The 288,358-nt window shown below is 39.8% G+C and overlaps 1 protein-coding gene across 3 annotated transcripts; it reads left to right on the top strand.

Moving 5' to 3' along the window:
- The first annotated feature begins 106,878 nt into the window (after window positions 1-106,878).
- ADAM23 (ADAM metallopeptidase domain 23) lies at window positions 106,879-278,505 on the top strand. 3 transcript variants are annotated; one of them, XM_049615076.1, is made up of 26 exons: window positions 106,879-107,092; window positions 108,255-108,472; window positions 156,778-156,854; window positions 197,867-197,930; window positions 207,803-207,885; window positions 209,087-209,150; window positions 214,028-214,100; window positions 217,561-217,637; window positions 219,585-219,650; window positions 226,502-226,573; window positions 228,670-228,833; window positions 229,951-230,035; window positions 231,029-231,119; window positions 233,661-233,709; window positions 235,899-235,998; window positions 239,909-239,980; window positions 240,706-240,795; window positions 242,007-242,087; window positions 247,362-247,412; window positions 248,116-248,179; window positions 249,957-250,062; window positions 252,797-252,916; window positions 254,420-254,588; window positions 256,874-256,985; window positions 276,723-276,785; window positions 278,370-278,505. In XM_049615076.1, the coding sequence occupies exons 1-26, from the start codon at window positions 106,879-106,881 to the stop codon at window positions 278,444-278,446; spliced, it is 2,502 nt and encodes an 833-aa protein (XP_049471033.1). In that variant the 3' UTR covers window positions 278,447-278,505. The 3 variants fall into 3 exon arrangements, with proteins under 3 accessions (XP_049471033.1, XP_049471031.1, XP_049471032.1); XM_049615074.1 differs by adding an exon at window positions 269,561-269,651 and having other exon boundaries at window positions 276,723-278,505; XM_049615075.1 differs by lacking the exons at window positions 276,723-276,785; window positions 278,370-278,505 and adding an exon at window positions 265,159-265,841.
- The last annotated feature ends 9,853 nt before the right edge of the window (window positions 278,506-288,358 follow it).

The raw sequence follows: 288,358 nt of genomic DNA, 5'->3' as shown, positions 1-288,358 counted from the left end.
CATTCTGTGGATTTACCACATTTTGTTTATGCATTCAACAGTGATGGACATGTGGGCATTATTTCTTGAAATAAAATTTCTATAGCAGAAATTTTTCTGTTAGGACTTATGTTACCCAGATATCAGTTCGAATCATCTCTCTTCTTAATACTTTGAGTAAATCCCAATTTCAGATCTGAGTATCCTCAATATTTCTCTAGATCCTTATAAGTAGGGGAAATGAGTAAGGCTTAAATTTTCACTAACGTCTTGCTCCTGTGTCCTTTATTGACTGAATTCCTGTTCTTTGTTCTGAATATTGAGGCAGATTCTTTATCTCTGAATTGATGTGATGTCTGGTGGTGGAACTTGACTCCCTTCCTTTTCCTTGGTACCAGTTCTGACTTCAGTTGCAAGTGACAAAAAGCAGACTCAAGCTTAAGCAAAAAAAGGATTTCAGCATCTTGAGCAGTGATTCTCAAAGTTTTTGAACTCAGGACTTGTTTATACTCTTAAAAATTATTTACATGGGTTATATCTACTGAGATTTATTGCATTAGAAATTAAAACTAAGAAAAATGTAAAATATTTACATATTAATTCCATTAAAAATAGCAAAAATAATCCTACCGCATGCTAACACAAACAATACATTTTTAATGAAATAAAACTATATTTCCAAAACAAAAAAATACTGACAAGAGTGGTGTTTAGTTTTTCAAATCTTTTTTAGTGTTTAATTTTTTTTTAGTGTTTAATTTTTTAAAAAAAATTTATTTTATTTTATTTTGAGAGAGAGAGAGTGCATGAGAGAGGGAGAGGGGCAGAGAGAGAGAGAGAGAGAGAGAGAGAGAGAGAGAGAATCTTAAGCAGGCTCCATGCTCAGCCTGACATGGGGATCAATCCCGCAACCCTGGGATTATGACCTGAGCTGAAATAAAAACTCAGACCCTGAACCAACTGAGCCACCCAGGTGGCCCTAGTGTTTGATTTAATAGAAGACACTTGGATTTTCATATCTCTTTCTGCATTCAGTCTGGGCTTTGGTTGAATTACGAAGAAAACTTGGTCTCACAGAGGTATAAATTGGAACAAAGAGGAGTATTTTAATAGCCTTGTCCTGTAATTGTGAACATTTGTCTTTGAAATTACACTAAAACAGGACAAGTAGTAGTTTCTTAAAGGATAATTGCAATGTGGAGTCTAAAACCATACCAATGATCTTTTTATGGTTTGTTACGTTAAAATCCATTGGTCTGTCTTGCACGTTGAGTGGATCTTTTACCTGTGCATGGCTTTGTAACATCATGCCTTGGTGTGGAAAATACCATTTCACTGAATTATGCAGATCTTCCAAATGTTGACACATTTCATTATACAGTATCAAAAAATCACATTTGTTTATATTACTTCCAGTTTCATCAGAAACATCTTTAAATATCAGTAAGCTGTTAAGCTCGCAGGGTTGGGCACGGATTTCTAAAATCCCAATTTTCACTCGAAAACTTGCATTTTATCATTGGCAACAATTTTGTCAGTTGTTTTCCTTGCAGTTAAAGGCTCATTTTATTTTCGGTAAAATTGTCTGCCAAACATCTGAATCTGAATAAGCATACCTTGCCTGTCAGTTATTCTTTCAAATAAAATGGTATTACTTGAAAATCAGCTAGTGCAGGTTGCAAATCACCTGCTACAAATGCTCTTCCTGGAGATAACTATTTTACTTTATTTAAAAAAAAATTTTTTTTAACGTTTATTTATTTTTGAGACAGAGAGAGACACAGCATGAATGGGGGAGGGGCAGAGAGAGAGGGAGACACAGAATCGGAAGCAGGCTCCAGGCTCTGAGCCATCAGCCCAGAGCCCCATGCGGGGCTCGAACTCGCGGACCGCGAGATCGTGACCTGAGCTGAAGTCGGACGCTTAACTGACTGAGCCACCCAGGCACCCCTACTTTAATATACAGCAGTTCTTTGTTTTGAAAGAGTACGGATTTTGCCATTAAACTATTTTTTAGAATTAAAAAAATTATTATTTTAAGTATAGTTGACATATAGTGTTAGTTTCAGGTGTAAACATAGTGATTCAACAGTTCTATACATCACATAATGGTGACTATGGTAAGTCTAGTCATCATCTGTCACCATACAAAATTGTTACAATATTATTGACTGTGTTCCCTGTGTTGTACTTTTTAACCCATGACTTATTTACTTTACATCTGGAATTTTGTACTTCTTAATCCCCTTCATCTATTTCTTTGCCCACTGCCCACCCCTCACAACCATGTTTGTTCTCAGTATACTGTAGTTCTTTATGTGTACTTCCCATTTCATTTTTTAAAAGTTTATTTATTTTGAGAGAGACAGAGGGAGGGTGCGTGCGTGCATGCGTGTGTGCCCACATGCATGCGAGTGGGGGAGGGACAGAGGGAGAGGGAGAGAGAGAATCCCAAGCAGGCTTTGCACTGTCTGCACACAGAGCCCGACATGGGGCTCAATCCTAAGAACTGTGAGATCGTGACCTGGGCCGAAACCAAGAGCCTGACGCTTAACCCGCTGAGCCACCAGGCGCCCCCCTGCCCCATTTCATCTTGCAGAATATTTAAAAGATGTGTTCTCAACCGTCCAGGTTTAATAGAAATGATTTTTACTGATTCAGCAAGAGCATTTTTTTCTTATTTGTTTATTTATTTAGAGAGCACAGGCAGGGGAGGGGCAGAGAGACAGGGAGAGAGAGAATCCCAAGCAGGCTCTGTGCTGTCAGCGCAGAACCAGATGCGGGGCTCAAACTCATGAGCTTTGAGATCATGACCTGAGTGGAAACCAAGAGACGGTCACTGAACCCACTGAGCCACGTCAAGAGCATTCTTAAGTGAAGCTGGTTTGTTTTTTGTTTTTTCCTTTCAGTAAATGCGTTTTGGTAAAGAATATAATAGCCACTAGTACACTTCGATGACACTATGAAGATCTGTACTTAGGTGCCAGCCATTTCATTCACTGTTTTGTGCCATCAATAGAAATTTAGCACAGTGGGTCAAAACCCTCAGATAATGTCTTAAATATATTTTGAAATTGATTTTTCATCTCATAATCCCCTGAAAGGGTCTCCCAGATTTCCAGCGGTCCACGGGTCATGATACTGCAGCCTTCTCATAACTTTCTTCCATGTGCAGTACTCCTAGGAGCTTTAAACACTCTTCATCTTAGCCAAGGAGCCTGACAGTGGAGGTCAGAGGACTGTAGACGTCACAGTTTTGCACTGAAGTTTGGCCAGATACAAAGAAGCTTTGACCTGTTTGATCTATCAACTGTCTATCACCTGGCTTGTTTGCTAATTTATTTATATCACTTAGTTCATATGGTTTACATTATAAGCTATAGCAGTAAAATCATGAGTAAAATTTTTATAAATATTTTATAGTTGGTATGAAATAGGTTGATGAGATAAAGATAATTTCTCAGCTTGGCAAATGAAGCTGTTTAGCTCCTATGGGCTCTAGATGGTCTGAGGATAAATGTCTCTTACAAGAACAAAGAACAAGGGCCAAAATCAATTTTGGTCTCTCATATCTGCCAAATCCATTTTCATGTTCTTTTAAAATTAATTATCATTATACCAGAATCTAAAAGCATGGCATTTCAAGATGTTTCTGTTTTTGTGAATTGCTGTTCAAAATGGACAACGTTTTACTGATGAGTAATTTCACAGGAGTTCCTGTATTTTTTTAAGCATATATTTCAATTTAGGCCAGTTTCAATTTAAGCGTCAACATGATCAAAAGGCTGTTATGTGGGTGGGGAGTTACACATAAAGATTTTTATTATGGTCATGAGGAGATATAAAAAGAGAATTTCAGCGTGTCTTCAAATAATATGAAAGGATGTGCTTTATTCTAGTAGTAGCCGGTGAGAAAAAATAGAAAACCACAGACAATACCACTTAAGGGAATCAAGATGTAATATACAGTTGCCTTGACAGAGAAATTGGAAGGTTTGACCAAAAACTGCTACAGTTTCTTCTAGATAAAGGGCTCTGATCCCCCCAATTTAAAATCTCCTTGTCAGGGTACTTATCTGAAATAGTGACCCTCAAAATGTTGAGACAGCTCATTCATTCAGATAACACTTTTTAAAAAAGTTTTTATTTATTTATTTTGAAAGAGAGAGAGGCAGAGGAAATGCGAGTGGGGGAGGGGCAGAGAAAGAGGGAGAGAGAGAATCCCCAGCAGCTCCCGCCATGCTGAGTGTGGAGCCTGACATGGGGCTCGATCTCACAACCTTGAGATCATGACCTGAGCCGAAATCAAGAGTTGGATGCTTATCTGACTGAGCCATCCAGGCACCCCTCACTTTTTTTTAAAATTGAGGGCCTGCTATATTTCAGTTTACCTGATCTGATGGAAAATTATGAATATATGTCAAATCTGAGTATTGGAATTAACCGCCTGCTTAACAATAGTTCAGCAATATAGTGATGTGATACAGGAAAATGGAATCATGGTACAAGGTTGAATGCATGTAAATAGTCCTCCATTCATTTATTTATTTATTTTAATTCTGACTATACTGTACTTTATCCTTTTTCTTAGTTTTTCACCTTTGAGTGGGTCTCAGGTGTAATACATCTCCCTCCTTCCTGCTTCATTTATTTATTCAACAAATATTTCTTGGTCATTATTTGTGAGCCAGGTTCTCTGCCGAGCACTAAAGATACAACCACGAACAAGGCAAATAGGAATCCCCATTTGGCACTCGCAATCTAGGTGGGGAGACGAAAATCAGACAAATAATTGCATAACTAATGACAGTTCTGGTAAGTGTTGTTACAAAGGAAAAATAAAAGGGCCACAAAAAGTAAAAGGTACAGCAGGACATATGACCTAATCACGTGGATTGAGACTTATATTCTGCCTCTTGTACAGGTCAGGCAGCCAGAGTCACCAGGATGATGGCCATGCAAGCCCAAGAACCAGAGGACATATGAAGCTATGTTAGGGTGACCAACTGTCTAGGTTTGCCTGGAACTGAGGTGCTTCCTGGGACACGGGGCTGTTAGAGCTGGAACTAGGGAAGTCCTGAGTAAACCCAGATGGGACTGATCGCCCTAAGCTACCCCCATCCCAAGATATTTTCTATCCAGATAAAGGCCATAGCCTCCTTTGGAAATGATGAACTTCAAAGAAGTGCCTGGTAGTGATACAGAATTTCTCCTCCTTGCCAACTGAAGGGGAATAAAATATAAAAGGATGGGATGTAAAATGTATGAACTTGGTCATAGCAAGTGAGTCCTGAGGGCAGGTCTCTGCCACTGCAGAAGATAGAAGATTGTTTACTGCGGCACTAGGGATTTTTGGTGGCCTCAAACACAGTAAGACTTCAATTAGAGGGGGAGGTGTGGTTAAGTGGCTTTACTATGGTTACAGAGCTAGTTGAGAGAATAGGTGATGCAGGTCTAGTTTCCATGGAAACAGACTCTGAGCTGAGGATTCTGTTGCCAGCAATTCATTAGAGCTCGCTTGCTCTCTGGAGTGAGGAAGGCAGGGGAGAGAGAGATGGGACTGTAAAGCAGCTGAATCACAGGCGAGCCTTGGCCAGGAGAATGTAAAGCTGGGATGAACCTTCAGAGATGAATGGATTAAGGCAAGAGGTCTGGGTCCACCAGTCATTGTATGCAGCTTGACTGGGAGGAAACCTAACCTTTCCGCCAAGGGCACTTTCCTTCATTCAGCTAAGGCAATGAGCACTTACTTGTGGGGATCTGGGGGGCTCACAGCTAGCTTACCAGGCCTTTGGATTTCAGTTCAGCGTTTCCGTGACACCACGTGTCACCACTTATCAAGAATGGCCCGTAGACATCTTTAGGCTCTTGATTTAGTGTGTAATTAAATAAATTTCCTGGCTCCAGAAAGATGCTGGTCAATAATGTAAAATCATAAAGTTGTTAATAATGAATGAGTCCGCAGATGCAAATGGTATGTAATTACTGTGTAGTGCTTTTGCTGAAAAGACACTGATTATTTCATGTGGAAGCTGATTTTTAAAATATAAATGGTGACATGGTCATGAGCAAAGAATCAGACATTTTTATCATGCCAGCATTTGATAAGACAAAATGTGAGATGACAATTCCTTGTTAGCTTAACAAGTATTCCGTTTAAGAAATTTCAACACAAAGCTAACAGAAGGGGTTGAAAAAAATGTGTCTAAAAACGTAAATTTTAAAGAATTATATCAATCAATTCTTTTTTTGAGTAATGTCTGTGAAGTCAAGGTTTGAGATTTTGATTTGTTCAGTTTTGGGGTTTTCTTAAATATCAATATAGCATTATGTAAAGAAGCACAACTATGTGTAATTATATAAAATTAGTACATTTGGAGTTGAGCCTGTTATAAACAAAACCTAGATAATTGGCTTTTTTTGCCTCTAAATCGGATACGGTGAAATTAGAGCATAGCAGCCTTCAAACATGGCTGCATATGAGAATCTCCTGCGGAACATAAAAAAACAGGCCTCACCCTGTATATTATGAATGTTGATGTGGGCCCTATAGTTTGTAATGTGGCCAAGCTCTGAAAGCAATTCCTATGCAGCTGGCCAGGCACTAGTCTCGTGGTCTGATTTTCCTTTTGGAAAGTGCTAGTGCAGAATACAGCTTCAGCTGTAGGCCAGGTTTTGTTGGTAACACAAAACTGTTTTTGTTTTTTTTTTGAAATGTTTATTTATTTTTGAGAGAGAGAGAGTGAGCACAGGAGGGGCAGAGAGAGGGAGATAGAGGATCCAAAGCAGGCCCCACACTGAGAGCAGAGAGTCTGATGTGAGGTTGCAACTCATGAACCGTGAGATCATGAGCTGAAGTCAGATGCTTCACAGACTGAACCACCACGGTGCCCCCAAAACTTTTTTTTTTTTTTATTGTGGTAAAATATCCAGAACATAAAACTTGCCATTTTGAACCAATTTTAAGTATATAGTTCAGGAGCATTAAATACATTTATGTTATGTAGACATCATCATCCATCTCTAGAACTTTTTCATCTTTCCCAACTGAAACTTTGCACCCCTTAAATAATAACTCCCCATTCTCTCTTACCCCTAACCCCTGGCAACCATAATTCTATTTTCTGTCTCTGTGAACTTGACAGTTCTAGGTACCTCATGTAACTGGAAGCATATAATACCTATCCTTTTGTGACTGGCTTATTTCACACAGCATAATGCTTTCAGGGTTCATCCATGTTGTAGCCTGTGTCAGAATCTCCTTCCTCCTCAAGCCTAAATAATATTCCATTGTATGTATCTATCACCTTTTAATTTATTTATTATTGTTGTCATTTTTTTTAACATTTATTTATTTTTGAGAGAGAGAGAGAGAGACAGAGGACGAACAGGGGAGGAGCAGAGAGAGAGGGAGACACAGAATCGGAAGCAGGCTCCAGGCTCTGAGCGGTCAGCACACAGCCCGACGTGGGGCTCGAACCCACAAACTACAAGATCCTGACCTGAGCCCAAGTCAGATGCCCAACCCACTGAGCCACCCAGACGCACCTATACTACATTTTTAGGTGGACACTTGGGTTGCTTCCACTTTTTGGCTATTGGAATCATGCCGCTTGAAAATGGGTGTACAAATATCTGTTTGAGTCCCTGCTTTTGGGTGTTTACCCAGAGGGGGAATTGCTGGAGCATATGGATGGTAATTCTATTTTTAATTTTTTGAGGAACCACCATAACATTTTCTACAGCAGCTGCAGCATTTTACATTCATGCCAGCAATGGGCAAGTATTCTAATTTTGCACATTCTCACCAACGGTTATTATTCTCTGTTGTTGTTATTGATAATAGCCATCCTAATGGTGCGCAGTCACAGCTCATTGTGGTTTTGATTCACCTTTTCCTAATGATTTGTGAGGTAGAGCGTCTCTTTGTGCGCTTATTAGAGATTTGTATGTCTTCTTTGGAGAAATTTCCATTCCAGTCCTTTCCCCATTTTTTTTCCCCAGCTTTATTGGGGTATGATTGACATATGAAAAGATTGTATATTTAAGATGTGCAACATGATGCTTGATGTTTTGAAATACATATATACAATGTGAAATGATCACCACAGTCATGCTAGTTCACACATCATTTCATCTAGTTGACGCTTTTTTCTTTTTGTGGTGAGAGCACTTGAGAACTACTCTCAAAGCAAATTGCAAGTATATACTAACATTATTAACTATAGTCCTCATGGTATACATTAGATTCCCAGAACATATTCCTCTTATAATTGAAACTCTGTACCCTTTGACCAACGTCTTCTTACTATGCCCATCTCTCAGTCCCTGGCAACCACCATTCCATTCTCATTAGTCTGGGTTTGACTTTTGGGGATTCCACATATAAGTGAGATCATGCAGTATTTGTCTTTCTGTGTCTGGCTTATTTTACTTAGCATAATGCCCTCCGGGTTCATCCATGTTGTAGCAAATGGCGGGTTTCTTTCTTTTGCTTGGTCGAGTCTGCTATTGAACACTAACGAGTCCTTCATTTCAGCCACTGTATCCTTCAGTTCTAAAACTTTTTTTTGATGGTTCTGTTTCTTTGTCAAAGCTCTTGTTTGTTCATGCGTTGTTTTATTATTTTCGTTACTTGTCTGTTCTTGTACACCAAGTTCACTAAACATTTCTAAGATTATTCTGAATTCTTTGTCAGTTCATAGACCTCCATTTCTTTATGGTCATTTACTGGAGCTTTATTAATTCCTTCGGTGGTGTTATGTTCACCTGATTTTTCACGATCCTAGACTCCTTACTTTGGTATCTGTGCATGTGAGTGAGCAGTCCCCCTTTCCCAGACCTCACAGGTTAGCTTTGGCAGAGATAGTCCTTCACCAGTCTGCTTAGCTTGTGGTTTTGGACAGGTCAGCTGAGAGCGTCCTTGGGCAGGTGGGGTCTATTTTTGGGTGAGGCCGCTGCCCGAGCTCTGAGGTGGAGGGTACGCTGCTGGCTGGGAATAGCTGGACGGGACTGCTGGCTTGGTCCCCTGCCCAAGTGCAGCTGTAGGATGGGCTGTGCAGCTTCCCGGATTCTCTGATCAGGCTTGGTTGGGAGGGACTGGGTACTACGTGTAGGTGGGACTATGAATTAGCTCCGTTGCCTGGGTAGGGCAGCAGAATGGGCTCCAACGCGGGCACAGGCAAAACTGTGCACTGAGTGCCCTGGCCAGATAGGGCCACTTGCTTTGCTCTGCAGAGAGTCAGAGCTACTTGCTGGGCTCTCTGCTCATGTACCACCCGAAATGGAGCTGCAGGATGGGCTACACAACTTCCCCTGGGCTCTGGTTAGCTTTCCTGGTCAAGTGGGGCCGAGGGTGTATTCAGTAGCAGGCAGGGCTATGAGCTAGTGTCCTTGACTGGGCGGGGCCACAGAACAGGCCCCAAGGCTGGGAAAACTCAGTGTTTGAGACCAAATGAGGACTGCGCTATGCACCAAGCCCCCTGGCTAGGTAAGAGTACCAGCCTGGCTCTGCAGAAGGGCAGACCCGTTGGCTGGGCTCTCAGCTGAAGTGCTGCTGGGCTACGCGGCTTCCCAAGTGCTTCGGTCGGGCTTCCCGACTGGGTGTGGCTAGGAGGCCAGGTACCATCAACAGTAGGAAGGGCAATGAATCAGCTTCTTTGCCTGGGCAGGCAGCGGAACAGGTTGTAAGACCAGCAAGGGTGGGTTGTTTGGGGGGATTAAATCAGGCACAACTACACACTGAGTACCCTGGCCAGGTGGGGCCACTGTCTTTCCTTTGTAGATGGGCAATGCCGCTGGTTGGGATTTCCACTTGGGCACCACTATGAGTAGGAACTCAGTCTACTAAGATCTGAGAGCTGGTTGTTGTAAGTCCTGTCCTCCTCCATCACGATCTGATCTCCAGTAGTCGAGCCCCACAGATTTCCCCCTGAAAAGATCCATGGGAGGCAAGACTCAAGTGGGCCCCCCTGGGAAGAAACTCACAATGCTGGAGAGCGGGATATTTACCTTGGGGCTCTCTTTTTCTTATTGGGGAAACTGTAGGCCCAGAGGGCCCTCTTGGTGTGGTGCTGTGCCAGCCTGGGAGAGGAGCGGTGTGGTCAGTATGTAGCCGCTTTTCCAACACTTCTGATGCGGTTCTTCATGGTTTCTGAGCTCAAGGGTGCTTTCACCTCAGCCCCCATTTCTGGGATTTTCACAATGGTATCTTGTCAATGGATAGTTGCTAGCTGGTCTTCTTGTTAGGGGACTGAAATCAGGACATATGTCACCATCTCGATGACTCCCATTTTCCATTTAATTCGTAGCATTCTTTAGCCCCCAAATTTCTGTTGGGTACTTTTTCATGATTTCTGTCTCTGTTGAACTTATCATTTTGTTTATGTATTGTTTTCCTGATTTTATTGAGATTTTTATCTGTGCTGTCTTGTAGTTCACTGAGCTTCCTTAAAAACAATTATTTTCAAATATTTGACAGGTGATTTGTAGATTTCCATTTTTTTTTGGAGTCAGTGACTGGAAAATTATTGTATTTCTTTGTGGTGTCTTCTGTCCTTGATATTTTATGTTCCTTGAAATCTTGTGTTGTTGTCTTCATATTTGAAGAAGGTGTCACCTGCTCCAGTATTACTGACTGGCTTTGGGAAATACAAATGCCTTCACTGGTCAGCTTGGCTAGAGAATCTGAGGCTCGCTCAGACCTTTACTATGGATATGTCTACTCCATACTTTTTGTTCCCTCTTTGGGGAGAATTCCTAAGATTGTATACCTTCTCTCAGTCCCACAGATCAGTCTGGGTGCAAAGAGCTCATTTGTTTTCCCCAGAGCAGTGCCCTTTATTGCTGAAGTTTGTATGCCTTCTCTGAGTCCTGCAGGTTTGGGCTGGTTTTCTGCATGTGATCACATGCCATCTCTAAAAGCCCATTCTTGCTGTGCCTTGGGGTGCACATGAGGAGCTGACCATGGCAGGGGGTGTGGGTGAGGTACTTGGAGCATTTAGAGTGTCCATGGGCCAGTTGAGGGAAAGCATCTCATGTGGTTTGTAGGCAGCCTTATTGATGGAATCTATAAAACGGTTTGTACAAGCCACGTCCCTTTGATGAATTCTGGGTCCTGATTGCTATGCAGTCAGCTTCTTCCAACCTTTCAGTTATGCTGATCACTTCACTACTCTGGGTGGAGCAAGAAAGAAGTGGGCCTTTTGGGCAGTGTGCTGCATGGTCGGGGAAGCTGGTGCTCTCACTGTGCTGTCACTTTCCTTTTGGGGGAGAAATTGCAGACTGAGGGGGTCTCTCTTGACACTGAGCTGCACTTCCTTGGAGGAGAGGTGACATGGGTTAAATGAAACTATTTTTCTTACCCTCTTTAATGTATCTATTATCAGACTTTTTGCCCTTTCATTCTATGAGTTGCTTTTTCACTTTTTTGATAATGTCTTTTGATATACAGAACTTAAAAAAATTTTTTTAAATGTTTATTTATTTTTGAGGAGAGAGAGAGAGAGAGAGAGAGAGAGAGCGCACAAGCTGGGGAGGGGCATAGAGAGAGGGATACCCAGAATCCAAGGCAGGCTCCAGGCTTTGAGCTGTCAGTGCAGAGCCCGACGCGGGGCTCGAACCCACAAACCATGAGATCATGACCTGAGCCAAAGTTGGACACTTAATGGACTGAGCCACTCAGGCGCCCCTGATGCATAGAACTTTATAGGTGAAGTTTGTCTGTGTTTTTCTGTTATTGCCTATACTTTTGGTGTCATATTCAAGAAATCGTTTCCAGACCAATGTTATGAAGCGTTTCTTCTATGTTTTCTTCTAAGAGTTTATAGTTTAAGCATTTATGCTTAGTTAGGTCTATAATTCATTTTGAGTTAATTCATTTTGAATTAGTCTAAGGTAAGACACTCCAACTTCATTTCTTTCTATGTAGGTATCCAGTTCTCCCAGCACCATTTTATTGAATGGTCTTAGCATCTTTGTTGAAAATCCTCTGATCAGATATGTGAAGGTTTATGTCTGGGTTCTCTATTTTATTCTATTGGTCTATATGTCTGTTTTAATGCCAGTACCATGCTGTTTTGATTATGGTAGTTTTATTTTTTATTTCATTATTATTTTTTAAAGTTTAAAGAGAAAGAGAAAGAGGTAGGGGGAGGGGCAGACAGAGAGGGAGAGAGAGAGAATCCCAAGCAAGCTCTGTGCTGACAGTGCAAAGCCTGACGCAGGGCTCCAACTCACAAACCATGAGGTCATTACCAGAGCTGAAGTTGGATGCTTAACTGACTGAGCCACCCAGCCACACCTGATTATAGTAGTTTTGTAGTAAGTTTTGAAATCAGGAAGTTTAAGACTTCCAAACTTTGTTTTCTTTTCAAGAGTGTTTTTGCTGTTTGGGGTCCTTTGAAATTCCACATATGTAGTTGACTTTAAAATTTTTCCTTTTAAAAATTATTTAAAATTGGGGGCACCTGGCTAGCTCAGTAGGTAGAAAATATGACTCTTGATTTCAGGGTCATGAGTTTGAGCACCATGTTGGGCTTGGAGCTTACTTAAAAAAAAATAAAGTAAAAATAATTTAAAATTGAAGTATAGAGGTGTGCCTGGGTGGCTGAGTGGGTTAAATGTCCAACTCTTGGTTTTGGTTCAGGCTATGATCTCATGGTTTGTGGGTTTGAGCCCTGCATTGGGCCCTGAGCTGACAGTTTGGAGCCTGCTCAGGATTCTCTCTCTCCCCCCCCCCCCCCTCTGCCCTTCTCCTACTCTAGTGGGAATGCATGCATTCTCTCTCTCTCTCTCTCTCTCTCTTTTTCAAAATAAATATATAAACTTAAAAAAAATTCAAGTATGGGGCACCTGGGTGGCTCAGTTGGTTAAGCATCCAACTCTTGGTTTTGACTCAGGTCATGATCTCACAGTCATGAGATCGAGCCCCACATTGGGCTACGAGCTCACAACACTGAGCTTGTTTGCTTTCTCTTTCTTCCTCTCTCTCTGCCCCTCCCACATGCACACACACACACACACACACACTCACACACACACTCTCTCTCTCTCAAATAATAAATAAATTAAAAAAATTTAAAACTGAAGTATAATATATACAAAAAATACATGAAACACAAATGAATTATCAAGAAATTATCACAAAGTAAATACCCAAGTAACAATCACTTGGTTCAAGAAATAGCACATTGCCAGCACACTGGAAGCCTCCTCTTTGTCCCCTCCCAACTGCCATTTCTTCTCTCCTCCAAGGGTTAGGGTTAGGGTTAGGGTTAGGGTTAGGGTCTAGTTTTACCTGCTATGAACTTTGTATTAATGGAATTGTACAGTATGTCCTCTTTATGTCTGACTATTTTTGCTCAATATTTGTTTGTGGGAGTTATCCATGTTTTTGCATGTAGTTGTAGTTCCTTCATTTTCATTCCTGTAAGACTTGATTATTCACAAGCAGTTTTACCTCTAACTTTTAAAGGGACTGGGAATTTATTTTACTTATGCCTCTTAAAAAGCCACGTGTTTAAGAATATGCATACTCTCTAGGCTTCTTAATTTGTGGATCAACTAAAATCTGTAGACCTTACACATTTACAGAATTATCTAGGCAGCTGAGACTCATATCTAGGCAGCCTCAACCATACTAAAAGGAAAGCTATCTAGGTAGGAAAGTGACAAGATGGTCTTGGATGTACCAGATATAAGTACTAGCATTTGCTTTTTCCCAGAGACCTTCCAGAGTATTTTATGATTTAATGCAAGAGTTGTAATACTGATGAGATCAGGTCAAGCTGAAAGTGTGAAAGTTTGGAGGCAGATGGACCTTTCAGTATCTCTTAAATCACACCCACCATATAGGTAGATGACTGTTAGTTTTCAATTTATGGAACAGTTGGTTCCAAATCTGAACAAGCAATGTCTTCCTGAGCAAATGCTTCTTATGAGGTACATTGAATTGAGCTCATATTGAAGAGTTTATTGTCCCAAAGCAAAGCCAGTGAACTGGCATGTGAATAAAATTCTGCTTCACATCCAGGGCCCACCCTTCTCTGAACTGATCTCTCCTCTCTTCCCTTTTCTCTCTCCTCCTTCTCCCACATCTGCTAGAACTATTTTCAGAATTCATTGTACAGGCCAACTCCTTTTGACATAACTGGCAGGTTGACTCATGTGACTGGTTAAATTAATCATGGGTTAGAAGTCTGTCATTATGGTATCGCATTAGCACTATCATAACTCCTATGTAGTCTTTTGAACTAATTTTCCTCCCCTTGTCCTCAGCTTTACATCTCATTTCCATATTAAGTGAGAGGTCCCTGAAATTGTCTTTTCTGTCTTGTTCACTATGCTGGTTTAATTCAGTATCTTCATTGCTGAGCTATTTAGAGTTGGACTGTTATTTCTTCTATTTTGGAAGAGATGTAAAGTGGCTGGAAAATGATGCAGAATTAAATAACAGAGTTTTTGCAGAATGTATCTATTTTACAGGAAACACAGTTCTCATAATGATCTTTTGGGCATATAAACTTTTCCGATCATGGTAAGGTCACGGGTCTTTGGAGCTCAAAGGAGGTCGGTTATAAGTTAGTTAAGAGACCAACCTGTCTTAGAGCACAGTAATATCGCATTGGAGAACTTTTTTAGTAGCTATTTAGCAGCTGTACTCTTCTGTGGGAATAAAACACAATGAAAGTATGTTGGATATATAATATGAGATTTTTGAAAGTGGGACCTATGTTTATTCATCTTTGAATTCCTTGTATGTTAGTATTTGCTAAATATATGGCTGATCTAAAGGAGTTTCCCTTATCTATCCCCTTTCATTTATCAGTTACCTGCATAGATGTGTGATTTAAGAGACACTGAAAGGTCTGTTTGTCCTCAAATTTTTGCCATTCCAGTTTGGCACGGTACCTGAAGTTTTCACAGTGTTAACCATCCTCTCGAAGGTCTCTGGGAACATGCTTCTGCTAGGAACCTACTTCCTTTATCTACCTGGTAAAATTGCTCACTTTTCTTTTTTTTTTAAATCAGTTCTGTTTTGAACACAATGACTTTATTTTATTATTATTTTTTTAATGTTTACTTTTGAGAGAGAGCGAGAGAGAGAGAGAGAGCGCACCTGTGTGAACAGGGGAGGAGCAGAGAGAAAGAGGGACAGAGAATCCTAAGCAGGCTCCACATTGTCAGTGCAGAGCCTGACACGGGGCTTGCACTCACAAACCAAGAGATCATGACCTGAGCCGAAATCAAGAGCCAGTCGCTTACTCGACTGAGCCACCCAGGTGCCCATTGCTCACTATTCTCGATGCTACTCTCACTTTCCCCACTCAAAACTTCTATATTTCCTTCTTCAGAACCTCCATGGAACGTCGTCTGTTTAACCGGATGGTTGTCACTGTCTCTGGTATGGACCCCACCAACCTTGAAGTAGGATTTAGTTATTCTTCACATTTCCCCAAAGAGTATCTGTTCCATACAGATAAGGAATCTTACTCGGGATTTCATGGGGGGTAGACCGAAAAACAGATTTATATATTTTAATTGTATTTCACATTTAATTGTCCACCAGGCATCTCTTTACAAGGCTCACTTCTTGGCTGTAGCTAATGTGTCCTACTGTCTTTGTGTTGGTTCTTTCTTTTCTTTCCTGTCCTCCCTGCTCTCTTATCTCTTCCTCTTCCTTTTAACCCCTTCTCCCAATTCTAGTCCCCTATGGATCTCCTCTCTACTCTCAAGGTCTTCGTTTTCTCCTAGAATAGAGAGCAAAATAGTTGTCTCTGCTGCTCTAAAACTTTCAGAAACATTCTTACACTCTTTGCTCAATTAACAATCAACAGACTCTTCGTTACCCAACTGTACCCTCCTTCGAAGTCAAGGCATGACGATGAATAAGTTATTTCCCTGTGGCATTTGTAATATGTTAGAGCCCTTTTTATGATGAATTATTGTTGGTTATGTGTTTCTTCTTCCCCACTGCTCAAGACTGTGAGAAGAAAGCATGCTTTTTTTTTTTTTAAGAGTTTAAGTCATCAGAATCTTTTGTCTTGCACATTGTGCAACTATTTGTGGACTGCAGTCAGGTACAGATGCCCTGGATCAGTTAAGATTGTGTTCAGCTGCATATAACTGATAAGCTCTGAATATCAGTGGCTTAAAAATGTGTAAAATTTTCTTCCTCCGTCGGTGAAAGAAGACTGAAGAAGGCATGCTAGGGCTAGGATGGGGAAGTCTCAGACTTCAGAGTCCTCGGCTGCTTCCACCTTTCTACTTCATCATCCTGGTGCATGGCTTCTATCTTTGAGCTCACCTCATGGACAAGGTGGCTGTCAGAGCTCCAGTCATCCTATTTTAGTTGCAAAGCCAAAGAAGGAGGCAAGATGAAAAAGTAAATCAGGGGCTTATTTTAAGGAGCCTTCTAAGATTCAGCTTCTTTTGAGGTGTTTTTCTAATGGACCCACTTGATGCTTCTGCTTGTATCTTATTGATTAGAACTTGGTTATATGGCCATCCTATCTGCACGGGAGGCTGGGAAACGTGGTCTTTATTTCAGGCAACTATGCGCTTAGTTGAAGATTGGAGTCTCTGCCAAAGAAGAAGCTAAGAATAGCTGTTTAGAATGCTGCTAGCTGTCCCTGCCCTGTCCCTCTGTACTGTCTTTTTGGTATTCCTTCTCACATGACCTATTTGGGAAACATAGTGCTTGGGATAGCTTGATGAACAGAAAACCATATAATACACATAAATCTTCAGATGCCGCATGGAAACCGAAAACCAGTTGAGGTCCCAGTCTTTTATTTTTTTTTTTTAATTTTTATTTTTTAAGGTTTATCCATTTACTTGGAGAGAGAAAGAGCCTGTGTGCACAAGTGAAGGGGGCTCAGAGACAGAATCCCAAGCAGGCTCCGCAATGTCAGCACAGAGCCTGATGTGAGGCTCGAACTCATGACCTGAGCCAAGATCAAGAGTTGGATGCTCAACCAACTGAGTCCCCCAGGCTCCCTGAAGTCCCAGCCTTTTTAATATGCTCGCCCTCCTTCATGGGGAGTTTTCCTGTCCTGTTCCTTCTTGCCTGTGATCATCCCAAATGCCCCTGATGCTTCGTCTCTCCCTATTTCTTATCCTTACACTCAGCTTCTTGCTCTTCAGAGACATGCTTTGTTCTTCTACTGTTGGCTTGTCCAGAGCTCTCTATGTTTTATGTTCCCCATAGTTACTTTTTTAAAAAGTTATTATTTTTATTTTAGAGAGAGACAGAGCATGAGTGGAAGAGAGGGGCAGAGAATCCCAAGCAAGGGCTCCATACTCTTCTTGGAGGCCTCATGCGGGGCTCTATCCCATGACCCCGGGATCATGACCTGAGACGAAATCAAGAGTTGGACGCTCAAGTGACTGAGCCACCGAAGCACCCCTGTGTACCATCTTGTATTGTTTTCTAATATTTTTTGTATTGTTTTCATGAACATAAGTTAGTTCTCCAACTATATTGTAAGAATTTGGAGAGTAGGGACTGTGTTGTTCATTTACTCATTCATTCATTTAGATTCTGCTCAGTATCTAAGGCAGCATTGGGAAGGTAGTTGGTAGTATATAAATATCTCTTACCTTAACAAATGAAAAAAAGTGAATATGACTGATATGTGCACGCAGAGTAGGGAGCAGAGAAACATTTTTGCTGCAGTGCATGATGGTCCTGTTGACATTCCCAAACAGCTGAAAAAGTTCATATGGAAACTTGCTTGTCATTAGAACTGTTGAGACCTAAGTGAACTCTGTTCAGGATGGTAAGAAATGGAAACTAGAATTTTACTTACAGTAGTATTTTATATTCAGTAACTAATTTTCAACTGTGCTTTCAGCATTTTAAAAGGGAGATTCACAGGCTTTGAGAAGAATCCTCCCACTGGCTTCTGATGTCTGATCAGAGAAGTAAAAATTCTATCCTTTCTCATAAAATATCCACTATTGTCAGAGTATGATTTTCATGGGATTATTTAAATGAGCTTTGAGATATAGAACTATATCTTAAAGTTTACATGAAAGCTTTAAATGAAAATATTGTTCTATTTCCTCCTCACGTCCACATCAAAGTTGCCTGTATCATGTTTCTGAATGCTCCCCAAGTGCCATTGTTTGAAAAAAAAAATTAGAGTCTCACTTTCCCATCACAGAATGCTCACAGAAAGTTCAAAATGTTTCAATGGGAAATTGCCCAGTAGAGAGTGATAATCAAAGAGGTTGGATTATAATTATAAAAAAAAAAGTACTATTCTTTCCCAAGAATTTTTATCTAGTATTGCCTTCTCAGAATGTTTCTGGATTCTTAAAAATTGTGTCTCATTTCTCTTTGTTTTACATCTCTTTTACATTTATCTCCACAAATCTGTTATCCTTAAAAGTGCCAACACGGACCTCAGCTGCCTATCTCAGAAGTATGCTTTCAGTTGTCACACTGTATCATTTTTTCCCTGCTCATAATTGAAGACAACCATTGAGTTTTTCTTCTCAGATATCTTTGGCACTTTGATTATAAACAGGTTGGGAATGCAGTGAAGATATTTCTGAGAATAAGGGAGAAATCTAATTTGCATGATGATGGAGGAAATGTTATCATTTTATAAGAAGCCACCAGCACGTCTATTCTCATAAAGATTCATTAGGGGTCTCGGGATTAATTTTTAAGATTGGGGGTTGGTGGGGAGGGAGGCACCACAGATACCATATAAAAGTCTTCTGATCCAGGGACACCTGGGTGGCTCAGTCAGTTAAGTGTCCGACTTCAGCTCAGGTCATGATCTTGCAGTTCACGAGTTCGAGCCCCATGTCGGGCTCTGTGCTGACAGCCCAGAGCCTGGAGCTTGCTTCAGATTCTGTGTCTCCCTCTCTTTCTGCCCCTCCCCCTGCCTGCATTCTGTCACTCTCTCTCAAAAATAAATAAACGTTAAAAATAAAAAATAAAAATAAAAAAAATTAACAAAAATGTCTTCTGATCCAAAGTTAAGGACATATGTCTTGATTTCTTTGAGAAAATAACCAGAAACAAAGAGTCAGACAACACTTGAGTGAGTCATAGAGAAGGGTCATAATCCCACGGATGCGATTACCCTTAGCCATCTTGATAGAAATGGCAAAGGCAATATCAGCAGCGATGGATGAGAGTGGCAGCGGTTATAGAAGCTGGCCTGCTAAGTAATGACTAGAGAGCAGAGAGCTGCTCGTGCTGGTGCTACGGAAGCAAGAATGCTGTCACAGCCTCCCGTGAGAGAACGCAAACTACCGGATTCCATCTTGCCAACGGGGAAGATGAGGGACACATTAGGACCCTGTACATCTATTTGACACGAGACACTCTGGGGTCTCCTCTATTGGCCCAGAATTTCCAGAGTACTGAGAAGAAATAAGATCTATCCACCATTTCCTAATAATAACAAGACCAACAATAATGACCCTGATGATGAGAGTAGCTAACACACTGTGCTTACTGGGTGCCAGGCAGTGTGCTAAGGGCTTCACAGACATATTAACTCATCCCTACCACTACTTCCCTTTTCCCTCTGACCCCCCAAAGCACCTGATTACTATTGCCAGTCTCTCAAGACCCACAGGGGGCACCGAGGATTGCGTGGGGAGAGGAGACCCATCATGGAGAGCAAACCTGTGGGTTATATCTTTCTTCCTTTGAATCCATACTTCCTCCTACATTTTGAAAATTGCTAAAAAACCCTATTTTGTTCAATTCTTCTCCCCTTATCCTAAATTTGAAAGTAATTTTCACTTGGGAATGGCATTTCTAGGTCCCAGTGGGGAGCAAGTAGGATAACAGAGTGGTGCTGGGCAGTTACGGCTTGCGTGACGCATGATTTATGCATTGGTAGTTTTCCAGAAGAGCAACAGAGTTAGATGAAGTCCATAAAAGGAAGCAGACAAATTGTGCTTCTAGGACTATAGGTAGAGTTTTCAATAGAAGCTGACCATTTCTGCTTTTATTCCTCTCTTAGAATGGCCCCCCCCACCCCCTGCCCTTTTAAGTGAAGGTTTCCCCACAGGTTACTGGGCAATTATCCATTGCTATCTGGTTAAGTGTGACCCTTAATATACTTTGGCAAGAAAAGTGACTTTTGTATTTCAGAATAGGTCGTTGCCTCCCTGCTATTTGACAGTCAAAATAATGGTCAAAAAAACCTTATTCAGCAGTGTAATAAAAATTCGATTTGGTATTAGAGGAAAGCCAAGTATAGTCTGTGGAAAATTAACTGAAAAAACTGATTGTTTTCTTGAAGGTGCTGACACTCCATAGCTCTGATGTATCCTTAACCGAGACTGAAATTTTTTTTTTCCGAGACTGAAAATTTTAAGCATGTAGAGGAGATTCTGTAACAGTGGGGGCAGAGCAAGAACAAGGTAGTTAGCTGCAAAAATAGTAATTTCCAATTTTTATGAAAAGCATCACATACGCTAGAACCAATGTAGACAGATACATAGGAGATGGATAGAGCAATATCTAAGATTTTTCCTGAGGAAATGTTTCGTGTTTTCCCTACAGACAGCTCTGATTTTTTTAAATCTTTAGGCAAATTTCTATAGACGTGAAAGCTAAGCCAAATTAGGTAAAGCCGCATGAAATAAGCATTCTTTTTTTGATGATCACTCTTGTGTTGATGATTTTGTTGATGATGATGATTATCCTTTTTGTTGGACATTGTTGCTGTAGTGAATAGTTAGAATTAACACATTCGAGGGGCGCCTGGGTGGCTCGGTCTGTTAAGCGTCCGACTCTGGCTCAGGTCATGATCTCGTGGTCTGTGAGTTTGAGCACTGCGTTGAGCTCTGTGCTGACAGCTCAGAGCCTGGAGCCTGTTTCAGATTCTGTGTCTCCCTCTCTCTGACCCTCCTTTGTTCATGCTGTCTCTCTCTGTCTCAAAAAAAAATAAAACATTAAAAAAAATAAAAAAAAAAAGAATTAACACATCCAAGACTCAAGGTTTAGATCAGTATACTTTGCGTATTTGAATTTAAAAGGCAAGTTTTTAGTGGCTTTGAAACAGAGATTTAAGTTCTGGTTATTTGTAAGTAACAATTCAAATAGATTTATAAAAATTATATTTCTTATCAAGTGAAAGGGAACTCTAGTGCTATAGCTACTATTTTTAGGTTCTAACATGGTCTCTAGGGGAATTTATTCTAAGGCTATATGGATGGACTATCAGAAAGACATTAAAGTTCTCCAGCCTGGGCGAATTAACACGACAATTAGAAGAGAGTGAGCCTGCCTTATTTTTGCAGTCAGAAGCAAAACAAGGAAAGTGTTTTGTTTTTTAAAAGAAAAAGACTTGACTCTGAAAAATACTTGTTTGTTATGCTTCTGGCCACTCTGATATCCAGGTACATGACATTTCTGCATAATGTAACTTTATGTGGACAGAAAATATCCTCAGGGGGCCTCAGATGCTGCAGTTATTTCCAACCAATGCCTCGATTGTGGTATAGAGGGAGACACCCCTCTAAGTTCCCTTCAACTTTGATTTACTCACAGTGTTTTTAAGGCCAAGAGGGGCTTTGTTTCTTTCCTGGTTGTCTCGTGGCTGAGTCTCCTTAATGAAGCCTTCCCTCTGTTTTTTACCAGGCTCTAATCATTTAAAGCTGGGTTGCCATAAGCCCACCTAACCAGGCCTAGACATGAGCCAGACTTACCTTTATAAAATGGAGATCTGACCGTGTCATTTCCTCGTTGAAAAAACATCCACATCCAGTCTCATACATTCCTGGCAAAGGTGCAAATTGGTACATGCCCTTGGGAACAGTGTTTGCCAATATTAAGAATTTTAAAACTACATCTGTCTTTTGACTCAATGGTTCTATTTCTTAGCATCCCTCCTCAGCGAGTAGTCCCAAGCAAGATGCTTTATAAGCAGAGGTGTTTAATGCAGCATTATTTAAGGTAGTAAAAAACTGGAAGCAAATTTAATGTATGTACACATTGGTAGGAGTTAAATAAATAGCCCATGGGCTATCCAGTCAATGAAATATTTTTTAGCTACTAAAAACACTTAATTGCACTATTTTATAGCGCATGGAATAATGTTTTGTAAACATATTAAAATCCAGAAACGTCAAATGCAGAAAAAATGATGAAACCTCTCGTTTCCTCTTCTCATCTCCACTATCCCACCCTGAGCTGAGGTTAGGAAGTCATCTCCCTGGGAGGATAATAAATCTCATGTTGCCTTTGACCACTGACAAAAGCTAGTCTTGGAAATGCCCTCAGAAAATGATTTGATACACTAGAAAAGAAAGAAGTAATTTCAGTGCTTTGCTCTGTCTTTGTGGAGCCAGAATGTGGCCATCAGAGGCAAGTGGCTGTGATGCTTGAAAAATATGCAGAAACATTCCAGTTAAGCACCAGCAGTCCTCTGGGAAGGGATTGTAAGCAGGAATGTAAGAAATTGGGGTGAGAAGGTTGATACTGCTTTGCATAATAAGGCAAAATATCATCTTCAGTATAGATGGGAACGACGTTAACACACACCTAGGAAAACGTTTCTCTAAATCCTTGGCGTGAACTGAGGCTGTACTCTGAGAATTTTTCTTTGTGTCTGCATGTGTCTCCGTGTATTTGCACTTAACATATCGGTTACCTGCTGAATCTATCAGGCAGGAAGAAGACATATCTTGATCTCACAATGGTGGAAGGAATCCTTTCTATCTTTTATAGAATATTATTCTAGCCTGAGAAACTCAGGCTTTGGGAAGTGTTCCCCTGAGGGGTGTGCCTTCTGGGACTGCCTACGTCAGGAAGGAGGTGGAAGGCAGGGTTTTGGGTCTGCACACAGATTCATTTGGTGGTGATGGCTCTCTGTCCTTGGACTATTGGAGCCGTCATATCTGGCAACATGGTTTGCATTTTCTCTTCTGCTCTGCAATTCCCTTCCATTGCCTCTAGTCTTCCTGAAAGCCGGGTGTTCTCTTCCAACCTTCTGTGGTACTGTTGAGGGGTGATTAAGGGGCAGGTCAGTAAAGACGCTCTGGGGCCCTTTCTATCTCATCCTTCTAAGGAGGTCAGTGGCTCAAGTAGCATCACTGTTGTGGGAAAGACACTAGGTGTGAGTTCCAGGCACTGGCAGGCAGAGGAATGGGCCATAGCCAGAGCAGAGCTGAGAATGGCGAAGCAGCACTCCACAGGGAGGGGGCGCTATCGAATCGGTGCCTCCAAAGTGCACTGAGACCTTTGGCTACTTCTCCAAATACGTTAGACAGAGGTTCCACCTCCGTCCACTAGAACCACCTGGGAGCTTTTCAAAGTTACTGCTTCCTGGGTCCCACTTCATAATAATTGAATCTGAATCTCTGGGGATGGGGTCTGGGCATCAGAATTTTGTAAAACTCTTTAGGTGATTCTGATGTGCAGCCAGGTTGAAATCACTACCTTAGAGAAAGGGATCCGGAACGGGAGAGACAGACCTTGTAATAAACACAGCATATAAATCTCAGAGTAACCCTGCAAAAAACTTCAGAAAAGTTTTTAGAAGTGTGCAAAGAAATACAATCAATGGTCACAATGGTAATTATGTCCAATAGGTCTGGGAACAACAAATTAGAAAATAGTGATTTGTTGTTGCTCCTGTACGTAGAGATACATATCTCACATCGATTGTCATCTTAAATCCTAAAAACAAGTGATCCTGGTAGATTCTATTTTATTCTGCAGAGGAGAAAAAACAGAGTTCAGAGGTGTTGTGACTTGCCTGAGACCATTCCAGTAACAGGTGCCAGAGATGAGGTTCAAACCCGGTCCAACTGACCACAGAGCTGAAGCTTCTTGCACTACACCATACTGCCCCCTACCGACTCCGTCCTCTGGTCATCTCTGCGTGAGAGCTCAAACCAGCAGAGCGTGGCTTTGTTCCACCTGGGTTGGAAACAAGTGCAGGTCCCGTGGCCACTCAGATTTTCCGTTGCTGGGTGCATTTCCACAAGTATTGATTTTGGAGTTACAAATAAATTTCAGCGACTAGGTGAATATGCAAACATGGTGTCTGCCAATGATGAAGATCAACTATATTTAATAATATTGACAGTAACAGTATTTAGATATAAGTGACCTTTGCCTCCTCATTTCTCCATTTTTCTAAAATTCCTTTCATGTGTACTTTTATAAGTAAGTAATTTAGTTTATTTTACTTTTATAAGAAAGATTTTAATTTAGTTTAGTTTATAGTTTACTCTAGACTAAAAATCTTTTCCATGGCATCCATCTGTTTATAGCCCTATTTCTTCTAAAGTCTGGCTTTGACATATTTCCATGAGAATTGCTTTTAAGTGCTAATTGAAAAGGTATATTTCTGTCCCGCCCCTTTCAAAACTACTAAAATAGAATCTCTAAGGAACCCAAGAAGCTGCAGTTGTCAATGTCCTCCACGTTACTCTTACATATGCCAGTGGTAAAAGACATTTGCTCTTGCAGTCTCCAAAGAGTGAGGGTGAAGTAAGCATATTTCAGCTAAAGTGGCTGAAAGAATTCACCACTCAAAAGCCACTCTCGAAGAACTACTGAAGGCTATACTTGACTGTAAGACAGGAATTGAACCTAGGAGAAAGGATTGGAGTGCAAGAAGCAATGGTGAGCAAAACAGTTGGCAAGCATATGGTAAATCCGAAGAATTGCCTATAGCAAACAAAACAAAATAAAAAGGGGGTGGTTAAAATGAAGGAAAATTAAATTAAAATAAGAGACTACCATAAAATGGGGGAAACAAAGGTGTTAAACCATTCTGAAATCTTGGTGGAGTTGGAGAGAAGAAAGGAGATGCTGGTTAAATTTTTGTTGGAGGCATAGAAGCATGACCTAAAGGTAAACAACAAGATAATAAAACTATAAAGTATAATTTTGAAGTCTGCAGGAAAAAAAATAAAAAACTGTGATAACCATAAGAGAAAGGAAAACAACAACAACAACAAAAAAGCAAAGACAGGAGGAGAGAATGTTTCAAACAAAGAGAATGTGTGGGCAATGTAATGGAAGTGAAGACACTCTATTGTCAGATCTGAAATTTGATTTTATTCTATTTACATGCTAATAACTCAGTCTATTATGGATTCATGGGTGTTGGCAGAAGACACAAGATTCTTGGATAAGATACAAAAGACTTTATTACTCACAGCCTGGCAAGGAGCATAAGCATCATAAGCACAAAACAGCATGTTTGTGTCAGTTTGCTTGTTTCCGAGGCCCTGTGACAATGACACAGAGGGCCCACATAGATGTTTACACGCAGTAGGACATGAACCTGAGCTGGGGAACCTGTTCTTTTGTAGCAAGTGGTAAGCAAGCTTGCTCTTTGTCCAAGAGGGAGACATTGCCTCATCTCCAAAGCTTGATTGCTGCAGACACAACTCAGAAATGGTCCTGGTAAAGATCACTTAGGGCCTTGCCTGTTTGGTACATCCAGCAAGATATTTAGGAGCACCAGAGACCCACGGAGGAGTAGCTCTCAACACATATAAGTGAGAATCTGAGAGTAAATCGGTTGGCTGGACTGTAAGGTGCATTGGGTTGGAGAGGAGGGAAAGGAGTGGGGAAGGAGTGGGGAGAAGTAATGTAATAAAAAGTCCCACTGTTAAGGGCCTTTGCATGGCTGCTGTAACAAAATTCCCCACAACTAGGTGGCTGAAACAGCAACATTTATCTCTCAGAGCTCTGCAGGCTGGGAAGTCCAGGATCAAGGCCCCAGCAGGACTTATGTAACATCTTAATATAAAGAACATAGGGGCGCCTGGGTGGCTCAGTTGGTTAAGTGTCCAACTTCGGCTCAGGTCATGATCTCACAGTTTGTGAGTTAGAGCCCCTCATTGGGCTCTGTGCTTAGAACCTGGAGCCTGCTCCAAATTCTGTGTCTCCCTCTCTCTCTGCTCCTCCCCTGCTCATGCTCTGTCTCTTTCTCTCCTTCAAAAATAAAAACATTTAAAAAAAATATAAAGAACATAAATTTGTGGAAAAGTGTCAAAAAAAAGTACTTTGAAAGCTTCTAGAGAGTGGCAAATTGTGGGAAGGCGGATATATGGAGAAAACTAATAGAAGATAAGGGTTCTTTCACTAAGGTTCAGCAAGGTATGCAGGTATTACCATCTCTGAGGGAAGAGTATAGAGTGGTCTCCAATGATTAAGAATGGAGACAGGGGGAGGACAGAGAAGTTTTTTTTTAAGATTAAAAAAATTTTTTTTAAGTACTCTCCATACCCAATGTGGAGCTTGAACTTACAACCCTAAGATCAAGAGTCACATGCTCCTTCTACTGAGCCAGTGAGGTGCCCCAGAGAATTTTCTTTGTGCCTGTTTCCTCTCAGTTGCTTTCAGCTCATAATAATCCTCGTGCCAGAGTGGCATATTTTGGGGTGGTATACTCTGAACCCCTTCAACCACTACATTCATGAATTATGTACATTTAAAAATATACATGAAAATAGATTGAAGAAAGATAAAATGCATAGATATATATATTCAATACTGAATATATTCAATATTCAAGTTCTAATATTTTCTTCCATCTTGCACTAGATTGTTTTATGTACCTTAGTACATATCACTCAGTTTGGAGACCATTGCATCTTAGGATAGTTATCTTTAGAAATGTATCCGTGATATCATAATTTATTTTCTATGATCTACTTACCAGCAATTGGGCTTTTTTTTTTTTTAATCAAAAAATGCTGCAATGAACATTCTTGGACAGAAATACTTGTTAATTGACGATGTCTGTAAAGTGAATTTTTTTATAGTAGTAATGTCGAATCAAATGCCATATGCATTTTACATTTTGGTAGATGTTCTCAAATCGCCCTATGAAAAAGCTACACTAATTCACGTTCCAAATGATAGTCTGTAAAGGTCCTCCTTCCCACTTTCTATGAAACTTGGTATCAATCTTTACAATTTTGTCCAATAAAATAGGTGAGAAATAATATATTATGGCATATAAAAATACCATTTAAAAAATAATTAAATTCAAGTTCAAACATTTTAAATTGAAATTAAACCACTGAATTGTGTGTTTATACCCTATGTCATTTTTTCCTCCCTTTTGGGTATGTATCTCTTAAAGCTCTGGGTAAATGAAGAAAATTAGCCCTTCATCACATATGCTGTGAATATTTTCCCAGGTTGCCTTTTGTTTGTTGAATTGTTTGTGACCATGCAGAAATGTTTATTATTTTTTTTACATTTATTTATTTCTTTTGAGAGAGAGAGAAAGAGAGAGAGAGAGAGAGAGAGTGTGTGTGTGTGTGTGTGTGTGTGTGTGTGTGTGTGAGTGGGGGAGGGCAGAGAGAGAGAGAAGAGAGAGAATCCCAAGCAGGCTCTGCACTGTCAGCGCGGAGCCTGATGCAGGTCTCCAACTCCTGAACCACAAGATCATGACCTGAGTCAAAATCAAGAATCTGATGCTGTCTGGCTGAGTCACCCAGGTGCCCCTTAACTTCTTCTTCTTCTTTTTTTTTAATGTAGTCAAATCAGTAGCGTTTCTGTAGAGACTTATGCCTGGAGCAGCATGAGGAAGGTGGTAACCTCAGCATCCACCTCCTTGAATGCCAGGTTCAGAGGTAGGGTGGGAAGGTGAGACTTAGGGTTTGTGGTGTGGGGGCTGTGGTTTGGGAAAGATCAGCAAAATGGGGGCAGATTAGGAAATTCTTAGGATAGCGAGATCACATGGGAAATATGAGTGAGGGCTCTGGAGCCAGCCTTTGTGAGTTCAATCCCAGGACTAATATTTATAGAATGACTTTGGCCAGGGGTGGGAGGGCAGGTAATGACACTTCCTGTGCCTTTGTTTCTTCATGGAGAAATTGTTAGTATTTTATCTGAGGTTTACGTGAGATGAGGCACTGTGCCAGTGCCTGGCAGACAGAGTACTTTATAGAGAAGAAATAAAGAGAACTTGGGCTGGGTTGTAGGAGAAATAGGAATGAATAGACATATTGAAAGATTTGTAGAATGTAGGTGAGGAGGATCAAGAAGAATGCATCACCCCCTTTCTCTGGTTAAAATCATGACCATATTAGTGAAAACAACAGGGGAACACAGTGATGCTGTGGCAGGAAGGTTCGACAGAGACCCGAGAGCCACATAACTTGTTCCAAATTCCAACTCTACCCCTCACTAGCTTTGTACCATTGAATAAATCACTAACAGTTTGGAATAATGATTCCATCTCTCTTATAGATGAAGAAATGAAAAGTGAGCTAATATATGTAAAGCACCTAGAATACTATTTGGCACAGAGTATGTACTTAAAAATATTAGCCATTATTATTATTATTAATTTTTTTTTGCATTATGTCAGGTACCATCTCATTTGAGTTTTCTGAGATCCTTGTTCCTTTCAATATGCACGCACCAATTGTTAAGATGTTCCCCATTTCACCAGGTCCTAACTATTGGGGCTGACTTAAGTCTGCCTTTCCATATTCTGGATCTATCTTATTCCACGCTAAGCTAATAGCATTCTGTGTTATTAATAGGCATTGATAACTTCATGTTATCCCTCTCAGATGACATTTGCATTTTAACAAGAATTTTCAAGGCCTTGACTCAAAGGAGTGAGTAATGTGGTTATTTTAGGTATCCTGGCAGAGAGAAACGGTCCTTGGGCTGGGCGAGCTTTCCTAAACTCTAAATTTATATCAAGCCAACAGCTGCCTACTCTGCTCACTCAGAATATGGTGTGGGGGTTGTATTGGTGATTGAAGAATGATTTTAAATCAGTTAGCCAGTATTTTTGCCAGGAACTGTATTAGGTAATGTGGGGAAGAATGTAAAGATGAATAATCCTTGTTTCAAGGAACTTATAACCTCACTGAAGAGATCAAAATGTAGAAAAACGAAAAAGGTAGTTATTCTCATTGCCATGGTCATAACAGATGTGAGACTGTTGCCTAATGGTCAGTATACCAGTGTGAGGTTTTCAGGGCTAGGTCAAACCAGGAAGGAGATTATCTAAAAAGCTGCTCATAAGATCGTTTTACCACAGAGCCAAGGCAAGAACAAGTGCTTAGAAATGGAGCTGGCTCTGTGGCCAGAAGCACTGAAGGGGGAGATAATGCACTAAGTTTTGCATCAGATGGAGCATCTGGGTGAAGCATTAAGAAAGACCGAGAGCCTGGGCCAAGGACGTGGGAGACCCATGGAACCTAGCATTCTGGCATGTATTCACATGTATTCACATGTATTCTGGCATGGCTTACTGAGGCGGGGATGGTTCTTAAGGAGACCAAACTGAGATGAACAAATAACATCTGCTTCCTTATTCGTAAAATGAAGAAGGTCGAAACACATGAGCACTGAAGTATTTCCCAGCTCTGGTAAGTAAATGATTCTAGGACCGGACAAAAGGCAGTCATAAGTAATATTCACATGAGCGACATAGACCCCGGTTTGCAAACCATAACCCATCATAGTTCTTTTGTTCATTTGCTGGGAAGTCTTTCTAGGTTCTTACCCTATCACTTGGATGTGGTAAGAAAATGTAGATTCCGTACCTCTCCAAAACGGAAATGATCTCTCTCCTTTACAAATTCCTGCAAAGTTAGGAGAGGGAAGGACAAACAAATTTAGCCCAAGTCAATGATTGAAATAGTCTTCTTAATCTTTTGTCTTTTAGTTTTTAGCCTTCCTCTCCCTGCTTGCCTTACTCCAAGGTGGTGTCCTGATGTATTTGCTTATATAATCCCATGGTATTGAGTGGAGGGAGTCCTTGTGTTCACACAGCTGTGTCTCTGCTTCCTCAGTGATAACAATCTTCTACCTGGTTACAGCCAGTCCTGAAAGCATTCAAGGCTGAAACCGTTTCCTAGTTTAATTTGTGTTCTGGCCTTCCCAGTTTGGTCAGGGCCCACTGGTTTCTCTGGCTGAATGGGTTGTGCCCCAGCCCTAGCACATGCTGTGGGAAGCCCTTGAGGCCTGGTTATGACTCCCATTTGGATCTGGCCCAGTAACTCTGTACACGGTACATTCATCTTTTGCCTAACTCTTTTTCTTGAAACCCCCTCACCAGGCTTCCAACTGTAATTGAATCCCGTTACACTTCTCCCAAACCATTCTCACCATTGATTTGCTTTGTTGATAGATAAGGTGATTGTGTTCCAGACGTTCAACATGAACCAGAACAAGTTTTTTGCCCATGAAGTTCTCCAACTTATCTGAGTGTTTCTAAGTCCCCCTTAGCCTTTTCACCCATTCAGTCATTATATACTGAGTACCTATTATGTTTTAGGCTATCTAGGTGCTGGTAATGTAATGGTGAGCAATGGTGAAGAGTAGGGTCCCTGTTCTCATGGAGCTTATAGCGATGGGGGTTACGCACAGTGAAAAACTCACCAAACAAGTAAATAGCTGTGACTTTTTAAGTGTTATGAAAGAAACGAAAAGGATTTTTGTGGTCCAAAATAATAGAGACTTATTTGAATACCTATTGTATCAGGAGTGGTTTGGTGAAGGTTTCTCTGATAAGGCACTTCACCTGAGAAGGGTGAGAGGTAGCCAACCATGTGAAGATGGATACAGTAAATCAAGGCATAAAGAACAGCAGGTGCAAAGGCCCTCCACGTTGAAGAGCCTCAAGATGGGTTGGAAAATGACTCACAGATGTAAGATTTTCCTTCTATTCTTATAGGCAAGGGACATAATTTTCAGGCATTAAGATTACTTATTAGAACTTGCTGAGTATTAACCAAGGCCCAGACTAGGGTGAAATAAGTGAGGCACTCACTTCAGGTACAAAATTTAAGGGATGAGCAAAAAACTCACTAGTCACACATATGAAATCAAAATCAGTGTAAAAAATCAAGGATGGACAAAATATCAAAATTTTAAAGAAAAAGAGAATCAGTATTACTGAGTTTTCCTTTAGCCATAGGCTCCAATATGGCTTGGATGGCACTGGTATTAAGGATCGTGGTCAGGGTGCCTGGGTGGCTCAGTCGGTTAAGCGTCCAACTTCAGCTCGGGTTATGTTCTCATGGTTTGTGGGTTCAAGCCCCACGTTGCACTCTGTGCTGACAGCTTGGAGCCTGGAGCCTCTTCAGATTCTGTGTGTGTGTGTCTCTCTCTGCCCCTCCCCTGCTCGTGCTCTGTCTCTCTCAAAAATAAAATAAAAGATTAAAAAAAAGATTGCTGTCATCTGTGAACAGAGATAATTTTACTTCTTCCTTTCCTATTTGGATGCCTTTTCTTTTTCTTGCCTAATTGCCCTGGCCAGAGTTTTCAATACTATAGAAGTGGTTGAATAGAAGTTCTGAAAGTAGGCATCCTTGCCTTGTTTCTGATCTTAAAGGAAAAGCTCTTGGTATTTCACTACTGACTATGATGTTTGCTGTGGGTTTTTTATGACTTTCATTATATTGAGGTAGTTGTCATCTGTTACTATTTGTTTAGCTTTTATCACGAAAGGGTGTTGTATATTGTCAAATGCTTTTCCTGAATTATTTGAGATGATCATGTGGTTTTTATCTTTCATTCTGTTAGTATGATGTGTTACATTGGTCAAGTTTTATATATTGAACCATCCTTGCATTGAAAGAATAAATTTCACTTGGCCATGGTGCATAATCCTTTTAATATATGGCTGAATTCAGTTTGCTAGTATTTTGTTGAAGATTTTTTGCATCAGTGTTCATAAGGGATATTTATTTGTAGTTTTCTTTTCTTATAGTGTCTTTGTCTGGCTTTTGATACCAGGGTAATGATGGCTTCTTAGAATGAATTAGAAAGTGCTTTCCATCTTCAGGTTTTTTTGTAACAGTTTGAGAAGAATTGGTTATTAGTTCTTTAAATGTTTGGTAGAATTTGTCAGTGAAATCTAGTCTTGGACTTTTCAGGTCCAGGGCTTTTCTTTGTCAGAACAAATTACTGATTCAATCTCTTTACTAGATATAGGTCTATCCAGATTTTCTATTTCTTCATGATTTAGTCTTGGTAGGTTTTGTGTTTCTAAGGATTTGTCCATTTTGTTTAAGTTATCCAATTTGTTGGCTTGCTATTGTTCAGAATAGTCTCTTAAAATCCTATTTATTTCTGTAGAATTGGTAGTATTGTCTTCGTTTTCATTTGTGACTTCAGTAATTTGGGTCTTTTTTTCTCTCTTAGTCTGTCTAACTGAAATTTTGTCAATTATGTCCATCTTTTTGAAGAACCATCATTGATTTGACTGATTTTCGCTGTTATGTTTCTATTCTGTATTTCATTTATTTCTGTTTTATTTAATCTTTATTATTTTCTTCTTTATTCTAGCTTTGGGATTAGTTTGCTTTTCATTTTCTAGTTCCACGATGTGTAAAGGTAGGTTGTTGACTTGAGATCTTGGTTAATGTGAGTATTATAGTTATACATTTTCCTCTTAGTACTGCTTTCACTGAGTCCTATATGTTTTGGTATGTTGTATTTTCATTTTTGTTTATCTCTAAATATTAAAAAAATAATTCCACTATAGTTGTTTTTTCCCCTTGAATAAAACTATATATATGTGTATATACATATATATATATGTGTGTATGTGTATATATATAGATATACACACATATATATATATATACATATACACACACATATATATGTATATGTGTATATATAATTTATTGTCAAACTGGTTTCCATACAACACCCAGTGCTCATCCCAACAGGTGCCCTCCTCAATGCCCATCACCCACTTTCCCCTCTTCTCCACCCCCCCATCAACCCTCAGTTTGCTCTTAGTATTTAAGAGTCTCTTATGGTTTGCTTCCTTCCCTCTCTGTAACTTTCCCCTCACCCCTTCCCCTCCGCCCTGGTCTTCTGTTAAGTTTCTCAGGATCCACATATGAGTGAAAACCTATGGTATCTGTCTTTCTCCTCCTGACTTATTTCACGTAGCATAATACTCTCCAGTTCCATCCATGTTGCTAATGGTGTAAGAAAGTGGTCTAGTTTCAAATGGCAAGATTTCATTCTTTCTCATTGCCAAGTAGTATTCCATTGTGTATATAAACCACATCTTCTTTATCCGTTTGTCAGTTGATGGACATTTAGGCTCTTTCCATAATTTGGCTGTTGTTCAAAGTGCTGCTATAAACATTGGGGGTACAAGTGCCCCTATACATCAGCACTTCTATATCCCTTGGGCAAATTCCTAGCAGTGCTATTGCTGGGTCATAGGGTAGATCTATTTTTAATTTTTTGAGGAACCTCCACACTGTTGCATTCCACGAACAATCCAAGAGGGTTCCTGTTTCTCCACATCCTCTCCAGTATCTATAGTCTCCTGATTTGTTCATTTTAGCCACTCTGACCTGCGTGAGGTGGTATCTCAGTGTGGCTTTGATTTGTATTTCCCTGATGAGGAGTGATGTTGAGCATCTTTTCGTGTGCCTGTTGGCCATCTGGATGTCTTCTTTGGAAAAGTGTCTATTCATGTCTTCTGCCCATTTCCTCACTGGATTATTTGTGTTTTGGGTGTAGAGTTTGGTGAGTTCTTTATAGACTTTGGATACTAGCCCTTTATCTGATATGTCATTTGCAAATATCTTTTCTCATTCCGTCAGTTGCCTTTTAGTTTTGTTGATTGTTTCCTTTGCATTGCAGAAGCTTTTTATCTTGATGAGGTCCCAATAGTTCATTTTTGCTTTTAATTCCCTTGCCTTTGGAGATGTGCCAAGTAAGAAATTGCTGTGGCTGAGGTCAGAGAGGTTTTTTTCCTGATTTCTCCTCTAGGGTTTTGATGGTTTCCTGTCTCACATTCAGGCCCTTCATCCATTTTGAGTTTATTTTTTGTGAATGGTGTAAGAAAGTGGTCTAGTTTCATTCTTCTGCATGTTGCCATCCAGTTCTCCCAGCACCATTTGTTAAAGAGACTGTCTTTTTTCCATTGGATATTCTTTCGTGCTTTGTCAAGGATTAGTTGGCCATACTTTTGTGGGTCCAATTCTGGAGTCTGTGTTCTATTCTGCTGGTCTATGTGTCTGTATTTGTGCCAATACCATGCTGTCTTGATGATTACAGCTTTGTAGTAGAGACTGAAGTCTGGGATTGTGATGCCTCCAGCTTTGGTTTTGTTTTTCAATATTACTTTGGCTATTCGGGGTCTTTTGTGGCTCCAAACAAATTTTAGGATCGCTTGTTCTAGCTTTGAGAAGAATGCTGGTGCAATTTTGATTGGTATTGCATTGAATGTGTAGATTGCTTTGGGTAGTATTGAGATTTTGACAATATTTATTCTTCCAATCCATGAGCATGGAATGTTTTTCCATTTCTTTGTATCTTCTTCAATTTCCTTCGTAAACTTTCTATAGTTTTCAGCATACATATCTTTTACATCATTGGTTGGTTTATTCCTAGGTATTTTATGATTTTTGGTGCAGTTATGAATGGGATCAGTTTCTTTGTCTTTCTGTTGCTTCATTATTGGTGTAAAAATGCAACTGATTTCTGTACATTAATTTTGTTTCCTGCAACTTTGCTGAATTCACGTATCAGTTCTAGGAGACTTTTGGTGGAGTCTATCGGGTTTTCTATGTAGAGTATCATGTCATCTGCAAAAAGTGAAAACTTGACTTCATCTTTGCCAATTTTGATGCCTTTGATTTCATTTTGTTGTCCGATTGCTGATGCTAGAATTTCCAACACTATGTTAAACAACAGCGGTGAGGGTGGACATCCCTGTCATGTTCCTGATCTCAGGGGGAAAGCTCTCAGTTTTTCCCCATTGAGGATGATGTTAGCTGTGGGATTTTCATAAACAGCTTTTATGATGTTTAAGTATGTTCCTTCTATCCCGACTTTCTTGTGGGTTTTTATTAAGAAAGGATGTTGTATTTTGTCAATTGCTTTTTCTGCATCGATTGACAGGATCATACGGTTTTTATCTTTTCTTTTATTAATGTGATGTATCACATTGATTGATTTGCGAATATTGAACCAGCCCTGCAGCCCAGGAATGAATACCATTTGATCATGGTGAATAATTCTTTTTATATGCTGTTGAATTCGATTTGGTAGTATCTTGTTGAGAATTTTTGCATCCATATTCATCAGGGATATTGGCCTGTAGTTCTCTTTTTTTTCTGGGTCTCTGTCTGGTTTGGGAATCAAAGTAATGCTGGCTTCATAGAATGAGTCTGGAAGTTTTCCTTCCCTTTCTATTTTTTGGAAGAGCTTGAGAAGGATAGGTATTATCTCTGCTTTAAATGTCTGGTAGAGTTCCCCTGGGAAGCCATCTGGTCCTGGACTCTTATTTGTTGGGAGATTTTTGATAACTGATTCAATTTCTTTGCTGGTTATGGGTCTGTTAAAATTTTCTATTTCTTCCCATTTGAGTTTTAGAAGTGTGTGGGTGTTTAAGAATTTGTCCATTTCTTCCGGGTTGTCCAGTTAGTTGACATATAATTTTTCATAGTATTCCCTGATAATTGCTTGTATTTCTGAGGGATTGGTTGTAATAATCCATTTTCATTCTTGATTTTATCTATGTGGGTCCTCTCTCTCTCTCTCTCTCTCTCTCTCTCTCTCTCTTTTTGAGAAGCCTGGCTAGAGGTTTATCAATTTTGTTTATTTTTTCAAATACCAACTCTTGGTTTCATTGATTTGCTCTACTGTTTTTTTAGATTCTGTATTGTTTATTTCTGCTCTGATGTTTATTATTTCTCTTCTTCTGGCTTTGGGGTGTCTTTGCTGTTCTGCTTCTAGTTCCTTTAGGTGTGTTGTCAGATTTTGCATTTGGGATTTTTCTTGTTTCTTGAGATAGGCCTGGATTGCAATGTATTTTCCTCTCAGGACTGCCTTCACTGCATCCCAAAGCATTTGGATTCTTGGGTTTTCATTTTCATTTGTTTCCACATATTTTTAAATCTTCTCTAATTGCCTGGTTGACCCATTCATTCTTTAGTAGGATGTTCTTTAACTTCCATGCTTTTGGAGGTTTTCCACACTTTTCCTGTGGTTGATTTCAAGTTTCATAGCATTGTGGTCTGAAAGTGTGCATGGTATGATCTCAATTCTTTTATATTTATTGAGGGATGTTTTGTGACCCAGTATGTTATCTGGCTTGGAGAATGTTCCATGTGTACTCGAGAAGAAAGTATATTCCATTGCTTTGGGATGTAGAGTTCTAAATATATCTGTCAAGTCCATCTGATCCAATGTGTCATTCAGGGCCCTCATTTCTTTATTGATTCTCTGTCTAGATGATCTATCCATTATTGTAAGTGGAGTATTAAAGTCCCCTGCAATTACCACACTCTAATCAATAAGGTTGATTGTGTTTGTGATTAATTGTTTTATATATTTGGGTGCTTTGGAATTCATTGCATAGACATTTATAATTGTTAGCTCTTCTTGGTGGATAGACCCTGTAATTATTATATAATGCCCTTCTTCATCTCTTGTTATAGTCTTTAGTTTAAAATGTAGTTTGTCTTATATAACTATGGCTACTCCAGCTTTCTTTTGACTTCCAGTAGCATGATAGATGGTTCTCCATCCCCTCACTTTCAATCTGAAGGTGTCCTCAGGTCTAAAATGGGTCTCTTGGAGACAGAAAATAGATGGGTCTTGTTTTTTTATGCATTCTGATATCCCATGTCTTTTGGTTGGAGCATTTAGTCCATTTACATTAAGTGTTTTGAAAGATATGGAATTAGAGTCATTGTGTTATCTGTAGGTTTCATGTTTGTAGTGATGTCTCTGGTCCTTTGTGATCCTTGCAACATTTCACTCACAGAGCCCCCCTTAGGATCTCTTGTAGGGCTGGTTTAGTGGTGATGAATTCCTTCAGTTTTTGTTTGTTTGGGAAAACCTTTATCTCTCTTTCTATTCTGAATGACAGACTTGCTGGATAAAGGATTCTTGGCTGCATACTTTTTCTGTTCATCTCATTGAAGCTTTCCTGCTACTCTTTTCTGGCCTGCCAAGTTTTAGTAGATAGGTCTGCTACTTTGTATGTTAAGGTCCGTTTATCCCTAGCTGCTTTCAGAATTCTCTCTTTATCCTTGTATTTTGCCAGTTTCACTATATGTCGTGCAGAAGATCGATTCAAGTTACATCTGAAGGGAGTTCTCTGTACCTCTTGGATTTCAATGCCTGTTTCCTTCCCCAGATCGGGGAAGTTCTCAGCTATGATTTGTTCAAGTACACCTTCAGCTCCTTTCTCTCTCTCTTCTTCTTCTGGAATTCCTATGATACAGATATTGTTCCGTTTGACTGCATCACTTAGTTCTCTAATTCTCCCCTCGTACTCCTGGATTTTTTTATCTCTTTTTCTCAGCTTCCTCTTTTTCCATAATTTTATCTTCTAATTCACCTATTCTCCCCTCTGCATCTTCAATCCGCTCTGTGGCCGCGTCCATTTTATTTTGCACCTCATTTATAGCATTTTTTAATTTATCATGACTATTGTTTAGTCCCTTGATCTTGGTAACAATAGATTCTCTGCTGTCCTCTATGCTTTTTTCAAGCCCAGCGATTAATTTTATGACTATTATTCTAAATTCTTGTTCTGTTATATTGCTTAAATGAGTTTTGATCAATTCATTAGCGCTCACTACTTCCTGGAATTTCTTTTGAGGGGAATTCTTCCATTTCATCATTTTGTATAGTTTTCCATCCCTTATGCATTTTAAAAGCTTATTATGTGCTCTGTACCTGCAAGCACTGCTATATTAAAGGAGGGTCATACACTGTCCAGGGCCTGGCCCTTCAGGAGGTGTTTTTTGGAGAGTGTTACTTGCTCTCTGTTGTTGTGACTTTGGTTATCTTATTACCCTACTCATAGTGATATTTTGGACCTTCCACTAGGTGTGCTTTGATTTGTTCCTTGGAGTAACCCTGAGTTCGCAATGGCAGAGGCCCAGCAGCCATTGCCTTCTCTTTCCTTCCTGTTGGGTCCTTCCTAGGGGATGGGCAGGATCCAGAGGAGGCAGACTGTCTCCCTCTCTGAGCAGGGCAAGAGCCAAAACAATATTTATTTATATTTTTTTAAAGAATATATAATTATTTTGGTGGTCTTTTTTCTCCACGTAATTCCTAATTATTTTTCAATTTCACCTCCTTTTACATTAAAAAAAATTTTTTTAATGTTTATTTATTTTTGAGAGAGAGGGAGATGGAGTGTGAGCAAAGAAGGGACAGAGAGAGAGGGAGACACAGAATCCAAAGCAGACTGCAGGCTCTGAGCTGTCAGCACAGAGCCCGATGCGGGGCTTGAACTCACAAGCTGTGAGGTCATGACTTGAACCAAAAAGTCAGATGTTTAACCAACTGAGCCACCCAGGTGCCCCCCAATTTTTTTTTATTACATTTCTTTATTTTTGAGAGGCAGAGAGAGATAGAGCCCAAGTGGGGGAGGGGCAGAGAGACAGGGAGACACAGAATCCAAAGCAGGCTCCATGCTCTGAGCTGTCAGCACAGAGACTGATGCGGGGCTCGAACCCAGGAACTGTGAAATCGTGACCTGGGCCAAAGTTCAATATTCATCCGATTGAGCCACCCAGGCGACCCCTCACCTCCTTTTACATTTTTAAGTTAAAAACATATTCTGGGAGAATTTGAGCCTACACTTGCTTATTGCTTCCCTATTGTCTTAAAAAAATTTTTTTTAATATTCATTAATCTTTGGGAGACAAAGAGAGACAGAGCACAAGCGGAGGAGGGGTAGAGAGAGGGAGGGAGGGGTAGAGAGAGGGAGACACAGAATGTAAAGCAGGCTCCAGGCTCCGAGCTATCAGCACAGAGCCCCATGCGGGGCTCGAACTCAGAAACTGCGGTATCATGATCTGAGCCAAAGTGGGACGCTCAACCCACCGAGCCACCCAGGCACCCCTTCCCTGTTGTCTTTGACAGATTCTTGAGTCGTTGTCTAAAATGACAATAGGCTGCTAAAGACTTGATTTCCTCCTACACTTGATAGCCTGCCATATCAGTTTGTTCCATGTTACAAGGAACATGTAGACATTCTCTTCGTTAGCCAGACTTTTGAGTTCACTGTACCACATGCATGGTGTGATTCTTCAAAGTGTGGCAGAGATAAATCCTGGCCGGGAAGGTGCTAGTGGGCTAGAGGTGCTCAGAGTTAATTTTCTGGAGAAGAGACGTTTGGCACTGACTTTCTGGGTCCTGTTCTCAGAGCATCCACTTGGAGCATCGAGCGCGCAGAGACTTCAGCTGCACACGGAGCCTCCACAGCAGCGGCGGCTCCAGCTCAGTGAAACACAACGCAGCACCTTCAGCCAGCACGGGAGCCGCACTTGCTCACTGCAGTTAATAGACAGTGTTATGTTAGTTTCAGGGATATACTATAGGGATTCAGCCATTCTATACATTACCCACTGCTCATCATGGTTAAGTGTATTCTTTAATCCCCATCACCTATTTCACTTTTCTCCCCCACCAACCTCCCCTCTGGTAACCATCAGTTCTCTAAAGTTAAGAGTCTGTTTCTTGGTCTGTCTCTCTCTTTTTACTTTGCTCATTTGTTTCCGAAATTCCACATATGAGTGAAATCATATGGTATTTGTTTTTCTCTGAGTGATTTATTTCACTTAGTATTATACTCTCTAGCTCCATCCATGTTGTTGCAAGTGGCAAGATTTCATTCTTTTTTATGGCTTAATAATATTCTATTGTATGTATGCCACATCTTTACCCATTCATCTGTCAATGGATACTTAGGCTGTTTTCATAATTTGGCTATTGCAGATAATACTGCGATAAGCAGAGGAGTGCATATATCTCTTTGGATTAGTGTTTTTGTAGTTTTGGGGGTAAATACCCAGGAGTGTGATTTCTGGATCTTGGGGTAGTTCTATTTTTAACATTTTTTTTTTTTAATTTATTTTGGGGACAGAGAGAGACAGAGCATGAACAGGGGAGGGGCAGAGAGAGAGGGAGACACAGAATCGGAAACAGGCTCCAGGCTCCGAGCCATCAGCCCAGAGCCTGATGCGGGGCTCGAACTCACGGACCGCGAGATCGTGACCTGGCTGAAGTCGGACGCTCAACCGACTGCGCCACCCAGGCGCCCCTATTTTTAACTTTTTGAGAAACTTCCTCCCATTCTGTAGGAGTTTTTATTTTACTTTTTTAAAAATTTTCTCTTTATTTTTTTTCTCTTTCTCTCTCAAATAATAAACATTTAAAAAATTTAAAAAAAAGTGGGGGGTGCCTGGGTGGCTCACTTGGTTAAGTGGCCGACTTCAGCTCAGGTGATGGTCTTGCAGTCTGTGGGTTCGAGCCCCACATCAGGCTCTTTGCTGGCAGTTCAGAGCCTGGATCCTGCTTCCGATTCTGTGTCTCCCTCTCTCTCTGCCCCTCCCCTGCTTGCTCTCTGTCTCTCTGTTTCTGTCTCTCAAATAATAAACATTAAAAAAAATTTTAAAAAGTTTCTCTTTATTGATAGTTCCATTTTGCGTACACATTATTTTCTTGACTTTCTTTATGTCTTCCGTTAGTTCTTTGAACATGTTTTAGATAGTTGTTTTAAAGTGTTTGTTTAATATATCTGCCATTAGGTCTCTTTTAGGGAGAGTTTCTCTTACTTTACTTTTGCCCTTTGAATGGGTCATACTTTCCTGTTTCTTTGTATGTCTTGTGATATTTTTGGTTAAAAGCTGGACATTGGAATCTAATTGTATGACAACTCTGAAAATTGGATTCTTCTCCTTCCTCAGGGTTTGCTAGCTTTGTTTTATTTTCCTATTTTTGCTTTTGGCTGTTGCGGGCTGTCTTTGTACCAAGTATCGGCCTAAGATGTAAACTTAGTCTTCTCGGTTCTTTTCAGAAACAGTACATTTCCCTGGCATGCGTGGAGACTTTTTACTTCTACCTGCATATGTGGTTGCTTTTTAATGTCCTAGTCCTCAACGTCTTGCTCCCAAAAGGAGAACAAAAGAAAAAAGGGAGGGTGGAAAGGTGCTGGCCTTTTAAATGCCATAAGAATCATTTCAGCCCAAGGGAGAAGGCTTGTAGCAATTGAGGGAGGTACAACAACTATGCTGCTACCTTTTTCTCTACACTTCTGTGATCAGAAGCAACAGTTAGTTATCAGAGAACAGATTCCCAGTGTTTGGTACAGGGTCCTTTTTACCCATCCTGGTTCCCACTGCTTGCATGCTCCTAGAACCTGCTATGAGGCCTTAGGGTGTGGGATGAAGAGATAAAATTGACTGAAATTAACCACAATTTACCACCCAAGGCTTACCCTGAAAGTTGCAAACCTTCAGTAGGCTACAGAGTTCCAAAAATGTTACATCAGACAGATTCTGTCAATGCGGTTGTCTAGGTAAGGTGACTGATTCCTGGTGCTTCCTACTCTGCCATCTTTCCAGAATCCTCTATCCTCCTAAGGATTACTAAAATTTGTAATTCACAAAAGATGTTTGGAATGTCTGTAAAGTTTGAGAGGACTGATCTTTATGAGTACATCATATGTGTTGATTTGAGTTGATAATGGCTTTCTGTTGTTTTATTTATATTCATTTAATAAATATTTATCAACATATATGGAAAAAATATATTCTGTGAGATATTTTGATATACTTTTGATATATTTTGGTAATTTTTGATATATTTATCAACATGTATGGATAATATAAATACCAGAATATTTTTCCTTTGTTAGATTTTTTTTTCTTGTATCATCATCTTGATTATTCTCAAATTCTTCTTCCACTGGGAGTTGGGAATGGACAGAGTAAACCATAGAAAATGATTGAGAAGTGTCAATATATCTCATAAATCAATAGGTAAATTGGTTTGAACAGGCTTTATGGTGGTTTAGGGTAGAAATATGGTTTAGAGATTTAAGCTGCTATTTGACTCACTCACCGTCTGAGAGGAGGTGATGGGCCAGGGCTGTGGCCAATAGGGCTGAGAGATGGGGTGGAAACTCCCAATGCAATTCTGTGGTGAATCTGAAATCAGAGATGTAAATAAAGCTGGAAACAGTTGTGTAGGAGTTCTGAGATTCAGGGGGCCATTAGGCAAGCTCTGGGGACGGCCACAGCAGAGAAGAGCTGGAGGCTGCTAGGACAGCCAGTGTTTGAAACAAGAATCATGACTTCCGTGGTTTCCCATCCTCTGTGTAGCAGTCAGAAGCATTGATTAGGAGGGGGGTGCTATGAGTATGTTAAGAGTAGAATCAGACAGTATCACCCACTTAGTTAATCTCCTTCAAAACTATCTGAGCTGTGACCTTCTCTTGCTATGTCTCTATGCCTTTGTTCAATTGTACTTAGATTGCAATCAGGTTAGAAAAGGCAGGTAGACCTCTCATTGTATTCTTTATCAACCTTACCACCCGACAGTTGGTTTGTTGCTGATTTTCTATTTTTCTGGACTGCTGAACTACTTGCACTGGGTAATCAGAAATCCTAAGGTATACCTATAGAGGAAGACCTTGGATATCAGTTGGCCAACTTCCAGAAGAAACAAGGCTCAAGAAAGACCACTGTCTTCATCTTGGATGCACATATGTAACTATAGTTAGCCTAGAAAGCCTGGGAGTTTGTTAGTGTTCTCCTGGAAACACAGTTGCAGTCCCTGTACCCTTGATTCTGAACATTGTGCTGAGAGTGAGGCCACCTGTCCCTATATCTGTATTTTTTTCTCAAAGAGCTGAGTGATTGCCTAGAACAGCTGTGGGTATTTGTGTTTTATTTTTATAAGCCCTAAGCAACTGAGTGAAAAGCAAAGCCGATTATGTCATTGAGTCCTTTAATATGTATGAACAGGATAGCAGAAAACTGAGTCAACCATGGCAAATATAAGGTTTATATGGAAGAAGAAACACTGAAATTTGGTGGGGAATCAGTGAACAAAGAGGCCAAATATTTGCTTTTTGAGGGGAAAGACTGTTTTCATTTTCTTTACGTTCATTTTAGATAAACTATCTTTACACAAAGTTTCTTTAAATCCTACAAACACTGAGTTTATCAATGCAAGATGGCAGACGAAGCGTGGTGGAGGCCATGCTACATATAAGTCTAGCGAAGAGAGTTCGATCTTTATGAGCAGTAACCCCTACAGACTGGTTTGTTCTTTGGGCTGTTTAAAATAACGTTCCCTTTTTTCTTTGAAGCCTACGGAGTTTAAATGTTACTGTAAAGTTCAACATTCACTCTGAAAACTTACTTGTGGCATCATAGCATTAAGTCAAGAATTTAGATAGCTGGAGCCAAACTTCTGGCATTCGTGTCAAATGCCAGAGGGCCTTTGGCCACTGGCTGTCATCAGTCTCCAGGTCGGTGTAAGTGAGAAGGCAGTTTTATTTAGTATTGTGTAGCATCTCACTTGGAATTAAAAGTATCTTGCATCCTTGGATCTACTACTACATTTTTGGTGGTGGTGGTGGTGGTGAGTGGTGACATTTTGGGAAGTAAAATAAATAGAATTTCTAATCTTAATATGAAGACTCATAGATTCCTTCTAGCCAACAAAACTGTCCCAAAATTTGGGGCATTTTGCTCTTTCTTTTCCTTCTTATTTTAAGGTGAACCCAGTGTCTCATCCCAGTTTGTTATATTTTTCTTCTTTTTTATGAAAATGCAACTTAATTCTTATTTTTAAAGCTTTGGAAAACACAGAAAAACTAAGAATAAGAAAAATCCTATTCTAAAGGGCAAGTGTTGTTAGTATCTCTCTTATTTTTGTTCTGTGTGTGTGTGTGTGTGTGTGTGTGTGTGTGTTTTCATGATCAAAACCATATTATATGTACAATTCTGTATTCTTAAAAAAATTAACACTCTCATAAGCTTTCTCCAGTGTTATTAAAAGTTCCATAAAAAATTCTACTACTTTCTCTATTTCCTTCCCATTCTCTTCCTTCAAAGGTATTGTTGGGGGCACCTGGGTGGCTTACTTGGTTAAGTGTCTGACTCTTGATTTCAGCGCAGGTCATGATCTCAATGTTGTGAGATGGTGCCCCACAGCAGGCTCCATGCTGAACGTTGAACCTGCTTAAGAGTCTCTCTCTCTCCCCCACCCCTCCCCTTTTTGTGCTCACTTGCTCTCACTCTTTCAAAATAAATATAAAAAAGAAAAGAATTTATAAAAAAATAAAGTATTTCTTGTCTCACTTTTTTCTTTCTTTCTTTCTTTCTTTCTTTCTTTCTTTCTTTCTTTCTTGTCAAAATGCCGTTAATGAAATGTTTGCTTCTGGACAAGACAGCATACTAGGGACTGACTTTTCCCTAAGGTCTATGAGGAGATGGCTGTGTCAGTCCAAGGAGGCAGCAGCTAGCTTTTGTGGGTACAATACCAAAGAAGAGTGAGCCTTCTAGAAGTAAAGCTCTGAACATCTGAAGAGCATCCCCTCTGAGTTTCATCTGAGGACTTAACATATGTCCGTGAGGAAATGGCTCAAATTTAGGGAAAGAACTACCTAGAAGGACTAGAAAGAAAAGTAATTGGGGTTCATGTAGGGCTTGGAAGAGTTTGTATTCCCCATCAGCCAGAGTGGATAGACTTCCCAGCTTATGGAAGTCAGACAGTGCACTCAGAAGGATAACGCTGTTTAGGAGTGGGACAAAATTTACTCCAGATTAAAAGATGTTCTGGTCTTACATTAAAAAGCATAAAAGCAAGCCTCAACAGGATTAAACTGTTTCCAAGTAACTTTAGTCCAAGAAGAAAGCTCAAGAGTATTTGTAGAAATATGAGGGGAAAATCTAGCACCCAACAGAGTAATATTAACAATGTGAGGTCCAATAACAAGTTACTAGGTATTTGAAGAAGTATGAATATATGAACTATCATGGGAAAAAACCAGTCAATAGAAATAGATAACACAAATTATGGAATTAGTAGATAAGAACATTAAAACATATTGTAAATATTTCATGTTCAAAAAGGTAGATTAAAATATGAATACATTAAGGAGAGACTTGAGAGGTATTTTCAAAAACTCAGAGCAAACTTTAAAAATTGAGAATACAATGTCTGAAATAAAAAAGTATACCAGATGGAATTAACAGCAGATGAATCACCTCAGAAGGAAAGATTAGAGAACTCAAAGACATGGCAATAAAAACTACTTAAAAATGAAATACAGGATAAAAAAAAAAGAATTGAAGAAAACTGAACACAACTTCAGTGAACTTATGACAAGGTCAGCCTAATACATATATAATGGAAGATCCCAAAGTAGGTAAGTGGAGACAGAAAAAAAATATTCAAAGAAATAACGGCTAAAAAATTTCCAGATTTGGTGAAAACTCTAAATCCACAGATCCAAGAATCTCCAGGAACTCCAGGCATAAGAAACATGCAAAAAACTATACCAAGTTACATCATAATCAAATTTGTTAAAACCAGTGATAAAGAGAAAAATCATAAAATGAAGATGTGAAAAAACAAAGATAAGAATAAATATAAACTTATACATGGGAAACAATACAATTAAAGAAGACTTAACTAAATGGAGATTTAGCTGTGTTCATGAATTAAAAGATTAGGTGTTAAGATGGAAATTCTCCCCAAATTACAGTCCAGTATGTTTTTTGTTTTTTAGCAATTGACAATCTGATTTTTTAATTTTAATTTTATTTATTTTAATATAATTTATTGTCAAATTGGCTTACATACAACACCCAGTACTCATCCCAACAAGTGCCCTCCTCAATGACCATCACCCATTTTCCTCTGTCCCCATCCACCCCCAGTTTGTCCTCAATATTTAAGAGTCTTTTCTGGTTTGCCTCCCTCCCTCTCTGTTTGTAACTTTTTTTCCCCTTGCCTTCCCCCATGGTCTTCTGTTAAGTTTCTTAAGATCCAAATATGAGTGAAAACATATGGTCTCTGTCTTTCTCTGCCTGACATATTTCACTTAGCATAATACTCTCCAGTTTCATCCACGTTGTTACAAATGGTCAGATTTCTTTCTCATTGCCAAGTAGTATTCCATTATATACATAAACCACATCTTCTTTATCCATTCGTCAGTTGATGGACTTTTAGGCTCTTTCCATAATTTAGCTATTGTTGAAAGCACTGCTATAAACATTGGAGTGCATGTGTCCCTATGTGTCAGCACTCCTGTCTCCCTTGGGTAAAATCCTAGTAGCCTTATTGCTGGGTCATAAGGTAGTTCTATTTTTAATATTTTGAGGAACTTCCACACTGTTTTCCAGAGCAGCTGCACCAGTTTGCATTCCCACCAACAGTGCAAGAGGGTTCCGTTTCTCCACATCCTTACCAGCATCTATAGTCTCCTGATTTGTTCATTTTAGCCACTCTGACCTGCATGAGGTGGTATCTCAGTGTGGCTTTGATTTGTATTTCCCTGATGAGGAGTGATGTTGAGCATCTTTTCGTGTGCCTGTTGGCCATCTGGATGTCTTCTTTGGAAAAGTGTCTATTCCTGTCTTCTGCCCATTTCCTCACTGGATTATTTGTGTTTTGGGTGTGGAGTTTGGTGAGTTCTTTATAGACTTTGGATACTAGCCCTTTATCTGATATGTCATTTACAAATATCTTTTCCCATTCCTTCGGCTGCCTTTTAGTTTTGTTGATTGTTTCCTTTGCAGTGCAGAAGCTTTTTATCTTGATGAGATAAAAATATATTGATGAGATAAAAAAACTATGTCCCAATAGTTCATTTTTGCTTTTAATTCCCTTGCCTTTGGAGATGTGTCAAGTAAGAAATTGCTGTGGCTGAGGTCAGAGAGGTCTTTTTCTGATTTCTCCTCTAGGGTTTTGATGGTTTCCTGTCTCACATTCAGGCCCTTCATCCATTTTGAGTTTATTTTTGTGAATGGTGTAAGAAAGTGGTCTAGTTTCATTCTTCTGCATGTTGCCGTCCAGTTCTCCCAGCACCATTTGTTAAAGAGACTGTCTTTTTTCCATTGGATATTCTTTTGTGCTTTGTCAAGGATTAGTTGGCCATACTTTTGTGGGTCCAATTCTGGAGTCTGTGTTCTATTCTGCTGGTCTATGTGTCTGTATTTGTGCCAATACCATGCTGTCTTGATGATGACAGCTTTGTAGTAGAGACTGAAGTCTGGGATTGTGATGCCTCCCGCTTTGGTCTTCTTCTTCAATATTACTTTGGTTATTCGGGGTCTTTTGAGGTTCCATACAAATTTTAGGATTGCTTGTTCTAGCTTTGAGAAGAATGCTGGTGCAATTTTGATTGGGATTGCATTGAATGTGTGGATTGCTTTGGGTAGTATTGAGATTTTGACAATATTTATTCTTCCAATTCGTGAGCATGGAATATTTTTCCATTTCTTTGTATCTTCTTCAATTTCCTTCATAAGCTTTCTCTGGTTTTCAGCATACAGATCTTTTACATCTTCGGTTAGGTTTATTCCTAGATATTTTATGGTTCTTGGTGCAATTGTAAATGGGATCAGTTTCTTTATTTCTCTTTCTGTTGCTTCATTATTAGTGTATAAAAATGCAACTGATTTCTGTACATTAATTTTGTTACCTGAGACTTTGCTGAATTTTTGCAGATGAGATGATATACCTGGAAAACCCAATATACTCCACCAAAATCTGCTAAAAAACCAACTCTTAGTTTCATTGATCTGTTCTACTGTTTTTTGGATTCTATGTTGTTTATTTTTGCTTTGATCTTTATTATTCTTCTTCTGCTGGGTTTGGGTTTTCTTTGTTGTTCTGCTTCTGGTTCCTTTGGGTATGCTGTTAGATTTTGTATTTGGGATTTTTCTTGCTTCTTGAGATAGGCCTAAGTTGCAATGTATTTTCCTTCTAGGACTGCCTTTGCTGCATTCCAAAGCGTTTGGATTGTTGAGTTTTCATTTTCATTTGTTTCCACATATTTTTTTAATTGCCTGGTTGACCCATTCATTCTTTAGTAGGATGTTCTTTAATCTCCATGAACTTGGATGTTTTCCAAACTTTTTCCTGTGGTTGATTTCAAATTTCATAGCATTGTGATCTGAAAGTGGGCATGGTATGATCTCAATTCTTGTATATTTATTGAGGGCTGTTTTGTGACCCAGTATGCGATCTAACTTGGAGAATGTTTCATGTGCACTCAAGAAGAATGTATATTCTGCTGCTTGAGGATGAAAAAGTTCTAAATATATCTGTCAAGTCCATTTGGTCCAGTGTATCATTCAGGGCCATTGTTTCTTTATTGATTTTCTGTCTAGATGATCTGCCCATTGTTGTAAGTGGAGTATTAAAGTCCCTTGCAATTACCACATTCTTACCAATAAGATTACTTATTTTTGTGATTTACTGTTTTATATATTTGGGTGCTTTGGAATTCAGTGAATAGACATTTATAATTGTTAGCTCTTCTTGATGGATAGACCCTGTAATTATTATATAATGCCCTTCTTCATCTCTTGTTATAGTCTTTAGTTTAAAATGTAGTTTGTCTTATATAACTATGGCTACTCCAGCTTTCTTTTGACTTCCAGTAGCATGATAGATGGTTCTCCATCCCCTCACTTTCAATCTGAAGGTGTCCTCAGGTCTAAAATGGGTCTCTTGGAGACAGAAAATAGATGGGTCTTGTTTTTTTATGCATTCTGATATCCCATGTCTTTTGATTGGAGCATTTAGTCCATTTACATTCAGTGTTATTATTGAAAGATATGGAATTAGAGTCATTGTGTTATCTGTAGGTTTCATGTTTGTAGTGATGTCTCTGGTCCTTTGTGATCCTTGCAACATTTCACTCACAGAGTCCCCCTTAGGATCTCTTGTAGGGCTGGTTTAGTGGTGATGAATTCCTTCAGTTTTTGTTTGTTTGGGAAAACCTTTATCTCTCTTTCTATTCTGAATGACAGACTTGCTGGATAAAGGATTCTTGGCTGCATATTTTTTCTGTTCATCTCATTGAAGATTTCCTGCCACTCTTTTCTGGCCTGCCAAGTTTTAGTAGATAGGTCTGCTACTTTGTATGTTAAGGTCCGTTTATCCCTAGCTGCTTTCAGAATTCTCTCTTTATCCTTCTATTTTGCCAGTTTCACTATGATATGTCATGCAGAAGATGGATTCAAGTTAAGTCTGAAGGGAGTTCTCTGTGCCTCTTGGATTTCAATGCCTGTTTCCTTCCCCAGATCGGGGAAATTCTCAGCTATGATTTATTCAAGTACACTTTGAGCCCCTTTCTCTCTCTCTTCTTCTGGAGTTCCTATGATACAGATATTGTTCCATTTGACTGCATCACTTAGTTCTCTAATTCTCCCCTCATACTCCTGGATTTTTTTATCTCTCTTTTTCTCAGCTTCCTCTTTTTCCATAATTTTATCTTCTATTTAACCTATGCTCCCCTCTGCCTTTTCTATCCTCTATCCTCACTGTGACCACCTCTATTTATTTTGCACCTCATTTGTAGCATTTTTAATTCATCATGACTATTGTTTAGTCCCTTGATCTATGTAGCAATAGATTCTCTGCTGTCTTCTATGCTTTTTTCAAGCCCAGCGATTAATCTTATTACTATTATTCTAAATTCTTGATCAGTTATATTGTTTGTATCTGTTTTGAGCAATTCTTTTAAATTTTTTTTTTCAACGTTTTTTATTTATTTTTGGGACAGAGAGAGACAGAGCATGAACGGGGGAGGGGCAGAGAGAGAGGGAGACACAGAATTGGAAACAGGCTCCAGGCTCCAAGCCATCAGCCCAGAGCCTGACGAGGGGCTCGAACTCACGGACCGCGAGATTGTGACCTGGCTGAAGTCGGACGCTTAACCGACTGCGCCACCCAGGCGCCCCTGTTTTGAGCAATTCTTTAGCTGTCATTTCTTCCTGGAATTTCTTTTGAGGACAATTCTTCCGTGTCATCATTTTGGCTAGTTTTCTGTCCGTTATGTGTTTTAAAAGCTTGTTACGTGCCCTGCACTTGTGAGCACTACTATATTTTTTTTTTTTAATTTTTTTTTTCAATGTTTTTTTTTTATTTATTTTTGGGACAGAGAGAGACAAAGCATGAACGGGGGAGGGGCAGAGAGAGAGGGAGACACAGAATCAGAAACAGGCTCCAGGCTCCGAGCCATCAGCCCAGAGCCCGACGCGGGGCTCGAACTCACGGACCGCGAGATCGTGACCTGGCTGAAGTCGGACGCTTTAACCGACTGCGCCACCCAGGCGCCCCGTGAGCACTACTATATTAAAGAGGGGTCATACACTGTCCAGGGCCTGGCCCTTCAGGAGGTGTTTTTTGGAGAGTGTTACTTGCTCTCTGTTGTTGTGACTTTGGTTACTTTATCTCCCTATTCATAGTGTTGTTTTGGACCCTTCACCAGGTGTGCTTTGATTTGTTCCTTTAAGTAGCCCTATGGCCTAACAGGTTGTCCCGGTGGGTCCCTGGAAGCGACTCTGTCTCTTTTCCTCTCAGACTCTTGGGGTTCAAAGTTCTTTGACTTCAATACTGCTTTGTTTGAGAGATGAGGGAACTTCAGATCCCTCTGCCTCTCTGCCATGTTGGTCCCACCTCTCTGTTCCATCCCAGCTTCAACAGATCCTGTCACATAAACACAGAGGCTCTTCTTATTTTATAAACCAGAGACTGATGCACACAGAGGTCGACAGCTGCCCAAGGAAGGTTGGGAAAGGGTTGCGAGCTGGGCAGAGTTGCCCCAGAGTCTGTGCATACAAGCCCGGTGATATCCAATCCCACTCCTTGCTCAAAACCCCCCTCACTTTTTTTTTTAGATTTTTTTTTAAAATTTATTTTTTAATTTACATCCAAGTTAGTTAGCATATAGTGCAACAATGATTTCAGGAGTAGATTCCTTAATGCCCCTTACCCATTTAGTTCATCCCCCCCTCCCACAACACCTCCAGTAACCCTCTGTTCTCCACATTTAAGAGTCTCTTATGTTTTGCCCCTCTCCTTGTTGTTATATTATTTTTGCTTCCCTTCCCTTATGTTCATCTGTTTTGTCTCTTAAGTCCTCATATGAGTGAAGTCATATGATTTTTGTCTTTCTCTGACTAATTTCACTTAGCATAATACCCTCCAGTTCCATCCATGTAGTTGCAAATGGCAAGATTTCATTGTTTTTGATTGCCGAGTAACAGTCCATTGTATGTATGTATGTATGTGTGTGTATATATATATATATATATATATATATATATATACCACATCTTCTTTATGCATTCATCCGTTGATGGACATTTGGGCTCTTTCCATACTTTGGCTATTGTTGATAGTGCTGCTATAAACATGTGTCCCTTTGAAACAGCATACCTGTATCCCTTGGATAAATACCTAGTAGTGCAATTGCTGGGTCATAAGGTAGTTCTATTTTTAATTTTTTGAGGAACCTCCATACTGTTTTCCAGAGTGGCTGCACCAGCTTGCATTCCCACCAGCAGTGCAAAAGAGATCTTCTTTTTCCGCATCCTCGCCAACATCTGTTGTTGCCTGAGTTGTTAACATTAGCCATTCTGACAGGTGTGAGGTGGTATCTCATTGTGGTTTTGATTTGTATTTCCCTGATGGTTAGTGAGGTTGAACATTTTTTCATGTGTCAGTTGGCCATCTGGATGTCTTCTTTGGAGAAGTGTCTATTCATGTCTTTTGCCCATTTCTTCACTGGATTATTTGTTTTTTGGGTGTTGAGTTTGATAAGTTCTTTCTAGATTTTGGATACTAACCCTTTATCTGATATGTCATTTGCAAATATCTTCTCCCATTCTGTCGGTTGCCTTTTAGTTTTGCTGATTGTTTCCTTCGCTGTGCAGAAGGTTTTTATTTTGATGAGGTCCCAACAGTTCATTTTTGCTTTTGTTTCCCTTGCCTCCAGAGATGTGTTGAGTAAGAAGTTGCTCGGCCAAGATCAAAGAGGTTTTTGCCTGCTTTCTCCTCGAGGATTTTGATGGCTTCTTGTCTTACATTTAGGTCTTTCATCCATTTTGAGTTTATTTTTGTGTCTGGTGTAAGAAAGTGGTCCAGGTTCATTCTTCTGCATGTTGCTGTACAGTTTTCCCAGTACCATTTGCTGAAGAGACTATCTTTATTCCATTGGATATTCTTTCCTGCTTTGTCAAAGATTAGTTGGCCCTACTTTTGTGTGTCCATTTCTGGGTTCTCTATTCTGTTCCATTGATATGAGTGTCTGTTAATGTGCCAGTGCCATACTGTCTTGATGATTACAGCTTTGTAGTATAGCTTGACATCCGGGATTGTGATGCCTCCTGCTTTGGTTTTCTTTTTCAAGATTTCTTTGGTTATTCATGTCTTTTCTGGTTCCATACAAATTTTAGGATTATTTGTTCTAGCTCTGTGAAGAATGCTCATGTTATTTTGATAGGGATTGCATTGAATATGTAGATTGCTTTGGGTAGTATTGACATTTTAACAATATTTGTTCTTCCTATCTAGGAGCATGGAATCTTTTTTCCATTTTTTGTAGTATTGACATTTTAACAATATTTGTTCTTCCTATCTAGGAGCATGGAATCTTTTTTCCATTTTTTTGTGTCTTCTTCAATTTCTTTCATAAGCTTTCTATAGTTTTCAGTGTATAGATTTTTCACCTCTTTGGTTAGATTTATTCCTAGGTGTCTTATGGTTTTTGGTACAATTGTAAATGGGATCGATTCTTTGATTTCTCTTTCTGTTGCTTCATTATTGGTGTATAGGAATGCAACCAATTTCTGTGCATTGATTTTATATCCTGTAACTTTGCTGAATTCATAAATCAGCTCTAGCAGTTTTTTGGTGGAATCTTTTTGGAAAACCCTCCTCACATTTTAAATCCATCTGGTAAAGAAACTTTTTCAACAATCTGATTTTCAAATTCATATGGAAATATAAAGAAGCCTGGAATAACTAAACAACTTTGAAAAAGAATAAAGTTTGGGGCTTCTAATACTTGATTTTAAGACTTATTATTAAATAAGACTTATTATGTCTTATTATAAAGATACTGTAATCAAGGCAGTATGGTATCAACGTAACCTTGGAAAAATAGTAAAAATCAATGGGTAAAAGTGACTTCATGGGAACTTTGAGTACTAGGTAGGAGATGGTGAAACCCTAGTGCAGTCCAAGACCCAGGAGAGTTGTTTTGAGAAGACATGCTTACAACAAAGTGGCTGACTCACTGTGGTCCCAGCTACAGAAATAAAAACTATATTACTTAAAACAGTATGGTACTATGGGCGCCTGGGTGGCTCAGTCGGTTAAGCATCTGACTTCGGCTCAGGTCATGATCTCGCAGTTTGTGAGTTCAAGCCCTGCGTCGGGCTCTGTGCTGACACCTCAGAGCCTGGAGCCTGTTTCAGATTCTGTGTCTCCCTCTCTCTCTCTGACCCTCCCCCATTCATGCTCTGTCTCTCTCTGTCTCAAAAATAAACGTTAAAAAAAAAATAAAACAGTATGGTACTGGCATAAAAATAGAATATGGAACAGTGGAACAGAATACAGAGCCCAGAAATAAACCCACTCACCTACAGTCAACTAATATTTTATGATGGAGCCAGGAAAACTCAATGGGGGAAGGACAGTCTCTTCAAGTAGTGTTAGAAAAACCAGATATTCACATGCAAATGAATGAATTTGACTCCCGTCTTATACTACTCTCAAAAATTAACTGGAAATGGATTAAAGACTTAAGCAAGATCTGAAACCATAAAACTCCTTGAAAAACTCCTTGACATTGGTCTTGGCAACTAGTTTTTGGATATAACACTGAAAGTTCAAGCAACAAAAACAAAAATAAACAAGTGGGAGTATATCAAACTAAAACTCTTTGGTACAGCAAAAGAAACAGTGAATGAAATGAAAAGGTTGCCTATAGATGGGAGAAAATATTTGCATACCATCTATCTGATAAGATGTTAATATCAAAAGTATATAAGAGACTCATACAAATCAAGAGCAAAAAACAAGTAATTCAATAAAAAATGAGCACAGGAACTGAATAGACATTATTCCAAAACAAAAAGCCAACAGGATCATCAGGGAAATGCAGATCAATGCTGTAATGAGATATCACCTCACACCTATTAGAATGGCTATTCTCAAAAACCTCCAAAACCCCAAACTAAAAAACCCAAGAGATAACAAGTGTCGATGAGGATGTGGAGAAATTGGAAAACTTGTATCTTGTGGTGGAAATGTAAATTGATACAGCTGCAATGGGAAACAGTATGGAGTTTCCTAAAAAAAATAAAATTGGATTTACCACATGATTCAGCAATCCCACTTCTACCTGTCTGAAGGAAATGAAATCATTACCTTGAAGAGATATCTTCATCCCCATGTTCACTGCAGCATTATTTGCAATAGCTAAGACATAGAATCAACCTTAGTATACACTGACATATAAATGGATAAAGAATTTTCTCTTTATCCTTGTATTTTGCCAGTTTCACTATGATATGTCGTGCAGAAGATCGATTCAAGTTACGTCTGAAGGGAGTTCTCTGTGCCTCTTGGATTTCAATGCCTTTTTCCTTCCCCAGTTCAGGGAAGTTCTCAGCTATAATTTCTTCAAGTACCCCTTCAGCACCTCTCCCTCTCTCTTCCTCCTCTGGGATACCAATTATGCGTATATTATTTCTTTTTAGTGTATCACTTAGTTCTCTAATTTTTCCCTCATACTCCTGGATTTTTTTATCTCTCTTTCTCTCAGCTTCCTCTTTTTCCATAACTTTATCTTCTAGTTCACCTATTCTCTCCTCTGCCTCTTCAATCCGAGCTGTCGTCGTTTCCATTTTGTTTTGCATTTCGTTTAAAGCGCTTTTCAGCTCCTTGTGACTGTTCCTTAGTCCCTTGATCTCTGTGGCAAGAGATTCTCTGCTGTCCTGTATACTGTTTTCAAGCCCAGCGATTAATTTTATGACTATTATTCTAAATTCACTTTCTGTTATATTATTGAAATCCTTTTTGATCAGTTCATTAGCTGTTGTTATTTCCTGGAGATTCTTCTGAGGGGAATTCTTCCGTTTGGTCATTTTGGATAGTCCCTGGAGTGGTGAGGACCTGCAGGGCACTTCCCCTGTGCTGTGGTGTATAACTGGAGTTGGTGGGCGGGGCCGCAGTCGGACCTGATGTCTGCCCCCAGCCCACCGCTGGGGCCACAGTCAGACTGGTGTGTGCCTTCTCTTCCCCTCTCCTAGGGGCGGGATTCACTGATAAATGGATAAAGAAAATGTGGTACATATATACATAGAATATTATTCAACCATAACAAGGAAGGAAATCCTGCCATTTACAACAACATGGATGCACCTTGAGGACATTATGCTAAGTGAAATAAGTCAGACAGAGAACTACAAATACTGCATGATTTCGCTTACATGTGGAATCTAAAAACACCGAATTCATAAAAACAGAGTAAGACGGTGGGGTTGAGAGAAATGGGGAGATGTTGGTTAAGGTGCACAAACTTCCAGTTGTAAGATGAATAAGTTCCGGGAATCCAATATTTAGCCTGGTGACTATGGTTAACAATACGTATTACATACTTGAAAGTTGCTAAGACTGTATACTTAAATATTCTCACCACACACACAAAATTGTAATTATGTGAAGCGATGGAAGTAATAACTAACCTTATTGTGGCAACCATTTTGCAATATACATATATGTACCAAACCATCACTTTGTACACCTTAGACTTTTTAAAATATTATATCTCAATTATATCTTAATAAGACTGATAAATAAGTAAATGGGAAGACTTCTTTAGTCTTCCTTAGAGCAGAAAACCAGTTACTAAATGTAAAAGGATACATGGTATTAGAAAATCTTCATTTGGCAAAAATCAGAGTAATAATTAACAATAATGGTCATCAAAGCTAGTGAGTAAAAGTGAGGTGAAGACTGAGATTTTATATAGTGAAATTATCTTTCCTCAAAATATTATTGATTACAAAAAGGGGAAAGATACAGCATTACAGTTTTAGGGACCTGACAAATACAGTCTTAACCATGCGAAGTTAACACCACTAGCAACAGGACTGTTGTAGAGATGGGATGGACCACCTACCCAAAGTTGGTTCAGATGTCGAGACGGATGAACACACACAGACACACACAGTCACACACACACACGCACACCTACCCAAAGCTGGTTCAGATTTCGCGACTGATGAACACACCCAGACACACAGATACACGCATACACACATGCACACACACCTACCCAAAGTTGGTTCAGATTTTGAGACTGCTGAACACAAACAGATACAGAGACAGAGACACGCACACCACACTCACACACTCATACCCCAGGACGGAGAATAGGGCAGGACCCCATGCAGATCTGAAAATGGCTTGGGAGGGCAAGGAGGGTGACTGTTTTTGGCTTTTATTTTGTTTAAGGGATGGAGTTTTTAGGCACGGACCAGGGATTGCATGGTTTGAATTTCTCACCTACACCAAAAGAGGGAGCATCTGAGCTTTCGTATCAGCATGCCCAGCCGCGGGCAGAAGGAGAGGGATAGAACTTGAAAGCCATCAGCTGTCAAACATCTGAAATGAAATCACATTCTTTATTATAGGGGCCAGTTAGTGCCATGTTCCACCCAGTAGATACAATGAGAAGAATACACCATCTGTGACAGTCTAGCAAAAATATATTACCTGGGTCTAATCCTAAGAAACATCAGAACAAATCTGTGTAGAAAAGAGTTCACGCAGGAGACTTTAGAAAAGACATTTTCTTAGAAGGCCCTCCTTGTGAGATTGGCCCTTGTTGGCCTCTGGGAACTTGGATTTCGGAAGTGTTCCCACCACACTAACCGACAAGAGTAGCTAGCTCACTGTGCCTAAACTGTTTGTACGAACCATGTGGTTTATGCTAATGCCTGTTTCCTTCTGGGAGCCTGGAAATTTGCTAGGCAGAGGTGCCTAATGTGACTGGCCCCCAGTAAAAATTTTGGGCACTTGAGTCCCTGATAAGCTACCCTGGTAGACAAAGTTCACATGTGTGAACTCTAGTCACACTCTAGAGTCATACTCTAGTATCTCTAGTCACTGCTGGGGAAGTTAAGTGTGTCCTGTGTACCTCCACTGGGAGAGGATTCTTGGAAACTTGCCCACAGTTTTCTCTGGACCTTGCCTATTGTGCATTTTCCCTTCACTGGTTTTGCTTTGTATCCTTCAGCTGTAATAAATCATAGCTGTAAGTAAGATGATACGCTGAGCTCTGTCATTTCTCCTAGCAAATCATTAAAACAGGGGGTGATCTTGAGCGATCCTGACATTGAAAGACATTCTATAAAATGACTGTCCTATAATCTTTTTGTTTTTTTTTTTTTGATTGTCCTATAATCTAAAGGAATGTCAGAGTGATAGAGTCAAGAAAGGCATACCAGTTGGGAACAATAGGAGATCCTGGACTGGATGCTTCAATAAAACGGGTTACTTCTGGGATAACTGGCCAAACTTGAAATGGGTCTCTGGGTGATGCATATATAGGAGTTTCTTGTGCCAACTTTACAACTTTTTTTGCTAAGTTTAGAACTGTTTTGAAATACAATATTTTTCAAAATTCTGAAAGCATATTTTTACTGGCTGCATAATATTCTACTTAATGATGCTACCATAGTTTCCTTAACCTAATGGTTCTCAACCCTGATGCATGTGAGACTCACTTGCATAATTTCAAAAAATATGCATACCCACTCCTACCCCCAGATAGTTTGAATCAGTTGTTCTGATATACAGCCTAAGCATCATTATTGTAAAAATAGAGTTCTTTAAGGGATTCCCATGTACCACAGTTGACAATCACTAGGCTTAAAAAACTATGGTAGCAACCAGTCCCGTAATAATTGACTAATTAGGTGGTTTCTATCCATAATATTTCAGTAAGAATCTTTGTACATAAAGCTTTCCCTTGACTTCACATCAATCCCAGAAGTCAAAGGGTATGAATATTTTTAAGGCTCCTTTTGCTATATTTCCAGATTGTTTTCTTTTTTTAAAATTTATTTTATTATTATTATTTTTTATTATGAAATTTATTGTCAAATTGGTTTCCATACAACACCCAGTGCTCATCCCAACAGGTGCCCTCCTCAATACCCATCACCCAACCATCCCTCCCTCCCACTCCCATAAACCCTCTGTTTGTTCTCAGTTTTTAGGAGTCTCTTATGTTTTGGCTCCCTCCCTCTCTAACCATTTTTTTTCTTCCCCTCCCCCATGGTCTTCTGTTAAGTTTCTCAGGATCCACATAGGAGTGAAGACATATGGAATCTTTCCTTCTCTGTATGACTTATTTCACTTAGCATAACACTCTCCAGTTCCATCCATGTTGCTGCAAAAGGCCCTATTTCATTCTTTCTCATTGCCACGTAGTATTCCATTGTGTATATAAACCACAATTTCTTTATCCATTCATCAGTTGATGGACATTTAGGCTCTTTCCATAATTTAGCTATTGTTGAGAGTGCTGCTATGAACATTGGGGTACAAGTGCCCCTATGCATCTAGATTGTTTTCGAAAAATAAGTATCCCAGCGTCTGTTTTACCACATGTACATGCAGCATTTTAAACATTTTTGTTAATATGATAGACAAAAATGTCATCTTGTTTTAGTTTTTATTTATTTGATTTCTTTACAGGCTGAAGTGTTTACAGTTGTTCTTGCCTCTCATGTTTCCTCTTTTGGAAATAATCTTCAGAGCTTTTTATGTACTGGGGCAATAGACTTTCTCTGATAGGTTTATGTAAGTGCTTTATCATAGTCATTGCAGTATTTCCCCAGTTTGCCAGCTTGCCTTTTAATTTTGGGCATTTTGCTTTTTGAGAAAGAACATTTTCTTGGGAGTGAGAAAATATGCTGCAGCAGCAAGAAGAATTGCCAAATTCAAGGCTTGTTCTATATCTGGAAGGAGTTCCTAAGACAGAGGAGGAAGGAAATACTGCAAGCTTTGGCTAAGGGGCTCTGTGTTTTGTGTTTTTGAGGTATTTTGGGATAAGGAACATGTATTAAGCCCCGTACAGTATATTTTGATTTTAATCATAGGTGCCCTGTTTTGAGGACTACATTAGAGTAAATGACACGCACTAAATGACTGTTTTTCTCCTTGGCCATAGAGTTTTTGGTAAGTTGGATACTAAATTAATTGTAGCACAGCCTTGAAAATAACAACTTGTTCAAAAAAGGAGTTCACGTAAGAAGTGCCATGTGGGTTGGCAAAAACAGATAGGAATAAGTTTATTGTACTATTTATTATTGAGAAAAATATTCTGGGCTAACCCCAGCCATAATCACTGCAGTATTCAGTGTTTCAGGACAAGAACTCATCACAAAATGATGTTATTTCTGAAAATGCTATAAAAACACATCAAAAGGAGAGAAATGGATTGCACATAGAGATGAGAAATCTGGGAGAGTCTGCAGAAACCTATTCGCACCACTCAGGTTAGTGGATTGCTTCAGCCACGTGGGGGAGCTCACAGCTCACTTCCCTCAGCCGTTACTCCACCCCCCCAAAGAAGGTGACAGCAGACATTGCATTGGCCAAGTCCAAGAACACCGTTTAGGACACTGTGCTAAGGCCTAGAAGTTTTTCTGTGCTGAAGGAAAAGTTACATGCAGTTCCTGGTGGCAGAATTTCTTTTCGGCTCCTCATTTTGTTGGGTTTTCTCTCTTTGATTGGCTTTTTGGGAAGACCAGTTTCCCCTTACAGCTGCGGTGATAAAGAGGGCCTTGCTTAGGTGGAGATACCTGCTGCCCCTGTAAGGTCTTGGGGGAGATGGATGGTTTCTAGAAACTAGGAAAAACTTTTCTTTCCTTCCTTGTTTTAATTGTGGTTTGACTGGAATTGTCTTTCTCTCCCCATCAGAGCCAAACAATGAGAATGACTGCAGGTCAAGCAACACCCTCTGGGTAATGAGAGAGAACTGATTGCAGTAGGTTAGGAATTCATTTCAAGGGCAAAGAAGGGCTCTTCTCACAACAGGGCTTCTCTGTAGAAAATCTTGGACTGATGGTGTCAGCAATTGTGGACAGTATATTCACATTCAAATGTTTTGTTTTCCTTCTTATCATCTTATTCTTAAGTTGGTCTGAGATAAATCTTGATAAGGGCAGGAGCTTGGAGCACTAAGAACGTCTGATAAACCAGAGCTATGAAATTAATCACTAAACAGATGAAGAGCAGTGGAAGTCCTTCTCTCTCTGTTATTTCCTTCCTCCCACCTTCCTTCTAAACTTCCCTCCCTCCCTATCCTTCCTTCCCTCTTTCCCAGCCTTTCTTCCTAACCTTCCTTCCTTCCCTCCCTTCCTTCTTCCCTTCCCATCCTTCCCATCTTCCTTCCTCTCCTTCCTCCCCCTTCCTTCCTTCCCTCCCTCCCTCCCTTTTCCTTCCTTCCTTCTTTCCTTCCTTCCTTCCTTCCTCCTTCCTTCCTTCCTTCCCTTCCTCCTTCCTATCCTTCCTTCCTTCCCTACATTCCTCCTTCCCTTCCTCCCTCTTTCCCTTCCTTCTTCCCTTCCCATCCTTCCCATCTCCCTCCTACACTTCCTTCCTTCTTTCCTTCCCTCCTTCCTTCCTCTTGTCCATTCATCTTTTTTCTTTTGGAGGTGGTTCCGTCTAAGATATATCAATAATTGCTTTTCCTGTTTAAAATTAAACTTTTAACTATATAAGTGATTCCTGAATGCTATATTCTCCTTCCAAAAAACCAGAAACCTGCAGCTAACGCTGCTGAGGAGGCCTATTGCAACACTATCCCAGTACCCCAGTGCTGTATCTCAGGCATGGTTGCAGAGTAACTAAAGGAGGGCTGGCACCAGATTGCCTAGGTTCAAATTTAACTCTACCAATTGGCTGACTGTGCAACTCTAGGGAAGTTACTTAACCTGTCTGTGTCTAAGTTTCCCTATGTGGAAAATGACAATGTTATTAATACCTACTCCACTGGGTAGTTTTAAGGATAAATGTTATAATATATGTAAAAAACTTAAATATCATATCAACTTAATAAACACTTAATAAATGTTAGCTGCTATTACGCCATTTCCAACTTGAGATGTATATACTTCTCAATTTCCAGTGGTAACCACTATTGCGAGCTTTCAGAATATCATTTTAGTATTCTTTGTGTGTGTTTGTGTGACAAAATGATATCATATTATATATATATATATATTTTGCAGTTTGCCTTTTTCAATTAGCAGTGATGTTTTGTGATTTATCCATGTTGACACAAATAGATCTAGTGTATTCCTTTTAAAAATTTATTTATTTATTAACTTTTTACTCTTTGTTTAAATATATAATTTATTGTCAAATTGGTTTCCATACAATGTCCAGTACTCATCCCAACAGGTGCCCTCCTCAATGCCCATCACCCACTTTCCCCGCTCCCCAACCCCCCATCAACCCCAGTTTGTTCTCAGTATTTAAGAGTCTCTTATGGTTTGCCTCCTTCCCTCTCTGTAACTTTTTATTTCCCCCTTCAGCTCCCCTCTGGTCTTCTGTTACGTTTCTCAGGGTCCATGTATGAGTGAAAACATAAGGTATCTGTCTTTCTCTGCTTGACTTATTTCACTTAGCATAACACTCTCCAGTTCCATCCATGTTGCTACAAATGGCCAGATTTCATTCTTTCTCATTGCCAAGTAGTATTCCATTGTATATGGAATCTTCTTCATCTTCTTCATCCATATCTTCTTCATCCATTCGTCACTTGATGGGCATTTAGGCTCTGTCCGCAATTTGGCTATTGTTGAAAGTGCTGCTATAAACATTGGGGTACAAGTGCCCCTATGCATCGGCACTCCTGTATCCCTTGGATCAATTCCTAGCAGTGCTGTTGCTGGGTCATAGGGTAGATCTATTTTTAATATTTTGAGGAACCTCCACACTGTTTTCCAGAGCAGCTGCACCAGTCTGTATTCCCACCAACAGTGCAAGAGGGTTCCTGTTTCTCCACATCCTCGCCAGCATCTGTAGTCTCCTGATTTGTTCATTTTAGCCATTCTGACCTGCATGAGGTGGTATCTCAGTGTGGTTTTGATTTGTTTTTCCCTGATGAGGAGTGACGTTGAGCATCTTTTCACGTGCCTGTTGGCCATCTGGATGTCTTCTTTGGAAAAGTGTCTATTCATGTTTTCTGCCCATTTCCTCACTGGATTATTTGTGTTTTGGGTGTGGAGTTTGGTGAGTTCTTTATAGACTTTGGATACTAGCCCTTTATCCGATATGTCATTTGCAAATATCTTTTCCCATTCTGTCGGTTGCCTTTTAGTTTTGTTGATTGTTTCCTTTGCAGTGCAGAAACTTTTTATCTTGGTGAGGTCCCAATAGTTCATTTTTGCTTTTAATTCCCTTGCCTTTGGAGACGTGTCAAGTAAGAAATTGCTGTGGCTGAGGTCAGAGAGGTTTTTTTCCTGATTTCTCCTCTAGGGTTTTGATGGTTTCCTGTCTCACATTCAGGTCCTTCATCCATTTTGAGTTTATTTTTGTGAATGGTGTAAGAAAGTGGTCTAGTTTCATTCTTCTGCCTGTTGCTGTCCATTCTCTCAGCACCATTTGTTAAAGATACTGTCTTTTTTCCATTGGGTATTCTTTCCTGCTTTGTCAAAGGTTAGTTGGCCATACGTTTGTGGGGCCAATTCTGGAGTCTTTATTCTATTCCATTGGTCTATGTGTCTGTATTTGTGCCAATACCATGCTGTCTTGATGATTACAGCTTTGTAGTAGAGACTGAAGTCTGGGATTGTGATGCCTCCCGCTTTGGTCTTCTTCTTCAATATTACTTTGGTTATTCGGGGTCTTTTGAGGTTCCATACAAATTTTAGGATTGCTTGTTCTAGCTTTGAGAAGAATGCTGGTGCAATTTTGATTGAGGTTGCATTGAATGTGTAGATTGCTTTGGGTGTTTTGAGAGACAGAGACAGAGTGTGAGTGGGGGCAGGGCAGAGAGAGAGACACAGAATCTGAAGCAGGCTGCATGTTCTGAGCTGTCAGCACAGAGCCTGATGAGGGGCTTGAACTCACAAACTACAAGATCATGACCTGAGCTGAAGTCAGATGTTTAACTGACTGAACCACCCAGCACCCCCCCCCCCTTTAAACTGTATTTTCATTTTAAGTTTTTATTTTAATTTCAATTAGTTAACATACAGTGGTATATTAGATCTAGTATATTCCTTTTAACTGCTATACAATGTACTATTGTGTATCTATAATTTCTTTAGCTATTTTCTTTTTTTAAATTTTTTAATGTTTATTTATCCTTAACAGAGAGAGAAAGACAGACAGACAGAGACAGAGCGTGAGCAGGGGTAGGGCAGAAAGAGAGGGAGACACAGAATCCGAAGCAGGCTCCAGGCTCTGAACCATCGGTACAGAACCCCACACGGGGCTTAAACCCACAAACTGCGAGATCATGCATGACCTGACTGAAGTAGGTTGCTTAACCAACTGAGCCACCCAGGTGCCCCCTCTTTAGCTATTTTCTTATTGGTGGATGGTTAAAATGTTACTTATTTTTATCTATGGCAAATAGTGCTGCACAGAACCTTCACATAAGTGTCTGTGCCATATTGTGCATATGTGTTAGTTTCTTGCAGCTAGAATTCTATATGTGGAACTGCTAGGGTGTAGGGTGGAATTAATTTATACTCTCTCCAGCAGTATCTGATAGTACTCCCTTCCTTAAAACCTAGCAAAAGCTCATTAATAAAATGAAACATTTCTGCCAATCTAATGGAGAGAAATAATATTTATTTAAATGTTTAATTTTATTAATGATATAGTATTATTTTAATTTGTATTTCCATGGTTTCTAGTGAGACTGAACCTGTTTTCATGTGTGTTCTGGTTATTTCTATTTTCCCTTCTGTAAATCTTCTGTTCATAACCCTTATTTGAATTTTTATCATGCTGTTAGTCTTCTTCTTATTACTCTGTAAAATAATCTTTTGTTAAGTATGAGGCAAATACTTTATCTTAATCAGTTTTGCTTATTTTTTAGCTTTGTTCATGGAGTCTTAGATCATTCACACCTAAATTTGGATGTAACCGGGTTGATCAGTCTTTTTTCATGTGTTTATCATTTTACTTTTAGCATCTTATTTAAGACACCCTTGTGGCTTTAAACTTGGCACAAGTTTATAAGGATATCTATCTATATGTCTATATCTATATATCTATATCTATATCTATCTGTATCTATCTATATCTATCTATAAAACCATATCCATATATCTGTATATATGTGTATATATATGTGTATATATATATATATGTGTGTGTGTGTGTGTGTGTGTGTGTGTATATTTCTCTCCTCCCCACCCCCTGCAGTGAACCCTTTCTCTACAGGGCTGTGTCATCTTCTTGGCCTATGGTGCCAGAACACTTTGGTTCTATGTAACATGTTTCCTCAGAGACACAGGAAACACTGCAGACCAAGAGGGAGAAGGACTCAAAATCCAATTTGGGATCAGTAAAGGATTGCTTGGGCTTTGGAAGCGCAGCAAATCTGGAATGTGGAAAGGAACAGCACTAGCTTTAAAAATACATTTTTGTCTTGAGAGCAAGTGGAAAGAGAACAGCAGGAAGGATGCCACTGGGGGGACGAGTGTGAGCCCACGTGTTGTAGAGGAGGAATGGGGCCAACCTAGGAACAGTGCAAGTTTGGAAAGAAACATCTGACTCTACCTGAAGAAATATGAATTCCTTGAGGGAAATGGAAATGGAACACAAGAGTAAGGAATTAGGTTGCACCACCTCAGAATATGAGGCAGAGAAAGCAGTATTGCTGTTGGCCTGAAAGAAAGTTGGAAAATACATAGGAGATGACACAGTGCTGTTTTCTGCACCACCAAAAGCTTGAGAAACGTCACCCATGGTGACTCCAGCTCAGGAATTCACTGATGGAAGATTCTCCAGGTGGTACAAATGTGGAAGCAGAAGGGAACTCGAACCCCAGATGAAGGGTTGTTAAGACTGAAAAACTCCAGGGGTGCCTGGGTGGCTCAGTCGGTTAAGTGTCGAACTTCGGATCAGGTCATGATCTCACGGTTTGTGGGTTTGAGCCCATGTTGAACTCTGTGCCGAGGGCTCAGAGCCCAGAGCCTGCTTCAGAGTCTGTGTGTCCTCTCTCTGCTCCTGCCCTGCTCCTGCTCTGTCTCTCTCTGTCTCTCAAAAATAAGTAAATGTTAAAAAAAAAAAGACTGAAAAACTCCAAAGTTTAAACCGGTCACATCTTCAACATAGATGACATCACAGCTTCAACCACCCAACCAAGCAAACAAACATATGACATCTGGTGGGGGGAAAAAATAGAGATGAGCAAGAATTGAGACTATGGGGACTAAAGACCGTGAGCTGTGGGTGCTTGGAGATGTCTCTTGTAAATGGGCAGCACTGTTATAAGGGAGCAGATACTTCACTCTTAGATGGGGTTTAGACTCAGCTCAGCATTTGGACACAGGAATATGGGAACAGATGTGAAAGCAAATTAAGAAATTTCTAATATGCAGAATGAACACCAATAATAAGAAAAGGAACTTAGAAAGCTCTGGGAATTGGGGAGACTCTCAGTCTGAATTTCTGAATCATGCAGGAAGAGGGACAGTCTAAAGGACTGGTGGATTTTTCAACAAATTTTGGAATTTTGTATTCCTATTAATCTCTTGATTGCATTTCTTCTGCGTTTAAGGTCATGGGGGTCGATGGGGTGGAATCTGAAAAACTGCATGGATCATCCTGGCAATGTTTCTTTCTCTTTTACCGCTTTCTCTTTAGAACGTGTCTGTACTAGTCTTACAGTAAATATGCATTTGAGCATTATCCATTCCTCGGATAATTCCTGTTGCCTTTGGTTAGATTACTTCTGCGTGTTTGGAAGGAGGGCCATTCTTAAACAAAACTATGATATTTTTTAGCTTCTGACTCCTGATGTGCAGATTTATCTATGGCTACATGGGTCTTTATTTTCTTTACAAACTTCCCCATCAAATGGTGCTCTGAGCGTATCCTTACAAATTTCCACCTCTGCTCCAAACTTAAAAGACACAGCTATGGGGAAAAACCAAAATAAACAATAGTTAATATTTTCATGGGCCAGAAATGGAAACACTCAACAGTAAGCCAGGATTGCAGCATTGGCCTCCTGGGCTATAGGTCTAGAAATAGGCAGAGTTAGGGGTGTCACTCCTGCAGGAGAATGAAAACCAAAGTGACCCACATGTGGTGAGGCACCAGGGCAAGCATCACTGTGTAAAAGCAAAGGCTAGGTGGGCCTTCCCTGGAAATGAAAGGCGGTTGAAATACCTCTGATCACTGCTTTCAGCTTTTGCTTTCATAAAGCTGAATCCCTGCAGGGGACAGGAGGAAGTAGAACAAGGCTGGCAGCAGGACTTGTTTGGCTTAGTAAGTAGATCTAAAATAGCCCCATCATCCTATGGTTGGTATTGTTCCTCTAGTGTAAGACCTGGTTCTGGACTTGGGTGGTAGGTCTCCCTGGGGACTGAGTGAAGGCAACTGCAAAACTTACAGAAAGGAGTGATCACAGAAAGAAAAAAACAAGACAAAACAACAGCAAGAACAACAACAACAACGATGAAGACCAACTCCACCTAAGATTAGCCCATCCACATAGAAATTCACTTTTAGAAAAACTACTGCTAAAAAAGATAGTCAACAAAATAATCAGAAGGATTCACTCCTAATGAAATGCAGAATAATAGGAGCATATCAAGTGATTTAAAAAATTATGTTCCATATCTTCAAAGAGATAAATAAGAAGAAGTGACAAAATAGAAGTAGGCAGATCTAAGAAAAGAACGGATAGACTACAAACAAAAAGAAATTAAAAATTGTGAGAGTGAGGGCATCTGGCTGGGCCAGTTGGTGGGGCATGCAGTTCTGGATCTTGGGGTCATGAGTTTAAGCTTCACATAGAGCTTGGGTGTAGAGCTTGAAAAAAATGTGAGAGTGAAAATAAACTAATGAAGTAAAAAACTTAATAGAGTAAACACTATATTGGACACAGTAAAAGAGCATGTTAGTGAGCTGGAACTAAATAATATTCTAAGTAATATCACATTTTCCCTCTTCCTCTGACAGTCTTTTCCATGAAGGTGCTTGTTAGATGGATCCTTCTTTCTAAGCTTCTTCACTCTAGGTGTTTTTCTACATAACTTGTTTTCTCCTATGGATTAAATTTCCTCCTATACCCCAAAAGACATGAAAATATTAGTCACAAGAATAATTGTACAATTATCTGTAACTGCAAATACAGCAGATGATACATGGACCATGATAGCTTTTATTATTGAATCGTCTACTAGAATAGTAAAGCTGTTATTTAGCCAATATAAATGTTATACTTGCCACAAATTGGCTTCTAAAGTCTCCCCTGCTTTTCTACAATAGGCATTATGATGAATAAATTGCAGAGGTTCCATGTATTCATATGACACATAAGTTATGCTTATAGAATTATTCTGACAAGCTTATCTTCTCTTTACCAGTGTGTTCTCATCATAAAATTGATTTTGAATTTTGAAAATTGCCTATAAGACTTTGGTCTTAACTGACAGGAAGGTCTTTACATATACCTACTTTGAAGGCACTTCATTTTCAGAATTCACTTAAGGAGGTAGACCCAACTTAAACGGGTTAAATTTGCTGAGCAATCCAGAAATCAACTTCAGGTGCCAGTAGGACAGGTCTTAGCTATTTATGGGATCACATATATGCTTGGAGTTCCGAAAAAGGAATTTGGTTAGTGGGTAGAGTTTTTTAAAAAAAAATTTTTTTGTTTCACATTTATTTATTTTTGAGAGACAGAGAGAGACAGAGCTTGAGCAGGGGAGGGGCAGAGAGAGAGGGAGAAAGGAGAAAAGACAGGATTTAAAAACCATTAAGTCTCTATAAAAAGGGGAGCACAGAGTCTGAAATTCTGCAGCTCGATACTGGCAGAGCTCTGGTGGGAAGGGCAAATCTCCGGGAGCAGACAGCAAGGTCCAAGGGGTCCTCAGGCCATACAGGGAGAGGCAGTTCCCCTGCTGGAAGAATATTTGGTAGAGGCTGTGCAGTCTTCCCACAGGCAAAGGTCCCAGTGGACCCTGGGGAACAACGACGTTTGCTGGTGTTGGAACAAGGACATTAGGGTGAAGCCTGGTGCCGGATGTGTGTTGTGATTTACCGTAATACCTGAAACACTGCTGCTACACAATCACGGGAACTTTTTCTGGGGCAGGCTGGCACCCAGCCACAGTCTCTGGGCAGCGTGGTCATGCAAACATTCCTGGGGGTAAGCCGGCACCCAGCCATTGCTTGGCGAGACCCTCCCCCAGAGGGTTGGAGTGGGTCAAAGCTGCAGGGTCTTCATAAGTGAGGGATTTGGAAACACAGTCCCATCTGAGATAAAACTCTGGAGGAAAGTGTTGCTTGGCAGGCTGATGGCTTGGTTGTGGACAGTGCAGAAGCAGGGAGTGGATGGAAGCTGGAAACAAAGGAGAGGTCCTTGATTGCCAGTTGGCAAGAGCACAGAGTTCTCTCTTTTTTAAAAATTTTTTTTATGTTTATTTGTTTCTGAGACAGAGCATGAGTGGGGGAGGGGCAGAGAGAGAGGGAGACACAGAATCAGAAGCAGGCTCCAGGCTCTGAACTGTGAGCACAGAGCCTGACGTCGGGCTCAAACTCACAAACCGTGAGATCATGACCAGAGCCGAAGTTGGTCGCTCAACTGACTGAGCCACCCAGGCGTCCCGAGAGTACAGAGTTCTGATACTAGAGACTGGGTAGCTGGGTGACACCATTTTCACTCCTGCACTACAAGGATCCACCCCAATAAACTGAACAGTGCCATCTGGTGAAGAATGAAGCCGTTACACCAAACCCTGTCCAATTGCACCAACCACACTCTAGAGGAGCACCACAAGTCTCTATCTGCTTAGTTTACAGACTATAAAGTGCTTCATAGTTTGGCTTCTAGGGGAAACTTTTTTTTCAATTTTTTTTCTTTTCTTTTCTTGAACACAGAAAGAGAAAAAATTTATTTTTATTTTCCGTTTTTATAAAAAAGATTCTTTAATTTTTTTCTACTATTTTTTTTACTTCTTTGTAACTTTTTTATTTAATTTTTTTTAATGTTTATTTATTTTTTTTTGAGAGAGAGAAAGAGAGAGCGAGGGGAGAGGCAGAGAGAGAAAGGGAGACACAGAATCTGAAATGGGCTCCAGGCTCTGAGGTGTTAGCACAGAGCCTGATGCGGGGCTTTAACTCTGACCAGAGAGATCATGACCTGAGCTGAAGTCAGATGCTTAACCAACTGAGGCATCTTGGCACCCCCTTTGTAATTTTTAAAAAATTCTGTTTTACTTTCATCATTTCATTTTATTCTATTTTATTGTATTCATTTAAAAATTCTTCAAACATATTTCTTTTTTTTTCCCCTTTTCTTTTCTTTCCCTTTTTTTCTCTATTCTATCAATCTTCTTTCAACAACCAGACCAAAACACACCTAGGAGCTGATATCCTTTATTTGATTTTTTTGTGTTGTTTTTAATTTTTAAATATTTATTTATTTAATTCTTTTTCTTCCTCTAAAATGATGAAATGAAGGAATTCATCCCCAAAGAAAGAACAGGAAAAAATGACAGCCAGGGACTTAATCAATTCAGATACAAGAAAGATGTCTGAACCAGAATTTAGAATCACAATAATAAGAATATTAGGGGTTGAAAAAATAATAAGAAAAATACTGGGGTTGAAAAAAAACATAGAATCCCTTTCTGTGGAGATAAAAGAAGTAAAATCTAGTTAGGATGAAATTTAAAATGCTATAACTGAGATGAAATCTTGAATGGGTGCCATGGAGGCAAGGATGGATGAGGCAGAGCAGCGAATCAGTGATATAGAGGACAAACTTATGGAGAATAATGAAGCAGGAAAAAAAAGGGGGAAAGTAAGGCAAAAGAGCACAATATAAGAATTAGAGAAATCAGTGACTCATTAAAAAGGAGTAACATCCAAATCATAGGGGTGCCAGAGGTGAAGAGAGAGAAAAAATAATAGAAGGTTTATATGAACAAGTAATAGTAGAAAACTTTCCTAACCTGGGGAAAGACACAGACATCAAAATCCAGGAAGCACAGAGAACTCCCATTAGATTCAACAAAAACCGACCATCAACGAGGCAAATCATTGTCAAATTCACAAAATACACAGACAAGGAATGAATCATGAAAGCAGCAAGGGAAAAAAGTCCTTAACCTACAAGGTAAGACAGATCAGGTTTGCAGCAGACCTATCCACAGAAACTTGGCTGGCCAGAAAGGAGTGGCAGGATATATTCAATGTGCTGATTCGGAAAAATGTGCAGTTAAGAATTCTTTATCCAGCAAGGCTGTCATTCAAAATAGAAAGAGAGGTAAAAAGTTTTCCAGACAAACAAAAACTTGAGTTAATGACCACTAAACCAGCCCTGCAAGAAATTTTAAGGGGGAGTCTCTGAGGGGAGAAAAGATGAAACAAAACAAAAAAGACCAAAAGCAACAAAGACTAGAAGGACCAAAGAACACCACCAGAACATGAACTCTACAGGCAACACAATGGCAATAAATTCATATCTTTCAGTACTCACTGTAAATGTCAATGGACTAAGTGTTCCAATCAAAGACATAGGGCAACAGAATGGATAAGAAAACAAGATCCATCTATATGCTGTTTACAAGAGACCCACTTTAGACCTAAAGATACCTTCAGATCGGAAGTAAGGAGATGGAGAACCATCTATCATGCTAATGGTCACCAAAAGAAAGCCAGAATAGCCATATTTATATCAGACAATCCAGATTTTAAAATAAAGACTGTAACAAGAGATGAAGAAGGGCATTATGTCATAATTAAGGGGTCTATCCACCAAGAAGACCTAAAAATTGTAAACATTTATGCTTCAAACTTGGAACACCCAAAAATATAAATCAATTAATCACAAGCATACAGAAACTCATTGATAATAATACTCTAATAGTAGGGGACTTCAACACTCCACACACATCAATGAACAGCTCATCTAAACAGAAAATCAACAAGGAAGCAATGGCTTTGAATGACACACTGGACCAGATGGACTTAACAGATATGTTCAGAACATTTCATTCTAAAGTAGCAGAATACCCATTCTTCTCAAGTGCACATGGAATGTTCTCCAAAATAGATCATATACTGGGACACAAATCAGCCCTCAGCAAGTACAGAAAGACTGAAATCATACCGTGTATATTTTCAGACAACGCTATGAAACTCTAAATCAACCACTAGAAAAAATTTGGGAAGACAACAAATACTTGGAGACTAAAGAACATCCTACTAAAGAATGAATGGGCTAACTAAGAAGTTAAAGAGGAAATTAAAAGGTACATGGAAGCCAATGAAAATGATAGCACCACAGGCCCAGACCTCTAGGATGCAGCAAAGGTGGTCATAAGAAGGAAGTATATAGCAATCCAGGCCTTCCTAAAGAAGGAAGAAAGGTCTCAGATACACAACCTAACCATACACCTTAAAGAGCTGGAAAAAAAAACAGCAAATAAAATCCAAAAACCAGCAGAAGATGGGAAATAATGAAGATTAGAGCAGAAATCAATGCTACCAAAACCAAAAAAAAAAAAAAAAAACCCAAAAAACAAAAACCAGTAGAACAGATCAATGAAACCAGGAGCTGGTTCTTTGAAAGAATTACCAAAATTGATACGCCCCTAGCCAGTTATGTCAAAAAGAAAAAGGAAAGGACCGAAATAAATAAAGTCAAGAATGAAAGAGGAAAGATCACAACCAACACTGCAGAAATACAAACAATAGTAAGAGAATATTATGAGCAATTATATGCCAATAAATTGAGCAATCTGGAAGAAATGGGCAAATTCTTAGAAACATATAAACTATCAAAACTGAAACAGGAAGAAATAGAAAATTTGGACAGACCCATAACCAGTAAAGAAATCAAATTAGTAATCAAAAATCTCCCAAAAAGCAAGAGTCCAGGGCTGGATGGTTTTCCAGGGGGATTCTACCAAACATTTAAGGAAGAGTTAACACCTATTCTTTTGCAGCTGTTCCAAAAAATAGAAATGGAAGGAAAACTTAAAACTGATTCTATGGAGCCAGTATTACCTTGGTTCCAAAACCAGACAAAGACCCCACCAAAAAAGAGAACTACAGACCAATTTCCATGATGAACATGGATGCAAAAATCCTCAACAACATACTAGCAAACTGGATCCAATAATACATTAAAAGAATTATTCAGCATGACAAAGTGGAATTTATACCTGGGATGTAGGACTAGTTCAATATCCACAAAACAATCAATGTGATACATCAAATCAATAAAAGAAAGGACAAGAACCACATGATCCTCTCAATAGATGCAGAGAAAGCATTTGACAAAATACAGTATCCTTTCTTGATAAAAACCCTCAAGAAAGTAGGGATAGAAGGATCATACCTCAATATCGTAAAAGCCATATATGAAAGACCACTCATCCTCAATGGCGAAAAACTGAGAGCTTTCTCCCTAATGTCAGCAATGTGACAGAGATGTCCACTCTTGCCACTGTTATTCCACATAGTATTGGAAGTCCTAGCCTCAGCAGTCAGATAACACAAAGGAATTAAAGGCATCCAAATCAGCAATGAGGAAGTGAAACCTTCACTCTCTGCAGATGACATGATACTCTATATGGAAAACCCAAAAGATTCCACCAGAAAACTTCTAGAACTGATCCATGAATTCAGCAAAGTTACAGGATATAAAATCAATGCACAGAAATCAGTTGCATTTCTATACAAAATGATGAGGCAACAGAAAGAGAAATCAAAGAATTGATCCCATTTATGATTGCACCAAAACCCATAAAATACCTAGGAATAAACCTAACCAAAGAAGTGAAAAATCCATACACTGAAAACTATAGAAAGCTTATGAAAGAAATTGAAGAAGATACACACACACAAAAAAAGGAAAAAAGATTCCACACTCATGGATTGCAAGAACGAATATTGTCAAAATGTCAATACTACCCAAAGCAACCTACATATTCAATGCAATATCTATCAATATAATGTTTATCACTCAGCTAGAACAAGCAACTCTAAAATTTGGAAATGGAACCAGAAAAGACCCTGAATAGCCAAAACAATCCATCCTGAAAAAGAAAACGAAAGCAGGAGGCATCAGAATCCTGGACTTCAAGCTGTATTGCAAAGCTGTATCATCAAGACAGTATGGTACTGGCACAAAAACAGACCCTTAGATCAATGGAACAGAATAGAGGACATGTATGGCCAACTAATCTTTGATGAAGAAGGAAAGAATAGCCAATGGAATAAAGACAGTCTCTTCAGCAAATGGTGCTGGGAAAACTGGACAGCAACATGCAGAAGAATGAACCTGGACCACTTTCTTACACCATACACAAAAATAAACTCAAAATGGATAAAAGACCTAAATGCAAGACAGGAAGCCATCAAATTCCTCGAGGAGAAAGCAGGCAGAAACCTCTTTGACATTGGCCGCAGCAACTTCTTACTCAACACGTCTCTGGAGGCAATGGAAACAAAGGCAAAAATGAACTATTGGGACCTCATCAAAATAAAAAGCTTCTGCACAGCAAAGGAAACAATCAGCAAAACTAAAAGGCAACTGACAGAATGGGAAAAGATATTTGCAAATGACATATCAGATAAAGGGTTAGTATCCAAAATCTATAAAGAACTTATCAGATTCAACACCCAAAACAAATAATCCAGTGAAGAAATGGGCAAAATATATGAACAGACACCTGTCCAAAGAAGACATCTAGTTGGCTAACAGACACATGAAAAGATGCCCAACATCACTCATCAGGAAATACAAATCAAAACCACAATGAGATACCACCTCACACCAATCAGAATGGCTAAAATTAACAATTCAGGAAATGACAGATGTTGGTGAGGATGCAGAGAAAGAGGAACCCTTTTGCACTGCTGGTGGGAATGCAAACTGGTGCAGCCACTCTCGAAAACAGTTGGAGTTTCCTCAAAAAACTAAAAATAGGACTATCCTATGATTTAGCAATTGCCCTAGTAGGTATTTATCCAAGGGGTACAGGTGTGCAGTTTCGAAGGGGCACATGCACCTCAATGTTTATAGCAGTGCTATTGACAATAGCCAAACTATGGAAAGAGCCCAATGTCCATCTACAGATGAATGGCTAAGAAGATGTGGTATATATACAATGGAGTATTACTCGGCAATCAAAGAGAATGAAGTCTTGCCATTTGAAACTACATGGATGGAACTAGAGGGTATTATGCTAAGTGAAATTTGTCAGAGAAAGACAAATGTCATATGATTTCACTCATGTGAAATTTAAGATGCAAAACACATGAACTTAAGAGAAGGGAAGCAAAAATAATATAAAGACGAGGAAAGGGACAAAACATAAGAGACTCTTTAATACAGAGAACAAACTGATGGTCGCTGAAGGATGGTGGGAAGGGAGATGGGCCAAATAGGTAAGGGGCATTAAGGAAGACACTTGTTGGGATGAGCACTGGGTGTTATACATAGGGGATGGATCACTGAAATCTACTCCTGAAATCATTATTGCACTATATGCTAACTAACTTGGATGTAAATTAAAAAAAAAAAAAGAACATGTGGGAATGGATAACAAAGAAGATGGAATATTACATGGCTGTAGAAAAAGAATGAAAGCTCCCCATTTACAATGACATGGATAGACTTAGAGTGTATAATGCTAAGTGAAGTAAGTCAGTCGGAGAGAGACAAATACTGTATGATTTTACTCAAATGTGTAATTTAAGAAACAAGTCAAACAAATAAAAAAGAGACAACTCCCCCACCCAGACTCTTAAATATAGAGAACAAACTGGTAGTTACCAGAGAGGAGGGAGTGGGAGGATGGACGAAATAGATGAAGGAGATTAAGAGTACACTTATCATGATGAGCACTGAGTAATGTGTAGAATTGTTGAATCACTATCTTGTACAGCTGAAACTAATATATAACACTATGTGTATATGTACACACATAAACAAAACTGAGTTAAATTTGCAACAGAAACGGAAAACGTGTTTGCACGGGGCCAGTGGGCTGGGAAGAAGAACTTGATAGTAATCGTACAATTATAAAATAAATTGTAAAATACAACCAAATGACACATTATATAGATTATTTAATTATATAAGTGGATAAATTTTTATTTCACATTGTTCTGAAGATTCTGGCTAATGCAATTAAATAAGAGAAATCAGAAAGGAAAACAAAGCCAAAAACTTAGTGGCTTAAAATAGCAACTGTTTTATTACCTCTAATTGCTCTGTGTGTTGATTGAGAACATTTGGTGGTGTTTGTGGTCTTTTTTGTGGCTGCAGTTAGATGCTTACTGGGGTCCTTGGACAGCTGGGCCTCTCTCCCTGTCATGTAGGCTCAGAATTGTCTCCACATGACCTCTCCGTATAGTCTTTCTTTTCAGTAGGGTGGCTAGACTTCTTATGTTGTGGCTCTGGACTCCCCAAACTAAATTCCAAGAAGGAGAAAGCAGAAGCAACTTTTCTTCCTAAAGGCTTGAAGTGGCACTGTGTTACTTCTGGCACATTTTGTTGGGAGTCTGGAATCAGTGTAACAGGAGACTACACAAGGGTATGGATTCCATGAGGCACGCACTTTGGGAGCCATCTTTGAAAATTAGCTCCCCCGCAGTGTTTGTGGCTAGATGTTTGCCATTGGAAGACAGCAAAAATGAGGTAATAATTCCTTAATGATGGACATGATTGCATTAGAGGTTTTGCTCCAGTTCAGGTAGAAAGCTCCCTACATGTATGTGTATGTAGACATTTGAATATTTGAAAGTGCCCACACTTACTGCCTAATGACAGATTATTCAGAGAACATTTATACCTTGCTAAGTGAAGTGATATGGGGGTTAACATCACATACAATGAACTCGAGGCTAGAAGCCAAGGAATTCCTCATCTGAACCAGAAATTGCTGCAATACAGTAGTGTGACTTTGGACAAGTCTAAACTTCCCTAGCTCACTCTTTCCTCATCTGTAAGAACCCTTCTGTGTTTGAAATTCTAGGACTCTAATCACCTGATATTAGGACTGTAATCACCTCATCAATCCAATACTACTCTCAAGACTGAGCTAAAATATTACTTCCTTTGTCATGCCCTTTCAACATCTAAATCATGACCTCTGTAGAGTGATATAAATTTCTCAGATTTACAGCAGGCAGAGTATGCAAAAATGTTTAAATGTTTAACCACATTTACACAACAATTGAATTGCTAAATCAGACCATAATTCAAATTATTTAGCAATGGGCCGAAACATCAAGTTTGTCATTTTTTTAGTTTCTGGATGTAAAACATAGGGGTATGTTTCTATGTAGATGCCTGTTTTAATAATTGTGTTAATAGTGCTCACTTTGGCAGCACATATACTAAAAAAAAATGGGAATAATTGTGTAAATATATATAACCATGTCTGTTTTAGTTGGGATAGACTAGCTGCTAGACAAATAACCCCAGCAGTTTTTTGGCTTTGCATAATAAAAATTCAGTTTTTGCTGATGTTCAACATGGGTTTTGGTCAATACTTTCTCTGATGTACTAAATGCTCCATTAGAAAAAAAGTCTTGGTTTAAAACTGATAATTCATTATCAGCTCAAGTCTTGCTTTGTAGTAATTCCTTTGATTTCCAGCACATTAAAATCCAAAGTGATTGGCAGGTTGTAGTCTGAAGAATGAGAAGAAATACATTTCATCATTTCAATAATTTTGCATCTTGGTAGCTCCCTCAGCTCTTTACCATTTTCACCTCCAAATAGCCAGTCGTTAGAAGCATGGAACTGCTTACTCTCTAGCCCACTAGAGATAGCGCTGGCTAGTACTTTGATAATGGGCTTATCAATGCTCACACTGTCAGATTTATGAAGTGGAAGAAAGATATTTTAGTAATGGGGCAAAATTCACTTCCAAGGAGGATATCTCAGCCATATTGCCGGTTCATGTCAAACACAGATCAGTGGAAGGATAGACTCCCTGACCATCTGCTAAGGCGGTACCCTTTTTTGGTTAACTCTCCACATCTGTCACTGGGATAAGTGCATCTCAGTAATAACATGTTGAAGGTGAAAAAGACAATAAAAAGATACTGTATTTTAATTGTCTTTATGTTTGTTATACAGTATCTTGTTTCCAGAAATGGTTTAAATTTAAAAATTGACTTAGCTGGAGTTGTTTGGATGGAGAGAGAAGTCACTATCTTTAAAGTACAGAAAATGTCAAAGTTTAACCGCTGTTCTCAAGTCTAACAATGACTGCAGACTAGATTATGAAAATGGAGTTGAATAGGGTCTTTTTCAAGCTTACAATGAGTCTGTTTTAGTCTCACTGATGTTTTGGCCAAAAAATTTTTTCCTTGGATGCTAATTAGATCCTCCTCCTTAGTTATACTTAATCTTCCACTTTGAAAATTCTACTAAGTACCACCTAATGGTTAAATTTAGAATAGAAATTAAGGAATTATATTGCTGCTATCAACATAAAGTTAATATATTTCCATTGTGCTAAATTGAAAAATGCAGAAAATAGAAAAGAGAATGATAATTGCCCCGATCTTATTACTCAGAGACATCTACATTTATCATCTTGGAGTTTTCTTTTCCAAATATAGATACTTTTTACAAAAGTTAAATGGTTGTAGTCATGCTCTTCATCTTGATTTTTTACTGAGTATCATAAGCATTTTTCATCTCATTACAGATTCTAAAAACTTGATTTTGCCGAGATACTTCATAATTATAAAAATGTCTCAGTATCATTGTAGAAAATTTAGAAAATACATAAAGGTAAAGAGAAGAAAACAAAAATTTCCCCTAATCCCATCAACCAGTAGCTCTTTGGCCATTTTTTTGGATATTAATATTGTACATATATTTTAAATGATTGAAATTGTAAGTCATATTCAATTTTGTATTCTGTTTCTATCACTTAATAGCGCAGTATAAACATTTTCCTATGTCATCAAAACTCTTTGTACATTAAGTTTTAAAAGTTTTATAAAATTTGAATATACGATAATTTATTTTATCAATACCTTGTGTGCAAAAAAATGTTATGTTGAGTATCTTTGTATATAAAATTTTGTTTGTATTTTTGAAATTTTCCTCAGGAGAGATTTCTAAAAGCCCAGAATTTGAAAATATTAAGACATATAGTTCACATTTCCAGAATGGTGTACCTGTTTGCATTTCTACCAGCAATGAATGTGTACTTGTCTCACACTGCATTTTAATATTTTAAAAAAAATGTGTAGATGATAGATGAGGACCAACATCAGGTCCCTCTGATCAAGCTGATTCTGAATGGTCAGTTCAGTATCCTGGGGACTTCAGCCATTTGAATCTTATACCCTCCATTCTGAACTTAAGGGAGGTTTCCCAACTGATATTCTTAAGTACTGTATATAGTGCAAAGATATCAAGCCTCTTGGCCTTTGGAGTACCTAGGTGGGGTCTGAGGTGACTGGAACCCTTGGGATAGTCACCTCTGGCAGACATCAGATTTTTCTGTTTACCTCAGTGTGCCATACAAATATTATTAAATATTATTTTTAATGCAGGCCTGAATGTGACTAATATTGGGGAACACCGCCTCCCAGTTGTCTTGATCTTTCTACGGTTTTGTCTTCCTCAGATATACAGAGTCATGGTCAAGAACAAATATTTTGTGAGCCAACCAGTCTTTCTTCATTGCCTCCCATCATACATACATACATACATGCTATGATGTTGATGGTGGTGGGGCATGCTCACAGTATCTGCAACCTACAATATAACTTGGTAAAGCTCACCATTTCTTATTGTAGGCTGAAACAAGCTCTTTGTAAGGTTGCAAGACTACCTGGGACAAAGAAAATCTCTATTTCTTGAAAGTTTAGACAGCATTTAGGCAAGGCTCTGCATTACAGCGGAAAAGATCACACTTTCAGAGATCTTTAAGAACTTTCCTTTAATCAGGGGCACCTGGGTGGTTCAGGTTATGTGTCTTCGTTTTGGTTTTGGCTCAGGTCATGCATGATCTCACAGTCCATGCGATTGAGCCCCACATCAGGCTTTGCACTGGTAGCTTGGGATTCTCTCTCCCCCCTCTTTCTGCCCCCCCGCCCCCATTCTTTTTCTCTCTCTTTCAAAATAAATAAAGAAACGTTAAAAAATTCTTTAAAAAAAAGAACTTTCCTTTAATCATGCGCTTCTGATATGACAGTGTAGTAGCAGTAAATATTTTCCAATAAATCACTGCAACTTGCAGGCAAAGCATCTGGGTAGAAGCAGCTTCACAGTCCCCAGGTGCTCCCGGATTTAACAGTCACCCAACTTGACAGTAGACTGTCAAGATATGTTCAGTTTAGTTTTGGTTAAATTCAGTGGGAAATTCTCAGTCCCAATCTTCCTTTTTCTATCAAGCACTGGCACAATTGATCACCCCCTCTTTCTTGAGACCTGACTTTTACCTGGCTTCCAGGCACCACACTCCTCTGGTTTTTCTTGTATCTCACAAGCTGATCCTTTCCAGTCTTCTTGCCCATCTCTCCTTCCTCTTACAATTGGAGTGCTTCCAAGGTCAGTTCTCAGTTTTTCTATCTCCACTCATTTCCTTGGTGATCACGTGCAGTGAGGTGATCTCATGGCTTTAAATACCACCTACATTATGACTCCCAATTGTATCTTTTCCCTATGAACTCCATTTTCATATATCCAACTGTTGCCTGTTATAGTAGGAAAGGCCAAGTGGAAGGCACTAGAACTGACCCTATTTAGGAAATTGGTAAACCCAAACCAATATTACATTCCTGAAGGGAGTGTGGAGGTTAGTGTTATCATCAAGAACTTGAAAGATGTAGGAGCGGTGATTCCCACCAAATGCCCATTCAACTGTCCTATTTGGCCTGTGCAGAGGACAGATGGATCCTGGAGAGTAACAGTGGATTATCATAAGCTTAACCGAGTGGTGTTTCCGGCTGCAACTGCTGTGCTGTCTGTGGTTTCGTGGCTTGAGCAAATTAACACATCCCCTGATACCTGGTACGTAGCTATTGATCTGGCAAATGCTTTTTCTCTACCCCTACCTGTAAGGTCCACTAGGAGCAGTTTGCTTTTAGCTGTCAAGACCCAGCAATATACATTCACTGTCTTACCTCAAGGGTATATCAACCCTCCAGCCCTGTGCCATAATTTAGTTTGTAGGGATCTGGATCACCTTTCCCTTCCACAGAATGTCACATTGGTTCGTTATATTGGCGACATTATGCTAGTTGCACCTAGTGAGCAGGAAGTAGCAATGGCTTTAGACTTAGTGTTAGGACATGTGTATGTCAGAGGTTGGGAAATAAATCCATCTAAAATTCAGGGTTCTTCTACCTCAGTGGCATTTCTAGGGTTCCAGTGGTATGGGGCGTGTATTCTTTATTCCTTTAAGGTAAAGGATATGTTGTTGGCTTCTTCCTTACTCAAAAAAAGAGGCACAACACCCAGTTGACCTTTTTGGATTTTGGAGGCAGCATATTCCTCATTTGCGTATGTTACTCTGGTCCATTTCCTGAGTAGCTCAAAAAGCTGCTAGTTTTGAGTGGGACCCAGAACAAGAGAAGCCTCTGCAATAGCTCCAGGTTGCTGTGCAAGCTGTTCTGCCACTTGGGCCATATGAGCCTATATATCCAGTTGTACTAAATATGTCACAGGCAGATAAGGATGCTGTTTGGAGTTTTTGTCATGCTCCTATAGACGAATTGCCACCTAGGCCCTGAGGATTTTGGAGCTAAGTCCTGTCATCCTCTGCAGATAACTACTCCCTTTTTGAGACAACTCTTGACCTGCTATTGAGCCTTAGTGGAGACTGAAAACTTAACTATTGGAAACTAAGTTAACTTGCACAGTGAGCTGCCCATCATTAACTGGGTGTTACCTCCCACCAAGTCATAAAGGTGGATGTGCACAGCAATACCAGAGGGAAGTGGTATGTTTGTGATTGAGCCGGAGCAGGCCCCAAAGGCACAAGTAAGTTACGTGAAAAAAGTGGCCCCAAAGCTCATGATCTTTCCGGAATAGACACTTACTCTGGATATGGATTTGCCTTCCAGCATGCAATGTTTTTTGCCAAAACTACCATCTGTGGACTTACAGAATGCCTACCCGCTGGCATGGTATGCTGCACGCCATTGCTTTGGATTAAGAAACTCAGTTCCAGCAGAAGAAGTGTGGCAACGGGCTCATGCTTATGGGCTCCTTTGGTCTTACAGTGTCCCCCACCATCCTGAAGCAATTGGTTTTAAAGAATGGTAGAATGGCCTTATGAAGACTTTGTTACAGTGCCAGCTAGGTCACAATATCTTGCAACCTGGGGCAAGGTCCTGTGGAAGGCTGTATTTGCTCAGAATCAGCATCTAATATATGGTGCTATTTCTCCCAAAGATAGAAATCATGGGTCCAGGGAACAAGAGGTGGAAATAGGAGTGACACGAGTCACTGTTACCCATAGTAACCCACTGGCAAAATTTTGCTTCCTGCTCCCATGACCTTATTGTCTTCTTGTCAGAGGTCTTAGTTCCAAAGACAGGAATGCTTCCTTCAGGAGACATACTGGTGATTCCATTGAACTAGACTGCTGTCCAGCCACTTGAAACTACTCATGCCTCTGAATCAATAAGCAAAGAAGGGAGTTAATGTGCTGGCTGGAAAAAGTGATCCTGCCGACCAAAGGAAAATTGGACTACGACTCCACAATGAAAGTAAGGAGTGTATCTGGAATGCAAAAGATCCCTTAGGGTCTCTCTCTCTCTCTCTCTTTTTCTCTCCAGATTAATGAAGATAATTGACATATAACATAGTGTAAGTTTAAGGTGTATAGTGTGACGATTTGATACACGTATATATTGTACATTGATTAACACGGTAAGATTAACACCTTCATCACCTCACACAGTTACTTCAAAAAACTTTTTTTTAATGTTTATTTATTTCTGAGAGAGACAGAGACAGAATGCGAGTGGGTTAGGGGCAGAGAGAGAAGGAGACACAGAATCTGAAGCAGCCTCCGGGCTCTGAGCTGTCAGCACAGAGACCAATGCGGGGCTCGAACTCACTAGCCGTGAGATCATGACCTGAGCCGAAGTCAGACGCTCAACCGACCGAGCCACCCAGGTGCCCCTCACATAGTTACTTTTTATGATTTACTCTCTTAGCAACTTTCAAGTATATAATGCAGCATTGTTAAACTATAGTCATCATGCTGTACATTAGATCCCCAAAACGTATTCATCTTATAATTGGAACTTTGTACCCTTTGACCAACATCTTTTCATTTTCCCCAATCCCTAGCCTTTGGCAACAACCATTCTACTCTCTGTTTCTATGAGTTCAGCTTTTTTAGATTCCACATGAATGAGATTATACAATATTTGTCTTTCTCTGCCTGACTTGTTTCACTTAGTGTAACGTCCTCAATGTCCATCAATGTTGATGTGAATGGCAGGATTTCCTTCTTCGTTATGGTTGAAGAATATTCTATATGTATATATACCACATTTTCTTCATCCATTTACATGTCTATGGATACTTAAATTGAATCTATGTCTTGGCTATTGTGAATAATGTTACAATGAATATGGGGGTGTAGCTATCTCTTCAAGATAGTGATTTCACTTCCTTCAGATATATACCTAGAAGCTGAGTTGCTGGATTACCTGGTAAATCCGATTTTAATTTTTTAGGAAACTACATACTATTTTCCATTTTGTCTGTATCCCTCCAACAAGTGTACAAGGCTTCCAATTTCTCCACATCTTCACCAACACTTGTTATCTCTTTTTTTTTTTTTTGATAATAGCTTTTCTAACAGGTGTGAAGCAATATCTTATTGTATTGATTTGCATCTTCCTGATGATGGGCATTAGTGATGTTGAACATCTTTTTATGTACTTGTTGGCCGTTTGTATGTCTCTCACCATTGAATGTAATGTTACCTGTGGGCTTGTCATATGTGGACTTTATTACATTGAGGTACATTAATTCTAAAGCGACTTTGTTGAGAGTTTTTTTTAATCAAAAAAAGATATTTCTATGATGAATGGATGTTAAATTTTGTCAAATGCTTTTTCTGCCTCTGTTGTGAAGTTGGGTGCTAACTGCACTCCGTCTCCCCTACAAGGAGGTGTTTCTTTCCATGCTGGGCTGGCCAGGCTTGAGAAAGTCATGACAGGGGTAATGAGAAACTCTTTCCTACTGGCTTCAATCAATTTTTCCTTATTTTTGGGCTCCACCCAGGTGCTGTAATGCCTCACCTGGAATCTATTTTCATGCATGGATAGTTATTCCAATTGGTGTTGCTGGTAGGAGACAAGTACTAGAAATTCTTATACTGCCATCCTGCTTGGGCATCTCTGAGTATCACCATGCCCTGTGGTAAAGGTCAATAGAAAACTACAACAACCAATCTAAACAGGAAAACTAATGACTCAGACCCCTCAGGAATGAAGGTTTGGGCCATCCCACTAAGTAAAGAATTACAATCAGATGAAGTGCTGCCTGAAGGCAAAGGAAATACAGAATGGGTTTTGTAAGAAGGTAGTCATAAATACCCGTTACAGGGGCACCTGGGTGACTCCGTTGGTTGCGCATCCAACTCTCGATTTTGGCTCAGGTCATGATGTCACAGTTGTGGGACTGAGCCCCGCATCAGGCTATGTGCTGAGTATGGAGCCTGCATGTGTGTGTACATGCACTCACTCTCTCAATAAATAAATAAATAAATAAATAAATAAATACCAGTTATAACCACATGACCAGTTACTGTAACTGCCAGGAGTATTTCCTCCTTATAAATTTTTTTGATTACAAATGTGTATATTTACATATATACATGTTTATATTTATAGATATCCATCATATATGTATCTATCACATATATTATACATATATATGACATACATCTCAAATGTTTTTGTTTTCTTCCTTCTCTTATTCCTTTATTATGTAACATAGAGGTATGGAATTTATGTCATAGTATTTATTGTTCAATTTACATCACAGTATTTAAGTTACCAATTTGAGTTATGGATATCAAGGAGAAGAATAAAAGTCACTCAAGGACTTTATGCCCTCTTCTGTGGAAAGAGCTAGTCCATTTTTGTTTGTATGCATGATAGTTATATCATGTTTGGCAGAATTATGACCTTGTTATTGTCTTTATTCTGAGATTAAGTATGGTTTAAGGAGATTTATATGGGTGCCAAGCTGACAAGGGGTGGACTTTGTGAATGGTTAATTTTACATGTCAACTTGACTGGGCCACATGGCCCAGATATTTGGTCAAACATTCTGCTGGATGTGTCTATGAGAGTTTTTGCATGAGATAAACATTTGAATTGGTAGACTGAGTGAAGCAGATTGCCTCCCTAATGTGAGTGGGCCACATCCAATCAGCTGAAGGCCTGAATAAAACAAAAAGACTGACTCTCTTGTGAATAAGAGGGAACTCCTCCTGCCTATTTGAGCTGAGACATTGATTTTTTTCTGGCCCTTCGACTCAGACTGAAACACTGGCTCAACTTTGGTCCTGAGCCTACTGGTTTTCAAATTGGAACTTACACCATTGGCTCTCCTGGTTCTCAGGCCTTCAAAGTCAGGGTAGAATTATATATTGACTTTCATGGCTTTCTACCTGCTGGCTAAGATCCTGAGACTTCTCAGCCTCCATGATTGGGTGAGCCAATTCCTTATAATAAATTTCTTTACGTGTGTGTGTGTGTGTGTGTGTGTGTGTGTGTGTTTGTCTGTGTATATATCATATTGGATATAGTTTTCTCTAATACAGTGCTTTTTTGAGTAATATGAATTACCAGAGTTCCAAGCCATGAGGCTACCTTTAATAAAATAAACTAGAGTTTAGATTTTTAATGTACTCATAACTAATACAGTATATAAATATTACAGTAAAACTATTTGATCAGAATTTATAATTATTAATCCAAGATGATAATTTTGAATTTTGCCATATACCAATAGACATTTTTTAATGGTTAATCCAATTTTTTTCAAACTTCTAAATCCTGTTTTAAAAATCTTGTTTAGTGTCTACTACTAACTAACTAGTTTGGGGCAAGTTACTTAAATTTTTGGGGATTCACTTTTCCTATCTCTAATATATAATGATACTGAACTAAATATTCTCCAAGGTTCCTTTCCATTACAGTGAGTGATCTGTGGCATTTCAGAATCTTCTGAGGTGAGAAAAAACATGGTGGACTGTATTTTTCAGAGAGCCCAATAAATAGCTGCCTAGTTGTCTCAACAGATTCTGTACAATTTAAAGGAGGGTTGGAGGCTGAAACATCACTCTGTTACTGTTGGAGGACTTCTATTCTCTGTGGGCAGCTCAATCCCAGTAGAAGAGAAAGGGAAGTTGGTCTGAGTATGTCCAGCTCAGATTATTCTTTTCAATTTTACTCATCAGATAAATCTCATCTGTACCCCAAGGGTGGAGACAGTAAAGGGACAGAGAGAAGCTAGGAGTAGAATGTAATAGACTTCCAATATGCTTTGGAAAGAAACATAGAGAATGGAAGAATAATTTCTCGCTAACAATATGTCAGAGCAGAAGGTATAAACTGGGAGATTAAAATAGGTAACCATGTGTCAAATTACAGAGGCACTTGAAACCAAAGACAATAGAGAGTCTCTGTAGGTACCTGAGAAGGAGCAAGGTGAAAACTAAACAAAATTTAAAGAAAAGCATAACCCAGTGATAAATTAAGAAAAAAAAATTTGGAGAGCAAAGAGGGATTGGATGGATTAGAAAGGAAAGAGGTGATAAAGGCTTAGGCATTTTGTTTTTGAAGGACATATTTCAAGAACAGAAGGGAGATACACGAAACAGGGTTATTCTGTCTTGATCTGAAGGACAGAGTTCATATGATCTAGAGTGGAAGTTATGCCACTATGGTCTTTGGTTCAGTGTAAGAAAGAGTTCAGGATTAAAACTATTGAAATGTGTGTTGGGCTACAGTCAGGTTTTTTTGTGCAGAGCAAGAGGAATGGTTGTGAGCCAAGTGTGGCTCACTTTCACGTTGTCTTTGAGTTCAGGAGGTATTTTTATTTTATTTATTAATTTAATTTAATTTAATTTAACTTAATTTAATTATTTAATTTTTCTTTAAAAAACTTTTTAAAGTTTTTTATATTACTTTTATTTTAGTTAGTTAATATACAGAGCAATATTGGTTTCAGAAGTAGCATTCAGTGATTCGTCACTTACATACAACACCCAGGGCTCATCACAAGTACCCTCCTTAATACCCTCACCAACCTAGCCCATCTCCCACCATTTTAAAACATTTGAATAAGTAGTTAATATTTAATCTCTTTTAAAAGTCACCACAAATCTGGATTTCCAATTCCTCTTGAAATATTAGGAGAACTAGCAGCAACGGGCCCATTTAACTGAAGATCACAACTGGATAGAGCTGTGTAGGGACTGCCCCATGTAGACAAGGCGCGTGTTCCCTTTTGGCCACAGTCCCAACAACTTCTTCTTCTTCTTTTTTTTTTTCCTTTTCTTTTCTTTATTTATTTTGGGGGGGGGGAGAGAGAGGGAGGGAAAGACAGAGCTCATGCATGCAGGGGAGGGGCAGAGAGAGGGAGAGAGAATGAATTCCAAGCAGGCTCTGCACTGTCAGCGCAGAGCCCTATGCGGGGCTCAAACTCGCGAGCCGTGAGATCATGACCTGAGCCGATCCAAGAGTCTGACACTTAACCGACTGAGCCACCCAGGTGCCCCCCCACCACTCCTAATTGCATGATACCTTCACTTTTTTCATTACCTGTCTGGTCCTTCTAGGCATTTGACTTTTCTATTCCTGTTATAGATGGAATCTCTGTTCTGAGAGGGAGGATGAATTTAATGACTTTTGACCCAGAACTTCTTTCATACCATGATTTCTTCTATTTTTCTCTAACTTTATGTTATTTTAAATATGACCAGCTTCCTTCTGTTGTGCTATTTTCATTATCCAAATTTTCAATATTCCGGTAATATTTCCTTTTGCTTTGGAACAACCATGTGAACTTTCCATCTGCAATAAACAAAAATGGCCAGCAGAATCTGCAGATAGGCTTGATCCCAGGCAAAATGAGTATGTGGCCAAATTTGTTAGAGGCATTGCTTCTCCCTCTCCCATCCCAGTACTCCCTCATTGAAAATGGAGGCTCCCTTGTTATAGGTGCATTCTTTCAGCTTACCCTCTCTAATCGTTGCTTAACAAAGCCCCACGGCACTCTGCATGGTTCCTGGTTTACCTGTTGGACTGTTTAGCATATCTTAATTTCTGAGAAATTATTCCAAAGCCATGACAGAAAAACTATATACTCCATAGTCACCCTAAGGAATACTGATCACAAGGGATTAGATAAGTGAGAAAATGATTCTAGAAAAGCTAGGGAGAGATGCAAGGACCGTGAGGGGACAGAAGCAATGGGAAGCTAGATGGCCAAGGGAGCAGTGGTAGGGCAGGGGAGGGACTGGCAGTGGAGGGATAGAGCAAAGTGTGGGTGCATAGCAGAGTGGGTATAGGTTGAACTTCTTCAAGTAGAGATCATAACTACTGTTGTTACCTTTATGTATCCTGGTACTGGACTGGAGGTGGTTCCTTTTGTGTTTCCCTCACCTGGTTGACTGAGCATGGCTTGCATCTCATTTCTTCATAATGATTGACAGAGAGCCAATAAAATAGATGAACACTTGGTATGATGACAAAAGGAAAAGAAACCCTAGGTACTAAGGAATATATATATTAATAATAACAAAACCCCTACAATATAATATGTATATGCAGTGCTCTACCCCATACGGTGGCTTTTCACTCACAAACATTGCCCCATTTCTCAGAAGAGTCCCAGAAAATGAAATGAAATACGCGTCCTTGGGTACCACCAAACTACGGCTGATGATTTGTCCCAAGGCTCATGCTATAGTAAAGCATCGTTGTCTTCCATGAGATAAATATTAAATATCAGAGACATAAACCAAACCTGTTACTTCCTTATGATAATTTATATCAACCAGCAAACATTTAACTAACTGTAAGTTCCAAAATATGATCATTGTCAAGTTTGCAGTATGTTAGAATTTATCAAACACTTTCATAGATACCACTTTTTAAATTCCTCATAAGGCTGAAACATGACCTTTGATTCTTCAGCCTTGAGTTGCATGTTCCTCCCACTGCACAGTTGTGCCTTCTGCTGTTCCCAGCAGTTCCTGAGTTTTGCGAAGGTACGTTTCCCATACGCTGTTCAGTAAGGCAGATCAACACCAAATGTGTTGTGTATCCCCAAAAGAATAATGTTGTAATTGAGGATTGCCTTCTTGACTTAGAACGTGAAATACCAGGGTCAGTAAATCGAAGATTAACTACCAGTATTTCTCTTTAAAAGACAATAAAATGGAAATGAATGTGTATACATTTTGATTGCACAGGGCTCAGATATATCATAAAGTTGATACAAAGACCAGAACGGGGGCGCCGGGGTGGCCCAGTTGGCTGAGCATCTGATTATTGATTTTGGCTCAGGTCATGATCTCACCGTTCATGGGTTTGAGTTCCGTGTTGGGCTCCATGCTTGCAGCACAGAGCTTGCTTGGGATTCTCTCTCTCTCTCCCCCCTTTTGTGCTCTCTCTCTCTCTCAAAAGAAATAAATAAACTTGAAAAAAAGAAGACCATAGCAATCCTAGCTCTACTATATTATAAATATGCCCCATCTAAACAAATACATTGGGTAAAATAGCTGTCAATTACATGTGCAAGAAGCCCTATGTATTTAACGTAACAGTGTAAAATATTCAGTGATACTGTCTTAAGTTCTACATGCAACCATCCTTTAAGAAACTACCACTTGTGTAGTTTTAGTTTAGTAGCAAAGATGGATGAGGCATACTTACACTAAAAATTATTCATTATTTATCTGACATTCAAATTTAACTGAATGTCTTGTATTTTCATTTGCTACATCTGGCAATGTAAGCCAGAAAGGTCAGGCATTTATTTGTTTATAAGTTTTTTATTTTTTATTTTCTTAAAATGTTTATTTTTGAGAGGGGGGGGGTGCACAAGTGGGGGAGGGGGAAGAGAGAGAGGGAGACACAGAATCCAAAGAAGGCTACAGGCTCTGAGCTGTCAGCACAGAGCCCCACGTGGGGCTCGAACTCACGAACGGTGAGATCATGACCTGAGCCGCCCAGGTGTCCCTGTTTATAAGTTTTTTAAAAGTTTATTTATTTATTTTGAGAGAGGGGGAGAGAGAGAGACTGAGAGAGAGAAAGTGCATACATGTGTATGCGTGAGCAGGGGAGGGGTAGAGAGAGGGAGAGAGAGAATCCCCCAGTTGAGTAGGGCTCAGACTCATGAACAATGAGATCATGACCTGAGCCGAAACCAAGAGTTGGAAGCTTAACTGACTGAGCTACCCAGGCGCCCCAATAAGTTTTTCATTTTAATTCCAGTATAGTCAACATACAGTGTTGTACTAGTTTCAGGAGTACAATATAGTCATTCAACAATTCTACCCATTACTCAGCGCTTATCATAAGTGTAGTCTTTAATGTTTATTTACTTTTTTGAGGCAGAACATGAGTGGGGGAGGGGCAGAGAGACAGAGAGCCACAGCATCTGAAACAGACTCCAGGCTCCGAGCTGTCAGCACAGAGCCCCACACAAGGCTTGAACTCACGAACCGTGAGATCATGACATGAGCCGAAACTGGACCCTTAGCCACCTGAGCCACCCAGGTGCCCCGACAAGTGTACTCTTTAATTCTTTTCACTCTATTTCACCCATGCTCCCACTGAACTCCCCTCTGGTAACCACCAGTTTGTTCTCTATAGTTAAGAGTCTGTTTCTTGGTTTGTATCTCTTTTCTTACCTTGCTCATTTGTTTTTCTTCTTAAATGCCACATATAATTGCAATCATATGGTATTTGTCTTTCTCTGACTGATTTATTTTGCTTAGCATTATACCCTCTAGCTCCGTCCATGTTGTTGCAACTGGCAAGGTTTCATTCTTTTTTTATGACTGATTAGTATTCCATTGTATGTACACACACCACCTCTTTAAAAAATTTTTTTTTAACATTTATTCATTTTTGAAAGGCAGAGAGGCAGAGCGTGAATGGAGGAGGGGCAGAGAGAGAGGGAGACATAGAAACCGAAGCAGGCTCCAGGCTCTGAGCTGTCAGCACAGAGCCCGATGCGGGGCTCGAACTCACGGACTGCGAGATCGTGACCTGAGCCGAAGTCGGACGCCCAATTGACTGAGCCTCCCAGGCGCCCCCACCACATCTTCTTTATTCATTTATCTATTGACAGACGCTTGGGCTGCTTCCATAGTTTGGCTATTGTAAATAATGCTGCAATAAATATACAGATGCATATATCTCTTTGAATTAGTGTTTTTGTATTTTGGGGGTAAATACCTAGTAGTGTGATTGCTGAATTGTAGAGAAGTTCTGTTTTTAACTTTTTGAGGAAACTCCATGCTGTCTGTCTTCCACAGTGGCTGCACCAGTTTACATTCCCACCAATAGTGCACGAGGTTTCCTTTTCCTCCGCATCCTCATGAACACTTATTGTTTCTTGTATTTTTCATTTTAGCCATTCTGACAAGTGTGAGGTGATATCTCACTGTGGTTTTGATTTGAATTTCCCTGATGCTGAGTGATGCCGAGCATCTTTTCATGGGTCTTTCGGCCACGTGTATGTCTTCTTTGAAGGTGTTCATGTCTTCTACCCATTTTTCATTGGATTATTTGTTGAGTGTTGAGTTGGGTCAGTTCTTTGTGTATTTTGAATACTAACCCTTTATCGGATATGTAATTTGCAAATATCTTCTCCCATTCGGTAGGGTGCTGTTTAGGTTGGTTGATTATTTTTTTTTTTTTTGCTGTACAGAAGCTTTTTATTTCGAAGTAGTCCAAGTGGTTTATTTTTGCTATTATTTCCCTTGCCTCAGGAGACATATGTAGAAAGAAGTTTTTATGGCCAATGTTAGAGAATTTTCTGCCTGTGCTCTCTTCTAAGATTTTTATTGTTTCAGGTCTCACATTTAATATATTCTGAGTTTATTTTTGTGTACGGTGTAAGAAAGTGGTCCAGTTTTATCCTTTTGCATTTAGCTATCCAGTTTTCCCAACACCATTTGTTGAAGAGACTTTTTCCCATTGCATAGTCTTGCCTTCTTTGTCAAAGACTAATTGACCATATAATTGCAAGTTTGTTCCTGGCTCTTCTGTTATGCTCTATTGATCTATATGTCTATTTTTGTGCCATATACTGTTTTGATTACAACAGCTGTTTTGATTACAACAGCTTTGTTATATAACCTGAAGTCTGGAATTGTGATACCTTGAGTTTTATTTTTCTCTTTCAGCATTGCTTTGGCTATTTGGGGTCCTTTGTGGTTTCATACAAATTTTAGGTTAGTTTGTCCTAGTTCTGTGAAAAATGGTTTTGGTATTTTAATAGGGAGTGCATTAAATCTGTAGATTGCTCTGGGTAGTGTAGACATTTAACAATATTTATTCTTCCAACCCATGACATGGAACGTCTTTGCATTTCTTTGTGTCATCTTCAATTACTTTTATCAATGTTTTCTAGTTTTCAGAGCACAGGTTGTTTACCTCTTTGGTTAAGCTTATTCCTAGGCATTTTAATATTTTTGGTGCAACTATAACTGGGATTGTTTTCTTAATTTCTCTTTCTGCTGCTTCATTATTAGTGTTTAGAGATGCAACATATTTCTGCACATTGATTTTGTATCCTATGACTTTATCGAATTTGTATGTCAGTTCTATTTTTTGGTGGAGTCTTTAGGGTTTTCCTCATACAGTATCATGTTATCTGCAAACAGTGAAAGTTTTACTCCCTCCTTACCAATTTGGATGTCTTTTATTTCTTTTTCTTGTCTGGTTACTGTGGCCAGCACTTACAGACCTATACTGAATAAGAGTGGTGAGAGTGGACATCTTGGTCTTGTTTCTGACCTTAGGGGAGAGGCTCTCAGTGGTTCCCCATTGAGTATGATGTTGGCTGTGGGCTTTTTATATAAGGCTTTTATTATGTTGAGGTACATTCCCTCTAACTCTATTTTGTTAAGGGTTTTTTATCATGAGTGGATGTTGTACTTTGTCAAGTGCTTTTTCTGCACCTATGAAATGATTATATGGTTTTTATCCTTTCTTTTATTGATGTGATATATCACATTTATTGGTTTGTGAATACTGAACCACCCTTGCATCCCAGCAATAAATCTCACTTAATTGTGGTGAATGGTTTTTCAAAGTATTGTTGGATTTGGTTTGTTAGTATTTTGTTGACAACTTTTGCATCTCTGTTCATCAGTGATACTGGCCTGTAGTTCTCTCTCTCTCTCTCTCTCTCTTTTTTTATGGTGCCTTTATCTGGTTTTGCTATCAGGGTAATGTTGGTCTTCATAGAGGAAGTTTTCCTTCCTCTTCTGTGTTTTGGAATAGTTTGAGAAAAATAAGTATTAACTCTTCTTTAAATGTTTGGTAGAATTTTCCTGAAAAGCTGTGTGGTCTTGGACTTTGTTTGTTGGGAGTTCTTTGATTACTAATTTAATTTCATTGCTGGTAATTGATCTGTTCAAATTCTCTATTTCTTCCTGCTTCAGTTTGGGTAAGTTATATGTATCTAGGAATTTATCCATTTCTTCTAGGTTGTCCAATTTGTTGGCATATAATTTTTCATAATATTCTCTTACAATTGCTTGTATTTCTGTGATGTTGGTTGTTATTCCTCCTCTTTCATTAGTGATTTTGTTTATTTGAGTCTTTCCTCTTTTTTTTTTTTGAAGTGGTCAGGCCTTTATATCCCTTCCTAAACCAGTTCAATGTGGATCACCCATGGAATGGTGTGATCTTAGGCATGCCTGGGAGTGGTATTACTCTCTGACATTGAAGCAATCCCTAAAGGGGCTGACATCTGAGAGTGTCTGCTGATACAAGTCCCATCAGCTAGGGCAACAAACCTTTTTTGAGGGACATTCTGGGCATCACAGCTCCATGTTAATTATACTATCTTTTTGCTATTTTTTTTAAGGTAAGCTCTGTGCTCAACATGAGGCTTGAACTCATGACCCCAAGATCGAGAGTCACATGCTCTACCAACTGAGCCACTCAGGTGTCCCTATTTTTGTTGTTTTTAATGTTTCCCTACAGTAACCAGAAATAATAAAAAAACATTTAATTACCTTTAGTACAACAATTAAAGTGAAGATTATTTTTTTCAAAACCAGTCTCTGCAATATTCAAATACTGCATACAAAAGTAAATGTGTAAGAATGGTCATTGTTCTTTTCTTTCATTATTGTCTGTTTACTAATAAGGACTAGGGGGGCCATACGTATGAGTTTTTCTAAGACATTTTTGGCTTACATGTCCTCTTTTGGCTTAAATATTAATAACACCCATTTCACTCTCAAAAGTTCCTCGGTTTGGAAAAGAAATTCTTTTGGTCTCCTTATTAGGATCCTCTTAGTGCTTCTCATGGCCAATGGACATTATTTTCAACTTCTGTACAATGAGAAACGATATTGTTGAGCTTTATAACCCCATAGAGGGACCCACTCTCTTTTTCTAGTTTCGGTTTAAGGAAAGTTCTTATAAGGCAAGGATCTCCCCTCTCCTTTTCTTTTCTTTTTAATTTTTTTAATGTTTATTTATTATTGAGAAACAGAGACAGAGCACAAGCAGGGGAGGGGCAGAGAGAAGGGGAGACACAGAATCCGAAGCAGGCTCCAGGCTCTGAGCTGTCAGCACAGAGCCGGACGTGGGGCTCAAACTCACAAACCACGAGATCATGACCTGAGCCGAAGTCAGATGCTTAACTGACTGAGCCACCCAGGCACCCCTCCCCACTCCTTTTCAACATCATACTGGATTCTAGCTAATGCAATAACACAAGAAAAGGAAATAAAAGGTATACAGATAGGGAAGGAAGAAGTAAAATCGTGTTTCTTCACAGGTGATATCATCTATGTAGAAAATACAAAAGCATCAACAACAACAAAAGTCCTGGAACTGACTAGCAATTATAGAAAAGTTGCAGGACACAAGGTTAATATACAAAAGTTAACTGCTTTCTTATATACCAGCAATGAACAAGTGGAATTTGAAATTAAAAACACAATACCATTTATATTAGAACTCCCAAAAGTAAAATACTTAGGTATAAATCTAGCAAAATACGCAAGATCTATATGAAGAAAACTACAAGACTCTGATGAACAAAATAAAAGATATTTCATGTTTATGGATAAGAAGATTTAATATTGTCAAGATGTCAGTTCTTTCCAACTTGATCTATAGATTTAATGCAATCCCAATCAAAACCTCAGCAGGTTATTTTGTGGATATTGACAAAGGTACAATCCATGAAAGAAATAATTGTAAGCTGGACTTCATTAAAATTAAAAATTTATGCTCTGCAAAAAACAATGTCAAGAGAGTAAAAAGACAAGCCATAGATGGGAGAAAATATTTGCAAAAGACACATTTGAGAAAGGACTGTTGTACCAAATATACAAAGAACTCTTAAAGCTCAACAATAAAAGGGGTACCTTGGTGGTTTGGTTGGCTAAGTGTCCAACTCTTGGTTTTGGCTCAGATCATGATCTCATGGTTCATGAGTGTAAGCCCTGCTTTGGGCTCTGCGCTGATGGCATGGAGCTTGCTTGGGATTCTTTGTCTCCCTCTCTTTCTGCCCCTCCTCCTCCTCTTCCTCTCTCTCTCTCAAAAATAAATAAATAAACATTAGAAAAAGCTCAACAATAGAAAAAACAACTGAATTTAAAAATGGGCCAATGACATGAACAAATATCTTGCCAAAGAACATACACAGATAGAAATAAGTGTATGAAAAGATGCTCCATGCCATATGTCATCAGGGAAATGCAAATTAAAACAACAATGATACCATTACATATCTATTAGAATGGCCAAAAATCTACAACACTGATAGCACCAAATGCTGGCAAGGATGTGGGACAACAGAAGTTCTTATATTGAGATGGGAATGCAAAACGGAACATTCACTTTGGAAGACAGTTTAGTGGTTTCATATAAAACTAATCATACTCTTACCATATGATCAGCAAGCATTCTTCTTGGTATTTACTCAAAGGAATTGAAAACTTACGTTCACACAAAAGCCTGCACACAGATGTTTATAGCAGCTTTATTCATAATTGCCAGAACTTCAAAGCAACCATGATGTACTTCAATAGGAAAATGACTAAATCAACAGTGGTGCATCCAGACAATGGAATATTATACAACACTAAAAATACATGAGCTATCAAACTATGAAAAAATGTGAAGGAACTGTAAAATTACTACTAAGTGAAAGAAGCCAGTCTGAAAAGGCTACATAATTCCAAATATATGTCATTCTGGAAAAGGCAAAAATATGGAGACGTAAAAAGTTTAGTAGTTGTCCAGAGCTGGGGGAAGAAGGGTAAATACACAAAGCATAGAGGATATTTAGGGCAGTAAAAATACTCTGTATGATACCATAATGACGGATGTATGTCATACATTTGTCCGTATCCATAGAATGTACAACAACCAAGAGTGATAGTTATGTAAACTATGGGCTTTTGGTGATAATGTGTCAGTACAGGTTCATCAGTTGTAATGAATGTACCGCTGGTAGGGGATGTGATAACGGATGAGGCAGGGAGTATATGGGAAATTGCTGTACCTTGCCTTCAACTTTGCTGCAAACCTTAAACTGCTCTAAAAAAAGTCTTAAGAAAGTTTCAAGTAAGGACTTGATTGGCCATAGTGAGTCAGTCAAATGTGCCTGGAAGATCAAACAGTGTGAGTGGTCCATCTTAGGTCAGGTACCTGATTCTAAATGAACAAACTATGGCTGGATTTGGAGAGGAACTCGGGGAGCAAGACCATGGATTATAGACCTAATCATGGGGACCTATTTCTTAGAACATTTTCAGAAGTGGGGAGATACCTGAGTAGGGGAGGTTCCCCAAGAAGGGTCTACTACAAATTAATTTAACACAATGTGTGGTGCTACTCGTTACTTGCACAAAATCTATCACTCAAATTTCAGATGCTACCCCTTCATGAACATATTTTAGGATTTGGATGGTTATGCTCACCTTATCTACCCTGGTCATGATTTTAAATTATTATTTTTTAAAGTTTATTTATTTCTGAGAGAGAAACAGGGCATGAGCTGGAGAGAGGCAGAGAAAGAGGGAGACACAGATCTTGAAGCAGGCTCCAGGTTCCAGTCTCCGGCTCTCAGCACAGAGCCCCACGCAAGGCTTGACTCACAAATGGTGAGATCATGACCTGAGCGGAAGTTGGTCGCTTAAGAGACTCAGCTGCCCAGGCGCCCCGTATACTGTTCATGATTTTAAAGTCTTTGAAAATATCCTCATTATTTATCTTGCCAGATGGTATGGTTCTTATCTTTTTAGGTGTTTTCATCTGGCAGCAGCTTGGTCATTTAAAATGCCTTTTCCTGGATCATGTTTAATTTCTTTATAGGACTTGTATGTCGTAGTTTGGTGTGTCATATTTTCTATTTGATTATCAGTATTGTTTTGCTGTCATTTTTAGATAAAGTTGTTTTATTCAGGAGGCAGTCAATTCCACAGTCTGTTTCCCACATTGGAGTTGAAAGGGTGTGTGTGTGTGTGTGTGTGTGTGTGTGTGCGCGCGCGTACGCGCATGTGTGCGTGTTATTGCCAGCTGCAATTTGGATAATAAACCATGGGTGCAGTGATGTTTGAAGGTGGGATGTATAGCTATTTAGATATATAAATAGTTTAGGTTACTCATTTCAAAACTTACTTGTTGATAATAAAATTCTTTTATTAGTTTTTGGCCATGTCACACAGCCTCAGAAAATTTGTTTATAGTTTATCTCAGTTCACCCAAACATTTTATTACATGGAAAAACTTACTGTGTTCTGCGGGATAGGGCATTTTAGCATGCAATATACCCCTTAGATAATTTATCAGAATAGCAAGTAAAAAGTCTTAAAACTTGTCTCTGGAGAATCCTCAAGTTTCTCTTTTCCTTCTGGAGAAGTGACTTTCTGTGTCGATCATTTGTTCTCTGTCCCTCAGCCACGTCTGTATCCACGATATGAATAGTCTAATCCCATGACAAGCTAACAGAGATAATCTAGCTGGCTCAGCTTTAATTTATGTGCTGCAGTATAGGAAATGACAAAAGGTGAGCAAAAGCATATTATATGATCTAAGGAGCTCTATAAATGTTAGCTGTTCTTTTTGCCTTAGAAGAACAGAATAAAAATATATAATGACTACTGATCAAGGTTTAAGCTTTCATAGTTATGTCTTTAGAAATCTCAACACGTTAATATGTTGGCAAAATATAATATTAATACTTAATAGGGTAGATTAATAAATGTTGCTAATTATAGTGTTGATCAGATTAAACTAAATCTAATGGGTGATGACGTAGTTAATTTAAAATATAGAAAAATTAAATTCTCTAGTAAGTGAGATCCTTGGCCCTCTCTTAGGGAGTGGTACTTCAATGTAAGAAACAAATATCTGCACCATAATTGATTTTGTTTTGGAATTATACAAATAATTGTATAGAATGGCTGCATTCAGAATTCTCTAGTAAGGAGTTAGGAACATAATTCTGAACAGTTCTGTGTATGGATCAATATGTCGGTGGTTTTAAACAGACAAAATAAAATTTTAAATTGTATTTATAGCCAAGTGCCATGATTTAAAAATATTATAGATCCTTTCAAGAGACAGTTTCAGGTATTTTGTTTTGGGGCGGTGGTCAAGTAGATTTTGCTTCTTTAGAGTCAGGCAAACATGGCTCCTGACCCAACTCTGCTTCTTAGTGGTCACATGACCATGGACATTTCTTCACTTCCCGAAGTCACAGTTCCCTCCTCAGTCAAACTGGGGGCAATAATGGTAGTTCCTTGGGCACCTGGGTGGGTCAGACAGTCAAGTGACTGACTCTTGATTTCGGCTGGAGTCATGGTCTCATGGTTTGAGCCCTCATCGGGCTCTGCACCGACGTCGTGGAACCCATTTGGGATTCTCTCTCTCTCTCTGCCTCTCGCTCTATGTCCCACCCCTCTTTCTCTCAAAATAAATAAATAAACTTTAAAAAATGTTAAAAAAAAAGTAGTTCCTTCTTAGAATTGCCTGAAATTAAATGAGGTGTCTAGATAAAGGGCTTAACTCAGTATCTGGCACACAGTAGGTGCCGTATAAATAATTCCTCTTCTCCCTCCTCCTTCTCCTTGTTATTGTCTTGTTTTTATTACTTCTTGTGTTCTTTTCTGTTTCTCACTGAATTTGGGACTATCTAAAACAGGATTTAAGAAGCTACAGTTGTCGAATTCTGAAGATATACTGAAGGTAGTACAAGAAAATTCACTAGATGAAAAAATTATCCCTTGGAAATATCTGAGACACAAAAGACTAGAGAGGTAGGAGGACAATAGCTATTGTATTTGGATGGATTTCCTCTGAGGTTGCACGGGGCCTCCCCCACAGTACTTTTCGTTCATGTTGGACAGCTTCCAGTGCTGCGATGCGCGGCTCCTTTATGCAGCCAGACTATGGGACTGGGTGTAGAGGGACTGGTCCTATTGGGACCGAGACTTCAGAGCTACAACCTTCTTTGTGTTTACAAAGCAATGCCATATGGGAGATCGGAAATGGATTACACTGTAGACTGACCAGGATTTTTGCAAGTCAATTTTTTTTTTTTAAACAAACCATGTACACAGCATGATAGAAAGTACTGGAAAGCCTGGAAAAAGAAAACCTGAATCCAGTCCCAGCTCTGCCACAGATTGATGTGACCTTGAGCAACAAGCTTAAACTCTGCTCCTTTGCTTCTATGATTGTACAATAATGACTTTGAATTCCTAGATGATCTCAAAGGTAATTTCTGACTCAAATGTTTTCTAATTCTATATTTTCTTAAGTCCTGTGGCAATTATACTAAACTGTTTTTGTTTTTTTTTGTTTTTTTTTGTATCATTCCTGGTTCAAGGTTAACTTGTGAAAAGAGCAGACATGGGGAAAAAGACCTCAGGAACAGAATAGGACTTGAATTCAGGGTTCCAATTCCAGTTATGATGTCAAGCAGCTGTATGATCTTGGGAAATCCATTGGCCCATTGCATTTAACCCTAGCTGCACATTCAGTTAATCTGGGAGGATATTAAAAACACTGATGTTGGATCCCACTCTTGAAGATTCTAAATTGTCAGGCATTGATAAGTTGTTAAAGCTCTCTAGGTAATTGGATGTGCAGCCAGGGTAGAGAATCACTGCAAAATCAGTGAGCCTTAGTGTCCTCACATCTTAAGATAGAGCTTCTAAAACATGGTAGTATTTGCTCTCTCCATGTCACAGAATTGAGGATCAAATAAAATAAAACAGATAAAACTACTTTGTGATGTGTAAATGCACAGTAATTATTAAAGCAGACATTATTAAAGGGCTTAGCTATTGTTACTATGCAAATGTTAGGGATTATCATAGGTATATTAATTCTGTTGCTGGGGTTCTAATCTTTTCCGATAAAATTCAATTGCTGTCTCTAAAAGTAGTTGAGGTCCCCCCACCTCCCACCCAATCCTATGTGGCAATTTCCTTCTGCAGAAATTCCTGGTGTTGCTCTGGGACCTGGTGAAGGCTTAATGATTATGTGTTGACTCAGATTATTCTTATTAACCACAATTCCTCTAAGCTTTGCATAGCATATATCATCACCACCAATCACCACGACATGCTGCTTTATCCCTTTGCGCTACAGCTTGTAAATGCTCTAAACTGTGGGTAAACTAGCCTAATGTGTGTGTCATGGGGAAAAAAAATTAAACTGTGTTTCAAATGTATCTTATTCTGTCAGGAAGTCTTAATTATCCTTCCTATAACATAATATTGTTAATATAACAACTGTTATATTGTTATAAACTTAATTATAGTTTTTTTCATATTTTAAAAATTTTATTGGAGAGAGGAAGAGAGAGTGAGAGAGCATGCACCAGCGAGGGAGGGGCAGAGGGAGAGAGAGAATCTTAAGCAGGCCCCCTGCTCAGCACAGAGCCCAATTTGGGGGTCTGATCTCACGATCCTGGGATCATGACCTGAGCCGAAATCAAGAGTTGGATGCTCAGTCGACTGAACCACCCAGGCACCCCCTTAGTTTTAGGTTTTAAGAGGGGTCACCTTTCTTTAGATATTTTCACACTTCGGCAGTTTGATACATTTTTGTGTGTTCGACTATTCCCCTAGAAATGTCTGTGGCCATTGCAGTTTTGATAGTAAATATCTTTTCTTTTCCCAGAAAAATAATACTGTTGGAACACTGTTGGAATAAGTCACATCCTGACTTCTGGAATTGTTCCACTGTGGTCTCTTCTTCAGAACGAGCACAGGTATATTTACCATAGACTTGTAGACTGATTTTTCATGAACTTGAAGGTTGCCTGAGATGTTGGGTGTGGCCCTGTGTCAGGAGAACATACCTGTTGCCTCACAGCCTCTTAGGACTGAGTTTTGGGGAATGCAGGCAGATCACTGATGGCAACAGGCTCCAGGAAGGGCTGCCACTGAGCGTTACTCCATCCCCTCAGCTGTCATGGCTGTAGCATTTATTCAGCATCTGTCTGCTCACCAGAAAATACACGTTGGCAAAACAAAAGGAAAGTCTGGGATCTTTCAGTATCTGTGCTTTTTTGGGAAATGGTTTCTGACATTCCCCTCCATTGTCTAAGTTTGGGAATTATCTCTAAAACAGAGCAATGCTTCTTTCCTTAAGAATCCCTTCAAGTGATGCATGTGAATTAAGAATGAAGCAACTACACGGGGCGCCTGGATGGCTCAGTCGGTTAAGCGTCCGACTTTGGCTCGGGTCATGATCTCACGGTTCATGGGTTTTAGCCCCGCGTCGGGGCTGTGCTGACAGCTCAGAGCCTGGAGCCCACTTCAGATTCTGTGCCTCCGTCTTTCTCTCTCTGCCCCCTCCCTGCTCACGTTCTGTCTGTCTCTGTCTCTCTGGAATAAATAAACATTAAAAAAAAGTTGAAAAAAAGAATTAAGCAACTATATTGTTAATTAAATGGATAGTTAAATTTCAGTGAGAAGTGGCTTTGTTTGGAGTTAGAGTCATGTATAGCATTGCATATGCTTTTCTGCTCACAAGCATAGGAGATAGTGCAGTTGATGAAAAATGTTAACCTTAAGATAGATATATATACACACATATAGTTAAAAATGGTAAGTTGACAAACTAGGCCTGTAGGCTGCATGCTTTTTACATTTTTAAAAGGGTTGTAAAAAAAAAAAAAAAGGAATATGCGTCAGAGACCATATGGCACACAAGGCCTAAACTATTTACTATCTGGCCCTTTATAGAAACTGTTTGCTGACCCTTGAACCACGTGCAAAGCACCAGTAATAGATCTCACTCCTTTTTTTTTTTCACTTTCCCCAAAAGCACACTGTCTTCTTTCTTTGGTGATATTAACTGCCACTCGCAAACTCAGTCTTCACAGCCATTCTAAAAAGAGAGGGAGAAACCTCCCTGAGCGGAATCTGTACCGGATCTGCCCCCAGCCAGCTCTCTTGACACTGAGCCCAGCCACCCTTGGCCCTTGTTTGTGCTGTTGCTGTCACTCTGCAGACCGCTCCCCGACATCATTGCCATCCACTAGTTTGCTGCATGCCTTCTTTGACCTTGGCTTTTTGGCCAAATCGTTCTTCCATTCTAATTATACTTGCGCATCTGCTCTGTTACGTCACCCTCCTTTTTTGCCAGCTTTCACCCACCAAGGCCCCTTTTCTGTGATGCCTTTATCTCCCTTCTCCCCCAGAGTCTCAGTGCGCTAGAGGCAGAGGCCTTCCAAATCTAATATTTCTACCCTTACTTTTACATGGTCTTGTCCAGGCCCAGTTTTCTCACTGGTTATAAAGTGGGTCCAGTTCTGCCCCTGTAAAGAGAGGACTTCTGGTGTCTTCCAGAACCAGACCAACTGAACCACTTACGTGAGCAGTATGGCTACTCTTTCTGGACACTGGTCGCACATCCCCTTGTTTGCGTTCACTTGGTGTCCATATCACTCGGTTAATTTCCTTCCCAAGGATCTTCTGGTCTCCTGCCTTCACCTACGACTGCAGCAGATTTCCATGCCTGTCACTTTGACCAGGCCACTCCAATGGTCCCTGATGTCCTTGGAATGCAGCACACATATCTAACCAGAGCTATCACAGCACTCAGACTTCTCATACATCCCTTTCTACATTCGAATCCAGCTTGCTGAATGCTTCCCTCTTCTGCCTGTGATTGGCTGTCTACTCAGCACACATTTATTGAGTGCTGACTCCATTCCAGGTACTATTGCAGGCTCTGGGCATCAGAGATGACCAGGATGCAGCCTAGTTCAGTATTTTTTTGAGAGGGGAAAGGTGACAGCACAAACATGAATATAGAGCAAAGCACCAGGTGGTGATTAACGAAGTATTAAATATCACGAGAGCACAGATAATATTTGGAACTAAACTGCATAACCATAAATATTCTAAACTATCTGATAAGAATATTTCCAAACTAACAAATTATCCACTTAAAGAATATTTAATTCTGGGTGGAGAGGGTACCTGGGTGGCTCAGTTGCTTAGGCGTCCAACTCTTGATTTCAGCTCAGGTCATGATCTCACAGTTGTGAGATCCAGCCCTGCATTGGGCTCTGTGCTGGGTACAGAGCCTGCTTAAGATTCTTTCTACCTCTCCCTTTGCCCCTCCCCCAACTCATACGCATGTGCGCGCACACGGGCGCTCTCTCCCCCCTCCCCTCAAAAAAAATTTTTTTTTGATTCAGTTTTTAACCTTCACTGAAATATATGGTTTAAGGAACAAACTTCTGGTAAGTTTTTCTGAGTGATTTACTCCTTCTGTAACTCACTATCTCATTTGCCTCCAGCCATGCCTATAAACATTAAAGTTCTGCAAATAAATGCAGTCTTTTGATTATAGTGTAAAAGACAACTTCCTGTAAACACTCCTGCTCCTTATTAGAAACTGAAATGAGTCCTCATTCTGTTCCTTGAGTGCATGGAATGGTGGCTTAAACTGGTGGATGTTCACTTGGTCCAGGTTGACAGATAGCTTTATTTACTGGAATAGACTTTTTTTTTTTTTTGCACTTTATTTATTATTATTTTTTAATATGAAATTTAATGTCAAATTGGTTTCCATACAACACCCAGTGCTCACACCAACAGGTGCCCTCCTCAATTCCCATCACCCACCCTCCCCACCCTCCCACCCTCCATCGACCCTCAGTTTATTCTCAGTTTTTAAGAGTCTCTTATGGTTGGGCTCCCTCCCTCTCTAACTTTTTTTTTTCTTCCCCTCCCCCATGGTCTTCTGTCAAGTTTCTCAGGAGCCACATAGGAGTGAAAACATATGGTATCTGTCTTTCTCTGTATGACTTCTTTTTTTTTTTTTTTTTTTTTTTTTTACTAATTTCTTTTTTCAACGTTTTTTATTTATTTTTGGGACAGAGAGAGACAGAGCATGAACGGGGGAGGGGCAGAGAGAGAGGGAGACACAGAATCGGAAACAGGCTCCAGGCTCCGAGCCATCAGCCCAGAGCCTGACGCGGGGCTCGAACTCACAGACTGCGAGATCGTGACCTGGCTGAAGTCGGATGCTTAACCGACTGCGCCACCCAGGCGCCCCACGTATGACTTATTTCACTTAGCATAACACTCTCCAGTTCCATCCATGTTGCTACAAATGGCCAGATTTCATTCTTTCTCATTGCCAAGTAATATTCCATTGGATACTGGAACTACTGGAGATACTGGATTGTGGATATATAAACCACATCTTCTTTATCCATTCATCAGCTGATGGACATTGAGGCTCTTTCCATCATTTGGCTATTGTTGAAAGTGCTGCTATAAACATTGGGGTACAAGTGCCCCTATGCATCAGCACTCCTGTATCCCTTGGGTCAATTCCTAGCAGTGCCATTGCTGGGTCATAGGGTAGATCTATTTTTAATATATTGAGGAAACTCCACACTGTTTTCCAGAGTGGCTGTACCGGTTTGCATTCCCACCAGCAGTGCAAGAGGGTGGAACAGGCTTTGAGACATTGTCACTAATTTCAGGAGAGTCCTTTCAAATAACTGCATCTTTGCGTCTTTCATTTCCTTCTTTTTTCTCATTCCTTGTACACCTCCTTCCTCCCAAGCCCTTTTTCAAGATAATAGCATTATATCAAATATAAGTAGGGAAAACTTAGCCAGGACATGCTTGTCTTGAGACACCCTCAAGAACACTGACCTACAAGTAGGAACTACAGGGAGGAAGAAGTGTTCATCAGCTTGCTCCAGTGTGACTCCTGCTATAGTGCACCACACATTTTTGTTTATTCATTGATGACATATTTTCTGAGTGCCTTCTTGGTGCCACAAACACCATACTAGGTTCTAGGGACAATACTGAGCCAAAGGGATCATTACTGCTGCCCTCATTTGGGGGAAACCAGCATCAGTTACAAGTTTACATTAATACATGTGTGATAATAAGTTAATATCTTAGTTATGATATAGACAGGATGAGCTAATATTAGTGTTTAACCCCGTAACAGCTCTGTGATCTCTGGTCTCTGTATTATCTGTCTGCCTTCCTCCCTCCTTCCATCTCTTTCCCCACTCCCTACCTCTTCCTTCTTTGTTAAATGGGGGTTGTTGGGGTGGAAAAATTTTCCTCTATATTTCAAAGGTTCTTCTGGCCGGTCTAAGAGTTAAACTGACACAAGACAGATTAAAGGAGAAAAATAAAATTTAATTTCATCTATATGAGAACTCTACATACATGGGAGTTCTCAAAACAGAAAGGTGAACTGAGATATATACACTATCCTGGGCTGAGGAATGGGATAGGTGCTGGGGGTTCCAAAGGAGAGAAGGTCAATGCACCTGGCAATAAGAATAAGCACGTTTGGTAATTAGATGCTTGCATTGCTGTATGGGGGTCACTCAGATAAATGTTATCCTTGGTAGTAACTCTTATTCTGAGAAAGATCCCCAATTTAAATTCTTTTAGGCAGTTAAGGGAGGGGCAAACTTTTCTCTTGAGCCCACAGGGTTTCCATTGCCTTCAGCTCTAAATAATCCACATGCCAAAGTGGCACATTTGGGGAAGCCTTTTTCTGAACCTCTTTAGGGTGGAGAATATGGCCAACAACACTAAACCCTGTCATCACTATGGTGCTTTATACTCGTAGTTTTTTCTTTTAGTTTTGGAACTCTGGATCCCCCGCAGTGGATGTTATAATCTCCATTTTAAATACTAATAATGGAGTAAGACAACATTGTTATCACTCACCGCCATTGGATGGATGAATAAAGGAAAGCTTGCATTGTGGGGCTTTGGGGGCAGAAATATGTCACAGGCCCTAAATGGAAACAAACCGTAGGATTTAGTGGCTGCTAACCTACCTAACTCAGGGACTCTGGATTTACATTTTTTTACAGCAGCAAGAGAAAAATCGCCCCCTTACTCTGAAGAAGTCAGGGCTGGATCTCAAAATCTGTGGTGTGTCCTCCCCAGTGCAAGTCCACCCAGATGGCTGACAAACGATGGATTTCCCCAAATAGCTGCCACACACTTGGTTTCTAAGTCTTCCCAGATACACCCAGTCACGCTTTCTGAACTTTTGAGCAAACACCCTTCCGGGTTCTTCAGCTTTCGGAAAAGCCCCTACGCATACGCACAGGGGACAGAGGCCCGGGAGTGGGGGTGGGGCGGAGGGGGAGCGCCCCAGCTCTGGGGATTCCTGCGCAGGAGTCTGGCTCGCTGCGAGGCCTCCTGGCTCAGCGCGCCCACCAGCCCTCACCAGCCTGCAACGAGCAAACGTGCTTCGCAGTCCTCTTTTCACTGGCTAAGAGCCAGCTGAATGAGGAGCAGCGCTATTTTTACCTCTCCGGCCGCAATCCTTTATATTAATTTGCAGGAAGGAAATAAATAAAGGATTAGGAAGGAAATGCTTGGCCTTAGGGTCTCCCGGAGAAGGGGGTTGGAATAGGAGGGGGGAGTATTTAAGATCTGGGGTGGTGGGAGAGGCAGGTAGATTTCTCTGGTTGATTGTTTCTCCCAAATCATCTTTGTCTCTGGCCTGGAAACCGCGGTACGCTTCTTTCTTCCCCTCTGGCTAATCTCTTATTGCCAGCCACCCCCCTCTCCCGCCCCCACCTCTGAAGATGCCACCGTCACCTCTGATGCTGCCTGGGATGCTGCATCACTCTGCTGCTTTTTTTCCCTCTCCCTTTTCCTCCACGATAAAGCATGCGCAGTGCGTCCTGTGCCAGGCAATAGCAACGGCATCCGTATCGGCATCAGCATCAGCATCAGGACCCGAAGGCGCGCTCGGGCGCGCTCTCGAGGGCGGGGCGCACGCCCGCGCCGCGCGCCCCCGCGCCGCTCGCTCTCACGCGCCGTCTCAGCATCCTCAGCCCCAGCAGCAGCCCCCGCAGTTGCTGGAGCGGCCGCGCCCGCCGCAGGGAGGGAGGAGCATCTGGGGAGGCTCCAAGTTGGCGGAGCGACTAGGACCCCCGGACTCTTCAGCGGCCGCCCGGGAGGGGCTGAGAGGCGAGCAGGGGAGGGGGCGCCGCCCAGCCCCTAGTCCCGAGACCCGAGCCCCGGCCCCCTGCCCGCGGCGGCACCATGCGCGCTGAGCCGGCGTGACCGGCTCCGCCCGCAGCCTCCCCGCAGCCCAGCCCGGCGCTCTCGCTGGCCACACCGAGCGGCGCCCGGGAGCTATGAGCCATGAAGCCGCCCGGCAGCAGCTCCCGGCGGCCGCCCCTGGCGGGCTACAGCCTTCCCCGAGCCTCCGGCGGCCCCCGCGGCGGCCCCGCCGGCCCGGCGCCTGCCCGCGCCCTGGCCCGCGCGCCGCCCTGCCGCCTGCTCCTCGTCCTTCTCCTGCTGCCTCCACTCGCCACCTCGTCCCGGCCCCGTGCCTGGGGGGCTGCTGCACCCAGCGGTGGGTATGGCCCCGGTGCCCTTTGCATTGCCTTGCCTGCGGGCCCCTGCAGAGGAAAGCGAAGGGCACGCGGGTCCGTGCGCTCCGGACACGTCCCGGGCCCGGCCTTTCCCAGCCACCCTGCCTGCCTCTCCACCTCTTTCCCAAACCCCTGTTCGTTCCAATTCACTTTTTGAAGTCCGTTTCTGTTGCATTCACTAAAAACCCATTCCAATTACTGTCGGTTCCACTGGAAGGTATTTAGTGGATGCGGGGTCCCTCAGCGATCTGTGTAACTTGGCGGAGGGGAAACCGGTGGACGGTAAATGCAGTGAGGGAGCAAGTTGCTTCTTGGGTGGAGAGCCTGGATGTGAATGCGGGAGGCTGTAATAATGATAGTGGTAATGTGTTGTTTCCTCACATCGCCTGCTGGGTTTATTCACTGCTGTTGGACTTAAGATGGGGGAGGGAAACTTCGGAGAGAGAGACCTTTAGTTTGTAATTCTCAAAATGCTTGTCATTATAATGAACAATTAACATAATATGATATTCAATACGTCGATGATTGGAAATCAGTGGAAGCAGAAAGCTGGCCTTGGCAGGAAAATAAAAGGAATTGGAACGCTGCCAGCATCTGCTTCCCTCTATGGCAGAGAATTTTTGCTCGTCTCAAAGTTTAAAGAAAAAGGAATTGTCTGTTTTGTTTAATGCATCAGTTGACAACCCGTGCCCGTGAATTCAGCACTCCAGTTATCTTAGGAGCATTCTTAGCTCTCCGATGGGATACTCCTAGTCAGAGTCCCATTGAGCTTTCTGTAGACTCAAGGGATGGAGAAGAGGGTCAAAACCTCTGAGCATGTTCATTTAACGTCTTCCTTCAAGTCCATTCCACCCCCCCACCCCGACTCCCCATACTTAGAAGTGTAGATTTGAGACTGGTTAGAAATACACATAAAAAACACTAAGACAATAAATAGTACATTGTCGTATAAGCCTCACTGGCCGTTAACCTATCCAGGCCATTTCATTGTTGGGATAACTTGCTTTGCTGTGTCTCTACTTCTTACCTGCTTATAAATAGAAAACTTTGTTTTTGCAATTGATGGAAAAACATTGTAGTACGTATGTATTTATTGGGCATATGTGTGTATTTGTGTATCTTTGTGCACCCCCCCCACCCCAGCTCCGCATTGGAATGAAACTGCAGAAAAAAATTTGGAAGTCCTGGCAGATGAAGACAACACATCGCAACAGAATAGCAGCAATGATACCAGTTACAGGAATGCAATGCAGAAAGAAATCACACTGCCTTCAAGACTCATATATTACATCAACCAAGACTCGGAAAGCCCTTATCATGTTCTTGACACAAAGACGAGACACCAGCAAAAACATAACAAGGTAGGCATGGGTCTGGGTATGTAAAAGTAGCTGCCATGGAGAGTTGTCTTTTGATTTGATTTGCTGCCACAATCCGATTTCACAAATTTTACTGCAACATTTTATTAGGAAATCAATCAATATTATGATAGAGGAGAGACTGGAGGAAGTAAACCTGGGATCTACTGGGATAGGATTGCTGTTTGTTTTTTTCTCTCTGACACTAATGTGGAATTTGAATTTCTTATGGTTTTTTAAATCCAATAGCTGAAATGTGGTCCATGTGTCTTTAAGTTGCATTGGACACTGAAGGGTAGTTAAGTGAGTATGTTTATGGTCCTGACTTATTTCTGTGAGGCTTTTTATAAGGGTGCAGTGTTCTACACCCCATGATGAAAACTGCTTTCAGTCTGCACACAGAAGATTGCTCTATGAGGCTATTTGTCTGCAGAGTCCCTATCACTTTCACGTAGAAACTGAGTGTTTAACTTTGATTTTAAATTTCTTTAATTGATCAGAGTAAAAAATACTTTTTTTCTGACATATTTTCAGCAGGTAAACAATATGGCATTTAAAAAGACTATAGTGAATATATACAAACTGTTTATGTAATATAGAGACCAGTTTTGGCCATCATAGTCCTTCAAGACTTCATCTGCATTCGTTGTGAGTCGTTGCTTTACTTTCCAGTTGGTTCAGAAAGTGACACTGATTTTTAAAAAGGCATTCAACAGAAGATGAGGAGCTTAATGTCCAAAGAGTTTGAAGGATCTTTTTTTCTTGCTTACTGCTCTTTATTTGAGTTAGTAATATTTTGGGTGCCAAGCAGATTTATACAACGGGTTGGTCATCAGTGCCTCTGTTCTTTATCAGGAGCAGAGAATAGAGTTTGTATGTCAGATATTTTACTTTGGACTATACCTGTTCAATTGAGAAAAGCAGTAACTGTCTAACATCTAGTGTTTAAGAAAAGTATCTGTGGTTCATATCATTGTTTTGATTTGTTTTCTAAAACATAGGTAAGTGGTAATGGTATTTATTCCCATTTTACAAATGAGGAGTTAGAAATTTAAGGCTTTTGGGTGATTTTCCGAAGATTGTAAAATGGCTAATATAAACTTCAAGAGGCCTGAACATTTCATTTTTATTATTTTTTACAAGTCAGGTTTCTGAGAAAATGCTTCCTATTCAATACAGAATATTATTGGAGCAGCTAATTTTGTTTCACAGTATTGTGATGTGGCTGTTACCCACCTTGGCTGAGATGAACTCCAGGACTCTGTTCTCACAGCCCTATGACATCTGCTCCTGTGTAACTTAATGGCTTGACTCCTGGATCCTGTCTGCCCATTTGTCTTGTTGATAGGATGAGTGGATGGTGACTTTAAAGAAGACGAATCCAAGGCCCTTTTGAGAAGTGCATTGAGACCCATTTTCTGGCTGTCCTAATTAATGAAACCTTCTGTGATTGGGTGGTAGGCTCTCGAACTCCGGTGCCTTTGCATAGGGTGTTGGAGGAATAACACACACACACACACACACACACACACACACACACACACACACAAGTTGCCTTAAAGTGTATTTCAAAGAATGCTCAATTCCTCCTGAGCTGAGACTTAAAAATATTTCAGAGGAATATTTTTATAACTCAAGTTTTAAAGGCTATGACTGATGCCTATCTTCTGGTCTAATGTTATGTGGTTGCTTTTTGGGTAGGCCATGGTTTGACTCCTGTATATCTTAATTTTTATGAAAATATGGTTTGTTAAACCTTGTCCTGCCACTCACGTAGATTTCTCACCACGGAACACATACTTGCTGTTGGGGCGTGGTGGTGGGGGTTCTTTTTATCTTAGAAAAAAATGCTTATACAGAAATTATATTTGGAAGCGTTTTTCTCCTTTTCTTATTAGTTCAATTCAACACACACTGGTTGCACATTTTTCCCATGCAAAGGAGTATGCTAAAGATTCAGAGATAAGAGATAAGGGTGCACAGATGGACAAGGCACCGTCTGACCCCCAGGAGACACTAACATGAGATAAGCAAGATTCTAAAAAGTGCCCCCCGCCGCTACAGGTATAAACAGCATCTTGTGTCGTGAAATTTCCCTTTGTGTTCTGTGATTTCCCTTTTATTTCTGTTTTTAAGCATTTCTGGAACGAGGTGACAAAAAGTGTCCCATAGGTTTCCTGCTGTGTCTTAAGATAACTGACTTGCCAGTAATAGTCATGGGAGACACTTGTCAGTTCAGCTGCTTTACAAATGTTTCAGCAAAGAGAGATTCGATAGAGTTTCATCATCCTTGCTTTTCTACAAGAAGTTTTGATTTTAGTATGTGTATTATGTACCTTTTTTTCCTTTCCTGATTTCATTGCACTCAAGCACATTTTAATGAATGCCTTAGAAATGCTGAATCACTGTGCCATTCTCGTGGATCCTCAGACCGGGGGTACAGGTGTATAGGGAAGTTCCCAGAGAGGGGTTGCAAGGCAGAGTTTTACATTTATTTCACAAACATGGAGTGTTGATCAGTCCTTATTACTTTACAACTGTGCAAGTGAAAATGTTATTAACTCTTTCACAATTCACGAGTTTAGAAACAGATGATGCAAAGCACCTCTGTAATAGTAGTGTTTCTGAAAACCTTAAAGTTCTCTTTGTCAGAGATTGTTTAGGAATCTTTTTGTCTCCAGATAAGGTGATGAATAACTTATTGTCCAAACTGTGCCATTTTTGAGAGTGACAGTGGGCACGCTTAATCATCAAGCTAGGATAATAGACATAAACTGAGATGGTCAAGAGCAGATGGGGAATGTGGTCACCTTGGATTGAAATGGTTATATTCCTTGAGTTTTGGTGCTTACCCCAATTCAAGTTTCTTTATAGACAGTTTTATTTTCTGATGAATTAGTGTAAATTTTTCCTTACTAGGAAGTCAGTTTACCACCTTATAGAAGTTTCAGGGTCTGAAATGGAAACATTTAGTTTTGCTTTGTTACCAAGACTTACCTTTTTTTATTTTTTAATGTTTATTTTTGAGAGAGAGAGAGAGAGCGAGCTAGCGTGCGCAAGTCGGGGAGGGGCAGAGAGAGTGGGGGTGCAGAGGATCTGAAGCCGGCTCTGTGCTGATAGCAGAGAGCCTGATGTGGGGCTTGAACGCAAACCGCAAGATCATGACCGGAGCCACAGTTGGTCACTTAACTGAGTGAGCCACCCAGGTGCCCCAAGATATTTATAAGCAAAAATGGATGATTACTAAACGCAAGCATTTTATTAACCACTAATGCAATATATTAATTAAATGGACATACATTTAAAAAGAGGGAGAAACAATTTGGATTCATTCATTCACTCACTCATTCATTCATTCATTCTGAGATAATCCTATGAGATCTGAATCCTAATCCTATGAGATCCTCTGAAGTTCTGGGCTGAGCCACACCCTGCAATAAAAGACAGCTTAACAGGAGGAAAACAAACAGAAGTTTTATAACATGTGTACCTCCTGTATGCATGGGGGAGACCCAGGAAAACTGAGTAACTCTTCAGAATTGCCCAAGTCACTACCTTAGATAATATCTTCAGCTAAAGACAAAAGAAGATGTTGGGGGTGGGTGGGTGGGGATCCAGTTGTGGGAAGCTATCAGGAAAAACACAGTAAGTGGTGAGAGAAGACTCTGCTTTCTCCATTGATGAGAGTTTCTAGATGTTTAGAATCATTGTCTTCCAGAGAGAGAGAGAGAGAGAGAGAGAGAGAGAGAGACCCTTACAAATGGAGAATTCTTATAAAATGGAAACCACTCTTACAGAAGGGTAACTTGTGCTCTGGTTTTCAGAACTTCTCCTGTGTCTGCTGTTTCTTAGAAATAATCAGACTAAAATAGTTCTTATGTCAAAGAAGTATATTTAGGATGGTGTATTCTTTCCCTTTTAGACCTTTTCGCGGAACTTTCCTTTAGTAACAAATTACTTACCCTGTATCCTGCTCCCTTGGGATTCTTTTCTCTTCCTGTTGGGAAGGGATGGAAGAGGTACACTATGTATAGCACAGAGTCTAGGGAAAAGAAATGTCACCTCCTTTGACTTCAGTTGGCCTGCACACAGCTCAATCTTTTGTTACCTTCCCTATTGTGGGGAGCCAGAGCTGGTGTGTGGAATTAAGAATACGCAGAATGAGGGGGCACAAGCCACCCACACGGGTTGACAGGTAGGTCCCCAAGCACCTGAGCAGTCCTCCGTCCCAAGTCACGATGAGCAGGACATAGACAGCAGAGAGAGCAGCAAGCACCTGTTACTTATGAGGCATTTGGGGCCGAGGTCACTAAGTTTTCAAGGGCTTAACTCCTAAATGCTAATTCTATTTTATTTTTTATTTTTAAAAATGTTTATTTATTTATTTTGAGAGAAAGAGCATGAGCAGGGGAGGGGCAGAGAGGGGGAGACACCATCCCAAGCAGGCTCTGTGCTGTCAGCACAGAGCCTGATGCAGGGCTCAGTCCCATGAACCGTGAGATCATGATCTGGGCCGAAATCCACAGTTGGACATTTAACCTACTGAGACACCCAGGTGCCCCCTAAGTGGTTATTTTAAAAGGTGCCCTGGGAAAACCAAAGTGGGAACTGAGAGTGGGAATCCTGAACTCAAGTTCTTATCTAAATGTCCAGACTCTGGGTGTGAGCAGGGTTATCAGGCTATAAAATGCTTAGGCAGCAGCTCAGAAACAACAACAAAAAAGTTGTTTTTCTCATCACAATTGACCCTGTGCTGCTTAGGAATTAATCTTTAGGAAAAATTTTAGGCACTGCCAGGATGGTGGAGATATTAAAAGGCACGGGCAGAGTTTTGGTCACGTAACCCATGAACATTGGAACAAAGCAAAATGTCAGTAGACACGTGACAGTTTGAAATCCTGTCCGTAACCATTCCCTTCTCTTGTTGAGATCCAGCCAAGAAAATAAAGCCCTTGAATAAGGTTAAGGTATTTGTTTGGTAAAACGCTTGGGTGAGGGTATGAAACACTTGTACCTGTTGGGCCATCTTTTGTAAGTTTCCCAGAATTTGTCCAGAATTACTGATATACATGCAGCAGGTGATTCCGTTTACAGCGCGTATACCTCCTTCCTCGGCCAATAAGTAATCTGAAGCTAAACGGTTATACAAAACCACCTCTGCTAAAGAATCGTGTTGTTGTTGCATTAACAATGAAGTCTTGGTGGGGCGCCTGGGTGGCTCAGTCGCTTAAGCATCCGACTTTGGCTCAGGTCACGATCTCACGGTGCATGGGTTCGAGCCCCGCGTCGGGCTCTGTGCTGACAGCTCAGAGCCTGGAACCTGCTTTGGATTCTGTGTCTCCCTCTCTCCCTCTGGCCCCTCCCCTGCCCTCACTCTGTCTCTGTCTCTGTCTCTGTCAAAGATAAATAAATAAACATTAAAAAACTTCTTTAAAAAGACTCGGGTTTGGTGTAACAGCCCAATGTATTCAGCCAGAGTTGCTGGCCGGTGGGTGTGTGCCTTAATAATTTGCTTCTGGGTGCCTGATTCAGCAGTGCCTTGTCCAGTCCCTATGAGATAGTAGCAGGCCTGCACCTGACGTAATGGGGATGAACCCTGCACACTGTTGATGTGAGGGAGGCAGGAAGACAGACTGAGGGTTCTGCTTAGTGGTTTGTGAGGGTAGTCCTGGGGAGACCATAGTACACGTATATAGACAGACAGGATTTCCCAGGGGCCAGCAGGGATGCAGATGTATTGGAGGTTGAGGGAAGAACCAAGACCATGGGGACTGTGCTCCTTGGGACAAAGTGCAGGTCTCATTCATCTGTGTGGTGTCGGTGCCTGGGGCAGATAGGGAGGATTGTAAAGGGCACATGCGGACAGACTCCTGCAGGTGCCACATGCTGTCTTGCAAAGTGTCCGGCATGGGAGCAGTTGAGCACCACGGAGAGCTGCGGGCAAGCTGCAGGGACCGGTTGAGTGCCTTCTGTTGGGCGAATGGGGGCTGAGTCAATAAATCAGCTGAGTAGAAACTTGGGAAATAGCCTTTGCTGAGCTCAGTAACATGCCCAGCAGTTACAGCAGCCCCCCAAAATGAGCTTGATTTCTGTCCATTGTGTAAATATATTAAGACTATATTGGAGGGCTTGAACAGGAGCTCTGAGTAGTGGCTGTGTGGGAGGGTCCCCCCAGGGTGGTGTAGAGAGGTGACCCTGTAACTGTGGTCCTTCCAGCGGGTGTAGAAGGGAATGCTGCGGTGGTGGCAGGATCTGCAGTCAGGAAGGGGTCCTCTCAATGGAAGTTAAATTCACTGAGTCCCAGGAGGATGCATAATGTGGGCCAATCTAATGGGTGTGGGGAAGGCAGGCAACCGAGTGAAGTGTTTAAAAGGGCTCCCATAAGGTTGTGAGATGGACGCATACCTTGGCCTTCCCAAACTCATAGGCGCAGCAGAGAGCAGCTTGGCAGCCAGAGTCCCACCCCACACCTGAGCAGCCAGCATTGTGGTAAGCAAGAGGTTCTGGGGTAAACACGTTGTTAACTGCAAAATACCCCCCAAGGGGGTCATCACTAGGGAGTTTAGATAAACAGGTGTTCAGTTCCTCAACCAAGTCTGCTGTGTCTTTTCTGGGTGTCATCTCTGCCATAGTGGAAGGTTGCAGAGGCGGTGTTTGGGATGAGGTTGTGTCCCATGACGTTGTGGGCTTGGGTGTTGTCATCTCCAGCGTTGCCACCGGTGGAGGGAGCCATCCCAGAGAGAGGGGTGGCTCTCTCAGGTAGTTACCCAGGAGGGGAACTGAGGGATCAAGGGGTCTAATAAGGTTGCAGAGATTTGGGGTGCCCAGATTAAGGTTTGCTTGAACCATCAAGAGCACTTACTAGTATCACAAATTCTCAGTAAGTCTGAGGGGTCGTTGGGTGCACCTTGTAAATAATTAGGCAGTACCCTTCTCCAAGGAGGTCTCCATCCATAAGTAGTAAGGGTTGGAGGCACATGTGTAGCTTGGTTTAAAGAAAACTTAGTTATATGGTCCCAACAATTTAATGTTTGGCTCTCTATTACCAGAGATGAGTCTGAACTACATAAGCCTATCAGCCAATTAGGGTTGAAATCAGGGCAATGTAATGGCCAGTACCCAGAGGTCAGGGTATCTGTGAACATGTAAGCAGGGCTGGTGGCCTTTAAGCTAACATCCATACCTGGTGGCTTTTGGGTGCCACACCTCTAAGGGCTGACTTCCAACACGTGCTGTCCTTCCATGCTGGGATGCAATTGTGAGTGAGTGCTTTATGGTCCGGCGACTTTGTAGTGTTGCCTCTCTGGGTTGAGGAGAAGCCCTATGACCCGGAGGGCACTCAAGGCCCAGAGTAAGGCCAGCAGCAGTGAGCATCTGTATTTTATAGTTTTGCACCTCCCCACTGACTGCCCCATGTGAAGATTTATTAAGGGGTTGTTATGGGTCAACAGTTCATTGGTAGCCTCCTCCAAAGCGGGGTAGGGCCAAGTGGTGTAATCGTATCGCCATGCTGTCATCTCCTCATGCTGCTGTCAACCAGCCTGAGTGCCTCTCCCCCCCCCCCCCCCTAGAGCTCCACGCCATCCCTTTAGTGGGTCTTGGTGCAATTATTTCCACCTCCTTTGGGGAGGTATGGTTAGGACAAAGCAGCCCTCCACTAAAGCCACCATACCTTGGAATTTCAGGCGGGATTTGCATGTCAAGCAGGTAAGTGTGCTCCAACAGCAGCACAGTGGGTCGATGTTCTTATGGGCCAGGACTAACTATGACCAGGGGGTCATAGCCCCCTTGCCCCTGATTGGGTTGCCAAGGAATTTTGGAAGGTGAGATGATCAACATTTTAAGTCTGTGACGGGACTCAGAACTGTTGGGAAAAATGTAGGTAATATTGTCCTGTAAGCTGAAGGCATCAAATTCCCCCACGATCACAGTCACAGGCAGCATGGCCTGGTGAGCCCAGTTGGTATGATGATCATGCTGGCCGTATGGCCTAGAGTTTAAAGTGGTAAGTGCCCTGGCAGCCAGAAAGTCCATTTAGGAGTCCAATTACTACCCTGTAACTTAAGGGGCAACTTGGGAGATGAAAGTACCACTGGATACCCTGTAGGAGAGCCCAGTGCGGTGTTATATGGGCAATAAAATGAGATCCTTGATCTGTGTCAGTGGTGTCTGGAGGGCCAAATGGGGACAGGATGTACTTAGAAAAGAAAGAGATTACCTGCCACCTCTACAGAGAGGAGAGCAAGCAATAGGCCAGTAGAACTATCCATAATTGTCAAGTGGATAGTGCCTGCTGACAGAGGGAATGGCCCTATGAAATTAACCCCCAGAGGCGAAGAGAGTGGTCCTCTTCCAGAACTGCAGCATGACAGGGCGGTGTGCAGTCTTTGGTTTAGGAGCATAATTTGCCATTCAGAACAAGCAGAATGCCCTCTGGTGGGCCCAGGTCATTATGGCAGCAGCTCCCCCATGCCCTGAAGAGATAAGGGACCCTTTGGCCAGGGAATAAAGAGCATGGAAGTGGTGACTAAGAAATGTCAGAATGGTGGAGCCAACAATTGATTGATGCATGTGGGGGCGGGGGCGGGGAGAGGGGCTGTAGTTTGGTGATGGTGGGTGGAGCAGGTGGAGCCGGTGGACTCACTGGTAAAGAGTTGGTGGCTGAGCTCCAACTGGTAGTGACCTAGCCAGGGCATCCACCTTTCAGTTAAAGACAACCCCTGGAGCTTGAATGTGCTGGAGCTTTGAATGTGCTGAAACGTGGGTAACCTTAATTATGACTAGTGCCTGGCCAATGTCCCTTCAAATTGGGACACCCCCAATGGGATGGCCTTGAGTGGGAAAATTGTCCTGCTGCCATTGGCCTGATCAAAACTCTAGTCCATTAGCAACCTCCCACGAGTCAGTAAAAATATGGACAAGAGGCTTGTCATGGGCAATGGCACTCTGCACAGCCATTTGTACTGCTACAAGCTCAGCGAGCTGAGTTGACCCGACTGGCCATCTTTGGTAAGTGTGGTGCTGCTGGCAGGATAGTATGTTGTCGTTCTCCAGAAGGCTCCACTGGGTACAGTGGTGGTGCTGCCATCGGGGAAATACACAGACTCCCCTTCTCATTCCATCAGCTCTTCCCAGGGGTTATCCCAGGTCACCAGGGACTAAGGCAGTGAACACACTGTCCATCAGTTCTTCAAGGGGACCGAGAGGACTGAGGAATGGGGAAGTCACATCCTCCTGTAATTTGGAAAGACCTGTCACATCAGGTTTAATCTGTTTCTGAAGGAACCATTCCCGTTTTAGCAGAGAGGCATTTATAGCTGTGTGAGCCTCCATTGGGAGGCATCCCTTGTCCATGTCATAATGGTAATATGGGTATAAAGGACAACAGGCTCCATTCCCACAAAAGCCTCTGTTTCTTTCCTTTGTTTTTTAATTTAATTTTTTAAAATTTACATCCAAATTAGTTAGCATATAGTGCAACAATGACTTCAGGATAGATTCCTTAATGCCCCTTACCCATTTAGCCCATCCCCCTTCCCATAACCCCTCCCATAACCCTCTGTTTCTTCCCCATATTTAAGAGTCTCTTAATGTTTTGTCCCCCTCCCTGTTTTTATCTTATTTTTTCTCCCTTCCCTTATGTTCATCTGTTTTGTCTCTTAAAGTCCTCATATGAGTGAAGTCATATGATTTTTGTCTTTCTCTAATTTCGCTTAGCATAATACCCTCCAGTTCCATCCATGTAGTTGCAAATGGCAAGACTTCATTCTTTTTGATTGCCGAGTAATACTCCATTGTGTATATACATACCACATCTTCTTTATCCATTCATCCATCAATGGACATTTGGGCTCTTTCCATACTTTGGCTATTGTTGATAGTGCTGCTGTAAACATTGGGGTGCATGTGTCCCTTTGAAACAACACACCTATATCCCTTGGATAAATACCTAGTAGTGCAATTTCTGGGTCGTAGGGTAGTTCTATTTTTAATTTTTTGAGGAACCTCCATACTGTTTTCCAGAGTGGCTGCACCAGCTTGCATTCCCACCAACAATGCAAAAGAGAGCCTTTTTTTCCTCATCCTCATCAACATCTGTTGTTGCCTGAGTTGTTAACGTTAGCCATTCTGACAGGTGTTAGGTGGTATCTCATTATGGTTTGATTTGTATTTCCCTGATGGTGAGTGAGGTTGAGCATTTTTTCATGTGTCGGTTGGCCATCTGGATGTCTTCTTTGGGAAGTGTCTATTCATGTCTTTTGCCCATTTCTTCACTGTATTATTTTTTTGGGGGGTGTTGAGTTTGATAAGTTCTTTGTAGATTTTGGATACTAACCTTTTATCTGATATGTCATTTGCAAATATCTTCTCCCATTCTGTTGGTTGCCTTTTAGTTTTGCTGATTGTTTCCTTCGCTGTGCAGAAGCTTTTTATTTTGATGAGTCCCAACAGTTCATTTTTGCTTTTGTTTCCCTTGCCTCCAGAGACGTGTTGAGTAAGAAGTTGCTCGGCCAAGATCAAAGAGGTTTTTGCCTGCTTTCTCCTCAAGGATTTTGATGGCTTCTTGTCTTACATTTAGGTCTTTTATCCATTTTGAGTTTATTTTTGTGTATGGTGTAAGAAAGTGGTCCAGGTTCATTCTTCTGTATGTTGCTGTCCAGTTTTCCCAGCCCCACTTACTGAAGAGACTGTCTTTATTCCATTGGATATTCTTTCCTGCTTTGTCAAAGATTAGTTGGCCCTACTTTTGTGTGTCCATTTCTGGGTTCTCTATTCTGTTCCATTGATCTGAGTGTCTGTTCTTGTGCCAGTGCCATACTGTCTTGGTGATTACAGCTTTGTAGTATAGCTTGACATCCGGGATTGTGATGCCTCCTGCTTTGTTTTTCTTTTTTAAGATTTCTTTGGTTATTCGAGGTCTTTTCTGGTTCCATACAAATTTTAGGATTGTTTGTTCTAGCTCTATGAAGAATGCTTATGTTATCTTGATAGGAATTGCATTGAATATGTAGATTGCTTTGGGTAGTATTGACATTTTAACAATATTTGTTCTTCCTATCTAGGAACATGGAATCTTTTTCCATTTTTTTTGTGTCTTCTTCAATTTCTTTCATAAGCTTTCTATAGTTTTCAGTGTATAGATTTTTCACCTCTTTGGTTAGATTTATTCCTAGGTATTTTATGGTTTTTGGTACAATTGTAAATGGGATTGATTCCTTGATTTCTCTTTCTGTTGCTTCATTGTTGGTGAATAGGAATGCAACCGATTTCTGTGCATTAATTTTATAAACTGCAACTTTGCTGAATTCATGAATCAGTTCTAGCAGTTTTTTGGTGGAATCTTTTGGGTTTTCCATATAGAGTATCATGTCATCTGCGAAGAGTGAAAGTTTGACCTCCTCCTGGCCGATTTGGATGCCTTTTATTTCTTTGTGTTGTCTGATTGCTGAGGCTAAGATTCCAATACTATGTTGAATAACAGTGGCGAGATTGGACATCCCTGTCTTCTTCCTGACCTTAGGGGGAAAACTCACAGTTTTTCCCTGTTGAGGATGATATTAGCGTTGGGTCGTTCATATATGGCTTTTATGATCTCGAGGTATGATCCTTCTATCCCTACTTTCTTGACGGTTTTTATCAAGAAAGGATGCTATATTTTGTCCAGTGCTTTCTCTGCATCTATTGAGAGGATCATATGGTTCTTGTCCTTTCTTTTTTTGATGTGATGAATCACATTATTTGTTTTGTGGATATTGAACCAGTCCTGCATCCCAGCTATAAAATCCCACTTGGTCGTGGTGAATAATTTTTTTAGTGTATTGTTGGATTTGGTTGGCTAATATCTTGTTGAGGATTTTCACATCCATGTTCATCAGGGAAATTGGTCTATAGTTCTTTTTAGTGGGGTCTCTGTCTGGTTTGAAATCAAGGTAATGCTGGCCTCATGGAAAGAGTTTGAAAGTTTTCCTTCCATTTCTATTTTTTGGAACAGCTCAAGAGAATAGGTGTTAACTCTTCCTTAAATGTTTGGTAGAATTCCCCTGGAAAGCCATCTGGCCCTGGACTGTTGTTTTTTGGGAGATTTTTGATTACTAATTTGATCTCTTTACTGGCTATGGGTCTGTTCAAATTTTCTATTTTTTCCTGTTTCAGTTTTGGTAGTGTATATGTTTCTAGGAATTTGTCCATTTCTTCCAGATTGCTCATTTTATTGGCATATAATTGCTCATAATATTCTCTTATTATTGTTTTTGTTTCTGCTGTGTTGGTTGTGATCTCTCCTCTTTCATTCTTGATTTTACTTATTTGGGTCCTTTCCTTTTTCTTTTTGATCAAACTGCCTAGTGGTTTATCAATTTTGTTAATTCTTTCAAAGGACCAGATTCTGGTTTCATTGATCTGTTTTACTGTTTTTTTGGTTTCGATAACATTGATTTCTGCTCTAACCTTTATTATTTCCTGTCTTCTGCTGGTTTTGTTTTATTTGCTGTTCTTTTTCCAGCTCTTTAAGGCATAAGGTTAGGTTGTGTGTCTGAGATCTTTCTTCCTTCTTTAGGAAGGCCTGGATTGCTATATACTTTCCTCTTACGACCGCCTTTGCTGCGTCCCAGAGGTTTTGGGTTGTGGTGTTATCATTTTCATTGGCTTCCATATACTTTTTAATTTCCTCTTTAACTTCTTGGTTGGCCCATTCATTCCTTAGTAGGATGTTCTTTAGTCTCCAAGTATTTGTTACCTTTCCAAATTTTTTCTTGTGGTTGATTTCGAGTTTCATAGTGTTGTGGTCTGAAAGTATGCATGGTATGATCTCGATCTTTTTGTATTTACTGAGGGCTGATTTGTGTCCCAGTATGTAGTCTATTCTGGAGAACATTCCATGTGCACTGGAGAAGAATGTATATTCTGCTGCTTTAGGATGAAACATTCTGAATATATCTGTTAAGTCCATCTGGTCCAGTGTGTCATTCAAAGCCATTGTTTCCTTATTGATTTTTTTGATTAGATGATCTGTCCATTGCTGTGAGTGGGGTGTTGAAGTCTCCTACTATTATGGTATTACTATCAATGAGTTTCTTTATGTTTGTGATTAATTGATTTATATATTTGGGTGCTTCTACATTTGGTGCATAAATGTTTACAATTGTTAGGTCTTCTTGGTGGATAGACCGCTTAATTATGATATAATGCCCTTCTTCATCTCTTGATACAGTATTTATTTTAAAATCTAGATTGTCTGATATAAGTGTGGCTACTCTGGCTTTCTTTTGGTGACCATTAGTGTGATAGATGGTTCCCCATCCCCTTACTGCCAATCTGAAGGTGTCTTTAGGTCTAAAGTGGGTCTCTTGTAAACAGCATATAGATGGATCTTGTTTTCTTATTCATTCTGTTACCCTATGTCTTTTGATTGGAACATTTAGTCCATTGACATTTAGAGTGAGTACTGAAAGATATCAATTTATTGCCATTCTGTTGCTTGTAGAGTTGGAGTTTCTGGTGGTGTTCTCTGGTCCTTCCTAATCTTTGTTGCTTTTGGTATTTATTTATTTATTTGTTTATTTATTTATTCATCTTTTCTCCCCTCAGAGAGTCCACCTTAAAATTTCTTGCAGGGCTAGTTTAGTGGTCACAAACTCCTTTAATTTTTATTTGTCTGGAAAACTTTTTATCTCTCCTTCTATTTTGAATGACAGCCTTGCTGGATAAAGAGTTCTTGGCTGCATATTTTCTGATTCAGCACATTGAGTATATCCTGCCACTCCTTTCTGGGCTGCCAAGTTTCTGTGGGTAGGTCTGCTGCAAACCTGATCTGTCTTCCCTTGTAGGTTAAGGACTTTTTTTCCCTTGCTGCTTTCATGATTCTCTCCTTGGAAGGCCTCTGTTTCTATCAAAGCCCAACAAGCAGCCAGAATTTGATGTTCTAAGGGGGTGTAGTGGGTAGCTGTGGAAGGCAGCCATAAGGTGCAGAAGCCCGTAAGGCAGCCAGGAGGAGCTGTGTTTAGTTCATAGACTCCAAGGTGCATAGTCCATGGTGGCCAGTGCCTCAACCCAGGAGGAGGAGCTGTGGGGATCTGGGGGTCAACTGATGAATTGATCTTTGTGCCAGCAGTAAGGCTGTTGTTGAGTCTCTCCCCAGTAAATGTGGGGGATTTGCATGTAACTGCATAAATGGGTTTAAGAATGATGTGTTGTCTCCAAAATAGGGTAAGACACGTTGGACTTGCCATAGTGTGATGGAGAGCTGAGGAGTTACTAACTCACATTTAACCACAAAGGAAATTTCTCGGCATTTAGAGGACCAGTTAGTACTCAAAAATTAAACAGTTGTGGCTTGTCCTTAAATTTTATGTGGGGCAGTAGCCTACCCTCTATGGTGTGGGTGGGTCACCAGCTGTGTTGGGGCCTCTCCCACCCCATCCTCCGAGGGGCCCTACATTAAAATGTCATCATTACAACACCAGGTGGTGCAAGTGACACTGTGAGGGTATTCAGGTCTTGCTGGCCAAGACTATGGGCAATAGCCAGCTGTTAAGATAGCCCATAGGCAGCCAGGTGAAGGTATTTTGGGTGCCTTCAAACGTGAAGGTGAAATGCCATTGGCACTCCTCAGTGACTGATACTGAACACAACGTATTAGCTAGATCCATCATGGCAAAGTAGTGCCCTGGAGCCCTCTGGATGTCCTCAGTTAACTGGAAAATGTTGAGAATGGGAGCCTGAGCTCTCATAACAGGGGGCGCCTGAGCATTTAAATTTCAGTAGTTGGCTGTAAGACACCACTCATTAGTAGTGGGCTTTAATATCAGCGAGATGGGAGAATTGAAAGGAGAAATGGTGTGTTTAATGACTTCCTCCTTTAATAAATCTTGAATTATAGACTGCTGTCCCTCTGTCCCCTGTCACAAGAGATATTTGGGGGGCATTTAACATCTTAATTGGGAGCTAGCAGTCATATGGACTCCGGTATACAGCTCCCACTAGAAAGATCAAGAATTTGGGTTTGTTCCAGATGGCACAATGGCATGTCAAGGCAACCACACCTATAACAGGAAAGGGTAGGGCCAAAGGGGCCATCACCATTAAAAGATTTTTCATAAATATTGTTCCAGTAGTGACATCCAATAGAAAACGAATACCTTGTACTATCCTGTTACTCCTTGTCCCTGGCTTATGTTTGGAGGGATTCCTGAGCAGCACTATAATTTGGGCTCCAATGTCAATGAAAGTGGTAAAATGTCTGGTATGTGTGTCATAATGGATAATTAGGGAAGTCCCCAGAGGAGGGACAAGTTCAGGGTGCCTAGGGCAGGGGCATTGGCAGCCCCTCTCAGAGATGAGGGTATGGGACCCTGGATCCTGCCACTGGGCCTGGAGCGTTCTGAGGGGCGATGGCATCTGCCCTCATTGGGGTTTGTAGGGGACGGCCGACAGTCCCTTGAAGTGCCCTCAGTGCCCGAGCAAAGGCTTCTAACTTATTTTTGGGCTGTGCAGAGATTAAATCATCAGGGATTGTGATTGGTGATCTCTGGAGTAGAGTGGCCAATACAGTGAGGCCTGATGGTCATCTCAAGAGGGAGGGGGATGGGTCAAGGCACTACCTGTCGGTGAGGACTGAAAAGAGTCCCAGGAACCCCCAAATCCCCTAGAGCTCCTCCATTGGCTTCCTGGCTGAGGGAGCAGTGGGTTCTGTTCACCTTTACTAGCAAACACGTTTTTGGCTTCAGGAAAATTCTTTTTCATGTCTTGCTACAGCACTGAAGCAGTCTAAAGCCTGTTGTATTGTGTCTGACAGTTCTGTGAGTTGTAATAGCATGTTATGCCTGGGGGGGGGGTTGCCGTTTAAGAAGAACTTAGATTATGGCCCTAAGGGCATCTTCTCTGGGTTGGAAATGGTCAGGGAGCCCGTGAGACCATGATACTCAGCAAAATGATATACCCATCAAACCATCCCAATTTGACATAAGAGGAGGTGCGCTTCCTCTGGAGTTGCCTACTGGTAGTGACCCTAAACTTGGTGATAATGCAACAGGCAGATGGGCCCCATGCCAAACTATAAAAATCCAAGTGAGGAGAGGCAGTGTCTTCCTCCTTATTCCTGTGGACTCTGGAGGTGTGGGGTGGTCTCTTCCTCAGAACCCATCCCCCCTTTTTTTTGTTTCATTTGTGTCTCCTCTCCTAGTGGCTTAATGCATTTGGGAGTGCCCCTGCTGTGGTGAAAAATCTGGGGGTTCTTTAAGATGTCTCTAAGGGCCCTCACTACTTTGGGATTTTTAAACAAATTACGAATTTTGGGGTCTTTGACCACTCTAGCCAGCTGGTGCATCTCAGCTGCTGTAGGCAAAAGCTTGAGGCCAGTTCCAAAGACTCATAAGAGCCAATCAGTGCCCTTCTTCTCCTTCCTTTGGACAAAATTTTCTAGAAAATGTTTCATTTGTATCATGGTATAGTTAGGTGTCTCTGTTTTTCATTCATGCTGATTGTCATTCAATGTTTTGGCATGATGGGTAATAACAGGGGACACCTGGGACAGAGGTTATTTTTTCCCCTGGCTCATAGGCTGCTGCCTCCTTTGCTAGGGTATCCCAGTCAACTTCCAAGGAGTTGGGGTCCACCTCCACTAGTGAAATGTTAGCCAGTGTACCGGGGAAAGCCCCCAAGCCCCAAGAACGTAGCATTAGTGATAAGGCATATATGTATGCCACTGTGCTAAGTAAAACCTAAGCCATTTGAGCAGGGGTCTTACAAGAATCTGACCTCTTCTGGGAACTTGGGAGGGGCTGGTACCAGATGCTTGGGAGCCCTACTTAATTGAGAATTTGTTTTGCTGCACCATGGCAGGCATGGGACTTCTGGTGTCCTAGGGAGTTGGGGATAATCTGTGACAGCAGCCAGGAATGCAGCAATGTAGAAGAAGCTTGCCTTGATAGTGTTTGCTCACCCGGGTGCCATGATGCCCCTGGTAGAGATGTCATGGGATAGGGCTGGTTTCCCAAGCTCGGCACGTGGTCCTGATTACTGATGCACTGGGCCCAGCAGCCTGCCTCCCCTTTTGGCACTGACCTAGGGAAACTCTCCTTAGTTCCTAGGACCTGATAGCTGGAGCCCCTGGTCCCTGCCTGAAGGATCATCCTTAGTTATCTCACCTTGGCTCAATGCTGAACTTTTGCGTATAATCATAGCCCAACATCTCCAGACCCAACACACAGTGGGGTCTCGTTTAGAGTAATGGGAAACCCATCCACCTCAGACTGAGTTCTGCTGGTTGTCCTCTGTGGCAGAGTCTGACCTTGCACAGCACTCTCAATTTAGGGTGGGGACTCGAGACAGTACCTGGCAGGAGCAATACATAGCTGCACAAAGCAACTCCACAGACCACTAGTGGGTAATGGTTCCTTCCTAGGGAGACTGAGCAGTCTGGGAGAGGAAGTTCATAAGCCATTTGCGGCTCAGAGTAATCGTATGGGATACAAACTCTGCCCATATTCCGTCCTCATTGCCAGTTGGGAATCCTACACTCGAGCCCTTATCTAAATGTCTGGACTCTGGGTGGGAGCAGGGTTCTTATGCTGTAAAAAGTCTAGCAGCAGTTCAGAGAAACAAAAGTTGTTCTCCTTATCAGATCTACTCTCCACCACCCCAGATTGAAGAGAGAGAAGAGAGATGTTTAAATGAGTTTAGATCATGATGATCGTTATTACATCCCACTCTAATGCAGAACAAGGCTGGTTCCACATTTCCTCACCATCCAGAAGCCAGCTGCTCCCTTGTGCTTGGTGTGGGACAGCAGAATGAGTTACAGGGTCCTTTCTCAGAATTCGTACAGCGGTGACCATTAGGTTATATGATATTACAAACTTTTGTGCTGGCCTCACCGTTCTGTCCCGGTTTTCCAGGTGTTCCTAAGCAGTTATTACAAAATCGTAGTATATAAAATTCAGGCTTGTAATGGTTTTGTATGTAATTCCTGGCATGTTGTAGGCTGTCACTAAATAGCTGTTGAATGAATTGAGGATTGGACACTCATACGATAGAAAGAGTACAGTGCTTTCTGTGAAATTTCATGTTATAATCGAATTGGCATTCAAAAGATCCTCATGTTACTGTTGAGAATTTTTGGCATAGTGACATATCAGTAGGAGAGATAATTTTGATCTTGAGTTTTTAGTGCTGGATAAATCACACTCGCTATATATTTACATTACCTAAAATAGTGAAACCATCTATATCAACAGTTCTTAGATCATCCCTATCACTGTCACCCATTATTAACCATTAATGTGGATAATCAAGAGCTGACCACGTGGTAGTTTTTGTTATTGCTGTGGGTTAGTTCTCAATGGTGGAATAAGAGGTGTATCCACTCATGGTTTCCAATAAATCAGATTTACATCTGTTAGACATTCAGTTCTGCTTGGTTCAGCAAACATTTATTGAGTAACTCTTTTCTTTTTTTAATGTTTATTTATTTATTTTTGAGAGAGAGAAAGAGAGAGCCAGCAAGCAAGCACAAGCAGGGGAGGGGCAGAGAGAGAGGGAGAGAATCTTAAGCAGGCTCTGCACCGTTAGCGCAGAACCTGACGCAGGGCTCGTACCCATGAATTGGGAGATGATAACCTGAGCCAAAACCAAGAGTCGGATGTTTAATTGACTGAGACACCACAGTGCCCCTTGAGTACCTGTTAGGGATCAGGCACCGTGCTAGACTCTGAAAGAAGTGGCAAAGAGTAACGCCCAGTCCCTACCATTGCTCATAATTGAATGGGCATCAGAAACAAGGCAGTTGGTGGTGAGTGGTTCGTGTCAGTGCAGTTGCCAGTTGTAAGAACAAAAATCTGTGGGCACCCAGGAAAGTCCAAGAAAACCTCATGGAGGAAGAAACAATTGAGCTGGCCCTAAGGAGCAGTTAGGAGGTAAGTTTTCAGGAGGTGGAGAGGGGGTGGAAGGTGGAGGGTGAAGGACACCTACAGAGTCAGCAGGCAAAGGCTCTGGCCTGTTTGGAGGCAGTGGGGAGTTTGGTGCGGTGGGTGTAAGAAGGGGAAACCGGGGCGCCTGGGTGGCTCAGTTGGTTAAGCATTGGACTTCGGCTCAGGTCATGATCTCGCAGTCTGTGAGTTCGAGCCCCGTGTCAGGCTCTGTGCTGACGGCTCAGAGCCTGGAGCCTGCTTCAGATTCTATGTCTCCCTCTCTCTCTGCCCTCCCCGCTCATGCTCTGTCTCTCTCTGTCTCAAAAATAAATAAAAACATTTAAATAAAAAAAAAAGAAGGGGAAACCCAAGTGTGGGAAATTCAAAATCATTAGGCATTAGTGTTATGTTTGTAGTCAATTAAAAAGAAACTCACTAATTCCTCTAAAAACCCAGTAATGTACATGCTTATAGATGTGGCAGTATTTATTTCCTTCACAGTGAAATAAATAAACTTATTTATTTATTAAAAATCAGGTGCAAATGTATTTACTTATGAGAAGACAAATCACAAGTTAACAATTTTGTGTGTGGGTGTGTTTCTTCCAGTTGTTTTCAACTGTTTTTTTTTTCTTTTTCTTTTTTTTTTTCTTTTTTTGCAGTTGAGATCTATAGTTAGTGTCTTTGTAAAGAACAAACAGCTAGTCAGTAGCAGACAGAGCCAGGATTTGAACCCATGTTTTATCCTTCACAAAGCACATGCAGGAGAGAGACTAGGGTCCATGGGAGTGGTCAGTGGTGAGTGTGAAAGTCAAGGGGTTTGGATATTCCAACTGAGATGGTGAAGCCCTGCGAAGTCAGGAGGTCAGCACGTTGTCGGTGGAATGTTGATTGAGTGTCAGTTCTGTGGCTCCTCAGGGAATTCCCCTTCTGCTGGCAGAAGATAGACCATAAACATAGCAAGGGCAGCACCAGCAACAGTGACACAAAGATGTCAGGGATTGACAAATGCTTGAGGAAGAAATAGTGTATATGGTAGAAGATGGGGTGGGGTGATTCTTGGGTGGGAGTCACTCCTCTTTACATGGGGTTAGCACACGCTGTTGACTTCACTCTCCCCACTCCTTGCTGCTGAACACCCAGCCTTCCTCGTTTCTGATTCTTGCTTGGGCCCTAGAGATGTTTCTTTGATGCTTTGGTCCCATGTAGTCTGGACTGTATTTGATCACTTCACCCTGGGTTGATTTGATGGCCACTGTGCCTTTCAGCGGTCTGTGCTGAGCTGTGCCATTCAAAGTCTTGCTTCAGTATGTGTTTCTAGGTAATGTTTCCTGCTCTTTCTGCATAGGGGTTGATTTATTCCTGCTAACTATGTAACTATAGTAAAACATTGGTTTGTGAGCATAATTCGTTCCAGAAACATGCTTGTAATCCAAAGCACTTGTATATCAAAGTGAATTTCCCCATGAGAAATAACAGAAACTCAGATGATTCATTCCACAACCCAAAAATAGTCATATAAAAATGATTACAATACTGTAATATAATACACAATAATAAAGGAAACACAAAATACATAAAAAAATTAACCTGCACTTATCTTTGAAAATCTTCGTGACTGGTGTGAGGGAGACGAGAGAGGAGGGTTGTTGTGTAGGACGACTTTCACTATCATAATGGAATCACTGCTATCTATTGGCTCATTGGAATCTGTTTCTTTTCATGCAACTTTAACAAGGAACCTATCCAATGACACTTGCTTTTGCCTCCTTTTGAGGATTTCGAGGAAATGTGACATTGCATTGATGATCATCCACAATCCCGTAGCGAGAGAGGAAGGCAAAGAGGAACCGTTGGCTCAGCTGGGGTCATGTGACATTCGGCGTCACATACTACTCGCATTGCGAGACATCTCTTGTTTATCAAGTTAAAATTTATTAGAAATGTTTGCTCGTCTTGCAGAACACTAGCAGAACAAGTTACCCGCAATGCAAGGTTTTATTGTAGTAATGTCAGTCTGTCTCACTTATTCTCAGGCTTTGTTAACAGAGTAGGCCACTGTCCTTCTCTCTGGAGCCAGGCAGTAAACCAGGACCATTTAACTGCTTGATGCAGTTGCCTGGGCTTGGTGTCATCACCCAATCTGAGAGTCAGGTCAGTCGGGAAGAGAGCTGTCCGTCTGCCTTCCTCCTTTTCCCCAGTGGCACTGCTGTTTTTCAAGCCATCTGACAGTGAACCTGGGGAGTCATCTTTGACTCTTTTCTCTCCTTCATCTTCTCTCTATAAATAGTCACTTATTAAGTCTTGACGTTTCTCCCTTGAATGCATTCCTCCTCCTCTCTCTGTATTGTGTTCTTGTCATTACCTCTTGTCTCTCTCTGTCAGCCCATCAGTCCCACTGCTGACAGATTAATCTCGGAACACCTACTTTATCCCATGACTCCCTTTATTCACATGCAACAAGCATGATTTCAGCTAGGTGGATTTTACTTGTGGAGCGAAGGAAACAATGTGAGGCATTCTGGAGAAGAGCTGGCGCTCCCCTTCCGCACACTGTATATGTGTTTGCTGTTCTGCAGTCCCTTCGGCATGTTTCCAGGCCTGTTTACCCAAAGGTCAGCTCATCACAGGAAGTCATTTTGTCTGGATGATTCCACTCATATCCGTCCAAACTCTGGGGATAGTTAGCGAAAATCCTTGTGATCAGTGGTAACAACCTAATCTGTCAGTAATGAGTTCTCAGGCCTTTGTTTTAGAGTCAAATACTCTTAAATTCCTGCTTCAGAAGATCCTGTCTTCTCCATCTTTAAGATCTGAGTAATTAATTATTTCTACAGTATAAGTCTTTATGAATAAAAATATTTTATGCCTGTCCAAAATGTACGTACTCACAAGGCTTTATTCACACAGTGTTTGATTCAGAAATGACGTGGGTGCCCTTTAACCTTATGAAAGACTCATTCATTCACATAATTCATTCATTCATAATCTGCTCAGCATCTGAGTTTGGTAGTTTTACAAAGGAGTCTTTTGTGTTTAGAATTTATATAAATTCAGTACAATTTTAATCAAAGCCAATGCTAGGGATCTTATTATAAAAAGGGTAGGTCCAGTTACCGTAATTTACTCAGAGTAATGAGAAGTTGAAAACAATCATGTTCATTCATAGCAAATTAGGCTAAAGTTTTTGCTTTTTATAGAGTAACATGAAAAGTGCATTCTTCATCATGGGGTACCCATCCTGGGACAGAGCCAAATCTGTGAATTGGCTCGATGCTCCAAATAGGTATGTATGTATGTATGTATGTATGTATGTATGTATGTATTTATTTATCTATTCATTCATTCATTCATTCATTCATTCATTTATTATATAGGTTCCTCCCATGGCTAAAGAGTAGACAGAGGCTACTTTCCTCATCTGAAGGATTTCAAATTAATGAGTTCAAGGTCTACTTTCATTTCTGTTGTGAAAGATATTTATTTGTTAACTAAATGTTCTCTATTTAGAAATAAAAAGGATGGAAATTCGAGTAAGTCTCCTCTACTGATAGACACTAATTGGAGAGAGTTAAGTTCAAGGAAACCAAAGAACAGAAGTATAAATAGGACCCGATAACTAATAACTGTATTGCTGTTTAATTTTGATCTATTATTATATAGTCGAGGACATTCACCTTCTTCTTATCTGCGTGGCGTGCCCACTTGAGGGAGTCATGCTGGCTCATTTTTAACCCTAGGTGGATACTGGGAACAGGATAATCACATGCTCCTGGATCACTTCCTTCTGCCTTCAGTGGGGTAACGATTAACTTTAGAAGTCAAATCTAAGCACACCTGGAGGCATATCATAAAAATATTCCAGGACCACGAATAAATTGATTTTTGAGTCTTGCCGATGGGCTCCATTAATAATATAAATCAATCAACACTTAGGGGAGTCCCTCATCTTCCATGTGTCTTCTTCCTTTTTACTGTTTCAGCTAAGTTGAATGCATTCAGTCAGCTTGCAGTTCACTCCACCATACACTGACAACAGCAAAGATAGTATGTTGCCTTTGTAGTGACCTAAACAGTTTTACCGAGGCGTCTTCACATCTAAAACCTCGCATAGTCCTCGAAGCCAACAAAACAGGTTTTGTTACTAGTGATGCTTATTTCTGCGTTCTAGAAGAGAAACCCAAGTCCAGGGACGTCAGGTCAGTTGCCCCGGTCTTGAAGAATCGTTGGCATGATGAGAATGACCTGAACTTCCAGTCCCTTAGTCCTTCATCGCACACATCTGTGGGTTGGACAGGGGACGTTTCCGTCCCGTTTAGACAACTTTCCTCGCTATGAAGAGGGTCTGTGAACTAATGACACCAGAAAACACAGCTGCGTATACTTTGGCCTTCTGTACCCGGTTGGTGTTTTTGCCCTTGCCCCCGCCCCACATGAGAACTCCAGATAAATAATTTTGCTTAAACTCCTGACATGTTTGCAGTTGTTTGGCTTATCTGCCTACCATTTCTTGTTACTCTTCCTTAACTTTCTTTTTTTTTCTCTACCGGATTTCCTTCCTTGTTAACTGAACCAAGGGTGTTCGTACTTGGAGTTCCCAAATTATAAGTTAGACATTTGACCACTCTAGAAAAGCTTTTCTCTTTTGGAAAAATATTCTCTAACACAGGAGGCTGCAGCCTGAAGAAATAGGTCTTTGAAACAGGCTGAATTTACTAAGAACTGGTTCACTTACCCTCTATTTTTTACTAACACCCGATTTAAACTTTTTGTCAGCATGTGATAACCAGTGCTCCTCACAGACGTGATGTTATTTCAGTGCAAAACAGGGAAATTGACACCTTAATGATACAGTATAGGCATTTATTTGTGGGGAGAATATGACTTGGCGCTAGGTTGTTTAGAATGTCAGATATTCTTTGACTTCCTTTACTAACTCGTTTGCGACACGGTGTGGGGGAAGGATGGTTGGGGACGCAAGGGTCATATCTGTTAATACCAGCTATGCTAAAGCTCCAGTTTTCTTCTCAATAACACGGACATAATGATAGCCCCCACCCCAGAGGCTGTGCCTGGCTGAAATAGGATTGCCCGTGTAAAGTGGTTTGCACAATGCCTGGCATATAGGAAGTACTCAGTAAATGTTACCCATTAATTGCTAGGTATAGGCCTAGGGAATCCAAGCTGTGAACTGCCCTTTTATGAATAAAGGATTGTTTTGCTCAAAAAGAAAGTGAGCTTGAAAGTAATTGTGAGGACATTTGTGGGGAGGGGTGACGCTCAGGGTCTCCCTGGTTTTACGGCTGCAGGTGAGCTTGACTGAGTCACCTCAGAGGGAAGCGGCCTACTTACGCAGGAGTAAATACTTGGAGATGCGGGGTGGTGTCTTAGGGCCGCAATCCTGTGAGCCGGGTTGAGGCAGGAGTATGTCAGCGTGGTGTTTGTACTCTGGAGCATAGAGGAGTCTTCCTAAACCCTCGGCAACGGTCAGGACTCTCTGGGGCAGGCTCAGAATCAGGCATTTTGTTGTAAGGTGAACTGTTTTCTTTGCGGAGCTAATTTAATTACAAAGCTGGGTACGATGTGGCACCAGATACTATAAATAGCATGCATCTGTATATTTTCCCTAAAAAATGGCCCAATTAGATAAACATCCACATACTTCTCCTCCTTCTTCCCGCTCCCCAAGTCCCCAGACAAAACCAAACGAAACCCAAGAAATACTTTCATCTGCAGTGCATGGTTTTCTGGCTTGGAATGAAATGTAACAATGATAAAACTATAATAAATGGAATAATCGATAGACCCCCTAACCGGAAGCATTTAAGAAGGTGAAGATACCAGAAATAGAATTCTGGGTTTTCAAAAATGTTTATTTATTTTGAGAGAGAGAGAGAGAGCGTGCGCACGTGCATGCACATGCACACTTGTGCCCCCGAGTGGGGGAGGGGCAGAGAGAGAGGGTGAGAGAGAGAGAATCCCAAGCAGGCTCTATGCTGTCAGCACAGAGCCTGGCATTGGTGTTTGATCTCATGAGCCTCGAGATCGTGACCTGAGTCAAAATCAACAGTCAGGTGCTTAATTGGCTGAGCCACTCAGGTGTCCCCCCCCCCACCCCACCCTTGTAATTAATTGATTAATTAATTAATTAATTTAGATGCTGGGATATTACTAAACATGCCATGACCAGGAGGCAAAATTTTGAGCTTTGCGTCTTAACCGCCATTAACCAAGAAGAGTTCATATACTGATTCTCTTATAAATCACAGCTAAAAACAGTGAATTATTTTAACCGTTTTAAGTGTATATTTCTGTGGCATTAAGTAAATTCACATTATTGTGCACCAACGCCACCATCCACCTCCAGAATGTTTTCATCATTCATTCGGTGGATGTTCTCACTGAAACTCTGTCTCCAGTAAATATTAACTCTCCCCTCCCTCCTTTCCCTAGTCCCCAACAACCACCGTTCCTCTTTTCCTCTCTGTGAATTTGACTGTCCCGGGTACCTCGTATAAGTAAAATCATACAGTATTTTTCCTTTTGTGACTGGCTTATTTCACTTGGCATAATGTCTTCAAGGTTCATCCATGTTGTACCCTATATCAAAATTTCCTTTTCTTTTTAAAGCCGAATGATATTCCTTGGCCTGTATACACCACATTTTGTTTATCCCTTCATCTGTTGATGGATACTTGAAATGTTCCACCTTTTGGCTGTTGTGAATAATGCTGCTGCGAACATGGGTGTATAAATACCTGTTTGAGACCCTGCTTCCAGCTCTTTTGGGTTCATACCCAGAAGTCGAATTGCTGGAGCATATGGTAATTCTATTTTTAATTTTTTGAGGACTAACCATAACATTTTCCACAGCAGCTGCATTGTTTTACAATCCCACCAGCAATGCACAAAATTCTAATTTTTTTCACACCTGCGTCAACACTTGTTTTCTGTTTGTTTGTTCAGTGATCTTAATCCTAATGGCTGTAAAGGAGTATCCCCGTGTGGTTTTTATTTGCACTTTCTGATGATTAATGATGTTGCACACTTTTTCATTTGCTTATTGGCTATTTGTATATCTTCTTTGGAAAAATGTGTGTTCAATCCTTTGCCCATTTTTTAATTGGGTTTGTTGTTGTTGTTGTTGTTGTTGTTGTTGAGTTGCAGGAGTTCTTTATATATTCTGGGTATCAATTTCTTATCAGATATATTTTCTCTTATTCCATGAGTTGAGTTTTCTTTTGATAGTATACTCGAATGCACAAAGTTTTTAATTTTGATGAAGTTCAATTTATTTTTTGTTGCTGTTGCCTGTGCTTTTGGCGTTATATCCAAGAAATCGTTGCAAGATCCAGTGTCATTAAGTTTTTCCCCCTGTATTTTCTTCTAAGAGTTTTATAATTTTAGCTTATACATTTAAGCCTTTAGATTCATTTTTAGTTTGTTTTTGCATATGGAGTAAGTTAAGGGTCTAACTTCATTTTTTGCATGTGGATATCTAGTTTTCCCATCACCATTTGTTGGAAAGACTGTCCTTTCTCCATTGACTGGTCTTGGCACCCTTGTCCGAAACCATTTGATCGTATGTGCGAGGATTTATTTCTGGGCCCCTCAGTGCATTGTCTGTATGTTCATCTTTATGCCAGTACCACACTATTTTGATTACTGTAGCTTGGTGGTAGGTTTGGAAATCAGGAAGTATGAGACCTCTAGCTTTTTTCTTTTTCAAAGTTGTTTTGGCTATTTACAGTCCCTTGAGATTCCATATGGATTTTAGGATGGATTTTTCAATTTCTGCAAAAAATGTAATTGGGGTTTTTCTTTTTTAATAGGGATTGAGCTGAATCTGTAGATTGCTTTAGGTCATGTTGACATTTTAATAGCATCGAGTCTTCCAATCCATGAACACAGGATGTTTTTCCATTTATTTGTGTTTTATTTTATTTCTTTCATCAGTGATTTGTAGTTTTCACTGTCCAGGTTTTTCACCTTTTTCATGTATAAAACTGAAGCTAATATTTGTATGTTGATTTTGTATCCTGCAACTTTGATGAATTAATTTATTAGTTTTTATAGTTGTGTGTGTGTGTGTGTGAGAGAGAGAGAGAGAGAGAGAGAGAGAGAGAGAGAAAGAGAAAGAGAGAGACATCCTTACCGTTTCTCATAATTCTGAGATTCTCGCACGTTGGAAGGTGAGTAGGAATTATCTAGTGTGGACTCTTATTATTTGAAAGTGAGACAAATAGCTCCAGCAATAGTTGGTGTGAGGTGATGCCGGGAGAGAAGAGTTTTTGAAAAATAGAGTCAGAGGAAGCGTAAAGAATAATTTTCCAGAGATGCTGCCGGTGGGATCATAGTGCCCTCTGATTTACCACCAAGAAGTCCTTGGTGGGAGCTTCCGGTGGGGAAATTCCAGAGAGCAGTCTTGAGAATCAGAGGGAAGGAATATTACAGTAGGTGAAAAACTGATGACAGATTTTCATATATAAACATGCACAGCCTCACTTGTAAAATTAGTGCAAATATCTGTGAAAAATTAGTAGTTACTCTACTTTGTGTACATGGTTTAAGAATTCAGAGTTCATAACAGAATAAAATGAAGAGTGAAAGTCTCTCTCCCGACACTCCCCAAAGGCTGCTAAATTTTTATTTTTAGTTCTTTTAACATTGAATAATTTATCTCTGCCCTATTTTTAGATCCATCAACCTAAGATATTATCTTTTGTCTGCTTGCTATGAAATGTGAAGAATATATCACACTATGTTATGCTCCTTCCTTTCTTTCCCTTACTTCTTGATGTTTCCTTCTCACATATTTTTAATTTTCTGGTAGTTTTAGAATGATTTTTATCCTCAAAATGGACTTGGAGAGGGAGGGCATAGCGTTAGAATTAGTGGCAAGTTGCTGTCTTCGGCCTCTGGAGAGAGCTGGGCAGGACAGTGAAAGCAAAGTGCCTTCCTTCGATGAGTTACCAGGAGCTCTTCCTCAGCCTTGGCAGGTTGATGGGGAGGGAGGGAGAAAAATTCTGTGGAGGAAAACATTGCGTATTTCCTTCCTCCATTATTTTTTAAAGGGAAGAAAGGACCAGAGGCTGAAGGGCCTGTTAGGATTTTGTTCTAGTTATAATGGGAAGCCACTGGTGAGTTTTAAACACGGAAATCACATCATCTGATTTGTATTAAAAAAAAATTATTCTGGCTGTGTCACAGACGACGGGCTGTAGAGGGGCAAGAGTGACAGCAAGGAGACGGGTTATGAGATGCTTGCAATTGTCCAAGGTAGAGTCTGTGTGGCCATCACTAGGGTGGTAACAGAGGAATTACAGGGAAGTGGGATTTGGGATGTGTATTAGAAGTCGAGCTTCCAGGTTATTGGTGATTTGAGGGTGAGTGGGCTAGTAAAAGAGAGGAGCTGTGGTAGACAGAATAATGCCTTCCCCACTCCAAGATGTCCACATCCTCATCCCCGGAACCTGTGAGCATGTTACCTCCCATGGTAAAAGGTGGCTCTGATCACCAAATTCCAATGTGTGGAGGGATTCTCCACACCAGCAAGCGATTCTCAGGACACCAGCAATTCTGACACTGTTAACCGGGGGGGATAACATCAGATCCCACAGGTTAAGGGGTCAGACCTATGAGACTGCTCCTCAAACCCCACTTCAGATACCAGTTGCAACCCCAGGTTACCTACCACCTGTGCTTTTGGCTATAAGTAAGATGTTTCTACAGCCCCCTCTTTGGGGTTGATTAATTTGCTAGAGTGGCTCGCAGAACTCATAGAAACACTTTACTTGCTAGATTATGGGTTTATTATAAAAGGATGTATAACTCAGGAACAGCCAGATGAAAGAGATGTCTAGGCAAGGTGGAGGTAAAGGGTGCGGAGTTTCCTGCCCTCTTGGAATGTGCTACTCTCCCTAGATCTTCACGTGTTCACCAATCTGGAAGCTCTCTGAACCCTCTCTCTCCTTTTAGGTTTTTATTGAGGCTTTATTACATAGGTATGATTGATGAAATCATTAGCTATCAGTGACTGATTGAACCCCCAGCCTCTGTGTCCTCTCCAGGGGTTAAGGGTTGGGACTGAAATTTCCAAACCTCTATTCATGGTTGGTTCCCCTGGCAACCAGCCCCCATCCTTAGGTGCCTTCCAAAAATCATCTCATTAACATAAACCCAGTTGTGGTAGGAAGGAGCCTGTCATGAGTAACAAGATGACATTGCACCATTATGGATCTGAAGCGATTTCAGGGACTGGGGACAGAAAACCAAATATTACAACAAATGGCACTCCCATTGCTCTTATCTCAGGAAATTCCAAGTGTTTTTGGAACCATGAGCCAGGAACTGTGGACGAAGACCAAATATATATGAGAAATACCTTTTGGTCATCTGGATGACTAAATATTTATATTTCTTATAAATCACAATATTGCATGTGGCAAAAGAGATTTTGTAGATGTGATTCAGTTAAGGATCGTGAAATTGGAAGGTCATCCTGGAATATCTGGGTGGGCCCAGTGTCATCCCAAGGGTCCTTGTAAGAGTCAGAGTCAGAGAAAGAGATATCATGATGGAAGCAGAGGTTGGGGCCACATGAAGAAAAACCTAGAAGCCAAGGCAAATAGGCAGCCTCTAGAAGCTGGACAAGGTAAGGAAACTGATTCTCCCCTTGAGCCTCCAGAAAGACTCTAGACTTCGATTTGGGACTTTTGACCTCCAGAAGTTTAAGATAATAATTTGTGTTGTTTCAAGTCACAAAATTATGGAATTTGTTATTGCAGTAAAAGGAAATTAATACAGAAATCAAGAACGATTATAAGGCTTACAGAAGTGTTACTGTTTCCCAACATGGAAAGGGCTGGGGAGGAAAGTTGAAAAGGAGGCTAAGAAGAAACTGACTGTGTGCCCTTCAGGTGGACTGTTGGTCATCTGTGTGGGTATGTTGATGAGTAAATTGGCCATGGTCTCCAGGATGGGTCGGGATGAGATAGAACTATGGGAGCCACCAGTATATAAATGGTATTTGGAGACCTGGAGTTTTATACCCACGGAGGAAGCATATTACATTAATCATGGCAAGACAGCTCAGTAACTTCTAAACAGAAGCCACATACTGACTTATCCCCCCTCATTTCATGCTGTTTAAATTACAGCTGTTTTCTTTTGAGTCACCAAATGACATTTCAAAAGATAATAAGCTGCCACTTTGGGAAGAAAAAAAAACAACATTAAGCATCCTTGTAAAAGATCAAGTTTCAGGACTGCGTAGCTGCAGTATTTCTTCATTGTTTTTGGAAGAATGCATATGAGCTCATTTAACAGATTTAAACCTATAGCTTTATTTAGGGGGTTTTCTATGGTATAAATGTTCAGATTTTGCTTCTTATTGGTTAGACAACATTTAACTTTTGAAAGAACCGAACTCTCCTTTTCTGTTGGTATCAGTTGCTTCCTGCTGTTTTGTTTCAAGGGCTTTGGTAACAGCTGAAAATGAACTTGGAAACCAAGGTTAAATTTTGTGTAAAGGCAACACATCTAGAGGAATCTACATAAATTCATAGATTTCCTGACCATGTAGAACGAGGGTTCTCAACCAGGGAAGATCTACTCTCCCCGGGAGACATTTGGCGATGTCGGGAGATAGTTTTGGTTGTCATACTGCGGATGGGATGCTACATGCTGCGGATGGGATGCTACTGGCATCTAGTGGGTAGAAGCCAGGGATACTGTCAAACAAACGTCTGGCAGTGCATAGATGCATGCAGCCGAAACTGTCAGCAGTGCTGCGGTTGAGAAACCATGTTATATAGAACTTTCGTAAACCTACGTACGGGTTAGGGAAATGGCAACACTTTTCTTTCCGTCCTTTAACGTATACACTGTTTCCTACATAAATCTAGTTGTGCACTGAGACTTTTTATCTTTTACTGCTCTGACGTGAGTGCTACAACAATCTTGCAGACTCTATAGTTTCTATTTTGTGAGAAACTAACTAATTTAGTGTTAACTGGAATGGAAGGCAGAAAGAAAAGAATTTTCTTGAAGTCTTAATTGAAATGGCTTTTTTCTTTCTTGGCTAAGATAAAACTGTTAAATTTTTTATAGTCTTATATTTACGGAAGGATTTTCATAGTCCAGAAGAAGTTTTTTGTTTTTGTTTTTAATGTTTATTTAGTTTTGAGAGAGACAGAGAGAGACAGGGACAGAGCGTGAGCAGGGTAGGGGCAGAGAGGGAGTGAGACCCAGGATCGGAAGCAGGCTCCAGGCTCTGAGCTGTTAGTGCAGAGCCCGATGGGGGCTTGAACCCGTGAACCACAAGATCATGACCTGAGCTGAAGTTGGACGCTTAACCAACTGAGCCACCCAGTCGCCCCATATAAAAAGTTTTTATTTAAAAAGTTTTTAAAAAATATTTATTTTTGAGAGAGAGAGAGAGAGAGAGAGAGAGAGAGACAGAGAGACAGAGAGAGAGACAGAGTGTGAGCAACTCCTGGGGAGAGGCAGAGAGAGAGAGAGAGAGGAGAAACATAGAACTTGAAGTGGGCTCCAGGCTCTGAGCTGTCAGCACAGAGCCCAACGTAGGGCTAGAATTCACAAACTGTGAGATGGTGACCTGAGCCAAGCTGGACAGTTAAACCAACTGAGCCACCTAGGTGCCCCAAGAAGTTTTTATTTTGGACTATTTATCAAGTATTCCTAATATCGTGCCCTCTCTAGTCATGACTAATTAGATATCGCCCTGATATAGTTATTTGCTTATTTTAGGGAAAAAATCACCTAAAATAACTATAATTGAAGTAAAGTGAAATTTCAATTATTGCTTTATCTCTTTATTGGTCTTTGGAACTGTTGAAACAAAAACATTGTGATTTTAAAAAAAATAATCAAAGAAAAATTTCCTTACTGCCATTTGGTAACTTAAGTGGCAGTTCAAGGAACAGATTTAAGAATGAAGAGGTTTATACAGTGCTCTCGAGTCTTCTCATTTCTAAATTTTGCAATATAAACTTTAATTACCAGGTTGGTTAGAGACTTTTAGAAATGTACATTATTTAGTAGGGTGGTGTGGAGCATACCTTGATCTCTGTGACTTAAGATCAGGCTCCTAAGATGATAGATACAGTTAGTAAATTAAAATCAGTAAGTGTATACGTTTAAAAGTTTCCAAAAAGTGATATAATAACAATGTATACCTAAAAGCAGTGATATATTTGAAATACTAAAAGCTGTTAAGATAGTGTGACTTCCAGAATATGGAAATTAGTGTGGGAAATCAAAGGTCAGAACTGTGCTGTTTTATAAGAATACCATATATATGCATATGTATGTATGTATGTATGTATACATACATACACATCCATGCATATAATCTATGTACTTTGTTAGGGAACTAATCTCCTCATTTGCTGATCATTCTTTTGTAATTTTAGCACATACATACAAGACATGAAAATGATGCTCTTGGACTTCAGTTCTTTTGAGGGGGTTTGTGGTGCATAATATACCTCTTGGGTTCCAAAGTGACACTGTTTTAATTGAAAATGTTATTTTAAAGCCCAGTGGAGTGGGTTGCTTTGTACTGACTTCTTTAGTTTTCCCCAAGTTATCTTATTTTCTCCTTTACACCCTCGCTATTTCAGAAACTAGGTTATCTGTTGAAGTATACACTCCTCACTAGTTCTTTTACTGGAATATTTTTGTATTCCCAGTATTAATTCATTTATTCACTCATTAATTCGATGCTTAATCCTTCATTTACTCACTTATTGCTTCTTAAAGTACGTAATCACTCAGTAAACATTAATGAAAAGATATATCTTCGTGCCTTATATCTAACTGCCTATTCTACATCTCCAGTTGGATATATAAGGTGCATATCAAACATAATGGTCCCAAACAGAAATCTCTCTATCACTTGCTCTTTCTGTGGTGTTGCTCATGCCACTACATTGCTTACTTCTTCTGGTTATTCAGGCCAAAAATTCTGGACTCTTCCTTGTCTCCTCTAGTTCATTCATAACCCATATCTAATCTGGAAGCAACTCCTGTTGACTTTGCTTTCATCATGCACCCAGAATCTGACCGCTTCTTGTCAATTCCACTGTTACCCCTAAATCCAATTTACCGTCAGCTTTTACCTGGATTATTGCAACAGTCTCGTAACTAGACCCTCTGCTTTTTCCCTGGCCCCCGCAACCCTTGACCTTTCGGCTGTTGTCAACACAGTAGCCTGAGTGAACTTTGAAAAATGGAAAGGAGGGGCATCTGGATGGCTCAGTTGGTTGAGCATCTGACTCTTGATTTTGGTTCAGGTTATGATCTCGTGGTTGTGAGATTGAGCCCTGTGTCGGGCCCCATGCTGGGCGTGGGGCCTGCTTAAGATTCTCTCTCTCCCTCTGCCCCTCCCCCACTCACTCTCTGTCTTTCCAAAAAAAAAAAAAAAAAAAAATGGAAAGGAGATCATGTCACTCCTTAGCTTAAAATATTCAGTGACTTCTTATTTCATTAAGAGTAAAAGGCAAAGTTCTTAACAGTGGCCTACAAAGCCCTGTATGATTGACACCTCATTGCTTCTCTAATTCATTGCCTATGACACTCTCCTTGACCTATTCCACTTGACTCAAAATTGGCTTATTCTTTAACATACCAAATAAACCCCTGCCTCAGGGCTTTTGCAACTTGCTGTTCTCTCTGCCTGAAATTCTCTTTTCCCAGGTATCCAGGTGACTTGTTCCTTCATCTCCCAAACTTTGCTCAAATCGAGAGTCCTCCTCTGTCTCCCTCCCCCCCCACCTCATTTAATACTGTCACCTCTCCATACTCTGCAACTCCTAAATTTCTGTGCCTCTTTCCTATTTTATTCTTTTTTGCCTACTTGGCTAAATTTATTCCCAGGTATTTTATTCTTTTTGGTGCAATTGTAAATGGGATTGTTTTCTTATTTTCTTTTTCTGCTACTTTTTTCTTAGTGTGTAGAAATGCAACAGATTTCTGTATATTAATTTTGTATCCTGAGACTTGATTGAATTCATTTATTACTTTTTTAAAAAAATTAATATTTATTTATTTTTGAGAGAGAGACACACAGAGTGCAAGTGGGGGAGGATCAGAGAGAGGGGGGACAGAATCTGAAATGGGCTCCAAGCTCTGAGCTGTCAACACAGAGCCTGATGTGGGGCTTGAACTCACAAATGGTGAGATCAGATCTGAGCCGAAGTTGGACACTTAACTGACTGAGCCATGCAGGTGCCCCCATTCATTACTTCTAATAGTTTTTTTTTTAACAGAGTTTTTAGAGTTTCCTATAAGTAAGTATCATGTCATCTGCAAATAGTGATAGTTTTACTTCTCCTTACCAATTTGGATGCTTTTATTTCTTTTTCCTGTTTGATTGCTGTGGCTAGGACTTCTAGTATTATGTTGAATAAAAGTGGTTACGTAGACATCTTTGTCTTTTTCCTGATTTTAGAGGAAAAGATTTCAGTGTTTCACCATTGAGTACAATGTTAGCTGTGAGTTTTAAATATATAGCTTTTATTCTATTGAAGTATGTTCCCTCTAACCCTACTTTGTTGAGAGTTTTTATCATGAATGGATGTGGAATCTTGCCAAATGCTTTGCCTGCATCTGTTGAGATGATCATATGGATTTTATCCTTCTTTTGGTTAATGTGATGTGTCACAATGATTGATTCGTGAATATTGAACTGTCCTTGCATCTCTGGAACAAATCCCCATTGACTGTGGTGAATGATCTTTTAATGTATTGTTGAATTTGGTTTATTAATATTTTATGGAGGGTTTTTGCATCTGTCTTCAGCAGGGATCTTGGCCTGTAGTTTTCTTTTTTCTTTCTTTTTTTTTTTAAAGTTTACCTATTTATTTTGAGAGAGAGGGAAAGAGAGAGAGAGGGAGAGAGAGAGAGAGAGCAGGGGAGGGGCAGAGAGAGAGGGAGGTAGAAGGAATCCCAAGCAGGCTCTGCATCAGTAGTGCAGTAATGCAGTTGAGCCTGACATGGGCTCAAACTCTGAACTATGAGATCATGACCTGAGCCAAAACTAAGAGTCAGACACTTAATCAGCTGAGCCACCCAGATGCCCCTGTTGTTTTCTTTTTTTCGTAGTGTTTTTGTCTGGATTTGGCCTCAGGGTAATGCTAGTTTTATAGAATGAATTTGGAAGCTTTCCCTCCTCTTCAATTTTTTTTTGGAATAATTTGAGAAGAAAAGGCATTAAGTCTTATTTCAATGTTTGGTAAAATTCACGTGAGAATCCATCTGGTCCTTGTTTCTTGAGAGTTTTTGATTCCTAATTCAATTCCATTACTAGTAATCACCCTGTTCAAGTTTTCTATTTCTTCCTCTTTCAGTTTTGGAAGATTGTATATTTCCAGGAATTTATTCATTTCTTCTAGGTTGTCCAATTTGTTGGCATATAATTTTTTGTAGTATTCTCTTATAGTTCTTTGTATTTCTGTGATATCAGTAGTTATTTTTCTTCCTTAATTTTTGATTTTTATTTGAGGTATCTCTTTTTTCCTTGATGAGTCTAACAGTTGGTCAATTTTATCTTTTCCATTATTTTTTTAGTCTCTGTTTCATTTATTTCTGCTCTAATCTTTATTATTTCCTCTCTTCTACTAACTTTACTTTATTCTAATTTTTCTCATTCCTTTAGGTGTAAGGTTTGATTGTTTATTTGAGATTTTCTTGTTTCTTGAGATAGACCTGAATCACTATAAATTTGTCTCTTAGAACTGCTTCTGCTGTTTCCCAGAGATTGGACTGTTGTGTTTTCATTTTCATTTGTCTCCATGTATTTTTTGATTATTTCCTTTGATTTCTTCATTGACCCATTGGTTATTTAGTAGCATGTTGTTTAGCTTCCATATGCTTGTGTTTTTTCCAGTTTTTTTTTCTTGTAATTGATTTTGAGTTTTAGACTGCTGTGGTTGGAAGAAATGCTCGATATGATTTCAGTTCTTAAATTTATTAAGATTTGTTTTGTGGCCTAACATGTGATTTGTCCTACAGAATGTTTATGCACACTCAAAAAGAATGTGTATTCTGATGTTTTTGGATGGAATGTTCTGCATGTATCAAGATGTTTAGAAAAGTTTTTTTTTAACGTTTATTCATTTTTGAGAGACAGAGACAAAGCATGAGCGGGGAAGGGGCAGAGAGAGGGAGACACAGAATCTGAAACAGGCTCCAGGCTCTGAGCTGTCAGCACAGAGCCCGATATGGGGCTTGAACTCACAAATTGCGAGATCCTGACCTGAGCCGAAGTCGGACGCTCAACCAACTGAGCCACCCAGACGCCCCTGCATATGTATCCAGATGTTAACCAGGTGTTAAGTTCATCTGGTCTAATGTGATATTCAAAGCCATTGTTTCCTTGTTGGTCTTCTGTATGGATGATCTATCTATTGATGTAAGTGAGGTATAAAAGTCCCTTACTATTTTTTTTTAATATTTATTTATTTCTGAGAGAGAGACAGAGTGTGAGCAGGGGAGGGGCAGAGAGAGAGGGAGACACAGAATCCAAAGCAGGCTCCAGGCTCTGAGCTGTCAGCACAGAGCCCGATGCAGGGCTCGAACTCACGAACTGTGAGATCATGACCTGAGCCGAAGTCGACGCTTACTGGCTGAGCCACCCAGGCGCCCCTAAAGTCCCTTACTATTATTGTATTACTGTCAATTCCTCCTTCTTTACCTGGTGAATTTATCATCATCTAACTTGTTTTATTATTCTTTTTAAAAATATTTATTTAATTTTGAGAGAGGGAGAGAGAGAGAGAGAGAGAGAGCACGTGTGCACATGAGTGGGGAAGGGACAGAGAGAGATGGAGAGAGAGAACCCCAAGTAGGCTTCATGCTGTCAGTGCAAAGCCCCGTGTGGGGCCCGATCCTACGAACTGTGAGATCATGACCTGAGCTGAAATCAAGAGTTGGACGCTTGACTGACTGAGCCACCCAAGTGCTCCTAACTTGCTTTTAATTTATTTGTTGATTGTGTTACTCCCCTTGCCCTCCAACACACACTAAAATACAAACTCTGAAAAACCAGAGCTTCTGCTGAAACACGGTAGATACAATAATTATCTCTTGAATCAGTAAATTATTTCATATATGATGTAGATGCCAATGAGGTAGGATGTAAGCTGAGAAAATGGAGATATTTCAGAGTACTGTTTTATATGTTTTTAAGATTCTGTGTAATTCTGGGTTCTTATCTGGAGATTAAAATGGAGTTTTAATGAATCTAAAACATTCTGTAGACATAGTGAGATTATCATTTGCTTACCAAAATAGGCACAATATTCTGTGTAATAGTCAACATTCTAAATGTTAGTTTCAAAAATTATGTGACTACATGCTGAATGGTTGGCATTTTGCAGAATTCTGTGAAAGATGAGTGTTAGAGAAAATGAGGTCACATCAATATTAATTTTTCCGTATCCAGCTTTGAGTAAAGCATGTGTATGTAGCACACATGATACCTGTTTTGAGTAAAATTGTGATACATGACAATTGTGGAGTCTCTGTGTCCAGAAATAGATCTTAGTAGTGTTACTGAGGAAGTCTAAGGGCACCTGCATGCTTGTAAAATGGGAAAATCCATTTTTGGGTTGGCCCCTAATTTGGAAGTTACTCTTACTATCTAAAAGGGCAGAACACAACACATCCATGGCCATAACTGAGGTCAGAATTTAGAGCAAAGGACAGAACCAGACACAACTGAGAACCAGCAAACATAGAACTCTCTTTACATCAAAAATGTGGATGGAGCTGGATTCCTGTAGACAAAAGGAAGGTCCACCCCCTAACACAAAATATTGTGCCACATATCTCTCCCAGAGAGTAGTTAAGGAAAGCAAAGACATCTTGGGAATTCCGCCATCACACAGCTGTGTATTTCTGATGAAGTCATATGTGTAGCCTGAGAAATTTCTTCAAATAGAAGTATAGAGATCCCAACACAAATCAGCTTTGGGCAAGAACAGTGTGAGACCCACCAGTGAAGATCAGTAGAATCAAGATGCCTGAAGAGATGAGAGATCTGGCTGGACAGGTCTGTTTAGCCTTCCTTGGAAACTGGAAATTAATATTTCAATTTATATCATTTGTGATTTGCTGGATATAACGGTTTTCAAGTGAACTGTGTATCGTAATTTTCATTTTGTATTTCAGACTTATTTATTATTAACTAATCCTATGTGGTCATCCTAGAGATTCAAGTTAAAGAACTTTCTTTGCTCTGGCTAGATATTTGAGCCCCCTGGGGTCTTGTAGCCAGCATTTCAAGGACAAGAGTAGGCAGACAAAGAAGACAGGGCTTCTCATGGGGTGCTATTTTACAGAAGCTTTTTTTCTTTGGGGATAGTATTAACATTATATAAGCAAATTAACAAATCTGTCATGTAATGAGTCACAGATATTCAGCATGGAGCTTGGTGGTGTTTGTTTTTCAAAACGTATGCCCTATTTCTATTCTTTTATTTAAATTATTAAGTGGGTATTCAATAATTCTGGCTAGAAGGACAAAATATGTTCTCTTTTATGACAAAGAGTGTTAGCAGAGAGAGAATCACTCCTTGGGGTTGCACAGTTTGGTCATGTAGAAATTGATGAGGCAAAAAAGGTGAATCACACCTCAGCTACTAGATTAATGCATCAAATTAAACGTTACTATTCAGGAAGGCAGCAGAAAGAAACTGCTTCCATGGTAACTGTTGTCATAGTTGTATTTTTACTCGTCTTTCAGAAAATGTATGAAAGCTAAATAATATAGCTGTAGTGATGCTTTTAATGATTTGCCCATTTTCAAATAGCAAGAGCTCTGGAGGCTTATGATTTCATCTCTCTCTTGAGTTGGTATTGTCAGCTTCATATCCAGCAAACATCAATCACTAGGGGTAAATGTGTGGAAGGCAATCCATAGAAATGTCCAAAGATGCTTTGTCACTGAAGGTGTATTTTTTCCAGAGTTCTCCTGGGTTACTAAATGATCACCCAGGAAGATCTTAGTGTGGTTCTATAGGGCTAAAAAAAGACCCCTCCCAGGTATTTCTAGCTTCTCTTCTTTGGCTGGCCATGAGGAATATTAAAACTACATTTTTAGTGGAGCGCCTGAGTGGCTCAGTCGGTTAAGCGTCGACTTCGGCTCAGGTCATGATCTCGTGGTTCGTGAGTTTGAGCCGTGCGTCGAGCTGTCAGCCCTGAGCCTGGAGCCCGCTTCAGATTCCGTGTCTCCCTCTGCTGCTTGCACTCTGTCTCTCGCATTGTCTCAAAATTAAAAATAAACATTAAAAAATTTTTTTAAATACATTTTTAGTGCAACTACCTCATGATTTATAAACTGGAATATCTGTTTGGATTATCAATACCTGTTTTTCCTCTTTCTCTTCAGGATCTATTTTGTCTGTATCAGATTTAGAGAGCACTTCAAACTGAGTGACAGTAGGTGAGAAGAAGGAAGAAGATGAAAAGTGGATTCTCTTTAAAACTGGTTTATTTAGCAAAACACTCTTGGAAAAGATTTGGTCAGATGTTAAACTCAACATGGCATCCTTTTTTTCTGAATCGTCAGACTGGATAGTTGAATGTTGGCTAGATTTCTTTCAGAATGGAAGTTCTACCTTTCTTGGCTAGGTTGGCTAAGGGAACAAGGTCAAGCAATGACTTGCCTCCGTCACCAGGAGAGGCTGATCAGTCTGTGGCCTGTGAGGACAGTGTGCTTTGCTGTTGTTGTGGTGTTGTTTCTGTAATATCCATCAAGGTTGGGATTCCAGCTTTCTAGTTTAAGGCTAAAAGATAGATTGATTACAAAATACATTGGTATATTTTAGACTTGTGTGTGTTCACGTGACTTACTGATCTCGTGAAATGCTTTATTTTATATTAAACTGCCATGTTTTGATTCCGACTACAATTCAAACTGTAGTTTCATGTTCCAGAATGGAAGACATCCTGTGTTTTACTTTAAAAGCATGTTTCTTAGGTCTCTGTTTGTTAGCAAACACTTAGAAACACCTTGAAATTTCATCCTGTTAAATCAATTTTAGGGCTACCTGAATTCTAGCTATGTTTAAATGCCAAGAAAGACTTCTCCAGTAAGCTTTTCTCAGCCCTCTCCAGTCCTCAGGATTCTGGCTCCTTATATTTAAATGTACTTGTTACCCATACCATACAATTGTTAACATTAGATTGGGGAATTAATTGTGCTTAAGTTGTATGTGGCATCTTTATGGATACTATTCATCATTATTATTATTTAACTGAAGTATTTAACTGAAGTTTCTTATTCTTTGTGGTTTCTCATCTCATTCCCCTTACTACATTGTAAACTTTCATATAAATACTAATTCTTCTATATCTTTACATTTGTCACGGTATCTCCCACAACGTTGGGATTCAATGCAAATTTGCTAATGGGTTAACCAGTAATCCTGTGAATTGGAACATGCTAGAAGTAAACATGATAATGTTCTCTCCCACAAGCTACCTATTTAAATGCATCTTGGGAAGAATTTTCAGCAAATTACCTTAATTTGCAAAATTGCCTTCATGTAACGTTTGCAGCTGTTCCACGTCTCAGGAAAATGATTCATATTATTTTAAAGACACGGCAACTTGAACAAAGTCAAAGCATAATGACACGACAACTTGAACAAAGTCAAAGCATAATGCCTAATGGTAATTAGCAATAAAAAATATTAAATTTGTGAATTTTGCAGAGGATAAATGCACACTGGATTTTCTAGAAGGTGGCCAGCTATATTGGGAAGGAACTTTTAAGGTGGAGCTGACTGATAACCTTTCCAAAACATTAATGTAGTTTTCTTCTCCCCCCCCCTTGTCCTTCAACTTTGCCCCTTCTTCCTAAATTATTGAGCTCTTTCTATGTGGCCAAACTTTTCTAGGAACTTCCCTCATACTCATCCTGTCGGTAAGCTATTATTATTTATATTTTAATGACCAGAAAACATTGAGGTTGGATGGATGAGGACTTTTGGCATAACTTGGCACTTTTTCCTCACTGAACTGAAGCCAACACTTCATCTTTCTTCCTTTGATGTGTGACCTTGAACAAAAAAAATCATTTAACTTCTGTGTGCCTTCTAAAAATGTTTTTCTTCTACAAAAGGGCAATCACAACGTCTGCCTACTAAGTCAACTGCACAGGGTACCATATTATTCTGATTGGTCGAGATAATTAAAACACAAGGAATATAGGGCGTTGTTATTTTCATTATATAAAAGTCTTGATCACATTGGTGATCACCAGTGTGCACACTTAGGATCAGGGGTTGGAACCAGATTATAGTTAAAATGATCTATTAGTGTTTCCTTTTGAACATTCAAACTCCTAAGATATATTTACATATTTGAGTTTTTACACTGTACAGGAAAAAGATCCACAAGCTAGATTTCTGTGTTTCTTTAGCTGTGTGTGGGATAGACCCAGATGCGTTATTTACAGAAAAGCCTGTGTGATCTAAAGAAGGTGATGTATTTTCCTCAAATGTATTCCAATTTAAACTAGATAGTTTATTTCTTATTGGAATTTAATTATTCAGGTTGCTGGATTCTGGGCCTCCTGTGACACAGAAGAGAAAACCACTCTGTGTAACCCAGTGATGCAAGGCTGCATAGCAAAGCTTCTTCCTTCAACCACTCAATCCGTTACAATGAAGCAGGCTCCTTGTAGGATATGATTGTAGGGGAAAAAACTATAAGCAAAAACATAAAGGATGAGAAGAATATTTCCTGAAAAACTTATAGTTTTTTTTTAAAGTTTATTTATTTATTTTGAGAGAAAGAGAAAGAGAAGGAGAGAGAGGGAGAGAATTCCAAGCAGGCTCTGCACTGTCAGCGTAGAGCCTGACGTGGGGCTTGAACTCACGAACTGTGAGGTCATGACCTGAGCCAAAATCTAGAGTCAGATGCTTAACGACTGAGCCACTCAGGTGCCCTGAAAAGCTTATAGTTTATACACGCAGATGCAGACCCACACTCGCTATGAATATAACATTTTCGTGAACATAGGACGAGCAATATTATGGCAATGAGGGACATAAAAATAAGAAAGAAATTACCTCCAGTGTCACTAGTAATCAGCTATTTAGCTGTTTTACTCTTTCCATGATTCTTTGCAGTAGAAAAGACAGTTTATTGATCCTGGGTTCCTGGGTTCTAACTCTAATTACAACATTTTGATTTCTCTAGCACCTTCTTTCCTAGAAGCCCACAGCTCTCTTCTTTAGGAAACAGAGCTGGAATTATCCCACAGCTCTCTGCTCAGGACTGCTTCATACTTTCCAGGGCTTCTGCAGGCCATTTGGAAAGCATTTGTTTGTCTTACTGATATGCCGCTCCAGAAAGGTTTTCTTCATTACTTCAGTGAGTGTTTCCCTAAATAAACTGAATATATCTTAAGAGCAGGGTAACTTCTTCCAAACTTTCTTCTGTTTCCCAAACCATATACATTACAGAGCATATTAAAGTACATTACCCGCTCAGAGGATGCTGTGATGGACAGTGTAGAGACCTCAATTCAAGTAGCTCCCTTTCTACTGAATTATGACATTCAGTCTCAAAATATTTTCTGAATTCAGGGAAAGTTTAAACTTTCCACTTCCTATATTTAGTTTCAGTTATGTGTACGAGTCCTTGCCAAGTAGTGAAGAATATTGATTGAATACTCATTATGTGTGAGGCATTTTTGCATGAAAACATACGTACTCTGGAAATGTCTGATTTCTATTCTAGAAGTCGAGAGAGTCATCTTTTTCTCTTGTCGTCATGTCCATATTAATGTTAACTGTTCTAGAATATAAGTCCCAAGAAAACGTAACTATGTATCTTCAGCTTATGTAATGTACATGATTGCTCAGTATCATAACATAGCTCGCTAAGACGCAAAACCAGTCTTAAGACGCAAAACCACTCTTCACTGAGGAACCTGACAGTCTTCCAAAGTTATTTAATACGATACCATTAGGTGCCATCTACTAAAAAGAAAAAAAAAAAACCCTAGAAATACAAAAGCACATTGTTAAATGTGTAAATTGTTCTTCAGTGAAGGAGGTTTGTGTATATAATTGAGTTTAGTTGTTTTTTGTTTATAGAGTTCCTGTAATTTCACTGTTCCAGATTCTGAGTCAAAAGAAAAATATCGAAGTGCTTAGGCAACAGCTGTTTTCAGTCCTTCAGGGTGTAATTCTGAGCCCAGGGCTATGCTTATTCTTGTCGTGAAATGATGCTCTTTGACTGTAAAACCCTGCATTCTTTCACACTGCTTTTATAGTGACTGTCCTTGTAAAAACAAGTGTTAATCATCAAGTCTGTTTAACAAATATCCCAAAGGAGAAATAATCCATTACGACCTTATGTGTGGTTCATGAACTTTTCTCTAAAGTATATCTGTGATCCAATTTTGTATTACTGAACACATTTCTAAACCTCACTGTATGGTTCCTTCTTTGTAAAAAAAGTCATGTGTTATAAAACCTTCTACTCATCTTGGCCATTCTTCTGATGTTTCTGTCATTGGAAAGAAGGGGGTTACTATGAAGTAAAAACAATATCCAAAAATGTAATTTGTAGAACAATAATGATGAGAACTTGTTTTACCTGATTTGAAAACATAGTTTAATTGGACAATTTTCAAAACTGTATAGTATTTTGTAACATAAAAAATGATCAGTTAGTTGATATGGAGTAGCAGAGATTCCAGTAGTTAAAAACTATTTTAATCATGTTTCAGACGGAGCAGAAATTACAGAATGATAGGGGAGAAGTAGCATTTGTCAGGTACTTATTTCGATATAGAGAAGAATCTGTACTCTGTACAAATGCTGAATGTATAACAATGGAAAGAGAAATGGAACATAAGAAAAATAATGTATACCATTGTATTGAAATTCCTTAAGATGGATACAAATGTATTAGATGAATATACCAATTCTATTTGATATATGTACAAGGAAAATGAATGCTTGGGGAAATCTTAAATCATTTATAGGAAAATGTGCTGCTTCTTTGCATTAAAATAAGTTAAAATGTTAAAACATTCTTACTGATAAAGGTAATACGATCAGATATTTTCTTTCCCCATGGAGAAACAGGGATGTTGTTGATGGCACTGTAAGTGTTTCAGTTGTGGACAGTAATCTGTCAATATGATTTAGTTATAATATCTTCGTTGATGATGGTGGTGGTGGTGACTGGGCATGTGCCAGGCACTGTGCTGAGTAAGTGGGGGCACATTTGGAGGAATGCTTGCTGTCTTGGCCACAGGTATGTCTGTGTGACCAGACATGTCATTGAGCATGTCACACAAAGCCCCACAGTCTCTGGAGCACCTTTTCAGATTCATTGTTTGACATTTCCTTCAAAAGCTGTTTGTTTGTTTTTTAAGTTTACTTATTTTGAGAGAGAGACAGGGAGAGAGAGTGAGCAGGGGAGGGGCAGAGAGAGGGAGAGGCGGAATCCCAAGCACGCTCCGCACTGTCATCGCAGAGCCCGACACAGGGCTTGAACTCACCAACCATCAGATCATGACGTGAGCGGAGATCAAGAGTTGGACGCTTAACCAACTGAGCCACCCAGACGCCCCCTCCCCCAAAACTGTTTTCTTTATAGGACATATTAATTTTTTAAAAAGTAAAAAAACTTTTTTTCCATATTCATTTTTTACTCTATTGTTGTAAATGTTTTCCCCCATGCCCTGAATGTCTTCTCTTCGTCTGGCAGGTGGATTCTTTTTCATCTTTTGGAATTTTGTTCAAACTGCACCTGGTCAGTGAAGTCTTGGTCCCTGTGGCACCTTAGACCCACCGAGGCTGGCAGGTCTCCCTGGAGGGGAGGGGCTGTGTTCCAGTCATCCTTATGCACACAGTGAGACTTAACACCTGTGTGGAGAGTGAATGAATAAAAAAAAAAAAAAAAAAAGGAAAATCCCAATAGTAATGTTATTTGCCCGCTCTTTCATTAAATTCTGTTAAACTGAATCTTATCACATTGACTCAGTATAAGTTTATTTAATCCTAGAACTCCCAACAAGGCTATAAAATGGGGTAAGCAGTTATTACCAGCTACCTTATCGTACAACAGGCTTCTGTTGGGGTTTGTACTTGTCTCGTTGCTTATTTGCTGTAAGATGAGCCTTTCAGTGGTTAATGTCAGGTTCTTTTAAGTTGCTTAAGGCAGTAATTTATCACCCTTTTTAGGCCAGGGTGGCATTAATGAACTCTTCTCTCTATTTAATATTCTTAATAGAAAATATGCTTAAGGGCCTATCTTTTTGTAAATTTAAATCCAACTTAGTTAACATATAGTGTAATAGTGATTTTAGGAATAGAATTTAATGATTCATCACTTACTTATAACACCCAGTGCTCATCCCAAAAAGGGTCCTCCTTAATTCCCCTTGCCCATTTAGCCCATCCCCCAATCACCTCCCCTGGAGCAACACTCAGTTTGTTCTTTGTATTTAAAAGTCTCTTATGGTTTGCCTCCCTCTCTGTTTTTTTTAAAAGAAAAATTTTTTTAATGTTTATTTATTTTTGAGAGAGACAGTCAGAGCATGAGTGGGAGAAGGGCAGAGAAAGAGGGAGACACAGAATCCAAAGCAGGCCCCAGGCTCCGAGCTGTCAGCATAGAGCCCGACGCTGGGCTCGAACTCAGGAGCCATGAAATCGTGACCTGAGTTGAAGTCGGAGGCTTAACCGACTGAGCGACACGGACGCCCCTCCCTCTCTGTCTTTATATTATTTTTGCTTCCCTTCCCTTATGTTCATATGTTTTGTTTCTTAAATTCCACATATGAGTGAAATCACATGATATTTGTCTTTCTCTGACTTATTTCACTTACCATAATACACTCTTAGTTGCATCCATGCTGTTGCAAATGGCAAGATTTCATTCTTTTTGTTTGCCAAGTAGTATTCCATTGTATATATAAACCACATCTTTTTTATCCGTTCATTAGTTGATGGACATTTGGGCTCTTTCCATACTTTGGCTATTGTTGATAACACTGCTGTAAACATTGGGGTGCATGTATTAAGAGCCTATCTTATTCTCAAGAAGAAAGTTGTTTTTTTCCTTTAAACTTTTGGGACCCAGAAATGAAAAAATTTCCCTTGTATGCATTATTCATCAAAATCTTCATGCAAAAATTAATGCTTCAAGACACAGAATGAATTTAGAATAAGAAGAATATGGTATTTATGTCAGGAGATGAAGGTTCTGATGTAGATGACCGAGACCTCAGTTAACAAGACAGGAATTTCTTTCTCTGTCATGTAGTCATCTGGATGCAGGAAGAGCCCGAATCAAATATGATGACCATATTCTGCATGGTTGTTGGGGGTTTGGCGAGTTGTGCCAAGGTGTTAGGTATTTGGGCTCCTTGTTTCTCATTGCTTTGTATTTCAAATTTAATACTTATTAATTTCATTTTTATTTCATGTTTTGATTATTATTTTTAATTTTTTAAATATTTATTTATTTTTGAGAGAGAGAGAGAGAGTGCAAGCATGAGTTGGGGAGGGGCAGAGAGAGAGGAAAACACAGAATCCAAAGCAGGCTCCAGGCTCTGAGCTGTCAGCACAGAGCCCGATGCAGGGCTTGAACTCACGAACTGTGAGATCATGACCCAAGCTGAAGTTGGACGGATGCTTAACCGATTGAGCCACTTAGGCACCCTACGTTTTGATTATTGTAGTGATTATGCGGTTAGCAGTTGTGCTTGACTGGAAGTAGAAGTTATGGTTTATAGTATTTTATGGGTTTGGCGTGGCAAAATAGTCCTGACAATAAATATTTGGCTTAGAAGTTCATATGTTTTGAGGAAGGGCCATTAATCTCCAACTGTTTGCAGTACCCTTGTATCACAAGGGTTGTTGTGGGGGGTTTTTTTTAAAAAACTTTTCTTTTTTTTAAAAGAAACACAACTTTCTTTTAAAAAAAACACAACTGTGCCCAGTTGGATGGAAAGTGAGCCCACATCATGGTGCAGAGTAGAAGCAGATGAAGTGTTCCTGGAGCCCTGAGGATGAAGGGTTCACTTCCAACCTGCGTGTGAAGGAGGGCTTCGTGGAAAGTAATGCAGTTGGGCTGCCCTTGAAGGATGAGTAGGGTAGGATGAAGACAGAGAGGAGCATGGGTGGTATTGCCGGGAGGGGTCGGGGAGGGGAGGAGGGGAAAGTACCAGAGCAGGAGGATACAGTGTCTGGTTGCCATGCAGGTAGCACTTCACAGATGGTTTGTGACACCACCGTGCCTGAAGAATGGAGTTTGTAGGAAGGATGTTTTCAAGCAGGGAAGGGAAGGGAAGGGAAGGGAGTATAGATGTTGCATTTATTCTTGTCTTTAAAAAATTTTTTTTTCTTGATGGAAGGATAGAGGAGAATTTTATCTTGGGTAAGACTTTAACAAAACTCCATTGATTTGTTAACTTACATTTTTCGAGATAATTCTGTGAGCTAAACTAATCTTTAACACCTAGTACATATGACTCCTGTTTAGATGGGATTATTGTTGTATTTTGAGTTAAGGCACAGTAACGACAGTATTTGTTCTTTTTTCTTTAGGTGTATTTATTTATTTATTTATTTTTTTTTGAGAGAGAGAACATGCATACCATCAGGGGAGGGGCAGAGAAAGAGGGAGAGAGAGAATCCCAAGCAGGCTTCTCACTGTCAGCGCAGAGCCTGACTTCGGGCTCAATCTCATGAACTGTGAGATCGTGACCTGAGCCAAAACCAAGAGTTGGACGCTCAGCCCACTGAGCCATCCATGTGCTCTAGTAATGACAGTATTTGTAAATGTGTGACTTTTTCAGGGGGACATACACTCTGAGGGTTCATGAGGGGCATGGGTCTAAGTGCTTTCTGAAGTTAAAAGGTTGTGGGTTCGCATTTTACTGCCACATTCTGCTGATAGATCATTTATAGAAAGTTCTAGTATCTGATGAAGAACAGAGTGCTGACATGAGTTTTCACTTAGGTGTGCAGAAAGAATTGGTTAGCTTTGTGCGCAAAATAGGCTGAAATCCAGCCTTAATTAGTCAGACGTTTGCATAATTCATCGCAGTCACTTTGAAAGTCCAGCTGAATATGCTCTTGATTTTGATCACAATGGGTTCATTTTAAAGGACCGATTGTCTTTTATTAGTTCCGTGCTACACAGATGTTTATGTCTTCCAAGTAAAGCCATGACAATGCACCTAGTATCCTTTTAAAGAAATGGATTGTTACACAGGGATCCATAAAGAAGTGCATCAATCCATAAAAATGTTTTTCTTATTTAATATCATTGCTACCAATCTAATCAGCTTTAAAGACAGGAAGGTAAGCTAAGTTTGTTTCTGTCTCTTTGAATCCATAGGCTGTCCATCTGGCCCAGGCAAGCTTCCAGATTGAAGCCTTTGGCTCCAAATTCATTCTTGACCTCACACTGAACAAGTAAGTGTTTGGTTATAATCCTGTTAAGAAGCAAGTGCAATAAAACTTTACTTCATGATAATGGTTTAGTCAAAATAGTGTCTGTTGTTGAAGCAATTGATATTTTTTAGCTGACTATGTCATATTGCACTTAAAGAAAAATATAAAAGTCTGAAGTGAAGTCTGTCTTTTTTTCTTTTCCTGAAAGAGAAGGCATTTAACATCTAACTTGTTAAATATCTCCAGTAGAGTACTTACATATTATGATTTTAAATGGAATAAGTCTTTGAAGTAATGCTAGTTAATCAGTGTTAACTATGGTCATTACTATATATAGGAAACGTGATGAATTACTGACTCAAGTATAATTAGACTTCAGTCTAGAAATTTCCATTTTACTTTTCATTATGCAATTCACATGACTTCTGTATGAAGAACAAAGAAAATCATGACTTGCGATACCTATTTTGAGAAGGTTCTTCCTTTGTAATTTTCTCTAATACAGGTTTTTAGAGATTGGTCCTGATGAAAATCCACCCAGTTTTTCTCTGAGCATGTGTTTATGTTGATATTTAAATGCCGTTTCCCAAGTTGGAACCAATTGTACAGATATCTTTGTACAAAGCATGAGCAAGCGCTATTTACTGAAGCAGGCCTCTTCAGCCTCTAATTGAGCTAGCAGTGAGCCTTTCTTGGGTGAAGGAGATTTCCTGTATGGTTCTCTTCAGCTGAGGGAACCAGGAGCTCCAGTGAGTATTTTAAATTCTCCTCAGTATCTTGACCAGAACTGAATCTTTGCCAGAAAGGTACCACATAAGGCCATCAGACACTGTAATGTAGGTAGCCGCAGTCAATATCTGAGAAATTGCAAAGGAATATATAGAACAACTATTAGATTTCTTATATGCCAAATTCTGTGAGCTCGGCAGAAAAAAAAAAAAAACAAAATAAAACGCAGAGTCAGCTTGGGTGTTCCTTACTCAAGTTTTGTTGCAGCTTTAAGTCAGAATGAATCAGCAGAACTCAGTTTCCGGTGGTAAAGCTGTTGCGGGTTTTCTTCTTTGAGTCTGCTGAGCATTGGTTGAGTGCCTTTTCACCCCGCTGTGTCAGCACTGTCCCTGCCTAGGAGATTTGTCTTGCCAAATCTTAGACTGTGTTGAGTAGCGAAGCATGGCTAATTTTAGTTTGTTTAAGGTCCTCTGTTCCTTTAACTCTTACTGCAATGGAGACTGTCATTCCAAACTGAAGGGTGGTCATAGCAACTGACATTGCCATGTATTTTGAACATTAAAACGGCCGCGACATGTCACGGCCACGACAGAGCCTCCCAATCGAGTGACTGAAGAAGTCTCCAGTGGACTTAGAGATCTGAAAACACACGAGAAAATCATTTACCAGTAATATTTAACATGCAGAGTAACCAAGTTGAGCACCTACTGTGAGTGGCCCTTGCCTTGAGGAGCTTCTTGTTTAGTCCAGAAATGTTGATAGGTAAATATACAATTTTAGAAGAGTGTGAAATTTGCTGTGCTAGAGATAAACGTGGAGTTCTGTGGTAGCACCAAAAAGGCAGCTCTTCAGGCGGGAACAGTGTGGAAAGGCATCCTGGAAATGGTGACAGTTGAGCTGAATCTTCTAAGACAGGTGCTAGTGAGGAGGAGAGTTGTTGGGGAGAGGGATAGGAGAGGAAGAGGAAATGGAGAATTGTGTCTAGACAATTCTTAGTGTGTGCTAAGGAGCCAGGCACATGCAGCTGTGGGACATGTTAAGGAAGCATGAGACTTTTATTGAACTTCATGGTAAATTACAAGGTTGAGGCAGAGGGAGATGAGTCAGAATAGGTAGGCCCAGGGACAGCTCAACTCATGCAAGATCTCGTCTGTCATGCTTAAGAGCTTGGCTGTTATCCTCTAGAGTCTGAAAAAATAAAGTAAGGGAATAAACTGAAGTTCTGTTCTTAAGAAGTGCCCAGAGGCATGGAGAGGGAATGCTCTCAAGAAATCTTCAGTTGATAAAAATCTTCAGGATTGCTTTGATATGGATGACAAGGCAGAAAGAAGAGTTAAAGTTAATAGGTGCCTTGATCAGATACCTAGGTGGAAGGTATCCAGCAGAAATGGGCAGCACAGGGAACAACTCTTTAAATGGTGAAAAGGATCTGAAATCAGAATAGACATAATTTATTTGAAAGGTTTGGGACATATATGGGGCCATGCCTAGGAGGTAGGTGGAAATAACAATCTGAAGCTCAGGGAAGAGATGGGGGCTGGAGATAGTAGAGAGTTATTTCCATATAATGTTAATGACAAGCATGGTTGTGAATGAGATTGCCCAGGGAAGGTAGGTAGAATGAGAACATAAGCTGGAAAGACAGTTAAGAGTTGAGGAGAGGAAGAGGAATCCACGAAGGGACAGAGAGTGAGTGTTCAGAGAAATGGGGGGAGAATCGGGACAATGATTAAATTGAGAGTTTCAGAACAGGAAGATGTGATTTATAGCCTTACATGAAAAGGATCTAATGAGATAAGGAGCCAAGATTACCCTCTGTATTTATCCATTAAGTATTCACTGGTCTGAAGACAGTAGTTTCAGTGAAGCTTTGGGGGCAGAAGCTAGGTTACGACTGGCTGGAAAGGACTGAGAGGAGGTGATGTGGGGACAGCAAGGGCCCACCGAGGAGGTCTGGGTGAGAGGAAAAGAGAACGAGAGCAGTGGCTAGACGAAGACACTGGGATCAAGGGACGGGCTGGTAGGGGTAACACAGCAAGTTGATAGGCTGAGCAATGGAGCTGGAAAGAGGGAGAGGTAAAGATACAGAAGAGACAGGAGATAATTTATGGAGCCAGATCTGAGTGAGGACAAAAGGGAGTGAGACCAGTAGCACAAGGGCAGCGTGTAGTTGTGAACCAGGAGGGACAGTTCATTCCCAACTTATGGGCGTGTGCAGGTAGAGATTGGTTTGCAGGTGAAGGGGTGACATTCAGAAAATGCCTCTCTGGAGAGTTCCTTCTTGGGGACAGCATTATCTGCCATAGGAATTGGGATAGAGAGGAGGGGTGGGTTGGGCTTGAGGAAAATGACAAAAATTTAGGCTCATCGCTGGGAGGAATGGGTGAGGAAGCTTACCAAGGTCATGTTAAAGAATGTGTGAGCGATTGTCATTAGATATCAATCATGTGTTACGTGTCAATCTTTGAGTCGTTCTTCCCGATGGTGTTCTGTTTTGTTTTCCTTAACCTGGGGTGCTGCATCATTGCAGCATGTGAGGGTAGGAGGGGAGGCAGATTGTAGCATGGATCAGGGTTCAGATTTTCTGGTGGTAGCACAGGTGAGGAAGAGTGGAAGCACAGCTCTTTGAATGCTGGTCAATAACGGGTGGTTAAGTACCAAGATCCAGCCTGGCCAAGGAGGGAAATGATGTCAGGAGGAGGCTTCGGGACTGGACTGGGAATAACTGGAGGTCTCTTTATACGGGGAAAAGTAAATCAGTGGGAGGGAGGCCATGAGAGCTGTACTCGTGCAGTATCTCCCCCGTGCAGAGTCTCGAGCCTTCTGATGCAGCTTTGAGTATGCGCTATGGGTATGACTTAGAGATGCGAGGGAATTGTGTCAGGGTATGACGTGTGCAGGCCAAGGTGGGTCGCTAATTTAAATGACTTTCAATGGCTGGGATTAACTAAAAAGTGTGATTCATGTTAGAATAAATTAAAGAGAATTTTTTGATCAGTCATGGAGGAATCAGAAGAGCTTTTGAGGAAGGAGGGATCTCCATTTCCACCATGGAGTGGTCATCACCACACTACTTACAACAATTTGAAGTGTCGGAGCATGGAAAAGGGAAAAGGTACGTGGCAAGTTCATGGGCTCGGGGAAGGAATAAAAGCATAAAGATATCAACATAAACTAATCAAAGTGGTGGCCGCAGAATCTAAGTGGTGAATGAGCTCATCGGGCCTGGACTGCCAGCTTGTGAAGACTACCCCAATGTGGGTTCCTGAGAGGAGAGTGTTTTTGAGTCTGTGCTTTTATAGATTGAAAAAGCGAGGCCTTGGCTTACTGAGGCATCTCATGGCAGAGATGTGTGTTTTATTGGTTTGTTCAGCAAGTGTTGAGCAAGCATCTGTTGTCTGCCTGGGACTCCTGTGGGTGCTGAAGCCGCTGAGAATAGGATGGGCGGGGTCCCTGCTTCCGGCCATGGAGCTTTGTTCACTAAATAAAGCTAGATCACATGTGATCACGGGGACTGCAGGTAGGGGTGGCCAACATGATTTGGATGTCACAGAAGCCAGAAGGTCTGTCAGAGGAGGAACAGTGAGCTGAAACCTGATTGTCAAAGATGAGCCACCACCGAAGCTGGAAGGCTGAGGACAGTGGGGGCATTAAGTGCAGTGGGGGTAGACTGAGGAGATGAGGTCAGAGAGGAAGCCATGAAGCCAAATCGTGAAGGGCCGTCATCTGTGGAGATGTGTTTGATGGGAAGCTATCGGAGGGCAGCAAGCATGGATGTCACACTACTGGAGTTACATTTCATTTAGCCAAGAATCCTAGTTGTGGCCTCAGAGGACTTTTGGTCATTATCCTTTTAGGATACTTCCTTTTTCAATTTTGTTTTGTTTTTCTTCTAGGATAACTTTTTCCAAGTTAAGAATGTTTTAAAAAGCTTACCAGATTGAATGCTTAACGTGTATTGATCCTTGGAAGTCCTAGAGTCCAGTGATTGTCTCCTCCATACGTGTGATTGGAATCATGCCAGAGTCCATATTACCTATCAATTAGATTTGCTGGTGTGTTCAATAATTGTTTATAGGGAGTAAGAGTGACCAGAGCTGCATAATGGTTGAGATCACAGTTCTGGAATCATATAGACACGGGTTTGAGTCTGGGGACTATCATTTACTAGCCATGTGACCTTGGGCAATTTTCTTTGTTTTTTGTTTTGTTTTTGTTTTTTTAATGTTTATTTATTTATTTTGAGAGACAGAAAGAGAGAGAGAACAGGGGAAGGGCAGAGAGAGAGAGGGAAACAGAAAATCCCAAGCAGGCTTCACATTGTCAGCATAGAGCCTGATGCAGGGTTCGAACTCACAAACCATGAGATCATGATTTGAGCAGAAACCAAGAGTCAGATGCTTAACCAACTGAGCCACCCAGGGGCTCCATTTTTTTTTTCACAGCAGTTTTTTTTAAGGTTTATTTATTTTGAGAGAGAGAGAGAGAGAGAGCACATGCAAGTGGGGGAGGGGCAAAGAGAGAGGGAGAGGGAATCCCAGCTAGACTCTGCACTGTCAGTGCAGAGCCTGACGTGGAGCTCAGACTCATGAACCACGAGATCATGACCTGAGCTGAAGTCAGATGCTTAATGGTAGACCCTGAGGTAAGGATTCCAGGAAATACCTTCAGGGTGTAAGGAAGTGAGACGTGGAAGAGAAAGGAAGCCGAAAAAAATGCGATTTCCCACTGGGGCTCATTCCTGCTGAGGAACCTTGGGCGTTGGGTGGATTCTTCTTCAGAATGTCATCCAACTGAGTGATGAGGAAGCTGGGGTTTTGTCCACCAACTGCCAGTCTGTTGTTGGTCGAGGGCTGGTTCTGGGGGCAATAACTCATGAGTACTTCCGCTGCCTCCTCTTGGAGACAGAAAAATGCCCAGAGGCCAGGAACCTAGGTCTTCCCAATCAGCTTCCTGCCACGTGTTGACGTGGCTGCTGAGGGCCCACGGGTGGGACAGGGCAGAGTCTGCGACACACGCTTTTCACTTGGGAAGATGTGGGAGGGAGAAAATCTCATTGCACGCAGGAAGGTGGTGGAGTAAAGGTGTGGGAGTAGGAAAGCACCAGATTCCTGTTGGGAGGGAGTGAGAACTGGTGAACCCATCACTCAACGAAGCTGGAAGTGTCAAGGAGCAGATGGAAGGCGATCTCTTTGTTTGGACTCATTGGATTCTAAGTGGGAAATTTAGTCTCTTTCAGCTCTGCAGATTTAGAGATACGAACTTCAATTTGGTTTGTAACAAGGAACGTGGGGAGCAGAGACAGGCCTCCTCCTGTGCCATTTGCCTTCTGCGAGTGAGTAGGACCAGGAGTTAGGAACTGTGGCTGGAGAAGAGGGTACAGCAGACGGCCTGTACTCTAGCTGAGATGAGCTGTTACGGTCTTCCATCTTGGCTTGTAAATTTGCAGGACTTCTGAACCGAGATCGGCTGGGCCAAGTGTGCCAGTGCTAGCCCCCCACTCCTGTCCTACTTTCTGCTCATCAGTCTGCTAACTCATAGGCTAAATGCTCTATTTCCTAATTTTCAAGGTCTGCAGAAGGAAGCCTTTCTACTACAGTGGCCATGATGGTGACAGACTGAATGCTAAGCCCTTTACCCATTTTCTCCTATTCAAATTCCTTTAGAACCCTGTGAGGAAGATGTGATTATTCCCATTTTCCAGCTGAGCAACTTGAGGCCTGGTAAGATTCAATCACATGTTGGGACTAAGCATGGGCCCTTAGTCTTGAGTCTTCTTCTGTGTCTGCTTTGACCACAACACTGGACTATCAAATTACAAGCAAGCTGGGCATAATTCTAACGATTGCTCATCTGTTCACATAAAGTGGGGAAAAAAGAATTGAACTATTTTAGTCAGTTTTTAACAATATAAAGAAAACACACAATTCTCCAATAGGATTTAAAATAATCCTGTTTGTTGAGCATGCCATCTGTTGTGGGCTGAACTGTCTTCCTCCAAAATTCCTGTGTTGAAGTCCTAACCCCCAGTGCCTCAGAATGTGACCAGATTTGGAGAAAAGGACTTTAAAGAAGTAATTAAGTTGAAATGAAGTCTTTAAGGTAGGCCCTAACACAATATGACCAATGTCCTTATAAGAAGAAGAAATTTGGACACAGACCTATGTGTGCACAGAGGAAATACCATGTGACGACAGTGAGAAGGTGGCCGCCTGCAAGCCAAGCAGAGAGACCTCAGAAGAAGCCAGTTCTGCCCACACCTTGATCTTGGGCTTCTAACCTTCAGGACCAGGAGGAAATAAGTTCCTGTTGTTTAAGCCACCAGGTGTGGTACTTTGTTATGGTAGCCCTAGCAAATTAATATACATCCTAATGCATTTATTGCTTACTTATTGTAGTGAGACATTCAGCATTAAATGTTGCTGTTTGTTGAACGGGAAATCTCTCATAGCTAATAATCCTATAATTTCCAAGTGCTGTTTTGAGAGATTATGGTCTCTTTTGCATTTATAGAAAAGGAAAGGTTAAATTATTTTGGTAGCTTTGAAAGAGTTTCTGTGATGGTAAGGAAGCTTGAGAGGCAGAGATTCCCCAAAGTTGTCGTAAGTATCGATTGCCACTATGTCATGTGCAATATGATGTAGGTGAATATTGATTTTCATACGTCCTAGAGGCCCTAGAGTATACTAAAGTTTCCAGTGCTGTGGGGAATGAGGTGCTGTGGGGTATTCTCCCCCCCACCCCCCCTTTTTTTAAAAATAAGGCTTATTTATTTATTTTGAGAGAGAACGAGAAAGTGTGAGAGAGAATCCCAAGCATGCTCAGCACTGTCAGTGAGGAGCCCAGTGCGGGCCTCGAACTCATGAACTGTGAGATCATGATCCTAGTTGAAATCAAGAGTCAGATGCTTACCTGACTGAGCCACCCAGGTGCATCCTGCCTTTAAGGCATCCTTTCCTGTCTGGCTCCAAACATTTTGATTCTATAGTGCTGGGTGGCTCCTCTTTTTGCTGTATTTTCTCTGATTAGGTGAGGACCTATCAAATCTCCCTTAGGCATTTCTCGTTGGAGAGTCAACCCTATATTGGATGCTTTGGATGTTATAACTATCATTTGCTTTTGATGACCCATCTTTATGCTGGTAGATCAGGTCCAGAAACTCTTGAAAAATGTATAATAATATAAGTATTGCCTACATATTAATAGGTTCTAGTTCTCTTTTTTAGGGTGTGTATCTGACCTACTTTCAAAATGGTTTGACAGTGACTTCCACAGTCAAACATAATAATAGCAGAAACATTAAAAATAAAATCCCAATGAAACCACTGGCATTTATGTACTGATTCTTTATTTCCATAGGTAGACATGATTTAGTATAACTCTTGGGTAGTGAACGACAATGGATGTTTGCCCTCTAACTGTAGTAATTATGAGACTTCCTTACCCCATGCCCTCTTGCCTGTTGACAGTAATTGTTATGGGTGATGGGACCCAGGGAAGTTTTTTTTTCTTTTTTTAATTTTTTTTTTTACGTTTATTTTTGAGACAGAGAGAGACAGAGCATGAACGGGGGAGGGTCAGAGAGAGAGGGAGACACAGAATCTGAAACAGGCTCCAGGCTCTGAGCTGTCAGCACAGAGCCTGATGTGGGGCTCAAAACTCACAGACTGTGAGATCATGACCTGAGCCGAAGTTGGTCGCCCAACTGACTGAGCCACCCAAGCGCCCCTGGACCCAGGGAAGTTAAACACCAGACTGAGAAAATCAGAAGGGCCATAGAAGCTAGGTTTAGGCTCTAAGTTCCAAGATTGTCCAGAAAGGAGAAATCTGTGGCTATCGTCTCTAGAACCACAGAGAAAAAAAAAGTCATCTAAGAATTTCTAGCAAAATCAAAGGGCTCTAATTGTCCATGGAATCACAATGCACTGCTTATTTAATCTAGGAAATAGAAGATATCTAGTGAATTAAGAGACCATGTCTTAACTAATGGATTAAAAAAGACCCTTTGCAGGTATCCACCCTAATGCAATGTGGGGAAATAAAACTTGAACTTGGTTCATTCTTCAGACCACTTCTTTGTCTTTTTAATTTTTTTAATTTTTTTTTTAAAGTAGGCTCTATACCTAATGTAGGGCTTGAACTCAGCACCCTGAGATCAGGAGTTGCACGTTCCACCACCAAGAGCAAGACAGGCACCCCCATTTCTTGGTCTTTTGAAGACAGATAAATTTATAAAAATTGCAGCAGAAGTTAATCTTGACAAAAAATTGGAAAGCATTGAGGATTAGATGATACCAAGCATCTGTGATGAGTTAATTATGGTAGTTATTGAATTTAGATCTTACTTTTCTGACAGGTGAGAAAAGCCACATACTGGCATATGTAATTACCATTATCTGATAAAAGAAGTTTGTCTGTCTGGAGATATAAACATTTTCCTGTCAAAGAGGAATTTATCCCTTTCGCTCTGATACTGGCAGGACATTAGGTAGCATAATGGTTAAAGTCTGCAACCACGGTTTTGTGAATGATCAGAAACGTTACACTTAGATGGATGTTTTGTTTTGACACTCTGTGCCAGCCAAGTGCATGAAGTTCTTTCCAGCCTCAGTGGATTGATCAGTAGATTTCCATGGATTGAAACCTTTACTGAACCATTCCAAGCACTTCTTATTCCAGAAGTGTTTATTTAGTACCTGTTAAGTGCCAGACACTGTTAAAGCCACCAGAGAGAAATCCTTCCCTCATGAAGCCAATGGAACAATGGAGGAGAAAGAAATCTACAGCCATTTAAATGACAGTCTGGGATGTACCATGGTGGGAGAAATAAAGGATGCTTTTATCACACATAGGAGGGGTGGGAGGAGATAGGGAACTAAATGTCTAAGCTCAGATGTAAAACTTCAGAGTTGGCCAAAGGTTTGAGGGTTAGAGCGTGAGAGCCTGAAGAAGGTAAGTAAGAGAGGTGAAGTATGGATTGAAAGAAAAGGCAGGCTTGGCGAAATTCACAAAATCACACAGCCAGTAAGCGACAGAGCCAGGATCAGAACTCAGGATTGCCCAAAGTCACAGCCTTTGAGAGCTGAGACACTTTTCAGTGATGAAGGAATCCCACTGAAGTTATGTGTGAAAAGTTCTATAAAGATGAACCGAGGATGAATAAATTTTGCATCACTTGTCTTTTACATCTTGCTTTACTTCCAATACTACTCTGCCTTGTATAAATCTAATGCTAAGCAATAATTCTACTAAAATTTTCTCTTATTATTGTAGAGATTTATATAAAGTAACTGCTTGACATCAGATAAAAGGGCTCATTAAGATTCTTGGCTATCATCTGCCGCCAGTAAGAATTGTGTTATTTCTACAACCATTGTTTTTGATGATTCGTAGACTGGCGTCATCATTTACAGTCGTTTTCCCTAATCTTTTAAAATTAATTGTAATATTAGAATCCCCAATATTAGAATCCTATCATTTATTATGATTTGTTTATAAAAGTGATCTCTTTAAACAATCCGTTCTAATTCATCTTCCATGATGATATACACGTGCTTTATCATTTGGTTATGTGTAAAAACAAACCAGTATAGGCTTTTCCATAAGACCCTTTCTGCAAAAAGTTTCAAGTCCTTATTTCAATTAAGATATTTTTAAAATGAAAACTATATTTATCTTTCTTGTAGGAATATTTTTCAAATAAGAGGCAGAAAATCTCTAACACATTGTAGAGTGCACATGCCATTTCTTCTTCCTTTATTTTTTGCCCAAATGACTTCACACGTGCAATAAATCAGACTAAACTATGTGACAAGAAAGATTTCACAGCATAAGGACAAGACTATGTCTCTTATAAATCCCTAGAATTTCTTAGAGACTTAATTGTGTCTGAGCCTCTTCCTCGTTACTGTTAGTATTTATGCATTAAGCACAGCCTGACCTGGTACTTGACCCTAAGGAGATGCCTTGCTCTTTAAAGCTATTCAGATGATGGTAAAGGGTTTCTTTATGTGACTTCTAGCGCTTGGCCATCCTTGCTCTGTCTCTCTGCACGACGCTAGTTTAGGGGGAAACAAAGCAGAATAAGATGAAGCTTCTTTAAGGAGCTCATAATTTAGGTGAGATTAGGGAAAGCTGCACAGAGGAAGAGGTACTGAAGCTGAATTTTGAGGAAGGAATAATTCAGGGATCAGTAGATAATACTTTTGGATGGGGGCGGGTGGGGCAGGAACTCTTTTGAGCACTCATTCTTACTGGTGAGTCAATGTTTTTGATAGGGAATGTTCTTCACTGGATACATATGAGTGATGGGCTGTTAATACAGGGTAGTTATTTTGAATCTTTTCCTTGCTAGTATCTGTACCTGATACAGCGTTGTAGCCAGTGGTAGTTTTCTGAGGTGTAAAAATGAAGTACTGATATTTTACCGACGTTAAAAATACATATGTGCCCTTTTCTCATTAGGAAGTTTAGTTAACTCTGTTCCTAAGCGATCGTTAATGTGCTCATGACTGAATGTAAACATTTAGTGACAGCAATGCTTTGAGAAGTAAATAATATATCTGCCTTTTCATCCAACTTTGTGTCCTTTCGACTTGGAGAACTGTAAAAAAAAATGAACCAACTGCGCGACATTATTGGATATTCTTTTTTATGAAAGCAGTTTGAGGCAGGGTTTTCAGGTCTGTGGATTAAGGGAGGCAAGCGTTCCTGCACTCGGCACCATCAACAAAATGCCCATACTGCATTTCCCTTGTTCTGACTTGATAGCTCTCCTCAAGATACGCTGTTCGGAAGTGCTCTTTATGATTAAAAACTGCATAACTTGTTTAAAAAAAATTGTGTGTGTGTGTGTGTGTGTGTGTGTTTTCTATGCAGGAAATTCTATTTTCTTCCTGTAAGTCCCAGTGAGGAAGGTTTGCTTAATGCCTGGTTATATCGGCTTGGAGATACTAATGTCAGTGCAGAGCAGCTCATAATGTTGTACCCATTGTCCTAGAGCAAAGCTGTATAGAAAGCCAGAAGAGAACCAATATTTTTTGGCTCGTCTTTGAGGTCCACTTCCTGGTAAGTAATAATTAAATGACATGGCTCTCAAAGTACAAAACCCCACTAATCCTTAGGTGTTACCTAGCAAGTGTTCAGCACAGGTATGTGGGTGATTAGACATGATGATGGACGATAGTGGCACATTCATGAAAACTGGCCTTTCGTAAGGAAACAAGACCTTTTATGTTATAAAGACTTAGCTCTGCCACGGCGGTGGATGATACAGGCCCTGGAATCAAAATGTTTTTCTCAGTATAATTGAACTAACAGCACTGTAGCAATGCTTTTTCTAGAGTAGCATTGAAGCCCTTCTCTTTTCCTTCCTGATCCAGAGGGTCAGCCTTGTCTTTGCTTTGTCCTTGGCATGAGAGAAGTCCAAGAACATAAGTGTGTGTGTCTTTGAGCTGAATCTGCTGTCATCCACCTCCACCTGGGAGGGGAGCCTTGCGTTTCCATCCATTGACTCTGTCATCTTCCACTTCTCAGTTTGAATGTCTCACTTTGAATGTCGCAGCCTCATGCTTTTATTTATTTATTTTTTAAATAAGGATGTTTTCTTAATATTTGAAGAAAGCATGGTCCAAATTGTGTTTTGAGAGTTGGATTGAATTACAGAATATTTTCTATTCTGGTGTTCTTCAGGGTCTTCAAATATAATTCAGTTTCTTCAGATATAAATGTCCTTTTGATTCTTAAATTCCACGTAAGAGTGAAATCATACGGTATTTGTCTTTCTCTCACTGACTTATTTCGCTTAGCATGATACATGCTCTGTACCTATTCACGTTGTTGCAAATGGCAAGATTGCGTTCGTTTTTAGGCTGAGTAATATTCCAATCACAACTTCTTTATCTATTCATCAGTTGATGGACATAGGGGGAAAAGGAGAGAGAGAGGCAAACCATAAAACAGACTCTTAACTATAGAGAACAAACTGAGGGTTGATGGAGGGAGGTGGGTGGGGGATGGGCGAGATGGGTGGCGGGTATTAAGGAGGATACGTGTTGGGGCGCCTGGGTGGCGCAGTCGGTTAAGCGTCCGACTTCAGCCAGGTCACGATCTCACGGTCCGTGAGTTCGAGCCCCGCGTCAGGCTCTGGGCTGATGGCTCAGAGCCTGGAGCCTGTTTCCGATTCTGTGTCTCCCTCTCTCTCTGTCCCTCCCCCGTTCATGCTCTGTCTCTCTCTGTCCCAAAAATAAATAAACGTTGAAAAAAAAAAATAAAAAATAAAAAAAAAAGGAGGATACGTGTTGTGATGAGCACTGGGTGTTATATGTAAGTGATGAATCACTAAATTCTACTCCTGAAACTGATATTACACTGTATGTTAACCAACTAGAATTTAAATAAAAACTTGAAACAAAAAAATAAATAACATAATGTCCTTTTGAAAAGTCTTGTTTCTTGTATTAAAGTAGAGTTGGGTGGGCTTCCTGCCTCTGTTGACTTGGCTGAAGTGTGCTATTTTTCAATCTCCACTTTGAAATCGGAAGGATTTACAAAGGCTCTACTTGTGACTTCTGAATGAAAATGATTACAGGTATATTTGTGTATTTGGTTCCTGTTTCCAAGAACAGCTTACAGCTTCTTTTTGAATTCCCTTTGAATCATGATAGAGCAGGCTTAGATGCGTTAAGACTCATTCAGTGTAACCCCCTAGCTGATTTTCACATCTCTTCTTACCCTACTGAGTGGTCTTCTAGTGTGTTCCAGAACACCTCCAGACATGAGGTGGCTGATTCTTAGTCTGTGGCTGCCTTATGAAGCCCTTTTTTTTCTATCTTTCTGTAATTTTTTACCTCCCAGTTTCAGATTTTGTACTTAAAAGCCTCTCAATCATAAAGACCGAATATTAGTCTACTTCATTCAATTATCAGCAGTTTTCTAGAAATTGGTTTGTGAGATTGCTCTTGTCCCTTCAAAATAGCTAAGATTATGTTCGTAGGTGTTCCCCTAGAATATGAAATAAGAATACAGATCATCTTCCAAGAAGAAAAGATTGGAAAGTTATAAAAAGAATTTTTCTAATACTTGAGAAGTATTATTTTTTAAGCATGTAAGAAGTTATTTATAGTTTCTCCCTGCCAGTGCTCAGTACTATTAAACAGCAGGAGGCTTTTGCAGCCTAAAAAATGGTATTTTCAAATCTGGAAGAACTTTCTACAAGGTGAAAGCAATCTCAGGTTGAACTGCCAGATTTTTCTGCCTCTATGTGTTTTACAGATGAACTGAATGTAATGCAGTCTATTAAGAGAACATTTAATAACTAACTACCCATTAGTAGATATAAAACCCAATGTATAGGTATAATTTAGTTTTTTTTTCCCTAAAATCGCATTGAAATATGATAATATATTTTAGTATTCTGGGTAAAATTAAAATGTAGTAATTTAAAAATGTTTTTAGTGTTTTCTTTGGAGATAATATTAGGCTATTTCAGAAATCAAATTGGATGTCCAAATTAATCTCCATCTTATTTGATCATATTGGGGAGAATAATATCAAAACACACTGACTTCCTTTGCCTTATTTTGGAGAGTGATGGTGGTATATAGAAAAATCATCTTTTACCATTGGTATGAAATACGATACTTTTGTGTATTCTTTTATTGTCATTTTTTAAATGTACATTTTTAAATTCCAGTGTAATTAACATATGGTATTATGTTAGTTTCAGGTGTTAAATATAGTAATTCATCAATTCTATACATTACTCAGTGCTCATCATGATAGTGTACTCTTAACAAAGGCAAAACTAAACTATTGGGGACTACATGAAAATAAAAAGCTTTTGCACAGTGAAGGAAACCATCAACAAAATAAAAAGTCCACTGAATGGGAGAAGTTATTTGTAAATAATATATCCTAGAAGGGGTTAATATCCAAAATATAAAATATATTTGTTATATTTATTATTCTTAACACATCTACCACCCAAATCTGATAGAATATTCTTTATATATGCACACAGCAGACACTTTGAGTTTAAGTGTGTACACTTTAAATTGGCTAAGTTTTTGGCCATTGTCTTCACTCAAAAATAGGCCACCTTCTGATGAATTTAAAGAAAGACATTTCATAAATAGTTATTTTCTCCTGTGTTATCTGTGAGCCAGCAAAAGCATTTCTTCTGTGTTTATGAATTAAGTATTTTTTGAATGCATGTGTTTTTTTTCAATAACGTGCTGTTTATTGAATCTTTACTATGTACATCAAATACTAGTGGTAAAAATCAGTATTTTCCATTGACTTTGAAGAATAGTAGAAAAGAAATCAAGTGCTCAGAAACAGCATGTTTTGGTGATTATGACTGATATGATTTTGATTTGCACATAAACTTCAGGTGCTAAGGGCTGCTGTGCACAAACATTCAGACCACTAATCATCTTTCTCATTCATGGCACATTACATCATTGGCCTGGATATGGCCCAATATTGTTGAAAGTTTTCAATCTTGTCTATCTCCAGGCCCCTTCTTATACTCCCCACCCCATCCTAAAATGTTTAACATGGTCTTTTATTTGTATGTGTTCTTATAAACATAGATATTATAGTTTTGTGGGCATTTAATTTTATTTTATAAATAGTGTTATACTACAAATCTCTACTCAACACCATGTTTAAAAAATCTGTGCTTGTATGTAACTGTTGGAGAGTATCCATGGAGAGTGTCTAACTCTCTTCCATTTCCCCAGGGCACGAAATCTAGATTTCCCTTTGGCTCTCTACAACCGTAGCCATATGGTAACGGACCTGTGGATGCATTGCCTGTGTAAGAATTTCTCAGGGGCATATACCCAGGAGCAGGACTGCTGGTGTATATATAATTTAATGTAGTATAGCTGGATTGCCCTACAGAAAGTCTGTGATAGTCTACTCTTGGTGCTCAGTAGAGTGTTTAAATCCCATTCATTTGTAGGCTGGGCCGAGTGATTTTTTTTTCCCTCTAGGCATAGTTATTTTTTGTATGTTGGGAAGCTATTGCTTATTTTTATTGGTTAGTGATTTCAGAAATATAATATTAAACCTTATAAGATGAAGTAGCATCTCCTTCAGTAGAAATTGGTTCTCTTGGGATTGCGTTAATTTGGTGAGGCCACCATGAGCCTGAGGTAATGGAATTTTACCCTTCTAGTACACTGTATTGTCCGATGTTGTCGTGGTGTGAACTTGTAAAGTTTGCATGATTACAAAGGAGAAGCATATTCACTTTGAAGAATTGGATTCATATTTATTTAAAGCCAAGGATTATACCGTATGCCAAGAGAGCCCTTGGTAACTGTGGAATAAGAACAGTTTGTAGGGTGAGAGGTGAGAATACTAAGAGGGACAAAGGAATACGTGGTTCATGAGCACCTAGCACGTTGCTGGACACAAGGTAGAGGTGCAGTCAGTATTTGGGTGATGAGAGAGTAAGTAGTGTGGCGTGGCGGAGAGTGTGCATTAGGTTACAGCTAAATGTTTTGATTTGCATTCTGATTCAGCCACTTGGGGAATAATGGCACCACTCTGAGCCTCAGTTTATTAAACCAAAAACTGAGATTGACAGGAGAACTAGCCGAGGTGCAAAGTGGGAAAAACTGGAACGTAGAACAGACCCTTACGAGGTGTTCAGTTCCTTCCACAAAGTGCACTTCCTACCTCCTGACTCTTCACGATCTCTTGCCAGTGTTCTGTCATAAAGCGATCCTGGTCTTGGCTGGTATAAGGATTTCTAAACAGTCTCTTGTTTTCTGTTTTTCTATTCACGGAAGCACTTAATTGAAAACTGTAGTAAGGTTCTATTTAAAAACAACTCAAAATGATCATGGCTTCCCTACACAATTGTGGATCCCGACACTATGTAAATTTCGGCCTATCTTTTCCCATCACCTAAAGCCTACAAAAGACTAGTTTTAAAGGTCTGATATTACGAAACGTCGAAGATACGAGGTTGCTGAGGCATGGATTGTTCCACATTAAGCGGGGTTTGAAGATATGCTAAAGTTTAAAAAAAAATGAGTTGTTTTTGAAAGAATCCTTCCCAAGTGGGTTAGGTATTTTTCTGTTTCTTTGGTAGAATATGTATTAGGTGTAATTTCACTTTTTGTTTTAATATGCCCGGTTGCTGTTTGCTTGCTTGACCTGCAGTGTAATAGGCATTGCGGCTGTTTTCGTGCTGTGGGCTGTAATTTTGGCTCCTATTGAACCTGCTGCGTCATTCCAGCTCTTTTAGTTTTTAATATGTTATAGCTAGAATAAGGAATAACAGAAATTATTAGCATTTTAGGTAAATCAGGAGTTAATAACCTTGAATAAAGTCTCTAGCCAAGCGTAAGAGTTGCTCTGCCTTTAAAATAATGATTTCAAAGACTCAATGAGCCCTTTCCCTTGTGTCCTGGATGCTGGCTAATTTCCAGGTGGCTAAGAGGATCAGCAATCTGAGGTCTGGAGAATAAGGGGTATTATTTTACTTTATAACAGAATATCTTTAGAAGCATAGCTGTCAGCTTGGTACGTACTCTGTAATTTATAGAGTCATAAAGTTTGCACGAAATTTTACCATTTACAGATGAAGACCCTGAAATTTAGTAATAGTCTCTTTTGCCCAAGGTGACCCTGGTACATGTGGAGTCCTAGAACCCAGGATTTTCAGCTCATAGTTCTGAACATTTTCCTTTCTCAGTAAGGAATGTGTTGCCTGGAGGGCTCTCACGTATGCAACAATAGATTATATGCTTGGAATTATTAAACTGTATACTCTGTAATAAATCTTTTAAGTTATTTAAATAGTAAAGATTAAGTAGAAGGAAGAGTGAGTGTATCAGAAACTGGATGAGGATTCTGGGACTGAGAGTCTAGATTTTGAGGTATGAAATACCGGACTTGATTCCCATGAGGTTTTCTCTCCTGAACTGGTAGACAGGCTTGCAGAGCAAAAAGGGCTGTCAAACTTACCAGCTATTAAGTTTGCAGGTGGGAACACATTTGGAACCTAAGGCTTCTAATAACAGTGGTTTAGATCTGGTTTTCACCTCCAAAGCTATCAGCAGAAGGATAACAATTTTAACTCAGACAGACAAGGTCAGCAAAACTTGGGGTTCAAGCAAAATGACAATAATAATGGACATATTGAGAACTTCTAGTGTGGGCCACGTTTCAGAAAACCTTATGTGAATGGACTCATTTACTCTTCACAACAACCCAAGAGATGATGAACCAAGATGATAAAACCAAGGCACAGATTATTAGACCTTGCATGTGGAGATCACATGTCTAGTTAGTGGTAGCCTGGGATTTAATCAACATATTAACTCTAGAGCTGCATGGCTTCTCTGAAGAGGCAGCTCCATCTAGCTGTAAGGAAATCCAGGTTTCCATCCAGTTTTTCCTCTCCGTGAGAGAAAGTTTGGTGTCTCTGGGGTAACTCAGATTCACATTGATTCCTAGGAAGGTCTAGCCTCAGTTCAGTTCTGTGTTGACATTCAGTGGACCATTACATTAAGAAGGGATAGACTTCAAAGTTTAAAGTTCTCTCACAAGACCGCATCATTTCTTTCCCCCCGCATTAACACATGCCACTCAGAGGCCACCAGACCCCTTGGAATGCCTTATCAAGACTCTAGATAAGCCACACATTATTTCTTAACACTGCAGTCTCTACAGACAAACGGCCATCTTTATGTTCATCGTTATCCTTCGTCATATTTGAGCAAGTTTTGCAGAGGAAAGCGCTTATGGGAAGGAATTAGTTACCACGTGCTGACTCTGAAAAAGGCAGGCTGATGGTGGGGTGGTGGGGGGTAAAGAGGGAACGGGGTGGAGACGCAAACAGTGACTTCGACTGAAAAATAAAATGTGGTGGTCTTAAGCCTCTGTTCCCGAGGTTCAGCAAGTGGTTGGTGTTTTTCCCGGGTGGAGGAGAACCTAAGTGTAGGAGTCTTTCTCCAGGACTCCTCCGCCTGCTCAAAATATAAGCTGTCATGCTCCTCAATATTCCCATGTCCCCACTCTCTGGCCTTCACTCTGTCAGTTACAGTCTGGAACCCATGTTTACATGTCCAGGGAAGCAGGCTACTTTCACTTGAATTTTACCTTCTAGTATTGCAGATTCAGTCTTTTTATTTTTATGGATGTTTGCTGTTGGATGGCTAAGGCCTTCTGTGTTTTCTAATCAGTTGGGAAAAATTTTAATTTCTCTGTTGCTGACCAAACAGTTAATTTCTTTTTTTTTTTTTAACGTTTTATTTATTTTTGAGACAGAGAGAGACAGAGCATGAACGGGGGAGGGGCAGAGAGAGGGAGACACAGAATCGGAAGCAGGCTCCAGGCTCTGAGCCATCAGCCCAGAGCCTGACGCGGGGCTCGAACTCACGGACCGCGAGATCGTGACCTGAGCTGAAGTCGGACGCTCAACCAACTGAGCCACCCAGGCACCCCTCCAAACAGTTAATTTCTTAACAGATGTGTAGTTATGACTCAGCTTTGTCCAAGTGGAATGACAAAAACCTTGTTTTCCAGTTAGCCATACTTATAGTTTCACACTGAGCAGTAACCATTTGCCTAAATTAATGATTGGCTAAACCTAGAAAGGTAAATGAAAGCAGGTGAGATGACCGAAATAATTTTTTAAAATGTCAGAAAGCGTTCAGAGGATCTGAAAAACATTGTGGGATTGTACATTATCTTGCAATAAAAGAAGATTCACATCTATTTAAGGACTTTTGCTTTTCAACATTGACATAGTTAGAAATAAATGCAGGGCTATTTTTTTTTTTTTTAACAAGAAGAAAGTGTATTTAAAGTTCTGACAGTGGATAAAGTCATGACATTCTAGGTGACAAATTGCAGTCAGATCCTTGCCCGACAGGATTTACTATATGGAGTTTTACCAGGGGCTTCATTTGAAATGTACTTTCTTAGTGAGATTTTGTCTAAATGTCTACTGTTGCGTATTTTCGAATCATAATTTTATGCTTCTGTTTGGTCTCACTGATAGAAAAATGCAAACATGCTTTTTAGTTTGTAGGTGGCTATAAGCTTTGCAGGAGTGTTCTTTTTTCATGGTAGACTTTATTCAAGCCCTTAAATCTATAGGCTGGGAATAGATGGTGATTATAGAGCACAGATCTATAGGGCAGTCATCACTGTGCAGCCTGCTGGGACTTCTTCACGTCCAGGTCTGTTTTCCAATGGAGATAAGGGTATAAAGGGAATGGGGAAGAAAAAATAAAAAGATCGCTTTCCTGTTTTTTTTTTTTTTCTCATTGCCCACTTCATTTTAAATTCCTTTCCCAATAGTATTTAGAAAAGTAAAGGGCTTAATAAAGCCCGCTGCTTTTCAGGTATCACTTATTCAAGTTAGATGTGAGCATGCATTGAGCACCTAGCAAGCCTCATGTACTGAACCAGGCCTTTTGTATTTGAGTAGTAAAGATCTTTTCTTATTTCTGAGAAGTCAGCACCAACAAAACACTGTAACAAAGCACCCCTTAGTAGTTCGATGGATCATTCTCTCAACTTTCCTCTCTGAGACCATTGGCAAAGTTCAGTCGTATTGATTTCCATCCAAAAGCAGAAGTTCATTAGAGTGGCAGCTTGCCATGGCTAAGTAATGGATATCCCAAGTTACTCCTTCATCTTCAATATGGAAGTTACAGACCGATTGTTACTGAACCGTCATATAAAAAGCAGCTAATGGAGGATGGTTAGTTTCCTTTTAATTGTCAGAAGTCTATACTTTTGAGGCCTAGAAGAGTAGCTGTTAAATCAAAAGCAATTTTCTGAAAAATATTTTATTGTTTTTTTGTAAAGATGATATTGCTTATTATAAAATTTAAAGTCAGTACCTGAAAGTACAAAGGAAAAAGTTAAAAATCACCATTCAGAAGTAGCCATTGTTAATATTTGTCAGTTTAATTCAGAGAGCTTTCTATACATACAGATGGAAGGTTTGGTAGAGAGTTTACAAAAAAGAGATTATTCAGGGCGCCTGGGTGGCTCAGTCAGTTAAGCGTCTATTGATTTAGGCTCAAGTTGTGATCTCACGGTTTGTGAGGTTTGTGAGATCGAGCTATGCTATCAATAGAACCCACTTGGGATTCTCTCTCCCTCTCTCTCTCTGCCCCTCCCCTGCTCTTGTGTGCACTCTCTCTCTATCTCTCTGTCTGTAAAATAAATAAACTTTAAAAACAACGACGACAACAAAACCAAAAAGAGATTATTCTATAACGATATTTTAAACAAGTGACTACATTTAAGAAACTTGGATTTAATAAATATTAAATTTAACAGAAGAAAAAGAAGTGAAATTAAAGAAATTGATGAAGGCAGATGAATATTTCTTCATGATGAGATGTTACTTGCTAGACAATGAACATTGTTTGGAGTCATTAAAGAAAAGGATGTGTTTCAGCTAGATTGTATATTTGAATGAAGAACAAATTTACATACTTATACTTCTTCCACTTTCTTTCTTACCTGTTAGTTATAATATTCTTTTTACATTGTCAAGGTTTATAACATTTATATTTTGTTCAATAATTACAGTTCCCATAACTTAAGGGGTTCAGTGCCCAACTTGAATCCTTTTACCATGGCTTCTAGAACTATTTTTCCTGAGTTGTTTGTATTTTGTTTGACTGGAATTCATTGAAAAGTTTGTTGTTCAAGATAGATTTTTGTGTGTTATAGTTCATGTAGCTCATGAACGTAAACATGTTTGTTTATTGACATTATACTTGAAGAATAACTTGGCTAAATATAAAAATTTTGAATCATACTTCCCCCAGGACTTAAGGGGATGGCCCCACTGTCTTTGGGCATTGAGAATGCTGACGAGTCAGAGGCAACCTAGTTTTCTCTCCTTAGAGAGATTGCTCCTTCTGGCTTAACATGATTATATGACTTTTCCATATCAGTAGCTTCCCCAAGATTAATAACACTATCCAGTATTAATGGTGCTTTATAAGCTTTTCCAGGAACATGGTTTATTTGTTTGTTTGAGCTGCATATTCAAAGCTTTTTTTTTGATTTTGGGGAATTTATGTTCTATTTTTGTCTATTTTTTCTCTTCCATGTGTTTTATTCTCTTCAGGAATAATAACAATGTGTATTTGTGATCTTCTGTATACCTCATCTCTATATTATTTTATTATTGATTCCTGACTATGTTTTTTCTTTCTCTGTTTTCAGCTTGATTTGCATCTTTATAACATTTATTTTTTCATTTTTTTCCTCCTGAGCTTTGCCAACTTCCTTTTTATCTTATTCTAATCTTTTATGATGTTCTTTTGAGCTCCTTTCAAAAAAGAGGTCATGTCTATAATTTCTTTGAGGTCAGAGGGAAATATTTATCTGAGCATTTCCTCTGTTTCCTTGTGATGTATATCCTTCATCTCCCCTGGCTTTTTTTTCTTTTCTTCCTTATATCAATGCTCAAGTCCCCTGTTCTTTTCTTTTTGATTATGATGACGCCATGGCTGGGATCAGCTGTTTGCTGAAGCATTGTGTGGGAGAAGAGGGAGTGGCAACAGGGAGGGGGATGGTGAGCCAGGGCCCCACAGCTCCTTTGGGTATGTTTCCTGTTCACTCTTCACAGTCCATGCCTCTCCTTGGGAGAGGCCATCTTACTGGGGGTGTGAGGGGGTCAGTGGAGCTCATTGCAGAGCTCCTGGGAGCTCTGTGTGCTAAACAGAAGTTTGCTCTTCTGCCTTCCTTCACCTCTGAAAAGTCCTTTGACCCATTCAGATTCTGGGGGGATACACGTTGGCTCAGAGTTTTCAGTATTTAGCTTTATTGTTTTTAGTAGCTTGAAATTAAGACCATTTCTCTTTGTAGGGAACGTGGAGTCTTCTTTTGCTTCTCTAATTTTTATTCTTCTTTTGTTATTTATGAGGAGTTTATGATCTGTGTAAGGAATAGGATATGGGAAAGAAAAACAATGATAGGCTTAAGACAGAAAATGAGAGGGAAGGAAACATTTTCAGTTCTTGGAAGTATGATCATTACGCATTTCTCTTAGATATTGTTATAGTGGCAGTACCCTTGGATTTGTAGAATGGATGAGTCGGTAACAATGAGGATCTATTAACTAGGAACCTTCACTGTGTTGACCTTCACTGAGTTGACCTGTGCTAGTTGAAGATGACTGGGGTTTGGGCTGTTTAGATCATCGCTTCAGTGACACCTGTGGTGGGTGATATAATCCAGATAAAAGAGCTAAGGAGAACTGATATCCACGTGTTTGTTATCTGAGGTTATGGGATAAAAAATTAGAATTACCTTTCATTTTTATTTATTATTATTTTAATGTTTATTCTTGAGAGAGAGAAGAAGAGAGAGAGAGACAGAGACAGGCCACGGACAGGGGAGGGGCAGAGAGAGAGAGGGAGACACAGAATCTGAAGCAAGCTCCAGGCTCTGAGATGTCTGAGATGTGGGGCTTGAACCCATGAACTGCAAGATCATGACCTGAGTCGAAGTTGGACGCTTAACCAATTGAGCCACTCAGGTGCCCCTAATTGTCTTTCATTGTTAAAACAAGCTGTTTAATATTCTTTTAAAAGCAAACTAAAAAAATTGTTTTTTAGTTAAGAATTATAGGATGATCAGGCATAAGGCACAGAAAAAAGGAAAAATCCTCATTATGCTATTACTTTACTCATCCTTTCGGATTTTAGATTGTACTTTAGTGTGCGTATTCAAATTATTAGTCATCTCAAAAATATCCTCTCGTTTTAGATATTATTAGTCATCCAAAAAGGCTAAGTGCCATTAGATGGCCTGAGGATTTTTAAAATTGTGCATAAAAATAGAGCCATTTATAATACTGATCTGACCCTCTGAGCATACATGTGAAAACACCCTAGAATAACCTATTTCAGAATTATTGGATGTGCTAAATATTCTAGCACTGTAATATATTTTCCTTGATGAAAAAATAGGAACTCTGAAAAAGATTTTATCTTGTTGAGCAAAAAAAAAAAGGTCTGGAAGTGACTTGTGCTGTATGAGTGTGACACTGGTCTTGCTTTTCCTCAGATCCACTGCTGGTGTTATCACTCACGAATTCCACCTTCCTGTGTGCAAATAAGTCTCTTAAATAATAGGAGAAGGTGGGAGTGAGAAAGAGGAGACATTTGTTGGCATTATGAATTCAGAAATATGTTTTAAGATAATTATCAAACCAACCAAGACTGATTTTTTTTTCCAGCCCTGGTAGTTTTGGTGATTGAAAACCAGTATTTGTTTTTTAAAAATCAAATTTAAATTTGTAGATTATTCCAGTGAAGGGTATGGGATGATGTCACTTACCACGTTCTTCTGAAACCAGTTATCAGCCATGGCAGCTCTCTGTGGGGTCTGCCCTTAACCTTGCACCATGCACATCCTTCACTGTCCTTCTGTAGCTCCACAGAAAATCAGTGCACAGGAAGATTTTGTTTGTCTCACGCCTTTCATCATCAGCTGTCTAGTTCAAGAGTTAAATATTTTGGTAATAAAGTCATAGTTCAAATCCTGTCTGGTCTATTACCATTGGTTGTATTTCTGGAACTTTTCTTTTCTGTACTTTGGTATTCTCCAAGAACTTCTTTTCCCTTTCTAAGTTCTACTCTTTTAATAGAAATGGACTCCTACATGAACACTGGAGTCTAAAAATGGCCTAATAAGCCTGCTATTTTTAGGGAAGGAGAAAGTTGCCTTTTGTTCTCTCTGTGCTTTTCACTTCCCACATGTTCTTTAGACATTTTTCCCCTCTGGTCTTGGTAGTGATAGCTTTTTAATTCCAGATGCCTTTTCCTTGGTCAATTTCTGGCTTGATTTGTCTCATACTCAACATTTTTAATGTCAGAATTAGACTGGGCTCTTCTGTTTTTATTACTTGTAGATATTTTGGATCACTTTCCTCTAATTTATTAAAATTATGAAATATTGTATGTAAAAGAATAGAAACATTTTTACAGTCTAAGGAAGAGTTAAATGGGCAACCATATATACTCACCATGCAGGTTGAGAAACAGGACATTACCAATGTCTTAGGGGCCCCTTGTGTGCTTCTTCACAGACACATTTCTTCGATTCCCACCCTCCACCCAGGCAACCTCTCGTCCTAAAGCTTGTGTAAGAGATTTGGGAGTGGTTTTTTGTTTTTTGGTTTTGTGTTTTGTTTTTTTTTTTATGAAAAACCAAAACCCAAACCAAACCCAACAAAATAGTAAATAATAAGTAATAACAATAGAACTTTCAGAAGAAAATAAAGAAATAAAGAAAATGTGGATGCTTGTTTATTTCTTGCATTCCGTAAAAAAAGTTGTGTAGGATTGTAAGAAGGATTATTTATATTGGAAGGGTCCAGTAATTCATGCTGACTTACTGAAATTAGAATTAGAGTAAAATGAAGAGGTCAAACATATGCAATGAAATATTCAGTGGACTGACACCCAGCATACCTTTGTCAAATGTTATAAGGAGCAATTAGAAGTTTCCTGTATTGGTCTACCAGTTTGAGAGCATACAACTTCTTTTTACCTCATTGACTCCTGGTCTTTGGGGACACATATTAGCACCATTTCCATGTCTTACAGTTTGTTTGTTATAGATAGCCCATTAAATTATGTGTGCATACACACACACAGATGCAAACACACACGCGCGCGCGCGCGCGCGCACACACACACACACACACACAAACACACTCACACTCCTTTCATAAAGCTCCAGGCAGAGGTGGAAATAGTAAGAGACCTGCTCTCATCCTTTCTTCTTTCCACCATACATTCCCACTCTTCATGCACTTACTGCTTGGGACTGGTTTTTGACTTTGTGGATACTTACCTAAAGATAGAGACAGAAAGTAACCCGAGTCTCAGTTTTCTTGCTGCCATGTGTTATCTCAGGCCTCACCTTCCTTACTTGGGGCTGAGCTCTGGTTGTAGGACCTTCAGGTTCCCGTGGATTCTTCAGACTGGAGGGTGGTGTGCCATCTTGTCTTCTGTTTCTTGAGCTTCCTGGCTTGTGGACTCATTAGCAGCAGAACTTTATTAGGATACCTCCTCTGTGTAGGCGACAATAACAAGAACTGTGGATACGAAATGGTATCTGTCATTTCTATGGGGTGGTAGTTTGGAGAGTCTCCTTTGCCTATCTGGTGTTCACATGCTGGTGATCTCTAGACTCTGTGTGTTTCAACTCCTGAATATTCTCTTGGCCCAGAGTTTTGATCCTACCAGACTACTAGCTTCTGGATATTTCTCGGAATATAGTCCACTCCATTTTCTACTCTCATTGTGAGTTACCAAACTGGGATGTGAATCAGTTTACTTAGGATCTTTCTTCTTACTATCATCTCCAACTCATGATTCTGGAACTTACTGTTGATACTTAGTGAATTTACCACTATGGATCACATAGTTAATTGTTAGAATTTTCACCAGGGTTCTAAAAATGTCTGGTTTTAAGATTAAACTAAAAATAGCATCTCTGAAAGGACCTAAATAGAATAGTTTCTCCTTTTTTCTGTGTCAGTCTCTCTGGGATTTGGCTGCTTCTAGAATCTTATGAAGGTTTTGCTTTTGATCCAAACATTGAGAGGCACTTTAATTGTGAATGTGGGTAAGATTGTCTACATGGACTTAAAATTTTAAGATTGGATTTAATGAAAGTTTTCTGGCTCAAGGAAAAGCCCATTTATAGAAATTGGCTTGAAACTCTGCTGTTTTAGATATCTGTTGTTCTGCTTTTTTTTTTTTTACCACCACTGATTTGATTTTAGCACCAGCACGCTATATACATTAAAATAGAAAGAATGTGTCTGCCTACAAATTATTTTAAATGACTTAAGACATATATTTAGAGAATCAAGTGCCAATAGTTAATGATTTGAGTAGCTTTTAAAAGATAAAAATTCAGTTTTAGCATTATGCAAAATGTCCAGACTGTATAATTGGACTGGTATAGATTAAAGGATTCACCTGTAGTCATGATTTTACATGTGTCTTTTAAAGTGACGTGAAATGCCATCAGATTTGCTTATCATTAACTCCCCAAGCAGGATAAATACTTATTTTTCCCTGTTATCTTTGATCTTCAGTATCGTTATGATAAAGCATGTTAGTACAACTTTAAGTCTTTGAGATACTTTTAGTTACAATCAAGTAATGGTTTTGTAATTCTTATCTGATTTTTTAACACACTGCTTAAATAGGTTAGTATTAATATAGATATAGCTTCAGCAATTCTTAAATATTAGCTCTTAGATTAGTTTTTATGGATAAGTTTTTCGTTCATTATTAATTCAATCTGCAGAGGGAGTGTATCACTTTACATCTTGGGAAGGGAGGTGTTTGTTCTTTTTTGGTTGAGGTACATGGAAATATGTAGAATAAGAAAAAAAACTATAAAGTGGCTTCTTGCAGTACATATGGAACATGGATGGAGCTTTTCTTTTAGCACCATTCTCCAAAATGTTGGCCGAAGTCATTCCGGTATATTGACAGTTGATTATTTCACAAAGCGTGTACTGAATAGACGAGCTATGTGCGTTACCAGCCCCTAACTTCCAGCTTAGCACAGGTATATTTTTAGGGTAGGAGGTAATAGTAGTCATTCACTATTTTATTATTTATTTATTTATTTATTTATTTAGAGAGCATATGCAAGCAGGGGAGAGGGGGAGAAGGAGGGAGAGATAGAGATAGAGATAGAGATAGAGATAGAGATAGAGAGAGAGAGAGAGAGAGAATCCCAAGCAGGCTCCACACTCAGCACGGAGCCAGATACAGGGCTTGATCCCACAACCCTGGGATTACCACCTAAGCCTAAATCAAGAGTTGGATGCTCAACTTAGCCACCGAAGTGTCCTTAGAGATCCTATAACCCAGTGTTCTTGTTATTTGTAAGAAAACTTATACAGTATAGGTCCTCAGTATTATTGTTGCACAATATTAGGGACTTCTCCAAGGTCTCAGAGACAATCAGTGTCATATCCAGGCCAGGAACCGGACCTCTTGATTCCTGTTTACCTATTCCTTCTTTAATTGACATTAATTCATTCAACCAACAAATACATCTGGGTGCTCGTTTAGTTCAGGCATTCTTTCATAACTGGGGATACAATGGTAAGCAAAGTAAACAAGGCCAAGTTAGCTCTGTAATGACCTACACTGAATCTGAAAGTTCACACCATTTTAAAGCAATCCCTTTCCAAAGAAGCTACAACATGAATAGTTTTCCTGATAAATTCTGTACTTTTCAGAGGTCTGTATTTTGCAATTATGTTGAAATAGTACATAATTTGGAAGTATGAAAAATTCTCTGGCTAAAGAAATTAGCTGGGCTTCAGAAACTCATGATTTTTTTTTTTAGCAATCAAAGGCCCAGTGGATCATTTTTTGATGCCATGAAATGTGGAATGAATTTGAAGATCATTTTTATAAGTGGTAATTTTAAAAATGGGTGCTATTTTGTATAATAGTAATTTTGTACTTGAAGAAACCCTTAAAAAGTTCTCCTCAAAGTCTCCTCTTCTTCCCTCTTTCTCTTCTTTTCGCTATTTTGTATTCTTATCTCGCCTATTGGTTTGATATTCCTGCAGAAGTATGTTTCTCATTGCTACATTGTGATAGTTTCTTAAACATATATAATATTTAGAAAGGACAGTGGTTGCCATTTCTAAACATCCCTGTGTTATATGTATGAAGTATCCCATGATTTCATAGAATCTTGTTTTCTGCTTAGGACAGAAAATCAGGGATGACTATTTTGAATGCCTTTTCCTTTACTGGGTTGTGCAGCCTTGTCGTCTGTCAGTCTGGGGCCTTAGGTCTCGGTTTAGCCAGCAGACGCTCTCCAGGCTCTGGTTGGGGCAGTACCGGTGAGAAAAAGGATTAGACTTCTCCCACATAGGGGAAGAAGAGAAGAGGAAAGCACACAAAAGATCCTTCTGGCTATTCTACAAAAATCTTACTCTTCTTTAACTATTAAAAGAATAGGGGCGCCTGGGTGGCTCAGTTGGTTAAGCGTCCAACTTCAGCTCAGGTCATAATCTCACGGTTCGGGAGTTCAAGCCCTGCATCACGCTCTGTGCTGACAGCTCAGAGCCTGGAGCTTGCTTGGGATTCTGTGTCTCCTTCTCTCTCTGCCACTCCCCTGCTCGCACTCTGTCTTTCTCTCTCTCAAAAATAAATAAAAACAATAAAAATAAATAAATAAAAAGAACATAAAATTGCAGAGTTCACACTAGCATTTGCATAGTAGATTTTAGGACAAAAATCTATAATTTACAGTGAAAATGTTTAAAGAAATGGAAACACTTAAGTAAATATTAAGTAGCCTTTGTTGATCTTTTGTTTGACCCTTCTCTGTTTTGTTTCTCAGGTCTTGAGCCATTAATTGAATGAGTGAAGGAAAGTTAAAGCTACAGGTTTTCATATGTGGAAGGCCTTTTCTTAGTGTTTCTGCCGGTCTCTTGCTGTTCTCTCCTGCTGCTAACATTAATTACTTTGCAGATGGCTCTAATTGACCCAGTAAAAGAAACTTATCGGTGTTCAGCCCTTCTCAGGCCCGAAAGTCTTTACAGCTTCTGAGGACACAGAGCATACTGCACGTTTTCAGGTCTGACAGAAAGCAGAGCGTGGTCGTCCAAGTTCCGAGTTCCCGATGCTAGAGTGCCTTTCTTTTTCCAGGTTACAGCTCCTTGCTTAAACTGGTGTATTGCCTGAGCCCAAATCTGCCTTTTTAACACCACTGCCACTATGACTGGTGCCCTGGCCCAACTGGGCTTTTAGCTGCTTCCTGAATATGCCTCTCTGTCTGCACACCCTGGTCCCTTTGTCTATCTGACCTGCTCTTTCCTGCCTATATTTCCCTGAGCGTATTTTGTCACGAACCTGCCCTGGCCTTTCTTTCTTACGGAAAAGTTCCCAATCATCTTAGTTGAAATGCATTTCCTCTCTGAGGGCAGCTTGATGCTTTGTTATTAATACTGGGGTACCTGCGACCTTGTCTTACTTAGGTAGGAGATTATAAACACCTCGAGGAAAGGGACTGTGTTGGTTTCTCTTTCTGTCCTCACCCACTCCCTGTAGCATGGACAACCTCCAGGTGTTAAGGGAATGTCAGGAACATTGAGTTGAGGGGGACAGAGGCAGACAACCTGGCCCCTGCTCCCTGAGTGATAGAACAGGCTGTTGGTAGCATTGCCCGTGTCTGTGATTCTTTTCCTTTCCTGGGCCTAAAATTAGCCATAAATTAATTTCTTCCTAAAGGAGCTATGTTTTTCTTCTTTTAATTTTTTAAAAATGTTTATTTATTTTTGAGAGACAGAGATAGCACAAGCAGGGGAGGGGCAGAGAGAGAAGGAGACATAGAATCTGAAGCAGGCTCCAGGCTCTGAGCTGTCAGCACAGAGCCCGATGCAGGGCTCAAACTCATGATCCATGAGATCATGACCTGAACCCAAGTTGGATGCTTAACTGACTGAGCCACCAGGTGCCCCATGTTTCTCTTCTTTTAAAAAATATAGTGTAGTTTCTTATTTTAAAAGGTGAAATATATTCATTGTAAAAGCTTTAGGAATTAATGGATAAGCAAAAGAAAATAAAAACTATTCAAAGTTCTACAGAAAACAATAGCTCACTGTTACATTTGGCTGTGTATATGTTGCAGATTTTTTTTCTTTATGTAAGGTAAACATAACTTTAAAAAAGTTACCAAATGTAATATTCTTTCATTTGCTTTTTTCACTGAACAATGTTGTAAACATCTTTCCAATTGTCTGTAAAAGCACATGTAAACCAACTCATACCTACAGCATCATCAGAGAATCATCATATGTGTGTTAGTGTTGTGTGTGTGTGTGTGTGTGTGTGTGTGTGTGTGTGTGTGTTTGCTCTTATCAGTTATTTCCTCAGGAAACCTTTAAAAAATTTGACCTGAGCCAAAGTGCGATGCTCAACTGACTGAGCCACCCAGGTGCTCCTGAGTTTTTACATCTTTAAATAGTTGAAAAAATCTAAAGATGAATATTTCATGACATGTGAAAAGAATATGAAATTGGGGCGCCTGAGTGGCTCAGTCGGTTAGGCAACTGACTTCGGCTCAGGTCATGATCTCACGGGTTGTGAGTTCGAGCCCCGCGTTGGGCTCTGGGCTGACAGCTCAGAGCCTGGAGCCTGCTTCAGATTCTGCATCTCCCTCTCTCTCTGCCCCTCCCCTGCTAACGTTCTGTCTCTCTCTTTCAATAACAAATAAATGTTTAAAAAAAATAAAAAAAAAAAAGAAAAGAAAATGAAATTCAAAATTCAGTGTCCAGAAAATACAAATCAAAACCACACTGAGATACCACCTCACACGGGTCAGAGTGGCTAAAATGAACAAATCAGGAGACTATAGATGCTGGTGAGGATGTGGAGAAACGGGAACCCTCTTGCACTGTTGGTGGGAATGCAAACTGGTGCAGCCGCTCTGGAAAGCAGTGTGGAGGTTCCTCAGAAAATTAAAAATAGACCTACCCTATGACCGAGCAATAGCACTGCTAGGAATTGACCCAAGGGATACAGGAGTACTGATGCATAGGGGCACTTGTACCCCAATGTTTATAGCAGCACTTTCAACAATAGCCAAAGTATGGAAAGAGCCTAAATGTCCATCTTCTGATGAATGGATAAAGAAATTGTGGTTTATATACACAGTGGAACACTACGTGGCAGTGAGAAAGAATGAAATATGGCCTTTTGTAGCAACGTGGATGGAACTGGAGAGTGTGATGCTAAGTGAAATAAGTCATACAGAGAAGGACAGATTCCATATGTCTTTACTCCTATGTGGATCCTGAGAAACTTGACAGAAGACCATGGGGGAGGGGAAGGAAAAAAAAAGTTAGAGAGGGAGGGAGCCAAACCATAAGAGATTCTTAAAAACTGAAAATAAACTGAGGGTTGATGGGGGGTGGGAGGGAGGAGAGGGTGGTTGATGGGCATTGAGGAGGGCACCTGTTGGGATGAGCACTGGGTGTTGTATGGAAACTAACTTGACAATAAATTTCATATTAAAATTTTTTTAATGTTTATTTTATTACTTTTGAGAAAGAGAAAGAGACAGAGACAGAGTGTGAGTGGGGGAAGCACAGAGAGATGGAGACAGAATCCAAAGCAGGCTCCAGGCTCCGAGCTGTCAGCACAGAGCTGGCTGGACACGCGGCTCGAACCCAGAAACTGTGAGATCATGACCTGAGCTGAAGTCAGACGCCCAACCGACTGAGCCACCCAGGCTCCCCTCCTCAGGAAACCTTTATAAGTAGCACTTAATGAGATTATAAAAAGTTATGGATTTAAAAGAATATGTTTTTTGGACTTTGATAACTGTTGCCAAATTGTCCCAGGAAGGCATACTAATCCAGGTTCCCAACAGTAATGCGTGGAGGGCTCCTCTACACTCTTGCCAGCTCTGGCTGCTACTATTCATTTCTACTTTGTAAACCGAAGGGAAAAATTGGTCTCTTACGGTTATTTTAATTTACAGGTCTTTTATGACTAGTGCAGTTGTGCATTTGTGTATAATTGGGGGTCATTAGTATTTCTCATTTTCTTTTTCTCGTGAATTGCATTTTGCACATTTTATTTTGTGAATCGCCTGCCCACATCCTTTGCCCATTTTCTATTGAATTGTTTTTCTGTTTTTATTGGTTTTCATTTTGGCTTCTTGTGTTAAGTATGGCAATCCTTTGTTTTTCATATATTTTGGGAATGTTTTTTCTTAGTTTTCCTTGAAATTTTGTTCATGGATTTTTTTTAACTCATATAAGTTAAAAAGTTTTTTGTAGTCATATCTATTGTTCTTTATAATTCTGTGTTTAATATAATGCTTCAAAAGGTCTCTCTTCCTAACATTCAGCTGTATTTTTATATCAAATTTATGGCTTTATTTTAAAACATATATATCTTTAATGCATATATTTTTAGTTTGGTGTAAGATATGATTAGGGATCTGACTTTTCCCAAAGTGTTAAATCACTTGTCTCATATATATTTATTTATTCTTTATTCTCTCTTGTACCAATTTAAAATGCCATTATTTTAATACATAAGGTTTTTGGTATGAACTTGAATTTCTTTCTGAACTTTCTTTCCCGCCCTTTGGGCCATCTGTCTTACCAGGTAAGTGCTCTGTATGTTGCTTATTACAATATTAATGTAAGTAATATAATAGTAATATCCTATTATAACTCTGCTTTTAAGGAAAATGATTGGGTGGTCATAAACATTTGTGTTTTGAGATGAACTTGGGAATAATTTTGTCAAGTTATAAAAACTTATCGAATTTTGTTTAGAATTAACATTAAAGTTATAGGGTATATGTACATCTATACATGTGTACATTTATGTTTATGTATCTACATATATAACACATCTATGAGATTTGTTTCTGTTTTTGTCATTGTTGGTAGAAACTTTCTCGCTAGACTACTTCTAGCTGGTTTTTGCTGGTGCACATAAAACTGTATTTTATTTTTGCATATTTATCTTGTAAGCACCTACCTTATTTAACTCTTACTATTTCTGATAGATTTTCCATTGGTTTCTTTTTTTATTCTTTTTACCATTTCATGTATACTTGGAAAGAATGGAACACTATGTACACAAATGTGCAGTTTTCCTGATAAAATGAAAAATAGAAGTAGGGAATTCCTGTCTCAGGGCGTGGCAAGAATTAGACTTGGCGGAGAGCTCTCTGTCCTGGACAAGGTTATGGGAGGTCAAGGGGTGGGTGACAGGTCGATATCCATTCTCTATGATGTGTGTTGTGCCAAACTTAATGGTTGTAAAAAGAAATGTTGGGCATATCAGAAGAGCACCCACATTAGCAATATTCAGCACATGACAATATTCACTGTTAGCTTTAAATTTGTGCATCAAAGCATTTCAGTTATGTGTAATTGTGTTCAAAAGGTATGACATTTTTATTTGGATTCAGTTTTCCCTGTGTTTAAAAATCTTTTTTGTTTCATGATATGTGGGGGTCAAATCACATAGATGAGAAATACCCAGGGTCCTGCTACGGAGGAATCTCAGAATTACTGGTGTGCACTTGCAGAGGTATTGGCAGCCACAGCTAGGAATGTGTTAGCCACTTCATATGGTCTGACTTCAAAGCCGAGGAAGAAAAATTAAACATCTTTCATTTTTACTTAATTAAAGATGTCTGTTGATGCCACCTTTTCAGAAGGGAACTCTTAAGTGGCTACTCTCCTTGGCTGATCAAGCCAGCTTGGGTGGTGGTCACCAGCTTTCACATCCCCTCGAGTTCCTTCCTCCTGTTTCCCCTAGCTCCTCCTTTGTCTACTTCCCTGTCTATTAACTTGTAGCGCTGCTTGTGTCTCCTGTTATGTTAGACTAGGGTGTTCTGATCTGTATTATGGTGCATGGGGCCGTCACCTATGAGTTGCAAGAGTGCCTCCACATTGAAATTTCAGCTGCAACCTCTCATGTTACTTAGTAACTCATTAAATTCCTGTTGTGACCCTCAAAGAGGTTTACACTCCCTCCATCCTGCTTATGCTGAGTTTTCTCCACCTGCAGCTCTGTTCCTATGAAATATGCCCACGTTCCCAGCCCTCGCCTAGCAGGCCGTCTTTGTTTGACTTAACACAAAGCTTCTATTCAATCTGTAATTACTTTTCCCCACTTAACATAGCATTTCTACACTCTTAAATTCCAACCTCTTCATGCCTCCAATCCTTCAGCACAGCTTCAAAGTCTTATTGTATTGTTTACACTCAAGGGATTGTATATTTTCTAGCTGAAACACTTTTGGTATAAAAATTATTGTAGGTGGGATGAGTAACTTTTTCCTAAAACCTGAGAAAAGTGGTGACTGAAAGATCATTTGACTTTTAAGCCTATTATTTTCCAAAAAGGAAAGCGATAGAAGGACAGAAAGATAATTATAAGGTCATAGGCTTATGCCTGTATGAATGTACTGAGGTTAAATTTTATGTCTCTCTTCATCACAAGTTATAGTACCTTATACAAGGTACAGATTACTATACAAATAGTAATTATTTGACGAATTAAAAATATGTACGTGTATAAAAGGAAAAAAGAAGCTTCTAGTGTACACAGGGGACAGGCATGGTGCTTCATTGTACATTGCTGTTATATGCTTGAAGCCCCATGAGGTTGCGAATCTCCATAGTGACCAGCGTTTGTTATTGAATGAATGAATGTGGGGCCTGGTGGAGAGGGTGGCAGGAGACTTTGCCAGTGACTCTGTCAAGGGCCATTTGAGATGATCAGGGCTTCCAGTATTGAGAAGCTAAGCACTGTCAAACAGAAGGTCATCAGGCGAGTGAATTTACATTATGAAAGTGGACATTAGGGGCGCCTGGGTGGCTCAGTTGGTTAGGCGTCCGACTTCAGCTCAGGTCACGATCTTGCGGTCCGTGAGTTTGAGCCCCGCGTCGGGCTCTGGGCTGATGGCTCAGAGCCTGGAGCCTGCTTCCGATTCTGTGTCTCCCTCTCTCTCTGCCCCTCCCCTGTTCATGCTCTGTCTCTCTCTGTCTCAAAAATAAATAAAACGTTAAAAAAAATTAAAAAAAAAAAAAAGAAAGTGGACATTAGTGGCAGTCTTTTTTCCTAAACACAATTTAATTTTTTATTCTTTTGCTCACATAAACGTTGACTTCTGTTCCAGTCCCAGTTTTGAATCCCTATGCAAGTAACTTATGAGTTTCACCACTAAGAACTAAATTAAAATATTTACGCTACCGTTCACTTAAGAACAAAGACATCGTGTGACAAGGAGCATGGCTAGTCAAGGCCTGATGTGTCTGGTCTACTGCAGTGAATCTGGATTCATTGCTCTCTGGCTTCTGCATCTTGGACTGCTGACTCCTCTCCAAGTACCTACCTCCTGATGTTATACACTCAGAGAGAGAGCCTGAGGGGACTGCCCGAGGTTGTCCTCAAACAGTGGCCATATGAAACATAGTCACAGAGGGCAAAAGCAACTGGGAAAGAGACATACTCACAGACTTCTTGCTTAAATAGCATCTCAGCTTTAAAGTATTTTTCATCTCCTAGACTAGCCTGACCTTCCAAGATGGCCTGTTTTGGATGATAAATTATATGACCATCCAGTTGTTAAGCTTTGGTGCTTGCTCTTTTCTTCCTGACTTTTCTTCCCTAGCTCTGATGGTGAAGGAATGCCCTATTGGCCTCTAGGTCCCTTCAGAAGAATGTATTCTGCTCCTAGCAACCCACACAATATTTTAATCAGAGGTATACACTCTGAGGGCTCAACACAGTAATTTCAGTGAATGTAGACTTCAGAACTGGGCTTCTAGAGACCGATAGTTTGACTTTTTTTTTTAATAAGGAAGTAAATTATTCTTATTCATGTTGACCAGATGGTTTCCTTGTGGTCCAGTGTTTGTCTTTCCTGGCATTTTTCCTTATAGCCCAAGGCACTGACCTTTACATTGTCTCATTCTGAACAATGTAATTTGCTTGATTAGCCTACTTAGCCTTTCCTGACAGAGTCACCCAAAAGAAAGCATAGGATTCTTTCTTTAAAGTAAGGGATTCAAGTTATTTTCCAAAAACAACCTAGGAGTTATCTACCAGTCTTGGTTAGTAAGATTTTTAGGCTCTAGGGATTCCTGGTAGCTAACTTTTCCAGTTACTGGATCCTTGGCTTCTCCATAATGAGCCTCCCTGTACTGGAAGATATAAACCTTTGGGAGTTTTGATCACTTGATTATTTGTGTGCCTACTTTCATTAGACACGTAAATCTCAAACCTGAGGACTCTCCCCAAGGCATATTTCTCTCTTTGTTTGAATTTCCAATGCTTAGATCTTACAGAAGCTTTCTATGTCCATTTGCTGATGATTCTGAAATTCTTTAAACGTTAAATTTCTAAATATTTCTTTGTGATAAATTTTGGAATTAGGATAGTTGAGGCCATGTTTCTGTAATAAAGATGAAATCTGGGATTTAACACTATAAAATTTTGTCTCTTACCTACACATTATGGTCTAATACAAGTTGAGTGGCTTTCCTAGGAAGCGTTTCTCCAGGTCAGGATGTAGGAACCTAGGCTGCACCCATCTTACAGCTATGCCATCTGGGGCATGTGGCTTCCAGAGCCGCCATGGAAGAGAGACTTTGGATAATCCTGCATGGAATATAATGGCCACACCGGAGGCATAGACTTCACTTCCTGTTCTCTCTTATGAGCCATAATTCAGTCTCTTGGCCTCAGCCTCACTGCTGGAGAAACTTTGAAATATAGTCTTACTGTGCCAGGAAGGGGAAAATGAAATGGGATATGGTGGCTACATGACATTATTTCTACCACAGCTCCCTTCACCAGTCTGATTCTTAGCTCACGTGCCCTGTTTTAATAGTCTTACCATTCTCCTGCTCTTAGAGTTCAGGATCTTCAAGGTGCTCACCCTTGTCCTTCATATTTGAGTAAAATCACATTCTGTCTGTCTCTAGAGTTCATGTTGTTTTTGCTACCTCTGTCATACAGATTGACCACAAAGGTGCAGAGTGAGGGGGTTAAAGAGAATTTCCGTATTCCAGTTCTGCTCTTTTCCACCTTGCTTTGAACTTCGTCCTGCATTTATCCCTTTACTTCCAAGGATCATCCGTCTTTCACCAGATAACTGTCATGAAAAGCATTGTAGTAGCCATCGTATATAGTTTTTCTGTAACTTAAATGATTAGAAAAGGATGTTTATTTCAGAATTTAGGGTGTTCCAAAACTCCCTTTTATCGGTTTCTGCAAGTAATTAAGCACCCCATTGGCTGACTGACAAAGCAAAATGACCATTTATGCTTGGGACCACAATTGCCATGTAGATTAGCATTAGCAGGTGAGAACATTCTGATTCCACAGGACATTCTACTGGGGCAACCAGGAGAAGCAGAGGTGGGGGAAATGCCTTGAAAGGCATCTGCAAGCAGGGACTGCAGGACACCTCATCCTTAGGAGTCCAGAGCTTGAGATTACCTGCTCTTTCTCTGCTGGGTGGGGGGGCCACACACTGCTGCATGCTTAATTATTCATTTCTTCTTTCCAGTGTTACTTGTCCAGCTGAAAGATCTTACTTCAAAATTACTTTAAAACTGTTACAATCAGGGACGTGTGGGTGGCTCATTTGGTTAAGCGTCCAGCTCTTGGTGTCGGCTCAGCTCACGATCTTGTGATTCGTAGGTTCGAGCCCCACATCAGGCTCTGTGCTGATAGCATGGACCCTGCTTGGGATTCTGTCTCCCTCTCTCTCTACCCCTCCCCTGCTTGCTCTCTCTCTCTCTCTCTCTCTCAAATAAATAAATAAACATTAAAAATAATTTTTAAAAAGGCTTATAATCAGATTACATTTGGTTGTTAATTCACTTTTAGGGAGATTACAGATAATATTTAGGGTGAGATGACTAATCTCATACATTTGTGCTGATTTTGTTTAGTGTCAATTTCAGAGAGTTGCATTCTTCATCTCAGCCTCCCAGCCCGTAATGTGGGCCTGGCACGTAGTAGACGTTGGCAGATGTTTGATTACTCAGCAGGTGTCAGTTAAGGGCCTACCATGTGCTAGGGATTATGCCACGTGCTAGAGATGACGTGTTGAGTGACAGAAACAGTGTTAAGGGAGAGTGCCGTGATCAGACAGGAAGAAAGGATGGAGCAAATGGAAGGTGGTGCTTTTTATAGGAGGTGGAGAGTAAAATGGTGCGGTGACAGGAGCGTATGGTGTTACGTTCAGCTCAGTGTCTGTCACAGGCCCTTCTAGAAGTCTCTTTTTTTCTTTTTTGAGACTGTCAAATGCAGGAGATGTTAGATGTCCACAGTGAGGGAAAAGCCCTTTAAAAGGGGTAAGTAGGATAATTAAAGTGACCTTTATCAGGGGCACCTGAGAGGCTAAGTCGGTTAAGCAACTGACTTTGGCTCAGGTCATGATCTCATGGTTCGTGAGTTCGAACCCCATGTCGGGCTCTGTGCTGACAGCTCAGAGCCTGGCACCTGCTTCGGATTCTGTGTCTCCCTCTCTCTCTATCCCTCCCCTGCTCATGCTTTGTCTGTCTCTTTCAAAAGTAAGCATTAAAAAAAAAGTGACCTTTATCAGATTTGGCATTCAATGGTTAGAATACCTTTGTCATCACAAGCAAATAACTTTGTTTTCAACTCTTAGACATGCTTCAGTGATTGTGTGGTTGAGAATCTTGAAAATAATGCAGAGAGAGATAATTAGAGGGTAGTTAGTGAAGCCCCTCTGCCTCCTCAGAGAAATGTTACCATCAATAGCCTTGTTTATGTATATTCACAGTGCTGGTAGCTGACTTAATTAACTAGATATGAAACAAGTTTCTACACCCTGTCAGGTATTTTTAAGTACATAGAATTAAGATGTCCTTACATTGACTCTTACTTAGATTTAATAAAAAGAAAGTTTATTTTTGAGAGAGAGAATGAGCTCGAGTGGGAGGGGGAGAGAGAGGGAGGCAGAGGCTCCAAAGACGGCTCTGCACTGACAGCAGAGAGCCCGACGTGGGGCTTGAACTCACGAACTGTGAGATCGTGACCTGAGCCAAAGTCAGATGCTCAACCAACTGAATCACCCAGGTGCCCCAAGATTTTTAAAAGGGAATGAGTAGATGTACCCATAATTTAGTTTCAAATGTAGAAACATCAGTAGATATACATTTGATTAGTAATTTCAGTAGAAAAGCGTACCAGCATCTGCCTTATTTCTGTGTTGTAAAGGTTGGCCTTCGGCTTACGTGGGGACTATCCTGGATGCACATGTGGGCCTCCCCCTCTGTTGACTGGCTCCAGGCTGCCTCCAGCCTTCCTCACTGGGGCATGTTAGAACTGCATCAGGTGCAGTTCTCAAAATGATGCAAAACCACTGAGTTCTTCCATACTTCTGTTAAAGAAGTAGTGTCAAGACTTCCTACCAAGAAAACCTACACGTAGGCAGAACCATAGAAAATAGAATGTCAGCGTAGGAAGGGACCTGAGGAATCATCTACTCCAGCCCATCCTTTTGCAGAAAGGCAAGTGGAGGCCTCAAATTAGGGCACACATCTGGCTCATACATGGTAGAGCCTACTTTTGTCCTCCACTTACCATTCGGATGAAATGAATTGAACTCTTTATAGCCCTTGTGCAGTGCCCGAACATAGTGAGTGGTCAGCACATGTGAGTCATCATTTGTCATCAGCATTTGTAGTCGCAGAGCCCAGAGAGGAACCCGGATGCCCTAATAGTGCCGTGCTCTTTGCATGGCTCGTATTTTGCATTCCCCACATGTGTAGGGAGAAATGTGTTTGAAGAAGCTGAATTGAAATAAAAGCAGTGATGGCCTCAGAGCATTCATTGCTGAGCACGTACTTGGTGCTGAGCTCTGGGCTAAGCCATGCATGTGCTTTCATTAACTCTCCAACATCCCATGAGATTCGTACTCTCTGTCGCCTCCATTTGACTCATGGAAAGGCTGAGGTGGGTAACTTGCCCGTGGTCACACCACCAATATGGGGCCGAGCTAGGCTTTAAATCCTGCTTTGCCCGATTCAAAGTCTATGTTGTTAACTGTCATTTTATTCTAGGGGTTGGCAAACTATGGCCCGTAGGCCACATCTAGCATACCTGTTTTTGTACAGTCCTCAAGCTAAGAATGTTTTTTTTTTTGCATTTTTAAATGGTTGAAAAAATTAAAGAAGAAACAATTTCATGACACATGAAAATTGTGTGAAATTCGTATTTCAGTGTGCATATGGAATATAGCTATGCTCATTTGTTTACATTGCCTGTGTCTGGTTTTGTGCTAACTCAGAGGAGTTGAGTAGTTGTGACAGAGACTATGTGGCCTGAAAAGCCTAAAATATTTTTACTCTATACTTTTCCTCAGTGATTATGTTTTGAGATTCCAGTTATTTAGAGCATAATTGTGGGATTTTTATAGGGTCTGTCTCCTCCTGTTACTGGCTTTTTCTGTTTGTTCCATATCAGTGAACCTATCAGTCAAATGATGCATCATGTGAATAAAAAGAATTCATTCTTATGTTATCTATATTTTGTCTTTGTAAACAGAGTGAGGAATGATTTGTTCCTGGATAACAGTCGAGGCTTTTGATGAGAACCTGTTCTTATTGTGGACTGCAGCTCTTTGTGGTTTATAGGCTCCTTGCAGACGTCTATTGAGCTGATTATTTTTAAACCTCCAAGTGTCTTAGATGCAGAAATCACTCTATTTTCTTTCCTTTGTAGTGGTTTGCTGTCTTCTGATTATGTGGAGATCCACTATGAAAATGGGAAACCACAGTACTCTAAGGTATGGTTAATAGCATGGGAATCCTGTAGCATAAATATACTCAATCATAGGATTGTTCATTGCACACTGCATCGTTTTGATGTCTATCTCAATAAAATTATCTGTTCTCTTGTACAAGGGTACCATTTTTAAATTTCAAATAAGTTTAGGATAAATTTGTTAAGACTTACAAATGTTTGAGATAACATTGGAGATTCTGCGGATTCAGGCCCATAAAGACATAATTATTGTTTTGGTTATACATACTGTTATCTTCTGTCAGTGGATGGTATGGAGAGCTATACAGTTCCATATCAATACCTTCAAGGAGTAGACAACCAACTCATGGTCATAGAATCTGAATCATAAGACTGGATGGACTACTAGAATGGCTCTTCAGTCCAAGTGACTTTGGTGCCCAAGAAGGGCAGAGGTCAGGTTGGGGAAGGGAGACTCAGGGAACACTCTCCCTCTTAACCTTCACAACAGTTTTGGGAGATGGATATTATTGTTTCTGTTGTGCAAAGCAAGAAATTGAGGCCGAAAGAAGACAAATCAACCTACTCAAGGCCCCCATGCATTGTAATACAAAGGTAATTGGGTACTTGATTTCCTTAGTTGGAGTTTAGCCGTTCTCTTAACAGAATGTCAATAAGGAGCAAGCAGGTTTAGATTAAAATGAGGTTGTTTGTATGTAAGGAAGACAGTCATCTCCATCAGTCAGGATGAAAATCCCTGGAATGGCTACATTCAGAGACTCTGATTTGTAGGAAGTCTACGGAGTGCCACTGAGCCTAAGCAGTGTCTGCAGGGTGGATACCACAGGTACAGGAGAGGAAATAGGGAAAGAAAATATAGTGGGAAACACTGGATTCCTTCCCCCCGCCCCATATTGCTAATGAGTATTGGCGCAGAAGTGGGCCTTTTATGTGTGGGCTTGCTGGGTTGTACAGCAAGAACTGGGTTTTTCCAGTGTGACAGCCTCTCAGCAAATATTTGTGGGTGACCTTAATTGTAAACATTGCCCAGGGGGTTATGGAATTTCTCAGGATTTACAACTGTGCAATTAAGTGGGCACATTTGTAATTTGATGTGTGTTTTAAACCTCTGAATTTTATGTCACAGATTAAGGACTTCAGTTATTATTCTTACTATTCTGTCAGTTCTTGCCTGAGGCTTCATCTTGGGGGTTGTTGAATCTCCCTAAAAGTTAATGCTGTGGAAAGCAAGCAGAAATGCTAAATCAAGCACGGGAACGGTGCTTTCTGGCATTTGTACAAACCGAAGCTTCCGTCAGCTGTGCCAGGGCCCTGAGCACTGCGGATGCTGAATCATGAGTCTGGAGTAGAGAAGATTGCATGAGAACTTTATGAACTCAGCAAAGGAGCCACCTTTGCAGGCCACAGTAACCTGAGTCAAACTTCTCACTAACAAGTTCAGTCAGTTTTTTTTTAGAAGCGGAGTAGCTAATTGGCCTCCAGAGGTTATTAGAGGTCCCAGAAGGAAGCCTTGTCATCAACAAGACACATCGAATCTCATATCAGTTATAACTAGAATTTAAAAGAAAGGGCATTTAAACTCTGGCAAAGGAAGTGTTTACTGCAGTTTGTTTTCGTTTTCATTGCTTTTCTCTTATTTATGCCTCATTTTCTCCAAACAGATCACATTTCCAAACTTATTTTCTCCCGATATAATGAATTAAGCATAACAGTCTGTTTTTTATGTGTCTGTATTTACATATATACCCCAGAAACTGAGTTGACATGGTGCACTATCTTGAAGCAGAATTAAATAAAAATTTTTTTTAAGTTTTTATTTCTTTTTGGGAGAGAGAGAGCAAGAGAGAGAGAGAGAGAGAGAGGGAGCGCAAGCAGGGAAAGGGCAGACACACACACACACACACACACACACACACACACACACACACACACAGAATCTGCAGGCTCCAGGCTTTAAGCTGTCAGCACAGAGCCCAATGAAGGGGTCAAACTTGCGAATCGTGAGTTCATGACCTGAACTGAAGTCCAACGCTTAGCCAACTGAGCCACCCAGGTGCCCCTTGAAGCAGAATTTTTAAGAAAGCTAATAACATTATAAATATTTTAGCATATTAAATAATCCTCTAGACTTTTATTTCTAAAAATACATAATATTCTTTCCTATTAATTTGCCATAATTTATTTTGAAATCCCATAGTAATAGACATTTAGATTGTTCCCAAACTTTCACTATACAAATAATTATAAGGAAAGGCCCTCCTGATACATGTTGAGCACATCTTTAATAATTGCTTAAGGATTAATTCTGAGAATGGGATTTTCTGTGTCAAAGAATTGGTACTTTTCTTTAAAGGCTTTTGGTACATACTGATAGTTTTTCTTTTTGAAAGTTTATTTAGATCCACCACACTCCCACTACAATTACACACGGTTTTTAAAACTTTCTTTTTAAACTTCACATTGCCTTACATGTTAAGAAAATCTTTGTTTTCTTTGTTTCACAGAGTACCAGTGAAGGAAATTAACATGCAAAGATGATTAGGTTCATTAAACCTGTTTCAACCCAGTGTGCAACTTTTCTTCCAAAGGCTTCAAACTATTTAGACAAAAGTATTTGTATACACACGCGCGCGCGCGCACACACACACACACACACATTGGAAAGAATTACTTGGAAAGAAATGGAAAGAATACAAAGCTTATTTGGCTTTGACCTTAAATATAAATGTGGACATTTAAAATATTCTGGAAATTAGTTTCAGATAGAATGATGAATCCCCCCTTGGAGAAGCTTGTCTAGTTCCTGCTTCACCACCACCAAGCCTCTACCTAGTTCCCACTTTTTGCTAAGAAAGACCAATGTCTTAGGCTTTTATTTTTATTGGACAAAAGTGGGGTATAAGGACTTCTTTCCTTGTGGAGCAAAGATAGGAACTGGAGAGGTAAACAAATTAAGTAGTCAGGATAGAATAGGTGCCAGGCATCAGTATGAATATGGAAGAACTTTGGTTCTGCCTTCCACAGAGCAAGAGCTTTTGTTAGAATTCCTACACGGTGCTTTACACACACTATATGGTAAAATAACTTCGTTGATTTGTTGATCAACTTTGTTGATGAACCTACTAAAAACGAGTTAATTTTTACTGTTTTAGTTCTTGTAAAAGAATTAGGTATCAGTATGAGAGTGTAAAAGTACTTTTCAACTTTAACAGATTTCTATTAAGTCCCTGTTACGTGAACCAATAACTTTGAGTGCTTACTAATACTTTGGTTTCAATTCTGCTGATGAAAAGAACTATCAGCTGGCCAGCAATGTGAGCCTCAACAGATTGATGCTGGACTCCTATCCCTGCTTCCCTCTACGTTATTACTCTTTATCATTATTGGGTGGGGAAAAGGGCCTTTCCTGGCTCTGTTTACTCACCCTGGCTTCTTCCTGTCCCCTTGCTCACTCCCACCCTAGAAGGAAGAGCAGTTCAACTGATGGGAAGGAGTTGGGTATGTCTGTGTAGTTCTTATTCCTGTCTTTCATGGTGTCCATTTCCTTATAGGAAGAGCACAATTTCTGTACTTTTCCACACTCTAAGTTGCACAGTGGCAGCCCAGGGTGTGTGTGTGTGTGTGTGTGTGTTGGTGGTGGGGGTTTGTTGTTCTGTGTTGTCTACCCCTGGGTTGGTAAGTGTAGCCACCTCACGGGTGAAGCATTAGCAGACCTACTGGATTCTCAGCTAATCCTCTCCTCTGGTATATCAAAAATTAAGGTGGCACTTTGATCTGTTTCAGTACTGTTTCAGCCCTGGGTCACTCTCTCATTTGATTTTTAAACTTGTGTGGGCACCGCTTCACACACTCTAGGATACCTGTAACCAAGGTGCTGGCAACAATTAAGTGTTGGTGAGGACATGAAGAGCTAGGACCCTCATCTACTTCTGGTAGGAATGTACAATGTTGGAGCTGCTTTGGAAAACATCCTGACAGTTCCTCAAAAAGTGAAGCAGAGAATTACCTATGACCCAGCTGTTCAACTCCCGAGTAGATATCCAAGTGAACTGAAAACATAGGGTTAAGCAAAAACTTGGACGTGGATGTTAACAGCAGCCTTATTCGTAATTATTCAAAAAAGTAGAAACAACCCAAGTGGCCATCAACTGATGAATAAATAAGATGTGATATAGTCACACAAGGGAATACTATTCAGCCACAAGTGATGAAGTACGAATACAAGGTATGGCATGGATGAATCTTGTAAACATTATGCTAAGTCAGAGAAGCCAGCCATGAAGGGCCATATGCTATATGATTCCATTTATTTAAAATGTGTAGAATAGGCAAATCCATGAAGACCAAAGGTAGGATATGGCTGCAAGGGCTGGGGTAAGGAGGGATGGGAAGTGACTGCTAAGGGGTACAAGATTTCCTTTTGAGGTGCTGAAAATATCCTGGAATTAGGGGTGATGGTAGCATAACTCTGTGAGTGTACTAAAGGCCACTGAATTATACTCTTCAAAAGGGTGAATTTTCTGGCTTGTCAGTTATATCTTAAAGAAAACATAACCCCTCGGGCGGGGAATGGGGACTTACGTACCCACCTTCTCAACAAACATGAATCCTTTGCTCCTTTAAGATTGGTCTTGTCATTCAGGCTCATAAATAAGTCATCTGTATTCATTAAACACACACCGATTTAGCTTACTGTGATCTATTCCCTGTTCTAGGTACTGGATGTACATCAGTGAACCACGCAGATAAAAATCCCTGTCTTTGTTCTTTTCTTTATCACTATAATCACATCACCCTCCTAGAAGTTTTTGTGCTTTTTTTAAAATCAAATCATCACCATGGCTCAGTTCAAGCTCACTTCTTCATGAAGCGTTCTTGGCAGGGATTCCTATTGGAGGAAAATGAGCCTCTGTGGGCATGGCTCCTGGCCGGGAAATTTAAAAAATTCAAGAGAGCAGACAACAGTGGGTCCTCACAAAGCTATTTTAAGTTTGAATAGGATAATTTTGTATGAACTGTTAAAAATTTACATAGCATTGGTACAGCTAAACTGTTTTAATACTTGAATACTTTTCTCCTATTGAGTTTAATGAAGGTAAACTAAATTGGTATTGGGGTCGCAAGTTCCCTGATTTTCTGAAAACATTTTTTCGTTTCCTTATGCTGCGGTATTCAAATTCAGGTATATGTGTCCAGGGAAAGATATCTTTTTCTCTTTTGCTATCAGCCATCTGACGTGTTAAATAGATTGATAGACCCTGATGATTGATAAGTTTGAATGTAAAGATATGCATGTAGAATAATCATTTGAACAGAGTGTCAAATTTCATTATTATATTCAGCACCTGGAATATCAAAATATACACATTCGTGAGTTAAGACCTGTGTAGTTTTTTTCTCAAATGTTTACCCAGAAGGGCAGGAGTTTATTTGAGCTTTTTAAGCAATGACGATAATAATAACTGGTTGGCAGACCTTTACTGACGTGCAGGTGAGCTAGTTAAACAGACACAAAGGTAGAGCAATTTTAGAATAAATCAAATTGAAACAATAGGTTCTATTTTCCAATAGGTTGTATTTAAAGTGAGTAGAATCAAACTGTTTCCGTCATTTGATCGATAATACCAGGGAACCAAATCTTTGTTTCTCCCTACACGTTATTAGCATTGGACTCACAGAGCTGTCATCCCAAGCCACCTCTGATTAGGAAGTGTTTTAAAGGATACACACTCAGTGTTCCATTACTTGCAGGAATGGCCTGGTGGTTTCCAATGGGGTTCTGAGCTTGGAAACCTCCTGGAGCAAAGTTGCTATTATTTAAGCGTTATCTGACTTGCAGAGTGTTCACCTGTGTGGCAGTGGTAGGTTGGGGAGCATATGTACTAGGATTTTTAAGTTCCTTCGAGTGGCCAATAATTTCCATGTATCAGATGCTCTGTATTTGTTGAATTTAAATAACCGACGGACAGTTTTGAATTCGAATATGCTGATGCCTGTGGGGACTCATATAGACTTATGTCATGTGCTGAATGAGCCCATTTGGGTTGTCCTGCCTGCTGTTGGCCTAGTCACAGATCTGTGATGCGCTCACAAGTGCTGATCTGGAAGTGGCTGGGCAGTGCTATAGAACTGTCTGAGTCCTTCCCAACTGGGGAAAGAAACACTAACTCGAGAGCCTGAAAACGTGGCATTCAGTTTGGTTTCTTGCTGTCTTTAGCAGTCTTTTAGCACTTTGTCTGTGTCTCCCTATCTGTACATGGAGATAGTAGTTACTGTGAGACAATGAGTGTTCAAGATGGTTCGATCCTTGGGTGGAAGGCACCCCCAGAGCTGACTACCCAATGTCACTGCTCACAAAGCCTCTGGGAGTGGCCTCTTTGCGCTATTATCGCTGTTACCCAAGAGGAAATGCCTCTTCTCGGTTAGGATTTACTGGATATGAAATACTTCAATAGGTTCCTTTGCACTGGTATTTATAAAAGGCTACATATATCTGGAGAGTTGCCAAATAGTATTTGTATGGTAATGGTTTCTTAAAAACTTATAAATTTAGTAATAAGAAACTCAGAAAATCCTCGAATACTACCAAATACTAATACTAACTTAGAGTCTGCCAAATTGCTCACAGTGCTTAATATAACTATAGAATTTAGATGTTCAAGCTTTCTAATGATAACAAACATCAGGGATTTCATGTTACCTCAAGTCTTATTTAAGGTTCAGAAAATATGGTGATTCACCTTCATATACATGGAGAACCAAAACAATTCCTTCAGATAATATCCTATCTTAATTAAAACAACTAGCAATGACCTTTGTACTGAGAGAGCATCAACCTTCAGTTTCCAATGTGAATGAAGCTTAAGTCTAAGAAAGGACTTGGAAATATTTTCTGGGAGAAAAAGATTATTTTTAGGAAAATCTGGGAAATATAGCTTTTCTTAGAAAGGTCAGGTAATTATGACAGGGTTTGCTATGCTTTTCTAATAATCACCTGACTTAAGATAGCCTCTTGGTGTGATACAAAGTGCTAAATAACCAGTTTGATGGAATTTACAGGTCCCTGTGGTTGTTTTTAGAATCATGTGAAGAGTTTGGAATTTAATTGCAGAATATTGACCCGGATTCCCAAATTGCTGAGATGTGTGATACCATTTGTCCTTATAAGTCCCAGTGTTGACTATGCAAATAAAACTTGTCATATTACATACACGTCAATATTTATATAAAAGGTTGCTTTTTGAGAACCAAACCCTATACAAATGCAACCTTTTACAAGATACTAACAAGGTTGTAATACAAAATTTAGACAACCAGCATTGGAAATGTGTATTATAGTCTCGAGGAGGAAAGAAACTGAGTTGGTTGGGGAGTGGTCATTTGATGTATGGGTAGACACCCTTAGTCACTGACGAGCCTCTGAGACTATGGTAGTACAGTATAATGAGCAGTGATCAAAATAACTGTAAATCATCGAGAAAAGTCAAAGTGTGTCCAATACATTCTATTTAAGAAAACCAATAAGAAGCTTCTGGTTAAACAGTGGACTCAATGCTTATATTTATCTCTATTCCATCCCATTAACCTACTCAAATAATAGTTAAAGAATAAAAAAGGATATAAACCCGCAAGGACAAAGACAGGAGAAGAAAATACTGCAGACAAGAGGTATCCATAAAATTTTGGGAGATAGAAAGCAGGTGGATGAGGGGTAACTGTGGGGTTTGCGCTTCGTCTGTTCTGCTAATTTCCATTAGGGGAAAACCAAGAAGAAGCAAGCCAATTGAAGAGCCAGGAATTGAAGACACATGAAAACAGAAGGGTTGATTGAAAGTGTGTGTGGAGGGCACTTACAGCCATATAGCCAGGCAGACATCACTTCTCTACTCTAATAGAAGAGCTCCATTTATAGAGAAAAATGGAAAGGAGGGAATTATCAGAGAAATAATAAAGGTTTCCTAGAACTGAAGTTCATGCATTTTCTTTTTTAAAACAATTTTATTTTATTTTTTTTAATTTTTTTTCAACATTTTTTATTTATTTTTGGGACAGAGAGAGACAGAGCATGAACGGGGGAGGGGCAGAGAGAGAGGGAGACACAGAATCGGAAACAGGCTCCAGGCTCCGAGCCATCAGCCCAGAGCCTGACGCGGGGCTCGAACTCACGGACCGCGAGATCGTGACCTGGCTGAAGTCGGACGCTTAACCGACTGCGCCACCCAGGCGCCCCTTTAAAACAATTTTAAATGTTCATTATTTATTTTGAGAGAGAGAGAGAGAGAGAGAGAGAATATCCCAACCACCGTTCCCACTGCTAGTACAGAGCCTGACATGGGGCTCGAGATCATTACCTGAGCAGAAACGAAGAGTCAGATGCTTAACTGACTGAGCCACTCAGGCGCCTCTGCATTTTCTTGATTAAAAGGTTTGACAGAATGCTCAGCACAGTGAAAAAGCAAAGACCTGCTCCAAAGCATGTTATGAGATTTCATAAAAATGGGGATAAGTAAAATTCCCTCAATTTCTCTTGAAAGGGGAAATTCTGTTTTATAAAAAAATATCTAACATGAGAATAACGTCCATTTCTCAGCAGCAACATCAGAAGTTGTGCACAATGCTGTTGAAATGCCAAGAGAAAGTAATTTCCAATCTAGGATTCTCTACCCATCCAAATGATTGATCTAGGGTGAAGATAGAAAAAGAAAATTTTATATGTGCAAGTTCTCACCAAATCTATCTTCCATGATCACTTTTTCAAGAAAGTACCAGAAGATGTGTACCTTCAAAAAAAGGGAAGGTGAAACCATGGATGGAGAAGACATGGGGGTCTAGGATTCTATATAGAAGGGAGGCAGAAGACTTCCCAAGATGACCCTACACAGAACTCCTGGTTGGTGGCTCTGCATCAGGCCTGGCCGGAGGTTGAGGGGAGACAAGAGGGCTGTCTGTAGGAGTAAAATGCATGTGATAAATTACCCGATATGTCTGACCATAGGAGAGGAGTTGTAGATAATATTTCAGACAATGAGAAAGATGTCAGTGCTCAATACATGGGAAAATAAGCCAGCAAATAAACGAATCAAAACATCTCAAAAAGTTAAAAGTGGACCAAGAACGAAAATGTAATCATAGTGACACAGCTGTGAACAGTATTTGCAGAGTCATAATGAAAACACTAAATACCAATTTAACCAAAAACTGGTGATGTGGATTGACATGTATTGGGAGCAAGAGAGGTTTTCAAGATTCTACATTAGGAAGATAATTTCTAAAGTGAAATAAACCAGGATGTAGCAGTATAAATATTCCATTGAGAAATACATAGGCAAACAGTAGGAGAAATCGATAAAAGAGTTAAAGATCGTTGCCATGGAGGCGGGGAGAGAGGGAGAAAGTAACTGCTCTATTTTTTTAAATAGGCCTTGTAGTTACTACTTGAATTTGAAAGTTAAGTTCATATAATACTTCCGAAAAAATTTTAAACTAATTTAAAAGGTAGGAAAACAAATAATAAGGTTTTACGTAGCTTTCCATCATTGATCACAATTATTAGCAACACCTTTGGGGTCTCTCCTCAGGTAGGTAGAAGACCTTATTCCATAACAACATCAGGTACGTATCTACTCCCTTACATGTTTACAAAAAGTGCATAAGTTGTACCAGTTGCTTTGGTTTTTTATTCCTGTTACGGTTTTTTTTCTCCTTCATTAAATTTAATAACACAACATCATCATAGAAAAGCTGAAAAATTGCTTAGTGCCTTTTCAGATTTCATATCAACCAAGAGCAGTTTCTAGGACCATCTTTGCCATTCTTTTGGTTCACAGAAGCTTCTATAAGAGTGAATGATGACAAAGAAAGCTTTGTTAATCAATTAACCCTTCTGCTTTGTAGGGTGGGGAGCACTGTTACTATCACGGAAGCATCCGAGGTGTCAAGGACTCCAGAGCAGCTCTCTCAACCTGCAACGGACTTCAGTATGTGGGATTCTCAATGGGAGAGTGGATTTGCTTTCATCCATTCACTGTTTCCATCTTTTCTTTCACAGATGTTTGTTGTAGTCAATCTTCTGGGCTGGTCCCATGTTCTGTTAACATTTAAAGTTTGCAGGAGATTCAGAGATGAAACAAGTGATTACACAGATTAATATTTAATTGCCATTCTGGTAATTGGAACTGTGAAGGGGAGCATCAGGGACTTATGGGGTGACCAGGAAGGTCCAGGAAGGTTTCCCAGAAGTGTGTGCCAGAGGACAAGCAGTCGGGTGGTATTGGTCAGGTGAGGATGGGGGGCCAAAGAGAGTTCGTACATCGACTTCAAGGCAGTCTCTAGAAAAACCTCTTTAAACACCTTTTGGATGCAAATAGTAACACTTGATGTAAGGATCTAGTTGTGGCCATGGGGTGGAAAAGGATCTTGAAAATCTTATCTTGCTATACCTCTCAAAATTAAATGCAACAGAGTCATACTGCTTAATGGAAATTCACGATTTGCAGCCATAAGTATACTTCTGTTTTCGTCTTCAGAATCAGATGGTTTTATTTTTTTATTTTTTTAAAGTTTGTTAAAATGAGAGGGAGAGAGGCAAAGAGAGAGGGAGAGAGAGGTTTCCAAGCAGGCTCCACGCTGTCAGCACGGAGCCCCATGCGGGGCCCGATCCCATTAACTGTGAGATCATGACCTGAGCTGAAATCAAGAGTTGGAGGCTCAACTGATCTAGCCACCCAGGCGCCCCAGAATCAGATGGTTTTAGATTATTCTAATGCACAGATTACCTATTTTCTTATAGATGATGTTGGATTTGTGTAACAAGAAATTTGTACTAGTTGTACATTGTCTGCAATTATATAACTTGACATACTGGAACTGTATGAATAGTCTTGTTCCAGATTAATCATCTGATCTGTCCATTTTGTTTCAAAAATCAATTATAACATTTATAATATGTATGCTTGTGGGATACACTTTAATACTTCCTGTAGCCTATCTGCTGTCTAGTATAGTGCTGAGACCACAGTGGGATTCCATACAGATATATGCATTAGATTTGGGGCAGTATAAAGACATTTGTCCAGATATACTCTTCATTTTTAAAGATGCAATATGAAGCTCATTTGCTGTTTCTTGCTGTTTGCCATATTTATTAATTTTCTCCTTGTGTGGTTTCTTGTCTTGTAGTGGTATGTTTGAAGATAATACCTTTGTATATATGATAGAACCACTGGAGCTGATTCATGATGAAGTAAGTCTGTGACCTTAGTTTCCTTATGGTGTTTTATTCTTTTTTAAAAAAATTTTTTTAACATTTATTTAGTTTTGAGAAGAGAGAGACAGAGCATAAGGGGGGAGGAGAGAGAAAGAGGGAGACACGGAATCTGAAACAGGCTCCAGGCTCTGAGCTGTCAGCACAGAGCCCGACGCGGGGCTCGAACTCACGGACTGCGAGATCATGACCTGAGCCGAAGTCGGACGCTTAACTGACTGAGCCACCCAGGCGCCCCATGGTGTTTTATTCTTTTATCATCTTTGCCTTTGAGCCATAAAGAATATTAAGTGGATGTCAGTGTGCATTTATATGCAACACATTTTTTCAGACATAGAATGACACCGTGAGTTTTGAAGTTTAAATTGCACATCCCAGGTCTTTTGAGAAGCTGGTGCTGGTGTGTTGAATTTAGAATATGCAGATTATGACCTGCTGAATGGGGGAACACAAGCCACCTACTTAGGCTCAGCAGGTGGCTCCCTTAGCATCCGAGCTCCCACTTCAGGAAAGTGAAATCCATGGTTGTTTGGATTGACGATGCTGTTCCAGTACACTCACACAGGGGAAGTACAGTCATGGGATTTATTACATACAGATCCTGGAATCTGGGGTGGTGGGGCAGTAAGCCAGAGGCAGGGCAGTCTTCCATCCCAGGCCACGAGCGGGCCAGGGATAGAGAGCAGGATAGCAAGCGCCTATTACTTACGAGGTGGTTGGAGTAGAGGTCCCTAACTTTTAGCAGGATTAATTCCAAGTGGTTATTTTATTTTTTTTATTTTTTATTTTTTTTGAAATTTATTGTCAAATCGGTTCCATACAACACCCAGTGCTCATCCCAAAAGGTGCCCTCCTCAATACCCATCACCCACCCTCCCTTCCCTCCCACCCCCATCAACCCTCAGTTTGTTCTCAGTTTTTAAGAGTCTCTTATGCTTTGGCTCTCTCCCACTCTAACCTCTTTTTTTTTTTTCCTTCCCCTCCCCCCTGGGTTTCTGTGAAGTTTCTCAGGATCCACATAAGAGTGAAAACATATGGTATCTGCCTTTCTCTGTATGGCTTATTTCACTTAGCATAACACCCTCCAGTTCCATCCACGTTGCTACAAAAGGCCAGATTTCATTCTTTCTCATTGCCACATAGTACTCCATTGTGTATATAAACCACAATTTCTTTATCCATTCATCAGTTGATGGACATTTAGGCTCTTTCCATAATTTGGCTATTGTTGGGAGTGCTGCTATAAGCATTGGGGTACAAGTGCCCCTATGCATCAGCACTCCTGTATCCAAGTGGTTATTTTAAAAGGTGCCCTGGGAAAACCAAAGCAGGAACTGAGAGTGGGAATCCTGAACTCAAGTTCTTATCTAAATGTCCAGACTCTGGGTGTGAGCAGGGTTATCAGGCTGTAAAATGCTTAGGCAGCAGCTCAGAAACACAAAAGTTGTTTTTCTCATCAAACAGGTCACACACCAGTAAGGGATGATAAGAGGTGACAAATCTAGGCTTTTGGAAGTGAAGGCAGTTCTTTCCAGTCTATAGAGCAGAGAGGACATTTTGTTTTGTAGTGACCATCTTCTTTTCCTTTAAACTAGCTTTTATTACCACCGCTTCTTTAGATAATTGTATACGCATATACCTAACTTTTATGAGCCTAAGAATCTTCAGTGGGGAAATGTGTAGTTGAACTATGATTATATTAGATAGTATTTAGTTTTCTTTAGAGGTAGGGAAAAAAATGATGCCTACGGTTATGCACAGGCCAGCAACCTAGATAGGAAACCATGAGGGCATTATGCTAAGTGAAATAAGTCAGACAGAGAAAGACAGATCTTGCTTATATATGGAATCTAAAAATACTGAACTCAGAAATAGAGAACAGGTTAGTGGTTACCAGAAGCCAGTGGGGGAAATAGGTGAAAGTGGTCAAAAGGTACAAACTTCCAGTTAGAAGATAAATGAATTCTGAGAGATAATGTACAACTTGGTGACCAGAGTACATTTGTATATTTGAAAGCTGCTAAGACATTAGGTATTAAAAGTCCTCATTACAAGGAAAAAAATTGTAGTTGTGACATGACAGATGTTAACCACACTCATTGTGAAGATTATTTTGCAATATATACATATAGCAGATCATTACATTGTACACCTTAAACGTATACAACATTATATGTCAATTTTATCTTAATAAAATTAGGAAAACAAGAAATCATATACTCTTAAGAGTGTTGCTCACTAATAGAATGTAAATAGATCTGAAATTTGGTCTATATTTGTTAGGTATTGTAGTGAAAGCCAACTACAGGCTGGGCACTATTTTAGGTGCTGGGGATAAAGTGGTGAACAAGACAGACATAGAGCCTGAGGCTCATAGAGCTTCTAGTCTACAGGGGGCAGACAGCGATAAACAGGATGAGTAAGTAATTACATATTGTATGTTGGACAGTGGTACGTGCTAAGGAGAAAAAAAAAAATGAAGCCAAAATATGAAGGTAGAAGTAAACCTTCATATTAACCATCCAGAGAAGAGCGGAATGAGATGGTAGTTTTGAAGGAGGACTTTCAAAAAATTAGGGAGCTGGAAGAACATTCCAGGAGAACAGCAAATGCCCAGGCCCCGAGGCAGGATTGTTTCTAGCGTGTTGTAGAAACTTTGAGGAACCCCGCTGGTTGGAGAGCGGTGGACAAAGGGGAGAATGGTAGGAGATGAAGACGCTGACAGGCGGCAATAAGGGGAGTCATAGCAGTGAAGAGAGCTGCTAATGGGAAGATAATATTCTGAGAGTGATTGAGTCAGAATATTGCAATCATTTGATGGGGAGGAGAAAACAGTTTTTTTTCTCTTTAGAGATTTCACATGTAGATAAAATAAGTTTTGAGACAGGTACTGGTCATTTAGACTGTTGATAATCACAATTGAACAAACACGTATTTTCTTTGTCGTGGCGATGTATATGTAAATACCTTGTAAATTTCACATTTGAGACAGAAATGCCATTAAATTTTAAATGTTTAAACCTGTTTTCTTAAACCTTATCGTTTTTCAACTGGTAAATTTAAAAACTACTGGATAACAAAGATACTCTCCACCCCCCCACCCCACCCCCCGATAAAGACATTTTGACTAAGTAAATGTTTTTCCCCTACTGTAGTGGTAGGGAAATAACTTGTATATGGCAAGATTATTTGACTCGGTCAGCCAAAAATAGGCTTTGATTTCTTGCATTGATGAATGGTCCTGTTACCCTAAACAGACCCCCAAAGAACAAAACAAAAAACCCAAAATAACAACTCCCTAAGCCTCAGAGTTTTTAAAAATATAAAATAAGATCATTTTTCTGTGCATCCCTAATAGGTCAATTTTTCAGGTTTGATGAATTCATAAATGTACATGACTATGTTTAATAAACTGTTGAAAAGGTTTATAAACAAATTGTTATTGTCATAGTATTTCAAGTATTGGTTTTATGTTGTTATACCCATAATCATATTCTTCAGGGGCTGATTGTTACATGTTTCATGCCTTTTCTCTTTTGCCTTCCTCCTTACTGCCTACCTTCTGTTCAATTAACAATCTGCCCTCGTCTTCACATGGGGAGAGGGAAAAGAACAGTGCTTGAAACTTTTAAATCAGTCAGTTTTTAAAATTGAGCTGCTAATCCAATTGTGAATTTCATTGCTCTAGATATCATTTCACTTGTTACCAGAATTGAGAATTTACCAAACTGGAATTTAGATTTTTTGATGTTTAGTTTATTATTATTGGTTTTAGTATGCTTTACAATAAATCAAGTAATATGGATGGGATATTTCTAATGAGAATTCATATTATCTCTCAAGTAATGAGTAGCAAAACTCTTAATTGTTGTGAGTCTTTTATGTAATCTATTAAGAACACTCTTTTTATAACTATTTTTCTGATTAAAACTAATACATTGTAGGAAATCTGGAAAGCAAGAGAAGCCAATACTTAACTACATGGTAATTATCCATTATCCCATCCCCAAGAGAGAATTTCTCTTCACCTTTCAGTATACATTCTTCCAGTTTTTCAATGATATGTTCTCATATTGTTTAAAGTAAATGGGATCATTATTCTGTAATAGAATTTTAGCTGAATGATGTATCTCTCTGGGCTGCAATATTTTTATTTGTAAAACAAAGGTAAAATATGCGTTATATAGATCTCTTGCGAGGATTAAATCAGGTACTGTGTACCCTAACAGTATCTGGCACATACAGGCACTCAGTAATGGAAGCTAATAGTAATAATAGTAATGGAAATAAGATGCTTCTAAAAGCGTAGTTACTAGGGCAAAGGATATGAATATTTTCAAGGTCGTTGATAGACATTGCTAAATTTCTCTTTGAACTGTGCTCCCAATTTACTCCTATCAGCAGAGTATGAGAGTGCTTTTTAACTTGCCACCATAATTAACTATGGTTATCATAATTTAAAAACCTTTGCCAACTTGATGGCAAAAATTGGTATGTCTTTTTTTAAATTTGCATTTTGAAGGAGTATTAAAGCATTCATTATATATATATGTATATATTCGTAGAACATTTGTGTTTCTTTTTTTGTGAGTTTCCTATCCATTGCTTTGAAGAAAGCTGAAGTTGAAAAGTAGCTAATAAAACTATGCTTTTATCTACACTGGAGCAATTGGATGGTGTTCTGTTTTATTTAAAATTGAAGTTTCAATAAGACATGCTTTTCATTGTTGATAGCTAAAATATTAGCATATAAATGTTCCCATTTTCAGAAAGATATGGTAGAAAGTTCTAACACTGTTCCAAAGAAGCTTGATCACATCTTGCTTTTTAATTGTCTACCATTGTTTTTGTTTCAGAAAAGCACAGGTCGACCACATATAATCCAGAAAACCTTGGCAGGACAATATTCTAAGCAAATGAAGAATCTCAGTAAGTTCTAATTAAGATAGCCATTTTATATTGTGTAATAGGAGCCGTGACTTGGTGGAGCTCAGTACACGCAGGCTTAGTGGGAGGTGGAATTGGTCAGTGGCGAGCAACGTGGGTGGGCAGTGGCATTGCCTGTGGCTGGAGTGTACTGAGGCTTGGAGAGTTATTGCTGATGGAAATACCGAAATATGAAGCCCGGGAGTAAAGCTCTGTTAGGAACCAGAGAGTGTGGCTAAATTTAATGGTGATCTGCAGTCAGGTGCATCCTTAAATTTCTTTGGCGGTTTACTGCTGTTTAGCCAATTTGTATTATCTCTCTCTTATGCTCTGGGCCTGAGGCATCTTAAGCACGCTGATGTTGACAAAAGCTTCTTTTGGATTGTTGGGGTATTTGATATTATTTCTGTATATTAATGCCAAAAGTCTTTGATAGTTTATGCAAAATCTTATGCCATACATTATTTTTAATTCTAAAATGAATTAAGCACAGTGAAATTCTCCCAAATTTTCAGATATTGAGGGTCAGGTGGTTGTAGGTCAAATATGCATATTCTAATGAGTCTTGAACAGCTTATTACATTTTGGGTGATGTTTGGAAGAAAATGATATTTGCATTATAAATTAATTAATTTGTGAATTATAAATAGAATTAGATTTGTGACCATGAGGATGTGAAATGTTTAATGATTGGCATACTTTTTTCACCTTAGTTTATTTTGATTTTGAGATGACGTATGTTATCAATGTTGCTGTTTCTTCACGTAGTAATTTTATTTTATTTTATTTTATTTTTTTATCATGATAAGTGTGCTGCTTAATCTCCATAACCTATTTCACCCATTTCCCCCCAGCCACCTCCCCTCTGGTAACCATCAGTTTGTTCTCTGTAGTTAAGAGTTTCTTGGTTTGTCTCTTTCTCTCTTTTTTTTCCTTTGCTCATTTGTTTATTAAATTCCACTTATGCATGAAATCATATGGTAATTGTCTTTGACTGACCTATTTTGCTTAGCATTATACTTTCTAGCTCCATCCATGTTGTTGCAGATGGCAAGATTTCATTCTTTTTTTTGTGGCTGAGGAATATTCTATTGTATATATATATACCACGTCTTCTTCATCCATTCATCTATTGATGGACATTTGGGCAGTTTTCACAGTTTGGCTATTGTAAATAATGTTGCAGTAAATATAGGAGTGCATGTATCCTTTTGTATTAATGTTTTTGTAGTTTTGGGATAAATATCCATAGTGCTATTGCTGGATTGTAGGGTAGTTCTGTTTTTAACTTTTTGAGGAAACTTCATATTGTTTTCCACAATTACTGCACCAGTTTGCATTCCCACCAGTAGTGCAGGAGGGTTCCTTTTTCTCCATATGCTCGTCAACACTTGTTTCTTGTGTTGTTGATTTTTAGCCATTCTGACAAGTGTAAGGTGGTATCTCATTGTAGTTTTGGTTTGCATTTCCCTGATGATGAGTGATATTGAGCATACTTTCGTGTGTCTGTTGGCCATCTGTATGCCTTTTTTGGAGAAGTGTCTGTTCATGTCTTCTGCCCATTTTTTAACTGGATTATTGTTTTTTGGGTGTTGTATCAGTTCTTTATATATTTTGGATACTGACCCTTTATTGGATGTTATTTGAAAATATCTTTTCCCATTCAGTAAGTTGCCTTTTAGTTTTGTTGATTTTTTCTTTTGCTGTGCAGAAACATTTAATTTTGATGTAATCCCAATAGTTTATTTTTGCTTTTGTTTCCCATATCTCAGGAGACATAGCTAGTAAAATGTTGCTATGGCTGATGTCAGAGACATTACTGTCTGTGCTCTCTTCAAGGATTTTTATTGTTTCAGGTTTCACATTTAGGTTTCTGATCCATTTGAGTTTATTTTTTATGTGGCAAAAGAAAACGGTCCAGTTTCATTCTTCCAACATGTAGCTATTGTTGAAGAGACTGTCTTTTTTCCATTGTATATTCATTCCTCCTTTGTTGAAGATCAATTTACCATATAATTGTGGGTTTATTTCTGGGTGTTCTGTTCTATTCCATTGATCTATGTCTGTTTTTGTGCCGGTACCATACTGTTTTAATTACTACCACTTTGTAATATAACTTGGAGTTTAGAATTGTGGTACCTTGAGTTTTGTTTTTCAGTATTGCTTTGGCTATTTGGTGTCTTCTGTGATTCCATATAAATTTTAGATTGGTTGTTTCTAGTGCTGTGAAAAATCCTCTGGTATTTTGATAGGAATTGCATTAAATCTGTAGATTACTTAGGGTAGTGTAGACATTTTAACAATGTTTGTTCTTCCAACCCATGGGCATGGAATGTCTTTGCATCATCTTGGATTTCTTTCATCAGCGTTTTATAGTTTTCAGAGTACAGGTCTTTCACCACTTTGGTTACGTTTATTCCTAGATGTTTTATTGTTTTTGAGGCAATTGTAAAAAGTATTGTTTTCTTAATTTCACTTTCTTCTACTTCATTATTAGTGTATAGAAATGCAACAGATTCCTGTACATGGATTGCATATCCTACAACTTTGCTGAATTCATTTATCAGGTTTTTGGTGGAGCTGTTAGGGTTTTCTGTATATAGTATCATTTCATCTGCAAATAGTGACAGTTTTACTACTTCCTTACCAATATGGATGCCTTTTATTTCTTTATGTTGTCTACTTGCTGTGGCTAGGACTTCCAGTACTATGTTAAATAAAAGTGGTGAGAGTGGAGGTCCTTGTCTTGTTCCTGACCTTAGGGGAAAGGCTCTGTTTTCCATCATTGATTATGATGTTGGCTGTGGGTTTTTCATTTATGGCCTTTATTATGTTGAGGTATGTTCCTTCCAGACCTACTTTGCAAAGGATTTTTATCATGAATAGATGTTGTAGTTTGTCAAATGCTTTTTCTACACCTGTTGAAATGATCATATGGTTTTTACTCTTTCTCTTATTGATGTAATGTATCATGTTGATTGTTTTGTGGATATTGAACAGCACTGGCATCCCAGAAAGAAATCTCACTTGAATGTGGTGTATGATTTTTTAAAATCTATTGTCAGATTCAGTCTGCTAATATTTCGGTTCATCAGGGATATTGGCCTGTAGTTCTCTTTTTTTGCAGTGTCTTTATCTAGTTTTGGTATCAGGGTGATACTGGCCTCATAGAATGAATTTGGAAGTTTACCGTCCTTTTCTATTTCTTGAAATAGTTTAAGAAGAGTAGGTAATAACTCTTCTTTAAATGGTAGAATTCATCTGTGAAGCCATCTGCTCCTGGACTTTTATTTTTGAGGAATTTTTTGATTTCTGATTCAATTTCATTGCTGGTAGTGGGTGTGTTCAAAGCTTTTATTTCTTCCTGCTTTAGTTTTGGTAGCTTTACATAATATTTTAAAAACATACTCCCATTGAACTGTAGTCAAGTGTAAATTTTGGTATTCTTTTTTCTTTTACACAGGTATGGAAAGCAGTGACCAGTGGCCCTTTTTATCTGAATTGCAGTGGTTGAAAAGGAGAAGAAAGAGAGCAGTGAATGTGAGTGTGGCATTGAATCACGATCAGGGCCGCTTCACTCAGTTAAATTGTGTGCCCAAAATCACATAGTATCTCAGTGTACCTAAAGCAGTTTAAATTTGGGCAACTTCCTCTTACAAACAAAAACAACAAACCAAACTCCTCCTGTGATTTGAGTCTTATGGGCATATCAGCCTTTTCCATTAGTGATATAAACGGATTCCAGTGTCCTATGAACACTGATGGAGCGTATTGTATTAGCTTCCTTTTCAAAGCATGTTCTTACAAAACTTACAGTGTGTTTTTTTCTATTAAAAGTACAGCAGACTTTTTCTCACATGGCTTATATAACAAATTTGAAACATTTTGATAAGCAAAAAGTGTAAGGGGAAGCATTAGATTTTGAAATGTTGGCTAATTATGCTTATTTGTATTTCTTTCAAATTAAAAGTTCTGCTACACCAAAATTTGAAGCTGGATGTGTTTTTCTAAGGATCTATTTGATCATTAGTATCATGACAGTTACTAAATAAGAATCATGTAATTATAATCAACAACAATCATATAGCTCCCATGTATTGATAAATGTATAGGAGCTTTGTCATTGAAATTATGTTCCTAGTCTTTTTCATAATAGATTAGAAAGCTGTAATGATGGGGACTGTTTCGTAATTACATGGTGAATGCTATGTAACCGAGAATTAATTCCACAGCATATAGATTACATGGTAATTTACGAGATAACTTAATGAGTAATTATACTGAAAATTGCACATTTTAGATAATGTTTTGCTGAATGTATTTTTTTGTGAAAAAATTAGACCACCAGCCATCAGAAACTTAGTTACAGGTTAAATCGTCCTCTCTTTTATGAGCCTTTCTTCATATTATGGTGATTGTGGATACAATTTTTGTTTTTTTACTTAGAGACGTTTTTCTTGTTGTTTTCCTTACTCTTGAAGATGTGGTTGGTAATAATAAGTTTTATATAGGCTACTGATATTTCATGATAGTCCACCCTTATCAAATGTAAACTGACGAATGACCTTATACATAAAGAAAAAAGAGTCATCATTATTGATTTCCCAGTTATGAAAAAAGAAAGTCCAAATGATGGCTAAAATGCTTAGCACTTGCTTTTAAAATTATCTAGTAATAATCAAAATTTAGAAGAACTTGGAAAATAGTAATTGTCAATGTTTGTTCCTTTAGGAAGTTGTGTGGTTAAAATGTAATACGTTATTATTATAATTTCACTCCATTGAGTTAATGCGTCTTTTGACTATATGTATATATTTTAATTTTTTTTGTTTACTTATTTTGAGAGAGCACATGCATGCAAGTGGGGGAGGGGCGGAGGAAAAGGGAGAGAGAGAATCCCAAGCAGGCCCCACGCCATCAGCACGGAGCCCGACACGGGGCCTGAACCCACACACCAATGGATCATGACCTGAGCCTAAACCGAGTCAGACACTTAGCTGACTGAGCCAGCCAGGCTGCCCTTCTCTTAACTATATTGATAGCTGTTCCACGTGTGCTGTGCTATTCTTATTAAATGAATTTTAAGTAGATTTTCTTTGAAGTTTGAAGTAGATATGAATCTTTTTTTGGTCACAGTTTAATGCCAGAAAAATTGAGATTACTTATTTTAGCAGAATTATACTGTGCATTTTTCTCTAGAATATTCTTACATATGAAAATCATATAAAAATAACATGGGCTGTTCTTTGATGAGTATCTTAATGATAATTAAATACAATTCTTCTCTGAATACTTGAATGTTTGCCCACACTTTACAGTCACTTTCTTTGATCTCCTCACCAAGTTTCCTCCAGGGTGTTTATAAAGTTAGCAGGACGGGGTTCTTTGGAAATTCAGAGTCAATCTCCAAGTTCAGAGTTAGCATATAGAGAGTTAGATATAGAGATATATCTGACCACTCTGACCATATATGTTTATTTTCCACAGCCATCTCGTGGTGTGTTTGAAGAAATGAAATATTTGGAACTTATGATTGTTAATGATCACAAAACGGTAAGAATATAAGGAATTAGTGAGTTTTAAACCTGGTAGCTTGCTTAAGAAAGAGTACATTTCACTTTATATTTAAAGATTATTTGCTACTTACTAAGGCCAATATATTTAGATGTTTTATTTCTTTGGAACTATTGAATGGCTTGATTTATTTCATGGTGTTTGGAGACAGTGGGTTTTATAGAATTTTCACAACTCTGAACTTTCCTTTTATTTAGTGATTATAATTAATGAGTTTAACTGTCTGTTTGATGTCTTTTACACATCTTCATTTAAAATTTTTATCCTCTACTTTTCATCATCTATCTATTTGGCCACTATGTTTTTAATTTTATCACGTGTCTTTGTTCTGCTACATTTTTTTCTTAGTAATTATTATGGCCTGTGGCAAAAATAGTTATAGGAGATAAACATGTATAACAAAGGCATATCCATGGGGCGCCTGGGTGGCTCAGTCGGTTGGGCGACCGACTTCAGCTCAGGTCACGATCTCGCGATCTCACAGTCCATGAGTTCGAGCCCCGCGTCGGGCTCTGGGCTGATGGCTCAGAGCCTGGAGCCTGCTTCCGATTCTGTGTCTCCCTCTCTCTCTGCTCCTCCCCCGTTCATGGTCTGTCTCTCTCTCTGTCTCAGAGATAAATAAACATTAAAAAAAAAAAAAAGGCATATCCAAAGAGACTATCTTTGATGATTTATCTTCTTTAAATTTTAGAAAGATGAATAATATTGTGTTACTTATGTCAAAGTAAAATGTAAGTTAGCGTGTCACCTCAGTAACACTTAAGAGACATGAAAAATGATTATTGCCTCCTTTAGCCCTTCTTGAAAATAGAGTAGAAACTTTCTTAACCTTATTTTGCTTAATCATGTCCCTTATAAAATGGGTTGGCTGAAGCCTACAGCTTTCTAAAGAGTCTAACCAACACTTGGGGTATGCTGGTAAGTGTTTAACACCCAACTCTCTGGAAAAAAAAATACCTTGATTTATAATGTTTGCTGATATTGGTGGTGTAAATACTCCCATCGTAGCTGATTTCAAGCTACCCAAGTGAGGTCACTAAATGAAGAGCTGGAAAAAGTTGCATCCAGTTGGCTCTCGTGAACTGTTGGGAGGGGGCTCCAGAACCCCATGGCCACACTTCCCAGACTGGGTAGGCCAGTCGTAATTTTTGTTGTAATTACATAACTTAGTTAAAAAATTATATAAACTAAAACAAAGAGTACTTGCTTTTATGAAAACTCAGTTACATTCTGGAAAGATGAGAATCTGTAAGAAACACCTGAAAGTCAGGTATGGGTAAAAAACCTGTAAAGGATTGCAGCAAAAATTCAGATTGCCTCACATGTATCATTAAGTCCTTTTTTAAAAAAAGTTTTTTTAACATTTATTTATTTTTGAAAGACAGAGAGAGACAGGGTACTAGTGGGGGAAGGACAGAGAGATAGAGGGAGGAGACACAGAATCCTAAGCAGGCTCCAGGCTCTGTTGTCAGCACAGAGCCTGATGTGGGGCTCAAACGCACGAACTGTGAGATCATGACCTGAGCTGAAGTCAGATGCTTAACTGACTGAGCCACCTAGGCACCCCAAGTCCTTGTTTTATTTTGAGGAGACCAAATTAGATTAGCAGACTATAGGGTAAACTGACAACATGAAATTCTAATTAGTAGAGGCTACTCAAAAAAGGCCTTGAAAAAACCGTATATTTAAAAATGTGGTGACTTTTAATTTATTTTTAAACTTTTGAGTCTCTACTTTAGCAGACATTTTCCATTAAGTTGCAAGTACTAGTTCAATTATGTTAAATATTATTCAGTGGAATACCTCTTCATTTTATATGCAGATTTATTTTATTTACCAGTAGCTTTTTTATATATTGCTTGCTATATGTTAGAAGCAGCAGAATTTATCAGAATTACATACAATTTAGGAGAGGTCTTTTCTGGTGGGAAGGGAAACCAAATGTGTAGACAGCCATTTTAGCTAATGAAAGCTAAAAAAGGAGTTTCAGAAGGACATTAATTTTCTTGAAACCCCAAGATAATTTTTCACCTGAACTATTTTTGTTGATTGGCCCAATGAGTTTTTATCTAGCTACTTCTCAGTCCTTAGCACTGTGGTATGTTGTGAAATTAGGGCTTTAGACACTTAAGCTTTTTCTAATACGCATTATATAAATACTTTTAAAGTAGTGGAAGCAATAATTAAGCTACATGCAATGCCTTTAAATTCACAAAGTACATTCGCATATAGCTGAGAATTAATAGAACAGTTCTCCAACCGATTACTTTTGTAATTCCACATTTCCTGGTCCACCATACTCTATTGGGAAGGTACATAAAGCTATAAATCAAAGAGTAGATAGCAGTAACTGTATAAATAGAAAAAAAATTTTAAATTTATATGCTTTGAATTTATTTTTTAATCCTTTTAAATGGAAGCATGTGAATAATCTTGTCTTTGTCTTATGAATGATACAGTAGCACCCTCCCATTAAAATACCATTTTCATAAATAGAGATTTTCTGCACATTATACCATATATTCTGTGATAAAGTTAACTTGTTTCCGCTACCAAATTTGTTAATGGTAAACATTGATAATTATTTTATTATAATTAAAATTGAGTGAGAACTAGGCATGATATGTTCATTTATCTTTGAAGCTAGAAGAAAAGAACCGTAATTTGCAGTGATAAATTTGGAGGCAATGCACAGTAGGAAATGAAAAAAAAAAGTTTTTAAGTAGTTGTTGAATTTGATTGACACAAAGAAGTAGTAATTCAGAACATGGATCAGAGTACTGAAATTCATGTTTTGAAAGTAAAACTGAAGTAGAATAATTACCATCTATTTTTTTAATATCTGAATATTTGCTCTTGGGTTTTAGAATGATCATCCCTGGAATTACTCATCATACAATCTGTGCTAGATGAAGCAGCACAGTTGTTTTGATAACCGTCATCCTTGGGTTGAAAATCAAGCTTTAATTTTAATTTTTTCAAAAAGCAAATTTCTTAAACGTTGTAATTGTTCAGGAAGGAAAGTAAATTTGGCACTTTAAATGTAAATTATTTTCAGTGATCACAAAATGTGAAAGTAAGTTTTATCATAAATGGAGATTTTACAGTTTCTTTGTATGCAAAATTCTCATTCATTCAGGGACTAGAAACATTTTGCCTACATTCACATTCAAGCTCACCTCTTTAATTCAGAGTAACCTAATATTGGCTTCCTGAAAAAATGCAGACACCTTACTTTGAACAAGCATCATGTTTTCAGTGGCTTTCAACTAGAAAAGAAAAATCCCTCAATTTTGTAGAAAGCATCTTAGTAGCTGTCTGGTGGAACCTAATTTGTGAGCCAATTATAGCTTTGATAAGGGTCTGCAAACGTTTCTTTGAGCCACTTGGGCTAAATATAAATATGAAAAACTTTACTCTAATAGACAGTTGGTTGAAATATTTTAAAGTGCACAAGAAAATGTCTTGCTTACATTTTTGCTATGTCCTTATGTATAAGTCAAAGAGTGCAGGTGTGTTATAACTCAGACATTTTTTTTCGATTTAAACTTCAGTTTAAACCCTATTTAAAAACCACCGTATTTATGGGCACCTAACCAATTATGAGTTCTCATCAATAATCATGATTTATCGGGAATATACATAAACTATTTTATAAGAATTGTTAACGGAGAAGTTTTAGCTCCTGTCTGAACCCAGAGTAGGCATTGAATTCCATCTGTGTGACCTTGGATAAGTTCTTTGTCCTCTCTGAACCTCATATTTCTAAAATGGGGCTAGTAAACGCCACCTCATAGAATTGTGAGGCGCATATATTTGTTGTAGCAGAAACACTTACTGGTCCTGGTAAATCCTAGCTGCTCGGGTAAATGGCACTGCAGGTGAACAAATCCAGTGGGTGCTACTAGCTGTCATCATTTATGCTCTCTCAGCAGCCTTGGACGCGGCTCAGCACGCTCTCCCATTTGAAACATTTTCTTCATCTCTCAGCTTCTGTGACACAACAGCCCCCCCCACCTCCCTAGTTATTTCTTCTTAGTCTTGTGTACCTGGCCTCTAGCATTTTGCGAATACCCCTAACTTGGTTTTGGGCTTTCTTTTCTTTCTAGAACTCCCCCAGAGTGCCCACTTCCAGTCTCAACCTTTAACTAGTATCATGACTTTAAACTTGACCCTCTCTACTTTATGCCTCTAGCCTCCTGGATCCATCCTTATGTATCCACTGTCTACTTGCATGCCTACTTCAGTACTGAATAGGCTCATCTCCAACGTTTCTGAATCACAACTCTTGATTCCTTAGTCCTAATCTTCTCTTCTCCTAGTCTTTCTCATTATTTTAAATGGCACCACTATTCCCCCAGCTATCCAAGTTCAAAACGTAGCAGTCATCTTTTATTTTCTTCTTTCCTCACCTCCCACATCGTATACATCAGCAAGTCGTGGGACCCCTGCCTTCAGAGTGTGTCCACTTACTTCTCTGTCCAGATACCCAGCCTTCCTTACCTCTTACCTGGACCATTGCAGTAGTTTCCTGGCAGGTCCCTCTCCTTGCATGCTGGACCCTCTCTAATTCACTTACCCCACAGTGGGCAGAGTGGGCTTTCTAAAAAGGAAAATAGAGACGGGGAAATTACAAACATGAAATAAGTGAAAAACATCACATTTTGATAGACTTCCAAAAAAGACCTCATTTTGTTAAATTTTTTAACTTGCATGTCGTATTTTTCCAGATAATTATATTATAAAAAGAAGTCTACAAAATGGACAAATTAATGTTCAGAAGAAAATAAAGTGAGTTGTAATAGGTGCCTTAGAATAGGTGTCAGCTAATATCTTTCCTTTCTTTTTTGTGCTTCTTCACGTTGAGACTTTTTAACATTTTCATCACCCCAAAGGGACTTAGTGTTGAGACTTTTGCTTTTAGCTTAAAAAATGTCTTTGACATTTTTTAGTCTGTGGAATTTGCTGGACAACTTAAAATCCTTAACTATTTACAGCAGCTTCTTTATGCTAGGTTTGAAAACCCTGTTAAAGTACCTTAAGTTTTTTCAATCAATACGATGTTTTATGGCCCAGTTATATGCACAGATTGATGTTCACTACCAGTAAAGAACACATAAAGATAGTTCAGGTCAGATTGGAATGCACAGTGGCAGCAGTAACATAGAGTCTGAGTCTGTTCTGAGTCCAAGTCCATTCAGGTTGGCGTAACAAAATACCGCAGCCTGGGTGGCTTATGAATAACAGAAATTAATTTCTCACTGTTCCAGGGGCCGAGGAGCCCAAGACTGTGGTGCCAGCATGGTTGTGTTCTGGTGAGGGCCTGCTTCCCGCTTCATAGCCAGCACCTTACTCTGTCCCCATTTCTTCTAGTAGAAGGGGCAAAGGAGCTCTCTGGAGCTTCCTTTATGAGGCACTACTCCCACTTATTAGGATTCCACCTCATGACCAAAGCATCTCCCACAAGCCCCGCCTCCTCAGACCATCATTTTGGGAATTAGGATTTCACCATATGAATTCGGGGGAATACAAACATTCACACTATGGCAAATGTTATAAATGTAAATGGTTATAAATTAACGAATGCTACCAAACCAATAGGACGGTACTAATTTATGGCACATTTTTCATGGGTTGTCATATATAAAATATGATAAAAAATAAATATCGGGTATCTAAGCATGAAGACCTAGATTCTTTGTTTAAAAAAAACATAGTACCACAGGTAGAGAGAATTAAATGAAGGGAGACTGACAAATTTATAGTGTGAAAAGTGGGCAAAGGAGAAGAAAAAAAGAATATTATGGGTTTCCAACATAGAAACATTTTTAATAGTTGTGAAAGACATGTTATTTTAGTAATTGTGATTAAAGACAGATTTTAAGATTTATGGTGCAAATCTGATTCAGTAGTTTTGAGTCTGTTTTCCTTTCTCCTCGGTAGAGGGCGTGATCCCCCTGCGTAGATGTCAGTTTTCCAATGCCCTCTCAAAGACCTGCTGCGCAGTATTTGCTAAAACTGTAGCCCTCCAGATGTTGTTGTGGAATTATTCTGTTAATTGACTTTTGTTTATTTTCTCAAATAATCATAAATAACCATAAACATTCTTGAAAGCTTCCTGTGGAGGAGGCATTCTTCTGAAAGAATATACTGAAATGTATGAAAGAATGCATTCCGTATCATGGGCAGTATCTAAAATGCTGCCGAGGAAATTTTCTTGGTGTGTGTATGGTCTGGAGTTTAAAGTGAGAAGGGTGTCGTATTGGGCCTAAATTTCTTGGCTAAGCTCTTTGTAAACTGGTAAAGGTGCTTCCAGTGAAAACAAAAAGGTTGCATTTGTAGACATTAAGACTGAATTAACAACTTACTTCTCAGGTGTAAAGCCTCTCACACAGGTTTCTTTTTTTTTTAATTAAAGTATTTTTTTATTATTACTATTTGTAATATAATTTACTGTCAAATTGGCTTACATACAACACTCAGTGCTCATCCCAACAAGTGCCCTCCTCGGTGCCCATCACCCATTTTCCCTCTCCCCTCCTCCTACCCACCCCCCACTCCCCCCATCCACCCTCAGTTTGTTTTCTGTTCGCACAGATTTCTACAGGCGCTCTCCTTACCTGGAACTGGTAAGGTGTTTTAGATAGAGTGTTGCTGCTTAACAGAGAAATAAAATAGAACACCACCATATCCAACATGGCACAAGCTGAACTGTGTATTTTTGATACCCATTTGTACTATTGCTGTGAGATTTCTGCTTTTACTGTATTTTGAAATTTACCATGAAATTATGATTTAGCAGTGACTGGTTTATCCTTTCCCCCCCCCAGTATAAGAAGTATCGCTCTTCTCACGCACACACCAATAACTTTGCAAAGTCTGTGGTCAACCTTGTGGATTCTGTAAGTATCCTGATTTTCTTGAACCTATTTTTCCAAGATGGAATGGTTTATATTTCTACCTGTTTACTTGTTATTTGAATTCTTTCTTGGGCAAAAGTAAAAATGCCATCCTTAAGCTCATCTGGCTAAGAAGTTATAGGGTGGAAACTTCACAAAGAGTAGTGTCCTCAGAGCTAGGAGGGCTGCTGAGTCATTCTCAGTATCCCAGAGATGCATTAGTGCTGCTTATAAGTGATGTCCAGACCTGTTTGTCACCAAGCCTATGAAGGACAAAAACACAAGAGAAAATAAACTACCAAAAGAGTATAAATTACACTTGACAAATGAGACTTTGGTGATAATAACCAGTTGAGCTTACTGTCTTAAATATATGGCAAGAGAGCTAGTAGATTGAGGTGGAGTATGTTTGGAGAATATAGGAAATACAGTTTTATTTTGTTTTGTTTTAACTAACATTTACTTTCTTAGTAGTGAATGCTTCAGATTTTATTCCTAGATGACAGCATTAAGTGCAGTCCCCAAATGAAACTAATTCGAAACAGTAAAATCTGTATCTTCTTACAAAGACTTCTAACTGTATAAAATCGTTCATATCAATATTTTTTCCCTCTCATTTTGTAAGTTACAGAGAATAATGGTTAAGGTTTTCTTCCTTGTTCCTGCTTTAGCTAGAATTCCATAGATGTGAATATTATTTGCTGTGTTCCAATAACTGGTTCTATTTGCCATAGCCATTGGCTAAATATAGCATACTGCTTTGTGTTCTAATGTAAAGTGCTCTTTTGTTCAGTTAAATATATTTTTATCTGATATTTATTATATGCCCCTCTTACCTGGCAAAAGAAGACTTTTTATGAGTTGCCAACTATCTAAATGATACTTGTTTTCTCCAAAGAACTGCCTCCTTTTCTGCCTTTGAAACAGTCCCCGAACCTTCAATGTTGTAAATACTCATAACATATGACACCTACAGGGACAGCTAGGTAAAGGCATAATACGGGTGGATGAGCATAGTGGGTCATACAGAGTTAGGACTGAAATTCTGAAAGCCAGTTTACACGTGGGTAATTAATTTTCCGTAATTTCAGCTCTTGTAAGCCGCCTTCTCAGACAAAAACTATAAGTTAATATGGAAAAGAGAGTATCGGGCACACCTTTTTCGCTGCCAAAGTTGTTGACTTGGTAGCATCTTTGTGTTGGTCATTCTACCATGATTGAATGGAATCACATCTTGCAAAGTGCAGTTTTTGTTTTGGGCTCTCCTATAAGCTGACCAGCTCTAACTTGCTCGTCGTAAAATCATTTTAGCTTCGGGTTGAGTCAGGCACGATGATATTTTCTTTCTTCGGTGGGTTCAAAGACATCCATTATTTTCTTAATTAGCTTGAAAATAGGACAAAGTGACAGCAGTCTTTGAAGTCGCTTAATTGTGTGAATTGTTTAGCTACTCGGCCGGAACTGGAGAAAGAGAGCCGAAAGATACAATTTAAATGTTGTGAATGATGCCACCCCGTGGCGAGGGTGAGGTGGGTGATACGCATCTGCTTTTCCCTGTTGTGGCCCAGATCCACGACTCCCGCTGGCTGTTATTCTAGGTGTCATGTCACAAGGCCTCCAAGGGCAAGCCAGCCATGTTGCTGGTGCTTGTCCAAGGATTTACCAGACTATTCCAATCCTGCAGGACTCGCTGGTCGCACTGCGCTTACCCGGAGCCAGTATATCAGGCTCCTACGTGTCACCTCCTGTGAGGTTTGGAAGGGTGATTTTACTCCACCCTGTTTAGAATTTATGTCCAGACTTTTGAATCTTGACATCCCTACTGTCCATCCCCCAGTAGGATGCCTGGCCACTAAATGTGCTCATTTAGGATTGAAATAGTCTAGTAGGAGAGAGGCTGAATTGTGTGATTGTGATTTCTTTTTTTAATTTTTGCTCTTGGAAATGAGAAAGTAAAGAAGATTCTTTATGATGAGCTAATTGTGACCTCATGTTCTCCTCTCACCTCCCCTCCTGTCCTTCCACTGACTCTGAATCACTGATTGTGCATGTTTGACCCAGTGTTTTCCTCCTGCACCTGTCCTGTTGTATACCCTCAGATTTACAAGGAGCAGCTTAATACCAGGGTTGTCCTGGTGGCTGTAGAGACCTGGACTGAGAAGGATCATATTGAGATCACCACCAACCCTGTGCAGATGCTCCATGAGTTCTCCAAATACCGGCAGCGCATTAAACAGCATGCTGATGCTGTGCACCTTATCTCGTATGTACCTGTGGTCTTTGGGTTGACATTTATCTTGATCCCTTTATTGGACCACCTAAGTTATACATAAGTGTATGGATCCTGAATTGATTCCTTTCTCTGGTTATATACGTAGCAGGGAGGTAAGCCTTCTGGTGCTAGGAAGGTGGTTCCATGGTCATAAGATTTACCTTCAGAGCATGATCTTACTTTCACACTTTACATCTTGCAGGTGAACTCATGATTCAAGGTGGCTGCTGGTGCACCAGCTTTTATTACGGGCACCAGGAGTACAGGGAGGGAAGAGTGCAAGAGAGCACTCCTTCCAGCTGAGTTAGCTCCATTAAAGTGGATTTCCTGAAAGCTTGCACATATCAATTTTTACCAGTAAATCATTTGCTAGCCCTTTGTCATAGCCACACCTAGCTGCAAGAGAGACTAGGAAATATAGTCTTTTGAGGTGAACCATTGAATAAAATTGAGATTTTATCCTTAAGGAAAAGGATTGCCATACTTTCTTTTAATATAATAAGTGGTTTCCTTGTCCACTCATTACAAAGCTGTTTTCAGACCATCCTCTAAGACCAACCAAATTCCTCCTTCCTTGCCTCTCACCTTAGCTCTTTACTCGTTTCTCTCAGTCCATAATCAGCAACTTCTTTTTTTTTTTTTAATTGTTTTTAATGTTTGTTTATTTTTGAGACAGAGACAGATTGAGCATGAACGGGGGAGGGTCAGAGAGAGAGGGAGACACAGAATCCGAAGCAGGCTCCAGTCTCTGAGCTGTCAGCACATAGCCCGACGTGGGGCCGGAACTCATGAACCGTGAGATCATGACCTGAGCCGAAGTCGGAGGCTCAGCCGACTGAGCCACCCAGGCACCCCCAGCAACTTCTAATAATTTATAAATTTATAATAATCAGCCAGTGCTTCGTAGGTGCTCAGTTAATGTTTGTTCTACGGAGATTGCTTAACATAACATGAATCTAAAGGTATTTAGAATGTAGTTTTTGATTTCCTGAGGGAAGTTGAATTTGGGGTATTCAGTGTAGAGTGAGTAGACCTGTTTTGGGACATGATAGTCCCATATATGATGGCCACCACATTGGCTTCCTGATTGCCCTTTCTTTTTCTGTAGGCGTGTGACATTCCACTATAAGAGAAGCAGTCTGAGTTACTTTGGAGGTGTCTGTTCTCGCACAAGGGGCGTTGGCGTGAATGAGGTAAATTTGATCAATTTTCTTAAAGTAGAGCTTTATCTTTGCATCTGATCTCTTTCTTCCCTGTGGCCTAGTTTACATCCCTCTTGGGCTTGTTTAAAATGACAGTGACACCGGGAATAAGGTATAAGTGATTTATATTAGTAAACAGAACCCAAAGTGGTCTTTGGTGTTAAAAAAGAGGTATTGCTTCATTTCATAATGATAGTATTTCATATTTATCAGGCAAACACATGCCAAAGATTGATCCAGATATTTTTTTCAACTCTATGGATAAATTTTTATAAACTTATTACTCCTTTCCTGATAACTTTAAGCTATAATGCTCTCCTGCAGATGTTAGGTTTTCATTCATTTAAATCAAAGAATGTGTGATTATATTTAATCAGTATCTTTGGTTTCTCCCTATGTAAAATTTTCATTTTTATGCCTTCTACCTGTCTATCTATAGAATTCATTGAAACAAATGTTTCCTTCATCTCATTGTTTGGATTCCAGTACCTTCATTTATATAAAGGAAATTCTTACAACAGTTGGCGACAGCACTCAAAAAGGCTGAACCAACTATAGCTAAACCCTGATAAATGCCAGGATATATTATAACAAGTTGTAGCCAATAGCCATCATTCAGTAGAGGCCTCTCTGAGGCCTCTCTGAGCCATCATTCTGTCAAGGCCTCTCTCTCGACATATTTTTAGTAAGTTGAATTTATTCTTGGTTTGGAATGAGTTGGATTGGGGCACAGCCTTTTACGAATTGTATCTTATGTTTCCATGTGAGAGCATCAAGTTCTGAGAGATGCCACATAGGAAGAGAGGCGTTCTGCTTCTTGGGCCCAGTTGCAAGGAAGAGGTGCTGAGGAACGTATGCCGTCTTTTGATGCTGTGAGGCTCTGCTTAGGGAACTGAGATGATATGTGGTGATGATTAAGAAATAATAACTAGCTTTGTGCACTCTCTCAAATGTTTCCCACACACTTTCAACTCTGAAAAACAGTATGGTCTTCCAATGGCAGTGGCACAAGTATTATCGCAGAGCCTGGCTCAAAACCTTGGAATCCAATGGGAACCTTCTAGCAGAAAGCCAAGTATGTACATTGACCTTCTTACTCACTTTCATGTGCCATTCTGTCTATATAATGCATGTCCGGTCAATAAAGAAATATTGTTCATTCCTAAGTCATTATAGTTTAATTGTAGTCTACTTCCTTCCTCTTAAAAAAGATGATCAAATGAGCGACTTAAGGTAATTTTTAATCCGTTTTGGGTTGTAGATATCTCTCCTTTAAAATTCATAAAATCATACTCACTTTCTCAGAGTGGGATCAGGTCTTTCTCACACTGCAGAATGTTGGGGGTGAGGTCGATGAGTACTCACTCTCTGGGTTCTAAGCAGCGGAGTATAGAAACTGGATGCCAGTGAGACTCCATCAGGGAGTTAATAATAGTACATTTGGATCAAGGAATAGCTTAGATCTACTATAAGAAAGCAGCGCCAACTCTAATTAAAATTCCCCACCTACCTACCTCCAACTGAACTCACTCACATGGTCCCATCAGAAGAGTTCAAGAAGAAGCCTCCCCTCCAGGCAGCTCTGCCCTAGGGCCCTTTAAGCCTGGGAATGGGTGGCAGATGATAACACTCTAGTGGGCAGGCAGTGCCAGGAGGGAGTCCACACAGGGCCCCAGATCCCATCCAGTGGGAAAGTGCAGCCAGTGACGGCTGGTGTCACTCTCTTCACTAATCAGAAGAGAGGAAGATGGAAAGACAGGACTGAGCTTCTGGTAGCAAAATATCCAAGGCCCACAATGGTTTTAGGAGTCCATGAAAAATTTGAATTTCTTTAAAAATCAGAATGAAATCCAACCTGGATTATATTAGTCTTTAAACCAACAAAGTAGCAAAATACAATTTCTAATACACTTTGGTGGCACGAGGCCAAAGTGCCTAAGGCTCACAAAAATAATAATGCGACCTTGTGGATAAAAGGACCGAGGTATTCACTCAAATTATTCTCTTAAGTGGAAGTCTGCTCCCCTCTGTGAAACTATCAGATGCTTGAAGTAAAGGTCTCCTTGCCCACCTCACTTCCCCAAAGAAGAAAAGGACAACAATCTACGTTCACATTATTCTACATTTTATACTTTTAAAAAAAATATTTTTTTAATGTTTGTTTACTTCTGAGAGAGAGAGAGAGAGAGAGCTAGAGCACAAGCAGGGGTAGAGAGAGAGGGAGACACAGAATCCGAAGCAGGGTCCAGGCTCTGAGCTGTCAGCACAGAGCCCGATTCAGGGCTCCAACCCATGGGCCGTGAGATCATGACCTGAGCTGAAGTCAGATGCTTAACCAACTGAGCCACCCAGGCACCCCGATTTTATACTTTTTTGATGACTCTCAAATAATTGTCATTAATGCACATGTTATGGGAACTTGAAACAAAATACATATCCACGGGCTTCTCAATTTCCTTTTTGGACGTATTAAGTCATCACTTTGTGGGTGTATTAAGTCTGGTGGCACTTTGCAAATATCCATAAACTTTCATTTATTAATATCTTGCTCAGAGTATTTGCTTTCCCAAGGAAACACACAGTACACATCAAAGGAGGTATTTGGGGTTCCATCAGCGGGATAGATGGCTTTAAAATCTGAAAGAATAGGGCCAGGTATATGGCCTTGTTTGAGAAGGGTGGGGCTGTGAAGAGGCCAGCGCTGGGGTCAGCAGAGACCTGTTACAGAGTTGGGTGAGGGTCTGCGGTGAGAAGTAGGGGTTCATTACTGATGCCTGGTGTAGTTCCTTCCTAACATGTTTTATTCCTTTGTGAATTATTTGTTTAGGTAGATAGTTCATTAGTTCTGAACTTCGATTTTTGAAAAAATCCCATCTGGAGTCTTTCTGTAAACACATCTGTGTTTATGATAGAAAAAAGAATAGGAAAAATAAAAGAACAGCCCATTACTGTATCAGTATGGCAGTGTCTGACATCCATGTTGAGTTTATGACTATTGTTTAATTTAAATGACTATTTACACTTTTATTTTAGAATGCTCTCTTTTCCTAAACCTTTTAGCGTAGTGTTCTTCAAGTCCCGGCCCAACCTCACCTTGACTCGAGCAAATGGAATTCTCTCCTGGAACCTCCGTGTGCTCTGTTGGCGGAGCTTCAGTGATGACTCGTTATATCTGTGCAAGAGAGCCTTCCAGCTCACAGAGCACATACAGGTGCTCATCTTGCATGAGCCCGCGACCCACTCTGGGAGATAGGCAGAGAGGTTATTCCCCGTTTTCCACATCAGGTGGAGTTTGGACCAGAACTCAGGCTTTTCATTTCCAGACCAGGCTACTTTTCCCTAAACATTAATTGAGTTCTCTGAGTTACAAACACGAAGAGAGGCACAGTTTTATTCCTTAGCAGCTGTTGTCTTAGGGAGCAACCTATACTCCTGGAAAGGATAAAGAAGTATTGTTTTAAAAGAAATAGGTTTTGTTTGGAGAGACCTCACGTTCTGTATCTTTAGGACATGAAATTGGTGATGAGAATTATCTCAAGAGCTGCAGTGCAAAGTAAAGATGTGACTTTTGTTGTTTCTCTCTTTTTTTTTCTTGCTTATTATTTCATCGGACTAGAATGTGACTGCACAGAGTCCTGGGGTGGCTGCATCATGGAAGAAACAGGGTAAAATTTCATTATATATGCATTTGAAATATGCCTTTCACTGAAATTGCTGTTTATGATTAGATACACAGTCTCCCAAGTACTGGTCTCTTAGGTTCAATACTCAGTATAAATTCAATAGTTAATTATCTTATATTTTAAAAATGGAAGGACTAATTTGCCTTATATTTTAATTTTTTGCTTAAATTTGTTGATAATAAAATATAGTAATAACTGCTATTTCTTTCTATTGACCTTTAAAGGAAGCACATTATTAAATGCTTCTAAGTTTAGCAGAGGCATTAATTTTTTAGTGCACTTAGAATAAAAGCTGGTTGTCTGCCTGAAGCAGTCAATGAAAATCAATTTATCAATTTATATTTTAAGGAACTCTCCAATAGACATGTTTGCCATAGTAAAAATTACACTATATTGCTTATATAATCAGTATAGCTTTTTTGGTTCTTAAGATACTTTATTGTGTCTAAATTAGGTATCTCCTATTGATAGAAATTTGAACATTTTCTCACCTATTTCTTCTTGTGAGGACACTCTGGGAACTAGAACCCCTTTTTAGTTGCCATTGCAGCTGTGAACCAAAGCCTGGAAACATTGCCCCAGCCCCTGCACCCACAGGAGCCACTGGCCCATGGCCATCTAAGCTAGAGCCCACCCCTTCTAGCTGGAAGAGGTTTTCTCACCCGTTTTGTCTCTCTTGTTCCTTCTGCCCATGCCAGATATCTGTTCAACACATCACCCATTTCTGGTCCTACCCCCATCCCGAGGAGCCCCAGTGGCCAGAGGCCCTGACCTACTCATGCAGAGTCCCTTCCTTACTCTTCCCCGGGAGTCCTGCTCATGGGGAAAAGACGAGTGTGAGTGTGAGGGTTTGCAGAGAGAGTCAAAACTCCGCCTGCTGCTTCAGGACATAGGTTTCTAGAAATGTAGTTTAAACGTGAAACCGTTAGCCTTCATGCTCCCCTTACTATTGCACCACAATTTAGTAACATTATGGGTTAAACAGCATTTTCAAGGACTACTCTAGGAAGGTAACACTATTGATAATATTGCTTCTAAAGGGAGCTGCCTTCTGCCTTCTGAACTCCCAATTTCTAAATGAATTTTTGGACTGACCACCCTTAGAATATAAAAAAACTACTTAGTGTGTGTGTGTGTGTGTGTGTGTGTGTGTGTGTATTTAAATATGTGTATGTATGCCAATTTATTTCCTGATTTGAAAATGCAGTCTTATCAGACTTTTAGAGGAAATGCCAAGCCTCTTTAAAAGATCCCTGTCAACAATGGTAGGTTTTTCCTACTTCCATATACTACCCTCATGCACCAGGTTACAAAAAAACTGTTGGATTACATCTCGGAATAAGCGGCCTGTCACTCTCAAATCAAGTACTGTGACAAATATGCCCGAGGAATCAGCATGTATGATTCCATTTAACCATGACCATATGTATAATATTTTCCTATACACTGACCTAGAGATAGTAATTTGATTAATTTCATCACACAGGCTTATATTCCTGCTAAATCATTAATATCACCAAATAGTTTTTGAAGTTGAGCATAAGGAGCTATTTATTACCTAATTCTAATTCAGAAGGAGCTTACCCTATGTGTCAAAAACATATATACAGATATCCGTGTGTGTGTGTGTGTGTGTGTGTGTGTGTGTGTGTGTATAGTATAATACTTCTCTTTAGGGTTTCCTTGTTTGCCTCAATTGTGTTCCTGAAGCCTGCATTATATAATCTTTAATAAATTAACGGTCACAATTCCTTCCTCCAAAGTAGAATCTGACAGGTTCCCTTGTGTCTTTTATTCGGGACAGAGGCAAAAAAGTGCTTGCCTTTACTGAGACAGAGCAAATAAAAACGACCACATTTAAAAATACAGCCTAGGTGGAGAAGTTTTGTGATGAGCTTTCTAAACCTCTTCTAAGCCAAGGCACAGAAGAGCTTGGCTGCTGAGGAGGTTGTAACCTGCCTCCCAATCTGTGGTTTTCTTTGAATTTCTATTTTTGTAAACTCTACCACACATACTTATTTGGCAATTGGAACATAAATGCCTTGTCAACATTTGTGTGGAAGCATCTAGATCCAGAGTGAACATTTTGTTCTAGTTCAAGGGTTTTAATTTTCTTCTTTGATGACTGCTTTTGGTAAATTATTTACATAATTGATTCTTTATTTTCTCAGGGTGTCCCACTCCCGGAAGTTCTCAAAGTGCAGCATTTTGGAATATAGAGACTTTTTACAGAGAGGGGGAGGAGCCTGTCTTTTCAACAGGCCGACAAAGGTTAGTAACTCAGAAAGTGTAATCATTTGTCCAATTTTGTTTTTGCTTCTAAGAAGTTCATTTAATGTGCATAACACTTAGGAAAGCAACAGCCTTTGAAATCATATACACCTCAGATCTACTCGCAAATCTCTTATTTGTGGGAAAGGACTTAAAAGCCATTCTTGCGTTTTACTGCTTGTGAAATGTTGAAGAGTAGCTTAATAAAACTAGATGCAGAAAGACTTATCTTTTTACAGTGGAATACTGCCAAACGTCAGATACTTGTCTTGGAAAACAGGTTTTCTTTCTGTCGATCAGATTAATATTTATAGAAGCCATTATCATCTTGAAGAACTAGTCCTGTTTAAATGAATGATAAAACCATAGTTTCCCCGCTCTGAATCTCTGATTTTTCAATGCTGGCTGTACCCCTCCCACCCTCCCCTCCAAACAAACATCCTTCAATTAAAATATTTTTGAAATTTTCACATTAGGGTTTTTCATCCTGCTGCTAAGAGATTGTGGATTAGATTAAGATATATTGCTTTAGGGATGCCTGACTGGCTCAGTCGGTTAAGCGTCCGATTGAGGCTCACGTCATGATGTCACGGTTCGTGGGTTCGAGCCCTGCACCGGGTTCTGTGCTGACAGCTCTGAGCCTGGAGCCTACTTCGGATTCTGTGGCTCCCTCTCTCTCTGCCCCTCCCCTGCTCACTCTCTGTCTCTCTCTCAAAAATAAATAAGCGTTAAAAAAATAAAAACAAAAAAACAACAAAGAAAGATATATTGGTTTAACCCATTTCTCTGACAAAAATTCTATTTTCCTTTGGCATTCTCTCTAGGGCTTTTTTTTTTTTTTTTTTGAGTGGTCTATTCTCCTAGACAGGAAGCATTACTAATATGAGCCAGCCAAAAAATGGCTCGAGGTATTTACGGATCTCATAAATACATATGTGTATTTAGTATTTATTCTGTAGTCCCTCTGTGTGGGAAGGTCCATGTTGTCAAATGGCAGTTCATCAAATTCATATACACAGTGTCACAATCCTTATCCATAATTCCTTAATTCAAAAAGCTCAGAAAATTGGAAGTGTTTTTTATGAGTTTTCATAGAACATGTCAAGGCAGTAAAACTTGTCTTGGACTGAAAACCTTTATTATCTCCCATAGTGTAAATATTCATAAGTCTTACTGCAGAAATAGAAATGTTTTTGATTTTAGGGTATGCATGAGGCCCCTCAGGGCTTTTATATAGAACATGGTAATTGCATCATACTTTTCTAAAATCTAGCAAAGCCAGACTTTCAAACTCACTGGCTACAAAGCTTTTGGATAAGAGATTATGGACCTATCGTAGCATTTTTGGAAATGAATTTTTCAACAAGCAAAGAGATAGGATTGCTGCTAATTCGCAGATGGTATAGAAATTCTAACATTGCACATTTCATATTGCTTTTGACAATACTACTTCATAAGCCAAATATAACCCATTTGCTATACAAGAAGATTTAATGCTCTATGAATTGAGAGAGCAGTGAAATCATGTTAGCCTTAAAAAAATAAAAATCAGTGACTAATGTGGATAGTTGACAGACTAATTTACTACTATCCTCATAAGTAAGTGATACTCCTGTAGTCAGAGGATAGTAGTTTGATGTCTGACACCTATATGAAGTCTCAGTAAGGCTGCAAAAAAAGAAACAGGAATTTTAAAGTGACCTTGCATCATGTAATTCGGCTGCCTGCCTTTCATGGCATTGATCTCAATACAGGAAATCTGAAAATTTCAAAGTGTTTAAAATGGGGGAAATGAGTATTAATGAATTAATGTGAGCTGCTGGCTTTATGAATTGCAATGTATGTGACTAATTTTACCTGCCTTGTGTCTCGCCAGCTAATTATAAGTAGCATGCTTGAGGGAACAGCACTGAGTTCTAAAGTTTCTAGAGTGTGTTAAAGGATCCACTACTAGGTTTCTGAAATTGCCTGTGAGTAGAAAGAAAATTATTCCAATAACTTGGAAACTAAATAAAAATGACTATACATCTTCAATTTTAAAAATTAGTAAATACAGGGGCACCTGGGTGGCTCAGTCGGTTGAGTGTCTGACTTTGGCTCAGGTTGTGATCTCACGGTTCACTAGTTTGAACCCTGCGTTGGGCTCTGTGCTGACAGCTCAGAGCCTGGAGCGTGCTTCAGATTCTGTGTCTCTCTGTCTGTCTGCCCCTCCCTGGCTTATGCTCTGTCTCTGTCTCTCTCTCATCTCTCAAAAGTAAACATAAAAAAATTAAAAACTAGTAAATACAGATTTATTTTTTTAAGCTACATGGCGGAATTATTTATTTATTCATTCATTTATTTATTTATGAGTTATTTATTTATTTATTTATGAGTTATTTATTTATTTATATTTTGAGAGAGGGGGCGCACTCATGAGAGAATGCCAAGCAGGCACCGTGCCATCAGCGTGGAACTCTACGTGTGCGGCTGCATCTCATGAACTGTGAGATCATGACCTGAGCCAAAGCCAAGAATAAATGCTTAACCGACTGAGCCACTCAGGTGTCCTAGAAGGATTTTTTTAAGCCCCCATGGATTCCAGTAGAACTGTTTATATGTATGCATGAAGGAACTGACTCTTTTTTTCTAAGTGCTTTTGGTGAGTGAATGTATGCATGCGTGGTTTCCATGTTATTTTCGCATTATCTGTGTGTCTGTTTTCTGTGCTATGGGACTCTTCCCACTGGCCATGTTTTCCACTCAGTTTGTGATAGTGACCTGTCACAGGATGGAAGCAGGGTCCAAGAATGAAGTCTAGTAGTTGATTCCATGCGGGGCCTGATAGAAAGTGCTAGCCATGTTCCAATCTGAGCTTTCCGTTTCCATTTTCTCCTGCCTCCTGATAAAAATCCCATGGAGATTAGGACTGCTGATTTCACTCAGTGGACTTTCCCATAGGGGAGTCTGACTCCACCCAAGTACCCTGGAAACCTTTCTTGTTTCTGATAAGAGTTTTCCCTTCCTGCAAGTGGAAGGAGAATTGGGTCTTTGTCAGGTGGACCCAGTGGAAGGCAGCCCTTCTTTGGGGGCGGGTACTGCTACTGGCGAAGGAGTCTCTTTTGCCCTCTCATGCTCATGGCTTTGAGCATTTGGATTGGGATGTGCTGTTCCAGTCTCCATCCAAGTGTGATGGACGTGCCCAGGGAGATCTGGTCCCAGCTGAAGGAAAATAGAAATGTTTCTTGTAAATAATCAACTGCCTCTATCATTGGTTGCAATACAGTTTATCTGGCAAGCAAGTTATAGCACTAGCAGTGTGAGTCATTCTAGAAATTTGACTCTTCCGTAGCTCCAGAAATGATTGAGGAATTTCTATAGAGCCATGCATATGTCTGCACATTTATGTAATATGCTCTGGACAGTACAGATTTCTTTTCAATGAGAATTATGGGCAGCACTTTTTCTAAGCTTATTTGAATTTCCTTGATTGTGTATATCACATTTGGCTGTGGCTGAAACATTTTTATCTTTTTGACAATTTTATGTTTTCTCAGCCGACTTGAGATAAGTCACGAAATTAGATATCTGTGAGCCTTAGCAATGCATTTTAGCTCCATTAGCAAATATGATAAGTGATCTATTCTTTTTGACAGCTTATTTCCATTAACAAGTAATTCTCATGGTAGAGGTCATCTCTGGGGCCCATCTCCAGAGAATCCTTCAAGAAATATTACCCCATTTGGAATATGTTTTTTAGAAGTGTTGTTAATAAGTGAACAGTGTTTCCCACACAGACATCATTTATAGGTGCCATCACAACAAATCACAGAAGAATATCACATGATAGCCGATTATACGGCCCAATTGGTGTGTTGACTTTCTGTGATAAATTAAAACGTGTTTCCTTTCTCTTCCTAATCTCTTTCAGCTATTTGAGCCCACAGAATGTGGAAATGGATATGTGGAGGCTGGAGAAGAATGTGACTGTGGTTTACATGTGGTAGGTATAAGAGATCTTTTCTGTCTTCAGCACAGTTCTTACCCAGAGCAAACAAGAATAGCATTAGTGAGAAGCCTATACTGGCCTTCTCAGTGGTCTTTCTCATCTATTAATGCTTAATCCCAGCTCAGACAGGTTAGAATTAATCATGTCCTTATGGCCCCGTTTGAAAACAAAAACAAAAAGAAAAACAAAACAAAAAAAACCAAATGGGTTCTTCTAATCAAATCTCCTCCCTCTTAAAAATCCATAGCTCATATTCATCCCACTCAAATTTTACCAAATCATGAAGCATGGTGTGTGTTATTTTTGTCTTTATAAAACTAGATAGAGTCTGGGGGCACCTGGCTGCCTCAGTCGGTGGGGCACGTGACCCTTGATCTCAGGGTAGTGAACGTTAGCTCCATGTTCGGTGTAGAGATTACTTAAAAAAAATCTTAAAAAAATAACTAGATAGAATCTTAAGAATGTGTTAGAGCTAACCAACGGTGAGGTGCCTGCTAAGAGATGAGCTTACTTGTTGGTAGACAAGCCTTTTCACAGAAGATCACCCTTTGATGAAAAATAAGGCAGGAAGGACTCTTATCATTGTTTAAAGTGATTACTTCCTAAAGTATTTGCTTGCTATTGTATAAGTCTCCCCACGTGGAGTACACAGGTGGAGACAGGGTTGAATGACCAGCCCGTAAGCTTCCTCGCTTACTCACGTGAAGTGTTTCCTCTAGGAATGCTATGGATTTTGCTGTAAGAAATGCTCTCTCTCCAATGGGGCTCACTGCAGCGACGGGCCCTGCTGTAACAATACCTCATGTCTTGTGAGTTACCTGACAATTTTGTCTTCCTTTTCATGGACATATTAGCTAAATATCTCAGTGTGTACATACAGCATTTTTAGAACTTGCTACAAATCTGTTGATTGATATGTGCCTCACAGTTTTGTACAATCAATAAATCTACCTAAAACCTGGGGGTCAAAACATCTACCTTTACTATGATTCACTGTCAACTATCCTACCCTTCAATACCTCCTTAAGAAAATATACATATACTCCTTCCAAATAAACATTGAGAGTTGCCCTGAATGCGGATGAAAGCCACATTAAATGGTTGAATAGAAAAGGGACAATTCCTGTGGTCTTTTTAATAATAGTTCCTATAATAATAATAATAATAATAGGACTTAACCTTTTTCTTTAAAACTTACCCTAATTTATTTTGGACAATGAACATAAAACCTAGTGCTTACATTTTTATGTTTGGTTTTTGAAATTCCTTATAAAGGCAAGAAAGCTAGATAAGGAATGTTCATATGTGTATATATGCAGCTTATGTGTGTGTGGACACAGTTAACTTCCATCTTAGGACCTCCAGTGAGCTTTTGAAAAGTCACTTTTTAAACCTTCCTTTTTCTCATTTACCAAACCTCTAATATTACTTAGAACCATAAATTTACATGATTTTATAATTTTATTCACTACCAATGTATGATGGCGTTTTAGGACATTCTAGCTTGATTGTCTTATGTTCCCCACCAGATTACAAATTGCTTGACATCGATGGTCTCTTCCCTTCCTCTTTTACCCACCCTCTCAATGTGATTGGTGTCACTGAAAGGAGTTCATATGAATTCACTGAAATTTGATTGTGTACATTTAGCTACAGCAAGATTAACATCCAAGCTCATAGGTATAATCAGTGTAGACTGAGTGTGGATATCAATATTCACAGAGATCTTAAATGTTTGTATTTTAGTGATTTGCTCTTTTGTCCTCAACCACACAACTGTATCTTCTTCACATAATTGCCGTCACTTTGTTTTCCAGAAGTAATACTCTTGAGACCGTGGGTTTTGAAATCTAAAATTGAATGGCTTGGGTTAATGATTCATTTTACTACAGAGAGTGGTACCTGGACTTGCAATTTCATAGAAAGAGTTTGGTGATGGTTATGATCGTTGGTGAATAAAACAATACTATTTGAAATAGTAATTTAATACTAGCTCCTAATACTGAATTTTTATTTGCAGTTTCAGCCACGAGGGTATGAATGTCGGGATGCTGTGAATGGGTGTGATATTACTGAATATTGTACTGGAGACTCTGGCCAGGTATGACAAGCTGAGTTTTTGAACAATACATTTTACTTGCAAGTATCTTACACATTGGAAAGCTTTCAGTTTGGACTACGTGTGAATATGATTTAGTTTCTTTGTTTTTTGTTTTGTTTTACTTTGTTTTCTAGTAATTACTAGATCTCCACCATGCCTTGATTTTTAGGAACGTATCTTGTGTTTCTTGGGCCTAAATCTCTTTTTTCTTCCAAATTTCCCCTTCATGATTAGTTCTCTTTATGTGGTTTCTATCCAATGAATTAATCTTTCTTTTTGTCCCAACATCTAAAATAGTATGTTCACATTCATGAAGAATTAATGTACTGTTTCCAAACATCTTTAAACCACAAAGCCCTTTCTTGTAAGAAAAAAATGGGTTGGGGGGCGCCTGGGTGGCTCAATCGGTTAAGTGTCTAACTTTGGCTCTGATCATGATCTTGTGGTGTGTGAGTTCCAGCCCCATGTTGGGCTCTGTGCTAACAGCTCAGAGCCTGGAGCCTGCTTCAGATTCTGTGTCTCCTCCTCTCTCTGCCCCTCCCATGCTCATGCTCTGTCTCTGTCTCTCAATAATAAATAAACGTTGAAAAAAAATTAAAAAAAAAAAAGAAAAGAAAAAATGGGTGGGATGCCCACTGTAGAAGGCACAGAACGAGTAGCACTGCTCTGATTGAAGGGGGATCACGAGCAGGGGCCCCCCTCTCTCAGTTCTGTCTCTCTCCCACTTACATTGTCTGGCACCATGGCCCATATGCTTTCGTGTGGACTTCTTCACGTTAAAAATTATTATACCATTATAATTGATGTTGCCTACCAGCATTCCTTCTGTATACAATTTTTATGTTTTAAAAGTTTATATTATGTTACTTTAAGGCTTTATTTTTCATTCCAACGAACATTTGTCGAGCACCTGCTGTGTATGTCAAGCACTTCTGTAAACGTCGGGATGTGGTAGGGAACCAGACAGACAAGTCCTTGTACTCACGGGACTTACGTTTTGCTGGGTGGAGAGATAAGTGAACAGAAACATCTATGGTGGGAAGTGCTCAGTGTAAAATAAGATGATATAAGATGTGGGGTGGGTAGCGTTAGGTGGGGTGGTCAGGTGCATCTTCCTGGAGGAGTTGGCATTTAAGTAGAAACACAAATAAGATGGAGCTAGTCAGAAAACAGCGAGTAAGGAAGCTTATCTTCCTTAAGAAATGGAATGAAGGCAGGGATTACTGGAGAGTAGTGGGAAAAAAATCGAGAGGAAGTCAGACATCAGGGCAGTAAGGGAGTAATAAGAATTTTGGGTTTCATTCTACATTTACCTTTGCTCTGACATGACTTCAAAAACATTTTCCTGTGCTATTACACAGTTTTTATAAATGTCCTTTTTACCATTACATGAAAGTCTGTCATGTGGATTTATCATTTGACTTGTGACTTGTTATCTAGTGGTGGATATTTGGGCTGTTGGCAGTTTTTCGTTATTATAATTAATATGACGGTGAACATCTTCATGCATCTTTAAGAGTGTTTCTTGTTCCTAAGGGTTTGCTCCTTAGGATAAATTGCCCAGGTGTGGAGTTATCTATTGCCAGGTACTGTGTTTTCCAAGAGGCTCCCAATAAGTAGAGTACAGTTGGAGGTCAAAATACCCTTTTTTCTATTGCACTGAGAGCTAAATGAGCCTCTTTCTAGATCCCATATTCAGGCTGTAGCAACAGCTTGTTGACAGAGGTGGGTCTGGAGCGACTTCTCCCTGCAAAGGTGGGTCCTTGCCTTGTATGTCTCTGTGGAACAGTGGGGAGAGTATACTTTGTGTGAGGAGGCAAAAGAAGAAGGCAGAACTGAGCCAAACTGCCCGGTAGTTCTTCCTCGCTTTGTCAATCAGTCAGGCAGTCTACTTGCCTGGAGCAGGTGGGGCAGTGGGGGGAGGGAAGCAAGTATTGGAACAGAGTAGCTAGAATTACACTGAGTTCCCTTGGGGGGGAGAGGGGTAAAGAGGAGAAGGAGGCAAAGGTTTTTAACTAGCCTTTTTGAAGATTCTCAATGTATATTATCTGAGAGTCCATTCAGAGGGACCCTTTTAAGGATGTGATACAGTGAAATATCTTCAAGCTATTTTGTATTGACTTTGTGCTTCTCTGTTTCTTCTCTTTAGATATGTAAATAGGTTTCCTTGCAGTTTTCCTATGATATAGTGAAAGAGCGTAAGAACTGTGGGTTCTGTGTTTCGTGCCAAGTTTTATGTTTGGTGACAATCCCGATACACTGTTTCACTGGGTTGTATTTTTAGTTTTGTAGAATACTACTATTTTTATACCCATCATATATGGTTTTGGTTCTGTGTGTTCAGCTCTTTTCAAAGTACAGCTTTTTTCATTTCAGGCTTTAATTCCTGAATTGCCATAGAATTTACTGGAAGTAAGGCTTTTTTAATGAGGGCTCTATGTTCTACTTAATATTCTGTAGCCTAAATTTTTAAAACATTCTTTTTGCCTCATGTGTATAAGGTGAAAATTATACTATTATACTATACTATTCAATTAATATCTCAGTGGCATATTGGAATAGCATGTTCTTTTAGCAATCATTTCCTTATATGACCAGAATGTGCCTGAAATAGATAATTGGGATAGAGGAAGCTAAGATCCGTCAGAACTCTGCTTTCTAACAGGCAGTGAACTTTGAATTTAATTGGTACTAATTATGATTAGGAAAATGGGATCTCTGAGAATCTCTGCATCTCTGCATCTCTGAGAATCAGTGTCATTGGCAACATCATGACTTTGTCTTGTATCTCAAATTTTGCTTACTTTTGATGTTAGCATTTGCTTATCCGTTTGGGCTGGTTTTTAAATTCACGGTTTATCACAGAATAAACAATACTTGTGCAACTGAGAGAAATCCTTGGCAAACAATACCGGATGATATAATAAAGGTATTTTTGAAAGATGTGGGAAATGTTTCTCGTTAGCACTATGAAACATGGCATCTAAATGGGTGGCATAACACGACTTAAAATAAGCACATTTAAATGCTATTGCACTGCTGAAGCCTGCCTTGTGTGAACCTTCCTGCACAGCATGAAACTGGGGGCTAGAATGGCATTTAGAGATGGAATCCAGAGCTCTGCTCACAGCAGAACAAAGTATACAGATGAATGGTTCTTTTGTTTTAAGTGTCTCCAGAGAAGTAAGACATTCTGTAATTTCCCACGTTAAACATTTCAGTAATAAGCAACTCACTTTTATTAGCCTAAACTGAAAATAAATTGATTAGAAATCTTGTATGTAGCTGTGACAGTTTATAATAAGGGCTTTTTTTCTTTTAATTGGTAAGAATTCTACACATTTCTTTTTAATTGCGACCTCACAAAAGTCAAATGTGATAAAGTAATTTTAGACCCTGGTATACCTATTTGAGTAGCCACGTTTCTTTTGCATTTTTGTTCAGTGTGATTGTATTTGGCTCAGAGTAAGTGAATAATTAATGTTAGTTGATTAATAAGATAATGATTGTGTTTTGAGTGGATTTGGATGGATGAAAGAGGCCACTTTTTGTGGCCAGATCTCTGTTTTTGTGCCACGGGCCCAGTATGCTAGGTTTTAGTGCTGATAATTATGTCCTTTGAATAGTCACCATCAGATTGATCATAAAGCTGTGGTGAATGAAAGCTTATGTGAAAGCCAGTTTTTCTTTAGAAAGGGGAAAAACCAAAGCATTTTATCTCAGTGTTCCTCAGTAAGCTAGTGCTTCTTGGCAATTGTAAATTCTAAATTGGTTCTATTGCCTTTCTGTACTGAACTTGATAAACAGCTTGATATGTGGAGAACAGAGTAACTTAATTGTATCTGCGTAAGTCATTCATTTATTTATTCCATTAGCCAATACTAATTGAGCACCTACTCAATAATAATCGAGCCTGGCTTCGTTCTAGGTGCTTGGGAGGCAGCAGGGAACCAAACATAAAATCCCCGCCTGCCTGGAGCTCACACTGGGAGGGGGACAATAGACAAACGAGTAACATATATGAGCATAAGGTGATAAATCCTAAGGAGAAGGAAAAACCAGGAAATGGGGAACGGAGAACGCCAACATGGGAGGGGTCATAGTTTTTGAGAGCAAACCACGCAGAAGTCTGGGGGGAAGTGTGAAGGAAGAGCAGGGCGGAGGCCGTGGGGGGGATGCGTGCCTGGCAGATTTGCAGTCACATCAGTCACGGCAGAGTAGGGTGGGAACAGGGCAGCCAGTCGGAGGCTGTGTCGCACTTCAGGTGAGGGATGATGGCGGATTGGGCCGAGTGTTAGCAGTGGAGGTGGAGAGAAGTGGTCAGATCGTGATTATAGTTTGAAGGTAGAGGTAGGGAGATTTGTGGACAGACTGGAAGGAGGGTGTGAGAGAAAGAGAGAAACAGAAGACGACTTCAAGGTTTGGAGCCTGACCCGTTGGAAGAGTGGAACTGACATTTACTGACAAGGTGAAGACTGGGGGAGGACCCAGTGCCTGTTGTGTTTCTTATTCCCTTGTTTTACCTGTATGCATATTGCTTTTTTTCTTTTCACAATTGCTTTAAACACGGTACAAGAGCCTTTGACTTGAACTGTCTTCAGGTCTCTCAAATGTGGCAAATAAAATGCATAGATAGTAAAACTTTTAAATTATTCAGGGTAACTTTTTGGGAAAGTGAAGTGTACTTTTTAAACAATGGTTTGATAAATAGACCCGGGGAAAGAAAGAACCATCCCGCCACGATTGTTCTAGTGACAGGCCTGTAGTTTGAGAGGTTGGAGATGTTCGGGGATGCAACACTGACATTGAGTTGAAAGAGTATTTCTTCTTTCTCAGTGATGTGGCCTATGGGTGAGCATCAGGGGTGTCGAATGCAGATCTGACATTTCACAGGGCTGAGAAAGGTCTTGTGAATTAGTTCCCCAATGTGTCCACTCCTACGTATCAAGGTGATTCATTCCCTTGGTTGTCTGTTTTAATTCCTTCTACTTTTAACTGTAGGCAAGTGAATGTAATGGTATAAAATACCCATTGCATGGATTAATTCAATTGTTATTTTTACCAATAATACCAAGAATTTTACCGAGAATAATTACCAAGAATAATTTTACCAATAATTGGTTTGGATAACCTACTTAACGTTACTCATGTTTTTCTAAACATTCCCGATTATATATTCACCATGGTTGGTTTTTGTTTTGCATTTTTGTATGTTGTACACAGAATCTGAAGGTACTTATGTTGAACATTAACTAAACACATTATATTTTTCAGTGCCCACCAAATCTTCATAAGCAAGACGGATATGCATGCAATCAGAATCAGGTATGCTGGGCGATAAACTTTAAATGTAATTTTAAAAGGATTAGTTTGTGAGTTCTTTTTTTCTTTTTGATAAATGTAACTTTGAAGGGAAATTGCAACTCAAAGAACAATAAATTATTGCAGTGGTCTTCTAATTCAGCATTGCTTCATAGCATATCAAATACTAAATATAGTATTATATTTAACCCTGGTGACAAATTGTCTGATTGAGGGCAAGGGAAAAAAATGTAACAACTAAGGAATTACAAATTTAATTTATTGAGTTGTGACCCTCTTTCAATAACGCCAGCTTATTATGGGAAAGTCTGACTGTTACAGTGTGCTGTAATCTGTTATAATTAGGATTTTTTTCTTTCCTGAAAGCCATGTTGTAATGTAACATTCACACCCAAAAGAAGCAAAAGGTCATTCTGGAATCACCCAAGAAGCGTACCAACTTTTGTTTTCCATAGAATGTAAAATTGTAGATGATTAAGTTTTGACTTCAAGAGCTGTACCCTGAGGTCTGTTCTGGGTTTTAGAATTTAACTGTCTGTTGTACTTCCCTTAAGATGTTTGTGATTTTTATTTTCACTGAAAATATTGGGGTATCGAGTGAAAAAAAATCAACTTACCTAAAACAACAAAAGGAGATCTTGCAGTACAAGTCTGGGGGAAATGGAACCAACTGTGTGGGCCTCCTAATGTGTGTCGCTGTCCTCAGGGCCGCTGCTACAACGGGGAGTGCAAGACCCGAGACAACCAATGTCAGCACATCTGGGGGACCAGTAAGTCATGTTTTCCTGCTTGGTGGCTGCACACAGGTTTCTCTCCATACTATCCTGCACTGCCAGTCTTGCTGAAAGACATGTACAGCTTGGTGTTTTCTTTTGTTTTCTTTTGTTTTGTTTTGTTTTGTTTTCTTTTCTTTTCTTTTTAAATGATTATTTATTTATTGAGAGAGAGAGAGCATGAACAGATGAGGGACAGAGAGAGAGAGATAGAGAGACAATTCCAAGCAGATTCCATGCTATCTGTGCAGAGCTGGATGCAGGACTTGATCTCAGAAACCACAAGATCATGACCTGAGCCAAAATCAAGAGTAGGATGTTTAACCAACTGAGCCTCCTAGATGCTCCCGGAGTGACGTTTTCAAAAAAACTCTAGGAAAGGATGAGTGTAAAGAGGACTGTGAGTGTGATCACAAAACCACAGAAAACAACTGTTCAAGCTGAGGACTTGTTATCAGAACCAAGTCGTGTCACTCAGTGATCTGGCTGTCAGAGAAGGGATGTCACAGCCACTTGCAAAGATTGGGTTCAGTGGGATGGTCACATTCATTGTCGAGACACTTGCGTGATTCACCGTGTACCTTGGGTTTAACTTTTACCCCTCAAGTTAGCCTTCTGTTCTTTTACCCCAGAAAAGTACCAGACTTTTTAAAATTCTGTAATTCTGTTATCTCACTTGGAAGGGAAGAAATGCAGGTCCTTCCTGAGGGGCAGACACATAGAGATTGAGAACATAGTCATGACTCTCAGTACATTCCCTAAGTGTTAATGCACCCCTTCTCTCCCTGACATTTACAGTGCCTTTCCAGCAAACTTCAACTTCAGCCTTTGGGGGCCAGACCACAACAGAGAGAAAAGGGTCTGTCTTGTGGTGGAGGCTGGGTCACCCCCAAAGGAAAGAAAGCACATGAAGGGACAATAGAGCCCCTGCAGGAGTGATTTCAGTGTTAAATATCATTTAACTGAAAGGTTTACTTTCAGTGCTTCAGTTTTGACAGAGGAAAGATGATAGAGGCATATTTGTCTTTTAAAAGGTTTATAAATCAAAACCCAAGTGTCGATACAAAATCTTAACTGCCTAGGACTTTATAATATATTTTAATATTAATATAAAACAGACCTAAGTTTCTTTTTTTTTTTAATTTTTTTAATGTTTATTTATTTTTGAGAAAGAGAGAGACATAGTGTGAGTGGGGGAGGGGCAGAGAGCAAGGGAGACACAGGATCCAAAGCAGGCTCTAGGCTCTGAGCTGTCAGCACAGAGCCCAATGCAGGGCTCAAACCCACAACCCGTGAGATCATGACCTGAGCCGAAGTCAGACGCTTAACCAGCTGAGCCACCCAGGCACCCCAGGCCTAAGATGCTTTATTAGTTTTCTGTATGCCACTTTCCCTAATTCCTGCTGATGGCCATTTCTACCTCCCTCCCTGAAACCCACAAACAAGAATTTGGGAATCAGTTTGTTTTTCAAGTTAAAAACAGGGATGTGTTAGCACTGTCTTGTAGTAGCTTGCAAGAGCCAAGTGTTAAATTTTCAGGAATTTCAGAAGCCTGTTGCCATCACATTGACGGTTGAAAATTAGCCATGTGTTAATTAGACCATGGAAATTTGCACAGTGGTATTTACACCATGGAAATTGGCAAATGCTATGAGTCAGGATTTTTTTTTTCTTTTTGTGGACAACCAGTTGTTAAGCATTTACCTGCACACTGCTGGTTGTGAATAACAAAGATGACTAACACAAATTCTCTTCTCTTGCTCATCTCCAAAAGAGGCTTCAGGGTCTGACAAGTTCTGTTACGAAAAGCTGAACACAGAAGGCACAGAGAAGGGAAACTGTGGGAAGGATGGAGACCGATGGATCCAGTGCAGCAAACAGTGAGTGGTCAGCTTCAGGGGCACAATGAGTGACTTGGAAGGCCTGGCTCAAATGTGACTTGGGCACAAAATAAGTGTTACTGATTTTTAGTAAACAGTCAACTATTGAAAATGTTAAGAGTATGTACTTTAAGAACACATTAGTCTATCTAGAAGCAAATGGCTATGGACTAAGCAGTTGCCGTGGCACAGACTCACAACATTTCTGTAAAACATTTCTCCCATGTTGTCTTTCACCTGATGCTTGTCTGAAAAGACACTTTGCCAAGTGTTAAGACATAATATTGGGTCTTAATCTGCTACTTTTGCTGGAAGGTATGGCCTATGAATGTACTAGTATACACAAAGTTCTACAAGCACAATATGTGGATTGTCTATATTTCGGGGACAACTCAAAGTGAAGTGGTACATATTTTGGATCATTCCGTGAGTGCAATACCATTTGATTTAATTAAGCATCTAACGTCTATATCAGATTTTCCCCCCACTTCTAAAAAGCCTCTAGTTAGTGCATATTGGAGGCATCTTTACTCAGGAAATGACATATTTTTAGAGGACACTGGTAATAGTTTTCCCTGGATTAATTTAGGAAAGTGAAAATTGTGATTGTATAGTTTATTAAAGTTAACTCAGTGACATGATCTATGGGACCATTAAGTTATGGGCCAAATTTCCTTCATTATCCTTCCGTATCCATAAGGATTCTCCCAGTTCTGAAACAAAGCAAGGAGGTTTTTTTTTTCTAGTTAATGACCTCTCTGTTGTACTTTATGAAACTTTGCTATTCCATGTACTCTTTGATGGTGGATGAGGCCTTAGGAGGCAACAAATCTTTGACCAAAATTTCTTTAAAATTAAACCAAAATAATAGAACGTAACTTCTCAACTAATGTCTCACAGGTGAGGCACAGACATTCCAAAATATTGCTTCTCTTTCGAAGGTGACAGACAGTAGGAGGGAGTGGGGCCCAAAGTAGTAAAAATGTATGTGGTTGGACACCTGGATTTCATTAGCTTAATGTCCTGGACAAACCTGTCATTTCTCTGTGTCTGTGTCACTTCAAAAAGTTTGGGAGGCATTGGATTGGATCATTGTAAAAGATAGCTTTTGAATATCTAGTAATAGAACATCCAACCCCCAAGGGGGTAAAGAAAATTAATGCGTGGTTTCTGAAATGTTTAAAAATCGGGATATATAACATGTAAGCAGAAAAGTGAATAACGCACAAATATTTAGTTTGCCAAATGATTATTACATGAATCTCCATGTCACTCCTACCTGGATCAAGGAATAGAACTTGCAGCATTGCAGAAAACGTATCCTTCCCTGCAAGGTGCCCTTGTCTCTCTCCCGGAGGTACTGCCATCCTTTTATGGCAATTACTTTCTTGGCTTTTACAGTTTGGCTGCCTAAGTTTTCATCCCTAAACAATATATTTTGCCTAAGGTTTTGGTATAAAAGGAATCATACTTCATGCATTATTTTCTATTTTGCCTCTTAAGGTCAGCATTTTAAGCATCTTCTGCGGTATGTGTCACTGTTCATACGTATTGTTCATTTGTTTTATTTTCATTCGTATTCATATTCCCATAACCATGATGTATTTCTCCGCTCGGTGCTATTTTAGGTTGTTTCCATGTTTTGGCTGTTAGGAACCATACTGCTGTGGGTATTCTTATACGTGTAACTTAGCGCACGCTTGTACATGTGTTTCTAAGGCCGATACCCAAAAGAAAAATGGCTAGGTTGGTGGGTATGTGTCTTTTCAGTGCCACCCAGATGATGTCACAGCTTTTCTAAAATGGCTGTACTAGTAAACCCAGCCGTCAGTAGTATGCACATGAGACTTTTGTGGAATCACATACTGACCAACACTTGGTATTAAAAGACGTTTTACTTTTATCCTTTCCGGTGGCATAAACTGCCATTTTATTTTGGTTTGAATTTGCATTTCCCTGATTGCAAATGGAATTTAGTACCTTTTTGTAGTACATTTGTAGTACATTTATCGGACATGGATTTCCTTTGTTTTGATGTGTCATTTCAATTCCCTGCCCTTTTTTAGGGGAGAGTTCATTGTTTACTTAACAAATAAGCTGGAGGTAGCTGCTCTCATGGGGGCGGGGGGCGCAGGTGGGGTGTGTGTGTGTGTGTGTGTGTGTGTGTGTGTGTCATTTAACAGTGTCTCTAAGGACCCAGATGATTTTGACCCCGTAGCATGTTGGAGTGTCTGTCCTTCTGCTTGTGAACTCACGATGGCAAGGTTGGATACAAAGGCTGCACATTCAAAGACAGGCAGTGTGAGAGTAGGAACAAAAGGTCTTCTCCCTGTTGGGCTCTGACCTCTTATCCAGAAAGCAACATTCTCCCCAGCAACTTCCTATCTGGCTCCTCTTCCAGTCACCACACCCAGGGGCCACTTTTAGCCCTATTAGGGCAGGACAGAGGGACAGCTAGGAAAGTGGCCGTAGGGGATGGGGGTGCCAGACTAGCTCAGACACCGGTCATGATCCATCTCTTGAGGTTGGGCATGTCGCTACCCAAACAAAACTGCGATCCTGTGAGCAAGGAAGGCGTGGGTCATAGCCAACCAACAGTATTTGAACACGTCTTTATTTAGAAGGAAAGAAAATATTTTCAATTTTTGAATAGATGTGGACTGAATAGTTTTGATTATTTGGAGCTTGATTCATCCTATCCTGTTCTGTTTTTGTTTTTATTTGACATGCTCAGTGATGTGTTCTGTGGATTTTTACTCTGTACCAATCTTACTCGGGCTCCGCGCATTGGTCAACTTCAGGGTGAGATCATCCCAACTTCCTTCTACCATCAAGGCCGAGTGATTGACTGCAGGTAATATATTAAATGTTTGAAAATCTAATGAATCACGAGAATTACAAATTCAGACAAATCAAATGAATTTTTTCTGTTTCTCACAAGAGGACTGTTGACTTTAATTTTATGATCACCTTTCATGTTTAGAGTTAAAAAACAAAGTTGTATATTGATTTGCAAATTACATTTGCTCAAAAATAGGACCACTTATTAGCAGTAGGGTCTTCTTTGTAATTATAACTGTTGAGTAGACTTACAGTGTCCATTTTGACCTATGGTTAAAGCTTTGAGCATTGTAATAGCTCAGGATTTGAACACTATGTGTGTTTTATTTTTTATCATAAAAAATAGACTTTATACTTCACGCAGCATATTTCTGCTTTAGAAGATGGTTTAATACTCATCATATAGAGCATATTTTTTAAGATGTTATTTATAGTTGCAGGCATACATTTGATATCCAATTATCTGCGAGTATAGGGCACAGCAAGTATGAGGCTTATTTTTTAAATCACATACACATGGTACTGTTGTGGCCCCAAACACGTCTGGGATTCCCCTACAGAACTGCTTTTAGTGTCTGCAGACTTCTATCCGTAGTGTCCTTAGAGTAGCTAACCTTCATCTTCTGTGAGTGAATGTAAGATTTGGAAACATCCAAAAAAAAAAACAAAACAAAACAACTTTTGAAGAAGATTTAGTAAAGTGGTTGGGTGAGCAAATTGAAAACTGTTCTCTTGCTCGAATGATTGCTGGTTTTTGTTTCCTTTAAACTGCTCTGGAAACAATTCTAACCAGGTCCTAGACAAGAAGATCCTTCCTGGAATAAATTTGTAATCTAATTACTTAGACGCACATTCTTTGAATGTGTAAGTTTTCACACATCTTTAGATACGACAGCCTAATTAAATTATATATTCCAAACTAGTATATTGGTAAAATATTCAGCAAGCTACTCTATTAGTCTTTATAGCATTGATGATTCTTCAAATTCAGGTTTTTCCTGACTTTGACATTTTGGAAATAAATATCAGTAGAGAGGAATTGGTTTCTTTTCTCAACCATAAATAATCCTGTTCTCTAAAGTAATCATAACAATTTTCAAAATATTCTCATTTGCTACTTTGGCTCAGCATCTGCCCTTTGGTATCACGGCACACCTGAAAGCCTTGGAGCGGCTGATGTAAAAGCCGGCTTCTTTTGTTCTTAGGCAACTCACCCTTAGTCTTCATGCTGGTCTTGACAACAAGTGAAGATTTAGGATATACTTTGTGCCGATGACATTTTTTCCCCAATGACATGCAGTGCAATAATGGCAATGAAATGTATTTCCTGTCCTCCTGTTCTTTTATTGAAGGGAGGTGGGAAAGGGGGAAAGGCAGGGAGAGGTGGAGAAATGCCAGGAGCCATCTATGTCCACTGACAGCCTCTTTAATTTCATGAAGAGCAAGCCTCTTTCATGTTGGCTTTCTGTTTCTAACTATGGTGCTAATGGTTGCATGAATATCTTTCTCCTTTTAGTGGTGCTCATGTGATTTTAGATGATGATACAGATGTGGGCTATGTAGAAGATGGAACGCCATGTGGTCCATCCATGATGTGTTTAGATCGGAAGTGCCTACTGATTCAGGCCCTAAATATGAGTAGCTGCCCACTTGATTCCAAGGGTAAAGTCTGTTCAGGCCATGGGGTAAGTAGGCATCAGTGTTCCAGTTCAAACCTTTATTCTCTGGCATCCTCAAAGTTCACAGTCGTCAGACTTGCATTTCAGCCGTTCTCCTTTTGCGTCTGCTGCCAGTGTCTATGCACTATGATAATTTCCAGACTATCCTCACCTGCTAAGGATAATACCCATAGGTACCGATATGGTTTTATTTGTGTTGTTTGTTTTATCACTGGCTATTTGTATGTCCCACATTGTCTATACCTTGCCAGCTAAAGAGGTGGAAGAAATTGGTAGGGTTCCTAAAAGAACTGTAGACCCCACGTGAACTACTTTGTGCCATTCAGGATAACTTTAGTCCTCTCAGTGTTCCCTTTCGGCTACTCAGCATGTGTACTGAGTATCTGTGTGTACAAGATCACATAGACTAGATGTTGAATCACTGATATAATTCATATGTTTAGAATTGTATAGTTCTGCTCCACCCATTGCCAGCTGAAGAGAAAATGCTTTCTCCACTCACACCTGTGTTTGTAATTCTGTGAACAAGGTGGGCAGACACTGCCTGGCAAACTGAGACTTAATATCTCGACACAGATTTTAATAATTATTTAAATTAGCTTAGTAAAAGAAAGACGTTTCAAAATTTATACAGACTTTAGAAATGGGAAAAAAATAGACATGAAGAAATTGAGAGTGATAACATAAAAGGAAAATACTGGAAGGAAGGCAAAAATAATCAAAATATAGCTAGCTAGCAGAGGACGTGGAATACAACAAGGTAGAGAGGCCTTAGAAGGAAATGCCTAACGACTATTCAGGGTTTTGGGTTTGGTTGAATCCTAGGCTCACCAGTATAGCTTAGTGATTTAGAACATGGTTTTGGAGGCTAGAAAGAACCATGGGTTTGAGTCCTGATGTGCCCCTTGGTCTCCTGGTGACTTTGGGTAAGGCACTTACCTTCTCTTAGCCACCAGAGTGATGGGTAGTATGAGGATTAAATGAGATGCTATACATAAAGCACTCGGCACAGGTACCTAGCACATAGTGAATGTTCAATAATCACTGTTAAAAGCACTGGACAGGCATTTCAGTTATTTCAGTTACCTCTCTGAAAACATCATAAAACTTAATGTCTAGAAAGGCCTTTCTTAATTCTGTACTTTTCCTCTCACTTTTTCATCCTGTTAAATAAAAGGTCAGATTCAACCTTGTTAATCACAATCATGCTATTATAACACTTCAGATTAAAAAGCTACTTATACCAATAGGCTGATATTCAGTTTATCATCTCTAATGATCTGTCTCTGAATGTATTTCACAGGCAGATAAGAATTTAAACACCTCTATCTCTAGTTTGCATGGTTGTTTATTTCATCTAAATTACAAGTCCATTCCAGCATGCTGCTTGGTCCCCAGGACAAGCAAAAGGAGACAACAATCATTCTAGGAGGGTCTTCAGCCTGGCTGACTAAGAGAAGGGTGATACCAAGGGCAGGCAGGGGAGGTGGGTGTTGTGCTCATTTGGACGTGGTGAGGTAAAACAATGCATTGGTGATTTATTTCATCAGGTGTTTAATCTCTGGCCCTGCCACTGGAGCCCTGTATCTATTAATTTCTTGAATTAAGCATATGTTTCTGAAGTATGTTCCTAGAAACAACTACTTCTGAAAAAACGACATTGTCAGACATTTGTGTAAATAATATCAACATAAACAATTAACATTTAATTTAAAATTTTCTTCCATTTTGAGGCACCTGGCTGGTTCAATTGGTAGAATATGTGACTCTTGATCTCAGGGTTGTGAGTTTGAGCCCCACGTTGGGTGTAGAGATAACTTAAAAGTAAAATCTTAAAAAACATTTTTTCTTCTTTTAATGGGTATTTGTCTATAATTAACAAGAAAACACCACTCAGCAATTTTGTATATATGTTGTCTCCCCTTTTCAACCATGGGAGACTTAAAAAATTCAAAGTGGTTTTTAAAAGCTCCCGCCCTGCCCCACGTCTCTTTTACATTTATCACCATTAGTCAAAAAAGCAGAATGAGGGGCACTTGGGTGGCTCAGTTGGTTAAGTGTCCGACTTCAGCTCACGTCACGATCTCGCGGTCCGTGAGTTTGAGCCCCGCGTCGGGCTCTGGGCTGACAGCTCAGAGCCTGGAGCCCGCTTCCGATTCTGTGTCTCCCTCTCTCTCTGCCCCTCCCCCGCTCACGGTCTGTCTCTCCCTCTCAAAAATAAATAAACATTAAAAAAAATGTTTAAGAAAGCACCATGAAAATGTCCCATTTCTGTTTTTTGTTCCTCACAGGTGTGTAGTAATGAAGCCACCTGCATCTGCGATTTCACCTGGGCAGGGACAGACTGCAGTATCCGGGATCCAGTTAGGAACCTTCACCCCCCCAAGGATGAAGGACCCAAGGGTTTGTGCGATTTCAGTTTCAATTCATTACATACTGAATTTGTTGGCACTCTTCCAATGGTGCCAATATAACAAGTGAAACGATTTGAAAGGAGACACTCCAGAGTATCTCTTTTGCCATTCAAACATATAATTCATGTTACTGAAGCATTAAGGATTCTAGAGTGACGTAGTGAAGTGTTTGAATTTCCCCTAGTTTAGAACTGAGATTAGAAAGAAGTAAATATACCAATTTCCTTCCTTGCAGTTTCCTTTCTTTCCTATAAACCTCCTTCCTTTTCCATAAGCACATATGTTAATCATTGTACAGTTTGTCTCCACTATGCCAGTTTTCTAATAGGTAAAATCTTTTTGGCTAACATGAGACTCTAGTCATTCCTCAGAATTAGAATCCTCCAGAGGGAAATTGCTGTCTTCTATGCTCTGCTTAAACACATTTTTGATTGGGAAGAAGTGGAAAATCTTCACAGAACTATATATATTTTTTAAGTTTATGTATTTATTTTGAGGGAGAGAGAAAGAGCATGTGTGAGTTGGGCAGGGGCAGAGAGAGAGAGAGAGAGAAAGAAAGAGAGAGAGAATCCCAAGCAGGCTCTGTGCTATCAGCACAGAGCCTGATGCAGGGCTCGATCTCACAAACTGTGAGATCATGACCTGAGCCAAAATCAAAAGTCAGACGCTTAACCAACTGAGTCACCCAGGTTCCCCCAAAATCCTCACCGAACTTTAATTCTTCAAAGAGAATATGAAAGATCTGGACTTTGTTTTAGTCAGTTATCAGAAAGAGAGAAATTAGAATTTTAAAATTAGAAGGAGTCTCAATGGCCATCTAGAACCACCCTCATCTTGCAGATGAGAACACCCAGGCCTTGAAGACAGGTGACATTTTATAGTTATCCAGGCAGCTAGAGACAGAGCTGGGACCAAGACCCAAGTGCCCGATCTCAGGCCCAGTCTTTTCTGTTACGTTGTGTTATAACATGCTCTTTATCATCATAAACTTGATAATCACTTTCTCATTATTCCTCCCCCATTCCCAAGCCCTCATATGAGTTCAAAGATCTAAAATAAGTCATCGATTGCAGTAGGCTTATTACAGCATCTATAGCATTGTACCTGAGAAACCAGGTTTTCTAGAGCAGAGGATGTGTCCCAGTGACATCGTACATCACGTTCTTTTTCATGGTGCCACTAATGATATTTTATAAATAACTATCATGATTTTTTCCTGCAGGTAGGAAAAGTACCTATAGAAATAGTGTCATTTTGATTTGCTTAGTTTTGCATGGGAGCTCATTTAAACTCTCTGAACTTCAGCATCGGGAAAATATTGGGAAAGTATGACTTTGAAAAGTATATGAAGCGCCATGCTCCTCAGTTCCTGAAGAGATTTAGCTCATCTGGGTGCATGTGTAATGTTCAGTAATAGTGGGTGTGTTAAAAAGTCTCCATGCATTTACTTAATATGCCTATGATATTGAAATTCTGTAAGAAGAACCATAGTCACACCCTCACAGTCTATTTCTGTTCTCCTACTTCTATTTGTAAAAAGGAACCAGTTCCACTTTTACATTTAGTCTTAAAACTGGAACAAAAAATTCTTGGATCCACCTTCAGAAGTTAGATTTAGAGCAGATTTCAAACTCTGACAAGAGAAGCAGACGTTCATTCTTTCCAAATTTTCTCTCCATGGCACGTCTGTGATTCTCTTAAAGATCTAGATGCTGTTTCTTCAAGTGATATATAAAGAAGAGATGAACAGAGCTAAATTGGCTTAGCCTCTGTCCTTTTTCAGTACGTGGGGGTAGAGGGTTAGCAGTTGTCCGATTCTATTTCCCATTCCTTCACCCACCTATGCCTAGAAAGCTTAGTTGGGAGGGTGTGAAGCAAACAGCTGCATTCTGGAAAAGAGGAGATTCACAGCCGCCTTCTGTTTTGTTTTCCTTTTCCCCATGGTGCTCTTCTATATTATCTTTTAAAAATAACTTTTATGACCATTCAAGTAATACTTGTTTATGGTAGAGAATTTTGGAAATAAGGAAAAGATTAAAAAGAAAATAAAAATCACCCTTAATGCCACAACTCAGAGGTAATCAGTATACACATTCTGGTGTATTTCTTTTCTGTCGCATGTTTTCTTTTTTCATTATTAGTGAAGACAATGGAGTCACTAAAGTAAAGGCACCCCCTGGTTCTAAAATTGCTAAAATCCTCGTGACTCTGGTAATCTTTATTAAATAGAAAAAAGCCATTAATTACTATCTATGAAGAGCAGTTATTATTGTAAATTATTAGATTTCTAGAAAAGTCAAACAGTTTTAGCATGACTAAATAATAGCTTTATCTATGATGGTTATTAATATCTTTTCAGCCTCTATAAAAAACCTGTTAATACATTAGTAAAATGAGAAAGAAACAAAATCACAATTTTAACACCTTGTTATCGGTTTTGTGATTTTGTTTTTGATATTCTGGTTAAAAGAAAATGATAAGAGAGAAACTAGGTACTTCTAATTGTATCCAGATAGCAAATATTTATTGGCCATCTACTATTTAAAAGGCAGCACATCCTTGGCATATTGTAGGCACTCAATACATATTACATCCTTTCCCTTTGGGATCATGTGAAGGAAACAAAATGGTGCATGCTAGTGCTGATTTTCAGTTTGCCAGAAACCATTTGCATTGCGTTGTCGAAGAGTAGCAGGTCATGAACTCAAGACACTGAAACAATCTGTACTTTCTTGACTGTGGGTGCCAAGGTTGCTTGTGAGGTGCCAAGGTTTTTCTGTAACTGATTGCCATATATTCTTTTTCATGATCGAATTAGTTTGGTTGGCACTGGCCTTATGGATCACAGTGTTTGGGTGCTTCTCGGCTGCTTGCCATATACAGTGGGCAAGACCCAAGTGATCTGACCTGTCATATCCACGGATGAAGGCTTTTCTGTATAGATACAGTGACAGGGTATTAAAACATATTTAGTTTTATTTAATTTTAGTGTGTTTTCTTGTTATGGAGGAAAAAATTCAAAAACAAAGCTGAGAATATTGCCTTTTGTATTATTAACATGGGCATAAAAGATAAATTGTATACAACTGCAGGCCTCTGAATCAAAACATAATTAGTAAAAAAAAAAAAAAAAAGGAGAACTCTGTGACTTTGTTTCAGCTGATGAGGGTGTCAGAAATGAGCCAATGTGTTTTGGGTATTTCTCTTATTTTAACAGAAAGTTTCTGGAAGAATAAAAACTCAACCTCTCCATCTGGGTAAGGGCACCCCCCACACACACACACACATAAAAATATTGCCATTCAATCAAAAAGAATGAAATCTTGCCATTTACAACTACGTGGATGGAACTAGAGGGTATTATGCTGAACAAAATTAGCCGGTCAGAGCAAGACAAATATCATATGACTTCATTCATATGTGGAATTTAAGATACAAAAGAGATGAACATAAGGGAAGGGAAGCAAAAATAATATAAAAACAAGGAGGGGGACAAAACATAAGAGACTCTTAAATATAGAGAACAAACAGGGTTGCCGGAGGGGTTGTGGGAGGCGGGAAGGGCTAAATGGGAAGGTGCATTAGGGAGAACACTTATTAGGATGAGCACTGGGTGTTATACGTAAGGGATGAATCACTGTAATCTACTCCTGAAATCATTATAGCACTATATGCTAAGTAACTTGAATGTAAATTAAATTTAATTAATTAATTAATTAATTAAAAAGCTAAAAAGAAACATCGCCATTGAAGTAGGCTCTGCACTTGTTGACCCACAGTTTATTTGCTCCGATGTCTCAAACCAAAATTATTAAAAGACAGGAAATAGCATTTCAAAGCAGAAACCATGTGAGCAAAGATTTTTTTAAAAAAGATTTTCCATTACATATTACTTCACTCATGTTTTCTACACTGTCATTTATTTCCCATATTTTTACATATGAAGATTCTTCTGGTCCCTCATCTCCCAACATGTGTCCACTGAATTCGCTGAAAGAAGTTATTTTACTTTACCCTAATGGGGTTGAATAAGTTTGCGCCTTTTAAAAGGCCTGGAACTCCCACAGGCTATAGGAGAGTCAGTAGAAGTACTGATAATTTTTGTCAATTTGTGGGCATTTTTTCATGGTGCTTATTATGCAACGTAATGGGACTTTTCTCACTGGATGGTTTGCAGCAGCATTACAGGAAGAAAGAGAAGAAACTGATACATATCACATTTTCATCGATAAGGAAGGGCAGAGACGCTGCTAAGAAGCTTTGGTTAGACCCTTTCATTATGTCCACAGTCATCAAATCAGAGATAGAAGGGCCTTAGTGGCCATTCAGTCCAGACCCATTGTTTTACAAATGGGTCTAAATTCCCAAGGGTAACAGAGCCAAGAGTAAAACATAGATCACCTGGTCTTGAGCCTAATACTTTTTCTGTTATTGCACACTGACTGCCTCATTGAAAGCTGAGTATTAAGTTACTCTGCGGGTTCTCACAGCATAGTAATAAGTAGAAAGGGTGAGGCAATAAGCAGGTAATGATTAAGCATATTAGCTCATCCATTGCTTCTCAAGGGAGTATTATATTATTAGCATTTAGTATCTTGAAAGCAATAATTTCTAAGTCTTAATACCTTAAAGAGCATTATTAATGTTTACATTTACCTTTTGTGTATATCTGTTGCTTCCTTTGTGAATGCACCCATCTTTGATTTTGTAGTTCAGATGAGTAGATATGAGGTATTATGGTAGTATATGATTACGCTCTTGCAGAATTATGTATCACCTATGTATTTGTCTCATCAGTAATGGCCTCATCAATAACTTAAGGGTTTACCAGGTTTTAAAAGTTTTCAGTAACTGAGTTTATTTTGTTTGGGTTCAGAAAAACTCCATGGTATTTCCATTGACAGTGTCTGAAATAATATTCTTATATGAAGTTAATTTGTTTTTCATCTTTTTAGACATTTGTCCCAGTGTATCTGAAAATGAACTTAACTTTTAAAAAATTTCATGGGAAAGAGTAAGGAGATCTGATTGTGTGTCTGACAATGAAATACGGAGCTAGAAAATATATGTGTGTCATGCCAATATTGTATTCTAACATATAAAGAATATATTTAGTATTTATTTCTAATCCTAAATGTTAGCAAAATCATAAATCCCTGCAGAAAGAACTTTGGTTTATAGAGTACAAATGATGGCTTTGATGCCTCCTGCCTTTGAAGTATTCGGGATGCAGGATTATAGCGCCTTTTGCTCATTAGAATCACATGGATGAAATAATGCACCTTTTTGTTTCAGAAACTCTCTAAAAGTAAGAAAAAACCCCCAACTACTCAGTTTCAAAAGCGCAATTTCACGCTATCTGAAGCATGACTTGTCTGTGGAAGAATTCTACATATAAAGTAAGAATGTCTTAAGAAAAGGAGAAAATTTACAGTTTGTATCTTAATATTACATACTTACCAAAAATTCTGCCTGTTAGCACATGTGAGCCTAGGTAGCAGGGAAGCAACACTAAAAACAATGATAATAATAAACCAACAAACATCAGAATTTAATAAAACAAAAATGAGGACATATTGCCAGAAAATAATTTCCACAAACAAGTTATAATACAAAGGTAAGTACGTTAAAGAATTAGGAAACAAAGTCGCATCCCTAATAGGGGGATTGCATTATTAGCTAGAGTCTTTACAAGTTTCATCTCCAGGTTTGGTGTAATGCAAAGAAAGTGAGGTATATCATCATGTACCCAGCGTAGTTCCTGGGACAAAAAACACATCTAGTAGGTAATGAATGAACAAATAAATGCGTGAATGAATAAGCAATTACAGTTACATCGTAAATAAATTAGTATAGAGGTAAAAAGGAGAGCATAGACCCCCAAAGTCCAAGGGAGTTTTTTTTTCAATAAGAAGGTAAATCCTTTGTAGCTCTGGGGAGCAGCTGAAACCTGTTTTCAAATTTGTCCCCTATAAAAATCTACCCACTTGTGAGCCAGGCAATTAATTCATGTCAATTTAAAAGCAGGTTGAGTCACTGCGCGCTGGAAGAAATAACCCTGTTAAGTATCGCGATCAAGAGTCAAGTGTATTTTACATACCTTTGCAGTACACCAGAATTAAAGGTAGCGGGCAAACGAGGAGGGGGAAGACTTTGGAAAAAGCTTTTTCCCCCACTTATTTTGTCTTGTTTTGGTGCTAGCAGTAGTTATCAGTTAAGAGTTGGGAGATAATTGTTCTTGCTCAGCAGAGATTATAGACTGTATCTGTTTCTCTGGAATGCATATTTGAAGTGTCTGTAGGGATGCCTTGCTCCTCTGGTTGGTTTCTAACACCCACATGATGGATTGCCTAATTCTCTTTATGCTACAGAAAGGAATTATATCTGTAGCAAATAAAAAGTCCTTTTTAAATTGTTATTCATCATTCATGCAGTTATAATTTTTAAAAATTAACACACATTCATTTACTATCACATTTTACAGGTGTGTGTGTGTGTGTGTGTGTTTCCTGCAATTTAGCATATGTAGCTTATATAAACATTGAAGAGTTAATAGGAGTTTCAGGTACTTTGGCTCTGAGGGCCAATGCCTAAATCTTAAGCAAAAAAAACACCAAACCCCCCCCCCCCCAAAAACCAAATTGTAATATAATATGTCCTTGTTAATTTAGTATTCTGAAGGCAATTATTTTCTAAGATCTTAAAAAATGAGTATTTATATTTATAGTACCTTTCATTCCAGTATTTGCCTCCACAGTTTAGAAATCTGAGATATGGTTTGGTTATTTTGAATTCTAATGTACTGTCATATCTGGAAAACATCACCACCACCTTATATGTTGGTCTTTTTTCCATTCCCCTCAAGGCCCTCAGTAGACTTTCTGTTTTCTGTTGTGTTTCCGTTTTTTTTTTTTGTTTTTTGTGTTTTTTTTGCTTTTTATTAACAACTCAGGTTGTGCCTAGCTAAGGATAAAAACTAGAATCTCTCACTCTTATTGTTTGCCCTGCAATTAAGTGGATGTACCCCTACTCACCAGCGTTGGCGATCAAGGTTCTCTCTCTTCTTTGGGAGAGTAGTTGGACCCAAAAGGTCAATGAACACAATACTAAGCCTTAAAAAACTGTGAGTTCAAATCATGGCTCTTTGTTTTCCTTCACCGTCTCACAGCACACAATCTGTGCCATGCAGCCTTGTCAAAGTTAATCTCTCTTTTCATTAGTAAAGTGATTTGAAACCAGCACTTTTGATCGCATGAAGATAGGAGATAAAGTGTGTGTATGTCCACACGCTTGCACGCGCGCACACACACAGACACAGTCAATCTTAAATAATCTGCCTTCCTGCCCCAGCACTAAACTTCTTGCCTGTGTGGAGAGCAGCCTGGGCACCTCTGGGCAGTGCAGACCCTTTTTGCAACATCTGAAGCTCAAAGCTCAGCACGGAAGTGGTGATGTGCAGGGGTGGAGCGTCTCCAGTCAGTAATCTACCATTGGGTCATCTGAAGCAATCAGTGCTTCCCAGCGACCCTGACTTTCTCCGAGTGCATAGTTTATGCCCTGCAAACTGTAAACAACAACAACAACAACAACAACAACAACTAAACACCCAAAGACTGTGCCAGAAACCCAAACATTGCAGAGTTATGTGCAATACACTTTTCCAGGTGAAAATGTGCTTAATTTTAAAGATAGTCTTTTAAATTTGTAGGATTTTCATAAAATTGAATGTAAGTTCTAAAGTTTGAAAAGATGCAGCTTCTTAGGTGCATTTTACAGTTTGAGAAGTTTGTGAAGTATGCTAACAGTCTGTTACTTTGGAATTAAAATCCAGACTTGCTGTTATGCTGTTTAAATGACATTTTCATTCCAACTCATTCCTTGTAGGAACTGTAACTCAAATTAGATTATTTATATGTTTCACAGTATTTATAAGAGAGGATTTTTTAGGTAGGGTTTGTAGAGTTTGAAGTTAAATTAGCCTCAGCATTATTCTCCAGTATTTTCAATGTGTATGTAGACCTTCATTTTAAATTTTAAAGCAGAGATGTCAGTATTTAACTGACTTTCAAAGCATTTCCTGAATAGATTATGTTGTGTGTTAGCGCAATCAGTGTGTGATTCATTTCCTTTGTTAAAACCATCTCCGTTTTCCCTCCACACAGTGCACATGACCACAAGCAGGCTAATAGGTGCTGTGGCAGGCACCATTCTGGCCCTGGGGGTGATTTTTGGAGGCACAGGGTGGGGAATAGAGTAAGCATCTTTGTGAGTCTCGGAGTGTTTCTGTTTGGTTCCCGGTGTGTGAACTGACTGCTGGTACCTAATCCCCACCGCGTGTTGTCTCGTTGACGTGTTCCCCTTGCAAGTGCACCTTGTGGTGTTATTTGGATGTGTCTGTGTCGTGTGGTTTCCTCGTGCAGTGAAGAACCTTCTCCTGTCTGGAACAATGTGGGGCATAAAATAATATTGGGGTGCTTATGATGTCTTCACAATTGAGACGATGGTCCAAAAGCTTCCATTGTTCTTCTACTTATGAAAGTAATTTTAAGATACAGACCTTTTATTGTCATTATTTTTTATTGACAAAAAATGCTTTTATGTGAGTGTTTTATTAGTATTCTTGAAATGAATGCAATCTTCACCGAATAAATCCACGTTTACAGCTGGGAATTATTAATAGTTGTAGCTTCTTTTGAAGATAATTTGAGTGATAGTCACTAATATTCCCTCCATGTATTTAAAGTGATATGGGAAGCTTTGGCTTAACTTTTTAAAGAAGATACTTAGTATATTGCCTTCATTTTTAAAATATAAAATAGATTGATAATTCAAATTAGATGCTTCCATAACTGTGTGGGACCGAAGAGTGTGAAGAAGAAAAAGATATTTATCCAAACCGGCAAAACCTTAAGGAGAGTAGTTGCAGATTATCTGGTGGCTTTGTCTTAAAAATAGCCAGTGCACAAATAAATTGTGTGTCCCTGGCCCGTGTTGATCTTTCACAGAAATACAGGTCTTCTGGTACCTCTATTAAGGTTGCTGTGTACTTGATCCAAGCCTCAGAATAGCTGTCAGTTCTCCATGGGATATTATTTTCATGAAGTTGCTGATCTGTAGACTAAAAGGTTTTCGTGATTCCCTCCCCCCCCCCCTCAATTACAGGAAGAACATTTACAAATGACAGAAATACCCTTTCCCATGCTGTCTTTGTGTTCACGGGGATGGGTGACACTTCACAGTGGCCCCGGATGAATTACTGGTATCTTAAGGAACCACCAGATAGCCTGTACTCAACCTGTCCAAACCATGGGCACGTTGATCGTGTAACACGCATTCTTCCTTAGTCCCAGTGATTGTGGCCCACAGATGCCCTTCCATACCAGTACTGGGAGACCCAGACACCGAAATAGTACAAGGAAAGCAGGCCTGTAGTTCCCACTCTGTGTGGAAGATTACCCGAACCTTCTCTCCCCTGGTTTGAAGGACTTTGACTAGATTTACACCTGCCAACTCACCTCCCATGGCTACAGACTGTGAACTAGTTAACCCAGGGCAGCTAGAAAGACTGGAAAAGATATTTTGTTTCTCTTTACCTATTAGAATATAAAGTTTTAGAGCAGAGGTAACATTTAGAGAAAACAAAAACTTTGCCTTGTAAAATTTCACCTTAGATCTGCTGACTGGATTACCTATAGAAGTAACATTCCTTTTCCAGGGGAAATTCTATACATACATATATGTGAAATTCCTCCTTGAAGAAAGGTAGTTTTTGAAAAAATCATCCCAAGTGTGGTTTTAGATTATTTATTGACCATAATTGTGATGTGCTGCAAAGTACCAACTAAGGGATGAATTTTAATAACTTTCCCTTTGAGTCTTAGAGCTAGGCAACTCCCAAGGCATTTGTTGTAAAGCATAGTCCTTGTGACCAGTGTCTGTTTTCATCATCCCTTCCAGTCTTGTTGGTTTGTGGCTATTTCTGGTTGTGACAGGTAAGTCTGTAAAAGTGTATTATTTTTTCTAAAAATAGATTTGTTATTTATCATTCTTGGCTTATGCACTATTTTTTGTTTATTAGTTTACTGATTGTTTTCCTTCAAATTCTAAATTTTGTCATAATTGCTAAATCATACAGTTTTTTAAAAAAATTCATGATAGTACAGTATACATTGTTTTAACACCTCCTGGCTTAGCTAATAGTGTAATGTTCATTTAGTCACTAAGGATTCCGTGAATAGAAGGTTTGGAAGGTTTTTGTTTGTTTGGGTTTTTGGTAGCGGGGGGCAGGGGGTAATTTCTACACCTTAGTTTATAATTGTAAATCAGGACTCATTTGTCATGAATTATCTATTGATTCTAATCCCAACCTGTCTTCTGAGCTAGTAAAGTACAAATCATGTCTAAAGCCTAAGGTACATGGAAATATAAATATTTTCTAAATGTTTATTTCAAAATATGTTTCCTTGTTAAAATGTGGGGAGGAAATGCATATAAGTGGACTGTTGCATTAGAGCAGGGGTTAGCAAACTTTCTGTAAAGGGCCAGAAGGTAAATAGTTTTGACTTTGCAGGCCACAGGATGTTTGTCACAGCCTTGTGACTCTGCTGTCTTAGCACGAAAGAAACTGTAAACCACATGAAAATGAATTAGCGTGGCTGTATTCCAACAAAATTTTTTTGCAAACCAGTAAGTGGAGCCAGATTTGGCCAGTGGGTTATATAGTTTGCTGACCCTTGATTTATAGCATAAGCTTTCGAGTCAGACACATCTGTGTTCAAATCTTGCCTCTGTCACTACATTCGAAGCCACTGTTTCTTCATCTAATAAACAGGGATAGTCATAATTCTTACCTCGTATGGTTTTTGTGAGGATCCAGTGAGATGTTTTGTCACATGGTTAGACCCTCACCTGGTACACAGTAAGTGCTCAGTATAGAGTAACTAACCTGCTTTGATTGCTGTCATATTACTCTTTATTCTTATTTGTGCATTTCGGAAGGCCACTGAGATTTGGGTTCTGTAGAACCTCAGTGGTTAGTCCTGAGAATGAGTCACGAGCCCATGCGCCCGAAGAGACCGCATCCCTGAGACCCCCCGCTGCAGCTGTCTCCCACCTTTCCACTCACCCTCACAAACCCTGAGTGGTCTCTGAGTAAAAACATACAACACACACGATTTTAGTGCTGCTAAAAGTGGCATCTGTTTGTGTGCACAGTTGAGGGCACTGATGTGAGCAGAAAAGAGAATTTTGTTTTTATGCAGAAATGAACATATACACAAAGTCAAGGATTTCAGGGGAAATAGCAAAATTGGCCTTATGACTTCTGAAACGGGATATTCAGTTACGATCGGAAGTATTTTGTTGTTGGGGGCACTCTACCTGTTAGCATCCGGAAGGATGTGAGGTGCAGAATAATTCCTGTGCTAGTTAACGTTGCTTACATTTAAAAATCGTGAGCTAAGGCATTTCCCCCTGTGAGTGGAAAGGATGTGCTGTCATATGCGTTAAGTCTTTCTTACTCAGTTGATGGAAACCCCACTTTGTATTTTCTTTCTTGCTGTCCTTTCTACTCCCTTTTTAAACTCTATCTCCAGGCCTCGAATTTCAAATGGGAACTTGAAAGATAGTCTCAGTTGAGCCGGCAGAATCTTTTTTCCATTTCTACAGAATTACCCGGATGAGTTTTACGCTTCCTCCCTATCTTGCCTTTGGAATCGCAAGTTGTTGTTTAAACACTGTATAGATCCTTACAGTGAAGAAATGCCTCTCTGAGCACAAGGCTTTCAAGTCAGATCTTTATTAGTAACCTCCTTCTGACATTTTATTTTTTAATGTTTATTTATTTTTGAAAGAGAGACAAAGTCAGAGACTTTGGGGGAGGGGCAGAGAGGGAGGAAGACAGAATCTGAAGCAGGCTCCAGGCTCTGAGCTGTCAGCACAGAGTCCCACACGGGGCTCGAACTCAGGAACGGCGACGTAGTGAACCGCGAGGTCAGGACCTGAGCGGAAGTCAGACACTTGACCAACTAAGTCACCCAGGCCTCACCTCCTTCTGACTTCGAAATTGTTTCCAAGTGGGGGCTAAAAAAACAAACCGTAGCATTCCGACAACTTTGGGTGCTGCTTGAAAGAGCACTTTATTAGAATATTTTCCCTTCTTTTCCTGCCATGATTTGCCAGTAAGATTGAGCTAATTCTAATGCATCCATGTTCTTTATGTGCTCTTTTGCTTGCTTGATTCATGATACTGGGAAAGAGGAGGAGAAGAAAGACTGGTGACGCTGGCAGTTGGGGCACATTTGCTTCAAATCCTGTGGAAGGTGAATTGAACGGAACTTAACTGTCAGCGGTGCAGAAGCTTTAGATTCAGAGGCATTCGTGTCCAAGCAGTAGCTCTCCCTCGCATCAGAAGTGCGATTACACTAAGTCAATCAAGGCGATTTAAGCGTTTAGCAATTTTTTATGCAGGGTATTTACTTCCGAAAAACCGCGTAACTGCCTTTCCCTTGTGGTGACGACAGTAGATGGCTCATATGACTTTCTTCCCATGATCCTTTGTCACAGGTCCTAGTGCCACCAATCTCATAATAGGCTCCATCGCTGGTGCCATCCTGGTAGCAGCTATTGTCCTTGGGGGCACAGGATGGGGATTTAAGTAAGCAACGCCGCATGTCTTCTCCTCGGTGGCTCTGGCATTTCTCTTTTCTGCTTACATAACCAGGTTTTGAGTTCCTGCTACAAGATTTCAAGTTTTAGCAGTAAACTGTTAAAAACGAATATTTTTATTCAGAAATGGGCTAGAAAAGAAGAAACGTGGAAACCTCAAACGTCATCTTCAGGCTAGTGGGAAAACTTGAAATGTAGAAGGAATTCACATGCACAAGTTTGAGGAGAACAAAGTAGAGGTTCTTCAGTAGAAGCCATTCCAGCTTTTAGGAGCAAGCATTCTGAGATAACATTTTTTATACACGATAATCAGGACACTTTGCAGTTGGAAATAAGGGGATATGAATCCTTTGTGTGTTTAAAACTCATTTATATTCCATTGACGTTTTGAATTTTTCACAACCTAAGTAACTCTTTGTTCGATATTTTTCACACGTAACACATTATGTGTAGCTTTGTGATTTGAAAAGCTTTGTGATTTTATAAAAATCAGATTAAAAAAATTATTAATTCCCTAACCATCTGCATTGGTTTCACATTGGAATTTGAAATCTGTGGCTCTGTGATACTTAAATATTTTCTAATTAACTGCAAATTAACTGGCCTGTTTCCATAGTGACTTTTAGTCATTTAGTCATTGGATTGTGCATTGATCACTGAACTACGTTTGTTTAAATAGACATGGCAGATATTCACAAATAAACCTTCATTATGACCAAAATTTGTAAACCTAGTTTATCAAGTTTTGATGTTTCCATAGTTCAGGTTCATTGGGTAATTGCTTTGTATATCTTTTCTTCGGGCTGTGGTGGCTTGATTATTATGATTTGTAGATAAGACTTCCTATGCCAAATATTCCCTCTGATAAATTAAGTCCCAACCAGATCTACAGAAACAAATTTAAGTGGGAAATAAGACCATTACCTAAATTCAATGCCTCCATCTGGTTACTCAATAGAGGAAGCTTTTTACTTGAATTCTCTGAATAATTGCATTAATTATGAACTTGATTCTATTTAATATTTTGAATCCTGAATTCAAAATATTGAAACCAGGTAAAATGTTATTAGAAACTGATTATGGAAGAAAAACAAACTACATGATGATCTAAATAAATTCAACATTTTCTGATAATTTTGTTACCATATTAGATTTAATGAGTAAGCCTACAAGTTTTTGAGTAGCTTGAACTTGGAAAGTTGTTATCAAATGGTACTTCGTTTCTACAGAGATATTTGTAAACTTGAACTTGTTTGATGAAATAGTAGTTTTGGCATCATCGTGTTTTCAAAAACACACACAAAATGGACAACTCACATTTGAATTTCTCATCGTGGTATTAACAAGACATTGCCCAGATAATGAGTCATTCATGGTCCCTAATATATGGCACTCTCCTGAAACATATATATATATATATTATATATTATATATTATATATTATATATTATATATGTTATATATATTATATATATGTTTCTTTGTTTTGTTTTGTTTAGGCCGGCCTAATTCAAGCAACAATTTTTCGTCGTGCCATATTACTGTAAAAAAGTCATTGCACATGATAGTAGTCCCATGATCTGTTATTATTTTAAAATACTTCCTTGACATTTTTCATAAATATGCTTTAGGAAAAATAAATTTGGCTCGTGCCCAAGCTTCTGCCTTTTGGCATCAGGAAGCCTTGGTTTCAAAGGACTGGAAAATAGTCCTATGCATCTCTGACGTCCAGCCACATGCAATGCCAAATTTACTATCTCAGCCTTTGGAGACAAGAGCACTATTCTGTAGCAGGACCTCAAAACAGTGGCCTGGCCTAGCGCACAGCTTGAATTGCATGTTTCTTTGGGGGAAAATGGAAAAGCCTTTATCACTGTGTATATAAGTGGATTAGGCCCTGTACAGATGACTTATATCTGAGAGAGATGTCTACTCATCGGAGGAACAGAGAAGAGGAAGGGGAGAGGGACACTTAGTGAGGTGAGAAACAGCCTCTCCCAAGGGCCGAGAGGGGACCGCTGTGCAGACATGCGCACTGATGCGCTAAGCCAACGCCCCTTACCGTGCCCTATGAGCCTAAGAATTACTTTAAAGGAAAGCGTTGTAGGAAGGCACACACACAATCATATGAAGTATCTTTATGCCCTAAAACACAGGAAAAACTGAAGACAGAAGAATGCTTGAATGTTAGTAGTTTAAACCTGGAGACACCACTGTTCTTCATGATGATTGTTGGCCACTATATGAGGATCTGAATTTGCTTTAGATTTTAAGAGCAGCCATGTGGTTTATATTAAACATTAAAGAACTACTTCTACTTTGCAAGAGAAAGCTTTGGGTGCCAAATGATACAGTTTAGGTTTTCCCACCACTTGGGCAGTTTTGGAGATTATTAGTCTAGAAGTTATTTGCTAAATGAACCGAGTTATTTGAGTTTCCTGTTGAGTTCAATGTAAATACAAAAGAGGGTCATTTAGAATCAGACGTTGAAAATAGTTTGTAAAGGAGATTGCTCTGAATACTTTTATTGGAAATCCTTCCTGAATTACATTTTACTAGAAGAGAAAAGCAAAGCAAGTGGCAAAGTAGCCTGAGAATTTGAGGCTACATGAACTTTTAGATTAAAGGAAAACATGGTAATTGCTCAGGGGAAGTGTTGCTTTTTCCCAAAGTCACATTTCTTGAGGCATAACACTGTGAGTAATTTCAGTGTGGAAGAAGTGTCATACCGCACATGACCTGTTCAAATACAAATGAGAAAATAGCTCTGCTCTGATCCCTGACATTCTCTGCCCTTCCTTATAGCTTTTGTCCTAAACCATATTTCCTCTGAAATAGGTGGTAAAAAGCATGAGTATATGTGAGTGTGCATGCATGTGTGAATGTGTGCACCTTTGTGTGAATACGTGATAATGAAATTTTGTTAAGATAATTGTGATAAAAAATAATATAAGCTTAGATGACGTCTTTTTAGCAGAATAATAAGAGTCTGCAAGCTTTGCTTAATGCAAACAAGACTTCCATAAGCAAAGCTGTAGAGCTCCTGAGAAGAACAAAAAATGCCTTATCTGGTAGGTTATTTTATTTAACGTATTCTGATATATGGGGTATTGTGGTAGGTATACCTTAGCAACTTCAGTTCATCTGCATCCTCCAGAAGTATGAGGATACTAAAGGTGACTTAGTTTATGGATTCCCAGTCTATGGGGTGTTAGAAATTGTCTGTAAGAAATCCTGTGAAAGATGAAGATAGGTTTTTGGCACACCAGTTTGTCCCACTTTACCCCCATATCTGCATTTATTTACATCCCTCCCACCCCCATGTTCCTTTTCTTCTCCATCACCTACACATGCAGAATAAAGCTATGGACTGTGCCGCAGAGTACTGCCAACCTTGGTCCTGGTTGACTAATGAAAACTCACAGCCGCTGTTCAGTTTTGAATAGTAATGCTGCTGGATTAGATTATTAGGGCTGTTGCTTTTACTTGACATTAGAAAAATCAAGTAGATGAAGAATCATTTTAGTACCCTCTTCTCTAAATCTTAGGAAAGATAACAAATCTATGAAAAGAGGATTTCCTGTTTCCGTTTAAAAATGACCAGAATTGCTCTTACCACCCTGGACGTGGCTTTTTATTTGACATCCCCTAAATTCAAATACAGAAATTTAGATGTGAGCAATACAGTCGTTTACCTTGCGTATGAAGTATGTGATCACTCTAGGCGATGGTGGTCAGGAAGAGAAATTCTAGGTGATAGTAGGAAAACAACTTGAAGGTAACAGTGACATGATTTGAGGATTTGATTTGAGGATTAGTACTGAGCTCTTGCAACCATCTTGCCATGCCTCAGACTGTAGAGCCCGGTTACCACGCTCCACCACCCCACTGCTTGCTCCCTCGGTACGATTCAGTGGCAGTAGTGGTCATACTGGCCTGGCAGAGCTGCTCTTGACCTTAAAAGTGTTAGTTACTTCAGTAAGTCTGTATAACAATCAATTGTGATTTCCTCTCTATGAATAGTTACTTGGGTTACAAGTTCTTACGGAGCCTGATGTGGGCTGATTTCAAGCACTTCTGTTTGGCCTGTGTCCCGTTTCGTAGGACATACTAAAGAAAAGGTTAAAGGAAGGTAATCATGTAACTGACATGTAAAGGATCACATCTGGGTTTATCACAAGGAAAGTTGAATTGTTTGAATGTCAAGTTGGATGAAATTTGAAAGGAATTTAATATTGCCAATTATAGTTTCTCAAAAGGGTAAATGCCTTTTTATTTTGATTTTTATAGAATTAGGAAATGGAATCAATTTTAGCTAGTCTTTCCATGAGGATAACGAGACTTCGGCTTCTCTGAATTCCACTACCATATCCCAGTGGGGAATAAGGAGCCTAATTCCCTAATTCCTGCAACTCTTGGGTTAGGCACTTTCTCATTGAGACCTAGCAGGCTGGCCCGGAAGAACCAGGTCAGCTTCCTGCCTCAGCCCCCTGGGGAAGTGAGCTCAGTCAAAGGTGGCCTAGGAGGGGTTGAGGGGAGGGTTATCGGTGAGTGGTGATGACCCATTGTGGAAAGAGAAGAAGGCGATAGCAGTGGGTAAATATATAGCCCTGAAAGAACTAAAGCCTTCACAAACCTTCAGGGTATTGTTACCTGAAGAGCACTGTTCTAATTTTGTATAAATATATATGTGTATAATGTATATTGTAGACAAAAGTGTAGGCTTTTCACATGTCGGAAAGATTGGTGAAAGCTGGGTCAGTGCAAGGTTTATGGATTATGCTCACATTTTATAACGATCCAGAAATACCGTACGGGTTATGATGAGAACATTCGTTGCTTTTCCAGTCCTAGTGAGCAGAAGGAATTCAGATGAAACAGCTGTGGAAGGAAGACAGCAAACATCCACCCATGATAGTTGTGCTCTCGTATTAGAAATGAGCAAAAAGACTTTTCTCATATAGAAAATTCAGGACAGGCAGTTCTCAATACACGGTGAGTTCTCACGACTCACCATGGTAGCTTTGCAATTTATACATGAGGAGCCCTCACGGTCAGCCTGCCACAGGAGGGTCTCTCTCTGCCGTCATCACGGGGCCCTGCCTTCCTCCTGCTGGGGGATCTGTGGAGGAGATATAGTGCCCTGTTGGTATTCAGAGTCCATTTTCCCATAGAAATAATGGTACTACAGGATGATTTGGCTTCTTGGTCTGACCTGGGAAACCATTCATCCTGTAGAATATATTTTCTTTAAAATAATATAATCTAAGTTTCAAACGCTGACTTCAAAGGAGCACGATCTTTTGGGCACTGGGGGTTGACGGTATGCCAGGCTGAAATGGAATTTCGTATCTCCACTTAAAAACGAACTGGATTGCATTTAAGACCTTGGACATGGCTACTTATCTGCCATTCCCTGAATTTGAATAAGGGAATTTAGATGTGAGCAATGTAGTCATTTGCATGCGCAGCACTAGCTCCCTTGATCTTTCCTCTACATTCGTTTTAACTGAGGGGATGTTAGTTTCACGTTTCTCTTCAATTCCAGCAATACAGAGCTAAATTGGCCGGAACTCCTGGTCTTTCAGGGTCATTTGGCAAGGTCAAGCAATCTTTGTTTTTCCCCACCTGACTCATGGGTAGAGTTGATCTTTACACATCTACCTTTAAGAGCTGTGAGTGTGTGGGTAGTAGGCGCAGATCCTGTGCTCTGAAGCGAACGAGCTCAGTGCCAGATGCATTAAGGGGGATGTCCCGTTTGGTCTCAAAGCAGCAGCAATGGCTGCTTTAGAAAATACTGACACAAGAGAAGGTTCTTGGAGGTGGTGGGGAATAGGGAAGAAAGGAAGTAGCACTGTTGCAAATAGAGTTTGCAGCAATGGATTACCTGCTAGGCCAACAAACCACAGGCTTAGGCCATTAATGAAGACATTTTAATGAAAACTTTTAAAAGAAAAGGGAGGTTTTCTTTCAAGATTTTTTTATTTTTGCTATTTCAAAAGAGAAGCGTCAAAGTGGCCATCTGGGAGAAATGAGCACTTTGCAGGATGCATATTTTGAGCTTTGGTATTGTTTTAATTTTGAATGACGTGCGGGGGAGGAGGAACACACTGTCATTTTTCGGCACGGAGGGCTGGAAGGGTGTTCAGCCGGCCCCGAGTGGGCAGGGGCGAGAGGGGGCTCGGGGACCCCTCGCTCTCCAGTTTTGCATGACGCCGCGGTGGCAACAGCATTGCACCTGCCCAGCGCGCACACTAAATGCATGAGCCCCCTTGCTTGATGCCCCACATGAAGCCAGACCATGGGGAGGTTGCAACCAACTTTTGTTGTTGCCTTGTAGTGTCTTGCTGGTTCTTTTCTCTTCTCTTTTTAAACAACAGGAACCACTTTTTAGGAGACTGGACACTGAGAGCAAGGCATTTTAACTTGCTTATTTCCACCGAGCTTAACTGCTACATTCGCTTAACTAACCCAAGCCCGTGTCCATTCTCCTTTGAGTGTACCATCTTACTGTGCACTCTGGTTTTCAACTCTGTAGATATGAAAAATGCTTGTTCCACGGTGGGGTAAGAGCTCACACACCCAAGGCAGCAAGGTAGAACAAGGCTCCTTGCCGTCTTGGCAAAGGCCGATCCGCTGACACAGAACTCTCAAGTCCTGGAAGGAAGCAGCTCGAAGCCCTTCGGAGTTGTGCGTAGTTCCCCTAAGAGCTCCCTACAATGTAGGAAGAGCCCTCTCTGTAATGTTCATCTAGTTAAAATTAGTCAGATCATTTACTTCTGAAATAAGAGACAAATTGGGCTGCGGAGGCTTCCAGTGATTTAAAATGAACAACTCGAAGCCGCTTTTGGTCTTTACAAATGGATATACTCTAGTGGAGATGTAAAGACATTCGAAAGTGTGAGCTGTTCTGTGTTTCAAGTTATTTTCGGAAATCTGCCTCCGTGTGAGTTGATTACTTTGCTCTGGAACTAGCGTGGTTGTCATTATCATCACCCTCCTCTCGCCATGATCTGATTAATATTGTGGATTTTTCTTTCTCCGCCTGCGTCTCTGGAAGAAATGTCAAGAAGAGGAGGTTCGATCCCACTCAGCAAGGCCCCATCTGACTCTGCGGCACCGGGTGAGCGGTGCCTCGCACTGTTGGGTTCTGGGCGTGACAAACTCACAGCACCCTTTCCGGAACTGTTAAGTCTGTAAACAAGAACGCTGGGTGGTAATGACCACAGAACCGAAGCTGGGGGACAGGGACGGGGGTAAAAAGAAACTGTCCTTTTGGGAAATAATTTCAAAGAACCCCTCTCACCGCCGGTCAATAAAAGGGGATAAAAGACAATGTTATAAAAAAGAACTATTTCACAGAATCTTTTTTTTTTTCTAACTAAAGGAAGAAGGAACAATAACAAAAAATGAAGTGCAATAAAAGAACCGTTAAAGAAATAGCAAATGATTTTTTTCTTTCCTCAGCCTGCCGGCACTTAATATCTTCTAAATGAGTTGGCATGATTTTTTTTCCCTTTCCTACCGATGACACACTCCGGTGGCATAAAGATCTCATTTCCGAAAGGGTCAAATCTGCATGGCATATATACAACAAGCAGCTAGCAAGCCAACCCACAGCCAAACCTGCAACTGAATTCCTAAGGTGAAGATGAAAGGCAAACACGTGGAGGCTGCCTGGCCCTCCATCCCTAGCCTAGACCAGCCCACGAAGGACTCCGGACCCCTGCTCTTGTTGATTTACTTCCCCGTTGTCTGTTCTCCTGGACCGAGCATCCTTTGCCAATGGGAGCTGGGACTTGAACAATGATGCTACTGTATAGTCCTTTTATAAGTGTAAATATGGAAATAAGAGATTTTGACACATCATTTTCACTTGTCTGTACTGAAATATTTTTCTTGTAAAGGTTCTCTGTAGATTTGAGTTTATTGTTTGCTCCCCATCTTTTGGGTTCTTTTCTCTGTTTTCTCTCTCTCTTCTCTCGTCACAAGACCAACACGTTGTTCAGTGATTTGGGGGCTTGTTTAACAAAGACAGACATAGCCACAGACGAAGGGAGTTTGGGCGCAAGACAGGTACAATTTACAAATGAAATGCTTTGAGTGACATGAAATGCTTGAAACTAAACATAAGCAAAAGGGTGGGGGGACACAAACAACTAAATAACCCTTATTAAAAATACACAAATTATGTAAATGCAAATATATGTACTGACAAGTCTAAAACTTTTTGATGTCGTTATAAACGTATGTACATAATGTAAGAAAGTAGATGCCCTCTCAAATTAATCACAGAAGTGCCAAGCTCATGATTTTTGTTTTTTGTTTTGACAATTTTCTTTCCCTGTCTTTAATGTGAAAGAAGGATAAACTTAAAGCCTTAAATTAAATAACAATTTTTAAGCGTTAAAAACTTGGGGGAAAAATTAAGCTTTCCATTTTATTCGTATCTATTACTGTCAGTATCTCATTCATGCTTCATTTTCCTGCCTCGAAATATATATGGTAGAACCCCACTGTGAAACTGGGAACGGACACAGAAGCAGCAATTACCTTCTTGGGAGCACTGCTATCATAGGCTTTAAGTCTGTGTGTTGTGTTTTCAGCAAATCTTGTTGGGCCCATGGTGTGTTCCTGGTCTGTGGAATGTTCTGGATTATGATGGGATTCTACTATTCACAAGCTCATGGTGTTCTTTTGCCTCCAGGCAGACGTGCGGATGTAATCTGGGTTCCCAAGTCCCTTCGAGTTTCCTTCATTTGCACTGACTTCTTCCATTTATGATCGAGACAGCTTCCGTTCAAGTGTTAAGTATATACATCAATAAAGAAATTTGGTCCTGACTTTGTTTTGAATATAAAAACTTGTACGTGATTCCTTCAGTCAGCATCCATCTAGAGACGAGCTTTCCTGACGGCCCCCAAAGAGCCCGCTCTTCCCTAACGTCCCCTTTTCAGGAACAGGACACGCAGTTGTACTGTTTGCTTCGTGACAACCCAGTGAGTTGCTAGATTTAGCTTTAAGTCCCTTTTCAGCAAGGTTCATGACACCAGTCTCACAACTTTTGCTTTGACTTTGGAGAGGCTTTAGGACTCTTGTCCTAAAAATCTACTGCTTGAAACAGTGTTTTTTTTTTTAATTGTGGAAGTCTCACAATCATAGAGCAGAAACCTTAATTTCTGTATGCTACAGTAGATCACAGCCTAACATCTGAATCCTGTTACTGCTTTCTGAGTACTAGGTGCTACCCGGGACTGCGGTCTTTCTCTAGAACTAGCTATCTGTTTATATTGTAATAACAGGGCTATCTACAAGATTTATCAGCCTTATCTCGGCTTCATAAGACACAGGCTGTATCCCTCCACCTAGTGGCGATGGCTCTTTCAGCCCAGAGGAAACTCAGATTACTTGGCATCTCTTCCTGTCGCTGCATTGTTTCTGTCTGTCTGTCGCTGGATCCCACCCACTAGTGGATTCCAAGCTGCTACCAAGCACACCATGCACATTTCACTGCTCTTCCAGAGGCGCCATGGTGACTTAACGGAAACAAAACCATGGTGGTTACAAAACAGGTTGAATCTCTACTATTAACTTTTGAGCATTTCACAAACAACATTGTAAGTGTGCGATGTTACGTTTTAAATCAGACCACAGTGGTCCCCAAATATTATGTACATAATGGCAAATGTCAGTGTAACTTTTTGTCACACTGGCAGTTTCATAGGTAACCAAACCTATGTTCCAATGTTAAATTATCTGTGTGTATATGTAAAATACACAAGCTTTAAGCCATGTGTGTATGAATATGAAAGAGAATGCAACCATCCCAATCGTAAACAATGGATTATAATCGTTTTTGGTGGCATTCGGTTATGTCGTTTCAGACTCTTTGCTGTCTTTTCTCTTGCACATGCCATTCGTTTGCTGATTTTTTTTTTTTTGTGGTGAGAATAGTCCTTTTTTATTAATTTGAGCTCAAAGCACAAGCGTTATCACCGTCGTAATGTTACCCAACAAGAGTTAGTGTTAAGTGATGGCAAGTTCCCATTCCACCTGCTATTCTTTGCTGCGTTAATCAACGACACCTGGATGAGGAGGTGTGCGCTAACTTCATTGCTCACTGGGATACTGCATGAGCCCACTGAATTAGTGCTACTCCTATTAGATAAATGAGCAGTACCCATAGGTGCATGTTATGAAACACGAATCACGTGGAGCTGTGGAGTTTTACCAAGTGGTATGCGTGTTTTTTGTTTCCGTTTTTGTTTTCACTATGCAAAGATGGGAAATGCACAAACTTTTCAAAGACTATAGTGTCTGAAGAACTTTACAAACAATACTTGAACCTTTCTTTAAAGTCATCCCATCAGATTTTAGAGTCATTGTTGCTTCCGTTGTTAATTTTCGTTTTTAAATGGTTTGTAATTTTTTAAGTGTACAACCTGAAGTTTTGTTGGAAGTTAATAAATTCATTCATAATCTTGTTGGCTGCCTATGAATGGAGATTCAGTAGTCACTGTATGCATCTTTTAGACAAGTGTGTATTAAAATTTTTGTTAACATAGAATGTTGTAGCTTTATACTGTCATTATTTTTCTTAAACCCTTTTGTGTTATCTTGTATTGTTGATTAAATGGCCGTGTGCCTGATATCAAGAGTTTTAGCACGGGTTTCTCAGTCAAAGGCTCACTGAAAATTTAAGCAGTCAATGGAACAAAATAAAATCTCTGATTAATGATAAATACATCCCTGATTAGAATTCAGTTTCATTGGTTTTATTGGAAATGCTCTGCCTCTTATAAATCAGGGGCAAAAAAAAAAAAAAAAAACCCACCTTAGGATCACGTTATCATTTAGTTTTCTTTAGTGTCTCTCTTCTGAGTCTAAAAGGAGATGGCTAGTAATACTTTTGGCATGATCCCAAATTTACAATCAAGCTATAAAGAAAATAGAAGTATTTGATTATAGAAATCGTTTTATCGAAAACGTTCGAAGAAAGTATTTCCTCACATGTCACATGGAATTGATGACCAATTCCTTCTTTTTTTTTTTTTATATTTTTTTAACGTTTATTTTTGAGAAAGAGAGAGACAGAGCATGAATGGGGGAGGGGCAGAGAGAGAGGGAGACACAGAATCTGAAACAGGCTCCAGGCTCTGAGCGGTCAGCACAGAGCCCGACGCGGGGCTCGAACTCACAGACCGCGAGATCGTGACCTGAGCTGAAGTCGGACGCTCAACCGACTGAGCCACCCAGGCGCCCCGACCAATTCCTTCTTTATAAATATCTTTCAGTGTATCTCCTCCATCCAGCCTCACTGCCATCCCTTGGGTTGGCCTCAGCAGCCACAGGTATGTTACTTACATCTATCACCTTGACATAGAAAGAAGCTGATCTGAACACATCGTTCCTCTGATGAAAGTTTGTAGGGTCTCTTCATCTCCTATCAGATAAAATTCAAGCTTAATAATATGACTTAAACTTCTGCCTCCCTTGCATAACCTCAACCTGGTTTATTTTTCTAGCTATCATTGGCTTATCCTCACAGCCATCTTACTCAGGATCCCCTTCAAAGAGCCTCTTCTACCTAAGCTAAATAATCTCATGGAAATTTTATATCCATTCACCATAATTCGTTGGTTTCTATGTCATTTTATGTAATAAAATAGGAGCCCTTTAAAATAACATGAATAGGGGCACCAGCATGGCCCAGTTGGTTAAGCGTCTGACACTTGATCTTGGCTCAGGTCATGATCTCACGGTTCGTGATTTTGAGCCCCACATCGGGCTCTGCACTGACAGTGTGGAGCCTGCTTGGGAGTCTCTCTCTCTGCCCTTCCCCTGATCATGTTTCTGTCTCTCTCTCTCAAAATAAGTAAATAAACGTAAAATAATTATCTGATTTTTTTTATACGTTTTCCTTTTAGTCATTCTGTTTTTGAAGTTGACATTGAAATGAGTTCTACCCCATGCTCCCTTGGTAACTGACTAAGAAAGGTGGCCTGAAACCAGAAACTCCCTAGACGCAGAACAGCAGCCCTAGAGTTAAAATTTTGATGTGAATAATTAAGTAGATAATCCATATGCTCACAATGGAATTCTTAAATAGCTTTTGAAATTTAAAGTGGGCACCTTTTAGGTTAATGTGCAAGAGTTAGGGCCTTCTATTCATTCATTCATTCATTCATTCAACAAGTATTTACTAAGCCTCTAGGCCCGGAACTCCTTGTAGAAATTGAAGGAACAAAAAGAAATTCTTGGTCTAAGCTTGCTCACAGTTCAGCAGAGAGAGACATGATAAATGTGACAAACTCAGGAACGGGAGAAAGGAGAACTGATGAGGGGCAGGCGGGAGAGGGATGCAGGAAGGCTTCCCGAAAGAAGTGAGTTTTGAACTGTCTTGAGAGATGACGAGAGATCACTAGTCTAATTAAGTGGGAAACACACTCACGATATGGGAAGCGACGTGCGGAGACCAAGAGGAAGAGCTGCTCAGACCTTTGGTTAAAGAAACGCTAAGCATCTGTATTTCCTTCCAGTCTTCTCCCCTCCCTCTCTCCTTCCTTCTTTTCTTCCTACCTTTCACAAACACTTGATCTGTAAAGATCCTACAGTATTGTGCCAGGTCTCAAGGTCACAGTGATGAGCTCTCACTCTCAGATGCCACATGTAAAAACAAGGTGATAAGTGCCCTAGCAGACATAAGTTACTTAGGCACTTCAGAAGAGAGGAGAGAGACTCTATCTCTGCCCTTGAGATCAAAAATGGCTTCACAGAGGAGGTGGCATTTGAGAAAAAAGCTGTGTCATTGGACCTAGTACCATGATCACTTATTGTTATGTTAACCAGGGCTCATTTGGTTTGATGCAAGTTCACTCATCAATATCTTGAAGAAGAACAACCTGTAATGTTGAGTCTAACTTTCAGATATCTGAATTCTTTTAGCTTACAGCGAGATGATTGTTATAAGATTCTCCATCAGAACCTTGTATTTTTTAAAAAAATGTTTTACTCATTTTTGAGAGAGAAAGCATGAGCGAGGTAGGGGCAGAGAAGAGAGGGAGAGAGGATCCAAAGTGGGCTCCACGCTGAAAGAAGTGAGCCTGATACGGAGCTCGAACTCATGAACCGTGAGATCATGACCTGAGCCGAAGTCAAATGCTCAACCGACTGAGCCACCCAGGCACCCCAGAACCTTGTAGTTTTAAACTATTTTCCCACTGATGTGCTCATCATGGCTCAGTCTTAATTGTTTGGGGCCATCAGTTACTAACGTCGACGATATATCGTTGTCGACTTTCTATATTTTCTTCACATAAAGATCCCTGACTAATTTCAGTCAGGAGCGAGGGCGTGAATAAAAACCACAAATGCTTTTAAAGCATCATTAGGAAGTCCTCCAATTAATGAAGGGTCAGAATTATTTTCCAAGTGCATTTGCACTCCCAGTCCACTAACGTTGGTGTTTATCTCTCTGTTATGCCTCGGAGAGAAGGTCACCATTCCTTGAGCTTTTCTGAAACCTGTCAGCAGGTCTGGCTCCTTAACTGAAACAAGTTCTTGGCCACGTACGTGACTTCTGGAGAGAAAGCAAATGCCATGATCCCTCATTACCTGAAAATAGTTGTCCTGCTGGGATCTGCCGATGCTCCTCTGCCAGCTGATTGCGTCCGCACACACTTGCCTTGGTGTGGCTGCAAAGACTGCACTTGTGACCCCACAGAGTCCGCCCTTATGAGAACATTTATCCGACTGTGATGATCATTGAAAGCCAAATTAGCTGAGTAAATCTATTGGTCCTACAAAAACAAGGCAAAACAAAGCAAAGCAAAATAAAACAAAATGAAACAAAAATCTTTGTCCTGAATGATCAGGAGTATATCAAGGGTTCTTCAGCTCTCTTTGGAGCTTTAAATAGCTTCCAGTCTTCAGGGGGTAAATGAGCTTGCAGGAGAGCTCCATGCTTCTTCAGGCCCAGGTCTCATGGTGAAGACACAAAAAAGGTAACGTGGATTGTAAATGACATCAGAGATGCCTCTGGTCTGCAGCAACAGACATAGCATTATGGGGCGATTGTAACTCCCACAGAGATCGCGAATGGACTCTAGGCAGTAGCTTTTCCTATGTAGGTGAAATGGCTATCAAGCAAGGGTGGCAAATTATCACAATGAGCAGAACAGTGCAGTATAGGAGACCAGAGGGCTGGGGAAACTGAGCTGGGCTAGAGAGCACTTAGCCTGTCTTTACTCAGCTCCAGTCAATTGTCACCACACGGAAAATTGGTTCTTTCCTTGGCCCTTCCGTTTATTTTTTTCACAGGAGCCAGAAATCCAGGTTTGTTTCTATTTTTTAAATGGTGCAGCCAATTCATATTTTAAAAGCACTGTGTGGGTCAAGGTGATGTAGCCAGAACCTGTCTTTGTGTAGGATTGAGCCTGTTGGCCCCTAGTATGTAACTTCAACGTACATCAGTGAGACATTTTCACACATGGCCCCCTGAAATCTTCGGACAGCCCCAGTGGGTACACAGACATGGCCTTGCTCCCAGGCGGGGTTGTAGGTTTCTGACTGAAGGGTCATGCAGGTGTTCACGTGAGTTCCCACTTACAATGCTGACTTACCGTTGTTTTGTGTGGATGGCGGCACAGCCATTGAAAGCAGCCCACCCGAAGGTACATCCTTTTGGTGGTGGTTTGTGTGCCAAGCTTATTCAGATGTGTTCATTTGTAAGCAATGAACCAATCCTGCATTGGCAAATGGGCTTTTTCTCAGGGCTCATTCCTCAGTGCTCAATGAGACCTTGTCTCAATGCTCACTAAGGTGGCTTAGTGACTCCTGGATCCTAAGCCATGTCTGCCACCTGTTAGAGAGGGTCTGGGGTTGATTATGAGTGTCTGTGACCTGGCAAGCTTAAGTACTCGACTAGATTCTTAAGACAGCCTTTCTTTCTGTCTTTGACTCTCAAAATCAATTGGATGTAGGCATGAATCAGCTAATCCAGAGGTCCTATGTAATTTTCTGGATCCAGGGAAATAGGGAAAAGATTTTTGAGCAAAGAGATGCTGAAACATTCAGCAGGAAGGAACAACTTGAGTTGTTTCTGATTAATTACGAAAAGCTACATGTCTATTGCAGAAAAATTGGAAAACAAACAAAATTCAAAGAAAATCAAAACAACTATAATCTAGTCAGCAAGATGTAACCCCCCTCCCATCACTATTTTGTTACTTTCTTGAATCTTTCATTTGTTTTCTCTCACCGCTATGGAAGCAGCCCACAAAAGTAGGCAGCAAGTGGGTCTCTCTGAGGATGTGTTTCAGTCCCCCTCTCGTGTACGTGTGTGTGCTCAGACGTGTGTGTCCTGTGTACTATGTTCTGTGTTCTACTGGCTCCAAAAAAGCATGAGACTATCAGATCACTAGGGCAAGGAAGTACTTTCTAATCTCTTGGCCTTAGCTCAGCCTGTTTCTTCTGCTGGGAAGACTTCTCTTACAGCCCCGGTCAAATTTCAGTGCTTCCCCAAGTGTCACTTCAAATGTTACCTTCTCCATGAAGTCTTTCGTGGTCCTTCCACTGCTTTCTGGGGATGCACAAAGATGGCGGCTCCAGGTAGTGGTGGAACTGGAATGAAACCACAGGTATTATAAGCTCCAGAGTCCATGGTCTAACCACATTGCTTTATTGTCCCTCTTTATCCCCATTTTACAGTTAAAAAAAAAAAACACAAAAAAACCTCAATGTCGAAGAGGGCTCTATAAGTGACAAGGCAGACTCAGGACACGGGCAGTTGAATTCTGGGTCTTTTTCGGAACACAGGAGAACATGGAATATAGCACATATAACACAGGAAAATGAGCAGGTGGATGTTAGTGGTAGATCCTTGGAGAGAATCACTTGCTGCCTACCCCTGGGGGCTGGTTCAACAAGGAGTACTGTTGGAACCACTACTCAACTGCCATCGCTGGGAGACAGGGAGTGTCCAAGTTCAGAGAATCTGTATGGTAGAATCTTCCATTTCTAAATGTAAATGTTAACCTTTTGTACAACTAGAGAGAGAGAGAGAGAGAGAGAGAGAGAGAGGCTAGTAGGACTGAAGGAAAAGCCTGAAAATCAGCCCTATGGCATTTCACCTAAGAGGGAGGGAATATGTAAACCAGCGTGAAGTATCTGCAGGACGTTAAGTGAGAGAAGAGACAGGATTTTTCTGTTACCTCTGATGAGTGAAGCAGTTTTCCATTATAAAACTGATGACTGAAAGGTTACAGAAATGCTATGTGCAATCCTGTATGAAGAACTTCATTGAGTCAATGAGTAATATGAAAATCTTCTAATAAAGGCACTTTGGCTAGTTATGGTGGGTCAGGAAATATGATGCCCAGATGTTGCCCTGTAGGATATTATGGTTTAATAAAGGAGCTGAGAAATAGGGGAAGAATGACCATTTATGATGAAAGTGTCACACTAGGTAAAGGAAATGCAGCTAAACTATGGAGGATCAGAAGAGGAAAATGCTACAGAAGTGAAGGAAGGAGATCCACGTGAGGAATAAAGGGAGCGTAAAGGATTTATTCCTCTGTCTGCTGAGAGTAGTGCCAGAAGGTGGGCATCAGGTGTGCATCCTTTTGAGGTTTGCCTCTACTGAAGAAAACTGCCCTTGTTGAAGCGGCCCACATCCAGTGGTGGATCAATGTGGGGTTATCAAGGCTCCACCTTGACTCAGGACAACTCTCAGGGCCAGGCCAGCTCCAAGAGCTCCTCCTTTTTGGGGCCCGCGAGGAAGTTCATCTCCCTCTGCCCAGTCCTATTCCCTTCCCTCCCTGGTGGACAGCTTGTCCCTACTCTGCCCAGAGTCTGCTTCCCAGGGAATCCCATCTGGGACAGTCGCCAAGCAGCTATGGGTTTTATCAGAGCGTAGAGTATAAGGAAGAAAGGAAGGAAGTGAGGATTGACCTGTAACCCTGGATAAAGTTGTAGATTCTGAACTGTCATGTGTGGACTTAATTCTCTAGCAGTTGGAAGCAGGTTTATGATGATCAGGGTAAGGGAAGCGGTCTGGCAGTAGTATATAAGATGGATTGTGGGTCAGAGAGCTGGGAGGTACCATCCAGACAGGTTAGGATGCCAGTCCCATACCACAGATCCAGGTAATGAGGAATTGACATCGGGCTCTGGAAAGGCAAAAAAAAAAAAAAAAAAAAAAGAGTGAAAGAGGCAGATCACATGGGTAGGATCAACAGAAGCTGGCAGCTGGTTGTGGGAAGGAAGAGAGAGAGAAGGGTAAAAGATGAAGGCCAGGCTTGACACCTGGTAGTTGGGATGAAGGGGGCAGCCTGGAGGAGATCCTGAATTAGGGGGCAAAGATGTATTCCATTTTGGATCTGTTGGCATCGAGGGGCTTGATGGAAATCAGGTGAAGTTGTCCAGCAGGTTAGTGAAATGAAGATATAGAATATCTTGGAGGGGTCAGGATGGAAATATTTAACTCGAGTACCACCTATAGATGTAATAATTTGAGCCATAAAACTAGAGGCAAATTCTTGAAGAAATATTACAGAAAGGGAAAGGAAGAGAGTGAGGGAGACAGAGAACTGATGAGATTGGGCGAAAATATGGAATAAATGGAGCAGAGGAAGAAGATGACTTCCATGAGATCAGCGCTATGGGCTACAAGTTACTACCGGCAGTGGAACTGAATTCCGTTGGTCCCAAGGACAGAATGTAGCAAGAAGGGGTGAATCCAATCTTCCTGCGGTAGCCATGATTCCAACCAACTTGAAATCAATAAGATTGATTGATTTCTCTCTTCCCATTAAGAGAGTATTCAACTCCCCCAAGTCTTGGGAGCTTCACTAGGATATATTTAATTTTTTTGAGGAAAACTGGGATATCCAACCTTGAAAAAACTTTTGACAGGATCTCCATATAGCAAAAGAATGGATTAAAAAAGATCCTTTTGCTTCCATTACTGTAACCATAATTACACTTTCTTTAGTCCAAAGCTGAAATTATGAGCATTTGGCATTCCAGGAACGAGAGATGAGAATGACACTCCCAAACTTATTAGAAGCCAGATATTGATTTTTCAGCAGAGTGGTTGTTTCTTATCAACAACGCGGTGGCTCTCCACAGAAAAATACTGCCCCTGGGCCACAATGATGTAAATGCGGATGCATGGCATAAGGTGGAACACAATTAAGCCGTCAATTGTTCTTCAGTCTCAAAATTACATTCTCAATACTACACAAAGAAGCGGGGAGGTGCCGAAGACATTTTGTTGGGCATTTTGAGAAATGTGAGTTGAACAAAGGAAATAAAAGAAGGCAATCCAAGTAGAAAGTCATGGTTATAGGTAATCAACATGACTCTGTAGTTCAGTGAATTCTCAGAAAGTTGTATAACCTCTCCCTTCCTGGTGATGTATTGCCCAGAGCCGCATTTCATTAGCTATGGTTAGAAATGAAGAAATAAATTCTTCTTTATTAAAGTTAAAAAAAAAAAACTCTGAGAAGACCTTGTACTCAAATATTTATATGAGACCAAACGCTCAGATGAAAGGAGGAAAATGTAGTCAATTCAGTCCATTTTGGCTTTGTTCTCAGGATATATATACCGAGTAGGTAGTTGTCCATATAAAATAAAAAGCCTTTTGCTTTTTAGAGATGAATGAATTACAGATGAATGTCCCTGGAAGAAGTC

This window comes from Panthera uncia (assembly GCF_023721935.1).
Source record: "Panthera uncia isolate 11264 chromosome C1 unlocalized genomic scaffold, Puncia_PCG_1.0 HiC_scaffold_3, whole genome shotgun sequence".
NCBI lineage: Eukaryota > Metazoa > Chordata > Mammalia > Carnivora > Felidae > Panthera > Panthera uncia.
This window is presented reverse-complemented; position numbering and strand designations above follow the sequence as displayed.

What these genes read in the sequence shown, in the direction of transcription:
- ADAM23 (XM_049615076.1), top strand. Translation starts at nt 106,879, where the DNA reads ATGAAGCCGCCCGGCAGCAGCTCCCGGCGGCCGCCCCTGGCGGGCTAC. An exon ending in ACCTTCTAGCAGAAAGCCAA is followed by an intron (nt 231,120 to 233,660) that starts GTATGTACATTG and finishes TCATCGGACTAG; the next exon opens with AATGTGACTGCACAGAGTCC. An exon ending in TGCATCATGGAAGAAACAGG is followed by an intron (nt 233,710 to 235,898) that starts GTAAAATTTCAT and finishes TTATTTTCTCAG; the next exon opens with GGTGTCCCACTCCCGGAAGT.